Source organism: Macrosteles quadrilineatus, unplaced genomic scaffold (assembly GCF_028750875.1).
Source record: "Macrosteles quadrilineatus isolate MER2022 unplaced genomic scaffold, UCM_ALF_1.0 Scaffold_9__3_contigs__length_116548681, whole genome shotgun sequence".
In the NCBI taxonomy this organism is placed as follows: domain Eukaryota; kingdom Metazoa; phylum Arthropoda; class Insecta; order Hemiptera; family Cicadellidae; genus Macrosteles; species Macrosteles quadrilineatus.
In genome coordinates, this window is record NW_026542602.1 from 36,242,510 (window position 1) to 36,467,516 (window position 225,007).

The 225,007-nt window shown below is 36.1% G+C and overlaps 2 protein-coding genes across 4 annotated transcripts; both read left to right on the forward strand.

Annotated features, from left to right (window-relative positions):
- Nucleotides 1–4,480: 4,480 nt before the first annotated feature.
- LOC129004409 (integrin alpha-PS2) lies at nucleotides 4,481–211,359 on the forward strand. Of its 3 annotated transcripts, none has more exons than XM_054432985.1 (23): nucleotides 4,481–4,568; nucleotides 7,100–7,387; nucleotides 93,612–93,733; nucleotides 111,094–111,191; nucleotides 150,914–151,034; nucleotides 162,503–162,564; nucleotides 190,018–190,066; nucleotides 193,458–193,535; nucleotides 195,449–195,630; nucleotides 195,941–196,150; nucleotides 196,470–196,575; nucleotides 196,992–197,226; nucleotides 197,730–197,896; nucleotides 199,177–199,325; nucleotides 200,048–200,262; nucleotides 200,531–200,774; nucleotides 202,010–202,179; nucleotides 202,772–202,947; nucleotides 203,824–203,915; nucleotides 204,180–206,075; nucleotides 206,809–207,000; nucleotides 207,747–207,977; nucleotides 209,144–211,359. In XM_054432985.1, exons 2-23 carry the CDS (start codon nucleotides 7,218–7,220, stop codon nucleotides 209,240–209,242), a joined length of 5,064 nt encoding a protein of 1,687 aa, XP_054288960.1. In that variant the 5' UTR covers nucleotides 4,481–4,568; nucleotides 7,100–7,217; the 3' UTR covers nucleotides 209,243–211,359. The 3 variants fall into 3 exon arrangements, with proteins under 3 accessions (XP_054288960.1, XP_054288959.1, XP_054288961.1); XM_054432984.1 differs by having other exon boundaries at nucleotides 4,485–4,568; nucleotides 7,097–7,387; XM_054432986.1 differs by lacking the exon at nucleotides 193,458–193,535 and having other exon boundaries at nucleotides 4,485–4,568; nucleotides 7,097–7,387.
- A 6,903-nt stretch (nucleotides 211,360–218,262) lies between these two features.
- Nucleotides 218,263–223,598, forward strand: LOC129002563 (translocon-associated protein subunit alpha). The gene is made up of 5 exons (XM_054430456.1): nucleotides 218,263–218,417; nucleotides 219,652–219,858; nucleotides 220,634–220,893; nucleotides 221,810–222,074; nucleotides 222,950–223,598. The coding sequence occupies exons 1-5, from the start codon at nucleotides 218,354–218,356 to the stop codon at nucleotides 223,042–223,044; spliced, it is 891 nt and encodes a 296-aa protein (XP_054286431.1). The 5' UTR covers nucleotides 218,263–218,353; the 3' UTR covers nucleotides 223,045–223,598.
- The last annotated feature ends 1,409 nt before the right edge of the window (nucleotides 223,599–225,007 follow it).

Here is a 225,007-nt window from a genome sequence, read left to right on the forward strand (position 1 = left end):
AGGGGCACAATTATCTCTCACGGCCGTCCCCTGTGGAGCATCACATGCAAACTGCAGGCCTGTAACCATGTTGACAACTGTTTTGGGTACATAGTTAAGGAGTTATCTTGTCAAAAAGAACCAAAGATATGAGAACACATGTATTTTTATACATTTACAAACTTTTTAAAGTGAATAATGCAAAATCTATACAAGATATTGAAAAAAATACGGATTCAAATTTTTGTAAATATAAACTTGCATTTTGCGTGGAACAGATTTAAGCAGAAAATTTAAAAATGGTACCTTGTCAAATTTCACTCCACTCCCGCTCAAAGGCTAATGACGGAATGTTGTCATGTTCAATCTCCTAAATACCAAAGAAAGTTATGAAGTCAAAAATTGTATTCCAAACATTTCCCTCTATACCTTGTACTATTACCTGGACTAATTAGGTTTCAGCCAGGCTAGTCAAAGGATCCATTTTCATGTTGTAGCCTAGTAGGAATAAATTATCATTTTAACAAAACTATGCAAGCTTCCAAATAATTTCTATGGAACATATTATCACTTAAAATAAACCCCAGCAAACTTACACATACTTTCTCCCATTAGCTAGTCAACAACCCTTAAACTGGTAACTATGATATTTGCTGGGTAGAGTCACAAAAAATGGAAAAAATTGTTGAACCCTAGTTATTGCGGCATACAGTAGTTGTATTCTAAGTTTACTTTTAAAAGGGCCACAACATACTAAATTTAAATCAAAATTGTTCAAGCAGTTTTTGTGAAAATCCTATTTTTCCGTTTTATGGGAAAATCACCGTTTAAAATCTAAATCCAAACAAAATTTAAACGCCTGGAGATACCATGGATGTGTAAACATTACCAAATTTCATAAAAATCGGACCACAGGTGTAGTCTGTACAGTTATCTTGCACACAACACAGTCACACACACACAGGCATAACTTGAAAACAATTGTTTGGGGTCACAAAACTGATATTTCTACTCAAATAAGATATTTCCAATTTCCACACAAAACCCAAACTCGAATATTTTGACGAAAACATGCTTTCTCTATTTTACACAATGTATTGGGGAAGAAAGCAAAAAATTGAGAACCGAAAACATATTCATAATTTTCGAAAATCTTCCCAACTAAATTAGAAACAACAGTATCGACGTGTAAGCGCTCTAGGTCCGTCGCGCAGACATATTGAAAAACCAGAAATGTGTGACATCTTTGGCGATTAAAGTTTTGGACAGCATTCGCATCGCTTCCCAAACCAATCCAGACAAGAGCGGCAATTCTAATCAAATTCCTAAATGCGACAACCGAATAAGGTGTCTTGAAGAGATGCGCCTCCAAAAATGGAGTCCGGCTCCAGTAATTTATTAAAGTACAGTATCTGGTACAGTTTAGCCAATGCACTATAATCAATAAGTTTAGTCAATGGCCAGTTTAATGTTTAAGTACCGGGAGACCGAGCCATGGCTCGGTATAGTTTATTTCTATTGTAAAAGCAATATAGGAAACCCACATTTTATTTACAACTATTTTGGCTTTTATTATTTAGGTTTCAGTTGAATTTCAATTTATAATTATGGAGATGCTTACCTGGCAATCCACAACCTATTAATTTATTTTACAGTCAATGTTAAAAATCACTCATTTATAATAGCAGAACCAGGAGACCGAGCTTTGCTAGGATTGAATTAAACATTAAATATATAGGCCTAAGTTCATTAGCTAAATTAAGGATATTTATTCTGTACGGTATCAATATATGAACACATTTTAGATGATACATAGAACACATTTCATTAAACCTTTATAAAAATTCATAGATTACAATGTTATCAGCTGTTTTATTAACTGCAGACAAAAACGCATTGACGATAACATGGGCACTTTAAAGGACTGTAGGGCTGAAACTGGATTTATCCCAGCCTTGTGACCATGTCCAATCGATTTCTCGCTGATCTTGATCTTAAAATGAAACATAAAGCCCATAAGGCTCAGTGTACGAAGATTATTTGTGGAAGATCTTAACTCTGATACAGTGGTTCTTGAAAAAATAAACAGATGACTCTTTACTTTTCTATTTAGCAGCAATAATTATTTACAATACATTTTCTCTTTTGATTTCAATATTTTTAAAAACAACAAGGTAACAATGTCCAAAAAGCACAATATTGAGTAGGCTATAATTAAATTAAAATGATTGCAATATATTACACTTTTATAGTTTGTTATTTTACGAAGCAAAATTCAATAAAATAGTGCTGGAAAATAGGTTGAATTGTAGGATTTATTAAAGCCTATTATTTAGGGTGCAAGGCAATCATCAAGTTTTACATGTTTACCGGTACTTTGGTATTATACCGACCACACCTAAACTATAGGTTTTAGTAGTCATTGTTATAACCTAACCTAAGGATGGACTGTGTTTAAGGCTAGGTTAGGAAGATATTGTCATTTAAACGAATTAAAATCTTATTTGGAAGTCGACTTAGAGGTGTCGTCGGTATGATACCAAAGTAGGCCACCTTTTTACCTATTAGTAAAAAAAAATTATTCTAGAAAATTAATAAAAAGTTAATAATTTTCTTGAACTTTACAACGCCTAGTTTGATCAGGATGGTTAAATAAAGTTAAAGAACTTATGTTTTGACTGTACGTGAAGTCCTGGATGTATGAAGTAGCTTATGATCTTTGACATTTCCAATCGAACCGTTAACTTCAGTAAAGAAACATTCACAATATAATGATATACTGTAACTGGCTTTTATAACATTGTAATGTAGCCTCCACAGTTCCGGAGGTATAACCATCTTTTCTTCCTCCACAAGCGCAGAAGAAGAATAAATTGCTAGAAATCAGGCAATAAAATAGTCCAGCTTTCTGAGAATGGAAGTATAAATTTATGCATACCATTGTTGGACAAAGCAACTACCTTCTAGTGACTGTTATTTGCTTGAAAATAGCTGTGTTTAGGAGACCAAGAAAATGCATGAAGAAGAGAAAAAGAAAATGAAGGCCATAAACTTGGCAAATGTGTCGGAAGAGAATACTAAACCAATTATCTAGACTATCTATAGAGGACAGAGCACATTTTTCACACAGCTCCGATTTGGAAGGCTGGTGATAGTAAAAAGTACCTTCAAACAACCCATTTATTAATTTGATCAATTTTATAGGACTTATTATGGTTTTACAGCCAACCTTTAGCTAATAGTGCATCAATTACTTTTGTCTAGACTTTGTAGACCATTTTGCTATGATGAAGCTTGTTAACAAAAGTTAAACATGATATGTACATCATTTTATCATACAATTAATTGCATATCATTTATTATATGTATATACAGTATTATATAGGTAAGATTCGTTTTGATGATTCCAATAATTGTAATGTATACAATTAAGAAAAATTAAATATTATCATATTATTATTGAATAAAATACCATTTTTGACATGGGAAGGGTCGATAGGGTCTATAAACCATTCTTTCAGTTTCATAGTTATGGTTAAAATGAAAGATTACTTGGAATGGAGGATCGAATATCGTTATTTCTCTTTTACGAATTGATAAGTCTGGACCAAAAACGCAAAAATCCCCATTCTTATAAAGGTTTTGTGTGTTCTGGTCACAGAAAACGTTCTGGTGTGGTCGCAGTATGAAAAAGAAGATGAGTTTCAAACATTTCCCTCTACCTTTTTAGCAATCATTTCGTTGCCTGGACTTATAGTGCAAGTTTTATTACACCCTACCCACATGTTAAGGATCGTCTGACGAGTCATTCTTTAGCTATTATTTGTCAATTACATTCCTGCTGCTATAAAAATGTATTTTCCTACAGTCACCTGACAAAGTGGTCTTCCTTGCACTGATTCTAGCACAGAAAGTTGCTAATTGCTGCATCTACTTACTTTTATGAGGATGTGTAAGAGCTACAGAATACACATGTGGTCCATGTTTTGATACAATTTGGTTTGTGAGTGTGCCTACTATTCCATGGTATCTCCAGGCGTTTTTTTATTTTTTTTAAATTTTGTTGTTTATGGCGATTTTTTTTTCGTAAAAACGGAAACATCAGATTTTAGGGAAAACTGCTCCACAGATGTTGATTAATATTTACTACATTATGTTGTTACAACTAATAAAATGGTATATCCCCTATCATTGGAAAAAGTACGGTTCAAAAATTATCTATTTATACATACCAATGGCAGAACCATTTAAAAAGAATCAACTAAACAGTTATTGTATCTTTTGAGGTTTTCCCAATAAAATATCATAATTACTCCCACCAGCCATGATATAAGGGTTGTTGCATGCTGGGAGAAAGTATTTGTCAGATTGCTGATACCGTATATTTTAAAGCTATTTTCATGTCAATTAATTGATGTTGTAGTGATAGTGGAGCTGTGGCGGTAGTGAGGGCGGCCCACGCCAGTATCGCTAGTGTCAGTTGTGTTTGTGTAGTGTATTCATTGGTAGTGTGTAGGCGCCGCGCGCAGTTCAGTTTTCTCGTCGACCTCGTGTGCTCAGCGTCGTCGCCTCTGACCATATATGTACACGTGAGTAGAACAGTTTTGCGCTTTTATGTTAGTAATTAAAATCTCCTGAGTTATTCGTTTATTTATACAAATTTCATGTGTATTTTGTAATATTTACTATTATTTTCTGAAAATATAATTTATATAGGCTATCTAATATTTTTTGTTGGCTTATCAGACGTCTCCGCATTTTTATATATATTGGCTGTGAATATTTTAATTAAACACTATATTAATAAATGCAGTTTTTTTCATTCTTGCACACACGCTTTGGTGTTTAAAGAATCTGAAAGTGATATTGAATAAGAAATACATATTTTTAAATCAAATTAACTTCGTTATCATTGGTGCTTGTGCATACAGTTTATGCATAATTTTTTGGGGGTAAATTAAGTCGTGCTGACAAAAAACTGTTTAGATACCCATAAAATCTATTAAAATACAAACATCTGTTTCCATCAGTTTTTCGAAGGTGTGCTGAATTTTTTTACGCGTCTTTAAATGTTTAAATATTTTTCAATGTTTTTCTTACTTGAATCAAGAAAATGAATGCATATGTTTTCACGTATCATTAACTTGTACAACAAATTTATAATATACAATTTCTTTACACGAGTTACAATTGATCATAAACATAGTGATACATCATAACCATAATGATCATGTTTTATTTTTATAATTATTTAAATTTAATTTAAATATTTTAAAATAAATTTTGTGTACTAAATGCATAATTTAAAAGCTTTAGATAGGTAGTCAAATAATAAAACATTATACAATTTTAAAAAGATTTGTGCTTGAAGTAGAATAAGAATAATTATGGAAATATAAATACGTGACTAAACTCAGTGCTTCATTGTATAATAAATTAACTAGCAATAGGAATTTTGGATTGATTTGAAATGATGTTGTCTGTTGATAACTGTGGTATCTATTACTTAAATATTCGCCATATTAATGAATAATTTAACAAAGTAGAAATTCAATACACATCTATTTTATTACACATGTTATATTTTATTCACAATTTTGTATTTTATAATTGAGCTTTCTGTTTTCCAGCCCCATAAACATTTTTTTTATTATTACTAGGCCTAATTGATTGCGTTAAATCACGTTACATTTTGGGAGGAATGTTTTACCTGGCAGACACCTGAGAAGTGTTAGTAGGTTAGTAAACAATTGATCCAGAGGTCAATACCACTGCATTGTGAAGTGATCGTCATGATTTTTGTTGACTGGATCAGTTTCGATCAAATTGCAAGCCACGTCAATCGTGTCACAAATTTTCGAACTAATTATCCAATCCACTTTTCTCAATTTAAAAAAGAAACAAAAAATATTTATCTTCATGTCTTTTTTTAGCTTCTCAAATTATTTATTAGTTTTCGGATTTTGGTTAGGTACATTTGAAAAATTAATAATAATTTAGAGTTTAAATAATTGCATACACCGTACCCAGAAAATATGCACCAAGTAATAATGTAATTCTATAAGTGTGTTTTTTACATTTGAAATCCAAGCAACATAATCAAGTTTTACACTACAGTTAAATTAATTTCAAAATTCGTGTTTTTGGCGTAAATAAATTAATAAATAAAATTGAAATTAAAGACCTGGTCTAAATCCCAGACTAAAACGCGGGCACATTTTTGAAAACTATATTTCTGTTTACTGTAATCCATGTATACTATGATAAATTTATATTCTATAGTCAATTATTTGGAATCAGAAAAAAACTATAAAACCTACTGTGATAATTAAATAACATTTGGTCGTTAAATAATTAGCTACGTTTGGAGTTTTTGCTTTGGTTATGATTTATATTTATGAAAACCCTTGGTAGTAGCCTAATATAAATTAAGTAGGAGTAATAAATATATTGTTTTCAGATTTTCCTTCAATTGTTGTATAAATAATTATTTAGGACCTTAATGAAAATAAAATCATAGCTATAAATTCACAACATATTTTAAAGAATACGTTACAGGTATTGGAGGTATTCATTGGGTTTATTTAAAATGTTACATTTTCATAATTAATTTAAATTACTGTACTAGTGTACTCAAACAAATTGTTTATATATAAATATATATATATATAATTAACTATAAGACTACTGTTAAAATTCCTAATTGTGCTGTATCATCATGTATGACTCACTAAAACCTGTTTAGAGGATTTAATAAACAAAGTTACCCTTAGCTCATATTCCATTCTTTCAAGTTTTAAGACAGCAAAGCTCAATAGCCTATATTGTATTAGATATACAGTATTTAGAAGCCAATAATCAATATAATAGAGCGGAGCATCATGTTATCAATACATGGAATTGTAGGCCTAGGTAGTGTCATAATAATATTATATATTATATAATTATCATATATTATATTATTGTTGTTATTTTCCCAGTATTTGCATTAAAGGTATCATTTCCTCATTTACTATGCGATAAGTATAAGTAGCAAATGTTGATGAAACTCTAATCCAAAATAGCCACACATGCCACACTTCTGGAGTTTTTTCCAATCGAATGTGTTTTGTTCCAGTAGCGACTGGAGTAACGCGATCCGGAGATAAAAATAGCGACTTGGCCGCGTCGCTGCCTCCTAGACGCTACGGGCGGCACTGCCACTGCCATCGCCATCACGTCGATGCGTCAACGTCAACATGTGTAATCAGTGCAAAGTGAGGTTATGTGCGAGTGTATTGTTGTTGTTGTTTACTTGTGATGTTCGCGGGTTCAATGTGGATACAGAGGGGTTTGTCAAACATTCGGGCGAACCTGGATCTATGTTTGGATTCAGTGTGGCTGAACATAAGGAACGAGGATCGAATTGGTGAGTTGAATTTTATTCTATATTTTTTTATTAGTCTGTATGATGGAAGCTGTTTTTAGGTCTTTTTCTTTGATTCAGTTGTAATATTTGAAATTCTATATTTTACATTCAAATAATTTAGCTTATTTTTACTACTGTAGGTAAACTTGTACATTAATTTGATAATTTAATATGCCTGTCTGGTGACGGTGGTAAACTATTGAATATCAAAACCATTATTATTAATTCAATAAGGGTTTTTTCTAAACGATGGGTTGGTTTAAGAATAAGGTTTCTGAATTTTATTCATCTTTTGGACCTTTTCAATACCGAATCGGGTTTTTAATAAAAAGTTAAAATCAATTAAATTTCAATGGAAAAATGTTTATCGTGGCCATTCTGAATATTAATGTAGGCTAAATATAATCGTTAACTAGGCCTATATTAACAAAAATTGATCAACTATGCCTATCAACACAAAACTGTTTTAAAAACTAACCAACAATATTTTTAACGTGTTTTCTTATGTATTATTGCTCTGCTCACAGCTATTTTATAATAGTTTTTATATAATTAACGAAGCATGAGGATTACAATATGCTTTTATAAACAGCCTTCAATAAATGCCTCACGCACAGTTAGATTTTGACTGCTCTAGCGCCGTTCCATGTCGGATGTTAGGCAATTTAGCTACACCTCTGTTCTGTGTTCTGTGCTCTTCCCACCTGGAGGACATGGATTTGGTTTATTATTATTTTCGTCACTGCATGGAAATAGCTATTTGAATACATGCGTCGTGGGTGTAAAAGGTAGATTATTTCTCGTTTATGTATATCGGCTCCACTTCTTCTATAAGTTAGGATCATCATTACTGGAAAGTTGCACGAGATAGCTGTAGCATTGAGTATTGTATATTTGTGGTCAATTGTAGCTACAACATTTCCATGCTTCAGGCAATAAACATTGTTTATTTTTATTATCATTGACTATATACCATATTTTTACTGTAATATTTATGGTAGAGACAACAATGCTGAAACGTATCGTTTTAACAGGAAGTTTAGTTTAAAGACCTTTGTCTGTAAGTTTGTTTGCAATTTTGTAAACTTGTATTGTTCCTTATCCGATTACCGAGAGTAGATGTGGAATGTAGTTAATGCTTTGATTTTTCTCAGCAGGATTGCAATTTGTTTACTTGAGTTTTTTTTAATCCAACAAGACACGGTAGTTCTCCTCCTCATTTACTTCATCCACTTGTTCGAATCGAGAATTCGCACAGTTTAGGGTAGGGGGGAGGGGTGATATTATATTTAGTAAGATTAGTGACTTTGACGCACGTGTTTTATCTAGGCCTACATATTATTTACCAAAAGCGCATTTCGTTATACTGTAATTTTAATACAACACTGTAGGAATCTTATATATTAAAAAAATTTGGTTTTTCTTTTCCGAGTTCGTTTGGCTCTTCTACCCGACCGATTTTCATGATTGAGGTCTCAAATTGAAGGTATGCACGCACAGATTTGCCATCAAGCATCGGCATATATTTATCTATAATCCCACTCAGTTTATACGTAAACGAAATTCGCTCCCCATGTATTTCTTATGGGAGTTAAATTTGGCTTTTCTTTGCCGAGTTCGATGGGCTCTTCTACCCGACTGATTTTCATGATTGAGGTCTCAAATTGAAGGTATGCACGCACGAATTTGCCATCAAGTATCGGCATATAATTATCTATAGTATTACTCGGTTTATACGTAAACGAAATTTGCTCCCCATGTATTTCTTATGGGAGTTAAATTTGGGTTTTCTTTGCCGAGTTCGTTTGGCTCTTCTACCCGACCGATTTTCATGATTGAGGTCTCAAATCGAAGGTATGCACGCACAGATTTGCCATCAAGCATCGGCATATATTTATCTATAATCCCACTAGGCTTATACGTAAACGAAATTTGCTCCACATGTATTTCTTATGGGAGTTAAATTTGGCTTTTCTTTGCCGAGTTCGTTGGGCTCTTCTACCCGACCGATTTTCATGATCTAGGTCTCAAATTGAAGGTATGCACGCACAGATTTACCATCAAGCATCGACATATATTTATCTATAATCCCACTCGGTGTATACGCAAATGAAAATTTGCTCCCCATGTATTTCTTATGGAAGTTAAATTTGGTTTTTCTTTGCCGAGTTCGTTTGGCTCTTCTACCCGACCGATTTTCATGATTGGGCCGTAGAACGATTGGCACACATTTTTAGCCGATTTGGAATAGCACGACTGGCACAATCATTAGAGGGGATTAAGAAGGGCCAAACTGTAAGGTTCGGAAAGGCACGATTGGCTCAACAGACCGGTAAGGAAGTAGTAGGCAGGTAGCCAGAATGCGGGAAAATGAAAATTGTTTTTTCCCCACAAAGTCCCCGCTGTAGTGCTTATTAGAGTTAGCAATTACTTCATCCATGGTGTAAGTTTGAGCGACAAATCTGCTGCTACGGTCACTATGCCCCTGCTGGACCCAAATAAAACTACACTAACCCAACCTAACTTAACTAAACCTAACCTAACTTAACTTTACTAACCTAACCTAACCTAACTTAACCTAACCTAACTTAACCTAACCTAACCTAACTTAACTTAACCTAACCTAACCTAACCTAGCCTAACCTAACCTAAGCTAACATAACCTAACCTAACCATTGAAAATACGCGATATTACCGGCAAATGACTGTCGTAGCAGAGTTGACGGGGAATTTTAAACTTCCCGTTTTGCCTCGTTCGATGGCGTTTACCTGGTCGAGCGGTTGTGCCAATCGTGCCTTTTCCAAGCAGGCGAGTTGACCCTACTTATTCCGCTCAAATGATTGTGCCAATACTGCCATGGGCAGAAAATCCAAAAATGTGTGCCAATCGTCCCGTTCCCTCATGATTGAGGTCTCAAATCGAAGGTATGCACGCACAAATTTGCCATCAATCATCTACAAATATTTACCTACAGTATTACACGACCAGAACACATAATTTGATTTATTTTATATTTCTTACTTCAAATTAAGATGTACCTTTACCAGTTATAGATTTATGATCCCATATATTTTAGTCTAAGAACCTTCAGTTAAATACTGGCTTTCATTTAAGTTATTCAAATCCGACGAGTTTCAAGCAAATGCAAGGTGAATAACCAATATAAAAATTATTTTTCATAATGTTTTAATATGGTTAAAAATCAATAGCTCCAGTATTGTTCCTGTTTTTCTATATGTTTTAGACACAATATAATCAGTAAATTATAGGATTTAAATTGAGCTATTGGTTGTTTGAATCAGTTAAGCTCAAGATACCGTATTACTCAATAAAAAATTATAAATTTAAATATTTCTCGGATATAATAATTATTTTAACGCTGCGGAGCAGCATGGGTCCTCTAGTAAGGTATGATTTACCTACACGGTGTATTTTTTGTATCTTTTGTTTGATATATTCAAAGATAAACAAACATTGTGTCCGAACGGGCTTACCCCAACTCCGCGCGGTGGTCAGAAATCTGTCAAAACCGACTGCCCAACTCCGCGCAGTGGTCACTTCGGGTCCCTCGCGGCACATGCCCAACTCCGCGCAGTGGTCAATTTTGGCTCTCACAGCCCTGACGTATGAGAGTTTGTGCTCTAAGTTTGAAATTATGATATATTTTCATCATTTATAAGAAAGGAAAAGTAAAAAGTATATGCCTACCCAAAACAGGAGACGAAGCTTAAAAACCGCTAATATAAGAAGTTTTAAAAAGCCCGTGAGAAAGAGTGACTGTAAATTTATATGTTCCAAAGTCTACAATACTCAATCATTCTTTTTAGCACTGGGTTTATGAGCTTGCTGATAAACTTGAGTACCAAATTCAAAAATGTTAGTCTTGTAAACAACCACAGATTGCTTCAACAAATTGGCTGTAATCTCTGTTTCATAAAACAGTTAGCTATACACCTCAAATTGGGGGGAAAATTGGCTGAAATTGGTTTACGAGCATATTTCTTTTACATCTTATTAAAATTGGCGAATTTTACGTCTATGAAGAGGGTTTTCATTGAATCTAGACCCAGACCAAGGTTTTAGCTAATTTCCCATGTATAGGGAATAAGCTATTACCGTAGGTCTCATGGTAAGACCTGGACTCACTGATTAAATTTTTCGTTTTTATTTCCCAAAGGCCGAAAACACCATCCGTTCAAATTCATATATATATATACCGGTATATATATTTTATGTGTATATATGTAAGTCTGTTAGCACGATAACTCGAGCAAAATGATCTGATTTTGATTAAATTTGGCGTGAATGTGTAAACCGTTTATTCGAACGAGTTCACAAACCAGCACGATTGAACCATGTGAACTGGGGCTTATGTATATATTATGAAAGTATAACGTTTTTAAATTTCTTTTGAAACCACTTCGTAAAGCTTAAAAACAAATAATTCAGTATATCGAAGCGTAAAAGCGCCAGAATAGTTACAGAAAAAATGCCAAAGAATTCTTATTTTTAAATTCTTATGTTATTCTTATGGAGAATGAGTAAATTAAACTGTTGTAAAATCCTGTAAAAGGAACATATTTTGATTAAATTGTCAAATGAATTCATTTTACACTTAACTATTGACATTTCACACTTTTTACCCTGTCTCAAACACTTTTTGATGGGTCTGTAATTGACGGGTAACCTTAATATTACAAGTGACCACCGCGCGGAGTTGGAATTGGCCCTAAAAGTGACCACCGCGCGGAGTTGGGCTGAACCCTTCGGGGGCCATAAAACTTTTCCTCGGATTAAATTTGACCACTGCGCGGAGTTGGGCAATCCCCGTCCGAACGTCTACCCTACCCAGTGTCGGTAATTGCTTTACCATTGTTGCAAAAGAAACAAAGTATACATAGCCAGTATATACAGCAAAGTATACATCACCAAGAGACTAGTTTAGCTTCGCCATGGTGTATAGTGTATAGTCAATGGCTTCGCATATCACTTCCGTATTTTATCGTACCAGTATCTTGCGTACTAAGTAGTCCTCTCTAAGCTAACCCACCTAGTTTATTTGCCACTTTGTATCACGCCGCCATTTTGGTTTGGCTTGACTCCACTGGCGAGGAGAGCGCCTTTCGCAATTTGTTCTGTTAATATTTGTTTATAATGCGTAACCCTAGTGACCCGAAATAGCTCGGACACACCTCGTTCGTCTATCGTCTAATGTTGCCGTGTTACAAATTATTATTCTGCGATAAACTTATTAATGATGGTGTTGTATGATTTAGCTTGAATACATAACATTAAATAGCTCAAACATAAATTCTAGTGAGTACTTAGGTTTGCTGCTACAGGGAAGATAAGGTGTGTTTAATTGAAATATTGATATCTTAGTATGAAATAAACAAATTTGCCAAATTTCATAAAAATATATCTGTAAACAAGCAAACTACAACATTTTAATGGTCTGGAGATAGCCTCAAGCGGTTGAGCAGATATCTACACAAATCTAATGAATATGGTTTTCAGGTGATCAGCATTTCTATAGGTAGGCCTACATCCTATAACTCTCTCCACAAAATACTCTATGGGTAATGTTAATTATAAAATCGTTTTGGTTAAAAAACAAAAAGCAATAATTGGTTCTTAAAAACCTTAAAATGCTACAGGCGTTGAAGGGCACAAAATGTGTAAAATTAATCTAAATATGTTGGCCTAGCCTCATTCCTGGTTTCTCACAATTTAACTCAAAATCTTAACTTAGGCAACTACGTGAAGGACAACATGACAAACACACGTTACCTACGCACCCTAAGAACAACGTGAAAAATTGGTAAATCATACTACAGAGATAAAACCTATCATTCACCAGAGTTTTGAAGTTCAACTTCCGCCTTTCCCTAATAAAATTCAATTTCGTGATTTTCATCCTAACCGCCTAATAATATATCGCCAACTCAGCTGTAATGGTTGAACGCTTTAAACGCCATTTGTAATTATAGCGAGTTAACAGGAATGCTGGTTCCTCGCGCATTCCTATTTGGACCTATTACTGTTGATGGACTCCCGGTATAATGCTAGTGTTAGTTAAAAGCCTATTTGGCACTTATTGAATTCGTGAGGAGAAAATTAGCTCTAATTTATTTTCAATGGGAAATAATTGAGTCGTTTATCAGCCATTTGGGAATTAGATGGTTCAAATCAAATTTGTATTTGTTTGTAGCAATTTCCTTAATTTTCGTTCGGTTAGTACGTAATTTTAGATTGATTGGGGTGTTGGTTCAGTAAACGACAATTACATTTGGCCATGGAAGTATCACAGATACTGAATTCATTCGTAATGGTATTATTTTGTTGTGAGAGTCATCTGAAGACGTGCAATAGTTTTTCAAAAACTGGCGTAAAGCGATTAAGCCTACTCCGTTTGCTTAATATTTGGTCAAAGTTTGATGTCTGGCCATATGGTTTACTGATATATGTCACCAATAATTAAAGTATCGTTATTTACTCATATTCGTCCTTTTGGATCGGCCGAAGTTCCGATTCCAAGGTGTGTCCGTTTAGTAACACTTGAATGCGTTGATGTCTTCTTTTAATTAATAGGTTATTCCGCAAACCTAAAAACCATTCCAGCCAAATAGAACAATATATTTGTTAACTAGTGGCTCCTTAAAAAGGAGTAAATGGTCCTAACTAGTTTACAGTTTATTCACAGAGAGAGAAACTTTAAATTCCCATCAAGCAACTTGAAATTGTTACTGGAGTTCTGGACATAAAGCACATGTGCCAAAAAAGCTTCAAATGTGACAAGTACGAGAAATATCTTTACAGTACATAATTTTGATAAGAGTAGATTTTAGGCCTATGTTACGTTAGGTTAGGTTGCCTACTTCATAATCATTTTGAGCTAACCGGGAACTTCAGTTGTAACTTTGTCAGGCAAAGTATTGTTTGTGTAGCGAAAGTAATGTTTATGACAGGAAAAGTCAGCAAAAGTTAGCTGGATTATGTTTTTGATGTATGGAAACTGATAATTTTCTAAGATCTCAGCTGTATGGAAATGGGATATTTTCGAATACAGAGTGATGAAAATGTTTCTCCTTACATAGAAAACTAATCGTAGAACAAAAAAAATCTTAAATGCTACGATCAATTTTATTACTCCACTCTTTTTACGATATAAAACTACTCTTACACACAGGATTAATTTAATGTATCAACGTAAATTATAAATAAAGGGCAGTCCCTCTAATTATGCTTAAACATTTTTGAACACAAAAGTATTAATCTGTCTAATGTCATATTCATATCCACATAGCATTCCGTAGCTATTTACTGTATGTCTAGGGCAATATTAGTTACTTGAACATTCATAGTGATCGCATAACTATCGCTTCCCAAGATGAACAGTATGATTTACACTCTCCCATATACACCAGGTGATTTGCACACCAGGATAGGATGCGGGTGATCCGGAGGTCAGAGGTGGACGATCTATCTGAAGCAGAGAATTTTCCCAGTGTAAAGGTCTATAAAAGCGATTGGTGTGATGAATAACGCACAGAATAGCTTTATTTCCATACAAATACAGCTTCTCATGAATGTGCTATTTAGATGCTCTCCTTAACATATTTATAGCCTTGGATCAGCTGAAGGCGATTTTCGTAGTGCTGAGGTGCTGCTGCTGTACTCTGTAGTGGTTAGAGTGTGCGACATTTATTGTCGGGTTCAAAATTTAACAAACAGTAAGTTTAATGGTGTTAGGTATGTACGTGATCAGATAGCTCAGGGCCAATTTTAGCTTGTTACCAATAATTATAGTTATCAAGAAAACAAAACATCTTCCTCATAGGTAAGAAGAGCTGTTTCACGTAGCATTTTGACGTTTACTCTTTATTTCTTGTAGTTTCTCCAACCTGTATCTATTTTATTTTACCAAATAAAACAACCCATTAGTAAACTATTAAAAAAACGCACATTGTAGTATTTATCCTATAAAAATAATTAGTGCACTCAATTAGTAATCGGGCAAAAAACACACATTAAATAAACTTCAGATTTGATCACAGTCGTAGCATCCAAAGTCAATGATTGTGTTATCAGAATTGTATTATTAGGCCTACTATCTTACAAGCGTGAATCTACTACTATCCTATACAGGTGAATTTGTGGCTCAATCGGGAGCTATAAAGCCAAGGCAGCGCGTATTTTTTATATGATCCACGCACAGGTTCTTGATGCCCGTTTAATCTTGCAAATGCAAAAAGCCACCAACCCCTTAACATTGTCAATAATAAGTAAGTCTATGACGTTGAAATGACCACATGAGAACCGTGTCCAGTATACACACGACGAGTTGCCCATTTACATGGCAACTAATGGATGAAAGTAAATGAAGCGTGTTTATGATACAAGCGTCGCTTTGTGGCAAGTACAAGTATCTGATGGCGATGAAAGTTCATTGATCTGGCAGATGTTGAGCGATCTGCAGATGCGTGAAACATATGTTGGATTGCGGATATGCTGCATGTTGCCATGTTGCCATGTTGTCGACAATGCGTTGGTTACGCTGTGTCGCTCCACTATAGTCACGTAAAATAGAGAGTAAATTCGTATACAAACCTTGAGAGTAGAGGAGGTTTTAGTAAATTTAAAAAAATGAAAGCCTCAAATGTATTTTAGCAAGTTTGTGTGCATTTGTATAATCTCATGATTGATTTTCAAAAATCCATATGACTGTTGAGCTGAAATGTAGAAAGCAAGTCATAGTGAAATATTACCCTTTACGAGATTTACTTTTTGAGTTGACTCGTCTCTACAAACCCTACAAACCAACTGAAGAAGCGCTAACTCTGTTTTCAACGACATTGTTTTATGGAAATCTTGTTTAAAATCTCATTTGTAAAATTTTCAAGAATTGGTTCCTGTAAAACAGGTTGTTAAACTAGTAACAAAACTGTTCAGACGTGTTATGGCATTAAGAGCAATATGAATATTTCGTTAGAATTAATTGTTTTTTTATGAAAAATGTAAACACTGATTCGAATATATATAGCTTATTGCAATTATTTTATTGACTCGATTATTGATACTGCTAGTTTTTATCACCAAAATATCATTTGTTACAACACTTCAAAATCTCATTTATCCAAAACTTATTATTATGCTACATAACTTAAGAGTAGGGTGACCCGGGGCAATTCTGGCAGCCAGACGTGAACCTTAACTTTAACTGCTTGTACCGCGGTGAACATATTTTTCATTTTATTTTGACAATTACCATAGTAATTCTATGTTATTCCTCTAGTGTTTTCATATATTTAGACAACAATCTCAAACTCCCCTTAAGGGGGTTTGAGGTTTTTTTTTTTTGGAGTGTCAGATGCCAGAATTGCCCCAACCTTGGGGCAATTATAGCAATACCTTATATTTTCCTTATTGTTTAAATTGCTCTGACATTGGGGCAATCATGGCATAGGCCTAATTTAGCTGTTTAAGATGGTGTTTTAATTTTTGTTCTATCTCTATTTATAAGGAAGTTGTGAATAAACCGGTAAGACAGTACAAGCGTACAAGGGCCTTAACCTCAAAACTTCTAGCAACAATAAACAATAAAAATAATCAGGTTGCCATAGAGTAATCTAAGCAAAAGGTGTTTACAAAGCCATCCAAATGAACTGAAATGAAACATATTACACATAACACACGTTGTTATACAATTTATTCTTTAATTTATACATTATTTGTATAAAGATATATAGCTGCCATAATTGCCCCGGGTTCTTTGCCACAATTGCCCCTTAGCATATGAAAATGGGGCAATTATAGCACCCATTTAAATTTAAATATCTTAAAGGGATAACTGCTATTACTATTTTTGTTCATGAAGTTTTAAGTCTGAACAATTATCTTTGAGTATATAAAAAAATAAAATATAAAATTCATAAGGGAAAAAAAATTAGCCGTGTGCGATGTTTCGATATCCTCGGGCTGTGGAAGAAAGTACTTTTTTAATCGCTAATAAAAATTACTGCAAACATTTTATTTTTACAAAAATGCTTTCTTATATATAGGAGGTATATGCTGAAATAACAAATATTGCTTCACTGATCTGTAAAGCTGAAATTTAAAAAAAAATATAGGCCATTGCTATAATTGCCCCGTGCCAGAATTGCCCCGGGTCACCCTACTGGTATACATAGGTAATTCTACTCTTTGATCTGCCCTGTGGTATTACGCAAACAAACTAGCCTTTTCTAGACTAGTTGCTGCTTATTGATTATACTCTTAACGAGCTGCAATCTTGTTGAATAATAGTATCTATGTAGTTAGTAACTACCAACACCAACCCATCCCAAGGTCGTGCTAAAGTATGCAGAAACAGCTGATAACGTCGGCTGCAGCAAGTGTTTGAATGCTTTGTTGTTTACAGAATTACGTAGTCTCTTTTGTAATTGCATACTTTCCTTGTTTTTAAAGACGTTCAGTGGTATCTTCGGTGCTTGTACACGTGTTAGCCTTTTACGATTGATGACGATGGTGAAACTTTTAACTTTTGATAGTCATGAGCTTTGATCAAGAATAGGCCTACGGAATTTCTATTTCATGGCAGTTTATTCATCCATAATCAAAGATAGAACTAAGTCGTTTAGTTGCCACTTTATGGTAATACAATGAGTTTTACTCAAGTAGTTCATTTTGATGAATTCCACCTTCAGCTTTTCCTCGATCTCAATCCCAACGCTCCATGTCACTTGTGAAGAGCTATTGTGAATGGAATCTTCTCCAGTGTGTATACATCCATAGTTAAAACTCGGAATGAGATTGAAATAAATACCTACACTGTTATTTATTTATACCGAACTGCGAAAACGTTCGGTTTCAAAGTACAAAAGAAATAGAAATAGAAAATTAACTTGTTATTACTACAGCTGTTTTTTTCTTTCAATATATTCCACCTTTCATATCTTCACAATCTAAATCACAACGCACCACCTCTGTTATTATTTGTAGGGCTACAGTGCAAGGCAGTTTTGTTGTAGTGTAACCATAGCCAAAGCCAGAATTGAGACAAGGAATCAATGCTTGGAGTATTTTGGTAATACTTGGTTATTACATTAAACTTTTCAGTATTTTACTCAAATAGTTTGACATTTCAACAAATTCAGTTGAACTTTCTACAATCGCAAGGCACCATCTGCTGTCACCACTAATGTGGAATAGTACGATGACACCAGAGGCAGCATGCGAATGTGGATGTCAATACAGGTACGACCAGTCTTGGGACGGAGACAGAATACGAAACAATATCCACTGCCAATACAGGAGGCTGGCATCTGTAACAGGATGTGTGTGAAAAACTGCAGATCTTCGCAGACTGCCTAGTAGAGACAGCGCGATCTGCTGGGGAATACAGAGTGGTCTCAGGGTTGTTGGTGGGGATTGGGGTAGTTTTGAGGTTAGAAGTAATGGAGTATTTTGAAAGTTGAAGAGAGAAATTTTGATGTATGAAGTCATTGATGTAAACGGTAAAGGGGGTGTTTGGAGTAAATTCTTGCCATTTGAAGCATAGTATTTGAGATTGTTAGTGTTTGGAGGAAGGGATTTTCTGTAAATAAAGTCATTGATGTAAATGTGTTTATTGGTGTTCGGAGTAAACTCTTGATATTTGAAGCAGATTATTCGAGTTTGTTGGTGTTTGGAGCAGATTCTTCTCTGTGTAGGAAGTTGATGAAGTAATGTTTGGAATTTAGAGGTACGAGGCTGTTTTAAAAGATTGGAAATTCTACGTCATAGCTTGAAATATTGAGACTCGACTCGGTTAAAGGGAATGATACAGTATACAGACTGTAGGATGTGTTTAGAACATATCAATGCTTAAAACATTTTCAATGAGAAAGTATACCTTTTTACAAAAATCTCCACATTTAAAACATCTCATAGTGAATATTCCGGGCATCCATGCAATATTTCTCTGACGCAGCATCACTAAATTTACAAGGTGACATACAAATTTTCTTTCGGAACAAGTTCGTTAACTTACAGCACATCATTGTTCATATACTTATCCTCATTTACACATACTTGGAAGCATAATAGCAAGGATAAGTTTCTAGTGACTGATCCTTCGCTGTGTGCTGGTTGTGCCGCGGTCAGTGCGGTTCACCTGTAGCAGGGATCGTCTTACATTCACCCAAAACCGTTCTACGGTTTCCCGCACAACCGTGTTTGAAATCCCCATGTCCAAATTCCTCTTCCAAGTTTTGGTTTTGCTCAAGGCCTACTGGAATGGCGTGCTACAAAATCATGTGTTGTTAGTATTTTTGTACTGCCCTAGAGTTGGTAGGAAAGGATATTCAAGTTACTTTTCGTCTGCAGTTCTTATATTTTAAACTCTTCAACGATTTCCGACGATCAGTATCTTTTTATGTTAATGGAATAACGCGCATTTCCATACCAGTAAATGGTCGTCGAGTTTTGTAGAAACAATTATTTTTTGTTGCTACACAATGTTTCTTTAGGTAACTTAGATTAAAAGAATAATGCACCAAAACTAATTGTCTAATAAGGTAGTGGATTAACAACCACGAAACGTATGTAACTATATGTAAAATGATTCGATGTAAATTATAAGGTAAATTTGCCACAGTAAAAAAGATATTGGTAGGCTTATTTTTTTTACTCTGTCCCAGCCAAAGTTCAGACAGGTAAAGTATTTCTAGGAAAATTGAAAGTTGAAAACTTGTATTGTGTAAATTTTGGAGAATTAGACGAAACTACTAAACCAATTTTACTCTTTTACTCATAAGATCGTGTAACAAGAGATTGCTCCATTTTTTATGTTTTTTGTGTCGTACCTTCCTAGAACATATGATGACCTTCACAGGCCTTGCAGAGCTAACTCGCTAACCACTCTATCTCTACACTAATTACACTTCTGGGGCAGCGAACACAGAAACTGGAGTCATTGATCTTTTCAGAAGAAAATCTAGTTTGGTCTCTTAAATATCCTGCTTTTGCGTCCGAAAATCTTTCCTGTTCTTCCAGAAGGTATTCTTGATGGCCATGCGTCATTTAAGTACATTAAAAATCTTCCTAGAATCCTTTGAGAACTCCAGTAATTACCCTTCTGAAGACATCGATTTTGATCAGCAATTCTAGTTTAGTCTCAAATGTCTTCTGCTTTTACGCACGTACGTCCTTCCAACTAGATGTTCATGAGTCATTAAAGCACCATCCTTCTTGGAATAATTAGAGAACCCCATTCATCACCAAAATCTTGAGCAGGGAAATGACGTGTCACACTCGTTCGCGACTTCCTTCCTGTGAGTCGGTCAGTTTGGACCTGGTCAGTTTGGACCTGGTCAGTTTTGGAGTCCATTATTCATGCTGTGCGTGTCCAGTATAAATAAACATCTGTTGATAATATTGGTGGCGCTCTCTGGTGAATTGGAATGAGTCTGCGCGAACTGTTGGTTGTGTAACGTTCAGAGTCACAGTTTGTGTATTTTACGTATTAAACTTGTTAAGAAGTTTCCGATTTCGTTATGATTTGTCGTTGCAAAAGGGGTTCGGTTCAACATAATCTTATGTAGATTTGAGGCTGAATTGGAGAAAGGCAGATGTTCCTTCATTCAGCTGTTTCTAGTATTCGTGGCTGTGGCTATGAAGCACGTATTCAGTACATTTTTGTTTCTGTCGTGAAATTACATATAAGTGGATATTGTGCTTATCAAATAAAAGATCACTGTTTGATTCTGAAAAAAAGCTAGGCCTAAACTACTTTTGATGGCCTATGTGGTTATCGGGACTTTTGATCCGTATAGATCATCTCACTCAATTCATTATCACTCCTCATTCATGTTCAGTTAAAAATACGTCCCCAAGTGTACGTTGTTGTAGATAATTGCGTTGAAGTTTCCAAGTACGAAAGATGATTCGAATGGTTTAGCCAATTAAATTTGGAGCAATGTTAAAGTCCATCCCTTACAAAATAAGTAAAATACAATACTGATGCCGTATGCTATATAAACATGTATAAAGAACAAAGCAATAAATCTACTTTCTTAACGATTTTCATATTTACATTCATCATCTTTGGACCGAACAAACTCTTTTCTTCTTCACTAATAGTTTACGCCAAAAGCACATCTGTTCGCCCGCCAATTCTGAAGTAAAAACAGTGTCTAGCCATTCATAATTGTTCTGTTCGCGCGAAAAACCCAACTTATAAAGCAACTCGCGGAAACTCGCGAAACTCTGGCTTGGAATGTAAACTACCTTGCTTGTAAAACCATATCTGGATAATTACTGAAATTATCTCTTTTTGTTCGTCGCATCCGCTCTCCAAGTAGCGTTCCTTTTCCAATTGAGGCGGATTACGCGAATGTATGTGAAAGGTGATTTTTGTTTCTTGGAGGTATTTGAAAGATTACTCTATGGGCTCTAGACCTGGGTAATGGCAAAGGCATGGTGCAATTCTTAAGATTTAAGGACTGAATGGTCGGGGCATTGGACTTTGGGCCGGTAGAGATTATTACTTTATAGAATATATTTTGAGTTCGAATTTTATTTTACGGTGGATGACTTTTTTACTATTACAATTTTCAAGCAGTTTTTTAAAATTTTCATTATTGGTGTAAGTAAAACCCAAACCTTGTATCGAATTGCATATTCGTCATACTTTACAAACTGTAAAATCCCAACCAAACCTCTAACTCTAACCTTCTTAACTCAAACGCGTAGTATAGTGTGTTAATTCATTGCCACTACGCATTACTCAAAATACTGTTTCTGTGAAAACAATCAAATTATTTCATAAAAGACACCTTAAAGGTAATAATTCTCACTTAGTCTGGCCACTCCAAACCAAGAACGTAACAATATTTTTTTCTCACTTTCCACACTGTTATAGGTCAATTGTACACAACCAGATCTTGAAAATCTAAATTTTTCCATTCATAGTAGAATATATTCAGCAAAAGATTAGCTCTAGTATTTATTCCTTACGCTTAGAAGATTGCGACATAATTCACATGATAGGTGACGAGACCACAATCGTCGCGTATGCCAATACTCGTGTATACCACAACAGTAGGCGCGTGTTGTTGGTACACGGGGGGCGTGTTCCGTGTTCGTGTGTGAGCCTCTGATTCAAATTCACCTACTCCGGTCGTCAACGAACCATGACCAGCGCTGGGCGAGCTGCATCACCGTGTCTACAACAGGACTAGACAGAGCGTAACACCACTGACTATGTATACCTATAGGTATATAGGTATACATAGTCTATAGGTGTATATAGTCAATGGTAACACATCACATACGTGGTGACATTCCCGGTTGGGACGAAAATTATGGATTTTTTAAGAAATTGGCAGCTTTTTTAACCTTTTACTTGCCAACCTTTTAACCTTTTACTACCGGTATAGTAGAAGTATGAACTGAATAGTCTATTTATAAAATGTCATAGCGAGTACAAACCCACGACATCGCTGCTATGGATTTGTAGACCGTCGTGCCAACGACTCTCCCACATTAAATGATTTTCAAAGGAATTAATACGGTACCTTAAATCTTTATCATTGTACTAAGTTAACTTAACTTAATCAACAAATATTAAAGATACTATAACATAGCTGTTATGGGTATGTTATGATTTTATTTGCAAATAGCCAGTGTGCTATAATGGGAGTCGAACCGAAGCCTACAGAACATAAGTCCCCACACTTGTGTCGATGCATAAGTGTTTTATGTGTTTTTGTAGCTTTGATTAAATCACTTGACGAACCGTAAGAGAGGCTTAACTTCTAGAATACAACAGTTTAATTCAATAATGGTTTTGATCAATGGTGGGATTGTTATTCGGCCTTCAGGCCACAAGCTTCGCTTTCTAACTACTAAATCAGTATTGTCTGTTTCACTAGTTCCCCAATATACATAAAAAAACAACAGTTTTCCAACCTAAAATATCTTGAATAATCATAGCTTTTTCATGTTGGCTAATATGTATTTAAGTCATAAGAAATTTTAATGGGAGCTTAACTCCTTAAAATTAAACATTTCAATCGGTAAAGACCATTGCTGACTAACGGAACGGGTTACACTAGGAGGATTAAACATTATGTTTAATCCTGCTAGGGGTTACACCTGCAACGGTGCCAAATACAAAATCCTATACTCTACCCACTAGAGCACTAGACATACTATCTGCATCATCAAACTCTATACCACTACATTTCTCACTTCCTCCAGGCTGGTCCCACCCATGCAATCCCACATGCGAGGAGAGCGTGTATGTAGGTGCAGTTAGTCAGCTATTGGCTCATTCATGGGTAGCCTCTGTAGATCTGACTCATCTGGACTCAGGCCTAAATATATACGCGGCCACAGGCCAACACACACCTCATGATATACGGGTCACACACACTAACACACATGGCTAGACAACGTAAATCATGTGTGAACATTGAGAAACTGGCTGCTGATTGGCTTAGAACTTCTTGTGTTACTTAGTATCATGTAGTTGTATTGTGTCTTGATGTCATTTGATGTACAGGGTGTTGAAATCTAACTCGGAGTCTCGTCTTTTATCTTTGGATCTGATTAAATGGTTCTTATTTGGTTTTATAAGTTGTATTTATTCAGTAACATAGCTAAAAAAGGTATCCCACCTCCCCCAGCACTGATTTTTAATTTATTACTATTTGGGTTGAAATGCAGTGACACTTATTAATCCGGACCGTAGTGATAGGCCTACGGACTTTTGCTTAATTCGAACATCTTTTTTAAAGCAGTTTGTACCCATGCCCCCTCCTAAGTTAGGGTTGTGCCAAACAGTAAAAATGCAGTTGTATTCAGTTTATGCTTCAGAAGTTTACTGTTTTTTTATTATATTTAGTTAAGAATGCACACAGTTTTTATCTGGATAAGGTGTTAAATACGGATACATACACGAGGTACACTAACGATCCTGGGACGCCATTTTCTTTATGTTAAAACTATTCCGTATATAATTTAATACGGAGTTTCATTATGCCAAGTCGGGGTTGATGGAGGTTTAACTCTACGCCCAGTTGAGTCTCAGTGGTACAGTGATATAAATGCTATTTACCACAAAGTTTAAGTAAGATAGTAACAATATCAGTATTTTGACCACCCCCTCAAAACGTAAAAATCCTAATTCCGTTCAAACGCTCAAAATAAACCTACATCTTTAAATAATGTTCAAAAAAAGTCCTTAACAATTTCCAAACATTTCAAGTTGGACCAAAGTGCGGTCCGCAAGTGGTACATTTACAAACAGGTGCTGTAAACGTTTCCACTAGTTTGTGATTGAAACTGTCAGTCGTGGAGTTCAAAGATTCTCTTTGGACCGAGGACAGAGGAAGTCTACTTCAAAGACTACACATGTTTCACAGATGTTACCCCCGCACCCTTCGTCAACCTTGTACCTAGAACTGCGGGGAACCCCGTCCCTGGCTACCCTCGGGTCGTCCAAGGGACGGGCGTGCTCCCATGTATAGGAGATAATGTAGGCGAAGAAAGCCCGCTAAACTGAAGAGTATTGTTGACAAGTTGTAAATTAAATTTCATAGACTATAGCATTGTTGTACAGAAATTTTTAAATTGGCCGATAGGTAAAAGACCAACAGCGTCCTCTTGTTAATTATTTTAATGGTGAGGAAATTAACTTTCCAATTTGAACCTAACTAATAAAACAAAAACAGTTTTTACTAAATTGAATGGAAATTATTCAACTATCCCAAAACAATCACAGAATTTGAGTACATAGAGATAAATGAGATTTTCTACAAAAATGTTTTGGTGAATACAACCGCAATATTCATTAACTATGGTATTCAAATGAATAAACAAACTACAAATTTTGATTAGAATATTCATTATCATATTTGGCAATCTTTCGTGAATTAAGATTCGTCAATGCGTGTTGAAATTAAACTATATACTGAATTCATTCACTTTGGTGGCTAGTTCTCATTCATACATAAATTAGTATGATTGCTTACAATTTTAAATTCTAATAAATTAATCGAAACACCATTAAACCTATATATTACAAGTAATACTGAAATGTAGATTAATCCAAGTAGTACAGACAAGCCTGCATGGGTATGCTTACACTAAAGATGGGTCATTAATAATCAATGAAAATTTTAGATATTCTATATTGTATCAAATTGTAGGTGTTTGATAATGTATTAATCACCCTTAACAAAAAAGAAAAAAATACCAATGTTGAAATTTCCAACAATCATCCAGATATAGAACTGTGTCACAACACAATCAAAGAGAATGCATGTAAATTTGCTCGTAGAATGCGGATAAGTGGAGACGACAGATGCACATTGTTGATCAGCTGATCGCTACTGTGTTGCCTCAACAGCTGATCATAATGACGTCGGCTGCGCGCGTGGCTCCAGCGCCGTTGCTGATCACCGTTTATAAATAGTGGTTACAAACGCGATGCGTGATCCTCGCTGGAAACTCTACACTTTGTTGTCGTCTGCTTCGTTATTGTTATTGCACGTGTTAACTCACAGCTGATTCGTTGGGATCACGATAGCTTAGAGATGTGTTAGAGGGATCGACTCCGGTTGTAGGCTATTTTTTTAAGGTTTTCTTGAATTTTTAGTCGGGTATGTTTGTTGGATTAGGTTCAGTTGAAAACCAACAACGTATTAGTCAAAGCTATACGTGTGTTAAAACTCCCTTATTTTATCACTAGGAGCATCTGCTTTTGCATATGGCTAAAGATAGAAAATAATAGTGTTACCTTAATTATACTGTACCAACAAAAATAAGGAACCGATTAGCGTACGCCACAAAAAATACATAGAAACCTGGATGAGTGGATTTTTGGGTTGTAGGTCAGAGGGTCCCAGGGCAATCTAGAGAAGGTGTTGTGAGAAATTCTCACTCGCCCTAGAAACTTCAAGACGAACTTATTCGATTGTAATAAACATTTTGATGGTTTTCATACTATTCATAACAAGCGTGACAAATATCTGGCTCGCCTAATAATGTTAACGAGAGGTCGTCCAGTGGTCGAAACTCGACCAAAATAATGTAATGTACTCACTTCTCTATTTTCACCCCACACTGTAAATAAAACATGTGATTGGAGTTTCTTCCATTTGTTTTGATTTCCTGTTTATATTTCGTTGTTATTTCGTCACCAGCATGGCAACGCATAAGATCCATGTTAATTTTTTCAAATCTTTAAACTCATTTTTTGTGCTTATCTTTGAGCCTATTTAAATTTCTAAAGGGATTCTGCACACCTACAGGAAAATAGCTTTCTAACGGTATGCGTAGATTTTCCCTACGATGCACACGAGCTGAGAAAAAAGGTTTTAAAGAAACATGCTTGCCTATTAATATATAGATAGATAACCCAAAAATAATCAACAGCATTTTATCTACCTATTGATACATTTTGGGGGTTTGCACCTTCAGAGGTCGGGGGTTAGAATCGTCCACCTTCACTCTTTCTCTGTGACAATAGAGACTATATTCCAAAGGATTATCTTCGCCAATTGTACTTTTGAAGTCCCAAACCACCTGTTAGCTGTACAGTCCTCACACCCGAGTTTCCACAGATGACATTTCCATCAGCGGCGTCTGTCGGAGTGTCTGGTAAGTTGTAGCCATACCGGGTTGTGAGGCAAGGGACCTTGGACGCTCCATACTTGGTCTCGTCCCAGTATTGGGTCAAGTGCAGCAACCGCTGAGTACTGTGTACTGGGAAATGTAACTGGGACCGACATTTCACTTTCATTGCTAAGTTGACATATAGTTCAACATGTTTGTTTTAAGGTATCAAGTATGGGGATATATAAAATGGGAGTTGTTAGTTCATTGCAACGTTGCATGTTGCTATGTTGTCTTGACGTATTACAATATTGTTATGTTGTCATGTTGACGTGGTAATTTGGAAATCTCCAATAGTAATCGATTCTACATACAAGTACAAAACACAATCGGTAAATATAGCTCCAGGCGCATTTCACATTTGCTTGTTGGTATGACTTTCTGAAATATTGTCTCCATGTCGAGTAAAATGTTTGTTATGTTCAGACTGGAATTGTGTCTACAATTGGTTCTTATACAGTTGGTTGGATGCGCGGCATTACACATACGATATTTCTCCGACAGGCAGTGCTCATAAAAAAAAACTTAACAAGAGAAAATTACCGGTAAACATTTGGATGTCAAATAATCGGCCGAACTATTTGTAAAGAAATCTTATGTCTCCAGGACATCTCACATTTTATTTGGTATAAATCCAATTCGATGTTCGAAGGCCTACTTCTCTGTATAAGGGAATTCCTTCCACTTTAAGCTAGACGATCATTTAATTAACCACAATTTATAACTTTTCATCATCCAAGCCGTCAACCGTTAACTTCCATAGTTGTAGTTTATAGTCAATGCAGCCCAGTCCTGATTGGTTAGATACATAGTCAACTTGCGAATTCTACTAGACGGGTTTACTCGGAACTATTTTAGTTGAGCCTCCTTCAGTTTATTACACCAATAAGCGGATTAGAAGCGGCGAGTTTTAAGGCTTGATCCACTTTTGGCGCAAATCTTTGACTAAATGTGTTGCAGTGGATTTCCCACGTGAGGGGTCGTAAATTTTGACATGAGTTATTGAGTTGGTTACGAGACGAGAGGTGGGTAATATAAGTTGATAACTTCTAGTCAACCTTGTATGTCGTGAGATTTGCAACTTTGAACTGCTGATGCCAATGTGTAATGATTTAAATACGTTGATTTGGATTTAAATTCTCTACCTTTTTATAACAAAAAAAATGTTCTTAACATTTACGGGTTTTTATGACATTCGGCATTAAAGATTTTAAATGGCCGCCATATTGTAATAACTTGAGATATTGGAAGGAAATTTTGTAAGCTCTTTTTACCTTTTAAACTACGCATTCATACCAATTTTGACATTTATATCTTGAAAATGATTAAGATATAAAATGATTTAAAAAAAACCACAAACAGACCGACAGAAATTTAGGCATTTTAGACCCATTCTTATATGGTATTTATGTTTATCTTAGCCCAAGAAACAAGTCCACGAAATATGTACAGACAATTTGGAAACACCCTGTACATCAAAATATACAAACGACATAGGAACAAATAGAACACTAAACGCGAATTTCACTTAAATAAAAGCCAAAATGACCACAGCCAATACACCTGAGCTGAAAGATTGATCACATGACAACGCGGGTTGACAGGCAGCGAAACGTTGTCAACTTGGAGAAAGCCGGAGCCAGAAATGCCCAAAAAGGCAAGTAGACCAGCGGCATTGCCTCAGAGGGCCCGGCGCGCGCGGTGGTCTTGAGTTTATCAAATATTGGAATGGGCTGGGATCACCTCTGACCCTTTTAAGAGGTCGAAGGGTCCTCCAATGGGGTGTGATATCCCTTTGGTGATAAGTGAAGAACTACTTTGAGGGTGAAGAGTATAATGCCAGTTTTGTTCGTTTTCGTTCACTCAATTTAAGCAACATCGATGTATACTGCCCCACCCCTTTGTCGAAATAAATGAATCGCACTATAAAAGATGTTTACTTATGTTTACATTATCATAAAATAATTTACGTAAACGCAATTGGCTTTAATACTGCGAATAGACCTCATGATGCTACGTAAAATCTGAATCCTACCTTGATGAACTTAATGTTTGGTCACGCTACATTTTGCTGATGTATGAATTATTGCGTATCATCTTAGGGTAATATCGTTGACTGTATAACACTGTGTTTATATAGTCAATGGTAATATATACAGGATACCCTTACAGAGCACATAACAGCTTACAAAAATTATTTGTAAATTTGGAAAATAATATTAAATTTAGAGTAAACACTTTAATCACTTTCTTCCTCCATATTAAGGATACAAATTAAATTAATGATTTGATATATAACAGTGACACGTTCGTTCTTTGAACATTTATAAATAGAACGTGAATCAGTGTTATAATAGCCTACAGATTATCTGAAGTAGTAGTGCGTGTTTTAAATGTTCTTCAATTCATTACTTCTAGTTTTTTGTTTGCTACAAATTGCATACAATTTATAAACACTTTTTGTGAGTGTTTACCACATCGTTTCAGCAAAGGGATAAAAATATACTATTCTCTGTGGTTTTACTGCTTGGCTTATCTAACTTCTGTTGCATTTAGCTAAGGAATAAAAAGTGTGACAAGAGATAAAGAGTGTCTCTATTTTTATTTTGTCATTCTAGAACAAAGCTAAAACCCTAGCTAACAAAACGAACGTGATATTTTCACTAAATCTCTATTTAGGCCTAATATAAAAATAACACGTGAATTTTACACAACTATAAACAAAACGTAAAAGCATTAGGGTGAGGTTCATAACTCCAAGTTTTCATAACTCCAAGTACTTTTAAATACAACATTTCATAACTCCAAGTAAAATTATGTCCAAGTAAATTAAAACCAAAATATCATAAGACCAAGTTTCATAACTCCAAGCGTTCATAACTCCAAGATTCATAAGTCCAAGTTAAAATAAAACCAAGTAAATTAAAATACAAAATTTCATAACTCCAAACGTACAGATTTGCAAGGACCACAAGTCCAAGTTTCAAAAGGGTGAGGTTCATAACTCCAAGTTTTCATAACTCCAAGTACTTTTAAATACAACATTTCATAACTCCAAGTAAAATTATGTCCAAGTAAATTAAAACCAAAATATCATAAGACCAAGTTTCATAACTCCAAGCGTTCATAACTCCAAGATTCATAAGTCCAAGTTAAAATAAAACCAAGTAAATTAAAATACAAAATTTCATAACTCCAAACGTACAGATTTGCAAGGACCACAAGTCCAAGTTTCATAACTCCAAGGGTTCATAACACCAAGTTTCATAACTCCAAGTGACAATGGGTACAGTCTGTGCAGGAAGCGATAACGTACGCACACACACGCACCCATTACACACACACATGCTGGAAGAGAGTTTCCGATGTTGGCGAGATTATTCGAAGTGGTGCGTTCCCTGTCGCTTTGCACGTTCGTCTAAATTGTAATACAAATAGTGAGAGGATGAAATTTACATATTTAAATTCTGCGTAAACTGATGTTTAATACTATATAAATACAATTTAGTTCGTGCAAATGATTAATGTTTAATAATGGAAAATATGAAAAGGTTGTTCAATGTAAACATGAAAAAGTAAGTGAGCGAGGATTTTTTTTATTTTTTGGTCAGATGAAAACTTTCAGCGAGAAAAGTATAGATAATAAGATGTTCTTCAATTTTTGTTCCAAACATTTTTTCGTAAGACTTTTAGTTTGTCCAATAATCGACTTAGATGACCACCATGAGGTGAATGAATTAGTTTACGCGCACAGTATTTTAGCAATTGCCGTCTTCCAACAACAATATTAAGGAAATACAGTATTAGTTCACGTTTTAAAATTTCTAAACTATGAAAAATATTTAGTCTTAACTTCTTAAGCTGTATGTACGAAATTTCGAAATTTTTTCTACATAATATTCGTGGTGCACAACGCAAATAAGTCGTAGTGCCTTTTTTTCCACTATTTTTCATCTCCTATTTTAGGAAAAAATTTAAACAGTATTAATCCAGGTTAAGGTTTCATCTTGTAGCATTCATTTGTAAATATAAAATTTGATTATAGTTACAATTACTTGTTCCCTCATATATCTTTATTCCGTAACAAATGTGAGAGTGTATGTTAGCAAAGTAAATTGTACGCAAAATGTCTGTAGTGCATAATGGGTTTAATAAAAAAATACCATATTTAAAATTTTAAAAATACTATCTAGACTTGTATGATCCAAACAAGCGGATATAATCTATAGATAGGTCTAAACATTTGGATTTCGTGACTAAATTATCATAGAAATAGGTTTTTGAGTAAATACATCTATACCTAATACCAGATTGTTTTATTTGAGTTAAATAGAAGGTATTTATCATTTAGGTATTATTGAAGTACCTTAATGAGTTAAGTACTTTAATATAAGAATTGATGTCGTCCAGTGGTCAAAACTCGACCACAATCCAAATAAAATATGAACTTATCTATATTCATCCCACGCTGAAAATCAAACATGTGATGATTGTGTACCAGTCTTCAATTTGTTTTGATTTTCTGTATATTTATCGTTGTTATTGCGTCACCAGAATTTTAACTCATAATCCAAATGTTAGTTTTTTGTTTGTGTTAAATTCGTTGTCGTACTTATTTTTCATCAAATTGTCTGTCACAATTTTATTTGTTCAATTGGTGTATTTTTTGTTTAGTTGCAATAACGTTAATTATATTTACCTGAGAAATGCAAAGTTAAAGACCTTCTGTTGTTCAGATGATTTTTGTTTCCCTTAGCATATGAATAATAATTAAAAGCCTTCAGTAAAATGTTGGTAAGGGGCTCTTGGATATTTTCATAGGCTATTATTAAAATTGCTTGACTTTTATGAAAACATAGGTTAATGTCATTGACGTACCAGATTTATTTGGCTTTAGAGGGCTTTCCTCTGCAATGATTACAAAGTTAAGTCCATGTTTCCTAATAAAATTTGTAGCACTTCGGCTAACATCCTCGTTCATAGTTTGTAGGAATCTGAATCTTGTAGGTGTTCTTCATTATACAGGCTAATGACGATAGTTAATTCTTAAAAAAAATATTATCTCTATTTCTTCTACTAGGGGGCGTTCTATGACTTTTAATGTTTCAATAATTTGCAAATGGGTTCTTTCAATGATTTATTTTTCAAAGATTTAATTTTTGTAGGACGCTTTTCTTTGAAATGCAGTTTAAATATTGACAGCAATTAAATTATACAGCTGATCAAAATTTAAACAATTATGATCTTCATAAGGATAACATGGGAAACTTCAAAGCCACTGGGGTAGAGCCCAAGGGACTTTTTCAAATCCAGTTCAAGGCCAGTTTGCAAATCTACGCGACACGCTCTTTCCAATGATACGTCAATGGATAAAATCGGTTAAGAAATGACGGAGGAGTTCAACCGACAAACTTCGTGTTCACGTATTAATTATAAAGATATACGTATCACGTTTCGTTTAGCCTACAGGTAGGAAATGTCGCTCATTACGAAAATCTATATAATTAATACGCTACATGAAACTTTGTCGGTTGAACTCCTCCGCCATTTCTAAACCGATTTTATCCAATGACATCTCATTGGAAAGAACGTGTCGCGTAGATTTGCAAACTGGCCTTACATTTTTGAAAAAGTCCCTTGGGCTCTGCCCCAGTGGCTTTGAAAGTTCCCATGTTATCCTTATGAAGAACATAATTGTTTACATTTTGGTCAGCTGTTTAATTTAATTGCTGTTATTTATTTTTCAATTCAATGAAACCCATCGAGTACATTTATTTACTATTTGAGTTTGTGTAAACATAACCTCCAAGACGGATTTTGTTAGTATGGTTGTACAGTATCTTAAATTTGTGTATTTATTTATCGTTGTTTTGTGTAGCTATGACGGATCGTGTTAGTACGATTGTAACATTTATCGTTGTTTTGTGTAGCTATCATTTGTTTATTTGTTGTTTTTTTTTTCTATTATATGCCTCCGACGTGACGACAACAACACATATAGACAGGAGGCGTAATCGTGATAACGACCGCAGCTCACAGAACAGTGGCGAGTATTAGGCTTAACTCATCACAGTCAGCACCTGACCCTGGACAATCTCAACTATTAGGTTACAAATGCCCCCTAACACTACCCCAAAACGACTTTTCGTTCTCAATTGGCCCTCTATAAATGACCTGTGTTGCCTGTACAGCGAGGCATTTTGAGAAGGAGAAAACCGGCCCGAATGCTTTAGGTTTATCAATAACGAAGATAAACATAGTCTGAGTTACACACCGGTAATCTTTGAGTTGACTCTTTTAAATTCGTTGTAAATATGACTGTTATTCGTTTTGAAATATCTTCTGTAATATTTGCAATTGCTCGAATTCGAGCAACATGTACACTAGTATTTATTAATTCTTTTAATAATGACTCTAGAGAAGAGTTAGAAAATTAAAAGGTGTAGAACAATACAGCTAACAAAAGTGGTCCTGTAACATTTGGTCATAACTTGAACCCATATGACATTATGGATCCTTTCATGTTCTGGAATTGATGGAGAGTTGCGTAGAGGGGCGAGCAGGGGCGTGTGGGACTTTTTTAGTATCCATACTGGCAACCTGCCTGCCGCTTACTTCGAATTGTCAATGTTACCAACATGACGTGGCTTCCGTGCCCCGTCTTCTGAACTGCCCGTTTAAAAAAATGTAAATTTAAGTAAGAAAGGCCTATAAATATAAATATAATAAAAAAAATATAAATATAAATATAAATTAAAATATAAATATTGCATATAAATACAATCAAATTAAATGTAAACGGTTATGGCAGTTTACCAAATAAAAATATAGGCATACAGCACATCAAACTTGAGCTTAGAATGTGCATATTTGCTGAATATTATAGGTATGGACTAATTTCTCAGGTCCCCATAGGCCGAATTCAACGGGCTACGTCTGTTATGCTTTCACAGTTTGAATAATTTAATTCTGTTTATTTAATGAAAGAGCTGGGCAATGCAATTAATTGGCGTTTTTTGTTTTATTTACTTGAAAAAATATGTTTTTGATGCTAGGAAATATGTTCATCTGGGGAATTATGTTCGGACAAAAAAAGGTTGTACAAGTTTTGTAAGAGTATTGCTCACAGTTTTATTTGTAATGTATATAGTAATGAAATATAAATAGGCATGATTCAAATTGAAGAAATGTCATAAAACATCTTATTGAATGAAACAGAAGCATTGATATCGAGGACCTTATTTGTGTTATTGCTACACTATGTTGTACACTACACTATGTTTGACTATGTTGTCATAGTCTTTCGAACTGAAACATACGGTATCGGTTATTGGCAGTCCTAGGGGTAACGATGATTCTTGCAACACAAAATCATGAAAATATGTCAAATGGTTATTGATTAGCATCGTGAAATAAATCACTCTGTGACGTTTTAATGTATAGTGTACATGTTGCTTGAAATCGAGCAATTGCAAAGAAGTCAAGTAGTTATTAAAAAACAAATAACTTTTTTGAAAAAGAATTAAAGTCATAATTTCCGACGAGTTTAAGACTCAACTCATACACTACGTACCTAACAGTTCCATATAATAAACATTTCTTGTAAATATTTGATCATTTTTCAACATCTTATATGGTTTTTAGTGTATTGTACAATTGTATTCCACTTGTAGCCACATTATGTTGTTCATGTTGATCTTCGTCAAAATGTAGTCAGCATGGTACTACCCAGTGTCACCAGTACGTTTACAAATTTCAGTCATTTTTCATAGCGATAAAATGTTGTTTACATTACTTAAGAACTGCCTGATTTTCTGTATAACCTCTCTGTCACAAATTTATTTGCTTTAATTGGCATTAATTTGGCTAGTTACAGATGTGTAATTATAATTAATTATTATTGTCCAATGTTTCACTACATTTAAAAACTTTCTTGGCAATTTATAAAGAGTATTCGAATATCCATATATATGACACAAAACCAATAACAAGGATACAACTGGAAAAAGAATATACATATCTATTTAATATTTATATGCATATATGCGACATTTTCTTTTTGCCACCCTACACAGTGGTGAACACAACGTTGTAGGCTACCAGTTTTTCTTGTCAATGTTGGAAGAAAACCAGGGGCTCTCTAAAGTGATAATCTAACTATTATAATTGTAAGAAAATTGCAATATAATAATAACATCTTAAATATAGTATTACTTTTCAAAATTAATCCAAAGAAAATCAAAATTACTGTGGCAAGTGTCATTTATGTGAATTAACCAGCTGTACATTATTTCAACAATGGACATGGACTTCCAGAACTTCAACCCTTGCCTCTACACAGATCCTGCCAACTCTTTGCAGTGTTAACATCACTTTATAGGACATTGTGCTTGACTTAAATTAAATTCATCCCAAAGTGTAATCTAAATTTTAAATTGTTTTAAATCAAAAGTATTAGGGACAAGTGCCTTGAAAAGTACCAAATTTTAACCAACCCCTATTTTATTTATTGCATGTGGTACAAAGGTGAAGACAGAGACTCCAAATTGGTAACCATCATCCATCTCGTTTAAATCACTAACTAAGGACAAATCGTCATTGGACATTTTGAATCAGCATAGCCTAATAGGCCCAATTATAACTTAAACTCATCAAGATCTACATATTTCAAATTTAACCTTTATTCCAAATTTACACACACATATATTATATACAGTACAGCATATGAGTTTGAACGAAGTGTGTATTGTCCTCTGGGGCTCTTAAAATGAAGATAAAAATCGGTTCCGGGTTTAGGTCTTACCATGAGATCTACGGTAATAGATTATTCCTTATTATGGGAATTTCGTTAAAAGTCTCAATTAGAGGTGACGGTATCCCTGGTTTTATGTTGTAGTACCTGGGAACCAAGCCATGACAGGGTAGTGGTATTAGTTTATTTCCATTGAACCCCTACATTGAGTAATCTTCAGTGTAATCTTTGCTCAATAGTAACAACTGGTGTTTTCCCATTTGCACTGCATTCGTTAATTTTCTCGTAAAACCTTGGTGGACATAACAACACACTACAACTTAAGATAGTTCTATTAGTCTATGGTCATGGTTACTTGGAAACCAATGAGGCCAATGTTAAAAATTATAGACTTTCAATTCAATTTTGTTGCGTAGTTAGTTTTTTGCTAGCAGTTTTAACTGCAGTAAACACGTTTTTAGGCCAGATATAAATTATTTATCAAATTAGAAGGAAATCGTATTAGCCGTTTTCGATATATAGAGGATTAACAACCATTAGTAATTGAACGGCGCAAAGCGAAGCTCTCATACTACTCTCCTCTTTTTGTTTTACAAATACCTCCTGAACGGCTGAAGCGATCTACACGAAATTTAGCACGATCATAGTAACCAACCATGGTAATGTATAAATCTTAAATGGTACAAATTGGACCACAGGGCTTTTCCATACGTGAATTTATTATTTTTTTTTAAATTTAACATGGGCCTTATGGGTTCATTGGTTGCTATGACTTTATTTGCGAGATAACACTAAAAAGATAAACAAGAGTTGTCACATATGTTAGTCAAAGAATCGTTTAAAAAGTACATTACCGTATATGACACAGAAAAAGGGAAGAACAATAAGATTAATATCATTGAGCATAATTTACTACAAAATGAAAACAACCAATAATTATGGTCGCCAGAATAAGGCTGAAACACCTTAGACTTTAAATAATCTAAATATCCATTACATTTTAACCAAATATAAGCCTACCATTGAGTTATATTTCCATTTAACTTGCAATTCCAAGTAGGCTTTCCATTTCAGTGAACTAGACTTACAATTAAATAATGCAGACTTTGAATAGGTACTGCAATAATTAGGACTTCCATTAATATGAACCGAAGATACCACTGAGTTTAGATGCTGCAAGTAGACATTCCATTGACGTGAACCAGACATAACATTGACTTAATATACTGCGAATCGGCACTCCGTTTATGGGAATCAAATTAACCATTTCTTTGGATCCTGCAAGTAGACAATTTATTTATGTGAACGATATGTACCATTGAGTTTGTATACTTCAAGTAAACAATTCGTTTAAGTGAACCCGACGTATCATTGACTTTGAATGCTGCAAATAGGCATCTTATTTATGTGAACCAAATGGACCATTGACATTGGATACTGCAAGTAAATTTCTCATTTTTGTGAAGCTGGCGTACTATTGATTTAGGATACTGCTACTGCAAATAGACATTTAATTTATGAGAACCAGATGACACATATATACTTTGAGGTAGACAATACATTTAATTGAACCAGACTTGTAATTGACTTTGAATAATGAAATTAGAAATTGCATTCATTTGAAACAAAATATATACTAATGAGATTGGATACTGCAAGTATACATTTCATTTACGAGAAACATATGTAACATTGACTTTAGAAATTATTTGATTATTATGTCTGCTATCTGCTCAATATTGCAAGCAGACAACTGCATTGTACACCTAGTGTAAACTACTTGAAATGTAAAGTTAAAACTGTGAACGTTTCTCATCCAAAGTCCCCGTGCGATCTCTAGTGTTCACTTGGTAATACATGTGTATTACAAAGTATAGGGTGTTTTCAACTCCCCACGTGAGTGTTAACGTTTCGTAAAAAGTACAAGTTCCTGTATAAGGTAATGTTGTTCTTTTTGCGAAAGACTCTAAAAGTAATGAAAGGACATTTTTATTTACATTTATTTCGATAACAAACAAGTTTTTTTTGACATATAAATAAATTTGTTTGCACAAAACTTGTGTGTATTACGATCCCCCCCCTAAAAACTGTTTTTTTAGTAGTACATTTTAGGGAAAAATAATACCTTTACCATTCACAGACATATTATAATCTTTTAAAAATTATATATTTTCCGGGTAGTACATATGCTAGTTATTCAATATCAAACAGTTCAATGACAAAATACATATTTTTTAATACAACAAATGGTTTATATGCAAAACTTGACCAAATACACACACAAACTGCAGTTGGTAAAAGAAATATATTATTTACATTGTATAACTTAAAATAAATAACTCTTTCATATTGGAAACAGTATACAGTAAAATAAAAACAAGCCCATGGGGCGTAGCCCAAGGGAAATATGAAAATTAAATGATATTATATTGCATTGTCTTCCATTTGTGGGCTATGTTTCAAGTTTCAAGTCTCTAGCTCATCGGGAAGTTAGTATAAAATTGATTGCAAAATTTGTACCGGACAAGAAAGCGAGCTAATAAAAACGTTTTAATAAACTTAAATAACAACAAAAAATGTTATTTACCAATTATTAGTGTTAATACAATTAATTATAACAAATATGTAATAACGGGGTGTCAAAAACACCCCACGCGAGTACATACGTTAGTAAAACCCGCGCGAGTAGTTAATGGTTAAAGTACCTTTAGCATAGAAGTAAGAAGTATATCAATTAATTAATCTGTAAGTATATAACAAAATTACATAATCGTTTGACAGGCGACGGTAGGTATATGGATACAATGATGCGGCAAAGGCTGCTGACAGTATTACAGCGGAGCGGACAGCGCAGGAACTTGTGGCGCTGACTGTACTACACATTCCACTTGGAGATATGAGACTCGACTCAACTTTTGGAGTTATGACACTCTGCTTTAATTTTTACTTGGACTTATGAAACTTTGGAGTTATGATATCTTGGACTTATGAAACTTTGGAGTAATGATCACTTGCACTTATATTTTTCTTGGAGTAATGAAATTATCCCTTTTCGGGTACTTGTAGTTTTGAAACTTTGGATTAAATATAATTTGGAGTTATGATCTCTTGGACTTATGAAACTTTGGAGTTATGATCACTTGGAGTTATGAAATCTTGGAGTTATGAGATGATCCCTTTCAAAACTCCAAGGGTTCATAACACCAAGTTTCATAACTCCAAGTGACAATGGGTACAGTCTGTGCAGGAAGCGATAACGTACGCACACACACGCACCCATTACACACACACATGCTGGAAGAGAGTTTCCGATGTTGGCGAGATTATTCTGTTGCGGGCTTAGCAGGTTCTTTACAAATAAAACTTGGCGATTTTATAATAACTATTTATTTACACTAATTATTCTATATTTACAGATATTAGAATTACCTAACACCTACCTAACCCTATCTAAACCTAGCTAAAGCCTATTCTAATTTACAATGTTTCTACTTACAGCTAGCCTCTACAGGATTTATCACTTCTGTTACAACACTGTCACTACACTGTCACTAGAGTCACTACACTGTTACTCTCACTGTCACTACACTGTCACTGCCACTAGCACTAGCACCGACACGCGCTTGCTGCGACGATTCTCGGAAGGCTCAACTCAACTCAACTGCCGTGTGCTGGAAGACGGTCCCTTTTATAAGTTTGTCGTGGAACATTCTAGAGTGGAGAGTTCGAGCATCCGTTGTTTACAAACCGGCGTAGAAGTAGAAGGTTCTAGGGCCCCTATTGAGGTAGTCCGTTGACATAGGTCTTTTGTCTATCAGAGGTGCGTTCTGAGAAACCCGTGTAAACAAACAACCCTTTGTGACGGCGCCTGGCTATTGTTGCGCGGGGCTCCTGACTTGTAACACTGCCCCCTCCTTAAGACTGTTCTGACCCAGAACAGATTTCTCTCGAAGTTTAGGATCTTCTGGACCTATAATGTCTCCGGTTCCCCATGGGTTGTATACGCAGACCACAATGTCGATGCCAGTGTCCTCAAAAAGTTCCTGCACCATATTTCTTACAATCCTCCATTCCAGTCCGTCATAACCACATCCCAGCCTGGGAATAGCAAGCTTTTTTATTCCGATCCGAATGAGCTTGTCTCGCAGGTCTTGCAGGCTTTTCTTCAACGATTCGTAGGAGGGCTTCTGGCTTGACGTCTCCTTGGTTACGAGGTAGAATAAATGCTGTCCATTGCGCTCCAGGTGAAGGGTTGTGCCAATGGCGGGGCTCCGACGCTCAAGATCTTCGGTCCCTCCAAACTTTTTCCTGAAGACTGTGGCTATACCTCGCGACGCTCTCAGGTCTTCTGCTACACAGTGTGCCAAGGCATATTCCACTGGCAAGGTGAAGAGGTCCTTGTACAACAACCTCAGTCCCTCATTTCCATGTCTCTGAGGCACGACGTCTCTTTGCTTGGTTGAGAGGTTCCGAACTTGTTGGCCGTGATCTCCTTTGTAGGGTGCAAGCCTGTTAAAATGAACTATTTTTGGTTTGCCATTTGGTTGTTTCTTAATCCTGTAGATGACGTCATTTAAACGGGAAATAACTTCATAGGGTCCCTCCCATGAGTTCTGGAGTTTGGGTGAATAACCACGACGCCTTCGGGGATTATGTAGCCACACGAGATCACCAGGTGTGAACCCTCCTTTCTCGGCCTTCACGTCGTACCTCTCCTTCATCCTTTCACTTGCTCCAGATATGTTGCGACGAACCTTCTCGTGTATCTCGTCCATCCTCTTCCGCAGATCCGATACGTAGTCCTCGCCAACCACACATTCATCCGGCTTCAATCCATACTGCAGATCGCATGGAAGACGTAGCTCACGCCCGAAAACTACGTTGGCTGGAGTCTGGCCGGTGGTTTCGTTGACAGAACTCCTATAAGCAAGTAGGAACAGGTGCAGGTATTGGTCCCAGTCACGCTGATGTTCGGAGACAACCTTTGACAGATACCTTCCCATCGTCCTGTTCATGCGTTCTACCATGCCATCTGACTGTGGATGAAGAGGTGTTGTTCGAGTCTTCCGGATACCAAGAACTTCACACATTCTGGAGAATACTGCTGACTCAAAATTTCTTCCTTGGTCAGAATGAAGTTCGAGCGGGACGCCAAATCTGCTCACCATTTCCTTGATTAATATATCTGCAACTGTTACCGCTTCCTGGTTAGGCAATGCATAGGCCTCTACCCATTTGCTGAAGTAATCCATTGCAACCAAAATAAATCTATTTCCAGAATCAGACATGGGGAACGGTCCTGCTACGTCAATGGCGATGCGCTCAAACGGGGCACCTACGTTGTATTTCCTCATTGGGGCTTTTCGTTTGTTGACAGGGCCATTTGATGCTGCGCAGGTCACACACCTTCTGCACCAATCTATTACGTCGTCTTTCTGATTAGCCCAGTAGAAGCGCTCCCTTACTTTGGCAAGTGTACGATGTACCCCTAGATGGCCTCCAGAAATTCCATCGTGTACTTCTCTTAGCACTTCGGGAACCCTCTTCTTTGGAATTATTAGTTGGAGTTTGCGGTGCCCTCCTTCCTCCGATTCGACGACTCGCTTCAAAACTCCTTCTTCCATTAAAATCGAGCTCCACTGCGCCCAGTAGGTCTTCACATTCTTAGACAATGGAGCAATATCCTGCCACGATGGTCTTCCTTTATTGTCCATCTTCCATTGCATAACGTGTCTTAGGTCGGCGTCTTCCTTCTGGTCCTCTGACATTCTCTTACTATCCCATTCGTCGTCAACGGCGGTCACACGATGAACCGATGCACTTTTGTCTTCCTTGCGTGTGCAGTGCGCGCAGCTGTCCCCGCATGGTCTTCTGGATAGTGCATCTGCGTTCCTGTGGCTTGGCCCCGCACGATGGATTGATTCGAAGTCATACTCCTGTAATCTTTCTAACCATCTTGCAACCTGTCCTTCAGGAGACTTGAATCTCAGCAACCACATCAGTGCGGCATGGTCGGTTCTCAGGAGAAACCTTCTTCCATACAGGTACTTATGGAAGTGTTCTATGGACTTAACCACTGCGAGAAGCTCCCTCCTGGTGACACAGTAATTACGCTCAGGTGCTGACAGGACCTTACTGAAGTATCCGATCACATGTTCTTCTCCATCCTGGAGCTGAGAAAGAACTCCTCCAATGGCTGTATTGCTAGCGTCCGTGTCTAATATGAACTTTCCGTCGGATCGTGGGTAGCTCAATATGGGTGCGCTGCATAATTTAGTCTTCAGCTCTTCAAAAGCTTTATCGCAGTCGTTATCCCAAACAAAGGTCCTCTTGTCTTCGGTCAACTTGGTTAGTGGTTTTGCAATATTAGCAAATCCCTTAACAAATTTCCTGTAGTAAGCACACAGCCCGAGGAAGCTTCTAACCTGGTGCTTATCCTGAGGTATTGGCCAATCGGTGATAGCTCTGATCTTCTCCGGATCCACAGACACTCCTTTGTCCGATACGACATGGCCGAGGTAATTGACCTGTTTGCGGAACAAGTTGCACTTCTTGGGGTTCAACTTCAGATTAGCCATCCGCAGTCGCATGAAGACATTCTCCAGGTTCTTCAGGTGGTCTTCGAAGGATTTGCCTAGGACGATAATGTCGTCCAAGTAAACCAGGCAGGTCTCCCATGACAATCCCCTGAGGACGTTCTCCATAAGCCTTTCAAAAGTAGCAGGAGCATTACAAAGTCCAAAAGGCAGCACAGTGAATTGCCAAAGTCCTGTCCCAATAGAGAACGCTGTCTTCTCCTTATCCTCAGGAGCGAGCCCGACCTGCCAGTAGCCACTTCTGAGGTCTAAAGTCGAGAATATTCTACATCCTCCCAGAGTGTCGAGTGTGTCATCAATCCTGGGGAGAGGGTAGCTGTCTTTCTTGGTGACATTGTTGAGAAGGCGGTAGTCTACGCAAAATCTCGTTGAGCCGTCCTTCTTTTTCACTAGTACTACAGGTGACACCCAAGGGCTGCTAGAAGGCTCGATAACACCATCCGCTTCCATCTCCTTTATGATTCCCTCGGCTTCGTCACGTTTTGCCAGTGGGAGTCGTCTAGGGGCCTGACGTATGGGTTTTGCATCTCCGGTGTCTATCTTGTGTTGTACTATATTCGTTCTTCCCCTAGGGCCACTTCCGTACTCAAAGACATCTTGCCATCTGGTAACAAAGTCTCTAATTTTTGCACTTTGTTGATGCGTCAGCTCCTTACAGGTGCTCTCCACGAAATCTTCCAGCTCTTTCGGCAATCCATTTGGGGATGGCGGACATGATTTTAGTTGACGCACCACCGAATTAACAGCCACGCAAGTTCCGATCGTTACTCCTCTTTTAATTGTCACAGGAAAACCATTCAAGTTCATCAGCCGCACCGGATTTTCGTGTCCTAAGTTAAATAAGGATCTGGCGACAACGACACCACGTCCAAGCTGGGATTCACTGTCACTTCCTGGCTCCAGAAGAACACTTTGTCCACTAGTCCAATCTCCTTCGACAGTAGTTCGAACGATGACTTGGCTGCGTGCTGGTAGCGTTGTGTCTTCCAATAGAAGGACGCGTGCAGAGATATCCTTTCCACGCCGAAGTATGACATCTTCATCTCCGAGAGTCATTAATCCTCTTGACATGTCCAACTTCAATCCAAACTTCACCATTATATCGGTTCCCAAAATCACGTCCTCGTCTATGTTGGCAACAAGTGCGCAGTGTTGAAACACGCAGCCGCCGATGTGAAAGGTAGCAACCGTCTGCCCATAGACCTGAGCCAGCTGACCTGTAGCTGTACGTAGAGACCATGATGTTGGTGAAATATCTTCCGTCGACACCGTGCTTGGATTCAGGATGGTCATAGTCGCCCCGGTGTCCAGAAGACAGCTTTGGAGACGCCCGTTCACCTTTCCGTCGACGTAGAAACTGCTCGACTGACTTCCCAGTGAAGCAACTTTAACACTTTTCCTCGGGGCTTTCAAATCGCGGGCTGACGGTTGCCCCTTTCCATTAACCCTCCTTAGTTTTCCTGCTTCGGTTCTGATGTGGTCGAAGGACATTTACTCCGGGGATGTCCTATCTGTCCGCAGCTCCAACAGCGTATCTGCCGGCGACGAGTTTTTAGTGCCTCCAGCACTCTCTTTACTAGCTCCTCGATGTCCAGTGGAGTTGTAGGTTCTGCGTCTGCCACGCGGACTCGAGCCTGGCCCCTCACCGACTGTCGCACAGCCTCGAACTCCAGTGCCTGTGTCAGTGCGTCACTCAGGGTCTTTGGTCTGGCGAGTTTCACTGCCTGTTGAGTCTCAGGTTCACGTAGACCGTCTAGGAATTTATCCACCGCCAAACTCTCGTAGACATCATCCGTGACCGATGGATAGGCGTTTCTCACCAGGCGAGCAATGTCGGCTTCAAACTCCTGAAGTGACTCGCTGGGCTTCTGGATCCGGTTCCGCAGCTGTGATCGATAGAGCTGGTCCATATGTCGATGTCCAAAGCGCATGTCCAATCTTCTTACTAACTCTGCGAAATTCTTCCGCTCCGCCATTGGCATAGCATGCAGAACAGCTAGTGCATCACCCCGTAGTGCAAGGCACAGTGCTGAAGCCTTTGTCTCCTCGGTCCACCCATGAACCATAGCCGCTGTCTCGAAGAGAAGCATGTAGTCCTCCCAGGGAGTTTTGCCATCGAAGTGAGGAACGATGTTCTGAGGGGCAACGGCAGCAATGGTGGGCGCTGGTTTGGAGATCGTATCTAGGGTGTTATCCTGCTGAAGTTCGCTAGTGCTAGCCGATGACGCAGGTGTGAAGCTCCCCGATGCAGCCATCTCCTGCCTAAGCTTATCAACTAACCTATCTTCTAGATTCTTTTCTATACAGTTAACTTTCTCATCGATTTCATTTATTCTACTTTCTAAACTATCAACTTTGCTAGAATATTCACCTAATTTGTTCAGCATTTTTGATTCTACATTTGACATTTTTGTCTCGATGCTAGCTTCTAAGTTTTTGTTATTTTCTGACATTTTTGACTCAATGCTAGCTTCTAGGTTTTTGCTATTTTCTGACATTTTAGACTCGATATTAGCTTCTAGGTTTGACATTTTTGACTCTAATGTTTTGCTATTTTCTGACATTAACTCTAATGTTTTACTATTTTCTGACATTTTTGACTCTAAGTTCTTAAGCATTTTATTCATATCTGATGTTTCAAATAAAACGTTTTCTGGGTCTTCACCTGCATCAATTAAAGCTTGTTTAAGGCGTGCCTGAAGGGCTGATTTAGTTCCACTAGTATCAAGATCTCGTTCTTCTAATTCTCTCCTAAGGTCAGCTACTTTTAACTCATCAAGTTTCACACCTTTGAAAGCCATTTTTATGCCAAACAAATAAAATAATTTTACAATAAATGATTTTTTTCCTTTGTAAACAAATTTACGACACAAATTACTACTATGTAACGAAGACCCTGAATCTTCCCTTAAAATATCTAATACAACTAAAATTAAACTCAATATTTTACAATTAAAATCGCCAAAATAATGCCGCTTTCTGACACCAATTGTTGCGGGCTTAGCAGGTTCTTTACAAATAAAACTTGGCGATTTTATAATAACTATTTATTTACACTAATTATTCTATATTTACAGATATTAGAATTACCTAACACCTACCTAACCCTATCTAAACCTAGCTAAAGCCTATTCTAATTTACAATGTTTCTACTTACAGCTAGCCTCTACAGGATTTATCACTTCTGTTACAACACTGTCACTACACTGTCACTAGAGTCACTACACTGTTACTCTCACTGTCACTACACTGTCACTGCCACTAGCACTAGCACCGACACGCGCTTGCTGCGACGATTCTCGGAAGGCTCAACTCAACTCAACTGCCGTGTGCTGGAAGACGGTCCCTTTTATAAGTTTGTCGTGGAACATTCTAGAGTGGAGAGTTCGAGCATCCGTTGTTTACAAACCGGCGTAGAAGTAGAAGGTTCTAGGGCCCCTATTGAGGTAGTCCGTTGACATAGGTCTTTTGTCTATCAGAGGTGCGTTCTGAGAAACCCGTGTAAACAAACAACCCTTTGTGACGGCGCCTGGCTATTGTTGCGCGGGGCTCCTGACTTGTAACAATTCGAAGTGGTGCGTTCCCTGTCGCTTTGCACGTTCGTCTAAATTGTAATACAAATGGTGAGAGGATGAAATTTACATATTTAAATTCTGCGTAAACTGATGTTTAATACTATATAAATACAATTTAGTTCGTGCAGATGATTAATGTTTAATAATGGAAAATATGAAAAGGTTGTTCAATGTAAACATGAAAAAGTAAGTGAGCGAGGATTTTTTTTATTTTTTGGTCAGATGAAAACTTTCAGCGAGAAAAGTATAGATAATAAGATGTTCTTCAATTTTTGTTCCAAACATTTTTTCGTAAGACTTTTAGTTTGTCCAATAATCGACTTAGATGACCACCATGAGGTGAATGAATTAGTTTACGCGCACAGTATTTTAGCAATTGCCGTCTTCCAACAACAATATTAAGGAAATACAGTATTAGTTCACGTTTTAAAATTTCTAAACTATGAAAAATATTTAGTCTTAACTTCTTAAGCTGTATGTACGAAATTTCGAAATTTTTTCTACATAATATTCGTGGTGCACAACGCAAATAAGTCGTAGTGCCTTTTTTTCCACTATTTTTCATCTCCTATTTTCGGAAAAAATTTAAAAAGTATTAATCCAGGTTAAGGTTTTCATCTTGTAGCATTCATTTGTAAATATAAAATTTGATTATAGTTACAATTACTTGTTCCCTCTTAAATCTTTATTCCGTAACAAATATGAGAGTGTATGTTAGCAAAGTAAATTGTACGCAAAATGACTGTAGTGCATAATGGGTTTAATAAAAAAATACCATATTTAAAATTTTAAAAATACTATCTAGACTTGTATGATCCAAACAAGCGGATATAATCTATGGATAGGTCTAAACATTTGGATTTCGTGACTAAATTATCATAGAAATAGGTTTTTGAGTAAATACATCTATACCTAATACCAGATTGTTTTATTTGAGTTAAATAGAAGGTATTTATCATTTAGGTATTATTGAAGTACCTTAATGAGTTAAGTACTTTAATATAAGAATTGATGTCGTCCAGTGGTCAAAACTCGACCACAATCCAAATAAAATATGAACTTATCTATATTCATCCCACGCTGAAAATCAAACATGTGATGATTGTGTACCAGTCTTCAATTTGTTTTGATTTTCTGTATATTTATCGTTGTTATTGCGTCACCAGAATTTTAACTCATAATCCAAATGTTAGTTTTTTGTTTGTGTTAAATTCGTTGTCGTACTTATTTTTCATCAAATTGTCTGTCACAATTTTATTTGTTCAATTGGTGTATTTTTTGTTTAGTTGCAATAACGTTAATTATGTTTACCTGAGAAATGCAAAGTTAAAGACCTTCTGTTGTTCAGATGATTTTTGTTTCCCTTAGCATATGAATAATAATTAAAAGCCTTCAGTAAAATGTTGGTAAGGGACTCTTGGATATTTTCATAAGCTATTATTAAAATTGCTTGACTTTTATGAAAACATAGATTAATGTCATTGACGTACCAGATTTATTTGGCTTTAGAGGGCTTTCCTCTGCAATGATTACAAAGTTAAGTCCATGTTTCCTAATAAAATTTGTAGCACTTCGGCTAACATCCTCGTTCATAGTTTGTAGGAATCTGAATCTTGTAGGTGTTCTTCATTATACAGGCTAATGACGATAGTTAATTCTTAAAAAAAATATTATCTCTATTTCTTCTACTAGGGGGCGTTCTATGACTTTTAATGTTTCAATAATTTGCAAATGGGTTCTTTCAATGATTTATTTTTCAAAGATTTAATTTTTGTAGGACGCTTTTCTTTGAAATGCAGTTTAAATATTGACAGCAATTAAATTATACAGCTGATCAAAATTTAAACGATTATGATCTTCATAAGGATAACATGGGAACCTTCAAAGCCACTGGGGTAGAGCCCAAGGGACTTTTTCAAATCCAGTTCAAGGCCAGTTTGCAAATCTACGCGACACGCTCTTTCCAATGATACGTCAATGGATAAAATCGGTTAAGAAATGACGGATGAGTTCAACCGACAAACTTCGTGTTCGCGTATTAATTATATAGATATACGTATCACGTTTCGTTTAGCCTACAGGTAGGAAATGTCGCTAATTACGAAAATCTATACAGGGTGTTTGTGAACTCTCTCGAAAAAATTCACAGGATTATTCCTTGGGTTAATACATGAATATTTTACATTATAAACATGGGTCGCCGGAGCCTTGTTTTCCGTCTGTCTGTCTGTATGTGATTTTTATAAATGACTTTATAACTCGAATTTGAATCTAGGTACAAACTTTAAATTTGAGACACTTGTGTATTTTAACGTGTTACACAAACATGCAAAATTTTCATTTCGTTGACTATAGCCGTTTCGAAATGGCGGCCATCTAAAGTCTTTGACCTCAAATTACATGAAAACCACTAGAGTTACAAAAAAACACAAGAATAACCAAATTTAGGAAATTTTATGCCAAATCAAATGACACCTAGATCTTAAAGATCGGACAACAAACAGCTGAGTTATAAATTTTTTAAATAATTAATCATTTCTTTACTGGCTTTTAATTGTTATTTATTCTTTAAAATCATCTGATACAGAGTACATTACGTAACCTTAAACAGATCTCAATAGTTAAGGTAAAAATAGGACACTCAATACATTTACCATCTAGTAAAAAAAACTAAATGTTGTTGTTAGGGCAAACCAGCTGTCTTACATTGTTGTAACAATTTAGAAAGGATCAGATGATTTTAAAGAATAGACAATAACAATTAAAATCCAGTAAAGAAATTATTAATTATTAAAACAATTAATAACTCAAAATAATCATGTGATCATCATCTCAAAATCATCTGTCCAACCAGCTGTCTTACATTGTTGTGACAATTTAGAAAGGATCAGATGATTTTTAAGAATAAACAATAACAATTAAAAGCCAGTAAAGAAATTATTAATTATTTTAAAAATGTATAACTCAGCTGTTTGTTGTCCGATCTTTAGGATCTAGGTGTCATTTGATTTGGCATAAAATTTCCTAAATATTCTTGTGTTTTTTTTGTAACTCTAGTGGTTCTCATGTAATTTGAGGTCAAAGATTTTAGATGGCCGTCATTTTGAAACGGCTATAGTCAACGAAATGAAATTTTGCTTGTTTGTGTAACACGTCAAAATACACAATTGTGTCAAATTTAAAGTTTGTACCTCGATTCAAACTCGAGTTATAAGGTTATTTATAAAAAACACATACAGACAGACAGACGGAAAACGAGGCTCCGGCGACCCATGTTTATAATGTAAAATATTCATGTATTAACCCAAGGAATAATCCTGTGATTTTTTTCGAGAGAGTTCACAAACACCCTGTATAATTAATACGCTACATGAAACTTTGTCGGTTGAACTCCTCCGCCATTTCTTAATAGAGGTGAGTCGGGACTGCAGTATCTGATACTTTGTATCGGATACTCGCCAGTCCCGTGTGTAACTGTTACTCAAAACCAAAAGTATCTGATACTGGAGTACTCGTTTCTACTATTGAGTACTGGTACTGCTAAGCCTTCAATCCAGTACCAGGACTCGTCTCGGGTATCAGTTTAGTAGTAGCCTACTCGTTAAAACTTAACTGAGTATTATAGCTGAAAATACCATAATCATTTGTTAGTAATAGCAAATTCCACAAATATGAAAACTGCTTTCACTGATCACTATAAATGAATAAACTGCTTAAGAACACATAGTAATCATTTTGTAAAGGAACCGAGTACTACCAGTGGTATCCACTAATGGTATTTGGTATTATACTGATACAGGAACACTCTACGGGTACAAAATCCCGTCGGCCGTGATGAGTACTCATGAGTACAAAGTAATCATCAAAAGTAACTGATACTCGAGAGTACCAGTACCGGTAGTAATCAGTATTTCGATGTACTCATTTAGCCCATCTCTATTTCTTAACCGATTTTATCCATTGACATCTCATTGGAAAGAACGTGTCGCGTAGATTTGCAAACTGGCCTTACATTTTTGAAAAAGTCCCTTGGGCTCTGCCCCAGTGGCTTTGAAAGTTCCCATGTTATCCTTAAGAAGAACATAATTGTTTACATTTTGGTCAGCTGTTTAATTTAATTGCTGTTATTTATTTTTCAATTCAATGAAACCCATCGAGTACATTTATTTACTATTTGAGTTTGTGTAAACATAACCTCCAAGACGGATTTTGTTAGTATGGTTGTACAGTATCTTAAATTTGTGTATTTATTTATCGTTGTTTTGTGTAGCTATGACGGATCGTGTTAGTACGATTGTAACATTTATCGTTGTTTTGTGTAGCTATCATTTGTTTATTTGTTTTTTTTTTCTTTTATATGCCTCCGACGTGACGACAACAACACATATAGACAGGAGGCGTAATCGTGATAACGACCGCAGCTCACAGAACAGTGGCGAGTATTAGCATAGACAAAAAGAATTAAATATAGACTGTCAGCCGTGCTGCGGTTACCATGGTTACCATAAGTTCGGGCGCACACCGCTGTAGTTTACGTAGCGCGTACGCTGTAACTACCGTGGCGATCCCAGCGGTGTCCGCCAGAACCTAGGCTTAACTCATCACAGTCAGCACCTGACCCTGGACAATCTCAACTATTAGGTTACAAATGCCCCCTAACACTACCCCAAAACGACTTTTCGTTCTCAATTGGCCCTCTATAAATGACCTGTGTTGCCTGTACAGCGAGGCATTTTGAGAAGGAGAAAACCGGCCCGAATGCTTTAGGTTTATCAATAACGAAGATAAACATAGTCTGAGTTACACACCGGTAATCTTTGAGTTGACTCTTTTAAATTCGTTGTAAATATGACTGTTATTCGTTTTGAAATATCTTCTGTAATATTTGCAATTGCTCGAATTCGAGCAACATGTACACTAGTATCTATTAATTCTTTTAATAATGACTCTAGAGAAGAGTTAGAAAATTAAAAGGTGTAGAACAATACAGCTAACAAAAGTGGTCCTGTAACATTTGGTCATAACTTGAACCCATATGACATTATGGATCCTTTCATGTTCTGGAATTGATGGAGAGTTACGTGGAGGGGCGAGCAGGGGCGTGTGGGACTTTTTTAGTATCCATACTGGCAACCTGCCTGCCGCTTACTTCGAATTGTCAATGTTACCAACATGACGTGGCTTCCGTGCCCCGTCTTCTGAACTGCCCGTTTAAAAAATGTAAATTTAAGTAAGAAAGGCCTATAAATATAAACATAATAAAAAAAATATTAATATAAATATAAATTAAAATATAAATATTGCATATAGATACAATCAAATTAAATGTAAACGGTTATGGCAGTTTACCAAATAAAAATATACGCATACAGCACATCAAACTTGAGCTTAGAATGTGCATATTTGCTGAATATTATAGGTATGGACTAATTTCTCAGGTCCCCATAGGCCGAATTCAACGGGCTACGTCTGTTATGCTTTCACAGTTTGAATAATTTAATTCTGTTTATTTAATCAAAGAGCTGGGCAATGCAATTAATTGGCGTTTGTTTTATTTACTTGAAAAAATATGTTTTTGATGCTAGGAAATATGTTCATCTGGGGGATTATGTTCGGACAAAAAAAGGTTGTACAAGTTTTGTAAGAGTATTGCTCACAGTTTTATTTGTAATGTATATAGTAATGAAATATAAATAGGCATGATTCAAATTGAAGAAATGTCATAAAACATCTTATTGAATGAAACAGAAGCATTGATATCGAGGACCTTATTTGTGTTATTGCTACACTAAGGTATGTTGTCAGTCTTTCGAACTGCAACATACGGTATCGGTTATTGGCAGTCCTAGGGGTAACGATGTTTCTTGCAACACAAAATCATGAAAATATGTCAAATGGTTATTGATTAGCATCGTGAAATAAATCACTATGTGACGTTTTAATGCATAGTGTACATGTTGCTTGAAATTGAGCAATTGCAAAGAAGTCAAGTAGTTATTAAAAAACAAATAACTTTTTTGAAAAAGAATGAAAGTCATAATTTCCGACGAGTTTAAGACTCAACTCATACACTACGTGTACACAACTCATAACAACTGGTGTTTTCCCCTTTGCACTGCATTCGTTAATTTGCTCGTAAAACCTTGGTGAACATAACAACACACTACAACTTGAAATAGTTCTATTAGTCTATGGTCATGGTTACTTGGAAACCAATGAGACCAATGTTAAAAGTTATAGACTTTCAATTCAATTTTGTTGCGTAGTTAGTTTTTTGCTAGCAGTTTTAACTGCAGTAAACACGTTTTTAGGCCAGATATAAATTATTTATCAAATTAGAAGGAAATCGTATTAGCCGTTTTCGATATATAGAGGATTAACAACCATTAGTAATTGAACGGCGCAAAGCGAAGCTCTTATACTACTCTCCTCTTTTTGTTTTACAAATACCTCCTGAACGGCTGAAGCGATCTACACGAAATTTAGCACGATCATAGTAACCAACCATGGGAATGTATAAATCTTAAATGGTACAAATTGGACCACAGGGCTTTTCCCTACGTGAATTTTTTTTTTTTTTTTTAAATTTAACATGGGCTTTATGGGTTCATTGGTTGCTATGACTTTATTTGCGAGATAACACTAAAAAGATAAACAAGAGATGCCACATATGTTAGTCAAAGAATCGTTTAAAAAGTACATTACCGTATAGGACACAGAAAAAGGGAAGAACAATAAGATTAATATCATTGAGCATAATTTACTACAAAATGAAAACAACCAATAATTATGGTCGCCAGAATAAGGCTGAAACACCTTTGACTTTAAATAATCTACATATCCATTACATTTTAACCAAATATAAGCCTACCATTGAGTTATATTTCCATTTAACTTGCAATTCCAAGTAGGCTTTCCATTTCAGTGAACTAGACTTACAATTAAATAATGCAGACTTTGAATAGGTACTGCAATAATTAGGACTTCCATCAATATGAACCGAAGATACCACTGAGTTTAGATGCTGCAAGTAGACATTCCATTGACGTGAACCAGACGTAACATTGACTTAATATACTGCGAATCGGCACTCCGTTTATGGGAATCAAATTAACCATTTCTTTGGATCCTGCAAGTAGACAATTTATTTATGTGAACGATATGTACCATTGAGTTTGTATACTTCAAGTAAACAATTCGTTTAAGTGAACCCTACGTATCATTGACTTTGAATGCTGCAAATAGGCATCTTATTTATGTGAACCAAATGGACCATTGGCATTGGATACTGCAAGTAAATTTCTCATTTTTGTGAAGCTGGCGTACTATTGATTTAGGATACTGCTACTGCAAATAGACATTTAATTTATGAGAACCAGATGACACATATATACTTTGAGGTAGACAATACATTTAATTGAACCAGACTTGTAATTGACTTTGAATAACGAAATTAGACATTGCATTCATTTGAAACAAAATATATACTAATGAGATTGGATACTACAAGTATACATTTCATTTACGAGAAACATATGTAACATTGACTTTAGAAATTATTTGATTATTATGTCTGCTATCTGCTCAATGTTGCAAGCAGACAACTGCATTGTACACTTAGTGTAAATTACCTGAAATGTAAAGTTAAAACTGTGAAGCACAGGAACGTTTCTCATCCAAAGTCCCCGTGCGATCTCTAGTGTTCACTTGGTAATACATGTGTATTACAAAGTATAGGGTGTTTTCAACTCCCCACGTGAGTGTTAACGTTTCGTAAAAAGTAGAAGTTCCTGTATAAGGTAATGTTGTTCTTTTTGCGAAAGACTCTAAAAGTAATGAAAGGACATTTTTTATTTACATTTGTTTCGATAACAAACAAGTGTTTTTGACATATAAATAAATTTGTTTGCACAAAACTTGTGTGTATTACGATCCCCCCCCCCTAAAAACTGTTTTTTTAGTAGTACATTTTAGGGAAAAATAATACCTTTACCATTCACAGACATATTATAATCTTTTAAAAATTATATATTTTCCGGGTAGTACATATGCTAGTTATTCAATATCAAACAGTTCAATGACAAAATACATATTTTTTAATACAACAAATGGTTTATATGCAAAACTTGACCAAATACACACACAAACTGCAGTTGGTAAAAGAAATATATTATTTACATTGTATAACTTAAAATAAATAACTCTTTCATATTGGAAACAGTATACAGTAAAATAAAAACAAGCCCATGGGGCGTAGCCCAAGGGAAATATGAAAATTAAATGATATTATATTGCATTGTCTTCCATTTGTGGGCTATGTTTCAAGTTTCAAGTCTCTAGCTCATCGGGAAGTTAGTATAAAATTGATTGCAAAATTTGTACCGGACAAGAAAGCGAGCTAATAAAAACGTTTTAATAAACTTAAATAACAACAAAAAATGTTATTTACCAATTATTAGTGTTAATACAATTAATTATAACAAATATGTAATAACGGGGTGTCAAAAACACCCCACGCGAGTACATACGTTAGTAAAACCCGCGCGAGTAGTTAAAGGTTAAAGTACCTTTAGCATAGAAGTAAGAAGTATATCAATTAATTAATCTGTAAGTATATAACAAAATTACATAATCGTTTGACAGGCGACGGTAGGTATATGGATACAATGATGCGGCAAAGGCTGCTGACAGTATTACAGCGGAGCGGACAGCGCAGGAACTTGTGGCGCTGACTGTACTACACATTCCACTTGGAGATATGAGACTCGGGTACTTGTAGTTTTGAAACTTTGGATTAAATATAATTTGGAGTTATGATCTCTTGGACTTTTGAAACTTTGGAGTTATGATCACTTGGAGTTATGAAAGCTTGGAGTTATGAGATGATCCCAAGCATTAGTCTGCCAATTGAGTTGAACATTAAAAAAATGCACAAACATTATACAAAATGTCTAATTGTATGTCAAGTATGATTTCCCCAGCCCTATGAACCAGTTTGCTCACACACTGAGGTCAACAGAACTACCAGTTCTGATATTTACTACTGGACACCCTGTATTTATTGTGTCCGGGCAACACAGAATGTCTCATGACAGTTGAATAGAGGCGTTATTCCCGCCGAAATTATGCCCTTACCCTGACGTTGGCCAATGTTGTGTTTTTGGAATTCAGTCTTCAGTCAGGCAGTTTTGACATCATTATAAGGATTTGTGGAAACTGGTTTTATAGTTTGATTTACGCTAGGACTACAGTTGGATAAATCAGGACTACAACAATTTGCAATCTTGGCAAAGAGGAGGGGGTTTTGTTTGGGAATTTGGCATTGTTGATATAAAATATCGAATTCTGAAACTACATCAACAATATGGGTTTTTGTAACCAAAGTATTTTAACAAATTGTTTACTATCCGATCAAGTTTATACAGTCAAGTTGGTTAATCAGTTTTTAAAACGGATTTAGGTAAATAGTTTTATTTGTTCCCCAAATTTTAATTTTTTTTCGATATAGGACACACATTTTTGTATTAATAGTAATGCATATTTATAGTAGAAAACAAAGTATTTTTCCTACAGTCATCTGACAAAGAGGGCTTCCTTGTACTGATTATAGTACAGAAAGTTGCTAATTTCTGCATTTACTTACTTTTGTCGCACATATTACTTAGCTTAGATGAACGAGTCGCACAGATATCTGTCGCACAGATACTTTGCCGCACTCCAGTATTCCAACCAAACAACACCAAACAGTGTGCTTTTATTAGGCATGTAATACGTGTACGCTTGAAAATAAATTGGCAACACTGACACTACGGCCACGATCAGCTGTTGCTCTGTTTCCCATTTAGTTTAACGTTTGGATTTAACCTATTATAAAACGTGTTGTTTAGTGTTTGATAGACTAATTATTTCTATCCTCTGTAATAAGTATAGGAAAAATACAATGTGTAACACAAGTGCAAATTGCCTTTGTTGCACTCGAGAAACTTTCCTCACTCGCCAACGTAAACATTTCTCCCATTATGCAGCAAAGTGCCACTTCGCCCACTAGTTACACAAATAACTATTTCAGATAAGGTTAACCCTTGTAATTTACTGTAAGGTAATCCACCGGTATAGGAGGGATAATTTACTTAATTGATGCAATAGTAATCAATATATATATAATTATTCAAATTTATAGCAATTTGCACTAGTAATACTAGTGTTTTTATATTCAATCTGTAGCCTACGTAACGTTTACAATATATATAAATTGCTTTGTTTGCTGTCCTAGATTAAATGTATATTACTGATGTTTTCAAGTTCATTCGACGACACTGAAACCACAGATTCCAACAAATCATGTTATCTTGTTTTTTATGAATAGGCCAGACCTATTATGAATTGGGCAGACAATTAGTAGGTGACCTTGAACTGAGTTATCAGACAGACCGGAAGCTGATAAGGGCGGCATCGTCCTTATATTGTTATGGCGAGCTATGTATAGCCGTAATGTTTTCACTGATAATACCAACACTCAAGCTAGGATTGATCACAGCTAATTGAGACTGATAAGTGAATGGGGTGGAGATTTTAATGCTCTGATACGATTATATTTTAGGAGTGATTACGGTGTCTTCGATTTTGATACGATTACCCTTAAGCGTTACTGAATATGGCTTCCGATGTACTCTCAAGATTTGAGAGTACTGTACAGTACTTTCAAAACATGTGTTTTATACATGCATTTTTTAAAAATCAATTTATCATGAAACTATAAAAACAAGTCTAAATGGGTTATATACATTTGGACGTCAAATAAATACTTTACGGAACATGAAGGTGTACAAAACGTATCATTTATATGATGATATACTCAAATATATGATCCATAGGTAAGGATATACATTTTCTAAATTTTTTATCAGTACAACGAAATAGTACGTTGAAAGTCGTAAATAGATTTACAGTAAATTGTTTTTTTTTTTGTTGGCGAAGTAAATGATACCTCAAGAGTTATACTGAGACGTGAGGATATACATTTAAAACGCTATTTGTTGGAATTTCACGGTGTAAAAAAAGAAAATATATTACAGTATGTCTCAAATGTAAATATGTATACATGCATTTCCGTACAACGATATATACAGGGTGAGTTTTAAATGAGTTCCCCCCCCTACTTTTTTCTACATTTCTTAAGATATCAACTCCGGACCACGTCAGATCATTGTATAGTAGTAAGTACTTCATTTTGACTGGGTATAAACTTTTGGCCGCCATCTTGGATCCGCCATATTGGATACAAAGTTTTTTTTTTCAAATGTAAAGGTAGGGTTGTGACCCATCGTTTTAAACTACATTTTTATGCTGAATACGATGCTGCAATCCGTTTTTAAAAATCTTGATCCATTCTAAAGTTATGAGAACTTTTTATAACATTATTTTTAGCCCATTTTAACATTGTGCATTTAGAAACTAAGAACATAATCGCAAAATAGTGCTAGATAAAGATAAGTATACACCACATAATATACATAAATCTTTTTCTAGCACTATTTTGCTATTATGTTCTTAGTTTCTAAATGCACAACGTTAAAATGGGCTAAAAATAATGTTATAAAACGTTCTCATAACTTTAGAATGGATCAAGATTTTTAAAAACGGATTGCAGCATCGTATTCAGCATAAAAATGTAGTTTAAAACGATGGGTCACAACCCTACCTTTACATTTGAAAAAAAAACTTTGTATCCAATATGGCGGATCCAAGATGGCGGCCAAAAATTTATACCCAGTCAAAATTAAGTACTTACTACTATACAATGATCTGACGTGGTCCGGAGTTGATATCTTAAGAAATGTAGAAAAAAGTAGGGGGGGAACTCATTTAAAATTCACCCTGTATTTTCGTTACGTAACATCTAGAACTTAAAAAATGCAGTAATAAGCTGCTAACCACACGGAATTCTGTTTCATATACAAACAAAAGGGCATGATAATATATAAAGTTGACCTGAAATATATCTCACAGTGTGGTAGAAATAACTCCAAACAACTTCTTTAAGGAATTTCAACGCCAAGTTTGGAAGGAAGAAGGCGTGTCATGTATTAGCCATTTTACTAAAAGCTGTCGTTCACTTGTTATGCTGATTTATGCTAAAAGCTGTTCTCGCAGTTTACATAGAAATTGGAGCGTTCAAACCTTGCTGTGATTTTGGCGGACAACTGATTTGCAAGTTTGATCAAAACAAGATTATCTTCGGATGGTAGTTAAGTAGTTTACATGTGATAAAAACAATACTCGACAACTGTAGGTGACTAAACTCTTTTTTGGTGGCGTTGCTATGACTTTGTTCTTTCAACCATAATTTGAAGGTATTCATTGATAAATCTACTATTTATTAGTAGATGTGTTAGTATTTGATTATACGTCCATGCAACTCCTTTTTATGATGATTAAGGTACAACAATCCCTACTTGCAAGCTCTCATTCGAATAAAAACATTGGTCTAGTCCGACAGTTTATTAAATTGACGTTGGTTTATACGTTTTAAACACATTTCATAAAATTAATGGATTTAAGAACAATTTTTACATAGGGTGTTTTGCCTTTTTCCCCGTAAAAAAATGGCAATGGTCCCGTCAGAAGGTTTTCCCGTTAGAAGTGCGTTATATACCTGTTTCCCTTTGGATTAAACACATTATTGATAAATAATTCATCCAACTTCTTTACAAACAAATTACAAAGAAATTTAAGCACTTTCTGGAGTACCGTACCCAGTCTTAAAATATTTCGGTGAAAAAGAGAAAAGCTACATTTTTGCTTCGAGCATTCAACTTCATTCTGCACCAAAACACGTGGTAGAGAATGCGGCGAGACACAAAAACAAAATTACAACAGTTTAGTGAAGTATGTAGGCTTTGGAATCAGCTGTTTATACTTAGCTAACACATGTTCAATTGCTGTAATTATTGGAGCCAACTGAGCATACATACAGCTGCTACCAACCTTCTGTAATTTATTGTATCATTTATTTATTGTTGGTTATTTATTTCCTGCTTCAAAAGTTTATCATCGTTAATATTTTTGCCCAGTGATTTATGTACTTGAATTTTTTTTTGCTTTGTTTCACCCAACGATCACATAAGACCAAGTTTCACCCTTGCTATGTATGTTCTTGCACTCTTGTTAAATTATCTATTGTTGCTTGTTCGTTGAGTTTATTCTTAGTGAATGCATTTTAGAGATTTATTGCTTTCATAAATTGTAATCTCTCCCAGATAATTTTTGTTATATTTTGATCATCGCTGGTCAAACTGTTTTCTATATGTAAACCGCTTTTCTTCGTTGTATTGTTATGTTTTTTTGTGCTTGACTGTTGTTTTCTTTTTTGTTTCTTGTCCCTTTTTCACTAAATTTTCAATGCTTATCTTAACTTACTATTTTTGGCCTTAAATGTTTTAATATTACGATTGTTTTGTTTCTGTTCTCCACTTTTGTAATCTACCTCATTTTAAACACGTTTGTACTAATTTAAGTTACCGTACTCTAACCTCTAACCTTGTTTATGCCGCAAATGAATTGAACTGTCCAGATTCTCCACGGTTACATTATGCAATTATTTCTCCACCGGCGGGAAGTGTGTGAAAGGGACTTATTAGGATGGATTTTTGCCGCCTCTGAAGGGATAATCAGAAATGCCGCAAAAAGTCGTCAACACGACTCTCGAGAGCGTGCGTCTTTTTTAGCTAAGCTTTGGCTGGATAAGCCGATGGCATCAACATGAATGGTTAAATACTTGGATTTAAGCTTAGTCATGAGCGAGTGATGCTTGTACTTACTACGCCTTAAGTTTTTACTAAACATTTTGCAAGCTTTTTGTGATGGATATTCAATTGCTGGGAAAATACTGAAATTGATCACCGGAATCATAATCTACGCCTTGCTATTCTTGATTATTGAATTTAAATCAGAAACGTTTTTGTAGTTTCATATACTCAACTTTTTTGTGTTCTACAGCTATTAGTTACTTTTAGGAGTGTTTTGAAATTACAACTTTTGGTTTTAATCAAAAACGCTTATATTCGTTGATTCCAAAGTCTAATGCTATAAAACGTCAAAGGAAGTGTTGTGAGAGGCTGATTTCTGTTTACATCCCAAAACAAAACAGATTGTTGATTTTGCTTCAAAAACTTGCATCGTCCCGTAATTTCCTTAAAATGTTTATTATTTTCGTCTCCTTCCTTAATACTGGAAAGGTATTTAAGGTACTTAGCCACTAATATTTAGGAAGGAAGGAACTTATTATAGCCTTTATTCTTGTAGGCCACTAAATATTGTAAATAGATTGTAGTATTGTACAGTATACGTTTCAAATTTAATCTACAGGTCAAGTGAGAGGGTCGTGTAGCCCTAACTTTGCCCGTTTAAATAAATCATTTTCATTTAATTTCATTTCATCTTTCAACAACTAAGCTACATTAATATTGTGCATGACAGGATTTAAAACAAAAATATATTCTCTACTTCATGTTCCCATTCTGACGATACATCCAAAAGCAACAGATGGACGTAATAGTTTCTAATCAATTACCACTCCAAAATGCCGCTGCGACCTAAATCTGAAATGATCGGATCTGCCAAACTACCATTATACCAATAAACAGCCGACACGCCATCAAACCGGCTGGTATTTACTATAAATGGCGCCCGGCTTGCGTCCAAACTACCACTTCTGTCTAGTCAGCGATCCAGCTATGTAACTTCTTATCTTTGGTTTACAGCTTTTTATGGCTCGGTCCATCAAGACTTTGATATCAATAGTGTTGTGTAAATTAGCGCGATAACGTTATTTGAGTCGTCTGGCTCGATTTATAGTGGTCTTTTGGCCACGCGCTGTTTGCTATGAGTATTTTGATTGAGTTTTCTTTGTGAAACAAGGGATTTATAATGATTGTAAAATTTATAAGGAAGTTTTTCAAAATACCGGTTATGAAGTTTAGTTAATTGTGTGGTACCTAAGTCAAGTGTTTATATTTGCCCGCCTTTAAATTTAAAGGTCTGGCTGGTTTGATTAATAGTTGGATCAATTCTAGACTGTGATGTCATTGTCTCATTAGTTTATCAATTAGGCCTAAAGATGCTATCTAACAAAAGCCCGTCGTTGAATAATAATAAAGAGTAGGGAGTAAACTGTTTATTTTCAAGAATCAAAAAAATTAGAAAATCCAAATTAACAGTTCATCAAAAGCATTATCTGTTATAATGATTATTACAAGTTTAGATTCGTTGTGTTTCGTAACATTCAGTGTCTGTTCAAATGAGGATTTTGATTTTCCATTAAATAATTTTCAAAATGTTGTTTTAGTTCATAATAAGGTATTAGAGTACCTTAAAAAAGCTAGCATTTCCGATTTAGGGGCGGATTAACAATTCATTGGTCTTTTGAAATATTACTCAATTTAAATGCTTTTACTTGATAAAATTTTGGTGAAACTGAACCCAGATACCTTTGATGGTTGTGATTTACTCCCTCGTTAAGAAATCCCACTGGTCTTAAGCCAGTAACGAAGATACTTAAGGTATCTTGACCATCTATAATTCATATTCGTGTTAAAATACGAATAGTTTCGTCTCTGCTGATGGTGATACAGTGACATTTGCAGTTCAACTGATATTCTCCCTCCACCTAAATCTACTTTCTCGTGCAAAAACCTTGTTAAGTTTGATAAATCTAACGTAAACCTTGTCTGATATAATGATGTTTCTTTTCCAAACACATCAGCCGAGAGCCAAGCTGGTCGAGAGCTGCTGTCAGCGAATGCGTTTGCACCAAGGTAAACATGTGCTTAGTAGGAGATTAATTTGGATTAGAAACTGTCAAAGCCAGTTAGCATCGAACCGACGACGATATCCTTAATCCTTCGTCCTGGCGAGTCCTGGGAATGCTGCAATCCTGTGTAATTCCTCCACGTCACCAAAATCCTGGTCCTAATCCCCAATCCTTATCTCGGAATGAGTCAAAGCCGTATAAAAAATGATTTAGCGAACCAGTATTGTTGGTTAAAGCAGAGACTAATGACAGTTTTAAAGTATACTTTTTGGCAACCATAACTCTATGATTTTAAACCATGGGTTTAGTGAGTTAGAAGGTAGATTTATTATTTCTTATCAGAAAGTAAGTACTGTATCGAGTAACAACAACTTTAGACTCTCTAACTTTTTATGACTTTTTACCAACTTTTTGTATCTTTATCGTAACTGAGTATTTAGTTGAGTCATTTCACGGTTAACACAGTTTTAATTGTTTTCATTAGACAGCATATCCAACTATCGCCGATGTCTTGTATTTCAATTAACTTGTACACTTCAAACTGCAAGGATAATTCTTAGAACGTATTTCATTCACTATGCAAATTGTAAATATAGACCTTTTAAAATAGTTAGAACAATAGCATTAACTCGCAGTTTTTTTAACTTGCATCATAGAATTTATGAATTATGAGAATTAGGGTGACTCTTTTGAGGTCTTTTTGGTGTGCAAATACTTTATAGCGCAAAACACTACATTACATATATTGTGGTTATTTATGGATGAATATGATTACTCCGTTGTTCAATGTATTGTCCGGAAAAGGTAAACAATACTTGATTCTGATGGAAGACCACTGGAGTTATGACGTTTGCTCGTCGTTTTGACAGATTAATGTCGTAGAGAGTTGTGTCTTGACCGCAGTCAGCTGTGATGGACGATGATAACAGCTGATCTATGACAGAGGTCCTCTAGGACTTCATGGTCTGCAAATGTAAATACTTACTCATCCCCTCTACTCAAGTCGTAATTTTTATGCATAACACTATTACTATCATGGACTGTTAACATTAAGTAGACCACACAAACACAAAGACACATTTCAAATTATCACATTCATCATCATCACATTTCAGTAGACACATTTAAAAATTTTCAACGATTTTCTCCTTGAGGTTCAGGGAGAATTCTGCAACTATTTAAATGTCTATATTCAAATCCAGCTTCACTGGCGACGGATTAAACTTGTATCGTTTGTATTGGTTTGATAAATCATTGTGAAACTCGACGAAAGGATCGATTGATGATACTTTATTATGTAATGTTAATGTACATGTCATAGTTTTTTGATTGTGGTTACATCACAGGCAATGACAGAAGATTTTTCAATAGCCTTCGTGATAAATTTCTGGGATTTAGAATGGACACGTATTCATCAAGCAGTCAAAACGTTGAATACCTCTGAGAATGTCTGACAACATAATTTATTGCTTTCCTTAAGAGTATCACAGCAACTCACTGTTTAACCATTGGTGTTCTCTGTTACATCAATTATTCATCTGATTCCTCTTCATCGAGCTTAAAGTGTCAAACTGGTCAAAAATGTATAGCATAGGTATTTCTTTGGATGGATAAAGTACATCCAGGTTAAAAACTGTCCCTTATCTATTTTTTTTTCACACAAAATAAATTACAAAAACAAAACCATCGCATTTTTATCCTAATACCAATTAAATTATTTTGACTCCTCACAAAAAGATGCAAATGATACTTTGCACACTAACGCTTAAACATATTTAAACTTAATTACTTAACACATTAACTCTCTAATGGCAAAACATAACTGCACGAAGAACAAAACCATCGTGATTCAATCACTTGAGTGCTAAACGATGCACGGGGTGTTTAAACTTCTTAAGTGGTAATTGGTAATTGGTAATTGGACGTTTCTGCCATTTGCAGTTTTTACGAGAATTTTAATTAATAGTTGAATCACCTTTAGCACCTTGCGTGCATAGTTAACGTCGGGTCAATGGAAAAGTGTGAGAATCCTACTGCATAACTGCCTCAACAAGATATGAATATCAACGAAAAACTCACACTGACGAAATTTTCCGATCAAATGAATAACCTAATTTAAGTGATCCCATGTTGAACAAAGTAAAACTCTATAAAACATTACTACCTTATTAATGCCAGGCTTAGTAAGATAAGACTAAAATAGTGTTAAATGAACCATGCTAATTATTATTGCTGCCAAACGACTTGGATAAATGTGATGTTGAAAAGAAGTGTGATGTGAAAAACTCAAAAAACGTCGTTGAAAGTGTGATGATTCGAATACCTTAAAACATGTTGTGCTTAACAAAAAAGGTGCATCGGCATCATCGTATTCTAAGAATGATCATAGATTACAATCCATGGAGATAAGGATAAACAAAATGTAGTTGAAATCTTTTTATTACCTGAAAATGTTATTGTATAAACTAAAATTTTAACTAGATATTGATATCATTATCCAGTTCAAACCTTTACCCTACTGTACATTAATTCCAACCCAAAATGATCTAAAAGCCGGCAAAACGATTTTAACTAATCCTTTATTATTCTCATGCTGATTGTAGGTATGAAACAATCTGTACGTTTTCACTTTCCGTTGAAGCCAGCTCCGCGGCGGGTGTATATACAGAATGCAAATGTCAACATTTCAGTTTTAAGTCCCATTCAGGCTACCTTTGTAGTACGGAGCACCACTTTCACCAACTGTGCGGCAACAGTAACAAGCCTTGTTTGTTGGCTAGGAGTAGATTGCCTAACATAGCATTGTTTCTGTTGAATGTGAAATGTATTGAAAGTAAATGTTTGATTTGCTTCGGCAATATCTATATTACTAAAATAGGCCTACGTTTTAGGACATTCGAAATCTTATTGTTCTTTCTCTGTTCTGATCATACCATATTTCCCTTCTCAATTTTTTCACAATACATTATTTTATTACATTTCTACTTTCCTCTCTCTATAAATTTGTTTTTCCTTACTCATAGAGCCACACAAATACATGGATCTAATTACGAGGCATGTCTTTTTAAGTAAGTGCCGTTTTTAAATTTCTCCGTTCCAGCGCTACGATTGGCATTTTGGAAATTTGCGCTGTGTATGTGCATCTATTGGAATTCTTGCGCCGGAAATTCGACAACAATCGACCGTCTTTACATCCGGTTTCGAGCATTCAAAATGGTGCCACCAATTGAGACAGATGCTGACTGTGAAGTGCACGCTGTAATTAGATTTTTAAGTGCTAAAGGTGTGAAAGCCATTGGAATTCATTGACAGATTAGTGAAGTGTATGGCGAGAACATTATGAGTAAAGGAAACTCGTCATATAATGATGAGATCGTAAACCGTCTGTTCTCTCTCACTTTTTCATCGACTTTACGCACCGATTCAGTAATGACAGATGGCCACCCAGTGCGTTGCTCATCATGAATGTTGGTGGGGCCGTCTTTAAATGCCCTTACCCACTTTCGTACCATCACGTCACTCATAATGTTCTCGCCATACACTTCACTAATCTGTCAATGAATTTCAATGGCTTTCACACCTTTAGCACTTAAAAATCTAATTACTAATGTCCAAAATGCCCATCGCAGCGCTGGAACGGACGCCTTTTTCGGAGAATACATTGACATTTAAAAACGTTACTTTCTTAAAAATCATGCCTCGTACTTTTAATTGTACCTCCCTATAGTAATAAAGTTGCCAATTTTTTCGTTTTTCATATCCATTAGCCTCTTTCATTTTAACGATTTTTCTAAAACTTGTAGTAATGATCAATCTCTAGATGTATGTGCTATTTTATTCAATTACCTCACGAAACTATTTCAGTCTTTAAATTATATTTGTGCATAGTACTGTACATTGTATAATTTTCGTAGTCTGTTCCTATGTTCTTTCTCCAACATAATTTCCCAATTCCTTGATTACATTTCGGTCTAAATCACCTGCCACATAAGTATCCCTGAACATTTTCTAACATTTTTTCTTTTCCTATCCTTCCTTGGTTTCCTTGTATACCTCCCTAAAATGCGTTAAAGCTCTTCCCTTACTTGTCTCCAGCTTCATATTCTTCCTCAGACAATTCTTTATCCTGCAAAGTTCTAGGAATTCTGTGACCCTGTGGGATATCTCAACTGTACTTAAAAATCCCACTCATCTGAACCAATCTCGTTTTACCTTATATTTTACAGGACAAACAGTTAAGAAATATTCACGATAACTGCAGAGCAGCTGAGAGGTTGTAGTGCGTGTACCCAATAATCCTAAGGTAACTGGTTCAATCCTGAGAAATCAGTAATTTTTATGGTTCAAAACCGGACCTAGCTGTCCTTAATGGAACGCTTTTAAAACATAATTATGGCTACAAAATGCTGGTCTGAGTCAGAAACACTTTCTTCGTCCTTCACTTATCCTTGGGTATACGTTCAGTTTCCCCATCTCAGTTGTTAACGTATACTCCGTAAACATTGAGCATAACCTTACCATGCTTGCATTGTGACCAATACTCGAGTTGGCGGCAGCAGGTACTTGATGACCCTGTGATACCCACTCAACTCCTACTGAAGTCTACATCGCCCACCTAACACCTCGGTCACCATATACTCGGAATTGGCTGACTGGCTGACTTTCTGTTATCATGTGATAACAACTTTGTCGGGGTGATTCATAATGCAGTAACAAATATATCTTTGTGTATCCTTGTAATTTAGTTGATTGAGTTTGTATGACGATATCATTCGGAAGTACGGATGAATAATATGTATTTTTAGTTATAAAAACAAATTTTGTTTAATAGTTTATTGTCTGTCATTACAAATCAATGAGACATGACATCCGTTGAATTAATATCAAAACAGTTCAGTCAACATTTTGTTATTTTAAATTCACAAATTGAGTTTCATTTGAATCATCAAGGCTGGCTCGAACTGGGCCGCAGTGTACTCTAATGTAATAATGTTTGTTTACAGTACACGTTTTATCCTTTGTCCATGAACACACACACAATAGAATAAAGAGTAGTTATTGGTATTTATTCTGTTATAGAACGCAATTAATCCTCTGACAATAAAGACTATGGCAATCAATGTCTGCTTTCATGTTTTACAACAATTAGTTAAAACAGTTAAGAAATCGAATCATACCACAAAATTAATCATGTATTTCAAAAACATAGTTATTAGTATTTGAATAAAAAATGTATAAAAAAGTTTTACATCACAACGTTAAAAACATTATTTATGAATGTTTTGTTAATTTATACGGACAAACAGCTAAAAGTCCAAATGTTTGTACTATGTCCTATTTGTTTTCATGGACGTCACTTCATTCAAAGTTATGTGTTTATGTGTAAAATGAGAGGACATCACAGAATCTTTTCAGTTCGTGACTCCAAGTAAAGACCACACTCGCTTTGATATCCAGCATAATCTTCCTTCTCGCATCCAAACACAGATTCTTTCACAGCCTAAAGTTCCACATAAACTAAACCGTCTTGACAATATCGTAATCAATTCACAGGTGTTTATCAGCTGTTTAATGACGGTAAATTAATGGGAGGAACGTTTTGAATCCACTAATCCAGCAAATCCCTGGCGCCACTGGAATAACCTGTTTTCACTTTGCGCTTCTGGGCTTCTAATTTGCAACCATAATCTTTCCTTGATATCCGTAACGACTTTTTTATTTGCCTGAACGAAATGGGCGCGCCCAAATAATTAAATTGTCTTAACTTTGTGCGATTTCAAGTTGTAGAGTGGTAATCAGTGTCATATAAGCGAAAATATTTGAAACTGTTTGGTTAAATAAGGAGTTTAAAACAAAATATTCCAGTAATAATAGACTGTGGCATAAAATTAAACTCAATGTCATGATGGCATTCTAAATCACTGACAAGCACACGGACTTGTCACTCAGTTTTCTTTATATTGACAGTAAAATAAGAAATATTTTGCGAATTTGTTGAACAAAGGAAATAAGGACAGTATTTATGTGTTTATTCGTGGTTAAATGTATGTTTGTATGTTTTTCCCAATGCATTATCAAACGTAGTTAGCATGTTAGTATGGGAATTATGTATTTGATTACGTTCCATTACAAAAAAACGATAATTTTACAGTCTACATTTTTCGTTAACTTTTACTATGTTTACCTTTAACAGTTTTCAATTTCATTCTGAAAAACTGCTTATTGAAACTAAGCATACAGTATATTTTTACCCTCCTTAGAAATACAATTTATTGAGAATATAATGCTATTATCAATTTCAATTTACTAACAACCTTTTCTACAGGAAAGAACTCAATACTGTATTTTCGATCCTTCCGTTTTTAAATGTGATCCCTGAATAATTTCTTAGTTAATACATAAGGAGTATTTTTAACACGCTAAGGACTATTATTTCCCGTTAGTGTACAAATACACGGGCTAGTACTTACAGCCATTAACAGTGTGGTTTGTAGGTTACAATTCCACTAATCGAGCCAGTTGAGCGAGTGTTGTAAGAGTTTCAACTTTAACCTCATTACCAACAGCTGTGCATGATTGTCGTCAATTAAAAGGTCAAGAGTTTACGATTTCTACGATATTTGAGAAGCTGATCTATCAAAGTACGTTTATGGTTTAAATTTATAACGCTGGGTTTCCAATGTTTTGATTGTATGTGGTTTTTGAAACTCAAACATGGGTGTAGACAATTTTCATGTGTGAGGGTTGAATGAATGTATATACCAAGGTGTTATAGATAACACAAATACATTTTATTTTACAAATATGTTAGAAGTATTTACTGTGTTGCTTGTAGAAGATTGAGTTCTCCAAAACATACAACCCCCATTGTCTGAGATACCTTGTATTTGTGTACTACAACGTTACAACTTATCTAAACTACATTAGTGATTGGTTTGATTCGAACCCGTGCCCTCTGGATATAAGTCCTGCACTCTGGCCACCAGCCTAATCACGCCCACTGCACATTTATTGCTTAATGATAGAAAAGTGTTGTTGATTTGTATCGATTCATTTTTGTTAAACCTTTAAAGTTCCACTTAAAATATAGTTAGTTTCTTACTAACTGGCTTTTTCTTTTCTAGGTAAGCAGATCCTGTTTGGTTGTACCCAAGTGGATATACCGTGAGTCATTTTGAGACATAACTTCTACTACTTGTAATATAATATTGTGGTATTAAGTTGATGATTATCAATTAACTTGCCCGGTTCGAGGTGTCTCAGACGATCATGAGCGAAATTTTGGACATTTATGAGAAAAGTCCAGTAAGTACTGTCCAGATTTTAACACAATTTTTCTTTTACATTTTTATTCAACTACGTACAGTATTCATTTTATGAGACTGACATGTATAATAGTGGTGTTATTTAATTGAACAACGCATTTTTTAGCCATACTCAGTTTTCTTTCCTTGTGATCTATAGCCACCCCGTGTAGTTTCGGGAGTTAAAAGATGTTTACTCTGGAATGAGACCGTAAAACTCGGAAGTTTAATGCGGATTCTGATACCAAACCATTTACTTTTCTTTGTGAAAATATATTTTTGCCATCATAACTTATGTTTCAACAGATTACTGACTAAGTAAACGTTTTTTACACCAACACCGAACAATGTGGTATAATATTGGGGTAATAAGATGGACATTGATAGTTCGAGACTATCCTGCACTATCTTATCCTTGCGGTCACCACTAGTTTATTTGTCTGCCTCACACTGCTGTAGGCCGACTTATTGTCTTTATATCGCCGCGTAAAATTAATAAACAATGAATGGCAGTTATGACAGTAACTTAGCATCTGAGAAAAGCCCAAAGAGCAAAAATATTGCATTAAGAAAGTAGCAAACTTCAACTTTCTCAAGATTATCAACTAAACCAAACTAATTTACTTTATTGCCTCATTACAAATTACTTCGCGTCAGTAGGAATTACTTCTCTGTATACCCTGAGGTGTTCTGTGAATTAGTTTTCACGCTACCACAGCACGAGTCCTGGGGCTCAACTGCACTTCATCTAGAGTTAATCACTGCAACACGGGATATTGGTGCGGTCCGGATATAAGGAGAACTGCGGTCAATCGGATATAACCACAATGTCGCGCATCCTGTAATGTGGTTTATATGGCAGCGTGGTCAGCTACTACTGGGTAAATAATTTTACAAATAATTTCATTATCATTTTCTCGGTGGGAGAGCCCGTTTCTACAGTAGCGAATTCAACGGTGCCAAACACAAATTAAATCCTACACAAAAATACAATAGCTCAATTTTTTTTTTCAGTGTTATAAAGTGTTAAAAACACTATTTACAATAGTTATTTGTGTAACTAGTGGGCGAAGTGGCACTTTGCTGCACACTAGAGAAATGTGAGCACGAGCCGTAGGCGTGTGGAAAGTTTCTCAAGTGCAACAAAGGCAGTTTGCACTCACATTATATTTTTCCTGAAAGGAATGGAGGGTGTAATTAATTTTTAACTGGGAAAGTCCTTTCATGTATTATTTCTGAGCGACTCTCTAATAGATCTTCTAGTCTCCCGTCATGATTAAACATTTGACAGTCATTGATTAAATTTGACAAATCATAATTAATGTTTACTCGTTTTTTAACTCGCACTTAAATTACTGCAATATTAAAATAGGACATTTAAATTACTATGCTACATTTGAGACGCACATACAGCAATGGTTAATTGCATTATAAAACAGCCTTAGAGGATGTGAGTTATTTGTGTTCTTTTACCATACTGCACCAATATATATTAATCGAGATTGATTCTTTAGTCAATTAAAAATTTGCAACAAACAAAACTAGATCTGTAAATTGTGGCAGTTATAACAATTTGAGGTCAAAATATTTGTACATTGCCAAACAAATCTAATGCATAAACTAGGTTGAACTTTGTTTCAACTCAATACTCAATTTTCCAGTTACAGTACGAGGTTTATGAATTAACATTATTTTTTATTGCGGGAAAACAATTACCGCACAGCAGGAGGGGACATTTATTAGAATCAACCTTGACGCTCCTCTGATCACATTGGATTTACAACAAACTGAGAATCCGAAAGAAACGCAGAACTAAAAAAAATCTACCCACTTGTTCACATAAGCTACTCAATGCAACACAAATGGAAAAAAAAATTATTAAAATTTTGCGGTAATGTATTCACAGTGATTAAAAATGTTGCGCCTGTTTGTATTCTAACGTTATCTAATACAGGCGAAAACAAAGAATGGTGTTGATTAAATTACTCGGTGATCACAAAGAGGTGTTCTGTTTGATTAATTAATTATAAAAGCTAGGCGTGTATTGTTAAAGGTAATAGGAAATAAGTAGGTCGCATTAGAACACGTGCAATGATGAAATAAGGTAAACAACTTTAACTACAGTATTGTCAAAGAAAACAAATGACTATTCTATGTGTTTTAAAAACAAATTACATTTCATAAAAAAATGTGTTATTAATTTACTACTGCAACCTTCTACAAGGTCACCTGTGTTGTGACAACGTGTGTGACATACATAACCTTATTGGGATGTCTGATATAAACATGTAGATTCTAGACTGTCTGTATCTTTACTAGAGAACTACAACATCACTACTGCAACCTTCTGCAAGGTCACCTGTTTTGTAATGACATGTGTCACACACTTTACCTTATTGGTATGATATAAACTTGTAGATTCTAGACTGTCTGTATCCTATACAACTACAGCATCACTACTGCAACCTTCTACAAGGTCACATGTGTTGTGATAACGTGTGTGACATACTTTACCTTATTGGGATGTCTGATATAAACTTGTAGATTCTAGACTGTCTGTATCTTTACTAGACCACTGCAGCAGCACTACTGCAACCTTCTACAAGGTCACATGTGTTGTGATAACGTGTGTGACATACTTTACCTTATTGGGATGTCTGATATAAACTTGTAGATTCTAGACTGTCTGTATCTTTACTAGACCACTGCAGCAGCATTACTGCAACCTTCTACAAGGTCACATGTGTTGTGATAACGTGTGTGACATACTTTACCTTATTGGGATGTCTGATATAAACTTGTAGATTCTAGACTGTCTGTATCTTTACTAGACCACTGCAGCAGCATTACTGCAACCTTCTACAAGGTCACATGTGTTGTGATAACGTGTGTGACATACATTACCTTATTGGGATGTCTGATATAAACTTGTAGATTCTAGACTGTCTGTATCTTTACTAGACCACTGCAGCATCACTACTGCAACCTTCTACAAGGTCACATGTGTTGTGATAACGTGTGTGACATACTTTACCTTATTGGGATGTCTGATATAAACTTGTAGATTCTAGACTGTCTGTATCTTTACTAGACCACTGCAGCAGCATTACTGCAACCTTCTACAAGGTCACATGTGTTGTGATAACGTGTGTGACATACATTACCTTATTGGGATGTCTGATATAAACTTGTAGATTCTAGACTGTCTGTATCTTTACTAGACAATTACACCATCACTACTGCAACCTTCTACAAGGTCACCTGTGTTGTGATATCATGTGTGACATACATTACCTTATTGGGATGTCTGATATAAACTTGTAGATTCTAGACTGTCTGTATCTTTACTAGACAACTACAGCAGCACTACTGCAACCTTCTACAAGGTCACCTGTGTTGTGATATCATGTGTGACATACAATACCTTATTGGGATGTATGATATAAACTTGTAGATTCTAGACTGTCTGTATCTTCACTAGACAACTACATCATCACTAGTGCAACCTTCTACAAGGTCACCTGTGTTGTGATATCATGTGTGACATACATTACCTTATTGGGATGTCTGATATAAACTTGTAGATTCTAGACTGTCTGTATCTTCACTAGACAATTACACCATCACTACTGCAACCTTCTACAAGGTCACCTGTGTTGTGATATCATGTGTGACATACAATACCTTATTGGGATGTCTGATATAAACTTGTAGATTCTAGACTGTCTGTATCTTTACTAGACAACTACAGCAGCACTACTGCAACCTTCCACAAGGTCATCTATGTTGTGATATCATGTGTGACATACAATACCTTATTGGGATGTCTGATATAAACTTGTAGATTCTAGACTGTCTGTATCTTTACTAGACAACTACAGCAGCACTACTGCAACCTTCTACAAGGTCACCTGTGTTGTGATATCATGTGTGACATACAATACCTTATTGGGATGTCTAAAATAAACTTGTAGATGATAGACTGTATGTGTCTTCACTATAAAACCACAGCAGCACTACTGCAACCTTCTACAAGGTCACCTGTGTTGTGATAACATGTGTGACATACATTACCTTATTGGGATGTATGATATAAACTTGTAGATTCTAGACTGTCTGTATCTTCACTAGACAACTACATCATCACTAGTGCAACCTTCTACAAGGTCATCTGTGTTGTAAAAACGTGTGTGACATACTGAACCTTGTTACTGATAGTGACTTAATCTGTGTTCAACAAAGGCCGCAATGCATTCTTAGTCCAGCACTACAGTATTTATTTTTATGTTGGGTATTTTTAAGAATTAAGCAGCCAATTTTCATAAAATGGTGAGGTAACCAATAGAACATATATAAAAATAGCTTATCCTCACTATATAGAGTAAATCTTAATAGTGGAGGATTCCCTTTTGGAGAGCTTTATATTATATAATTCGGTTTGGTTTTTTTTTTTGAGACAGCAAGTTTTGTGATCTTTTTGTTTGTTTTTACTCCCGCGGTATTTTTTTAACTTTTTTCTAAGGCACCTGCCCAAACCCTGGTTTAGTTTAAAACCTTTGAGATTGACATTTAGTTAGCATCATAGCGTAATAACAAGGCAAGTAGAATTAGGACCCGGAATCTTCCCCACTTTATATCAAAACAGAAACCTTAGGCGTGAACTTAAACCAACCGGCTAGTCATAAAATTTACACTTTTAATGGGTATCATTTCAAACTATTTCCGTGTGCAAAATAAATCTTAATGGTAAAGAAGTAGTTGTTTCTTGACCACTTACAATTTACAAGCTGGCCACTAAGCAAGACCTCCTCCACTGTAGACTACAGCTATCAAGTAGCTGGGCTAACAAGTGTCCTCAGGGCTCGCAGATATTAAAGTGACTAACAACCAATTGAATGGCCAGCATTGCAGTATTAGTGGCAAGTTTCGCCCACTGGGATGCTGGAACTCAGGCGCCGCGCCCTCCCGCCTACCACGACCTCTTCCTGACGCCCACCCTGGCACGTCGTCGGTCGTCCCCCGGGCCAAATATAGGATACACCGCGACATGTGTCAACCTTGGGTGTAAATCTTGGCTGAGTTATGAGCCATGGGAAAATCGTCTAAGATTGTCTTGCACAAAAACTGTAGGATTTGCGTAGCTAATGTCGTTAGACTGCCTATTGTTGTTGATTTATAAACGGGATTTCATTGAATATATGCATAAGGAAGAACCAAAGGTAAATATAACAATGTATATAGAACACCTGCGCCAGGCCTTGACAGTGTGTTGGGCCTCCTTTCTAAATACAGTACAACCTCGATAACAAGACTCGCATGGGGATTATTAAATAAGACTTGTTATCAAGGTATACTTCTATCAAAGTTTGCAATAACATGTGATTAGTGGTTGAATAAAATAATAGGGTATTTGAAATTACAGTTACACCTTTTATTAAGGTTGACTTGTTATCGAGGGTTTTGTTATCGGGGTTCCGAAGTTGAGATATACATTTTTCATGGGTTTGCAAATCACTTTATTACATTCTTTAGAGGTTGACAGCCACTTCAGTTCGAGCATTTCCCGTCTACATCGGCCTCCAGCCCTCCAAGGTCTTTGATGTCGCGTGAAACCTTTATGAAAGCTGTTATAAGAAAGTTATCCCTTGAATTTATCGGAATCTCATCTTTATTTCGTATCTTGACAGAGGGAGAAAACTGATTAGGTTTGCTTCCCTTTGTGGTAATTCTTCGACCTCGCAATAACCCAATGTTGCCGGTCAACCAACATTGAAACAGTGTTTTACTCTTTCAAAGTTTCCAACACACAAAACTGTTAACGCTCCATACAAAAAAAAAAATCAATTTCCAAAAGGAAGAAACCAATTGAACCGTGCGCCGTGTCGAATCTGCCAAATGTTGTCACAGATGGCGACAGCGACGGACGGAAATTCCAAAAAAGCGACCATCTGTTTGATGGAATTAGCGCGGCCTTAGCCTAGTGGGCGATCTGGCCTGTGGGAGTGATGTGGGACTTTCGCTCTCCCCCCCCCCCCTCCTATCCTGCCGATGGATCAGCTGTTGATAAGTGACGTCACTAGGTCGCGCACACCTCTCGGCTGATTGTTATCAGGGCGTTAATCCCCAGCTGTTAGTCTTGTTACTGTGGAATTGTTTGTTGTTATTACGTGTTTGTGTGTGTTTTTTGCGACTTTTTGTTTGAGTTGATTCGATACGTAATGATACATTATTTTAGGTACTCTATGTGCTTGGACTGTTGTCAGGGCCTGATTAAAAAAATGTGTTTGTTGATTTATACGTTTTGTTTGTTTTCGTGTATTTTGTTTGAGATCATTAGTACTTAAAATTAAAGTCAACATTATATTTTTCCACCTTTCGTCATCAATTGTTATTGTTGATGAAAGTTTGAGTTACCTAAAGAAAACGGATACAAAACTTCTCTTAGTAATCTAGCAATACTTTTTTTCAATTGCTATCTAGCAATTGAAATAAGTAAGTGATTGTTGAGTCCTTTAGTCGGTGGACATATTTTTATTACAGTTTTTATATTTTTATTGTTAGGTTGTTTTAGAGTAGTAAAGCGAAAAATATCGTACGTCACTTGGCCAAGTAGGGTAAATGCCTATTTTCCGGATAAGTAACGTAATATACTATTACATTTTCGTGTTTTTCATGTATTTTGTTTACGAATGCAGTATTACTCTCTGTTTTATCATTGTGACGATTATCAATAAATTATTAAATTATTTATAAAGCAATTTACATTATAGTGCGAATTTTAAGTTATGAATGCAGGGTGAGTGTAGAATAGAGTGAAAATACCAACTGTTGGGCTACGTAGACCAGCTGTTTATTTGTACAGTATCTGTAATATTAAAACGAAACAGTGTTTTTTTTATTTCACGATTTTGAATCAACCACTCGACGGATTTTCATGATTTTTGTGTTGAAAGAAAGATAATTTTGAGAACTAGGGAATGTCGAAGCCATAAATTTAGTTTATGGTCCCAGATTTTTAGAAATTAAGTTTTAATTTTTAAAAAGTCTAGCAGCCGACGCTAAGATTCTAAACTAGCTTTTGGCATAAAATAATTTGCTTAACATAACAGCTGTAAACATTCAGCTTTTGTGTCACAAATTCAGCATTTGGATAAAAATGTAAAGACATACTTAGGGTTGACTTATTTATAATACTATGTGTAATGCAAATCATTGATACGTTCAATTCTTCTGTAAGAGGATGACAGATTAATCAAATTATACATAGTAAAATACTAGGATGTTCAAATTATTTTTTTAAAGCAATCTTTGTAATCTTCGATTTGTTTTAGAGCAATATAATTTGTTTTAACTAACAGCAGGTTAAATATAAACTATGGAACTATGAGGTTATTTTATTTACTCTTATGTTGTCATTGATTATAGGAAATAAGTAAGATTAGTAGAAATAATTAGACCACAGTTTAAAATAGTTTAGACTAAAATTAATTAAACCACAGTACAAATCGAGGCTCTGTACACGAGTCTTAATAAAAAAGGATAAATGCAAATTATTTTACTATTCCACTTTTCGAGGAAAGAATAGAAAAATAACAATAAATAGCATGTTTTAATTCTTCATGGTCGCTTTTTGTTAACAATTGATGTTTGTCTGCTTTAACTTTGTTTGGATTTGGCCTGGAAATATTGATGTCATAAAAAGAAGATCAAGAATAATCAGGAATCACGATTTTAAATTACCACCACAACTTCAGCCGAGTTTCATACAAAGATTGAACACAACGTCAACATTGACCTAGGATACTGCAATTAGACAAACCGTCCTTTTATGAAATCGTGTTCAGCGTGGTTACGTTTGGGGGTGCCTATCAGCGCCCCCAAACGTGAAAATATCACTTTTATTTCAACTATGAATATATTGTAGTTTAAATTAACTAACATGGGAAATTACGATGTACACTTATTCAATGAGGGTGGGTAATTATTAAGGATAGAACTGATAACGGTATGGATAATAAACATTGACAATTACGTCATTAGCTTTACTAGCGTGTTTGATTCTTATATTCCTGCTACATGTGACCAGTTCTTTTAGTAATCGTGGGTTCTTTTTTTTTTCAAATGAATGTTATTTGAACCAAACAGCTGTTTCAAAACAAACTGTTATTGTTTTTACTTTTCTTTGTTTACACTTATTTATTTAGCAATTAATTAAAGGATAGGTGTGACGAGTTATGTGTAGTGTGAATTTTATTGGATATTATCGTTTTATTTTAGGTCGTTTCTATTCAGACCTACTGGGAATTGTGTATAGTAGTTGTATTGTGGTGATAATAATTATGGAAGAGGCAGGTATGCTATGGAAGGTGGTATCGTTGACTAAGTCGATACACTTCTCAATTGACTTACTCTCTCTACTGTAGGCTACTTATAATCAGTGTGCGTCTGTGCGAATAAGCTGCAAATCTCACTTCAACGCTTTTCACATCGTAAAAATTGCAGAATTGCTGTTTTATTGTAAAATTATCGGATCTAAAATGCATATCGTATAGGCCTATGATGGAATAAAAACATATTTGGTCACACAGCATTTGTTTACAAGATGATTTTTCACATTAAAACTGCAAGAAACTTTGTCTTTATGTGTAAACTAGCTGATCTGAATTGTACACGGTTTTAACTGACTAAGTTACTGAATTCCCGTACGTAGGACGGGTTAACACCTCGTCATTAATTAAAAGCCCAAATGATCAAGGACAATTAAATCCAGTTTCGAGTCACAAAAACAGGCCTACTGACAGTTCTTACGATCAATCCAGTGACATTCTGATAATCTACAATCTGAACAACTTTCATTTTTCCTAAAATTTCACGTTCAGTCAAAACATGTACTTTAATATGTTGCCATTTGAAGTCAACATTTTGCTATAATGTTGACAAAATTAAACATAGTGCATAATCTGTTTACTTATTTTCTGTGTTGCAGTTATAAAAGCCCAAAAAACTATTTATAACTAATTATATCATTATAATAATGATAAATGTGGCGAAATATTTAGGTTTTCGTATCTAAATATTCAGTCGTCTTTGCATTACAAGGTAAATGCCAGAATGACGGACGTCCACTCAGTACTGACCCCCTTTCACCAACTGCATTAATATATTGTGGTTTAATCCACTAACTAATGGCATAATGAAATGGCATAATAAACCAGAATCTCCAGTTAATCTTTGACATTTCCACAATCTTTTGAGTTAATTTAAAACTTTCATCTTGATTATACTCTTTTAGCTAATTCGTACTAAGATGTTAACGACACGTATTGCAATTAAACATCTTGTATGTTTTATATATCAAAACTAAACCCCAATCTAATATTTTTCCAGATTAAACTTAGTCTGTAGATTTTTGTCCTTTTGTAGACAAATCCTCACGAATCAGCTGACTAAGATTTCAGGTACTGTTTTTCTTTCTTCCGGTGTATGTAGAGTGAGGTTTTCATTTTTTCTATTCATTTCTTGTTATTTCAATAACGGATTAACTTATGTTTAAACTTCCCAATGTATAACTATTGTGTTTCTTTATTTGAATGTGTATTGCAATTTAAAGAGTGAAGCAAGTGAAGTTAGACGTTATTCCTAAAATACGAGATGATTATCGCCACCAAGGCTTTATCAAACATACTTACAATAGAGTCCGTATTGAATTTGCACTTGACAAATAAAATTAAATGATCATATTTAAAATGTATCCAAATAGTCTAGATGGACTAATTGACTGATATGTGTATGCACTGGACCCTAAACAATTGTAGAGTCCAGTGTATACCACTGATGTTCAAATATACCACCACTAGCTCAATAATGACTCCACGGGAACCAAACTGGCAACTCACGAAGTTGTTGGTCAATATTTAATTTTATGACTGAGTAAGGAACAGTAAAACTGAATAGTTCTTGGGAAATGTTGTGTCATTGGACTAGTAGTTTATATTTACTCTGCCTTTTGCAGCAAAGCTTTTACTGTCATAGCTACAGCGCAGCAAAGTTACTTATGCTTTGGTCACCAGCTCCAGGTTTAAATCCCACCAATTACGAAAGACATAATTTAAACACTAACAATTTCTTTGTATATCTAATCAAGAAGAAGCGACTCGTACGTAAACAATTTTACTAGAGACACACCAAACATACATAGCCAACCTGGCTGGGTAACTCCGCCTGTTGACCTAGTATTGTTCAAAACCTCCAAAATCTCTTCATCACTAAACAGTTTAACATGGCTGTTTATCCAAGGCAGATGGATATAAGTGTATTGGAACATACTCACCATATTTTTATCCCCACACTCTCCAACGTTTGAGTGTGGCAGTTCGTAGAAGTTGTATTCGCAGTGGTTTACATCATTGAACTGTAAGGTTTGTTGGTTTATCCCGTTGATCTTCATTTCCCCATCATCGTCCTCGCAGACCAGGGCTCCGCCCGAGTCCCCCGAGCAGATGTCGTAGTCATGTCGGGGTTTCGAGCACAAGAAGTGGTCAACGGAGTTGTCTCCGGAAATGATGGACAAAATCTTAAGAATGAAATTACGCAAACACGGTTTCTTCACTTCAAGCTCTGAAGTTTTCCTGTGAAAGTCATCTTTGGATTCTCTTTCATCCCTGATGTTCCCAAACCCAGTTGTCAAGCACGTCTCGTAACCCTGATGACTCCAAGGTTTTGCAGCAAGTGTTATCGGCTTCACAGTTTCAGTGATTGTGAAGCTTTTAGCTAATTTTAAAAGTGCTACCGTATGTCGTAGCTTACAGAACGTTCTGTGAACTTTGGATGAACAATGGATTCCTTAGCTTCAACTAGTTGAGCGGTCGAAGGAATAGTTTTGTTTTTAGTCAGGTGGGAAGTAACTTCGTTGTACGATTCACCTCCTGCGTACACCCATGTTTTGGAAACGGTTCCTATATCACTCACGCAATGGGCCGATGTCAACACCCATTTTCTGGTCAGAATGGATCCTGAACACACAGCATCTTTTTCGTTTTGGATTTCGGACACGAGAAGTACAGCGTAAGGATGTTCCTTTGGTTTCGTCTTTTTGTAAACGTCCTCACGTGATCTACAATCAAATTGAACGTCTGTCAAAAGTCTCCTTAATTTCACTGAATGTAAATATTCAACCTCAATAACTTGTGAATTGTCTTTGCCTTCAGTGTTGTTTCTGAAGATATGTTTCGCTTGGTGGTTAAGTTTTAATTCATCAACTGATACGTTTCTTGCTGATTGGTTACTCCGTGTTGGTTCTTTGTTTCTTAAAGCGTGGATAAAATATAATAGAGATAAAACTGCAAATTTTAATTTCAAAATCATGGTTAGCCGAAAGATTTAGGTTAGATGTATACAAAAAACGAAACAACGTCAAATTTAGCTTGACATATTGTCCAGCTGATAATTTTTTTCAACTTTGACAATAAACTGAACAGCTGCGTTTTCCATAGAGATCCCTAAAGTTGAACAAATCTATATATTTAATACACAGTTGTAACACTGTTTTCTCAGTAATTACTGGACCGATCCACAAGATCTATGTGTCAAATTAAAGGGAATAATGCGTAGATTTGCCGAACTTCCTTAGAATTTACGTATTTTCTAAGGGCTACGACCTACAGCCCTTCAAAGTTCGAGTCAATACAATTCTTATTGAAGAATATAATACACAGTTTATGAATTATTTGTCAGCTGTTTAATGTTTGTCAGACATTTGTTATTATTTTTATAACCTCACTTTCAGTATGTAAATATTTATCTAGGAGTTCATGTTAAAAACAGACACGATTTTGAACAAGGAAAAGGGTATTTTGTTAACTTAGTATACCACAATGTGTTATTTTATTTTTAAGTGTATTTAAACATTATTTGTAGCCTATGCTTTGGTGCAGATTTGAAGGTAAGTGCTAATTGAGTTTAGGTTTGAGTATGGAACCTGAAATAATACCCATAGTAGGGGATGGAACTGTTTGTTCCCATCAATATAATTTATTCTCTACGGCCATCAGAACAATCATTGGGAAATCCGCTTGCAAGTTGTACAGAAAATTTCTACTGAGTGGGAAAAATACAAACATTTAATCATACCTAGGTGATAAATCTTACTCAAGATCAGTGTTTGACGATGAGCAGTACCAAACTTTACCTTCTCGAGATGGCGAGTACTCTGGATATGTGGAACAACCATTTGTCAGTGAACTATACCCTAATTTGTTTTCGAGTGCACAGGGAAGTTGGTTTGGAAACTGTGACTTACGATTTCGGTTCTGGCGAAAAAGTGTGTGACTTGATGTTTAAAGGCAAAGTTGACTCAAAACTTTATCATAATCCCCAGGGTGTGAAAAGTACAAAAAGAAAAAGAAAAGGTAAGTTATTAACTGTGCGTAAAGAGACAACCAGAACAAAAAAAAACTTGGAAAACCATGGAACTAAAAAGTAAATAGCAGAGATGGTGTTAAATGTGCTCTGGAACTCCCTAAAAAATGCCGATTTTTGGGGTCGTTAAATTGAATTTGTCACGCAAATCTATGAATTTATAGTCAGAGCAGACTAACAGGGACACAATTATATTCTCCTTATGTTGTCACATGGGGAAGGTAAAATTAGCTCCTTATCAACATTCTGAGTTCATAGAAAATATTATCAACGGGGCTACATAGACTATAAATAAAGTATTAAGTATCAAAAGAAACAACAAAAGTCCAAAAAACTATTTGAATAATATAAGATCATACAACTCTTCATTTGCAATGGTGAGTTTATAAGTCTCACTTAGATGAATCATCCTGGTAGTCTATATAATTTTAAGATCGGGGACTCCTTTTACCTTCGGATTGGACCGTTAATACTTTCTTACATTGAACCAAAGTATGCCCAACTTTATACTATAGCATTGGCTATATAAACCTAGCCTATACTATGTAAACACAGCTGTTACTCACAGAATGGGTCAAAGATGTGTAAAATGCGACCAAGTAACTGCTGATGCGTATCTATCTTTATTCCACACAACGAATGTACCGGTAATGAACAAGAAAACAACAAATTTAGGAATATACATGAAAAAATTATCTCCATAGCATTAAGTAGGTTATTAGGTTATCAGCATTGCGCAATTCATACACTATTTATTTTTTAACTGTAACTCAAATTAATTTAAAACATTAAATTGGTTAAACTAATATATCAATTTGATTAACATCATAAATAGTTTATACAGGCCAACTATCAGTTCTGCTTCAAAAAAAATAAGCAGCCCCTAAATAAAATACAAAGATAAACAGTATTTGTTAATTATTATATCTTTAATTCCTGACAATATTCCCGTGGCGGAGCACGGGCAGTTAACTAGTTACTTTTAATCAACTCAAAATCAAGAAACTTTCTGAATACACAGTATAATGTATGATATATACCTATTAGGTTTTTGAGTTTTTAAATAATATACCAATTAAATCGTTCAGGTGAACCTTTGACTATCAATGCAACTTGGTTGAACTCTTCGTAGTTTGGGAACCTCACGGGTCTACCATATATCTATTTTTCTCCTAAACTTATACTTTCACAATTAATTTGTTGCAAATATATTAACTCCATACACCCACAAACAGTTAACTCGATTTAGAGTTGATTCTTTTTCACTTGGGTGCCTATCCTAAATACACCTATCACGACCTAGAAGGCGCAAAGTCAACACAACTCGTCTATATTTGAGTTCTAGAGAGTGTGTGTGTAACCTATCTTTGCCGCCTTCTGCCCACGATCTCATGAATGTTAATGGTTGTGTTTTGCCAATAGTAATTAATCTGTTGCCGCACCTCTCATTCATAGATCGACCTCAATGAGAACGCGGTTTTGTACTAATGCAACATCCTGATGTTCTACTAGTGAGCCATAAAGAAAAAATTACAGTCAGATCCATTGAATAAGATGACTTAGGTCTCGTAAATATTTTAAATGTTAATTTTTTACGTCTTTCGAGTTGATGAAGGCAGATACTTCTATCAGGAAGTACCAGGAGAATAATGGGATTCTTTTCAGGGTTGGAATAGCTTGTGGATGTAGGTGGGTGGAACATACCTTTAGACACAATAAAATTTATACAATAGTCCCAGGACGTAGGCAGGTTTAATTTTAGAAAATTTACATTTTAACGATGGTTCAAAATCTAGTTTTAAAAATTACCTTTTACTTAACTGGACCAAAGATTGTGGATGTAAAAAATTCATCATAACAGCCCTACAAATAATAGAATACTTATATATTTTATTATTTAAAACTGGTAGACTTCCGTATCTGTTGGCACAAACAACCGAATGAAAATATCGGGTGATATATCGATTTTTCGATACATCGTTTGGTTAGTTAGGTAAGGTTAACCGAACCTAACTAACCAAACGATATATCGAATGAAACAATCGAATAATCGATATTTTCATTCGGTTGTTTGATACAGATACAGAAGTCTACCCTTTTTAAACCAATCATCTTGTTTGAATAAAGTGTAATAGACTTGTCGTTTAGTGCAAACAATAGTTTGATTTAAGTTGGAAGGGGGTAAACTAACCCATAATCCTATTTTGATTGTACAACACTTTGTTTCATATTACGTCACATCACATTAATTAATTTGCATTGCATTCACTTTCAATTGTGTAGTTAGAATTCTTAACTGTAAAATTTTCTTCTGTGTTTCATTTTGATTTGTTTACACTGACGTCCTATATTCATAATATATTTCAAGGTAGGTTTTACGATTTGAGTTTTGCCCTTTGGTTACAATATTAGAGGGACGAAATTTTAATAATTATGTCGTTTGGTTTGACGTAAAATTGTTGGAAAAATAAGTCAAATAAAGAGAAAGAAAATAGTAAACAATAAAACAGTCTCAACGTCGTGCCATCCTCAAAATTCTCTTCGTCTGACCGAGAGGGATGATAAGTCCACATGATATTCAATTCCCCCATATATTGAAGTTGATATATTGAAGTTCCCATGGTAATCTTCAATTTCTAACATTGTTTTCATGAGTTTCCGTAAAGAAACGTTTAATTCAAAGTCGAACTTCGACCCATTAAGTCTGGGTGCTCGTGTTGTGCTTTGTGCTTTGTGCTTTGTGCTGTGCTAGAGCTAGACAACCCCTGAGGGACGGAAGTATTAGGCTCGACTAACATCTGGAACTCATCTGAGTTATTAGTTTCCTCTGTCAGAAACTATCTGGCTTAGTATTCGATTTTGGTTTTTGTTTCAAAGATCTAGATTTTCAGCTATAAGAAACGCAATAATTTATATTTTTACATTTAACTATAACAGTTAACAAAAACACATTCTATTGTAGAATTTTGGTTTTTAGGAGACGGCCATTCCAAGCAAGATATATTCGGTGCAATATTCTGAGCATTTTTATATAATTAGGGCAAACAATTGTCCATGAAAATACGAAAAAAAAACTGGACCTTGCTTGGATGCAAAGTAAATGTTCCTAAACCTTATATATATATCCTTGGCAGTTTAATTCTAAAATTTCGAACACATTTCTTTACATTTTTATTATCAAAACGCAATTTTAGTAAATTTGTCTTTAATTATTTCACTAAATAGTTTACATACTGAACTTCTACTGTAATTTTCTTTGAAGTATACACAAGTCATCTGTACTTTATTTTATATTCCGTGAGAGCTCTACATTTCTTTCAGAGATTAATTTTGTACACAAGAAGAAAATGTTTTAGCGGGATTAATTTTGTTTTTGCTTTTCATACAATTGTTTTTGTTAATTGAACCAGCTGATTGTAGCTTAGTCAGTGACGAAGCTATGATCTCAACCTTGACCCTTTGGTGTTGGTGTCATACAAGCGTACAAGTCCAATCTAATCTCAAGAATTAGATCAACGTAGAGAGCGTTCCTACTGAAACTATATATTAAAATTCTTACGGGTATTGAACACATTAGTGAATTTCGAATAAAGAATACTAGAACACTATTTAGATATAGAAGAACTCAGGGTCGCAAATACACTTACTTGCAGTACATTTCATTCCATAGCCGACCATTACCGTACAATACGGTTGTGTTGTTTATTCAAACATAAAGCTTACGTAATTCTTCACACCACGACCACCATAAAACCCCATAAACCAGCGTTATGGACCACCGCTTCCTGCTTGGTTGTTTTCACCGGTTGTAAATGAAAGCAACTCGTTTCGGCCCTTTACTACTATTTTTACAACCGTATACTTTATTGTGTCATAAGTTGTTTTTATGTGTTTTGTTATATTTATTGCGTAGTAGTGTTGGTTTTACATCTTGAATCGGTAGGGAGTAACTTACTTGTTTCAATAAATCAGTGTTGTTGGCTTTGTATGGTTTATAGGTTTCACTTTGTATTCGTTTTTAGGTAGAGTTCCAAGGTTTTACATTGTTTGGAGATGTCTGATCATTTAACTGTTTGTATTTTGATATTCGTATTTTATCAATGGTAAAGAAGGAGACTTTGCTCTTTTGGATTTTTATTTGACATTTTTATTCAAGGTATACAATTAAATGTATTATTGGTAAAGCAATTTGTTGGTAAAATTGTAGCTGTAAAATATGACAAACAATTGAAAGAGGTTTTGGCGGCTCGAGCTAGTTTTATGTTCGAGACCACAATAATAATGCACACTGATAGTAAACACAACTACAACTTTAAGGTTATGTGAAGAAATTATTTGAGGAATCAGCAAAAGTAATAATAAATAGTTGCTAGGCAGCGGTGACGATAAAACAATTCTATTGCAATGCTATGGATACTGATTGTGTATTTAATATGCATTCATGTTTTGAGGAAGTAAGCTTGCAACTGATTTTGTGGCCTTGGGGATGTAAAAACCTGCTCGGTCCCCAAATTACGATGACAGCTGGCATGGCCAGCAAAACGTAACATTCAGCCACCAATTAACGTATGTATAACAGCTAAAAACATCATAGTGTGGTGAAAAATACCTTTTTAAAACCCAAAATATGTATAAGAATATAAAAATACAAACAATAATTATATTTTGTTATTTACAACAAAAAATTGAAACCAACGTAGTGCGTCAACACCCGGACAGCCAATAATTTAGCTACATATTTTTTTTTATTGAGCGTAATAAACCATCTTGTAAAAATGATGAAAGAATAAACATGGTGTATCATATTCGTTACTTCAAAAATCGATTGGGTTAGGTAATAAAATACCAATATAAAATAATAGTGGTTTAGTTACCTTTACTTTCGTCCCAGTTCAATAAAAAGTTGTAATATCTAAAACCATGGTTTCGACGCTAGTTGAACCACTTACCATCTGTTTTGTATATTTACCGTCTTGTGAGTAACAGTATAAGCGTAAATATATGTTTTAAGTGTTATAAGACGTTTCTTTTATTTACTTTCCGTAAATTTAATAACACGTACAATGCTGATCAAGAAGTTATTTATACTAAGCTATTGATATTTTAATAAAAAACACTTTATTAATTTCCTTGTAGCAGCAAACCTAATTACTTGTTAAACCTAATGTTATTTATATAGATTTGATTCAAAATCAATTCAGACAAAAGGAAAATCGCTTAGACGGCAGGTTTGTTGCGGAGGGGGTATTTGTAACATATCGCTGGGACAGCAAGCCAATGAAAATCACAGTATCTCCAAACTGACGATAGGCGCTGCCTAGGCCATCCGCCTCACTGGCCTGGCTCTGTTTTGCATACCTTCAGCGGCAAAAGGAAGGCGCTGCGCTGCATCTTACTTTTGGATAAATAATATTATCAAAATTAGCTATAAAAACTAGTGTGTTTTTAGTTTCTGTTCAATTTGTCTACAAAGTTTGATGTATTTACACTTGTTATCCTGTTTTATCTGTATGAAATAGAAGATTATTTTACTAACCGTCTTGGACGGTCTTGGTGAACGCAAATAATGCTAAGCTAAAAAACTGGACTGAAATGAAACGGAATAACCAAATTTAAATTCTGTTTTGCTCTAGTTGGACGAATGTTAGTGCTAGATTTTTTGTTTCTAAAACCAAGAAATTGGGTTTTTAGACAATTGGGTCCATGGTTTTAGAAGTAATTATTTAGTTACATTAATTTTATTTATCAATCGATAGGTTAGATTGGGTCGTGGTCGAAACAAGATTGATCATTTTCCAATCTAGATTAGATTCGTTTGTTACCTTCACAGCAGGTTGCGTATTTAAGTGAATATAATTAAATACTTAGACGAATAATCAAATGCAAGCTTTATTGCTGACTACGATAATCTGGCTCTGTAGGCAGGCCTATTCACCAAACGCCCAATGAGTCTTTTCACCTTTTCATAGGATCGAACCGGTATATTTCAAGTTACAAGGCGAGCACTAAATCAATTCTGGTAACCAGCTACAATAATCGTGTCGCAGACAATTATCTGTTACAATATAAGCTCGTTGTGTTTATCGTAGTATTAACTTTAACTAATTCAAAGACTTTGATTATATAATTGCGTGAAAAATTATAATCTATTTGTATAGTGTAAAAGCGCTTCAAAAACCAACCAACTCCAACCATAATACGAAAGTGTACAAACTGTTAAAACAACAATCCAAGTAATAGGTGAGTAAAAGTAACCGTTGCGTGACGGAAGGTACGGAACCGGAACCAGCTCTAAGTAATCTACTCCCAAGCTTCTGTAACTATCGTGAGACGATATTCACCTACAGTTTTCTTAATTCTTTTAGCAACCTTTAATCATTTAACTAGCTGACTCATTTGCAGGATAATTGAATTTTTTTCTAATTATTTTTGCTTTACTGCAGCTTGATAATATTCTGAATTTCCTACTTCAGTATCCAAATAATTATCCAGAAGATTTTTATTTTGGTTTAATTTACAGTTTAGTTTTTTACTTAAATTAATACCGTTTCGCAGGGTTGAGAAAAGGCTTCCGTTTAATATTCAGGTGCTGTAAAACTTTCAGCATTTGTTTACTTCAATGTTCATGACAAAATGGGAACTTAGTAGTCTAGTATGTTACAAATCTCTTATCCCTAATCTCTTATTTCTCAACTGTTTTACACGAGGAACTCATTTATTAATTGAAGTACCCTGTTGAACACTACCGCATTCTTTAGTGTCCAAGCACAACCGTATTATTAGGATAGGCTATTCATGTTCTAATTCCAAAGTTTCCATACAACCATTTTGAAGTTTTGTTGTACTAAGTCAGATCGTATAATATGATTTCTTTTACCTTTCAGTAGTGTGGACACAGAATCATCACACCCATAATCTCCGTAATAAAACGGGTTTTTATGGTACTTTAAGGTACCGATACCACCTGAGTCCTAAAATGATAACCTTTGAAAAAGAGTTTTTTATGTGTCCTATTACATCATCGTTTTGCTTTATAATGAACATGTTTTCACTCTGCACATTTAGAGGTTAGCAGTAGTGTCAGCCAGTAACTGTCAAAAAATGTTCTAAAAAGCTGTATCATTATTCAATTCCATCCCTTAACTTACTTTTTTTTCCTTCATACGCTTTCACTTCATTCCCTTTTCTTATTTTAATTTTCGCTCTTTTACTTTCCGTTCGTTTCTTTCGATTTCTTTATTTTCCGTTTTCGTCCCTTTTCAGTCTTTTATTGAATTATTTTGGTATTTTCCCCTTTTCTCTTTTTTCCTGCTCTTCCCTTCTCCTCTCTCTTTCGTTTTCACTCAGTTTCGTTGCTTTTCTACTCGTTCAAGTTATATAGTTTGACCAACCTTATTTCTCTCTTTTCGTATTCTTCCCTCCTCCATTACCTTTAATTTTCTTGATTCTCCTTTCTATTTCCCTTCCTTTTATTTCCTCTTTAAAGTTTTTTTTCACTTGAGTTAAATTTCCTTTCACCTTAGTTCTCTCTTTTCATATACTTCCCTCCTACATTACCTTTAATTTCCTTTACTCTTCTTTCTCTTTTCCTTCCTTTTATTTTCTGTTTAAAGTTTTTTTACTTAAGTCAAATTTACTTAAATTTTATGTCCTGTACCTTTCTTTTCATTAAACTTTCATTTCTATTCCATCAATTCATTCCATAAGTTAATTCGCAAAAGTAAGCTTCTGGCTGACACAGTCTGTACTTTTCATTCGAAGACCTCAGCTTGTCAAAAGGCAATAAAGGAGCAGTCTCGGGCCATCAAGTAGACACGAGGTTTGGTAATAAAGACGCTCATTTCCTGGAGACGAATATTCCCTAATTACACCCCACTTCCCCCCCTGGGGTGGTGAGGGATACGTGGAACAGCTGTTGCACTCCGAACAAGACATGGTCTTACACGACGTTCTTTTAGTGATTTCCCCATAGGGCAGTAACCATAACCACAACTCAATTCCTTAAATGATAACGATATGAATATGGAATAGTCCAACAGGAAAACTATGTTGCGATGTTAAGATGTATAAAAGGGACAGCGATATGATATCCATATCCACACTGTGTTACTGTTTATCAGTTTTTTTTTTCTGCAGCAATCACTCTGCGTTATAAATTTCTGATTACTCGTGATTATTTTACAGTGATACTTTTGTTGTAAAGAAAGATGCATCGTTTTAGTCACCAGTTCTTTACATCGTAATACTTAACTGTTATTCTGCATATGATAATAGTGGCTTTTCCTCAAAAGAAAATATGGGAATGGTAAAAAATGCAGCATAGTGGTATTTGGTTAGTTTTCCCTCTGAGACTAGTTAACATGGTCTTACCGTTCATAGAAGCTCTGAACATATCCCCACAGATGCCGTATGCAGAAGACTGATCTGGTGTTTTCGTCCACAAATCTTCTTCTTCTGGAGAGCCTCTGTTGGAAACACTCACGTCATTCAATGTCTCATTGACGAGTACTCATGGTTACTAAATTATTCATTTTTAGATGACTCATAATGAGGTTAAAAGAAAAGCATTTTTGGTCCAATGGAACCCTTACAGCTTAAAGAACTTTCCTTGAATTGATTTAAATATAATGTTGGAAGTTACTTAAGTTGAATTCTCTTAATTAGCTTAAAGACTAAGCTCTCGATCGTTTTAAGTTCTCGACTTCGTCTCGAACTTAAAAACTATCTCGAGCCGGCGATTATGACTCCTGTATTTTTAAATGCCACATAGGTCTATATACACTACTACAAGAATAGCTGTAAACCAAGAATCGCTTAATAAATTTGATTATCTACTGTCCTTCTTTTTCCTTTATTTTATGTTTCTTCCCTTTCCATTCATTTAATTTCCGTTTCCCGTTATTTTCCTTTCCTGTCCTTTCCGTTGCATCCAGTTACTTTTCTTTCTTCTCTTTCAATTTTCCCTCTCCATTTTTTTCATTTCTTTCTCTTTCATTTACTGACCAAATTTTACAGTTTCGTCCCTTTTTCCTTCTTTCCTACCTTCCTATTCATTTCTTTCTTTTCCTTGTATGCAATGTTTTAATTCCTTTCATTTTCGTCCATTTATTTCATTGTCTGTTTCCCTTCCCATCGCTATCCTTACCTCAGATATCTTTCATTTCCTTTTCAATCTTGCCTTATACCTTATTCACATGAGGACGTTAGACGTTGTGTTGAGGTCAAAATTCTAAATTTCCATCTCCACCCCCATTCGATTTAACTTTACCACTTACCAATACTACTTTTCTGCAATCACTCGTCAAGCACGCCAATCCCAACAGCACCAACGCCAACACATCAATGAGACAGACGCACCGACGTGACACGCTATCTACACAGCTGCAGTGGCTGCACCAAAGCAGATCGTATCTCGTCCACACAATTTGTATGTATAATTAATAGATCGCACCGCGGTACCTTCTACGGCCTCATTGTCTACGCGTCACAGGCCGCCCCGCAGTGTTTGCATTATATGAAAATTGTTCCGTGCAATATGCTAATTCCCACATGGACGGCAATAAATCGATCGCGATAAGGAGTGAATTTATTGTCTGAGTGTAAGAGAGTTTTCAGTTTAAGGTTATTCTACGCGTGTGCTCCCGCTATCTCCGCGTTCCGCCATCTCCGAACCCAAATCTGTCCCGCCACCTCCGAATTCTTGAGTGACCCTTATAATCCCGTCACTGCCTGCGTTGTTAGCTGTCATTGCATCCACGGCTGCGAAGCCCCGTGGATGGAAGATTTAATGAAAATTTAGCCCGTGGGTTAGGTTAGGTTAGGTCAGGTTAGGTCAGGTTAGGTTAGGTTAGGTTAGGTTAGGTTAGGTTGGGTTAAGTTAAGTTAGGTTAGGTTAGGTTTGGACGGAATGTCTTAACGCAGGAAGTAACAGAGGATTATAGGTGTCACTCTGAAATTCGAAGATAGCGGTACACGGAGGTGGCGGGACGCGGAGATAGCGGGAGGTAACCATTCTACGGAATTTGGATTCTTTTGTTATTTTCGTATTGGTTGTGCGTCTTTTCTCCTTCGTCAGCGTCATAGTTTGCATCGGAGTGGTCAAAAATCTGGCCCTGTCTATAAAACAACATACGGTAGAGGCGGTGTGTTTAAAAGACACTTTTGGCAACTAGAACCCCAGAACATAAAAGGGGCTGGACATTATCATTGCTATACTCAATCATGGACATATTTTCGTTCACCTCTGGCTACATCTAGCATTATGAATCGCTGTATTCCCTGATATCAGTTTCATCGGGAAATGAGATCAGCCAATCAAATGTTTCTTGTCAAATTTTGAAATGTAACGCCAACCTGATGTAGAAAGCATCAATACTCTAATGCCAAACTGGGTCCACAACCGGTCCTTTTTTGAAACGGCGATTTTTGAATTCGAACGCGTTTCTTGTGTGCAATCTGACAAACCAGGGTGCGTATTTAAAGCAAAGACAAGTTGGCGACTTATATCAACTGGTTTCACAGCCCAAGCGATTTTCTACTACCCCAATGACCAAGAACAGTTGGATTCAGTTTCGATCAATTAAAAAGCTAACTTTTCAAAATTAAAATCACGTTTTGAAAAACACAGTAAAATTTTAAGAAGATGACACCTGACGCCCTCGGAATTTTGCTATGTGAAGTGAATATGTGTTTCACACAAATTTTGACGAGACAAATTCTCTATGAACCCATCTTAGCAATTATATCTTGACGAAGTCATTCAGTCATGTTGACGTATCCAGTAGAATCTGTCCTGAGGCCAAGTTAGATGTAGTTGTTACTCTAACGACCAAAGCCCGTCCCACTCTGGTCCTAGACCTGTTACATTTTTTATCTCGCAAAGTACTATTTGCACAAGACGTTATCTCGACAATCAAGAGAAACCCGAGTTGATTTAAACAGCTGGCGGCTAAATAGGTTAATCGCCCCTGGTTGATCTCATGTCGCCATCTTGATGACGTACGTTGCTCCGGGAGTTTTCTTGACTTGAATTATCGTGTGGTTTTGTAAATGTTTTAGACATTTTATGCTCTTTACTGTAAGATGGAGGAAGGGATGGTTGGATATATTCCTTTTGCCTTGTTTGCAATTTGGCAAGTTTACTAAAGTTCACTAAATGTGGCAGTGATAATTCGTTTCTCTTTAGACCTTGGGACACGTAAAGTTAACCAATTAACATGCATTTTATAAAGGGAAAAATGTTTTAAGCTGATAATTCGTAAACTACTATATGGATGAAGTATAAATATGAAAGTTTCTTATTTATTAAGAACCACAATATCTTTACAACTAGCTGTACCCGCGGGCTTTGCCCCGTTTAACTTCACAAGTGAGCTCGATCGCATGGCTCAATTACGTCCTGGTTGAAGTTCGTTCGCTACGCTCACTCACCTTTAGGTTGGAGCTCGTTCGCTACGCTCACTCACCTTTGGGTTGCAAATTGGCTGTAGTCATAAATTAAAAAAATTATAGTGCTGCACCCTGTTGGTAATCCTTGTAACTTTAATGCTATTAAACATCATAGCTAACAGAACCAACTTGTTTAATTGAAACAGCTGTTAAGAAATTCCTTTTAAGTATGAAAAAATCATAAGGTTAACATGGGAAACTCCAGAGCCCGTGGGCGGAGCCCGAAAGCCCGATCAGAATAAAAACTACTTAGTTTTCCTATTTAATGCCCAAATAATCGGTGTACCGAATTTCAGCCTCCTAGGTAAATGGGAAGTGTGAGTGAGTCAGTCAGTGAGGGCTTTGCCTTTAATATATTTAGATGATATCCAGTTTGACACAGTTTTTTTGTTTAAGAATGTATTTTGAAATTGTTGTTTTTGTGATAATATTGCAATATTGTATATCAAAATAATCTAAGCTAACAAGAAATGTGACATTGAAATCAATGTATGCATATCGGGGTTTGTAAAGGACTAAAAATAATACAAATTTTCCACAATAAGCGCCACCATTTTGAAACGAATGCTAGTCAAATTATGGTTCAACCGAAATGTTTTAATTCACTGATTGCACTTAGTTTCTTTTATGCATACTAATGTAACATTTGGTTTTGCAGGCTGCTTATAGGAGCACCAGAAGCACAAACGCCTCAGCCTGGAGTCAAGAGGGGTGGTGCTGTCTATAGATGTGACATTACTAGGGATGATTACTGTCAACAGATACCCTTCGATAGAACTGGTATGTTACCATGTAGATATTGTACTATGTCAGACCTATATCATGTTTATACCACTTGACAAGTGTAATAGCAAAGGGATATAAAGAATCTTGGTTTAATACTTCAAGGAACATCGCAATTTCTGACCACGAGTTACAAGTGAGCTAGGCATCATGGGTTTGGTCATGTTGGAGTCAAAATGTTTATTTAATGTCGAGAGGATGCGGAAAACCATTGATTGAGACATTTGCTTTCGCTATAGAGATGCGTGTAATTAATCAACTTTCCAGCTTTAGCTTATTTTCTGTGAATTCAACTTTTTGGATTTTTCTAAAGCGATTTGGTTCAAAACGTCAAGGAACATTGAATTTCCCGATTTTCCTTCCCGGGCTCTGGTGGTTTAGAGCTAGACATAAGGTGGGTTGGTCTGGTTGGAGCAAACAATTCTTATATATCTTGTGGATGCGCCAAACTATCATTATTTGAGAATCTAGATTTTTTTTATCGGTAAGATCAACTTTTTTCTAGCACTATATAACGTTCTGTGTCTACAAAACAACACATGGTAGTGACGGCGTCTTAAACGGACACTTTCGGCAACTAGAAAGGGGTTGAAAATGATAATTGCTATACTTAATCATGAAAACATTTAGTTTACCAAAGGGGTTTCGTTCACCTTTGTTTGAATCTAAAAGCTCCCATGATGAATCAACTGTATTCTCTGATACACATGAGTTTGCATCCGGAAATGAGATCAGCCAATCAAATATGTCTTGTCAAGCTTTATTCACTTTAGTATCTAATCTGCGCCGGTGTGTTAGGTCTTCCTACGAGTTTGCACTTGATGTTTTTGTACATGGCATAAGGTTTATGACACATCACATGCATTAACATGATCGACTTCGATTTAACGCCTCTTCATTTGAGTGGGATTTCAAAGATTGAATGTTGGATGTAAAAGAAAACTAATTACAACTTCTTTCGTTGTGGTCTTTGAAAAGTTTATCCTCAAAAGATGCAGTTGATATTAACTGCACATCTTAACTCATTAATGAGTTAAGATTTCATTGGTTGTTTAATATCTCCATTGACACATTTGGTTTGTAACTGCTAGCTAATACAAAGTAGTCATAGGTACTCCGACAAAACTTACCACTTTCTACCTACTTTATACACTTTCTTTTTCTAGGTCTCATAGTCCTTTGAATAAAAATCCTGAAAATGCCCATGCATTTTTTTATCTTGATCAGAAACATAGTGCAAGAAATTATAGACAATACATGTAAATCTCATTTAAGAGTACAGCGTATAACAGGTGGCTCAGTCGTGAGTCTATTTCGCTTGCTAATTTATTCATCAAACTGTTGATTAAGCTGGTTGTATCTGCCGATCTGATAAGCATCGCGATCTGATACTTGCTGATCGTGATCTGATCTACATCTCTAGCTGTCTCTGTGTGTGTGTGCGTGTGTATTTGTATGTGTGAGCGATGTTTATCCAGCCGTGTTTATGCCCAGTCCAAACAGTCTATAAACGAACCTTTCCCCTTGCAACGGCAGCTGGTTTGTAAGACTGGAGATAATTAAACCATTCATCAGCTACCGTCTTCTTGATTGTGTTCTCTAGTGACTCCTTGGTCAGTGACGAAACAGTAGTCATCGGAAAACGAACTATATCTTGTTGAACAATTTCTGAAGGAGTCATGAATAACTCATGTACTTACTTGTATGCTTGGTTATAGGCCCATATGTTATCTACGTGCTATTGGCTGTATGTGATATTACCTAACAGTGTTGTCTAAGGAACATGTCGGCATTTGTCAGTAACAAGACTACGAGATCGCGCCATTATCCTATACTCATCTCCATTCATACTTGGCTTAAAATACCTACCTTAGTATGGCCGCCATTTCAAGTAAAAGTATCAATTAAAGTATTAAGTATGATTGTTGCCAATGACTACATTATTACCAATTAAGATAGAGGTAATTAGGTGTACTTACAGTCAATCCAAATATGAGTAAAGGTCGAGTGTAGAATAGACTGAGATGTTACTGACCAAGCTGTTTCTTTAGACAGGATCATCAAGGACCAGCTTTTAAATATCAAAAGGTTGACTTGACTTTCATCCCACAACTGACAACAATGTTTCAGAGATAGGTTGAAGAGATAGCCAACCCGTGTTAGGTTGGGATAGATTGAAGGCACTCTCACGATCTCCTCCTGAAAATCTGTATCTCTATCTTCAGCTATCTTATGATAGTAATCCTTCATTGTTCTCGCGGAGGTCAACCTAATTTTAGTTTTTTGTTTTGTTTTGGTGTAATTGATCTTCTAGGTTTCCAAGGGAACGATAAAATCTCTTTTCTTGAAACTAACGAATAAGAAATTGGTATTATAGCTCTAATATGCTCTAACTTCTAACTCTAATATGTAAGTTTCTAAGCAGTATTGCGTATGTGCCATAATTGAAGAGGTTGTAGCTGTGCAAATGTTTTTATAATTTGTGTACATGTACATAAAGTAACTGTGCTAACATGTGCACTGCATATTTCAATCAATAGTTTTGGCCGTTCTAGTGTGTAAGAAGCATAATCAGCAGAATTGGAGAACCACCCTTTTAGAAGAATATGTATGTTCTACCCAGGTGATTTGGAAAACTTGTGTTATTTGAAGACAAATACTATAGGTAGGTTACTGGGCAAAGACAGCTCTACGTTTTGACAGCCAAATACTGAAAGATCAATCAAGATCATTTTTTAAATGTGAGGGACTTACAAATCTTACAATCTTCATCATTTTCGCCAACAACGAAGTTCACGACCTCCATTGAGATTGTCAGTTTTGTATTTGCCTGTACCAAGGTATAAATCGCAATAGTGTCCCCGTATGGTGACAGCACGTTCCATACTTCAGCACGTATCTCTTGGTCCCCTAACTCTTCGGTTGTCACAGCCGCTGATCTACTTTCACCTAATATTTATTGCTGTGGAAGCAGCACGCATCAAACTGTGAAAGGCGCTTAGCTTGAGATATCTGAACACGCAGGATACCACCTGGTGGGATATTGAGACAACTATTGAGACGCTGATAAAGTTACAATTTTGGTGCACTATTTGAGAATTGATGCACGAAGATGAGGTCAAAAGAAACATTGGTCCTCGGATTATGATCTCTCTCTAGGGTCCCTAGATTTTCGAATATAAAATTTCTTAACCTTCAAAACCTTCTTGATGACACATCTACGTAAGGGTTGGAGTGTTTGATTTAAATAAGTTGGACTGAGATAAAGGAGGGACCCACGTTGAAACTGTAGATAGGTTAGAGCTCTTGTTTACAGCTCGCCTTTTACTACTGTATTTTATTCGTAAGAGGTGGTCAAGAGGTGGTCGTGGTACTGTGTTGCTTTTGCTTTGAATGGAAAGATTTTAACATTTTCATTTGTGTATGTTTATGTTGAAGCTAAATAGAATCTGGTTACTTGTAATATTGCAGAAGTAGAGCTTCCCTATTAAATACTCGTAAAGCTAGACATCCCATCAGCTTGAGTCGACTAATCCAAATCAGGTCTGAATTGCCACCTGTAGTGAAAGTTTAAAAGAACATCCGACATTAAAATCCTATATCCGCAGTCAACAAACAATTAACCCTAACGAGCGGTCATTGAGGGTCAGTACGAACGAGAACGAGCCACCCGGCGATTTCGGCGATCCTATCGTTAGTGTCGTTAGTGGCGCTAATCGGCCTATCGTAGCTCGTTACCTCGTTATTTATCTGGCGACTGCACGCAAGGCGCATTCCTGCTCGCACCAAGACATTCGCACTTGCCGAGTCTTCCGGGGTCTCACCTGTGACTGCTGACGTGACTCCTCTGAGTGACCCGTGACTCATGACGTGACTTGTGACTCATTTTATGTGACTTATGATTCCTGTGTGACCTGTGGCAATAGAAGTGACTCTTTCTCTCCTCTGTTTGGACCTGTGACATTAAATATGGCTTCTGATTTATCTCATGTGGCCTGTGCCAATTGATGTGACTTCTGATTCATCTTATGTGACCTGTGAATTAGGATTTGATTCGTGACTTCTTTGCCGCTTCGTGTGACTTCGGACGTTGGGACGTGGCTTGTGACTCCTGCGGTCTGACCTAGACGTTTGACCTCTCCTAAGTGAAATGTGACTGTAACATAAATTTAATTATTCAAGTTAGTGGCAAAATAAAAACTGCTAATCTTCATGGATATGCTTCCAAGGTCGTTACTCAAATTTACACAATCTTGGTGTTCGGGGTTCGACCACGTCATTTGGCTCATGTACAGAAACTACCGATGTTTCGGTTGTTCGGTCGTTCCGGTAGTTTGGGTCGAGTTCTTTGAACAAACTGTGATCGTGCTCGCTCGCCCTGAAGATGCCGACTATGATGTGTCCGAAACGTCGGTAGTTTCTGTACATAGTCTACATAGACAAATGACGCGGTCAAACCTCGAAGACCAAGATTGTGTAAATTGATACCGTTCTTTTTGGTACAGTAGCTGTAAAATATTTCAGCCTTATAAGTGCGGGTTAGCTTGTTGTTTTAGCCCTCACCGTTTGTATTGTTTTGTTACACAATTGAAGGATGTTTGAGGTACGTCTTCTTACCTATTCAAGTCGCGACCACCATTAAAGTTTGAAGGCGCCTATGAGACGTGACGTGAGTATATAGACACTTTGATGATTAACAACGCGATCAGCCCTTCCTGTTGGGTATCCCTGAGTTGTTAAACAGCATTCATGCATTTAAATAGTATTTAATTATTCTTATTTTAGATTCTTGAACTCAACTGAACCCCATTTGTATTAACTTAATCCCAACATTAAAAACTTACCAAAAACGCATTCACATTATGGCAGGCATGAGAAGTTCCAGCAAATTCTATTTTAGCACAAATAAATGGGAAAAAGATAGAGTTTCGAGGGACGTTTTGTTTAGTAGTAAAATATTATATACAGTAAGATCAAATTTAGATTTTATGGAATCCTTGAGCAGCCCATAGAGCTAACTACCAAAGAAATGTATTTTGAAGCTAATTATCTTAGAGTGTGATCGCTTAAATCGCTATATATGAACCAACGCCGTCTTTTAATCCACCATTGATATGTTTGCATGTAAAAGAAGCACTTTCATCAATCGTACAAGAATGTTTCTGCAATCGTTTTCCAAACGTCAACCTCCCTTCGCACTCCGCATCTACCAGTTCTCCGAGGTAAAATAAACCAACTATCGAGTAAATATGTGCATACATTTTAATCCTCAGCAGCAAAAAACCTTAATCGACTTAATAGAATCCACTTGGACGCCTCAAAAGGCAAAGGCGACCGAATGCTATCGGAAATCAGTGGTACCAACTTAGCAATTAATAGGTACGTGTCAGGTTGGCTGCTGCCGACTGCCGTTATCCCATCCATCATCGGTGGCCATCCTCCATTAATCCTAATTGAGCGGGGACGAGTCGATCAAAATATTTCTGGTGAGTGGTGGTTAACGTGTCATCCTACCGCTTGTCACTGGAGCGCTGGAACGCTGGAAGCTTGGAAGGTCTCCAGTCTGGAGCTGGAGTCTAGCATCTAGTGCGCCAGTAATGCCATCACTTCATACGGAATTATGGCAGAAACGTTTAGAAAATATGGGAAGAATGGTAGTTAATTTATCATATCCAGAGCTACAGTCTTAAGTGATCTTTTGAAAGGGTTCTGTTGAAAGTTTACTTAATTGTGTAATTTTTCTGAGTGCCTCTCCCAGATTTCTTACTCGGCTATAAGAATACTTTGATCCGAGTCCCAAACCTTTACGATTTTGTAAAGAAGACTGTAATAGCTTATGCCTCAAGGGAGTGGTGTACTTACTAACTAAGACGTCTCATCTATATGGACCAGCTGTAGCCATTTTTTTTTTTTTTTTGTTAAAAAGAACTAGTTGCGTAAGCCAGTCACAGAATGCGCTAGTGACTAAAACTCTTTTTTTGACCTTATTTTTTGTTGCTGGCCAAGTTGATGGGTCATAATAGTTGCTATAGCTCACAATAAGTCATTCCATTAGTTTGAATTGTTAAAAAGATATTGTGTATTCGTCAGAAATCAGTAATTTTGATCAGCGCAATCTGTAGGTGGCTCACATCAACTACAATGATTTTGGTTAAAGAACTGGCTTCAAATTATAACATGGGGATGGAATGTCTAGTTGTATTAATAAGCAAAGCTAATACTTGTTGCTGGTTCTACATGGGAAAATCCCACTCTCAATAAAAAATCTTCCCTTTCAATAATTTAAAGACTCACAATGGTCACAATAGATGAAATTGTAGTAATCCAAAATCGCAATTGAAATAATTAAGTACATTATTTTACCTAAAATAACATTTGAAAGGGTTTCAAGGTTTTCTGAAGAATCTATGAAAATTTAAATATGTAGCAAAATATTTGTTTTTAAGTTTTGTTTTCTCTATATAAAGTGGTTTTGTTCTCAAGATCCCGTCACCTACTAGATGTTCTGATCCGTGTGTAACTAAAAACTATTTAATAGTTCAAGCATATGCCAGCCATTGACTGCAGCCTAGACAATATCCCAACGGAATACAACCTGTTCTAACACCATATGAATTAAATACAGTAGACATATCTGTACTATCTACCTATCTACTCTATAATCCATGGTACCACTGAGTCAGCGTGTTCGGTATCTCGGTGTGCAAATCCAACGAAAGTAATGTTGAGATCCAGTCGTGAAAGAAACTTAAAGCATAGCAAAAGAATGATTAATTGATTTCTTTATAGGCAGTGCTTAAAGTCTTGGAAGTTTTTGAAATGCATAGATGCTGTTGAACCTTGCCATAAGCTTTCCTCGTATAGAACTAACGAAATGTCATACGAATGTGATAATCATGGTAAATCTAACGAGTGAAAGCTCGCTACTAGAATTCTCGTAGTCATCAGCCGAGGATTACAGGATTACCAATATCGTTAGAGTCGTGAGGTGATAATCCTCAAATAGGTTCTCGTATTCCAACTTGCATATTCAAATTGCAAAACGGTAACTTGCATATTCAAGTTTGAGAAGCGGCAAGTGACATAAGCACAGTCGTTTGGCTGGTCGCCTGATTAGAAGGAACGACCCAACCATCAACCATACGCAGGATGAGATGCATATGGGACACCGTTGTAGGTTTATGGTGCCGATGTATCATACCATTAGATCTACTAGGATGTGTAGCTTATTTGGATGAGATGTATGCATAATTCCATGATTTGGTATACTAATAGAACATGTTTCTCTTCGTAACATGAAAAGTCTCGAATTGGATTTGTTACTGCATAACTGCTTGAATCAAAATTTGAAAAGTTAATTTGCACAATGTTTCAATACAACAGTCGTACTGTATCTGGGTTTTTGAAATGGTTTGAGTATAAAGGGAATTTTATTTAGCAGTGTTGCTGAAAGACTTGCACCAAACGTACATCTAGGAATCTCTGACTCTCCAATATATACTTGGGGCTCGTATCTTCTTTTTTGGATTTTTTTGCAATGGCATGGACATAATCTGGTAAAGAAAAGTATTCTTCTTTTGAATGGGAAAACATCGTTAGTAAAGAAATTCAGCCACTAGATATGTTTCAACTGGTTGATACCTCCTGTAACAAGAAAATAGATTGTATACTTCCAGAAAGATTTGTAACTTAAACTTGAAGTCTAGTCCCCTTTGCTATCAATGTTGTCTTTCGGGGATTAAACAAGCAGTGAAAATAATAACTTCTCAGTTTTGATGAAGTTCCTACAGCCACGATACAGTTTGTCAATTATCATGTCACATAAACATAAGTTTAATCTTTTCTGAAAAATGTAATGCCAATTTAATTCACCATCTCTAACTTTTAGAATACATCGTTCAGTTCACCCTCTCGAAATATAAAACACTGCAACTGCTTATCTCTATAGCAACTAGAATCCTTAAACGTTTAACCTAACTATGGGAATAGACAAGCTGATGAACCTCACGAAAAACATTCCGAGCCAACGTGTTTGTCTATGAATCATCTTAAGCGGACAAACGTCAACGTTTCTGGCCATCTGTAATAACCAAACGGTACAAAAACGTTTTTAAAGCAGTCAAACTGCTGCACCCTTCCTGCCAGACATAACAAATCGGGACTCCCCTAGTGTCTAAATACGGCAGACACCTAATTAACTTGTTCACGACCGTCCAAATTGACTCTTCCGGGGGATCTGGATATGTGACGTTGCGAGGTATTATACCTGAAGACAGTGAATCCGTAGATGGTATTAGCGAAGGAGTTTTGGATGCAAACAAGATGAACGAGTATTACAGGACAATAAGATCTCCTGCTCTGTTTTAAATGTTTTTAGCGAATTTCCCTATAGGGAAGTAGCTATTACCGTAGGTGGCACGGTAAGACCTAGACCCGGGACCGATTTACTTTTTCATTTTGATGTCTCCAGAGGCCAAAAACACCATTCGTTCAAATTTTTATATATGTATATATATATATATACTTATATATATATACTATATATATACTATATATATATATACTTATATATATGTATATATATATATATGTGTATGTGTATATATATATATATATGTGTATATATATATACAGTATATATATACGTCCGTGCACGCGATAACTTGAGTAATTTTGGTCCGATTTTGATGAAATTTGGTTTAAAGGTGTAAAGCGGGATAAACTTGAATGAGTTCGCGAACCAGCACGATCGGACCATGGGAACGGGGCTTTACGGGGGGTTTTATGGGGTAAAAATTGGTTTTTCTCACTTTTTACCCTCAAAACAAAAAATTTCCCGATTTATCTTTAGACCTTTTTAAAGAGCTTAAAAAAACAAATAATTTGGTATATAAAAGTATTTTTGTTCAATTATTAGTAACGGAGAAAATTTAAAAAATTGTAAATTTAAAATTCCCATGTTATTCTTATGGAGAATATTGTCAAATGCTGTAGTTTGCTTGTTTATGGATATATTTTGATCAAACTTGGCAAATTTATTTATTTTGTACTAAGCTATCAATATTTTACTCAAAAACACACTTTATTAGTTTCCTTGTAGCAGCAAACCTAGGTACTCGTTAAACCTAATGTTATTAAAATATATTTAACTGAAAATCAATTTAGACGAATGGAAATTCGCTTAGTCGGCAGGTTTGCTGCGGCGGGGGTATTTTCTTTTATTGCGAGTGTATGTAATTTGAAAATAATTGCAGGACTTTATCCATATATGTGTATGTGTATATATATATATATATATATATATATATATATATATATATATATGTATATATATGTGTATATATATATATATACGTCCGTGAACGCGATAACTTGAGTAATTTTGGTCCGATTTTGATGAAATTTGGTTTAAAGGTGTAAAGCGGGATAAACTTGAATGAGTTCGCGAACCAGCACGATCGGACCATGGGAACGGGGCTTTACGGGGGGTTTTATGGGGTAAAAATTGGTTTTTCTCACTTTTTACCCTCAAAACAAAAAATTTCCCGATTTATCTTTAGACCTTTTTAAAGAGCTTAAAAAAAACAAATAATTTGGTATATAAAAGTATTTTTGTTCAATTATTAGTAACGGAGAAAATTTAAAAAATTGTAAATTTAAAATTCCCATGTTATTCTTATGGAGAATATTGTCAAATGCTGTAGTTTGCTTGTTTATGGATATATTTTGATCAAACTTGGCAAATTTATTTATTTTGTACTAAGCTATCAATATTTTACTCAAAAACACACTTTATTAGTTTCCTTGTAGCAGCAAACCTAGGTACTCGTTAAACCTAATGTTATTAAAATATATTTAACTGAAAATCAATTTAGACGAATGGAAATTCGCTTAGTCGGCAGGTTTGCTGCGGCGGGGGTATTTTCTTTTATTGCGAGTGTATGTAATTTGAAAATAATTGCAGGACTTTATCCAGCAAGACTTGTAAGTTCGGGATCTGGAATCCGATTCTGTTCTCAGGTGAGAAAGCTTATTAACAATTCTTATTTAATAATCATCAAGAAGTTGATAACAATATCAGCACAAAAATCCAGCTTAAGCTGAAGAATCTTAGACGAAAAAATACACAGAGTGTGATAGTCAAATCAAGCTGCAAAAATTCCAAAAGAAACCAACAATTATTACAAATAGGGGATTGAAAACTACCTAGATTATGAGACTAAATCAACAAAAAGTGCATCTCACTACGACAGATTCTGTAAGGGAAACCTTTGAAAACTTGATTGTACACATGTTCAATGTGATGAAATCTCACGAATAAAATAAGAAACTATAAAGCATATTTCATTTGCTATTCTCAGTAGATGTACCACACCAGTCTTTCAATTTCGACGATTTTTCCTTGAAGCATCAAAATAAAGGTCATTGCATTAATACTCTAGATCGATTATCTTTTTGCGCTTTACAGTTCACATAAGTGTATAAATGAGTAGAAACCTACTCATAAATGAGTCATAAAACTCAAGTCACTTCGGCGATATCCAATTATGGAGTACAGACACATTCTTCCAGTAGAAGAACGCGGCAGGTATCCATCTTCTGAGAAAGAATCTTCTTCTCTGCCTAAAATGGAAATCCTTTCACGAAGTTACTGTATTAGGGTAAAGTAATGTCATTTGGCCTCACTCTTCATTCATTAACAAAAGTTTTAAGTCACCGAAAGTGTCATTGCTGGTTGCTATTAACACTAATATGGTGTTTTCGACAGTAATAATACAGTTAGCGTTTTTTTATTTACATGTAAAATCAAGCAGCAAGGATGGAGTTGGAGGTAAAACAACCTGTGAGATATTTTAAGTTGTTATTTCCCAATTTTGAAGGAGTCTTCTATGTTGTCGTGTAATTTGTTAACTTAATTTTAGTTTTGAATCAAACGTGATTACATTTCTCTACCTGTTGTTGATTATTACACAAAGATCAAATTCGCTTCCTTTGCACTTAGCAAACTGTTTGAATGCTATCTTTTCCAATTCCGCTCAACTCTGATAAGTTTTACATTGTGATAATGTTATCTATGTTGTGGCTGGGATTCTGCCTTGAGTTAACTTTCCGTTTCCTCAAAAACAATTACATGGCATCATAATCATCTTCACCATAGGTTAGTGTTCTTGAAACTTAATGAAAAGGCTCCCTTATTCACGCATATGTAAGAAAATCCAAATAGAATGTTAATGATTCAAAAATCTAGGATAGAATCATTCAGTTGTTTTGAGGAAGAAAACCCGAGTTTCTTAAATAGTAGTTGATAAGATTTGTACATAGAATAAAGCGAATGTGTTAAAATCCACATGATGAAAAACTAGTTAACTCTCCAAAATTCGAATTTTTGCTACTGTAGGAGTTTGATCAAGACTTGAACACACAGAAGATACCACACCACTTCAAAAATGTTACCATATCCTCCAAAATCACGTGAACGCAAGGAACAAAGAGATGTATGCCGCGGCGGTGTCACAAGGCACGATTGACATCGCAGATCGCAGATCAAGACAGTCAGAGGACGTTGATATAAATCAATAGGACCTGCGCTCCAACGATCAAACGATCAAAGTGACCGTCTACGGTACCTACGTGACGCTATGACGGCGACATTGCCATAACTCATCATTGAAACATTCAACAACTGATGGTCTTAGTTCCCACGATGCATTGCGAGACTGGCCGCCATCTTGTCAATATGGCCGATAGACACGTCCCGACTCGTCCACTCGTCATCGGTGACAAATTCGCGGACCGATTGTTTCTTTTTTATCCGCATCGCATTCCGCGTTTAGCGGGCGGTTCTTGTTCTAAATTTTTTATTTTGTACTCGGTTTCGGCCTGTGTGGTACCCATCACTCTTTCCACCTTTTGTCATCGAATGACTAAATTATTGAGGAATTGTCAAGTTTCCCAGAAATTTTTGATTGAATTGTGGTTGTTTGTTTGGGGAAGTCGGTTAGAAAGGTGAAGTATGAACTTAGAGTGATTAGAAGTTCAATGAAGTTGACATTTAAACTATGGTGCATTTGGTATGGCATCTAGTATGACCACTACCAGGAAATGGTTTTGAAAATATAACAAGATCTTATTATAAAGATTATTTTACTGAAATCCAACTGTACTACAATTTACATTCAAAAAGAACAATTTTGACAGGTTATTGGATACGTGAAAGAACATATTGTTAACACATTGGCCCTTACAGTTTGGCGTTATTTCAAAGTTTATACTACTTACTTTCTTCTGCAGCTCTACGGGCCCTGGTGACCTTTGGCTTCTGCTACAATTCGCCTCGATCTTGCGTTATCTATTTTCAATTCCTCACTTTCAACATCCTCAGGTCATCCTCCACTTCATCAAGTCATCTTCTTCTCGGCCTACCCCTTCTCCTAGTCCCTTCCATGTTCTGGCACAATAGTTCTTTGGGTTGTCTTTCTTTAGGCATTCTCTCCACATGGCCTAACCAACCGATCATTCTTGCTTTGATGAATAAAAAATTTCATTTATTTCTACATTCTTCAATATCCTCCATCTGTCCCCTTCCTTCACCGCTCCATGTATTCTTCTTATTATTTTCCTTTCGAAAGTTTATACTGTAGACTAATCACAGAGCGAAAGGTGTTTCGCAGTAGCGCACTCTGTCAAAAGCGCAATTAAACAAAGTGATTCTTTATTCCAAAACTCGAACTGGTTGTAGCTTTCATATTGAAATTGCATTTCTACTCTTAATACACAAAAATCTTTTACTTGTCAAAGTTAATATTACATTATAGCACAGAGAAGTAAGCTCTCTGTGATAATAGAGTATCCGATTTTCAATCACAATAGACTGAAGTGAATGAAGTTTGTACTGTGTGGAAGCAGAAATATAATTGAAGTGGAAACAGATCTAGTATTTGTTGCACATTTATTTTGTCCTTAAACTCAATGTGATTTATGTTATATTTAATTGCTTAGTTAGAATGCATTACCATATTTGGATACTGAAATGGTTAATTAACGTAAACCCATCTAATTAGCTCAACATCTCCGCGCTCTAGATAGCGATGGAGCGATTGAGCGTCAAAATGGAACTCTGTAATTATTGCAATCGAAACATGACTTTAATCAGATCAGAGAACCGTTTCTGACAAAATTGTAGAGGAAATTGGCAAAAAGCGCCGACTGGACGAATGGGGAAATAATCGACAAGATGGGAGATAAGTCAAATCCAATTAGACGGAAACTCAGTTCTGAGCGAAGCGAGCTCAATTAGATCCGACTAGCGTGATGTCGCCTGTGAGAACCGGGCTATTAACTAATTAATTTATTGTTCCTTATTAAGGATGTGCGGCTGGAAGCTGCTGCATGTCCGAAATCGTTAAGGAGCTTGTCTGCTTCGTGTTCTTGGAATACTGGGAGGGTGTTGATAACTCCAAGTAATAGTTCGTGTTGTACCATGGTAATTAGTTGAATAACTACAGTTTACCACACGCGCGCGTTAAATTCTTTAATCTTTACTTAGGTAGATATAAACCTATAAGTAGGTTTAAATGAGGGATTCTAAAGACACAAATTTGTAGGAGTACAGACCAATTTAAAAATTACGTATAGGAAATGAGTGTATCGATTTAGTACTATATGTCTTATTATTGTGTTGTATTTTTGTACATTTTAGGTTTGAGGTATAATCTTCCGAGTTCTATGAGGGATATGTCATTTGGCAATCAATTCAATTAAGTTCAAGTTCAATAATCAAGTTCAATAAATGGACAGCCTATAATTTCAGGGGAGGTTAAGCACATAAAATACACGAAAACACACACAAACATAAATGAACACACATAAAAGAACATTAAACACATAAAAGAATAGTATAAACGAATGTATTCAAGTTCTTACATTTTTTTTCATGAAGGAAGCTCATTATTTCCTTGCTGGCCTGAGTATTAATTACTGTTCTGACACGGTATGAATCATTAACATAAGTAAATGGTGCAATTAACTGGAATGAAAACAAATAAAAGTAAAATTTGGTACTATTGTATTATGGCTGTCTATGATGTTTTCAATATATTGATGTTAATATGATGGCTTGGTTGACCAGACGGTGGTCGAAGTGGTCGGGATTGAGGTTAAAGTGGACGAAGCCAAACTGTTGTTTGCGACAATCACGGCCAGTGAACAAACTTCACGCTGCTTTTATAGTGATTCTGTTTTGAGACAACCTAGCAAACTGTACTTTCCCTTGTGTAAGACTTCGCACGAAAGCAAAATACTGTTAAGTATATTCTAAAGTATAGAATATTTTACCTCGACGGAGATAAAGTGTATTTGTATACGATTTTATCAATCACAAAAAGAAGAAGTTTTAATTTTTTGATTCCCAACCTGCTATTGTCCCTTAATTGTTGTTTCCACGATTAGATTATTGTTTTGGTCAGTTAAGTGTTTCGACGTGTTGTCGAAGTTTTATTTTTTAACAGATTCTGTGGTCTGTGACGGACTACAAATAATCCAAGGTGGTCCAAGTCCTCGGTTCATATCTCGATACCGGCGATTCCACTTTTAATAGTTTTAAGTACAGGTATTTATTTTTCACCACACTATGATATTTTTAGCTGTTTTACATACGTTAATTGGTGGCTGAAAGTTGCGTTTTGCTGGCCATGCCAGCTGTCATCGTTATTTGGGGACCGAGCAGGGTTTTACATCCCTAGGGCCGCAAAATCAGCTTTCCACTTACTTTCTTAAAACATTAATGCATATTAAATACACAATCAGTATCCATAGCATTGCAATAGAATTATTTTGTTGTCACCGATGCTTAGCAACTATTTATTATTATTTTTGCTGATTCCTCAAATTATCTCTTTACACAACCTTAAAGTTGTAGTTGTGTTGACTATCCGTGTGCATTATTATTGTGGTGAATAGTGGTAATGTGGTGTGTGTGGTGAAAAAGCGTTCGTACCACGGACCGAATTGGTTTTGCAGCTCTCGATCGTTTTAAGTCCTCGACTTCGTTTTGAACTTAAAATTATCTCCAGCCGGCAAAACCTCATTTTCGGCCCTAGGTACGAAATATGCTATTGCACCAGCTCCCTACGCTTTTCTTGAGAGTTCCGTCACAAAATAAGGAGTGGCTCACTAGTATTTATGTGTTCTACACACAAAGCAGGAACCCACGTCAACGGACAAATGCAAGGTTAAAAGAAGCTGTAAACCTCTTAAAAGTTGAAAAGGTTAGGAAAATTGTCCATTCTTACAACCATTTTTCTGTGATTAACTGTTACTATTTCTTGTATTTTACAAACCAGCTGTTACTCCCCGAGATGCGATGTTGTACCTGTTCCAGATAAGTAGTGTTCCTGCACCAGTTCCCGGTCTTCGCAACATGTGTCTCAATTAGCGTAATCAATATCGATATCAACTCCGGCGTCTTATCAGCTGATCGGCCCAAGGTGATAAGCTGCTGTAATGGTCATCATTACATAGGATCGCCTGCAGCCTCACAGCTATCTCGCTCTACTCTCCCGTGCTGTCGTGGAGATGATTGGACTGAAGCTGATACACCTAAGTTACACTTGGACGGTTTATTTATTGATTAATAGATGTATGGCCAAATCACATCCATCAGTCAATTTCGTGTGTTTATTTGTTGGTCGTGTATCAAGAAATTGACGCAAGGTGCAATATAATAGGGGTTTTCGCTACATTACTGTGAAATTACCTGTTTTCGTTACATGTATATCACCTGCGGAAATTCATCATTACATTGTTTACTACGGAAAAGGAATGTTTACCATGCATAAGTTATGTTTACTATATTTTTTCGATTTTGCCGACGTAAACAAAGATTTTTGAGCAGAAATTGACAATAATTTTGTAGCTTGTAATCCTCAATCAGCAGACATAAACAAAAATCTGCCTGTACGGTTTACTGGGTTGTTATTGTTATTATGTTTTAATTAAACTAGGGTGGAGTTAAAAAAAATTAGGATCATTTGTATAGAAAAGATAAAGAATGTATTTCGCATATAATTGAGTGACTCTATACAGGTGTGTCGATAAGGAGCTGAGCGTGATGTTGAGGGGTAAGAAGTGGGGACAATGCAGTATTTTTTTTCAATGCAGCAATTTTCTCACATGTCCCTTTCGCACTTAAGATCTACAACTTTAGGAAGTTTGCGGATAGCCCCTAGGACGCAACTAACCATTAGCATCTTTAATTATTTTTGCAAAACTACCAGATTTTAATTGCTGACGTTTCAGCCTTGCAAATGATGCTGGTGGTAACATATGAGATTTTACGACACAAAAGTACTCTTCCATCAGCCTACCCATAGCACGTTTCCACTACCATCGCCAGCAAAGGTTGGCGCATTCCTGGGAATCACCGCAGACTCCTGAAGACATTGACAGATCGTGCCACACGCACGCGCACACACACAAACGCTCGCACACACGCGCAAACCGGGTAATTGCCCCGTGTCATATAGACAAGCCTCGTCCACCTGCTTAATTATTCCACCGTCCATGCTCAGCTGATCTAATTGGTGTCGCATGGAAATTCAGCCCTTATTGAGACGTCCTCATTACCCGCGCTTGTAGCTTGTACCCATTCATCAGGCGGGAAAAAACCGCGGGAGCTTGGAAAACTCGTCGACATCGGAGGCGCGTCAACCTCATGTCCGACTTGTGTCGTGGGGCAGCGCGGTCTGGAGTTGGGGGTTTGTGGTAACGTGCTGTTCATTAATTTTTAATTAGATTAGTAATAGTAGGCTAATTAATTTGAATATTTGCAATAAAACTGCACGATCAACTAATTCAAAAGGTGTCTGCATATCCATCTTACACGACTCGTCGAATAGTACGCATATCCAATATTCTTTTAGGTGGATCGACAACTTTGAGTTGAACATTTTGGATGTTTGCAGCAAAACTGTATCATTTTTTTTATCAGGAAATCAAATCAACATTACTTGATGGCTAGGTTAATGACAACAAATAAAGTTCTACTGAATTATATTTCATACATAAGTAACAACTACCTAATATTTCGATGTATTCCAAGGCTGAATGCTTGTAGTTCGTATTTCCATCACAGAATGCTCATGATTCCGAACAACTCTGACGTATGAATGTTTCTATCCCTACGTAGCGATTGAACCGAGAGGTCTCCATACTTTTAACTTGTGACTACTGATAGTTCGTGTGCGAGTCATCAACAATTCTTACTACTGGGTTGTTTCATCCATCAATTGCATAACTCAGACACATGTACATTTTGTCTATGTAATACAAAAAAATTAACAAAATATTTCTTCTTTCAGGCAACAACAACAACTCCGAATACTCCCAATTGGACTCCAAGTCTTACCAATGGTTTGGAGCGACAGTTCGGAGCTCGGGAGAAGATGGAGTCATCGTGGTGAGTGATTTTATTCAACGTTATTTTTAATTTTGTTGTACATGTGAATGTATTATTATAGATAAAAGCATCGGCATTACAGCTCTAGACCAAGAATTCAACAGTTGATTAAAAGTTGTTCAGTTGAGCAGGCATCAAACACCATAAAACTCCCCTAAGTTTCAGCACCACAAAAAGTTACTACTCCCTAAATTCATTAAACCGTATCCTACTTTTTGCGAAAATCTACTCAGGCGGTCGAGTATTTGGCGACACACTCATGCAAGGCGAATTCTCTTAACTAGCTGGAAGACTGGAAAGTCTAGAGAGATCAAACGTTTCTACTTGTAAAAACGGAAATTCATACTAATTTTGACTCGGCGCTTCGAATCCCGCCACCAGCTGTTTAGCACGCTCACGTGACCTCACTGAAATAGATTTGGCCGCGTTGGAGGCTGACTCAACGCGCCAAGGCTGGTCTCCCCCGCAACGCGTTGAACGATGAAACGTAAACTGACGTTGTCGATAGTGTACGTTGTATTTGTAATAGGTAATGACTAATTGTTTCACGTAATTTATCACTTGATGCACAGTCGATAACTGTACAATATTTAAAGTTTTAAAGTACAGTACATAGTGAGAATTTACAGTTAAATATCTACAGGATTCATATTCCGATGACACATTTCACAATCTATCAAGTTCAGATGCAAAATAAGAATTGTTTTTAGAGGACGCTTGTCGATGGTGATAGCCAGAAAAATAGCTTACGCACGTTGAAAATTTATCATATAGGACCTAAAAGTCACTTAAAAAGAAGAAATTGAAAAATTTATTTCAGGTTTATGTGACAAGCTGTGGATCTGTTAAATAAATCTAAACCAATTGTCTTTACAGTTCATGTAGTAATATACTTAATGTTAATAATATTCAAGGGTTTATTCTTATATATTAGGCCTATCATGTATTATGTTAGAATTCATTTAGTGATATTAGTACCTTGGTTTAAAAAATTTTTAAATTGGTCCTTCGAGCCGGATCTTGTATTACACAAACTCTTATACATCTTTTCGGGTGAATTGTGTGCGAAAATGCAGGGAAAGTCATTTTTTACCTACCAATGTATCATGAAAATAGCTTACAGAATAGTCCAACTAATAAGTAGAAACATAACTCTTTTTTCTTAGTTTTTACCGGAAAATTATCCACTCATATTGCACAACGGCGCCAAAGCGATTGTACCAAGTCCAGCGTTCCTCAGTGTTCCAGTGTGGTCCGTGTTCGCGGGTGTTCCTTGATTGTTGCAGACGTGAAGTAAATCACCGATGAAATACCCGCGCAAATAGAGACGCTCATTAGAGTTTATGAGAGCCCGGAGCGCTTTGGAGCGCATCGCCCGGCGCTTACTGCGCTATTGTATCAATGTTCAGGCCATCACCGTCCGCTAAGCTGTAAAGTAACAATGGAAGTTTTCATTGACTTGGTTTTTACTTGTGTAAAACTGGATTTTGGTTTTAGCTAGGAAAAAGAAGTACAGACAGTTGATTTTTGTTTTTAAATTAGTTTACCATCAATATTTTGAGATGTGGACGCAAATGAGGCGTATTCAGTATTGTAGTAATGAGGAGTATTTGCGTATTCAGTGCAAATGTGAATGGGAGATGAGTTTTTGGGGTTTGTGGGGATGATGAGATGGAGTTTGTGAGATGTCATGTGTTCAGGCTGATAAAGATTAACTGTTTCGACATTCAGATCAAATAATTAATATTAGGTCCAATAGGTCAAGTGCAGGTAGTTCTTAGTCGTTGTAGGATATAACTGCAGACCTTTCGACTGCAAAGAAATCACACAAATTTCTCAGCTTCAACTACTCTAGGTCTCAGTAGGAACTATATTAATCAATATTCAAAAGTATATTAAAATAAAATTTCCATTGTGATGATTTCCTGACAGATTACGCGTACTTTATCAATAGCATTTGGTGATTGCTGTTGGTCGATCTACAGCAGAATCACTAAAATATATCTATAAGTTATCAATATCCTGTACTGACAACTGTGTGTTCTTTTGATTAGACTTAGAATAGCATGGGAAACATTGGATTGATAGGTTGCACCATTTTAAAGTTACATCAAACTATGGGAACCGACATTCCAAAGCCACCGACCACGTCTACGTTCGGCGGTCCAACACGAGTCCGGAGAAGAATCCACCCGGGCATGAGAACGTTATAAAACACTTATTCGGGAACGCACCGCCCGATTTATTCGTAAACGGATTCCGGATGAAACTGTATTTTTATCGTGCGTTGTCGGCGGCCGTTGTCCGTTGTTCGTCGTATTTATGGCGGCGGACGTGTAAAATTCCAGGGTCCGTCGGCGTCCGGCGTCAGACAAATTCACTCCGCCTCCTTCTACGGCGACGGGCTCAGAGGTCTTCGCGAGAATCCTGTAAGATAACCGGGGTAATTTATAAACAGTGTTTTAAACGTCGCCGCTGAAATATGGTGGTTATGTCGCGGAATTATGCGGCCACCGGGGCTTCCATTGTCCATTGTCCGTGTTTAGCGACGTTTCGACTCCTCCGTGCTTCTTCAGGCGTCGACGCCGCGCCTAGGGTGGTACAGCGGCACAGCTACTGCGGGGATATACCACGTGACCTGGTGCCCTCGGTGTCTTATGCGACCATTGTTCCGGAATATGTTGCTGTAGGTAATGTTTTAGAGAGTGAATAAACCAACTTTCTCGGCGAGACGGTGGTAGGGCGTGCAGATGTCTAACTGAGAGTACAGAGAGACTTTGTGTTGTATTTATTTGTTAGCATTGCTGCAAACTATGAAAACAATAATGTTAAAATAATTTAATTTGATTTCGTATAACTTTAGGGGATTTAATTAGGATTTCAGTCAATGGAGTTAAACATTGAAAAAAAACACCGTATAAGAATAGCATAGGGAATTAAATACGTCTTCCAAGTTCACATTGAGCTATGATTAAGGGTAGTTAATCAACATCAAATTTACGTTTCTAGATTTTTTTTAAGAATTCAATCTGTCTGGAGGGTAAAGGCCTGTTTATAGAATGTGTGACAACTGAAGCAGATCAAAGATTCGCGTTATATAAAATACGTGAATATGAGGTAGGTAGCAACTTTTTACCTCACTAATCTATAATTATTTTCTGTATAAATAAAACATCCACACATTACTTAAAGCAAGTAGTATTGTCTTCACACACATATGAAATTAAATGAAAAATGTCTTTATTTAAGAGGCGAAGTTAGGACTTGCAAGTCCTCTCTACCACTTAACCTCTAAAACATAAATTAAACTATTCACTTATATAAATAAATTCAAATAATCTAAAGTAGGCCTACTATATTACAAATAGTGACCGACACAACACAATCACACAAAAATATCTTCGTAACTTCGTAAAACTGTTAATCGCTCTAATGTCCAATCCAGTCTCAACGTCAATCTTTGTATTCAATTGTTCTTCCTAATACTGCACTAACGGTGCAAGCATCTTTACTATGCAAGTCCTATCCTCGAGAAAATTGTATGTCTCCAAATCAGCTGGTTAAATTTGAATATTGCACACGCACAATAAGGCTGCCTTACAATCTACACTAACAATAAAACACCACCGTTCAACACTGTAACTGTTGATTATTTAAACAAGGTTTGCATTTGGTTGTTGATGAGCGGATTGTCAATTCAGCAAGGACCGTTCAACTCACACTTATAACGAGGGAGATTTTCAAGATTGCATGTGTACGTGGTATTCATAACACATGTCACTCATTGTATTCATGCTTGCGTGACTTGAGATCAAAACAATTTGAAGAGCGGTTGTTTTTCAGCGGACATTGGTCATAAGTAACAGATGATTTGCAATTGTTGACTGGTACCATTGAACGTTTACACTGTGTAATATGGCTACGTTTTAAATTGACGACGCTGACCAAATTAAGTTTGGCTTGTATAGAAACTCTCCAAAGTAAAAGAGAGGAGAGAAGGATTTCCTAGCAGACCTATACTATTTTCTTATACGTTAACCTACAGCTTAAGAAGGCTTCGAAAGGCTTCCAGGTCCCGGCATTACCAATTTGATGTTATTAATTTTTGCACTACCACTGGTGGTGGGATCTGAAGAAGTCCTCCGTCCCATCCTGTACCACTAGACTTCCCTTATCTACAACACATAAAACCCGCAAGGATTTATTGAAGGGAGTTTACCAATACAAAGAAATTTCTCCTCGTCTGAAAATACCTGCCAATCCTTTTTAAATGGATGACCCCACGACCTAGGTTGAATGGGTCAGTTAATAGCCATTAATAATTGGAGAGAATTGAGCCCGAAATCCTGGCACAGAAGACACTCGATTTTAACAAATCGAACCGTGACAATAAGGACATAAAATTGTTACCGTATTTCCTTAGTGGAGGTTCCTATACATAGATCAAGAAATTCTCGCGTGATGGACCTATACCTTTTCGAAGTTGAGCTCAAAACCTAAAAGTCATAAGTGATTTGCAGGATTTTAACCCTTTCTTTCAGTACCGAAGTCCTATGCTTTGACGAGCAGATCTGATGCGCCCTCAACAGTGATACAAACCCGATTAATAATAAATAAGAAAGCATCACCAGGAAAAAATATTACTAAAAACACTTTTAATCGAAAGCAATGTCAAGGTCCTAAGTTGTCGTATTCGCATACTTTTCTCTCTAAGTAAAACCTTACTTCACCACACTACGCTACGTCACAACTACGTCGGTGGTCTCACTAAACGAAGTACGTACGTCCCGTAGATGGCGCTGTCATTGTACGTACAATACGTACGCCAGTAATGGCTAGGCCTCTTCCTTTACGTACCTTTGTTTATTAAGCCGGTTGTTGGTTTTGTCGTAGAATTTACGATAACGTTCCTTAATGAAAGGCCTCTTGGTTAACTGTGGGTTACTGATATTTTACTTTATTGAAATCCTTGGCTGACTCGAGCTTTGGAATTCCAAATGGATAGAAGGTTGTGAATAATTGTAATTGTAGAGTTTGTGTTTAGTGTTCAATAGAGGCAGTGACAATAGAATTGTACGATTGTGTCATTATAATGTTTTGTTAATAAAAAGTCAAACCTCTCTAACTTTAGATGGTTGACATCTAACCTGAAAATTGAAAACTTTGTTTTTTTCCTAACTCAGCCAACCTTACTTTTCTTACAGTTTTTTTTAGATATGTCTATATTTTACAAATTATATCATATTTAATGTTAAAACTGAGGCCTTCTTTTGATAACACTGATTAATCAATGTAAACTTATAACAACAGCTGATTGCATCAGATCCCATTGACTTTTTGAGGAATATAAACAGCCAATTGTGGATAGAGCGCGAAGCTCAGTATTCAGGTTTCAATTTCGTCTATAATTTGATACTGTGACCTAGTTGTTTGGAATCCATCTTCATTTGTACGTCAACCTTTTTATTTTTAATAATTAAAATCTCTCCTTCCACTAAAAACCCCTACGATACTTTTCACAAAGGGTAAAACAAAACTTAAGTTTATGTAATTACTATTGCAATGAGAACGACATAACAATTACCCAAATAACTAGCCATCATTACCCAGTTGCGCAGTGCGCATCCCTAATTACCACACTAATGATGGTGGACCAATTAATGCGCTGAGGACAAAAGCTGGTAATGACGTCTCTTGTGATTGATGACACTAATAGAGACGAATGTCTTCATCAGCGGGCTATAATAAACATACGCCATCCGCTATCCGCAACCCGCTATCCGCTATCCGCTATACGCTTGCTTCAAGGTGTGTTAGATATGTGATGTTGATTTGCGGGTAAAAATTGCATAGGCAGAATGCTCAAGGAATTGATCCCGGTGTTTCCGCTGTTAAATTAAACCTTAGACATTAGCAATATTGAAGAGTGGTTAATCACTATTATGTGTTTGCGAAAAAGGAAAAGATCTCTTTACTGGGATGAGACGGATATGTTATTAACTATATGACTCCACTGTGACTGTGTTTTATTGAAGATTTTTTTCAGGAGTTTTTCCCCCTCTTGAACAAACTGAAGTCATCGCTAATTATAGTCTAAACCTCAACACCACAATCATTTTTATGATTTCAAAATACAAACAATGTTTTTGTATTTCATGTAACATCATGTAACAATACCTACGTAATTGTTAAGGCAATTTAAATGTACTTGAACACAAGGGTAAGTTTTCTTTCATTTTTGATCTCGTTTGAAAATAGAATCAATTTAAAAACTAAGTCAAATGCTTTATTGCTTTTTTAGGGTCAATGCTTTTCGTGATGTAGAAATATCATGAATACTTTTTTACTTATTACGAATAGGGGTTTTTACAGCCTTGTGGTACTAAAAATGACTAAATATAGCAAAAAGATTATCCAATCTATCTGCTAAATGTTATTTATATTACACGAATCTGAATTACAACTCTAAGTTTTTTTATTGTATCCAATCCAAAACACAACAGTTCCGATTTTCCGGTCATTGAGTTTCGATTAGAGGATGAGGGCTTGCTTAATTTTCAATCCAAGTTTTCATTGGGTGGTCAATGCAATCCTAAGGCAAATTAACTTTACCCGAAGAAACTCAATTAAAGCTCCTTAAGTATTTATTTCTAACAGTTCAATTCCTCTATTCCTGATTACTCCAGATTTCAAATGTCTCTCAACCTCAACCTTTTCTCTGTGGTGAATTGCAAGCTCGTGAACGTACTTTTCCGCGTTTTACTGCCCTCTATCTAGGTCTAGAAATGTCTTAATCTGCAATAACAGCAGAGTAAAGCGCCATATGGCCCGCTACCAGTAATGACTGCACTAATATAGATTTAACCGTCTAGTGGCCGCCGCGCCGCAGCTAAAAGCAGGGATTAGCTCTGCGCCTGGAGACTACAACGGGCGGTCGTACTGATGGCGCGCGACAAAGTATTAGGAATTTCATTTCGATTTTACATTGGTATACAAATATATTTTTAACTTTACGAAAACTTGACTTCTATTCTTGTGTGACATAGGTGCACGCTTAAAGCTAATTATTTCAACAATTAGTGGCTGTCACTATTATTTAATTAAATACGTTGAAAGATTATGATAAAATGTGAAGAGGCTTTTCTATACGTCTCGAAGAGTTTATTCAAGTGCGTTTCAAACTCAAAGGGACTGGTTTAGAAGGTAGAGTTCAAGTCTGCAGAACCGTGTTCAAATCCCACCAATCACCAATTGTCTGTAGATTTACCCATTCACAAAACAATGAAGTATGTATCCCTAAAACAAGAAGTGATTTCTCTGTATTTGAAAAATCCCTCCGGTTAGAGCCACTCTGTAATTAATTTATACTTATTGTTGAACAGAGTGTCACGATAAAACAAATAGTGGTTGTTTTAAAATACTAACTTAACTGTAAGTTACTTTCACCATAAAATGGTTACTGTTGTGAGAACAGTTTATTTCATAACACCTGTTAATTTCTATTAATTATTATCATATGTTTATTTGTTATTCTATGTTTGTAGAAAGGTAAATAAAGTGAGTTGAGTTTGAGTTATGACATAAAACAGTCCATTCACTTAATTCCTAGTAAAATAGTACATGGTGGCAGCGGTTTAGAGCTATGCCTCAGAAGAGAAATCCAAGAAGGAAACAATCTGACTATGAAGATAATGAAAATGAAAGAAGCAGAGAAAATGAATACAACAATTCAACTAAGAAGTCAATCATTGTATCAAACACTCATTCAGTTATTCAACCTCCAGCTAGTTTCTCCTTTGTACCAGCAGATTGGCCAAGATGGAAAACAAGATTTCAAAGATATCGGTCAGCATCTGGGCTATCTGAAGAGTCTGAGAACAAACAAATCAACACTCTTATATACACATTAGGTGAGAAAGCTGATGAGATTTTTGCATCTTTTAATTTAGCAACCGAATCAACGCTAACATTTGAAGAAGTCTTAGATTTATTTGACAAACATTTTATTCCACGGAGAAACTTAATTTTTGAAAGAGCAAAGTTTTTGAAGAGACAACAAAAAATTAATGAAACAGTTGAAGAGTTTATAGTTAGTCTCCATTCCTTGGCTAGAACCTGTGACTGGGGTTCACTTAATGATGAAATGGTGTTGATGGTACTAATACTGGGTTTAAATGATGAGAAACTTAGTGATCGCTTGTTGCTAGATCCCGAGATGAATTTAGACAAGGCCATTACAGTTATAAGACATGCAGATAACGTAAAGAAAGAGAAGGCAGATTTATGTGATGAGAAAAGAGTTCAAATTGAAGCAACTACGTCATCGAGTTCAAACCAAAATCAAGGATATAGGTTTCGTCAAAAGAAACAAGAATACCCAGCGCAATGTATCTGGTGTGGTTATAAACCGTCCCATCCAAGAAGCACGTGTCCAGCAAAAAGCGCAACATGTAACTTATGCAAAAAGATTGGTCACTTTTCGAAGGTCTGCAGATCTAAAGAAGCACAGGAAGTAACTGATGAAAATGAAGTAAGTGAACTTGGACCTTCAAATAATAAAGTATTCATAGGTACACTTGGGGATGGGTCAAAATGTAAGCCCTGGAAACTAGAATTAGTATTTGAGGGAAAACCACAAACATTTAAAATTGATTCAGGGGCAGATGTAACAGTAATTCCCCCTGGCATAGTTGATCCAAGTAGGATCCAGCCGACTCTAGTTGAGTTGTTTGGGGCTGGTAGAACAAAATTAGAAACTGTAGGTTGTGTTAGAGCTAATATCCAATACAGAGATGTTAAAATAAATCACTGGGCGTCATTCCTGATCCCTATACAATAGCACTTAAGGATGGTGCAAAGCCATACGCAATAACCACTCCTAGGACAGTACCTTTACCCCTAATGTGTCAAGTGAAAAAAGAACTAGAAAGTATGGTACAAAATAATGTAATCACGCCAGTTGAGCATGCTACTGAATGGTGCTCAGCAATGGTAGTAGTGCCTAAATCTAATGGAGATGTCCGCATATGTGTTGACTTAACAAAGGTGAATGAATCCATCCAGCGGTCTTATCATCCGATTCCCAAAATTGAAACGTCTCTCAGCTCAATCTCAGGAGCAAAATGGTTTTCAAAACTTGATGCAAACAGTGGTTTTTGGCAAGTCCCCTTAAATGTAAATTCCCAGGATCTAACTACTTTCCTTACCCCCTTTGGACGTTTTAAATTTCTCAAACTTCCATTTGGAATCACATCAGCACCTGAACATTTTCAGAAATGCATGAACAAAATCTTAGACAACCAGTCAAATGTCGCAGTCCATATGGACGATATTCTGATTTGGGGCAAAACGAAAGAAGAACATGATACAGTTGTTCGGCAAGTACTTGAAAAGCTTAAAAATGTAGGAATGACACTTAACAAAGACAAAACTGAGTTTGGGAAGTCAAGTATTAAATTCCTCGGGCATTTCCTCTCATCCGATGGAATTTCTGTTGATAAGGAAAAGGTTTCCGACATTCTCAAAATGGACTGCCCAAAAAACGTAAAAGAACTTCAAAGGTTCAATGGGATGGTAAACTTTCTTGGTAAGTTTATTCCTGACAAAGCTAAGATTTTGGCCCCAATGAATTCACTACTTCAAGCTAACGTTCCATGGATATGGGGTCCTGAGCAGGCGAAGGCATTTGATGAAATAAAACTCATTTTGACTAACTCTCCTTGCCTAGCCATTTACGATGTAAATCGGGAAACAATTATCTCCTGTGATGCCTCGCTTCAAGGACTAGGATCAACTCTTTCTCAAGTTCAAGATGATGGTTCCATACGACCAGTATCATTTGCATCCCGAAGCCTTCTACCTTCTGAAAAAAACTATGCAAACATCGAGAGGGAGGCTACAGCTGTTGCTTGGGCATGTGAAAAGTTTCAAGAATTTATTATTGGCAAGAGAATAACAATACAAACAGATCACAAACCACTACTTCAAATTTTGAAATCCAAACATCTTGATGAATTGTCTCCAAGAATTCAAAGAATTCGATTGCGTCTCATGAGATATGATTTTTCAATTACTTATATTCCTGGAAAGCAGCTTCTAGTTCCTGATGCTCTTTCAAGAGCACCTCTCCCATTTTCAGGTACTGATGACCGTGAGTTAGAAGAAGAAACTCAAGCGTTTGTTCAAATGGTTTTGTCGTCCATCGATATAAACGACTGCATAGTTGCTAAAGTATTGAAGGAACAAAATAAAGATCCGACTTTACGTGAACTGAAAAAAATAATCATCCAAGGTTGGCCTTCTAAGACATCATTACGAGATGACCTAAAACCGTATAATTCAGTTAAGGATGAGCTAAGTGTTGATAATGAGATGATACTACGAGGTTCAAGACTTGTAATTCAGCCAGCTCTGCAGTCTTGGGCACTTCAAAGAGTACATGAAGGTCATTTTGGAATCACCAAGTGTCGTTTACGTGCAAAAGAGTCAGTCTGGTGGCCAGGAATTTCTTCAGCCATTGAAAGTATGGTGAAATCATGCCCTACTTGTATTAAACATTCAAGGAACAGTCATGAACCATTGCTTCCCACACAATTCCCTGACAGGCCATGGAAAACACTTGCGATGGATTTGTTCAAACTTGAAGGGGTTTGGTTTTTGACTGTGACAGATTATTACTCCAGATATTTTGAGATAGCTGAATTAGAGTCATTAACATCACGAGAAGTAATAATGAGATGCAAAGCCTTTTTCTGTCGACACGGCATTCCAGAAGAAATTAGGTCTGACTGTGGGTCTCAATTTCAAGTCCTTGAACATTCAGATTTCAAGACATTTTCCAAAGTTTATGGCTTCAAGCATATAACAAGTAGCCCAAAATTTTCCCAAAGCAATGGAGAGGCTGAAGCGGCAGTGAAAATCGCCAAAATGATTCTAAAGAAAAATGTGGAAGACCCTTATTTGGCGCTTCTAGCCTATCGAACGACACCCCTCTGGAATGGGTTCAGTCCCTCTCAGCTTCTTATGAACAGGCGATTACGGAGCACATTGCCTCAGACAGGACATTTGCTTTGTGGAAAACCAGATCTAAAGGATCTTAAAGGGAGAGAAGAAACATATCGTGAGAAGTACAAACACAACTATGATAGAAGGCACAAAGTGCACACTCTCAATCCTCTTCATATAGGAGACCCAGTTTGGATTGTGGACCTTAGAAGACATGGCAAAATTGTGAAAATCTTGGACAGCCCTCGTTCATACATTGTTGAAACTGATAAGAGGAATGTGAGAAGAAATCGATTCCACCTCAAACTTGCCCCTTATTTAAGAGAGGAAAACAGTGAACACAATTTGTCAGCAAATACACATCAAACAGAACCATACAACCGTCCAAAGAGAAATATACACAAACCAAGCTGGTTGAAGAACTTTCAAACTTAAAAGGGAGGATGTTGTGAGAACAGTTTATTTCATAACACCTGTTAATTTCTATTAATTATTATCATATGTTTATTTGTTATTCTATGTTTGTAGAAAGGTAAATAAAGTGAGTTGAGTTTGAGTTATGACATAAAACAGTCCATTCACTTAATTCCTAGTAAAATAGTACAGTTACCATTTCACACCCTAGAATTGTCAAGTTATTTATTCTTCTGTGACCGTAGTTGTGAATTGTTGATTCCCCATCATCGCGTTGCAGCTGTTAGGTGACCTATTAGTTTAGTAACATTTACACAGTGACTGTGCTTTTCCCAGTCACTCTGACGGGCGCACATGAAAAGAGCCCAAAAACTCAGGCAGACGCTTGAAAAGCGCCCGGACCTCCAAGGTCCCAACCAGGATGGTGCGAAAAGAGCCCGGTCTCTTTTTAGAACTTTCACAACGGGTCTTCAAAATATAAAGAACAAATAACACAGTTGAATTACATGAAATTATTTACAATATTAAAAGATACACTTTTAAAAGATACATTAATAAAATATATATTATTCAAAGATATTTACATTACTAAGATATAGTCTGTTTACCTAACCTAACCTAACCTAACCCAACCTAACCCAACCTAACCTAACCTAACCTAACTTAACCTAACCTAACCCAACCAAACACAACACTATTTACTACTATATAACACTACTATATATACACACACAATTTATAGTCAGCTTCCTCCTCCTCAGGTACCTGTGGAGACCCGGGCTCTTTCCATGCTTAAGATTAGTGAACCTTTTTGGGGATTAAAATTTTGGGCTCTTTTCATGCGCTCCGACTCTGACCATTTCTGTCTACCCTTTGTTACACATTACATGCCGGGAATTCCTACAAGTTACCCAAGTTTATGTGTACCGCTGCCACTGACTGACGGCCGGGTTCAGGAGTTATTGTTCCTTGTCCACCGTGTTCCTGATCCTTGTTCCTTGTCTACAAGGGCCCGTGGAACCCATCCAACCGTTCCGTTCCTACAGTCCGTTGTCCGTTGCATTCCGTTACCAGCTGATCGCGTGTTTCGTTCCCGGGCAGACTTTGATGTCGTGTTCATGTTCTTTTTTTGCTGAAGGTTTCAATAGGCTGTATAGGTTGGTTTGTGCTTTATTGCAATTTAAGTTGATATAGTGTTGTCGAAAATGACTTTTTACTTATTTTGAGAGGAGGGACATGAATAAAATACTTTTTTGAACAAAAAAACTTTTTTTTACGTAGACTTAAATGCTAGGCACAGATACAAACTTTTTTAAAGAAGAGTTCCTTATTTTTTATTTATCACTTAAAACTAAAGAATTTTTCATAACACTTCACTTTTACTTCAACAGCTCACTGCTTGTTTTTCTTGATACGCTACACGATTCCCTTATCTGCGGTTGTACGCAGAGGCCTTCAAGATCATGTAGACGGACACCTGGAGGATTAAAGAGACCGCCAACCTCCTAAAATGTGTTTTTACTAAATATACCATCTTAATGTTCTTAGCTGACACTTTATATTTCCAAGCCAGGTTTTCAGTTGATAACTATATTCACACATGTAACATAGGAAGTATCGGTGTAATGTAGTAGCACACAACCAAATTTGACGGGGTCGAATTTTGTTTATTTTTACCCAAAAAATCAATGAGCGATCTGCGTAGATTGAAGTAAGATACCTTTGTCAATGACTATGACCAGATAAAAGTTTAAGTACAGCTGGGCCAAGTTTCGAAACATCAAAAACTATCTGTTATTCTTATGATCGAACCGGCGACCTCGTTACTACGAGTAGTATAACTACATTACCCAGCTATTGCTACCCAGCTTTGTGTAGTGCGGTAGTATATTGATGGGGTAGTATGGTAGTGTTGTAGTAGTGTATTGGTAGTATAGTGGTGTACCGCCAAGCGATAACCGCCAGTCCAGGCAATTACTCCCTACACCAACACTCACTTAGCTATCGGTGGACATTACCCTGGTTTATTACTCCATATATTACTCCGCGAGTAAGATAGAGGTTATAACACATTCTCATCCGGACGGAGTGTTTTGCAGGAATATATGGGTATCGGATGGTTCACCGTGCATCGTTTATTTACTACTGCACCGCTCTCTTGTATTTTATGACTCAGTAAAAGAATAAAGCTTGATCTCAGATGATGCTCTAAAGCTTGTATTCAGATGGATCTTTTCAAATATCGTTAAAAGTTTCACAGATTTTTGAAACCAGAACTGAGAATCGAGGCCAAAGTAGCTTTCGATCCTAATTATGAACAAAAAAAGTCTGCTGTATGAACCAAAGAATTTGAGAATTCAGTCTTATGGTGACCAGTTATAACACTAATCATTCACGTTTGTGAAATAGTTTTATGTTTGCTAGCCAAATATTATTTGTATCGGAATTTTGGCACGTGGCAACGAAAATGCTACGTTATACTGATGGAAAGTTAATTTGATTCATTAATAACCTAATTTACTGTAATCGTTTTTAGGATCCTTTTGTCAGTTTCCTCTGCTTTTCGCGCATTTTTACATGCTCAATATATTTTAATACTCAAGCTATAATTGTCCTATCTTTCCCTCAATTTTAATCTTTTTTCTCTGTCTGATGGCCCATGGACAGATTTTCTTCCTACACTAGAGTCATGAGTAACTAAGGGTATATAAAAAAGTCTTATCTAGAGATTTAAATCAAACGTGCTATAAGAATATATAATATACTATCCATGAAACCTAACTCAACATCACCTTTGATAAAAATTCTAAAATTTAAAATAATAATTACACCAAACACTCACCTGGCAGTTGCCCATACACCAGTTCTAATTTCTGTTACTTTTGTTGCCTGTTTTTCAAGTTTGTGCAATAAGTAATTTATTTTTCTAAATGCTACAAAAACTCAGGTATTTCTAATTACCGGTAGTCGACGAGTGTGTCACAAGTGGACAGGTTGTTATTTATCTAAGTTAATCGAACCCATCTATAACTCGGTCTGGACTCGAGCCAGGACTTCTGTAGTTTGCTCAACATATGTCAGAATTGTGATCGCCGACTTGTCTTTGCTACCGCCGCAGATGAGTAATCTCTAAATAGTTTTCATTTTCCACCGAAGACCTCTAAGATCAATCGTAACATGTGATGCTGGGAATTTGCAAAATGTCGTAATATACGAAAGAGAGAAATGTTTAAATGACCTCGGAGCCTCAGACATGCGTGAAGTAGGATGGATGATGTGTAATGCAAAGCTTTACCGAGCAGCCGAATATTTAGTCAAGATCATTAATTATAGGTAGAATGATAAATGAATAAGGATCAGAATACACCTGGATGTCCACATTTAAATGATGTTTGGTGTAGTTGTGGTGTAGCTTATGAAACGAAATAAGTTTGTGTTTGTAAAGACATCAGCAAGAGTACATATACACAGAATAAATTATTTACAAAATATTTCCAAAATTTTACATGTCCATCCTATGAATATAATAAACAATTTTCAAGTAGACTAATTGAAGTTTATACTCGTATTTATATATTGTTATTATACAGTTTTATCCACAACATGTCAAGCAAGCACAGCATGTTTACTGACAAAGCGACGAATGTTTAAGCCAGATAAATAATTAAAAGTATAATAATAAATTAAGAATCCTTATCTTCATTACCATACACCTAATTTCCACATGATTGATATTATTGTCTGGGAAATCAAGTGGTTGTAGTCTTAAAATCTAAAGGTTGTTTTTCCACATGCGGGGTCGATTAGACCAAGATTCCATTTGACAATGGACTATTGATAAATAATACTTCGTAACGAAACGGCGATGTTAAGCAGTAACAAGACCCATTTTCATCATACTTTGGAAATCCTAACCTTCTAATCGATACAAAATAAGACCACATAGTTTCAGGTTATACAAATTCGTTACGAATGATTACATTTCTGTTGTTTACGAACATAACGTGAATTATCGTGTGATTAGCAGTTTCCATAATTTACCAACAATTTCGGGGTTAACGAACCAAAAAATTTACCATATTTTTTTCTGTTCCCTCTTGAAGTTACCCGAAAACGATGATTTTGCGGACATTTAGAGAACTAAATAGGGCTGTTTTCCGGACAGTTTTTTAGTCACGTGCCCGGGATTGTTTTTCACATTACTTCAGGCTAAACCTAGAGGTTGCGGCATTACCACTTAGATATTAATAGATCTTGTATATGACACTATGTCCTGTAAATGATTTAATGACATGAAATAAATAAATAAAATATATTGGTGATTTGGCGGGATTTGAACCCGCGACCTCAGAAAACGAAACCCCCGCTCTAACCACTAGACCAGCTTGCTCCCCCAACCGTCTTTTCCGGACAGTAGCCTATGATGAAAAAGAAAATTTCCTAAATCATCTATCAACTGTGTCCCAAATTCAACATGGAAATTCACTCAAAATAACAACCCATTTTTATCCTATGTTAATTATTCCCACCCATTACCATGTAGCTACAATCGCTTCCACAATTGCCAACACCTACGTGATGTATCGTCTTGTCGCTATCACCTGTAGAACGCGGCAGCGATGTTGGCTGTCCGCAGATGAGATAACACTGTTGTTGTGGCGAATCCCACCACCATATGTCTAGATGAGGGATGCAGACAACACCGGGAATCTCTAGGATCGTACCTCCGACCTCTGACCCTGCACTTGGCCACTGCGGCTAACTGTATCCAACTGGTCTACGGTCTACTGTGTGTCTCTGTAATTGGTGGTTCACAATGTTTGGCCGTTGACGATTGTTTGGGTTTATTTAAGTTGCAACGAGGTGGTTAATTGTTATCGGAATCTTTATATATTTTTAGACTGAACTGCCACATTGGTGCGTGTTCAGGATTTAGGATTCAGGACTCTTTAAGGATTGAACTGGCAAAATTTTGATTGTCAGGCATGACTCTTTAAGGATTGAACTGGCAAAATTTTGATTGTCAGGCATGCCTCTTTAAGGATTGAACTGGCAAAATTTTGATTGTCAGGCATGACTCTTTAAGGGTTGAACTGGCAAAATTTTGATTGTCAGGCATGCCCTACAGCCAATCTTGTGATTTAAAAGACTTGTTTGTAGGTTAGAATGTATGATTTTGACAGAGAAGATTTCCTTTTCCATGAGTTTTGGAGGGGTTATATTGTATGTTGAACGAATTGAGATAAAGGATGTCAGTTTTATGTGGATTGAATTTATTGATGGTAATCGTCTGGAATAGTATACGACATTTCATTACAAATACCGAAAGTGGCATTTTCTGGTGCGTGCTCAAATTTTAAACACACTAAAGTTTTTTAAGTTTACTCAAGTTGTTTAAGTTTCATCCGGAACAACAACATTCACGTATAAGGCGAAGCCGAAGGCAGGAATAATTGGAGCAAGTGCGATAAAATTACTTTCGGTACAAGTTATGAAAGATTTTTTTAATTACGCTAAAATACATAACACATACGCAGCGAATAACAGATCTCAATAAGATCACAACTATTAAATTTCTTAATTAACCGTTTTTATTTCAAATTAAATCCTCCATAACAACGAAAAAAACAAAAGGTAAAACACAGCAAAACTAGTTCATGCCTACTTGCGTTTACTGATTGTACATTTACATTTACAGTAATAATGTTGAATAGTAAAACAACTGTTTTAAATTAGGTGAACATAAATACCAGTGTACGTATTGGGAAAATGGAGAACTGATTGAGGGAAGTAAATTTTGCAAGGGAAAATCAGCTGATAGTATAGCTTGGGAAACAAATATTTTCTTTTATATCAGCTTTTATTTAAATCAACTACTTTCTGTACTAAATTATAAACATTTGAACAATGTTTTTTGTATCTTGTTTTCTATGGACCAAAAAATATATATATATTAAAAATTATAAAATATATCATACCTAATTCCTCCACCCACTTACTTCTTCATAATTCCAGGATTTTTCTCATATAAATAAAGTACATTTACTCTAGTTTTAATCAAATCGTTTACAATTTTATGTATTCCAATGCAAGTATGAGTTAAAGGAGTTTCTGTTCAAGAAACGATCCGAATACTAACATTTCCATCCATCATCGATTGATCCCCGTGGAGTGTCTTGCCCTCTCAGCACAATGTAGTCCTAATTGGACATAAGGGCTGTTGAGCGATGGGGGCCGTCCAACAACTTTAATTATTATTACTCTATTAGTGGCGGCTGATCAGGGAGATTTATGGGGTGAATTAATCAAAACAGCTTTGACTACATTCCGCGTACTCCGCCGGTGAGTTTTTTGTAGGTAACCACTAACCACTTATAGGTAACCACTTATCTAGAGATTTAAATCAAACGTGCTATAAGAATATATAATATACTATCCATGAAACCTAACTCAACATCACCTTTGATAAAAATTCTAAAATTTAAAATAATAATTACACCAAACACTCACCTGGCAGTTGCCCATACACCAGTTCTAATTTCTGTTACTTTTGTTGCCTGTTTTTCAAGTTTGTGCAATAAGTAATTTATTTTTCTAAATGCTACAAAAACTCAGGTATTTCTAATTACCGGTAGTCGACGAGTGTGTCACAAGTGGACAGGTTGTTATTTATCTAAGTTAATCGAACCCATCTATAACTCGGTCTGGACTCGAGCCAGGACTTCTGTAGTTTGCTCAACATATGTCAGAATTGTGATCGCCGACTTGTCTTTGCTACCGCCGCAGATGAGTAATCTCTAAATAGTTTTCATTTTCCACCGAAGACCTCTAAGATCAATCGTAACATGTGATGCTGGGAATTTGCAAAATGTCGTAATATACGAAAGAGAGAAATGTTTAAATGACCTCGGAGCCTCAGACATGCGTGAAGTAGGATGGATGATGTGTAATGCAAAGCTTTACCGAGCAGCCGAATATTTAGTCAAGATCATTAATTATAGGTAGAATGATAAATGAATAAGGATCAGAATACACCTGGATGTCCACATTTAAATGATGTTTGGTGTAGTTGTGGTGTAGCTTATGAAACGAAATAAGTTTGTGTTTGTAAAGACATCAGCAAGAGTACATATACACAGAATAAATTATTTACAAAATATTTCCAAAATTTTACATGTCCATCCTATGAATATAATAAACAATTTTCAAGTAGACTAATTGAAGTTTATACTCGTATTTATATATTGTTATTATACAGTTTTATCCACAACATGTCAAGCAAGCACAGCATGTTTACTGACAAAGCGACGAATGTTTAAGCCAGATAAATAATTAAAAGTATAATAATAAATTAAGAATCCTTATCTTCATTACCATACACCTAATTTCCACATGATTGATATTATTGTCTGGGAAATCAAGTGGTTGTAGTCTTAAAATCTAAAGGTTGTTTTTCCACATGCGGGGTCGATTAGACCAAGATTCCATTTGACAATGGACTATTGATAAATAATACTTCGTAACGAAACGGCGATGTTAAGCAGTAACAAGACCCATTTTCATCATACTTTGGAAATCCTAACCTTCTAATCGATACAAAATAAGACCACATAGTTTCAGGTTATACAAATTCGTTACGAATGATTACATTTCTGTTGTTTACGAACATAACGTGAATTATCGTGTGATTAGCAGTTTCCATAATTTACCAACAATTTCGGGGTTAACGAACCAAAAAATTTACCATATTTTTTTCTGTTCCCTCTTGAAGTTACCCGAAAACGATGATTTTGCGGACATTTAGAGAACTAAATAGGGCTGTTTTCCGGACAGTTTTTTAGTCACGTGCCCGGGATTGTTTTTCACATTACTTCAGGCTAAACCTAGAGGTTGCGGCATTACCACTTAGATATTAATAGATCTTGTATATGACACTATGTCCTGTAAATGATTTAATGACATGAAATAAATAAATAAAATATATTGGTGATTTGGCGGGATTTGAACCCGCGACCTCAGAAAACGAAACCCCCGCTCTAACCACTAGACCAGCTTGCTCCCCCAACCGTCTTTTCCGGACAGTAGCCTATGATGAAAAAGAAAATTTCCTAAATCATCTATCAACTGTGTCCCAAATTCAACATGGAAATTCACTCAAAATAACAACCCATTTTTATCCTATGTTAATTATTCCCACCCATTACCATGTAGCTACAATCGCTTCCACAATTGCCAACACCTACGTGATGTATCGTCTTGTCGCTATCACCTGTAGAACGCGGCAGCGATGTTGGCTGTCCGCAGATGAGATAACACTGTTGTTGTGGCGAATCCCACCACCATATGTCTAGATGAGGGATGCAGACAACACCGGGAATCTCTAGGATCGTACCTCCGACCTCTGACCCTGCACTTGGCCACTGCGGCTAACTGTATCCAACTGGTCTACGGTCTACTGTGTGTCTCTGTAATTGGTGGTTCACAATGTTTGGCCGTTGACGATTGTTTGGGTTTATTTAAGTTGCAACGAGGTGGTTAATTGTTATCGGAATCTTTATATATTTTTAGACTGAACTGCCACATTGGTGCGTGTTCAGGATTTAGGATTCAGGACTCTTTAAGGATTGAACTGGCAAAATTTTGATTGTCAGGCATGACTCTTTAAGGATTGAACTGGCAAAATTTTGATTGTCAGGCATGCCTCTTTAAGGATTGAACTGGCAAAATTTTGATTGTCAGGCATGACTCTTTAAGGGTTGAACTGGCAAAATTTTGATTGTCAGGCATGCCCTACAGCCAATCTTGTGATTTAAAAGACTTGTTTGTAGGTTAGAATGTATGATTTTGACAGAGAAGATTTCCTTTTCCATGAGTTTTGGAGGGGTTATATTGTATGTTGAACGAATTGAGATAAAGGATGTCAGTTTTATGTGGATTGAATTTATTGATGGTAATCGTCTGGAATAGTATACGACATTTCATTACAAATACCGAAAGTGGCATTTTCTGGTGCGTGCTCAAATTTTAAACACACTAAAGTTTTTTAAGTTTACTCAAGTTGTTTAAGTTTCATCCGGAACAACAACATTCACGTATAAGGCGAAGCCGAAGGCAGGAATAATTGGAGCAAGTGCGATAAAATTACTTTCGGTACAAGTTATGAAAGATTTTTTTAATTACGCTAAAATACATAACACATACGCAGCGAATAACAGATCTCAATAAGATCACAACTATTAAATTTCTTAATTAACCGTTTTTATTTCAAATTAAATCCTCCATAACAACGAAAAAAACAAAAGGTAAAACACAGCAAAACTAGTTCATGCCTACTTGCGTTTACTGATTGTACATTTACATTTACAGTAATAATGTTGAATAGTAAAACAACTGTTTTAAATTAGGTGAACATAAATACCAGTGTACGTATTGGGAAAATGGAGAACTGATTGAGGGAAGTAAATTTTGCAAGGGAAAATCAGCTGATAGTATAGCTTGGGAAACAAATATTTTCTTTTATATCAGCTTTTATTTAAATCAACTACTTTCTGTACTAAATTATAAACATTTGAACAATGTTTTTTGTATCTTGTTTTCTATGGACCAAAAAATATATATATATTAAAAATTATAAAATATATCATACCTAATTCCTCCACCCACTTACTTCTTCATAATTCCAGGATTTTTCTCATATAAATAAAGTACATTTACTCTAGTTTTAATCAAATCGTTTACAATTTTATGTATTCCAATGCAAGTATGAGTTAAAGGAGTTTCTGTTCAAGAAACGATCCGAATACTAACATTTCCATCCATCATCGATTGATCCCCGTGGAGTGTCTTGCCCTCTCAGCACAATGTAGTCCTAATTGGACATAAGGGCTGTTGAGCGATGGGGGCCGTCCAACAACTTTAATTATTATTACTCTATTAGTGGCGGCTGATCAGGGAGATTTATGGGGTGAATTAATCAAAACAGCTTTGACTACATTCCGCGTACTCCGCCGGTGAGTTTTTTGTAGGTAACCACTAACTGCTTGTCAGCGGTGTACCTGGAGTTATCCTGTCTGCACACTTGATAAATGCAACATCCACGGGGAAAATGTGGTGCAATCTTTGATACACCTACAATGCTTGGGCGTTGGAAAGGTTTTGTTTTAAATTATATGTAAGCAAAAGTTTCAATCTGAGTACATTACTTCGTTCAAAAGCCTTCTCTTCTAAAGATAACTTGTTTCTACGGAAGAAAATAATGGATTGTAATTTATAAAAATACTTTTAAGATTACACATGACATGTGTTATAGTCAAAAAGAATTTATGCACTTGACAGAAAGGCATTAGTTCTGAGTATTTTTTTCAAACGATTTCCATGGGGAAGGTATGATACAATTTTCATAAGTATAATGTTACTTGTGCCTGTTTTGAAATATTATGAAGCATCTCGATACAGTTGGTGATTTTGATTCAACTAGTGTACTTTTTGTAACAGTTGGGTATATAACCTCCATTATGGGAAGGTATATTATGAAATAGGGATGCCGCCAAAGTGTATTTACCTATGGACGGAAGATGACTGTGGAATAAGTAAGAAAACTTATATAGCTTTGTTACTTACCTAGATCAGCTATTCTTTAGCCAGAACAGTTAATTAATCAAATCCAAAAATATCAAGGGCGGTTGGATCTAGTGTAGAACTATCAAACTGCTAGTGACTTTAACAGGATCGAGCCGGCGAATCTTGTATCTTCTTCTTCACAAAATAACCTATACTTTGTCAAAAGGCACCAAATAACAAATGTGAAGTGCTAATGACTTTTAACACAGTATACGCATTCATGCGAATTAATATTTGCACCAACCGAGATACATTTTGAAGGTTATCACGGAGATTTGATACCCGGTGTTATGTGCTTGACCGGCAGAGTGTGACATTGTGTATAGTGGCCGGCCAGGCATGCTGTTGCTGTTGACCTTAGCTTGACACTGATGTCTGATGTGGTCTAGGTCTAGGTCAGGAGCTCTCCTGGAGCATGACGTAGCTTGGTCAACCATTACGTCACTGTTGTGTATAGGACTGATTGTGTGGTTGACCGGCAGTGTGTGACATTGTGTATAGTGGCCGGCCAGGCATGCTGTTGCTGTTGACCTTAGCTTGACACTGATGTCTGATGTGGTCTAGGTCTAGGTCAGGAGCTCTCCTGGAGCATGACGTAGCTTGGTCAACCATTACGTCACTGTTGACTCTAGGACTGATTGTGTGGTTGGAATACAATTCAACATGTCACAAGAATGATCTGCAAGGGTAGGTCAAGTTTTATGTCTGAGGAATAGTAGACGCAAGATTTTAGCTTCGGAAAACAAAAAACTTATTATTTGGAGTAGAGTAACTGATAAATGACAAGTCGTTTCGTATATTTTGTTCAGCTGAATTGTAGTATTTTATTCCAGCAGTCGGTTAAGCCCTTAAAACAAATATTGTGTGATTGGTAATTTGTTCAAAAATAGTAAGAGTAGCCTATATCTAAATTATCAAGACAATGGGATCAAAATTGCAAAACACGAAGAGTGTTTTTATTAGTGTTTGTTTACTGGTGAGCTTGGATGATGTTTATATAGACTTAATGTCTTCCTTGTTTAAGGAATTTTGTACGTACTTTTATAGTTATGATGACCAGAAGAGAAGCAATTATTTCGTGTGTTTTTTTTTTGCAGAATGGATTACTGAAACAGTAAATAGACTTCTTTTATCCTAACCAAACGCCAAATTAGGCACTAGTGTTTAAAAGGACTTGAAAAAGTTGTTGTATTCGCATTTAAAACACCATTTAAGTAAATCAAAATAAGAAGGTTACAATACCTGCAGACTGCCTTTAGTGGTCCTTAAATATCCAACAGGATTACGCGTTTCGGTATTAGTTATACCATCATCAGATCCATATACAAACTTGAAGTTTTTTGACTCATGATGTCACGTCACAGTTTTAAAAACACAGTTACAAAACATTTAAACACGAAAAACTATTTATTTACAGTAGGCCTACTAATTAAAAACGAGAGACAAAAGTGAAGCAATGCATGCATTTTCAATGTCGAGTCTCAACTGGAGGTTATCTTGTCCTAGTAGTTGTACTTTGTACCCCCTGCTTCCTTTATCATTCCTTTCTGTCTCTGTCTAATCCTATTAATGTTTCAAATAATATATTAGACTGGAACAAGCTTTTATCATTTAATAAATCATTAGGGCGAATTTTTGTTGCTTTATATATTTCATAATTTTCCAAAGTTGTCATAATTCGTCCTTTCCTACAGATATGTAAAGCTGTTAGATTTGTACTGACATTTGAATAACTGTGATTTTCATTAACAAGATGCTCGGCAAAACTGGATATTTGTGTCTCCCTGGTTCGGGGGATATGTTCCTTAAATCTTTTTTCAAAAGATCGCCCAGTTTGACCTATATACATTTTGCTGCAATCATTGCATGTTACTTGATAAATTCCAGATTTGTTATTAATGCTTTGTTTTTCCTTTGGATTAACTATGTTTTCCAATTTATTGCTGGTTCTAAAAGCTGCAATTTTCCCATGCTTTTTTAATTCATTTTTAAGAGTTAGAGGGAATCTGCTACCATATTCGACTGGGACATAATCTGAATTTTTAAACCGTTGATTAGTTGGTTTTGGTTCAGTCCTCTTTCTTAAATGTTTCCCGATTAAATCGTCAATTATATTAGGATTGTAACCATTTGAAATTGCTATATGCTTCAGTGTATTTTTCTCTTCTTTAAAATCTTCTGGACTTAATGGTACATTTAATAAACGGTTCACAAAACTATTATAAGCTGCCATTTTGTATGAAAACGGGTGATGGGAAGTTGCATGTATGGTGGTATCTGTAGTTGTAGGTTTCCTGTAAATGTTGAATGAGAATTTACTATTTTCTTTTTTCAGGGTGATATCAAGGAAATTCAACACATTAGCTTGCTCCAATTCAGCTGTAAATTTTAGTTTAGGATGAATGCCATTAATATAGTTATTAAATAGAGCTATCTGTCTTGAGTTTCCGTTGAATAGGACTATTATGTCATCAACATATCTGTAGAAAAATATTATTTTTTCTCTGTATTTATTCTTCTCTGTGTTTATGTGCATGTTCTCAAAATTGTTTAGGAAAATTTCCGCTAGTATACAAGATAAAGGTGAGCCCATCGCCAATCCTTCATGTTGAATATAATAGTTACCATTGAAGCTAAAATAATTTTGTTTTAGTACTAACTTTAATAAGGTCATGAGTTCCTTTTGTTCGATCTCAGTCAACTTTGAGTGTTTTTCTAAATTGCACTCTAATATTTTCAAGGTCTCATTTACAGGTACGTTAGTGTATAAATTTGTGATGTCCAACGATGCAAGTGTATATCTGGGATTGAGACTTACATTTTTTACTTTCTCTATCAATTCTAAGCTGTTTTTAAGGCTACTACTATTTTCTAATTTTACCTCCTCCTTTAATATACGTTCCAGCTTTTTGGCAAGTTTATAGGCAGGTGCAGGCATGTAATTTACCAGAGGTCTGATAGGTATTTCATTCTTGTGGATCTTAGGCAATCCTTTCAACGGAGGAGCTAGAGGGTTAATTGGCTTCATGTACCTTATCTCTTTCTCTGTTAACAAATGTTTACACTTTGACATGGCTTTATTTACTTCTTTTGTAAAAGTTTCGGTTGGATCCTTATTTAACTTGTCAATGTCATTTTTAGTTATGAATTCATCAACTTTACAATTGTAATCAGTTTTATTCATAATCACAACAGTGTTCCCTTTGTCAGCTTTTGTGATAATTAAATTATTATTTTCTAACTTATTTTTAATTCCTTTAAGAACATGCATTTCTTTAGTGTTAGGATTATACTTCTTATGAGTTTTTATAACTTTATTTACTTTATTGTTTATCATAACCCTTGCCGTTGTTTGTGCATTAACATCAGATAATACTTGAATCGCGGCTTCAGCATTGACTATTTCCTTAAAGAATCCCCTTTCACTATTATTTTTAAAATTATATTTTAACCCTTTGTTTAGTAGTGATAGTTCTTCTGCATTGAAAACAACGTTTGTAAGGTTGAATGTTCTTTGATAGAAAACATGTTTTGATTTATCAATGTCAAACGAGTGTTTTTTATCTAATAGAGAAATTAGTTTTTTCTTTTGAGCTCTCTTTTTTATATCTATTTCCTTAATTATTTGAGGTTCTATTTGGGCAAGAACATTGTTGAGTTGTGCTGGATGGATATGATTCAACATGTTAATATGAGCTCTAAGTAGTAATTTATTAAGCATGGATTTTTTCCTATGTTGTTGTTTGACCTCATTTTTTAGCCAAGCTTGTTCAGCAACCAATTTTGCTCTTTTTGCAGCAGAAGATTTATTTTTAATTTTTATGCGAATATAATTAGGGATTACTTGATTTTTTATGCATTCTTTGTTAAAAGTTATGTTCTGAGCTGTCTTTAAAACTTTTAACTTCAAAGTTTTGTAGGTATAAACAACTTTTGCCAGGCTGGCTGAAAATTTCATGTTCTAGTTGTTTTTCTAGGCCACTTCATGCAAATCAAAATAAGAAGGTTACAATACCTGCAGACTGCCTTTAGTGGTCCTTAAATATCCAACAGGATTACGCGTTTCGGTATTAGTTATACCATCATCAGATCCATATACAAACTTGAAGTTTTTTGACTCATGATGAATTATGACAACTTTGGAAAATTATGAAATATATAAAGCAACAAAAATTCGCCCTAATGATTTATTAAATGATAAAAGCTTGTTCCAGTCTAATATATTATTTGAAACATTAATAGGATTAGACAGAGACAGAAAGGAATGATAAAGGAAGCAGGGGGTACAAAGTACAACTACTAGGACAAGATAACCTCCAGTTGAGACTCGACATTGAAAATGCATGCATTGCTTCACTTTTGTCTCTCGTTTTTAATTAGTAGGCCTACTGTAAATAAATAGTTTTTCGTGTTTAAATGTTTTGTAACTGTGTTTTTAAAACTGTGACGTGACATCATGAGTCAAAAAACTTCAAGTTTGTATATGGATCTGATGATGGTATAACTAATACCGAAACGCGTAATCCTGTTGGATATTTAAGGACCACTAAAGGCAGTCTGCAGGTATTGTAACCTTCTTATTTTGATTTGCATGAAGTGGCCTAGAAAAACGACTAGAACATGAAACCATTTAAGTAGCCTACACCTGATTAAAAAATCTCGTATGGTATGTTTAAATTGGAAAAGTGAGGTTAATTAAAGTTTTTTAATTAGTGTCCATCGTGATGAAACTAATGATTCCCCTATCTTCTTTGTACAATATCCCAACTTTCCAAAGTCCGTATGGAGCCTTAAAAACCGCAAATGACCAGGGTTTATGATCAATGCTATGACTGACCCCAGAATATGGCTTGATGTCCGTAGTCTTTATTGCCTTCCTTGATATACCGTACCTTTCTCTATACGGCACAATACACTCATTATACTTATGTGAAATATATCCGTTCTAAAAACATCAAATTCCAATAAATTGCCGTTTTAATTGGTTCCAATACCACTTCTTGCTTTTAATGAAGCCAAGATAGAAACTTATGGGTAATAATTTAGGATAGACGTTTAATGCTATGGTTTTATATGGGATAATATCTGTGATGATTGTTGGGTTATTTCGCCACAGAAACAGAAAATACCAGTAGAAAGTACCAGGAGTGGTATTAAGAAAATAATAGTTAAATATGATACAGTACCTAGTAATTGTTGACGTTTTTAAGGTTTTTAGTTAGCTATACTCGAGCGAGTTCATTAAAACAAATCTTTTACTTTTGCTAGAGGTTTTTCGAAAAAAAAACTAACTAGGTAACTATGCCAAGTCAGAACATAAAAATGCTGGTTAAACAACTTTTTAACTATTTAACTAACAAGGCATTGGGACGTCTTATTTGATCATATATTTGATTAATTATGGTTGGAATACAAATTTGATCAGTAATTTCCAAAGAGATAGTATGACGCTCAATATTAATTTTCCATGATCAACGTAATTGTTTTGTAATTCAAACCTCATTCATTTTGAATAATGTTTACTAAAATGTTTGAATTCCAAGATAGACAAATCTGCCTTTCACATTATTCTTTTACTAAAACTCCCTAAAGTGCAATGTCTCTCTAGAACTATTGTTTTGATGAACGTTTCTATCGCTTATCCAAATGATTTTAAGTTTTCTATTTCACCTTTCTCGCGCATGTCTGTGATCAAAAGACCTTATTAATCACCTTTGGCCTATGGAAAAACATTGGACTTACAGGATAGGATAAGCTTAAGATTTTTTAGGTCCTTCACATAGGAAATTTCGACGCTGTCTCCTTTACAAGAACGTTCGATTTCTTCCTAAGCATTTGACTACCGGGATAGTATAAACAAGAGTTTTTTTTAACCTACAATATTAGCCTTTTCGATACATTGGGCTTACAGTATATGAAGAGGTAGAGCTTGGTATGGTTCAGGATGTCATGTAACCCACCTTGGCAATGTTGACTGAAGACAGTGTAGGTCGGGCACTGTAGGAAGTACGGTAGACGAAGCATGAAAGATGGGTAAGTTCTTTGAAGCAACCCTCCAGGGTGGGGGCCCTTGGAAGCGTGAAAGAGTGATTACGGCAGAGGTGAAAGTGTCAATGGAGTAATCATTGTCTGCAGCCCTCAGACAAGGATTGAATGGTGCTACATTCTATAACTGTTGTCACTGAAGATGTAATCATGGCTGAATTCTGATGGTGTAAAATAATCTAAACTGGCCTCAGATGTCATTCTGCACATTTATTCAATCAGATCTTCCTAGTTACAATCCTAAAAAATACTGTGCCTCCTTCCAATATTCTCTCTTCTGTCTTTTCAGGTTGGCCTGGTTAAATATGTAGCGTATTCCATATAAATAAAAAAATTACATCAGCTCACTCTGTTGGTAACTACGTCAATTATTCTGAAAAAGTCTTAAGCTTTAAGGGAATAGAATGTCTAGTTTTGTCAATAGCCAAACATTTTACCCTTCCAAGCAATCACTATAAATTCCAGCTGCACTCATTCACTCTACATTTTCTTCGAAAGTAGTTAGATGAAATGCACAACGAGAGTGACACAGCGCCAAGGGCTGATCCCATTACACACATAGTCGTTAGGTTCGCTCTCCTAATTCACTCTCCATTAGTCTTCAGATTGTGGGTTATTGTCTTTCCGTAAAAAGGTTGGAAGCCTCCGTCGCCGTCCCTTTAATCCCCTACTTGCGCTGGTTTTATGGGTGGGGTTAATGTACTGTGAGCCCCGAAAGAGGAAATAATCGGGGGGACTGGATTTGGCTCTGGTGTTTACTAGCTTTTGTGGAGTAGTGATGCTATTGCTTCAACAATATACTGTAGAATTATAACGTATTATGGGAAAGAATTTTTTGGTCAGATAATTTTGGCATGGTAAAATTTATTATTGAATTCAAATAGTAGCTTTTGTTAATTTCGATTTTGACAACGTAAAAAAAACTAAAAACATTTATGTTCTCATGCCTTAATGAAACAAATGACAGATGGCAAGACGTTAATCATAAAACCTATAAATAATACCATTTCGCCAAATTAACCAGTTGACGACTGACTTTTTTAGCGAATTTCCCTATAGGGAAGTAGCTATTACCGTAGGTGGCACGGTAAGACCTAGACCCGGGACCGATTTTCTTTTTCATTTTGATGTCCCCAGAGGCCAAAAACACTATTCGTTCAAATTTTTATATATGTATATATATATATATATATATATAGACATATATATATATATATATATATACGTCCGTGAACGCGATAACTTGAGTAATTTTTGTCCGATTTTGATGAAATTTGGTTTAAAGGTGTAAAGCGGGATAAACTTGAATGAGTTCGCGAACCAGCACAATTGGACCATGGGAACGGGGCTTTACGGGGGGTTTTATGGGGTAAAAATTGGTTTTTCTCACTTTTGACCCTCAAAACACAAAATTTCCCAATTTCTCTTTAGACCTTTTTATAGAGCTTAAAAAAAACAAATAATTTGGTAAATAAAAGTATTTTTGTTCGATTATTAGTAACGGAGAAAATTAAAAAAATTGTAAATTTAAAACTCCCATGTTATTCTTATGGAGAATATTGTCAAATGTTGTAGTTTGCTTGTTTATGAATATATTTTGATCAAACTTGGCAAATTTATTTATTTTGTACTAAGCTATAAATATTTTACTCAAAAACACACTTTATTAGTTTCCTTGTAGCAGCAAACCTAGGTACTCGTTAAACCTAATGTTATTAAAATATATTTAACTGAAAATCAATTCAGACAAATGGAAATTCGCTTAGTCGGCAGGTTTGCTGCGGCGGGGGTATTTTACTAATTTCGTCCAATTATTTTAATGTATGTAATCTTGGAATGGATATGATTGGGCGCTTTTTGATGGTTCGAAACTGGACCAACTGTTCATGATCAATTATTTTAGTGAATGATCCTGGTAGGAGATACAGCTATCTTGGCATTGTAAATTTCAGTCAAAATAATGTGAATTCAAAAGGTTCATATGCCGTCAAAATGCATGTTCCTTAACATCTATATTTGATACACCTCAATGATATGGATGGTGTTTACGTTCAAATAAAATTGTCTATGGAAATGGCTTGATATTGTGTTTTGTTTAAATGCAAATTCTATTCCCAAATACGTTCTCCGTGTATTCCTAAACAGTGGATGAATGTGGTGATCCCTTACAGGATACGTCACTGTTGTCTAGCATCCATTATGAAGACATCATTGTGGCAGATTATTAATGAAGTAGACACCTGCTTTGTGGGAGGTCTGTAGCATCCTCTGTCTTTTCTTCTGGGAGTCATAACTCCTGAAGACGACCATTACACACTGTACAGAGGTGAAGGAGAAGATGCACACAATGCCAGAGAGACATAATGTATTCTCACTCTACTAAAATGTTGAGGGCATAACATTTATTCATACTCTATAGATGGTATCAGTGAATTTGAGTGGTTCCACCAATGAATACAAAAATGTATTATTGGTTTCACTATCTATTTAGTATTCTCAATTCAGACATCATTGTGGTTGGTTATTAATGAAGTAGACACTTGGATTGAAATTCTTGATGGTTCTTGGGGTTCTTCCAACCCAAAATTCTAGGACTCAAAACTTTAGAAGAGAACCATTATAGATGTTACAAACGTTAAATAGAAGACATACGTGATGTGTTTGAATAGGGGAAACAAATAAATGAATTTCTACTTTAAAATTCCTAAGGGTTATGGCCACTCATTACATAGGCTCCACGCAATGTATTTGAACCAGATTAGGCAAATCAATTAAAGTTTTTGGGGGGAACGGAGTTAGATGCCTTTTGGTGTATTGTAATTGATTAAGACTAGCTGTTTCTTAAGTCAAGGCCATTTATTAAAGGTCAATCAAGGAATGCTGGGTCTACTTTCAAGTTTTGAAGCATCTAAAAGCTCCTGTAGTTTTTCAGGATATACAGAATACGACACTGCAACAAATCGACAACTAAAAATATTTTACCACCCGGCTTTTAAGGTGTAGCATTAGTTATACAATATAGCTGGTAGCAGTGTATTTGCATGGTTTCATACAGACTAGACTATTTAACATTAACTGGCGAATGGCTGGATAGGTTTGTTGCAAGTAGAGCTACAAGCTACAAGCTGGTCTTGGCTTGTAACGCGGACTGGATGTAAAAGCACATAACATGGGCCTGCTCGCTAGTTTCTTGTAGTGGTAAAGCAATACTCATTAAACGCATAATGTGAGGGTTTCAATTGCACCATCGCTCTCCTCTGAGGAAGTTGACGAGAAAGTAGTTCCGCGGGATGTTTGCATTAATTGCAATTACAGTGATTATGTATCAAAACTAACATTTAAAACTGAAATTTCCGATTAGTGCTTTAGTGAAGAACCAATAAGAGAGTTGGTAAACTTTCTTGAAAACATGTTTGTGTCCTACCCAGGTCCCTGTAAGATTAGGAAAAGGATGGGAATAGAAGAATCCAAAAACTAGTCGTAGTGCTTTCAGCAAAATGGAAGAAAATACTGGCAAATAATAACTTGAGCTTTTGAAGCACCAATTGACTATGTTTATCCAGCTTCTGAACAACATACTTATAAATTGTCTGTCCCTTTGAACAGTCTATTTTTTATTATGTTTCTTCAGTCTTTGAACTAAGTGAACTGAGGAGAAATACTGTTCAAGTTGTCTGATACTGATTCAAGTTTATCTAAATGGGATCCCGAACAAGGTAGCTAAAGAGGTAGCGTCCTTGACTAAAAAGGCAGACTTTATTGGTTCGATTTTCTTATCGCTCCAATCATTAATGACTTACCAATGTAACTTATACCGTAACGATACTTTTCTGTCTTTCGATCGGTAAGACCAATTTATGGTGACTGGCAGGTGAAACTTTAGAATGAGAGAAATAAATAGTCACTCTGGTATAGGTCATCAAGCATCAAAACTGACTTTCGTAAAATGAAAAACTTATGATCAATATCCTCAACATCTTCATTTCCTAATAACTTTTCAACTCAATCCAGATGTAATATTCGCATCTATGCAGGAGAGAGCTCTGCGGACCCTGACTTTGCTCACCGACAGGCAATAGTCATCGTCAAACTGTCAGACTTCACGTCAAAGTCAACCCTTCACCTTCCAATCAATTGACGTCCATTATCCAATTGACCCCGACCCCCCGCCCGTTCCTCTGGGTATGCTGATGACCCTACTAATTGCCGAGCGGGCTGCTCTTTTCATCAGCCTCCTTTATTAGATTAATACTGAGGGTAGACTGGACAACAAATTGGAACAGTCAAAACTCGTTCTCATGCTCATTGAGTACACTGCTGGTTTAGAGGAGGGATTTGTTGATGATTAGCGGAGAGGGGTGAAATTTGGACATGTGAGAGTCTACTTTCGCTGATAGGTATTTAACTACACGTCTTTGTATGGATTTTTAACGGAGTTTTTTTTACGGATTATGATTGCACTACATTCAAAAATATATGATCCCAGATTTTATGTTGAAGAAGACTAATGAACGTAGGATGAGTTTTGATTGTTTTTTTCTGAGAAAACCCCTGGAACTAGTGATGTGGGCCGGGTAAATACCCAGTGGGTAGCTAAATATAAATTGGGTATTTACCCGGGAATTTACCCCAGGCTTGGGTAAATACCCAAAAACTGGGTATTTATAATTTTTATTAAAGTTAGAGAAGATTAAGATTTTTTTTGCAATTATCACCCTGTAAGGAAAGGATAGTAAAATGATGATAAAATGTGTTAAACAAAATTTCATATGGCCACTACTAGCATTTTACTTCTGGGTACAATCGCCATAAATACCCAGGTCTGAGCATAAAGCATAATCGGCATAAATACCCTGGTCGCATGGTTGCACTGGTCCCGACTACTTATGATTTTTTAATTTCTACGATGGATAGATGAATTTATTTTATTTAAAGTGAAGAAAAATAATTTGCAAAGTAATAATTACTAGGTATTTATAAATACATGAAAATTTAACCTAGTAGAGGCCTAGGAGTGTAAACAACTTAAGAAAATAATTAAAATTCAATCTGTAGGATGGCAGGTTAATAATATTTTTGTTCTAGATCTTTTGTTGGTATCAATGGTATCAAAATAAAGAAAAAAAACTAATATCATAAACTTGTGATACAAAACATTTAAATCTATATAGCACAATAAATCTTTCAAAACTATATTAAGTTAGACCAAAAAACAGGAGATACATTTTTTTAGTAGGTTTATCCAAATATATTATTTTTTCCAACTACAGTAAGCGGTAACACAGAAAAGTTTAATTACTTTTAGTATTCTGCCATTCTGCCGTAGGTCTGTCTAGCCTTCCAAGCCATTTATACGATAAAATTTTTTAACTATCATAATTTAATAACAGTAGCCTAGAAGTAGGTTTAGGTTGACTATTTCTCTGACGATGTGTTGTCTTGATAAAAAAAGAAACCCCATTCTTATTTGAAAAACTTTATGTTTTATTTTAAGAAAAGTGCTAAATCATTAAATAAAAGGTACTAGCAAAGCTTCAAGTTACTGTAAAAGGTGTTATAGACTATCCTAATTTTTCATGTAATGATAACAATAACATATTTAGGGGTGAATATAAATTAATTTCAATCGATTTCATAAATACCCAAAATACCCGGGTATTTATGGATTTTGGGTATTTACCCGGGTAAATACCCAGGGTATTTACCCTGAGTTTTAAATACCCGGGTATTTTACATCACTACCTGGAACTATTAAAACCTGAACAGCCGGTATTTAATTTCAAGTGATATAGATTTTACATGTTTAACATACAGATCTGATTACTTGTGGTACCTATAGCCATTAAAACCAATAAAAAAAGCTATTCAATATTAGATGGAGTTTAGGCTATCCACTAACTGAATGTTCACAAAGATGTATATACAACTGCTAAGCAATAATTCCCTAAAACAAAGGCCGGTACACCATAAAACCTTTACAAACGGTCATTTCACTAGTTGTTCGTCCGAAACTGCACATTTAGTTCCTCTTTCAGCACGCGCCACGCATGCTACACCCAGAGCGGACGAAAACACCCGCCATTTAAACGCTGAGACAATAGTGCAAATTTCACTACATTCTTACAAGCATTAGCGCGGGAGCGACGAAAGTTATGCACGCGGTATTTATTTTACTGCGTATTGTGTCGGCAAATTAGAAACAATAGAGGTGCAAATACAGCAGCCGATTGGTCTGACCGTTTGGCGGTTATGTCGTAGGTAATGGCGGGAGCCGATTGAAATAATATCCGACCGCGCGTCCGGATCCGTTTCGTTCCGAGAAACGGTCGTTGCGTTCTTTACGCGCCGTTTATCGTATTGCCCGATAAATATATATTTACGCCACCGTAAACCCCGTGGCCAACCCGGTGGTAATTGACTTTAAAGGCTTTACTGGTAATGCTGACTTTACGGTTTTACCGGTTCTACGACTTACAAACGTCTGTAATAGAATAAAAAGTGAAAGCTGCAATTAAAAATAATCATCTTAAACGCTTTAAAAGGTCGTACTGTGTTTTATGAGACGTATTTATAGACTATTGGTTGAGGTTGATCGCAAATAAATACTAGGTGTAAATTAAGATACCGTTAGGTCAAATAGTCTTTACGAATCTCTGCTTTTTAATGTGCACAGGGAATGTAGGAATCTTATATTTGGTACAATTTTCATCTTTCAATCTTCGTCTTTTAATTTTCGTCTGAAGAGAACAAATAGTTCACCGAATTATCAGGGTGGATCAATTTTAAACCCTCATAGCAAGTTAATATTAAACCGGTGAGCAAGGAAAACAGATTAGTTTAAGAACACTAAATGTTGTAACGTCCAAAATGATAAGACTAAATTTGTACGGTTTCATTACACCCGGGTGCGTATTTTTAGATGGAAATTAGTAAAGTGTGAGTGTCGATAGTATGAAATGATAGATTTGTTTACCTAGATCAGCTGGGATTTTACAAGTAGAATAAACGAAAGCCCAATAATCAATGACGGCTCCAGAATCGAACAACAAGATTCTACTGATCTTTCCCATTGTTGAAACCTACTGTAAGTAATCGAGCACCATATTGACTTGAACCATTTTGACCATATGAGTTGAATGAGTTAAACTCACAGTTTGGTAACCACAAACTGGTCGCATTTCGCCATTCAAAACTTGTTGAACGCCCGTTTCGCTGATTTCACCGTCGGCTCTGCCGAAGCGTCAGCTCGGCTTACACTTGATATGGACTTTAATACTTTGCAAGGGGATCTCGTAACTTGTGATGTTGACGGACTGGATCTCCAGTAACTCGGAGTTTGACCAGACAGTCATGAGGCCAGCGTCCCCAGACCGTATCACACTCTACTTCAGTTCTGCTTGATTTCAAGTGATAGGACTGGTCTGTAGCTAACTGATGTTGTAAGTATCCTTCTGGCTTGCTAGTATTCACTAAGTATCCTTTGGCTGAGTCAGAATATTCTTTCTACTTATAGACCATATTTACTAAAATTTCGTTTTATTCTCCAGTATCCTTGTTACCAAGTGGTTTTCCAGATTTATCTTCTGGTGATATTATCCACGTACGGCTCTGTGTTTGTATATTCAAATATCCCTCTAGCTACGTAGTAGTCTCCTCTTTTAATTCTTGTAGCTAAGTGATAACAGTATGACTTCTAAATTACGATTATATTTCCCAAGAATAATCTGAATGCGTAATGGATGGTCATATTCGCGACTTACACTTCTAATCAATGTAATTCTCTTGGTAAAGAAATTCAATCTGGCTAAGCGATATTTTCCAGGAATATTTCAATATCCCCGTAAGTAACTTTCTTTACCTACCCTTTTGGCAAATCACCATTTTGCAAATTGAAATATCCTCCAAGCTTATTCATTTTTTTTTTGCTGTTGTACGATTCGTGTTATTCTTCTGACCTGTATGTTGGCAAATATTGCTCCTATGGTTATAATTTAACTCTTTTAGTCGATTAAAATTTGTATGTACCAAATTGTGTCATGTGAAACGTTGAACTCTGAAAACTTGTATTTTAAAGAAGCTATTATTGCATCAGAACATGTAGTATGGCAATACAAAATTCTATCAGACTTTGTTCGAGAATCTTTTGTTTCGAGACTCCTAGGTCTTCATTGTGGTAACTAACTAAACAAAACTTCATTGTTGTAACTAACTAAACAAATTAACAAAAAGAACTTGTATTTCTAAACTCAGAGTAAATTTAACATTCCCAACAAAATACAGTCCACTATTTAAAGTTTCCTTGGCATAATATGCAACATTTTCATAAACAGCAATACTAGTAAATACTAAAAGTATAGTACTCCTAACTTATTGTAAAACTATGCACTATACCATACCATTTTTCACAGTTCAATACCTTTCGTGCTTATAATAGTTCCTCCACCGCATTCGCATCTGATAATGGTCGAGGGGTTCAGCTATTTTTACCGCGAGAATCGGCATGGAACTGAATAGTCTAAACACCAGCTGTTAGGTGCTGTAAAACAGCTGATAAGTAGCAAACACGCGGTATATTTAGCACCTTTCAACAGTCCGTGATACGCGAACCTTGAACCTTCCCGCGCGTTTTATTGGCCGAGGTGGATATTGAGGGATTACTAGCGTTTTTCAGTTGATCATTTTCATTTAGGGTTTTGAGCGTGGTTTTTAAAGTTTCTGATCCTAGGCACCATTGTAAGTTTTAGTGGTTTCAATCGCTTTCCCTTGATAGAGTTAATAGTTCTCAATTACAAGATCACCCTCTTGTTAAAACTATCAGGCAAGTAAAAATGTTGGATTATCCTTGAGAACTAAATTCACGTCAAATTATAATATATTTTGTATCATTCTTCACAGGTTTTGGAAATTTTATATTTTTACATAAAATTATTCAAACAAAATAACATGTTTTAACAGAGTAAACAGAATTCATTCCATAGCATGGTCAGGTTTTAATTTTTTTTGGGTGGAAGGTAAAATGTTAGTTTGTACTTAAATTCTAAATTCATCTAGAACACTGTTAGAATAAATTTTTTTATTTTTGTGGAATTCATAATAACACAAAATATACAAATGATGATATTATTTTAAATTTTAATGACCTTATAGTTGATAAGCCTATTGATTGTTGTATCCCGAAATAAAGAGAGAAAGCAGAGATGAGAGAAAAAGTCGTCCCTTTCTTTGGTTCTTTTGAAAAAAATGAAATAGAATTAGCATTTACCAGAAATTAATTAGATGCTGATTTCTTTATTGAACTAAGTAAAGAGCACGAATGTTATCAAAAATACAATAGAAATGCATTATTTACACGATGGTGAAACAATTGGTAGTTTGCAATTATTAACTCTCAAAATTTAGATTATATGTTTTGTTGGTCATATGTCAACATAGGTTTATATATCACTAATCTATATTTATAAAAGATGAAGTTTGTGTGTATATATATTTGAACGTTATGGACTCCGAAACCGCTCGAAAGATTGTAATGAAACTTTCAGGCATTATTAAGCATTATTCAAGGATGGTTTGTGTGAAGTTTGGTGCAGATCCGCTAAAGGGGCTCCGCCCTAGTATATAACAAAACGGGACAGTTGACAAATCTTGTATGTTTAGATATATGTTTAAATTATTTCAGTCTTACCTTGATTATCCTATAACAGTCGAAAAGTGGAAGTAGAAACAACAAAAAGTGCCCAATAACGTTTTACTGTACTCTGATTAACAGTAATATTTAGAATATCCAAGTATGAAGGATTAAATAATACCCCAATGAGCGACATATTTGGTGTTAAACTTGGATATATGTCTATTTGACGATAAAACAAAGGTCATTGTGTTGTGGGGTTGTCGCTGGCGGCATTTCAGGTAAATGTTATCAGGTCAGTCGACAATGGTAGCTGCAAATGGCTTTCAAACATCGCTCATCGCTCTAGTCGATAAAATAAAACTCTCTTTACATCCTTGGTTACCTAGTTACCTTGATGTTCATATTTGTTGCATACTAAAAGCTCTTAGTAATTATAGCATCAACGAACAAACTAGGAATCAAACGATACCAAGTTCAAAAAGATCGAATAAGAAATAGCTGAAATATTACGATTTTTAGTTGTAAAATGGGGTAGAATAAGGCAGAAGCTGGTCAGGTTTGCCCCATTTTACAACTAAAAATCGTAATATTTCAGCTATTTGTAATTCGATCTTTTTGAACTTGGTATAATTTGATAGGGAATTAAAAATGCTAAATTAAAGTGTTCTAGACGTTTTTTTTTTTCATAAAATCAGCCGTTTTTTAGTAATTTAAGTTTAAAAAATTTAAATGACCACCATTTCAAATTTTTTAAATCTAAAATGGGTCTCTTCTACCTTAACATACATACCAAGTTATTTAAAGATTGGTTGAAAAAGTCCAAAGATAAAAATGTTTATGTGAAAAATACAAAATGGCGGATATCTGGTTAACGAAGCGATTTTGGAACAAATGTTATACGTGATTTTTCTCTTTATTTTCACCCATGGAATCACTAGGTAAAATATGTCCCCACCTTGTTTGAACACCATGTATAAGACGAATACAAAATTAAATCTCGTCACCTTTAAAAAAAAACTTTCTATCTCCCTGCGCTAAATTCTAAAACACTTTTTTAACCTGTGTGTTCACATATAGATTGTGTATTAAATACTATATTTATGGTAACTGATTTGAAGAAATAATCGCAAGTTAAGGTGGAAAGCCAAGCTAATGACTCAGGGCGGTGCCTCGCTGACCTAGTCTGTAGACTGATCGATCACCCTTAGATTGAAGCCACTAAAGCAAACACCCTTTGATGGGGCGGTAAATCAACACCGAGGGAAAAATGTGCGAAGATACGTCTCTTGTTTGTAAAAACAATCATAGAACTTCCTACTATCTGTTTAGATAATTTACCAATCAAATTCAAGATTATATACGAGTATATTTAACAAGAATTAACACATCGTACTTTTCTTTTTAATGTAAAATTGCAAATATTTTGAAGGATTCTATTTGTTCTTATAGCCGGTGAAACATAAATGTTAAACCTTTACATGATCTTATGTGTATGAGAAGAAAACCTTTAACAGTGCCGTGTTTCGGTTTATCCGTAGCTTACTGTTAATTTGTAAACATTTTTCGCATCCATACCCATACTCATATTCCTCATATATCCATACTCATGAACCATAACGTATAACCATCGGCTTTAAATACTTTCAGTAAACTGCACAGCCTTATGTCAACTCTGAAGGATGTTTTGGTATATTTTTCACTAAAGGCTTAAAATTGAATCGTTTTTAGCTGATCCATTATGATAACAATTCCATTTGAACGTATATTTCACATCACGTCGCTGGCCCGAAATTAAACATGTTTGTATTATTACTGAAATGAAAGATTCAAAAAACGTCCAAACCAGCGGATACGATAATTAGTATAAGATTTGGGCCAGTGACGTCATTTTTTATGTTTTTAATTCATAGTGTTTCTGTTCTAATATCAGTGTGTTTATTTTGAATTGTGACATTACATTATTTGCTGATATTGGGAAAGTTTTTTTAACAATTCTATCTATCTGTTCCAGGCTTGTGCTCCCCGCTATGTGTGGTACTCTACCCAACTCAATCGTCGAGACCCTGTAGGCACCTGCTACGTGGCGAAAAACCAGATGACTGACTTTGCTGAGTTCTCCCCCTGTCGGACCCGTGAGTACCTTAGCTTCTTTGTACAGTAATATAAATATATAAACTTCTAATTTGTAATATTAAGCACCTTCCCAAAGCTAACACCCTATCAAAAGCTATACTCAGTGTGCCCTCAACCTACTGAAATTTTACGAACACATATTTCATACACTTCAAATAGTCCTGCAGGAAAACAAGCATTTCCAAAGTGTTTAGTTGCCACACAAACCTGGAATTGTCAAATCTGGCCGATCTCTTATGCTTGAACTTTTTTTCTTCTTGCCCCCTATGGACATACCAGAGTGTCTTGCTTCTTGTAGCCCCTATGAATCCTGACATACCAGAGACATTTTTTGAAGACCCTGTCGTGCTTCTTATATCTCATTTGGACCCTAGCATACCAGAGACTGTATGAACACGGTAGTGGTTCCTGGAGCCCCTATGGACCATGGCATACCGGAGACTGTATGCACTCTGTCGTGCTTCCTGGAGCCCCTATGGACCCTGACATACCAGAGACTGTATGATCTCTGTCGTGCTTCCTGGAGCCCCTATGGACCCTGACATACCAGAGACTGTATGAACCCTGTCGTGCTTCCTGGAGCCCCTATGGACCAGGGCATACCGGAGACTGTAGGAACTCTGTCGTGCTTCCTGGGGCCCCTTTGGATCCTGACATACCAGAGACTGTATGAACTATTTCGTGCTTCCTGGAGCCCCTATGGATCCTGACATACCAGAGACTGTATGAACCCTGTCGTGCCACAGAACCACCTTGTCCTCATGTCGTGTCTATTAATTATCCATCAGCCAATTACTCGCGCCGGTTTGTGACAGCTGGTTATTAATGAGTCCGCTAATTGATAAATGAGCCGGGTTAATGAGCTGGACTCCCGTCTGTCTGGGTGTCCATGGTTATGACTTCGAGAAGAACTATCTGGGTGTCCAAGGGTTAGACGTCTAGAAAGTGCAGTGTCGAGAAGTCCCAGTGGGCCGAAAACGTTCGGAGTCTGTTTTAGGACTGCATCCTCACGTCTAGAAAAACTTTGTGGGAAATACTGTATTGAAGTTAAAATGGATAAATGCTAATAAATCAGGTTGGCTGTTCAAGGATATGACTTTGAGAAGAAGTGTCAAGATGTACAATCGTAAAACAACTAACGTGTACGCATGGGTGTACATGAGTATAACCTCTAGGAATACTGTCTGGGTGTTCATCGGAATGGCATATAAAAATCCCTTCCCAGTTTGGTAGCCCAAAGATTACCATGTAAATCTGTCCGGATATTCGGGGGATATCATAGAGCTATATAGAAGTACTTCAAGATATTTCCAAATATATATGGATGCCCATAAGGATGCCTTCTAGAAGCACTGACTTTCAGAAAAATGTTGAGTAATTTAGAGTGCGTCTAGGGCACCACCTGGGTTTCAAAGATTATGTCTAGAAGTATTATCTAGTCGTCAAATAGTCATACTACAACAGACTACCTCTTGGAAGTGAGGAAATGGATTACCGAATTTAATATAGGAGGCAAGGCGACTGAAAAGTTGATATAGTAGTTAGGAAAATCGTTTGAAGAACGAAAAATGAAAATAGACAGGGGCTTCAAGGTTTTTTTACCGGTCCATAATGTTGTTAATGATGAGGCGGTGTTTGGGAAATCGTATTCACCTACAGGCAAAGTATGTTGAGAATATGCCTATACTATAAGCTTTATGATGGGTTTGAATGTTGATTATGGAAATCAGCAGCAAAACCAATTAATTCATTGGATCTGTTTATTTGGATCAATCATTTGGAATTTTTATGTTGATTTTCGAAATTTGCGTTTTCAAAGTATGTTGGTGTGCCATTCATTTGTTAGTTGTTGGGTGGACTTTGAGGTTAATCATAGCAAATTGTTATGGGCTGAATTTGCCATACTATTATTTTTCAACGAGGTTTGTTTTACAAAACTTAACTACTGTATCGAATATAGTATACCTACTACACTACTGTACCGGCTCGGGGGCTTCCCATTCTACCTTTACCTCGCCGCCCAGCCCGTAATATTTTTTGCAATCGTAAACAACTCGGACGCGCATGAGTGTTCTAATTTCCGGCCCAGAACAATATCCGGGTACAGCTAATGTACCATTGTCATGTCTATTATGGTCTGTGTTTGTGAAATGTGTTTATTAAATCTCTGGCCGGCGTGGGCAATCGTTTGAATTTTAATAAATACTTTGGCTGTGACAGTGTTTTGCTGTATGCGCTATTGTGCTTTGTTTTTTACCCTTTTTTTTGTATTATTTAGTTACGACGAAATCGCTGATCTACTAATACGTTACTGACAAATGAGTCATGTGTATTTTGGAGCATTTGTTGGTCACTGAGGAGATCTTAGAATCGTTGTGGAACAAGTGTTGTCTCCATTGTTTTGGCACTCACAGCGTGAACTCATTCTTTTACTTTGTTTATTACTGGATATAACCACGGCCATCTTTAAATACTGATATAACAATACATACCACAAGGCATGAGTTCTTAAAATACTATCCCCAAGTGTATGGTATGGATGTCTAGTATTGCATGTATATGGGTATGGGGTCCGAAATAACTGTCTAGGTATCCAAAGGTAGTGATTTCAGTTCTTTGTGTTTGGATAGGTATACATAAACATTAAAGTGTTTTGTTTTACTTGTTGCACAATAATCAATTATATAGCCCTTTTGCTATTTACATTAAGAGATTTACCAAAATAAAAATTTGTATATACAACAAACATACCAAAATGCAACCAAACAACTGGAATTCATTGCAAAGCTTTCCTGTGACATGAGATTTGTTTAGGTAAGTTTAGACGAATAAAAGTAAAAACAAATCGATTCAATTCAAACGGGACGGACAAATGCGTATCCGTCCGTGCGGACACGTGGTTGGCAGTCTTGGTTGTCTTGGGTTGTGGTGCTCGTACATACCATTGTTGCACTATCACCACAGTACACTATCTACTATCAGCATCGCTGAATTCCAACACTCGGGACACCAGTCTCTCCTCTAGACGACACTGATAGAAAGGTTCACACTGACTCCTGTATTCCAAAGGTTTCCGATCATTTAAGAGTCGGAAAGCAACTTCAGCTAAGTTTTCTGGAAAGGTATTGTGGATACTAGGATCGTTATTGGTTTTAATGTCGGTTTTTTTCGGAATCCTTTACTGTCAAGAAGCTATTGTCACATGTGGGCTGTTAGTTAGTTAGGGTTAACAACTAAAACTGTATTTGGAACTTATTTTAAATGCATAGGCCTACGTGAAATTTTACTAAAATATATTATTTTCGTTACAATTTTGGACTTAAATATTTCAACTTTCGATTTCAAACCCAAGGGAGGACTAATTTAAAATCCTTTTTTGTATAGTTTGTTAAATGTCGTAAATGTTTTTCATTGCTATTCTTATATTTGGCTAAAATAACCTAATGAGGTTATGTAGTCATTCAAGTGTTTAGAGAGTGTCAAATATTTCTTTACTATCCGCGATAACGTTGCTTATCTAAGATATTCTCATCAAATTGACGTATGAGGCCTCAAATCATTACACAGCCTTTCCCAATTAAAATATTCTGACAAGTGTTTACATAGGGCAGTGTTTTAGAGCCGTTTACTTTATTATATGATTTAATTAACGCAGTCATCCATTATTTTACTAATATTCTTGGTCAAGTGCCATTGGTTGAAACGAGATGCAAATCGCAAATGCCCCGAGAAAACTATCCTAATTAAGTTATAGTTCTACATTTGGAAAGTTTCAATTTACTTCCTCAATGCTCGTTCATAGAATTTATTTTGGTTGCAATAATTTTGGAAGTGTTCTCCAAATTATTATAACACTATTTTTAGCTCTCAAACATACAATTGAAAGTTTTTCTTATACTGTTTATTTTATTGATTTGTGTGACGTATTGCTAATTAACTTTTCCAAAAACAGCATTGATTACTGTCTGTTGTCTAAATCAGACGCTTTTCCTTGGATTCAAATTCTGAAGGCAGTCGTATCTTTTATATAAAACCACTAGTATCGAAAACAATTTCTTAGGTTGAAAACGATTCGAAAGGTTTTTAACACATTCACTAGGTGATACAAGACTCAACATACAGATGAGTGTAACGAACGTATTAAGGCAACGTGTTAAGAAATGAAAAAAGTATTCCATAGAAAAAGAAATTGCAACCGTGGGACATCCCAAACAAAACTCCTTGCATATTTGTAAAACGTTCATTAAACTATAATAAATCTCCTCATTCAAGCTAGAAACATTCTACTTCTAAAACCCATTATTCTGGAAAAACTCTTTGTTGGAATTATCCATAGATAGTTTATACTTGTCGTAAAACACAATCGGCAAGTCCCGAATTTTCGGGTACAAAAGGGACATGAGGGTCGGTCCCAAACATCTGGGGGATGGGACGCTCCCTGCAAGCTATAAATAGATGTTAACAGCCCCAGATGTGGTGTTGTACCCTTGTATAACAAAAGTAACGGGGTGTGGACAGCATAGGCCTGACAAGTGGGGTGGATAAAAAGTAGTAAAAAAACTAACCCGCGTAAATTATTTTGACATTAAGTACATATGGATATCTTTGGGAGCTACACGCTTTTGAACAATTACCTTATAGTCTAATGGTAAATGTACAGTGGTTTTTAATTGATTTCTTATTTAAATCTCTCAAGTTGTTGTAAATATGTAGGAGATCTAACTGTCCCTCTCACGCCGATGTTCGAGATGTAGTTTTAGGTAACAACTAAATGTTAACACCCAATACGTTTTTGTCAAAAGTACATCATTGCACTTATATTAGTTTTATAATTTATATTAATATTTTATACGCAAAAGAGGGCTGGAGTAGGACAACCAATCAGTGTCATGACATTTTTTTCATATCTCTTTCATCAACCACGTCAAAGAAACCAACAAGCCACCCGTGAAAGTGAAGACTATTTTTTACTCAAAATCTTTGAGGAGGGATCTTTCGCTGTACTCCTCGAAAAGACTGCCTTATCGGGGTGCGTCCAAGTGAATATAAAGCCACATGAATAAATCTGACAGACAGACTGGAATACAAACAACACAGGAAGAAAAGGGGTTGGGAATCTTCAAATGTTGCCGACGTTGAATTCTAATCACTGAAATCCGAATTCTGTCCTCTAAATTACCAAAAGTATTAATTTTAATCGTATTCTCTTCTAATCAAGGCATAGTGATTTCAACTTAAGTATTATGAATTTAAAATTATGATGAAAGCCCCTTGTATTTCCTCATTACTCTCATTGTAGTAAATTATGTTTCTTACTTAATTCCTGTTTTTTTTTTGTTTTTTTTTATCTTTTTTTCTGGGAACGGTTGTAACCCTGGTCTTACGTAGACCCTTTGTTGAGTGCATCATTAATTAGCTCAATGACAATTAATTATTATATTGGTCTAGAATCGAACTTACTTTAGATCAAAAACTATCTAGATAGTTTAATTAGGTATATAACGGTCTATATCATTGCATTAAAATGGAGGTACTATTCTGTGTATTTTAACTTGAATATGAGAGAAGATGTGAGCTAGATTTCACTTGCACAGTCACGTCATAATCGTTTATTACGTGACAAAGTCACTGTTTTAAAGAAACAGACAGTTTTTACAATCGCCAGCAGCTTGCTGTGAAAGTTTAATACAATTACTGTACTTACACCGGTAAAAGAACAGTTAAGCTGCAGGAACTGCAGGCTATTGCGCTATATTACATGCTATTGCGCTATTTACTTGCTCTTGCGCTATTGCGGCACCATAGACGCTCAGTAATATGCATTAGTCCAGATGAGCTTTGCATGCTACAGATGCTAAGTGTTATTAGTGCTATTGCTCCAAGTCTTGGTCCTGGGCAATCTTTAGGTGCGAGAGCTCAGAGCTGCCGTTACACAGGAAAAGTGACCATTCCTGGCTGGTGAACTTTCTACAAGTTTCGAGTATGATTTGTTTGATAGAGTGCAGGTTTGATGGTTCATAAGTTTTAGGTGTGTACGGTTAAAGTTTAGTAAGTGTGTGTGAAGTTTGTATCGAAGAATCTTCATGTAACGTATAAGGCGGTCGACACACGGGAAGACTGTGATTAAAATACAAATGTGTTTAGATATAGATGAAAAATACTATGCACTAAACACATTTAGGCCTACTAAGCATTAATATAAAATGTGGATTGTTGTTAAGGGCACAGTGTTGTTTACACAGAAATTGATTGGGTTTAAATTATTTAATAATTGATTCGACTGCACTTTTTAAGGTTAGGAGCCACAGCCCCACCAATCTGTGGAAAATTAATTTGCTGCAGTTGCAAAGATAGTACGTGGTGAGTTACCTCTCAAGCTGAAAGAACATTTTCAGTGTTTGAGAAATTCCACTTAAGTTTAAATATGTGTATATTTTAATGGCGATAAATATAAAAGTAAGTCTAGGGAAATTATCATGCCCAAAACATGGAAAATAATTCTGAACAGTCTGATTTGTTTACAGACATTTAAGGAAAGTGTCATAAGATCCTAAGATAGGGGACGTCTACGAAATTGTATCTTATACCGGTGCCTCCACCAGAAGAAGTTCACGAGATTCTCTGTACACACACTCAAGCACGCGCCAAAACCTGGCCCCGACCGTCAGATGTCAGTTTCGCCGAAGCTTTCTTGCGCCCACTTTATGGAGTCGTAAAAAATCAAACAAGACCGTCCCCTCTTTTTATTGCATTAATTCGCCGTCCCCTTAAAACTTTGATAGCTCATGCTAGTGTTCGTTATAGACTAGTGATTTAGAGGGGTACCAAACCTTTGAATTGTTATGCTTTAGATTTTTTTAAATATTATTTTTAGAAAGATTTTACAATAAACCAATACACAACAATACAATAAGTATTACTGTAATTTATTACATGAGCTATCTAGAACATTGGTTGGTGACGATTTCCGCATTGAAAATTGTAAAAATCTATTATTATATGAACTATAATACATATAAATAAAACTACCCATGTTAGAATGAGCTATTCGGCTGCCTGATGCACGTTAGCTTAAAAATAAAACTTTATATAAATATATATATAGTTCAACAGGAAGAAATTATATGGAACAATCATGTTTATGCTTAAGAAAAACTAATTTGAGCCAAGAAAACACAGACAATATTTTGGTATCCTTTGAAGAAAACACAGTCAATACCTTGGTACTTTTGGAAGAAAACGCAGTCCAAACCTTGGTACCTTTTGAAGAAAACACAGTCAATACCTTGGTACTTTTTGAAGAAAACACAGTCAATACTTTGGTACCTTTTGAAGAAACCACAGTCAATACCTTGGTACCTTTTGAAGAAAACACTGTCAATACCTTGGAACTTTTTGAAGAAAACACAGTCAATACCGTGGTACTTTTTCAAGAAAACCCTGTCAATACCTTGGAACTTTTTGAAGAAAACACAGTCAATACCTTGGTACCTTTTGAAGAAAACACTGTCAATACCTTGGAACTTTTTGAAGAAAACACAGTCAATACCGTGGTACTTTTTGGAGAAAACTCAGTCAATACCTTGGTACCTTTTGAAGAAAACACAGTGAATATTGTGGTACTTTTTGAAGAAAACACAGTCAATACCTTGGTACCTTTTGAAGAAAACACAGTCAATACATTAGTACCTTTTAAAGGAAACGATCAATACCTTGGTACCTTTTGAAGAAAAAACAGTCAATACCTTAGTATATTGTACACCCTATAATGAACCAATTGGTATACAGAATTAAATGATTTATAATATTATAGCTTTGTAGTAAGGCTTGTGTTTCTCAGTCCTTTTAGTTTGAGAGTCATGTGGTCATGGGTAATAATTAACTACTCCCAAATCAATATAGATGTAGCTTTATAATCAGAATATAACAAAACCACAGTTTCCCAACAAAATAAAAGGTCCTTCTAAAATATAATAAATAAATGGGTAGATCTTACTTTAATGCGGTATTCTACTTGGGGCTGAATTGGCACAGCTAAGTAAGGTTATGTTTCACCAGCAACTGGAACTCGTCTGAAAAATTTACCACAAAGATTTAATTCTAAGCTAAAAATACTAAACTAAGATTTTATATGATTTAGGCTACAGTTGGAACATACAAATTGTTTCATGTTAAAACGAAAGTAGTTACACAAAACACATATTTAAGTTCAAACCGTTTACATAGTCAAATAAATACATATTGATCGAGATTCTTGTAAACTACATATTTCTGAAGTGAAAACAATTCATTAAAGATCACAAATAATATTTAATTAAATCTACTTACATTATCACGAGTTATAAAATTGTCAATGTGCCAACCCCTTTCCTGACTGATACAGATTCAAGATTCAATGCACGATTTTCCGGCTAGAACATCTACAATCAATGATACCACTACAACAAAATAAAAGTACTTCCATCTTTACTATAGGTACATATATAAAACATATATATTTTTTTACAAACAAAATAATCGGTACAATATTTTGAATTTTTGTTCTTTGGTATCCATCCTCAAAGTTACCTTTCTCAGTGGAAGTATAGGGGCTTAAAAATTAAGTTGAGTCAAACAATTAAACCTAGATGTTATTGTAGCCTCTTTTAATTTGTGAAAAAACACCCTCTGGAAATATTTGTTTATTTATTAATTGCACAAGATATTATACGAATATAACCACACATACATTATTTATACGAAAACAGTAAACACTACTGTCAAAGGTGGAGCTGCCTCTCTGTCGGTTTCTGGACGGATAAACATTTCCAAATCGCTAGACAAGAATGTGGGATTGAGGAGGGTCGGCGACTTCAAGGTGTAAAAACAACCGGAAAACATTTAATCTGATCTTGATCTGTGCCGGCTACCGGAATACGAGGGTCGTCAGATCCCAGGATCAGGTGTAAAAAGATATTCCCATCGTTTGAAATAGAAAATGTGTTGTTATGCAGCATAGTGAGCTTTTGACATTATTACCACCCTCGCCATGCTAACAGATATAAGGGTCGGGGATATTTCGATATTATGGTGTTATGATGAAAAGAATAGGTAATTTAATGACATTTTAAGGTTTAATACAATTATTATATTAATATGCTGTATACATTTAGTTATAAATTGTCGAGGATAAAAGCGCTCAAACTAAATAAACAATCACGACCCCGAGTGATTACTAGACAACTGTGTCCATGTAGGGTTAGTATTTTATGACCATTTAAAACAAAAATATTCACTCATTACACCTACATTTATCGAAAATGTACAATTCGTCTTTTAATTCACCTACCAACCGCCTACAATCAACATGATATTTTTGTAACTGCATTATACCCAGCGGAAACTCAGGAGATGTGAGATCCGACTCTCGAAGCTAAAAATATCCCGCTAATGTTAGCTTACGTTCTATTTTATTGTCATCGTCGGTAGGAAGTCATAATTTGTCCGTGCTCGTGCCCCCCCCCCCCCCAAACACTAGAAGTGACGCGACAACACAACTGTTTGTGACGAACAAATTGACAAGACCAACATGTGTTGTCGTGTACCACTGTAACAGCTGACATACGTAATGCTCCTTCTTGTTCTTCTCACCCATAAAAACTTACTATATCAAATATCACCTTTGTAACATATGTTAGCATGTCACAACACTTGCTTACTTTGGGTGTTTGATGGTTTGATGGACGGGTAACAAACGATTAATTTTTTCTTTGTATTAGAATACTTCGTCTGCAAGTACATTTTTTATTGTAAAATCTTACCCTATATGTTTCATGTTTGTTACTTTGAAGTGCGCTGATATGCTCAATTAGCACCCTTATTTGGTGAAGATTCTACGATTTGTGCTTTACTCTTGGATATCCAAAGTCAATGATATTGTCTACGTAAGCAAAGTCGTCAAATCAAAGGTAAATGATAGTGTAACAGTTGGGCTAACAAAAGCGAACTCAAAAATAACTATATATAACCAGATATACAGATGAGAACAGGTTTTAGATTTTGCAAGAGGGTGAGAAGTATGCTTTAAAAACCAAAGACAATATTAACTTAAACTCGTGACAAAAAAGCTAATTCAACAATGTTTTTAGAGGATAAAAGATAAAACCCAGTTCTGAAGAAAACCATTGACTTGGGTTCATTTTTCATAAATTGTTGGTGTAACATCGGCTACAAGACGTATTTTTTGGCTATTGGTTATGAAAGTAACGATAATCCTGTTATGGATTTCAATAAAGTCGGTTTGTTAATATCTCCAAGTTTATGAAAAGTTTCTGTTTAAATACAACACACTGTTCACGTGCAGATTATTGACGTTTCCTTCTACATTTGTCAACTTTCTATGACGGAACGGTTCCTTAATGTTCACATGCATGAACATTATTTAACGTTAAAGGTCATATGGAGGGCGTCACTGAATATGACGGTTGGTTAGGCAAATATCATTAGTCGAAAACGCCGATGCTTTTAGAGAAAGTATGTACTGTAGCTGTATAAGTTTATGGCAAAACTATACTTTTATCAACGAATATTATCAAATGTGTGAAGTTTGTATGAGGGTTGTCATACTGTTGAAGTATCCATCCAATTTCGAAGCTTGTGTACAAAATGTAAGGAATTTATTATGACATCTTAACCAATCAGTTAAATTTGAAGAAAATAACGACAACGGGTTTCAGTGAAACATTCATTATCAATTTTGATACGATTGGTGTCAATAATTTTATCACGGTGGCAATCGAAGCAATTTTACCTTTGAACTATGAAAAAACTCAAAGTGTCATTCGACCTGTAAAAAGGAATTACCGATGTAAAAGATGTGTGTTTTAAAAAAACAATTCCAAAAATCTAAAAGGAACGTCCGTTAAAAAGTCACCTTGGTTCTGCCAAACCAGGGATCTATTACTTTTGCCATCTCGACTCCAAAAGTGCTGGTTTATGTAGAGATATTTACTGTCAGAGGTCACTGATCCGCTATCAGGAAGAGAAAAGAAGTTGAATTCCACCGGAGGAACGGCAAGTGGTTTAGAGAGGCGTATAAATATCCCGCCAAAAACAGCCCGCCAAAAACAAGGCCCTCGTAAAACAGCGACCTGCGACCGGGGTCGGCAAATGTGAAATGTGTGTAAGTCTGAAGACCATCTGGGCATCTGGGTATTGTTTTATTTGTTTTTAGGCCTTAGACACAGTGGTTAAAAGGAAATTTGTCACATTTTTTAGATAATGTCCGTAGAAAATCGTGTAGTAATAAGGAATGCACTTTATTTAAAATTGTGTGATACATAGGTATAATAGTAGTATTTATACAGCTACATACATAAGCCAACAAGTTTATGGAGTATCATCCACAATCTTAGCATTTAAGAAATATTTGTCAATGTTATTGTACATTTTAAAAACAACATTTGTGCAATGTATTCCATCTGTTTAGGTAACTGGGGATACCACAGACAAGGTTCCTGTCAGGCGGGTCTGGGGGCCTCAATATCCAAGGTAAGTGTTTTACTACTCAACTCGAGCATACCACCATAAATATATTTTCATCTCACATTTCATTTAATCTCGCGTGATAATCGATATCAGGATTAACTGTTTTCCCATTCAATTTATGTTGTACTAAAGTCCAAAATAGTTTCCCGTTTTCTCGGGAATGTGATGATCGGGGTCCTATTTTATTTTATTAGTCATCGTGGAATATTCAACGTACTTCATCGTCCCTCTTTTTGTCTCTATTTGTCACCTGTACCGTTCTAACCTACGCTTATCAGTCGAATATCACATGCTACACACAATGTCACATGATGTTGGTCAATCTTCGGGAGTTGACTTGACAGATGGGTTCGCCTGTTCAACGAAGTGGTCATCTGAAGATTCGACAGGCAGCATGTATCTACATTAGTTCATTCTGCTCATATCACAGATGGTATACAGGTTGACATATCGCCGCGATCGTCCCAGTGGCGGTGTTTGCTCTGGTTGAGCTACAGCGCATGCGTTGTGCCCGGAGCTGCGCAGTGCGATGCAAATGCGCCGCAGTATACGGGCAAGAAGTGCAGAGGTCGCCGATAGCAGCTTGTCTGCCCATAGATCTGCGATGAAACGGGGATAACTTTATTGAGAAAGGTACCCGGCTGACGTTTACACCATAGTAAAAGAACCGATCGCTCTCGGCCAGTCGCAGTGGTTATTGAATTACAAATCATACTTGGACTTTTACTGTCGACTGTGACGTTTTTGTACAACTTTCTCCATGTTTTGCTGTTTTTCTCGTGTTTAGTTATCGGTTGAAAATACTCCATATGTCAGTTCTTCAATTTACTTTGCTCGAAATGCCTTGACGTGTACAGCTGTATTTTCTTTAGGAAGAAAAGATGGAAATACGTCATGTATCTGCTGTTCTTTTTATTTAGGTTTTCTTCGAGTTTCCTCCTGTATTCATTTGTTTTCCCACGTGTTTTTGCGTTACGTAGGGATATTTCAAGTATCCTCCTTGTTCTACTGTAAAATTTGAAATATGCGTGATATTTCTTTTCATGTTTTGTTACACGATTTGTTCATTTGTATTGACTATGTGTTTCACCTTAAAAGAAAATTAACAGTGTGCTCTTTTTCTTTAATCATATTGTCAAGGGACGAGAACAAGGTTATTACAATTATTTTTTTTTATAACTTAAAATATAAGAAAAACACACTACATATACCGAACAAATATGTACCACAAACTGCTTTTAGTAGTGGGATTTGTCAGGGTGGGGAATCTAAGTATGTTTAATTTGTTTAGTCTATGCTTGTTACATATACTATTTTATAATAATTGTTTATTGGATCAACAAAGTATGTGTTTATGTAATCAAATCGTAAAACCACTGTTTGGCCTCTGTAAAATGAAGATATTTTTGAAGAGTCATTAATGCAGCTTGCTCCCCTCGAATTAAGGTTGCTTTGTCTAGAAATCTATATTGTAATTATTCAAACTAATCTAAAGTCTACAATTAATGCAACTTTGAAGTTGGTTCACTACAACTAAATAGTATTGTATATTACATTACAATACACAATATATCAGTACGTTATGTCTTGGCTCTAACGTAACCTAACAAAACCCAACACAACCCAATTTATGTTAGGATTAGTATTCCTACACATGATTTTTAGATATTTGAACTATTTCATCTTGAAAAACATAGTGATAGTGAATTAGCGAAAAAGGTATAAATTACAAATCCTTCATCACGATTAATCAATCGTCTCATTTTAAAATGACGATTAAGTAACTGTACTCGCAAGAAATTCAGCCATAACTAACCACAAACTCGTAACTAAAATCTGTCACTATATTTCGTCCTGTTCAATTAAGACATAAACCAAAGTGGGTTCTCTACCTAGTTTTATACTCGGTTTTGTGGTCGCTTAAGTGTCAAATAACTACAGTAAGCGGTGAGCGGTGATCCTAACCTGTAACACTTGATCGCAGGTGGTACAGTACAGAGATATGGGCGTGTGATTTACAGTGTAGTAAAGTAAATAGTTTGACCTTTGCCCTACCATTTCATTCACGGTGTTCGTAATAGAATACACCTGACATTCCTAACAATCGTCTGCAATGGTTGTAAAGATACGTTTGTAACATCGCGTCTCTTTTTTCTTCTTTCATTTTATTCGGTAGTAAGTTTTGAATTAGTTAAATATGGGAGACTTTTAGACATTTCCCTCAAAGTTTCGTAATTTAAAAATAAAAAGGTACCGGCGTATCATCTTGTGAGTGTTATTCATTATCGTGTTTCTTGGTGGAGAGAGTTCTTTAGCACAGAGAACGTCCCCGTCCTCGTCAAGACCTACTTAAAAGATTTCTTATCAATAGCTTATAAATCATTTTTACAAGGCGAAGAGTACAGTACCTTTATTTTCTTTGAGAAATTTAACCTTAAGATATATTATATTACCATGTGAGATGGAGACACTACCTTGGTGGTTATTAAGCCCAAATATGAGTGAAGGACGTTTATTGATGGATCTTGTAAAACCAGTAACTGACATACATTCAAACTACGAAAGTTAAAAATGTTTATCAAACTTTACCACAATGTGTTTGACGCTACACACAACACCTACACCGTATTGGTATTTCTCCCAAAAAACAAGCTTGATTCATTCGTGAAGCATCGCCTAAAACATAAATACACACCGATCTTTCAGCATTATGTAGTAAAACACGAAGGAAACACAGAGGAATAAGAAGGAACGGCCAACAGGTGGTTGGACATGTGCGCCTGATTTAAATATAACACGGGAGCATTGTGTGTTAAAACCGCACGGAACACTGTCCACGGCGGGCATTACTACTTTTATCGCCCTATTTTCACATAATGCTCGCCATATCTGCCTGTTTCTGCAACTCATAAATTCTAAAACGTGCGCTTTTCGGTCCCGTTTGCGCTGTGAATGCTGAAGAGGTTGTTGCCAACCTGACGATGACAATGTAGAAAGCAGTGTAGGTCTTGGCGGTGTGGGGATAGTGCTGGACTTTGCATGGTCAAGCGGTAAGATTGACGGGAATCCACCAGCAAGACCACATGAGTTATTCATTAGGTTCTTGATCTATAGCATCATGTTTGATACTGCAAGTACCGGTAAGCTTCTCAACTGGTGTAAAATGTGGCAAACAAGGCAGTGTCTGTGTAGGAACAGTGTTTGATAAGAGATATTGGCTAGCTTCTAACTTCATTTTTGAGGTGTTGCCTTCCGGACTGCTTAACAATTATACTATTCTAGAGGCAAAATACCTTGCTGCCAATTACCAAGGATTAAATTGGAAAAGGGGTATTTAACCTCTATAATAGTATGGAGGTATTGGATGAAGTGCCAAATTTGGATCTGGACTTTGCATGGTCAAACGATAAGATTGATGAGAAGTCATCAGAAAAACCACAGTTGTTTCGTATGATCTTGAAGATAATACTACCAATACTACCACGTTGGATACTGCTAGTAGACCCATGATCGTAAAATCTTGCAAACCCGACAGTAAAACTATGGAAATTAGCGGTGCAAGAACTTAGATGAAGATGGATACATCTGGACGTTGGTTGTAGGCCTACTGGCGGTTAGTGAAGAAATAAAGCTGAAGTTACCAAGAAAAACAAAGACGTTAAATATGATGAGTACTTGAAGATATTCTGCCGCCAAACCTATCATCCTATTTAAAAATCGTGTAACCTGTCAATGAAAATTTAGAAAGTAGCGTTGATATGAGATCTTGGCTGCAGATCTTCTCTGTACTTTGCAAGGTGAAGTGAATAAATTGGCGTAAAGACAACAAAAAGCACTTTATTTATTGTGATCTTAAATACTACTACTTGGATACTGTAGACTTTTCATCCTATTGGAAAATCTAAAGCTATTTTATATTTTGTTTTATATCTGGTTACGTCAATCTTTTGCGTACAAACTATATTGCGGAACGCAAACTTTACTCAAAATTTAACAAGATTCCTTTGTCAACATTTCAACTGTTAACACAAAAACACCACCGTGAAATTCGAACCCTGAAATCCCACTACGTATTTCAACTGTCCTCGCAATATGACTACGACACGAAACTCTCCATCAATACAGCAAAGGTCACCACGACAGTTTCAAAGCAGCAGGTCCAGTAATGCGATACGCTGCGAGTGTAATTGTAATGTAATGCCGTGTAATGTAACGCGCATGCGCTATGATTTAGCCGCGGCCGCCGGCATTGTGCGCATGCGCCAATACTGCGATGTTTATGCGCGACAGTACGCACGCCGTGGGCTACTAGCACCGATTTATCTGTATTTTATACATCGACAATAGACTCTTGTTATCGCTAGGATCGTTTGTGAGTGGTGTGGTTCGGGAAGGTGGTTTGAAGAGGTTGAAGGAGGTATATATAGTTTTGTTATATAACTTAGTATGATCATTGTCGTGTTCCATTTTGAATTTTACTACAGATAAAAAACAATTTCTTTTACATTTGACATCCTTGTGGATCATCTGAAGACAGTAAGGTTAGTTTTGTCCGGTTCATGCACAGGGAGCAGTTTACTATTTTGTTAATAATTAGTTAACACTATTTCAACTAAATAAACATAGCAGCTATAGTTTGCTACTATAGCCAAAAATTCAAAGATAAATCGAATATTTAATCCTGAAATAAGAGAGAAAGACGTAGACAATAGAGTACCCAAACGTCCCTAATATGAAATACACATCAAATCAGGCTTTTGATTTTACAATACTCTAATATGAGAATCATGCTATATAGTACCTACCCAAAGGCAATGGTGTTATGGTGTTAAGTAAGGCCAAATACATGCTGTGCAAAATTTGAACAACTTGGAGAAACACACTAAATTTTTAAAACATGAAGAATGAAGGGATCTGATGACATTTTTGGTTTCTGGGGACATCGAAACGAAAAAGTATATCGGTCCTGGGTCCGGCAATATGGTATTCCCTTTATGGGAAGTTCACTAAAATGGTTTCGGCTAATCAAAAGGGTACCTGCACTTAAAGTATCCCAAGTTAATGGTCTTATGATGTCTAGAAAAGCCTACACACGCTGTAGACATTATTGAAAACTACGCTAATTCTTAAAAAAAAAAAAACCATTAATAACGAGTATAATGAGTATCTTAAAAGGAGAAAAATATAAAATACTAGCTGTTGTACCCGTGCTTTGCAACGGGAAGAGGACCTGAAATCGAAACATTTTGATCTTTACATCTGTTGTATAAAATATACACGTTCGCCAACGCTTTTACAAACTAAATTCAACCCGAATGGCCTTTGTGTCAATGCGGAAAGGGGCCAGGTTTCTGCACTGTCGGAAAGAGACCAGGTTTCTGCACTGTACATAACAACAGGCCTAATGAGAGTTTTGTACAGCTTCATCTTTGTCTTGCGGGGCATCAGCTTGGATTTCAGGATTGTGATTTCAGGATTTCATGTTTCAAGGTTAGCATAATATGCTCTGTTACCAGCCATGATTCAGTTTGTGATTTCTTGCGCAACAGTGTTTTTGCTATTCAACTCTGCCCCAAGGTAAACAAACCTATCCCCACCCTTAACACATTTGTTTTTATATATTTAGTACTTATTATTTATTTTTAATTTACACATGAAATTGGGCATTTAAGATGGCAGACAAAACTAATGTTTATCAAAACATCAAGATCAAGGACGAATAATATTTAATAGTAATACGGTATATGTTTCATTGCATCTATGATTTTACTCTACAAAATATCAACGACCAACATAATATACAAATTAGTTTTTTTATTTAGTCCCATAATCCTTATATTGGAAGAGGAAATTATCTTATTTTTTATAGGTCTTTGGAAATGGTTGCGGATGTTGTGCAAGCTAATAAGCAACAACATTTCTAAAATATTTTTTGCCAGCACTTAATTTACAATATCAAAACTTCCTAAAAATCAAAACAGAAAATTGCATTGACTTCCTTGAAAATTGCTGAAAACCCTCCCTCCGCCCTATATCAAAACCTCAGTCTCATCTTTTGACAAATGAACCACGTTAGATGGCAAATAAAGATACGTCTGCTGGATTGCTAGATACTAGATACGGTTAAGGAGCCTCTAGCGATCTGCAGCAGAAGTCTCCAATATCAGTGGCTAGATCGGAACAGTCATTCGACTCCGACCAGTCCCCGGTCTGTTATTAGTAGATGCGAGCGGTGATATAACGCTATGTTTACACAGGTTAACATCGCTGATATACAACCTTGTTTCGCCTGCATTCGCGACCATTAATGGACCTGAGATATGAGACACGCGTCATCCAGGGGGTTTTGTGCAATGCTCTACCGATCTAAGCCAAAAAATCCTAAATCCTATCGACAATTATTGACAGGAAATCAATATTGGATTGAAGTTGTAATAATTGCAATAACATAATTGTTTTTACGATCTATAGACAATCTGGACACGCGGACTTAAGTTATCGAGTTTCAGAAATTCGAACTCCAACTACGGTACTGAAAATAATGTGCAACAGTTTTCCGGAAAATGTATCTAAAAGGTAGAGTTTTGGGTTGATAAGATAATAATTTGTGATGTAAACCTAACGGTACGTAAAAGTTTTTTGATCAGTATTTCTATGATGGTGGTTCGCTTTTATAACAAAATCTGATAAGGTTGTGTGCAAATGTAACCTAGATTCAATCCTACGAGATGGACATAAGAATACTTCCATTTTATAAACCTATTTGTATTAAATAAGTGCATGTTTCATTTTAATTTAGGTGAACGAAGTAACGAGGATAAAAGATGTTGCAAGTGGGTTGTCGTGTTGTTTATCGGTTTACTCGCCAAAGTACCTTGTTGGCAACTCACGCGATACACAATGCTCTGCGATTAGATATAATCACAGACTTAGGTTCTACAGTATTATACGTCGATGGGTTCTATAGGCTGTGATATAATCGAAGACAACCTACAAGCACAACATTTTACACTCTTTGCATGCTGATAGTAGGCAGGAACAATATTTTCGTTTAAATTTCCATCGGGCTCCTTTGCAGTTCTGCAAGATCCAGTGGTATTTGGATGCCATAGACATTTATGACTCGATTTGAATAGTACCTATTTATTACTTCAATAAAAAGATCACATATAATCCCTATCAAGTACCCAAATTTACCTCATTATTCCTCTCGTTTATCATTCCAACTCAAACCTTCAACTCTTCTTCCAAATCCGAACCTACTGCAACTCCTCTTTCCAACACACACACCTCCAATTTCTCTTTCCAACACACACCTACAATTCCTCTTTCCAAAACACACCTAAACCCCCTCTTTCCAACACATACTGCCAATTCATCTTTCCTACACACACCTTAAATTCCTCTTTTCAACACACAATTCCAATTCATCTTTCCAAAACACTCCTAAACCCCTTCCTTCCAACACATACTTACATTTCCTCTTCCCAATCCACACCTACAACTCCTATTCTCGATACATGCCTTCAACTCCTCTTTCCAATTCACACATACAACTTCTATTTCCAATACAACCCTCTAACGTATCTTTCCAATACAACTCTCTAGCCCCTCCTTCCAATACAAACCTTTACCTCTTGTTTCCAACACACACCTACCTAACATCCCCCTTTCCATCAACCATTTTTGCCTCCTCTCAATTAATACCATTAACCTCTTTCCCTTGCATTGTACCACCTCCAGTGAGTTGTCCGGTGACAGTGACCCGACTTGTCGGATCAGTATTCCGACCAGCGACCGACGACCGCTACGGCCGCCTCTAAGGGATGGACGACCCTAGGTCGACGACATGGACGTAATTGGGCCGAGCCCCCTACAAGGGACTGGACCTGCCGGAGCTTCTTGGTATTGGCTTCCGGTACTTGCAGTACTGGTCCGATCACTCGCTGAAGCACCGAGACTGTGCTACTGATGAGAGCCTAATTGGCTAGTTTTTATACAGAATGTGTAGAAGCGCCAAAACACGATGGTTTACATGGTATTAACACTTCAAAGTGGTGTAAAGACTAATTGTGTCTGGAAATAACCATTGACTTTGGATACTGAAGAAGGATGTATTTTTTGGACCAGATGTTCCCAGTTGTTTTACTCAAAGAGATCATTACTACAACGAGCTCTCAAGTGTGCTACTAATGAAGTTAAATTTATGTAGTTGTTATAAGATGTTAGTTTTGGAGACGTAAAAGATGCTATAGTTTACGATGGGTTTCCCTTTAAGTTTCGAATTATTGAATGTTAGCATAGGCAACCAGATAATAGATGCAATATCATATTGACAAAACTGAAGCCGATTTTGTTCGTTTGTCACACTTGATTGCGCTGAAGTCAAATAAAAGTCTTTTGAGAGATACTTCATCAAGAGATATGATTTGCAGAGCTCATTTTAAAATTGTTGAATATTTACTTAAAGTACCTGAGGATAACATGTACTTTACGGATTTATTGTTTCATTTGGTTATAAACAGTTAACAGATAACCATCAATAGGTATAAAACAACAAAGTGACCTCTGCGGCCCTGCATACACCATACAGGAACATATTAAGGATTGTGATTCATAATCCATGCCACAGCTTACATGAGAATGCAATGTGGTTATAATATGTGGATAAATGTTCAAAGAATTAGAGTAAACTCTTGACAATCAACAGCCCCAATTTACACCCACTGAAACGTCACAACTACGCCACTTGAAAATCTCACAAAGCAAGTTGGAATATTTAATTTATTGTGCATTTAGACACTAGTGGTACATAACAATTCACCGTCCCTACATTTACTGAAACAGTTTCCAGCACACGTTGCCCATGTAGATGATTTGTATTCTAGTGGTGGGAGGGTGGATTTATATGTCTGTCTCGCGGCTATCAGTGGCTGATCACTTGTCACACACTTCCGATCGTGACTTCGGCGCTTCTACGCCACTGGTCTTCCATATTCAAACTGGACACAAAGGGATTAAAAACATCTGGGATAGCATCTCATCTGCTTCACCTCAGAAGCTGGAGATAGCTCTATTTGACATAGGAACACAACTAGGCGTGGTTCAACCCAAATACTAGAGGACGGTGAGGTGTGATAGCTCAAAGAATCCAATAAAATTATCTCAAAGTTTTAATGTGTCACGCTGGAAAAAGTTCACGTTCTTTTAAACAAAGACAAAACTACTCACCTGAGAGACCTAATTTTCTTTGTTTGCTAGGTACGTGGACTTTCAGAGTTGCTAAGAACCACCGTTAACGATATTACCAATAGCTAAAAGACATTGGTGAATTTCCTGTTTGTAGACCCAATCCCCTATGAAAGAGTTATCACGCTCAAACCGCTATACCAGTCATTATTAACATGACCATTATCATTACTTTAAGATAACAACGCAATGCTAGATGAACCTTTATGGCAGAATCTGATGGAACTAGTCAAGAGCGAGAAGACATATAATCTGTGCAACTTTATACTAGGTCGGAGATGTTGTAGCCAGGACGATTAATAAAAGCCCAATCATCAAGGACAGCTGATCAACCAGTTTTTATCCTTCAAACCTCTACTGTACCGACTTCTCTCAGGACAAAATCGGCAACATTTTGTTTATCTGACAAGCACTATAACCTTTCGAGTATCCAACATACTAAGGAGATACTACCGAGGAACTAAGGATCCAGGATACTAAGGAGTGATACATTTTCACAGTTTCGTAGCTTTAACCTTTATAACTGCTTTTTTTGAACTGTAGGTCACCTTGACGCCGACGTGTCGCTACCGATAGACAATGAAGTCCGATGACGACATTCCTCTCCTCCTGGGATAAAAACTTCGATAAATCTGCTGCGACAAAACTGACGCACCGTTACTGCCACTGACGTGAGCCGCATGAGGAATCCTGGACCCGCCGCTTAACATTTATTGAATAGTTCTTGGAACCATTTGTCCAAAGTGATCACTTGATCGATTCGTCGCTGGCCGCCCTCGTGCATATTCTGATTTTCCATAACTTCATGGACCTTGTCAGAGATATTTGCACTAAGGCGTAGTTTCCTGGAAACATTCTCTCTAGGTTTTTGAAATTTCCATGGGACCCTGATTCACTTTCCGTTTTGTCTCCATGACGTTATGGACCTACTTAGTTGGAAGTAGTTGGAGATACTTGCACTGGGGCGTAATTTCCTGGAAAAATTCTTCCGAAGTGCTCAATTTGTCGGTGCTGCCTTGATTCATCTGTTTCAGTTTCCATAGTTGTTCTTATCTGTTCGGAGATTTTTACTCAAGATTGTCGGACAAGAATCAATCTTTAATGCATTTATTAACTAGTTCATGGAACGATTTGTCCAGAGTGATAGAATGGTTGACAGCCGGTCTGATTCTTCTACCCTTTTTTATTGTCCCGATGTTTTAACCTCTTTGGAGATATTTCCTTGAAGTTATGTCGTCAGTCTAGCTTGGTTTTAATTGTTTCTGGAATGCTATTCCAAAGTCCCACCGCATTCCACATATACCGCATCAGCTATTTAACACTTCTCGGTTACCCCGCAGATTAACCTTATAAATATTCCGTGGTCAACATATTTTTACAATCTCGTCTAGCATCTCGTGTGAATATAACATATCGCGACACATCATGTTAAGTATGCGGACCGGTTTAAGTACCCAAGATAACTGGGATATTCCGCAAGCGACGCGGTTGCAAAGTACTGCGAGAACCTGCGGAAATGTATGAATGCCGACAGCCTCTAAATGGCTACCATTTATAATGCGAATAAGGTGGGATTATGATAGTGGAGTCATAATTCAATGGCGCAAATCTACCCGTCGACGACGGTCGAAACCAAGATGAATTGATGTTGTGGACAGAACTCTGCTGGACGTCTAGGATTCATTAGAGTTGTTGGAATCTGGCGGATTAGAAACTAGGAACTCGGTAGCTATGGGGTCCAGTTGATGAATGGTTTCATACGAATTCCTTGATGAGAAGTAATATGCTGTGATGTGATAGTGCTTAAAGAGTTAAATGAGGTATGCATCTTTGCTGGAATTTTAGTTGCCAGAGGAAAAATCTGTTTGCATAAATACTGCTAATGCATTCTTAAAGTGACCTATAAGTTAACCAATATAGTAGTAATGGAGTAGAACTCCTCACTGATGTTCTCTGTTGTACACTTTTGTTGTGTATGGGAAAGAATCCACCAATACTAAACTGATAAGTAGATAGTGACAGTAAAACTCAATACTTTGAAGAAATACACTCTAAGAGAGAATTGATCACCAAGTTACTTTTTAGTTCGTAACCTTTTACTAACAAAATGATACATTGTTTTATACACCGCTTCCAGTTATATATGAACATTTCTTCAACGAAACTGATGAACAACGCTCCTCGAGGATTAATAGAGACTGATTACGATAACATAGACGACATTGTGTTATTCTTCTACTGAAAAGATAACAACTGGCCGCCAAGAAAAACAGAGCGTCTGCTCCGTCATTTTGATTTATTCAAACAGAGACAGTGACTGGGCGTTTTGGACAATCGCTCTAAATCATCACGCCATCAGTGGAGGTTTCGGATATCCTAGATTGTAAGTCCAAACATGAACTATGAGAAGAAGAATGGATTAGGATTTGGCTTCATAATGCACGTTGTCGTTTTTAAGGCCATGTTATACTTTTCCCTTGCTAATTAGATTCTGTAGGTGGTAAAGATTGTGCACATGTTTAGCAAAGATTGTGAACAATACTGTAGCAGGAGCAGAGCATGGTTTCATAAGGTGTCCCCCAGAGGTCTGTACAGAGTACACGAGCGAAGGCCACGTCTAGACAGTAGCAGCAGAAGCGATAGTAGAGCGTGATTTCATAAGGTGTCCCCCAGAGGTCTGTACAGAGTACACGGACGAGGGCCCCTTCTAGACAGTAGCAGCAGTAGCGATAGTAGAGCGTGATTTCATAAGGTGTCCCCCAGATGTCTGTACAGAGTACACGAGCGAGGGCCCCTTCTAGACAGTAGCAGCAGTAGCGATAGTAGAGCGTGATTTCATAAGGTGTCCCCCAGAGGTCTGTACAGAGTACACGGACGAGGGCCACGTCTAGACAGTAGCAGCAGTAGCGATAGTAGAGCGTGATTTCATAAGGTGTCCCCCAGAGGTCTGTACAGAGTACACGGGCGAGGGCCACGTCTAGACAGTAGCAGCAGTAGCGATAGTAGAGCGTGATTTCATAAGGTGTCCCCCAGAGGTCTGTACAGAGTACACGGGCGAGGGCCACCTCTAGACAGTAGCAGCAGTAGCGATAGTAGAGCGTGATTTCATAAGGTGTCCCCCAGAGGTCTGTACAGAGTACACGGGCGAGGGCCACGTCTAGACAGTAGCAGCAGTAGCGATAGTAGAGCGTGATATCATAAGGTGTCCCCCAGAGGTCTGTACAGAGTACACGGGCGAGGGCCACGTCTAGACAGTAGCAGCAGAAGCGATAGTAGAGCGTGATTTCATAAGGTGTCCCCCAGAGGTCTGTACAGAGTACACGGGCGAGGGCCACGTCTAGACAGTAGCAGCAGTAGCGATAGTAGAGCGTGATTTCATAAGGTGTCCCCCAGAGGTCTGTACAGAGTACACGGGCGAGGGCCACGTCTAGACAGTAGCAGCAGAAGCGATAGTAGAGCGTGATTTCATAAGGTGTCCCCCAGAGGTCTGTACAGAGTACACGGGCGAGGGCCACGTCTAGACAGTAGCAGCAGTAGCGATAGTAGAGCGTGATTTCATAAGGTGTCCCCCAGAGGTCTGTACAGAGTACACGGGCGAGGGCCACGTCTAGACAGTAGCAGCAGTAGCGATAGTAGAGCGTGATTTCATAAGGTGTCCCCCAGAGGTCTGTACAGAGTACACGGGCGAGGGCCACGTCTCGGTCACGAACTGCCGTGTTCGCCACCTCCTGGCTATCTACACGATCTGACAGTTACATCGTACACCCGCGGTCGTGGCATCCGATTGACTTTCAGCTTCTATTGCCCGGATGTCATGAACGGCGCTTTCTTTATCGATACTACTGTAAGGAGCGCAATCCGTTAAGGGATTTAGATAAAGAGAAGTTATGAGATTTAACCACTTTGAGTTTTTGGAGTTGAATTCCCGCATTAATAATATTTGTCATTTTAGTGATGCTATTTTATGGGTTGACGTTACATAAAACAAGATCCATGTTTGTACCGTTCTTTAAAAAAAAACTATTAAAAAGTGCTTTTAGTTGCGTAAAATGCCAGTCGAAATGATAAACCTTTAACGGAGTTTCCCCCAAAGGCTAGTACGTGAAAGTTACACAATTACAGTATATATTGAGATTTAATTTTATAATTCACTCAGATATTACAGTAGTTCAGAAAGCGCCTGCGTAGACGTGTTTTCCAGCCTACTAGACATCATTGCGCATGCGTTATGCCCGGCCACTACCTGATAGGCTATCAACGGATCTGACGAACCGCCATCGTCTTCACACACCCACCAGGCAAATCTAACCTCCATTAGGCGAACCTGAGACGAACAGATGACTGATTCCGCCGGTTATCTGAGGAATTGTTCATGTTACAGAAGGAAATTAAGTTACTGATTGATTAGATGGTGGATTATAATGTGCAGTCAGTTGAAGAGTATGTCAGTGATTAAAAAATATAAATGAACTTGCAACACTAAATTTCTACGAATGACGAATTAAGAATATGTATATTTGTATTACAATCTAAAAATCTCGTAAAAATTATCATATAAAATAATAATTACATAAGAATCTATTGGGGTTGTGTTTGAATGTACGTGATAATACTTTAATTGTCTTCGCGTTTTTGTTATGTTTAAAAAGGATTTGAACCTAGGTCAGGGGTCGCGTAACACAAGACAACAGTAACTCTAGTAACAACAGTAACTGCAACTCCAATAACACAGGATGGTTGCAAAATGCATTTTAGATTCATACACGTAGTTTGTTTCACGTTGTTTGTTTTTAAATATTTATTTTTTTACTACTGTGTTCAACCATTGACTATATACCTTAAATTATGGTTTAAAAACAATGGTTCAACTTAGAGACAAACTTTTGTATCGAATGTATTGCAATTATTTTTTTAGACGAAATGCACCCCGATACTCTTCGTTAAATTCAGTATACAATACAAATCAATATCATTACCATTAGAATTATATATTAAATCACTCATAGTATTAACACCTTGGCCTGATACTCTTTGCGTTCCACTCTTGATTTATCGTTCTTTTAGAGGCTGCATTCAAGGCATTCAAACAGTGATAATATTTAAACACAATGTTCGCACTGGGTAGATTATAGTGATGTGTATAAAATCCATTTCTCCGCTAGATAGGTGCCTATTCAACTCGGCTGTCTTTGCCGCGAGGCTCAACAGCTGATTTATTACAACCTTCTCTCCGAGTTATAAATCATGTCAGCGTCAGCAATGATCTTATCTCTTAATCATTGTAATGTACCTTGCTGCTAGTAGCCACCTTGCCACTGTAGCGCGTGCTGTCTCCTCGAGCAGTGCGAAATAAGTGGTGACCAGTATTGTCTTTTGAAATCCCGATTTATTGCTTATTTTGCAGTTTAAATTTAAATTAATCCCAATTTTCTTCCGTTTAAAATTCTTTTTGATTTCAAATTTTTCATTTTTAATCCGATTTAATCGGAAATGGTCCATTTGAAACACGCCTTGTCCATTTTGAATTTGATATTTAGTTGTTTCATAAATGTTGTATTTTGGAATTGCAGATTTGTTCCACACTTAGGGTGTAAAATATAACTTTACTATTTGAAACTCTGCCTAATTACCAACTTTTTTTATTTAAATTTTATTTCATCCAAGATTCTCATCATCTGGAATCCCGCCTTATTCCAAGATTTTAATTTTAAATCAAATCCGATTATATTATGTTGTCATTTGAATTATCGTTTTATTTTTGAAACTTAAATTTTCGCTTGTTTTGTATAAGTTGTGTAACACAATTTTCATTTAACTCCTTTTGCATATTGTATGCATAAATTTGCAAGAAAATGCTTTTAAATCAATGTTGTGTTAACGTTTCCCATTTTGAATACCATCTCATCGCACCCTTTGCAATTGATATCCAATTCATTCATATTGGGTATTTAAAATCTGTGTATACCAGAACGTGAAATCCTCCTTATTCACTTACATATTTACTTTATATTAGATCGTTTGACTACTTTACCTTTGTTTGCGGCACCTCCTCGTCAAATGTGCTACTTTCAGATGGCACTTAGTAATTCGGCATTTCTGGTAATTCGGCAGGACGATGTTCTAAATTGGTATTTTAATAGCAGATATAATCTTATTGAATTTGAAAAAATACATAAAAGAAACTTTGAAACTGAAAGGTAATTACTTTTAAAAGACAATTTCCATACATTTCATTTTCGCTTGACAATCGTAGATACTTTCTGTGTTGTCCCAGCAATGATGAATTGTCCAGATGTTCTTAATAATAAATGCGCAACTTATCCACCTCACAGCATGCGAACCATTACAAATTACCATACCCTCGCGTTTCTTGATGGCAGTCTTCTCTCTACAACCTAGAATGTAGAATGTAGAATGTAGAATGTAGAATGTTGGAGATAGACATGATTGATGACCCTAACTGGGATTCATTTGTTTTGAAAATACATCGAGTACGTGTTGCTCGTATGAAATACGAGACGTTTTATTATTACGGAACTTAATCGTCGGTAGTCAGTTGAATGGTTGGAGGATTCAAGAGGTTTTCATTTTGCATCTTGGAAATATTCTATGTCAGATTTAATATTTGTTGGCGTTTATGTAGAATATGGTTTACATGTGTATCTGTGGTTTTATATTGTTTCATACTATTTTCAACTTGAGAAATTATACTATCAAAATCAAATTGAGTATATTCCAATAAACTACATAGTTGCCTATTGTGACGTATCTGTTTCGCTAATCATGGCTTAGACAGCTATATCCATATTCAAAGATATATAAGTGTAATGTACTTAGAAAAATGTTCTTTGAATTTTTACTGAAAATTAAGAAAATGGCAAAATTAAGTTTTTAAGAAATTAAGTAAACATATACATTTAAGACTTGGTACATATTGATAACATGAAATTAGTAGCAATTAGATTTTAGGAAACCTAAAAATATTCAGTAAAGCAAAAAGGAAACTAATGTGCACCCTTGTAAACCACCTTGGCCACATCTGTAGTTCTCAGAACCACAACCCATTTATTGGCCATCAAACACCGGAAGTTTCGACTTTTTGGTTCGTGGACTTGAGCTCCAACATCTGAAGTAGACAGCGCTTAAAGAAGCGTCGTTAATGTTGATAGTTCGTTAAAATAGTAACTCTCTTTTTGAGCAACCATTTAACTGTCCCTTCGTGTTGCCCGTCGGATTAATGGCCGGAACAAAAACAGGTTATGGTAGTTTTATAGTTGTGCGAAAGAAGGTGATGTATATTTTCTTTTAAGTAAAAATCTAAAATGTCGATTCCGATGAGTGTGGAGGCTGATGTTTGTGAACATTTTTACCTACTACAGCAACAAACTCCTCTGGGTTTCGTGTTTTCAATCATTTAGATTATACTTTTAAAGATTATAATACATGTTTTTTTTATTACATTAATTGTTTGGGTAGCTTGGGTATAGCGCTCTCCTTTCAAACGGGATCGATTTTGGATCCGCCGTTTTTCAGTGGGCTATCAATAATTGTGCGCTCTAACACAAATTTGAGAGATTGAACACAGAGTTTGAACCGTTGCCTTGCACAAATGTAAAAAAATCCAACAGAGTTGAAACACACGCAATACTTACGTACTCTTCTTTGACTGCGGGTGTAAATTTCTGACACTATCACTCCGAAACTAATAGCCTTTCTATTCCGTCCAAGTAAGTAATTGAACTAGATTGCCTCGTTCCGCGTTTAGCAACTCCGGACAGGTCGTGGCTTTACACTCGTGACTGGTCCAAGTCCTCATTAGGTCCTGTAGAAGGCCGAGACAGTGAGACAGGCAAATTAATTTAACTCAATTTTATTTAAATGTGGTCCAAAGTGCAGCTTCACACACAGAAGACAATGGTTGTTTGATGGATTTTTGCGGACTTTTTCATCAAGAGTAAAAAGGTTTTGGGAACGTTTTGCAATCTGAAATCTGGGTTTTAGGTGAGGGACGATGAAGCAAAGTAAATTTGTGAAAACATTGTAAAGATTCGATTCATCCCCATAGTTTTGCGTACTATGATATTTGATGCGACATAATTCAATTGGCTTGGTTAAAAAGTTTGCTTTCGACAGTACTCAGTGATTGAAATCAACACACTCTGTTGGGGGCTCAAATCAAGGATGTATATTTTCATTCTAAAAGTTACATATATAGGGAAGAGGATGTTTACTTTTAGAGTCAAATATCAATCAATAAATCTAATGAAACTAATAAGAGTTAACACAACACGAAACGCTAAAAGCACAAACGCACCAAGGCACACACCTGCGTATCTTCGCGGCCGCGCAACTGCGCTGGTCAGAATGAAATTCTACACTTAATTGCATGGTGGCTGCGGGTACAAGTCTGCCGTGTTGGCGAGCCAATTATATTACAAAACTACGGGATCGATTCAATTATTTAATTAATCGGGGAAGCGAACAGGTACACGCCGCTGGAACCTAGAGGTTGGCGGTGTCTGTGTGTCCCATTAGATGCCATTCATGCTCGTTACAACCTGCAGACCAGCAACGTGTGTCCAATTACATGACTACGTCAGCTGTTGATGCATGATCGGGTCTTATCAGCTGGTTCATCGATGTCAATGCGACTGCAGAAATGATTGAGGTGGTCGAAGAACCTTTCAGTCCGTGGCTCACTGGCGATTTTGATCTGGCCAGAACTGTAGTAGAGTGACGATAGTGAGAGACCACAAATTATTGTTGTATCAAACGATTTATTGGTTGGCAATTACACTATAACGTCTTCCTCATTCCATAACCAGAACAAATGGATCATGTCATTAAATTGTCTATGTAATGAACTGGCCATTTAGCTCACCTCACCTTTAAATCATAAAGCTACTGGTTTAGTGCCAAGCTCGGTTAATTCTAAACTCAGATGATATTCGACATCTTTTAATCACTAACAACACAGTGACAAGACCAGGGTTCAGAACATCCTCATATAACAACCGTGCTAAAAGTGTTAAACCCACAATAAATAAAAAGAAAAAAAATTATATATCAATAGTTAGAGATCACTCAATTAAGACCAGTCGCAGAAGTAATGGGAGTTTCTAAATAAAATTGGAATTGTACCCAAGTCACGGACGCCCAAAGAGTCAACGTCGATTGAAAGTTGAAAGGTAGCGATTTAGCTTGTTTCATGACGTCTTCAGCACGGCTTCTCTCTCTGATGTGTTTACGACTCAATCCAATCCACTCCCGTCAGCTTCATTACGATCCATTCAGCGCCTGTTGTAGTGGATTGTGGTGGAGCGGGAGCAGGCGGCGTGCGGCACAGTCAAAGCATATTGCACTTCTGATTGACAGCAGATTTGGAATGGGGTTGTCAAAATATAGCAAATTAACGATCTCTTGAGCTTTATGCCTTAAGCTATTATAGTACCTAATGTAAACAGCCATGTGATTATGAATCATCAAGGTGCTATCATAAGTAAAAGTCTACGTAAATAATGCACTTTAAAATGCTATAAAATGTGCCTTTTGTGTGTCACTATTGCAACGTTAGAGCGTAGAAACCTTTGAATATCTGTTTTCATATTTAGTGGTCAGGGGTGTATTTCTGGTTAGGGTGTTAGCAAACAATTTCTTAAATTTTATTTTACTCTCTGATTTGGACTATTTGACTATTGATTTGGAGTGTTCGTGGCAGAAAAAAACGTATGCTAAAAATATAGAACAAAGCATATTTTATTAATGTCTCATCTTTATGTATTAGTTAACACTATTTAAGTTATCCTTCCATCCGGTTTTGAAGAAGGTTATACCTGGTCAATGAACCGTTTTCGTCTAGCGAACAAGGGTTCGAAGAGGTTCATTTTCAAGCTGAAAGCTAAGTAGTTAAAACTTCTTCATCCCTGGGGCATTATAGCACTCACCTGGTTGTGGTTGAGGTTTCTGGTTCGATCCAAAGTGAATGCGATTGTACCCAGATGCCGCTAATCATTGGACTATCAATTAATAATACCATATACCGAAAGGTTAACGTTAGAAAGTGTAAAGTTCAGGGTTGGACTGTTCCCTTATGAAATATTTTGCCATACACAAAAAATTGAAAGTGCTCATGTGTTAGTGAGTTTCTGCGTATTTACAAAACTATCGAAAAGCAAAGCTCGGCCACCAGGGCCCTGTTTCATAAAACTACTAGTCTAGTATTTACTAGTCCATGGACTAGTAATACTAGTGTATTTTACAAGTCTACGTTTCAAAAACTTACTAGTGTAAAATACTAGTTACTAGTGTAGGGACTAGTATTACTAGTGGTTTTTACTAGTGTAGATAGCAATGTGTTTCATAAAGTTTTACTCTTGTAAATTACACTAGTAAATACTTGCTATTTTCTACCAACCTCTCTTCACCCGTATTATTTGAAGTACACTAGTATTTTTGAAAAGAGACTTATTTCATTACTCCAATCATTTAAAAAAATGAATTATTAAGTTCTTTTTACAAGTGCAAATTGGCTCACGTCTGCAATTTAAGATAAAAATAGATCTGTGAGTGCTAAAATGATAATCATTAGATATAAATTACAATCAATAAATGTGACGTAGTACAAAATGAGTGAAATTGAATTTTATAATGTAAGTTATGTACAATCGCCCTATTAGAATTAATTATAATTATAAGTTATCAATTTCTGTGAAATTTTATTCTAATTTTACTTGAGTTAAATTTCATGGTTAGGTTATATAAACTATTTAGCTATCACAGAGGAAAGATTTTTAAGCTTTGAGAGAAACCAAATTAAAACCGCATACCGTATTGCATATAAAGATGTACAAAAATGTATCTAACATTGCAACATTAATCAGATTATTTTACACCCGAGGCTCTCGGTTTGAATTTAAGACACTTTAATAGGAAATAACAGTGAGACAATTTTAAAGAGGAGTTGCATTGATTTGTTTAGGTGTTTATTATTTGTTTCCCTAAATAGCTAAAACCCTGTGATGTACTAACAATTTTGTAGGCCTATATTTGATTTTTGGGCGTTGGACTGAACTGCTTATCATAAAAACATTACTTTTAATCGATTTTGGTATTCTGAATTTGTTATTCAGTAGTAATAAAAAAACTAGATGTTGATTAGAGCTGTTATTTTAATGTAAAAACATGTAAAAGTTTAATTAATGGAATAACAAGTATAGTGAGTGGCGCGGATTTGAACAAGGGACCCGCCTCATGAGAAGCGAGAATTCTACCTCTGAGCTACGCCCAGCCATATCGCCACTGCCATGTTTTACTATACTTGAAAACCTACTTCTCCATTGCTTGTAACGGGGTTGCAATTATTTGTTACATCAATAAACGTTTAGGCTTATTATTCATGGTTTGTATTGTAGACTCAAAATTAGAATATCACAGAATAGTTTTTAACTCAAATATTCTTATGCATTCGAATATTTGAAAACGTAGGTTAGGGTACTTTAAAACGTTCCTAACAAAATGTCCTTAGACGATTACATTCAAAATTTGAGCCTTCTTTTCTTTACTCATATCAAGCTTAATTTTATATATCAGAATAAAACAAAAACTGTACAAATCACAGCGAATGCGGCAGCAACAGATCAACTTCCACCCAACTGTTGAGCGCCGCAACTAGGCCTACAACCGGCTACTACAATCACCGTGTTAATTGCAGCGACGCGACGCCACACCGCGCCGGCGCGTCGGCGGGCTCATTGATGAACACAAATAATAGCGTTTTGATAAATTATGTGTGATTGTTTTACTTATGTGTCTATATAGTTATTAATTAAAAAAAAAACACTGCGTTTCTACAACTATTTACTTTTTGTATCAAATGAAAACAAAATTAACACCCTTTATAAAGGGTTTCAAAACCCGTGATTGAGGTTAGAAATTTGTTTTGAAAGTTAACTTTATAAAGTTTGTCACGTGACTAGTAGTTTTGGTCACGTGACTAGTAAAATACACTAGTATTTACTAGCGGTATAAAAACGTTTATGAAACACAAATTAGTAGGACAGGTAAATACGGGACTAGTATTTACTAGACTAGTAATTACTAGACTAGTATCTTTATGAAACAGGGCCCAGGTGCTCATTGGCGATAGGACGGAGACAGTGTCTAGATTAATTGTGTCCCTAACACAGTACTGTATACCGTGGGTTGCAGATGGTATCGTACTGGGAGTCTAATTGTCTATCCTGCGGTATTTATGTGCCTACTGCACCATTCATCCACCCATTAGTCAACGCTAATGCTATCTTAGACAAACAGCGCACACAAACACTGCAACTGACAAATGCTGCGAGATACGGATGCATACTGTGCAACATTCAACTCGTCTAGTGAGTAAAGGTGGGAAAAGGAGTTTTCAGAATAGTTCACGATAAACTACTGGGAACGCCAAAGTAGTTTGTTATGACCCTCTGGTAAGGTTTTGAGGATTCATTCAAAATTCCAGATGCATAAAAATTGATTTTCTTAAGTCAACAAGTTCGTCAAAATGGGGTTGACCAGTTTAATTGTATGCGCAACATGTTCAAAGCTTACCACATGCCAAAACAAGAGGTATTAACCACAGAATAGATCTGTCTACTCTCCATTCTGTAATAGAACACGTAACAAAACACAAACGTAACACGATGGAAAATGGAATAGAACAAAATGGATTGATAATTATCTTTCACATAAATAGACCCGTGTATAAATATAGGTTTCCTAGTTATTGAATATAATGTTTTCTGAAACATCTTGGACAAGTTTGTTAGCCAATTGATCCGGTTTTTAGCCATTTTCGCCAATTATATATTTTTAACCAATTACATCTTAATGTCGTGTTTCGAAAGAAATAATCTCAATAATAAATAATCTCAATCGCACTCAAATCAGTACGTACTAAAATACATCAAAGATAACAAAGGTCTTAAAAGACATTTTCCATTTTCGTTCCACTCAGTCTTTTGACATGATGGAAAATGTATCCCGCCCGAAGACAACCGTTATTATAAGCCAGATGTATACATGAGAAGCATGCTGTATTATTTTACGAAAGTTTTCTTTTCAGATTCACATTTTATTAACTACAAACTCTTATTCATACCAACACCAACAGTTAAAGCGTATTGAATACTGTATCGCCAAAACCTTGTTATATTATTGCACCTAATTTTAGTCTACTAGCTTAAAAATTAGGTATTAATAGCTAATGTTTCTACTGTAAAAACTTCTAGAACCTAAAACTGATTTTAAATGCTAATTTAAATCTGGGACTTCTTTTCCGAATACAACATCCAGTATAATATTGCAAGTTCTCCTTTAAATTTCCTCTGTTTTAGTCCTTGCGCATATATCATATACGTCAGCATTAAACTGACCAGCCTTGTTTTGTAGTACCATTGACTCAATGGTAAGTACTGTCGCAACGCTTTCACAACAATAACGAAGACCCAACGGCATTCACTTAACCAACGCCATTATGGAACTTTACGTTAATTAAAAACGTAATCACTATCATCAAACCTCAAGCCTTCATCACTTCTATCTCTTTATCGCCCGCGGGTCAACTCCCATTTGGCGGGAAACTTAAGAGCCGGGGTATCCATTTCCCGCGTCGCCGCGAGCCCAGCAATATACACAGAGTATGACGCGCCATAGAGTGTGTTACTTACATGTAAGCGGATATCTACTCACTACTCTGTGTTAACAAGGGACATTCATACAGCTGTTGTCTCTCGCACTCGCAGCTTGTTAGCACGGTGATGTATTGGCGGGATTTGTCATCGAGGTGTGTAATAGAATTGCAGCTGTGTTTTCCAAGGATTCGGTCAAGTGCTTAGAGTTGATTCGTTTGTTTTTGCAGGCTCAGAAAGTAGAAAGTTTGGGGGATCCACACATCTTTTAGTTAACCTTTGCTATCACTAAGTAGGTGGTTTCATAAACGCATAGAATTTTAATTGATTGAAAAACATAACTTCATCAATTTTCCTTGGAAGACCTCTTTTTGAGAGTATCTACTAAGTTTTGATCTTGTAAAGTAATTAGTTAAGTCCTTGCAAAGTAATTTGAGAAGCCGTTTAAAATAAATTGTTTTAAACTTAATGTTTTTTACAATCGTAGCTTAATTTTTTAGCATGGCACGATTCAAATGAATTCTTCAATATCTTTGGGACGAAGTGTTAATTATGTGGTTACTTATTCAATTTGGTTAAAACTATACTTTTTTAATCTGACGTAACATGTAACAACAGAACAATTAATTGTATTCATCCGGCTCGTAGGACCATAAATAGTTAACAAAATGTGATCATTAGAAAGGAATCTGAATAAGATAGGACATAAATAGTCAGTGGATGGATCGAAAAGAATAATTTGAAGACAGATTTGGAGGGTTGATCAAAAGGGGTAAATACACTGCTACAGAAATGTCACCAAAAGCGCCAAGGCGGAAATAATAGAGTAAATATGGCTTCGAGTAAAGAGCAGTATTTAACTTAGTTTTTTAATCGTTCAATCTCTCCACAATAGCGGGGTTTCCTTTTAAAATCCTTCATATCCTCAAAGAGGAATCCTTATACACAAATAAACGTGCTTACTTAAGATTCTCCGGTAAATATGCATTTTAGGGTTTGCACGCGATTTTTGAAATTTTTTTTTTCATTCTACTCGAAATTTAACGCTGATTCCGAAAATGGTGTTCTTTTTCCGCGGAAAACGACCATAACGCGGAAAAACGACCAAAACGACAAAAAAAACTTTTTTTACCAAAACACGTCATGTGGGTACTCAAATTAACCGTAATATTAAGCAGATCACGACTATGCAAGAATTTTTTGGATCCGAGGTCAAATAAGCGAGATTTTCACGTAAATATGCGATAATATTTTGGATTTTTGCTCCAACTTTTGTCTGTGTTAAAATACCAGCTGATCAGGATCAGCTGGTCATTATTTTATTATAATTGTTCATGTTTTAATTTAACAGGTAAAAGGGATGATACTAAGCATAACCTAACTTAACCTAACCTAAAATAACCTAACCAATCTAACCTAACTAACCAACCTAACCTAACCAGCCTAACCTAACCAACCTAACCTAACCTAACCTAACCAACCTAACCTAACCAAACCAAACTAACCAAACTAACCTAGCCAACCTAACCTAACCAACCTAACCAACCCAACCTATTCTAACCTACCCAACCTAACCTAACCTACCCTACCCTAACCTAACCAACCTTACCCAACCAACCTAACCTAACCTAACCAACCTAACCTAACCAAACTAACATAAACAACCTAACCAACCTAAACTGACCAACCTAACCTAACCAACCTAACCTAACCTAACCAACCTAACCTAACCAAACTAACCTAACCAACCCAACCTGACCAACCCAACATAACCTAACCAACCTAACCTAACCTACCCTACCCTAACCTAACCTAACCAACCTTAACCAACCAACCTTACCTAACCTAACCAACCTAACCAAACTAACCTAAACAACCTAACCATTCTAACCTAACCAACCTAACCTAACCAACCTAACCAACCTAACCTAACCAACCTAACCTAACCAAACTAACATAAACAACCTAACCAACCTAACCTAACCAACCTAACCTAACCTAACCAACCTAACGTAACCAAACTAACCTAACCAACCCAACCTAACCTAACCAACCCAACCTAACCAACCCAACCTAACCTAACCAACCTAACCTAACCTACCCTAACCAACCTTAACCAACCAACCTAACCTAACCTAACCAACCTAACCAAACTAACCTAAACAACCTAACCATCCTAACCTAACCTAACCTAACCTAACCAACCTAACCTAACCTAACCAACCTAACCTAACCTAACCTAAAAACCCCGAATTCCCACCTGTCCCCTAGTGAGTTGGAGTTATTGCTGATAGTATCACGTTTTCGTGAAAATCTAGGTTGGTTAGTTAGGTTAGATTGGTTAGGTTATTTTAGGTTAGGGTAGGTTAGGAGTTAGGTTATGCTTAGTATCATCCCTTTTACCTGTTAAATTAAAACATAAACAATTATAATAAAATAATGACCAGCTGATCCTGATCAGCTGGTATTTTAACACAGACAAAAGTTGGAGCAAAAATCCAAAATATTATCGCATATTTACGTGAAAATCTCGCTTATTTGACCTCGGATCCAAAAAATTCTTGCATAGTCGTGATCTGCTTAATATTCCGGTTAATTTGAGTACCCACATGACGTGTTTTGGTAAAAAAATTATTTTGGTCGTTTTGGTCGTTTTTCCGCGTTATGGTCGTTTTCCGCGGAAAAAGAACGTCATTTTCGGAATCAGCGTTAAATTTCTAGTAGAATGAAAAAAGAAATTTCAAAAATCGCGTGCAAACCCTAAATTGCATATTAACCGATTCTCCAAGAAACATATTTGAAAGAACATATTTTGAAACCCATAGAAACTTGTTACATACCTCCTCAGTCTTAACTCCCATGTAATAGCTCTTGGTCCTGCTCTCTCAGACCACTTATACTTATCCCACTCACAACTATCTTTCACTCTCATTCTCTTTGTAATGCGCGCTATCTCCCTCTTTTCCATTCTCCCTTCTTGTTGTAATCGTTCAATCTACCAGACACATTTTGTCCACGAGTGGTCACTAGATAGAGTGATTTGTTTATTTCAAGTTCCCCATCAAACAAGTGGTTAATGTCGTGCTTGAGAAGTGATTCGTGGTGAGGGCGATTGTCCAACCATGTATTATTTGAAATATGTACGTTCACATGGCCTATGTCAATTAAATAAAATATCAAGAAAAATCTTAAGAATTGTTTCCAGAAAAAGTGACTCTGTGTTAAAGCAAATGTATTTTTTCAACCCAAGTTTTCACTGTTTCGTCGGCGTTTTGCAGTACTTCTATCCTCCCAAGTAATCTTCGCAAAAGGGCAATCGTTCACTCTATTCGCTCGTTGTGTCCGCCCAAATTCAAATGTGACAGTCCCATTGTATTATCAACTAAGATGGGTACATCACCTACGTGCATATTTTAACCCAAATATGAATGAAGGATGAGTGTAGAATAGAGTAAGATGACTTGTGAAGCTTTGTTACTGACTAATGCCAGCTGTTTAATTAGACAGGACCACATTAAAACCTCAATGATCAAGGACAGCTGGGTCCATTTTCGAACCTTCAAAAAAGCCAATAACTTTTTTCTGGTTCGTACCGGTGGCCTTTGATTACTAGGCGAGCACTTTAACCGATCAGTGCGCCCAACTATGACCGAGTCGGGACAGTCCCAGTTTAACACCTAATAACCGATCTTTGCTTACCATTAATGTTCTAAAACTAACTCACCACTCACCACTCACAAATTCACACTTTCCCGGATCCTAGTGGATATACAAGATTCCAATTGAGCCCTATCGTTTTAACTCATACCTTTCTTCCATTCGAATTAACATTTTTTGTTAGAAGTCTTAATATTTTCATCGCATTATCACCTAAGCAGTTCAAAGTAACAAGCTCCTACTCCCTACTATTCCTGCAATCACCCTTATCAAAAGTAGCTGCAGCAGGCGCCAGTGTCGTTGACTTTAAGTGCGTCGCCCCATTGCATTCCTTTGACTACGAGCGTCCATTTGAGACTATTTACATTCTCAGTGAATACACATCTGTGATTAGTTTTAACTTTGCATCCAAATGAAATTTGATGCAAAAATATTTCATTAGACGACTAGGAATTTTATATTTCAACCTAATTAGCAAAAGTGCCTCCTTGTTTAGAAGAGACTTGGTGTTGATTGCGGCGGGAATCAGATGTGCCAGTGGAAAGTGTTTTTATGTTTTCGATAGACAGAACAGAGATGTCTTATCTAGAGTTGAATATACTAGCAAACCTTCTTGGTTACACATTTTCAAATCCCGTAAACTTGTAAATGCCCCTTCACGCCTTTAGCAAAAACTCTTTCAAAATCGATCCGGAACCTTACATTGCCTTACTTATCCTTGGCCAGTAATGGGGTCTCCTTCCACCCGGATATCCCTGATAATCTATCTTGATGTAATTATTTTTCTTTTCTCTACACAACGTACTCGCAATGATCAGGATCACTGCAAACAATTTAAGGGAACATTGGTATTTTTAATTAAACATTTATATGTTTGTTACAGGATGGGAAGCGATTGTTCATCGGAGGAGTCGGCAGTTGGTACTGGCAGGGTGAGTGTTTTACATCAAACTAACACTGTTTCTGTGGATGTGCAAGAGCAGAATATACGTGTAGCTTGAAATGCATTTTCGAACACATAGTTTGGGAGCACTTGTCATTCTATTAGTATTTACGTGCTCTTCACTAATCCTAAAGTTTCACAGTTTATTTGTTGTATTCAATATTTCTATTATGATTTTTACACGTAGTAAAACTATGAAAGGATTCCCAATTTTTAATGAGAAAAAATACAAAATTTTTTTAGAGTTTTTATAGTTTGCAAGGTATTTACCCCCTTACAAGTTCCCAACACATGGTATCAAAATCCCTGATACAGAAAAAATACAAAGAACAAATGTTGACAAATTTTAATACCAGTAAAAAGAGAGCGGGGCCAAGGAAGTAGCATGCCTAGCATACCGAACAGACGACATGTTTATGCATACGGCTCCTCTATAGACGCCGACCCGTATAAATCTGATACAAAAGACAAATTTAAAAGTCGGTCAAACGACAATAGACCGGACTACCTTAAAAAGAGCAGTCGGACGCGCTATGGTACCGGCGCACTTACGTTCTCGGCGATTGAATTTTCCGTTTGATGAATAATTTATAAGTGGCTCCAGTCGCGTTTCGAACACCCGCCTCTAGGTTTAACTGTTATCGTTTCGTTTTTTGCCCAATATCCCAAGTCGTTTCCGCTTCGCTCGTTTTTTTTTTATGTTTTCAACTCTGGTGCCTTATGGAAATTGGTCGGTAGTTTTTCAATTCGGTTTTCGATCCGTGTTGTTCCAATGTATTATTTTGGGTCCCTCCGCGCAGGTTGAAACGGTTATAATTTAATTTAGTTGTTTTATGTTTTTTTGTTTGTTAATGTGTTTCGAAGATGTACCAGAATCATCTACCGGTACTTATTTTAAAAATGTATCATACTATAATTCTCAACATTATATTCTTCAAATTTCAAATCTTTAAGATCTGCGAAATTCTAATTGTATATGTAAAAACTGGTAAGGTAACAATTATTGTTATCATTCTTATCTGGTGTGTTTGTGTACGGTGGTTTTTGCATTCGTGGTTTTAACTAAAACTATTTGGAATATTTTCCGCTGAAAATTACAAATGAAATAGGTAGTTAATAGTAGTATATCATGGGCTATATAAATTTCACCTGATTACAATGAACAATTTCTAGGGAGGTAAAATGGGTTTCAAATCGTCAAATCGGGAATTACGTGTGGTTCATATCCCAAATTTGCGATAAATCGGGATATCTCCGGCAACTAAAGGATATTCGTGTGCTCGGCGGCTTGTCGTCGACCCGGGGTCAGATGCAAACTTGTTTTGTGAAATATTGCATTTGACATTAAACATGTCTGCAAGGAGACCCTCACTAATGAACGTAGATGAGGGAATCCTGAATAATGGCGTTGGATTGTACAGCCAAGAGATTGCAGTTTCGCGTTCTAATTGGAAAAGAAATATCGGATATGCCAGCAGGTCGTAAAAAGGTCTCGATTGGAAGTAGATATGTAAGAGTTTAAATTTAATTTAATTTTGACAGATTTCTTTGACAATTTTTAAGCACAAGAATGTCTCCGGTGAAAATTTCAAAGAAAGCGTGTTCAAATAAAAGTTCTTCTAGTCAATGTTTGTTGTTACGACTGTTCTTTGCACAACATATATTAGGTCCCAAAGTATTGGCCATACAAAAGTAAACGTTATTAGTAGCAAACATTTAATGTAGGGCTACTTTATTTTCATTACCATGTTTACACAACAAACGGTTATTTGTAAGGATATGCCTACCATTTTTTTCCATTCCAGAATCAAAAGTTATTAGTTTTGGGGTTTAAACTATGTTCGACAATGGTGCAATATCTAGCTATGAAATTTGATATGATTGAACACAATTGCAGAAAATCGTTTTCTTAAAATTAATATTTATACACATAGAAAACCCTTTTAAGCTTGACAAGTAATTCTTCACAGTCTTACGATTTAAACACATTACAGTAATTTATAATTCACAATTTTTAAGTCACAATCATGTTTGTTTATACTTACATTATTCACTATAATAGCCAATGATTTGGAAAGAAGTAGGACCATGTGTATAAAATGAAACGTTTAAACACAATAATTTACTAATTGTGTGTACATCTTGGTCTTCCACTTCCTCGTGTTGCTAAGTGTTTTCTTTTGAAAGCCAGTTTTACCATAAGGCAAAATGTTGTAATTTTCAACACAACACTAATCCTGCATATTTTAGCACTTGTCAATTTTAGCATGAATCACTGTTACCAGTACATGAATGTTCTATGTTATATGTGTGTATTTAATGTGTTTTGACTGTGTATGTAATTATAATGTTAATTTATTCAGCATGTGTTATATACTTGCACTTCAAGTGTTATATTTTTACCTGTACACACTTTTGTATTTTCTTCTTTCAGCTTTTGGGGTTACTCGGTTTTTGGGGACCGATTTCTGCTTTTGGTTTAAAATGGATGCAGCACTATTCTTGATCTCTCAGTAAGATTGAGGGTTTTACGTTTTCGGGAAGAAGGTTTTGGTGTGGGATAATATTATCGTTATTTTTTTACATTGAATCCACAAAAATATGTCATACCATTTAACTTTTGTGAATTTGTTTCAAAAGTTGAAAAACATTACTAGCAATTAATTCCACTAAAATCAACTTGGTTTTATTAGCCAAATTACTATAGGTACTGTTGAAATAAAATCATGTATTAAATAAATAATCATTATAAAACACAAATATAGTGTTTATAAAATTAACTAAACATTAAAACTATATTGAATGCGTGTTAAAAATGAAATGCTGTACTTAAATTCTGATGGAAAAATAACTGTCAGAAATCAAAGACAATATAAAAAAATTTTTCAGTAGGCTACGTTGAATCTTTCTTAGTTTCTTGGTTAAAAAAAATTCTTACATTAAACTTATTTATTATTATTATTATTATTTTTATTCACTGTGAACTCTTTGAGTGGAATACAAAAATTCTAAACCTAAATACAATTTTTTTAAAGAGAAATTTCATTGTCACTAAGGCCTCCGTCTTGGAATGGATATACTATTCCGTGTTGTCTGACTTCAGTGGCGGGTTCATTCCCCGCCATGTTCACAGCAATTTGAGGGATTTGGTCCGCTTTCACAAAAGCGCCATCTCAAAAATCCCACTGGCTCTAGATAAATAAAACCCTTAACCGACACTACCCCTGACATTAGCCAACTCAGTCCAAAGAGAAGAATCAAAAAGCGACGTCGACTTACCATAAGGAAGAATTCCAATGTAAAAATCAGTGCTGCGTCACCATAAAAAGCTACAGAATGAGTTGGAGTGCCTAAAATGGTTGGGATGATGTGTTTTTCAGGTCAAGTCCATTCTTGCGATGCTTACGCCAGACTTCCCCGTCCATTGCCGCCCCGCTACGCCATAATGAACGAGGAAGGTAACGAAAAACACCCCAGAAGGTGCTTACATGCTTGTCAAACCCCGACACATTAACAACATTTAACTTGATTAATATGATAAACAAGTGACACTTTTGAAATTGAACAAAATTTTTAGAAGTATTTTTTAGTGGTTTTGGTTTCTTAGAGTTTTGCTGTTTTTTCTACTTGAATTGAGTTTGTAATGGAACAATAATGTTCAATTCATTTTGTACACAGTTTATAACGTATGAAAGAAAATGTGTTTACATCTCAAATGTAAAGAAAAAATGTTTTTGCTTAAACAAAATTACTTTTTTATTAGTTAAGCACAATGTACGTAGACATTTTTGTAAGTAGTTTCTTCTTATTCCCATTTTGGTCTCGGAATCCAAAATTAAATGCTTGAAAATATTTATAGGGACATGAGAATAAAATAGACTAATGCTACACAAATTTAAACCTTCTAAATAACTTACAACATAACATTACAGTTTAACAACATTAAAACAAAAATAATACCAACATTAACGTATGCTTTAAGAAATAGGTGAAAAACAGAAAGATTTGCTTTGCTACAAAATCGCAGACAAGTCAATGCTGGTACAACACAGAACAACAATTTGTTATTCTGTAGTTCAACAAACAAATCATTCCTCTCATTTGTGTGTATTCCACATGTTTCAGTGTTTTCATTTATAATGTTTTAATGTGGTTTGATGAGTTACTTGGCCTTTTACAGTGGATTTTATGATGAATTTGTTTTTTCACAAAGTTCTAATACCATGTTTTTTCAGCTTCCGGGTGGGGGATGTTTTCAAGTTTGGGGGATTTTCCTTTTCTTGATTTCACTTTTGCATGTGTTTCCTCTGCATGTGTTGCACAAAAGAATTTGTATGATAGTATATTACAAAAAATCTATTTCTTGAGAATGATCTGTATTTAATAATTAAAGAGTTGGCATTTAGTTCCGTTTTTGACGATTTGTCTGAATTTGAGGCTTTTTCAGTAGTTTATTTACTAAAATGTATGTGGTGGTCTACACCAATATCATGGATCTCATCAAGCTGTATCATACAATGTAAATATATTATTATGATATTGTAAACTGATGTGTATATAGTCCGATTACTTCATTTTATTTGATTTGATACAAAAGAAAATGTCATCTAGTTTTGAGTTTTAGACCAACTTTGGAAGTATATTCTTAATTTTCAATCAATCTACAGAATTTAAAATTCTAATTTTTAAAATCAGTTTTGGAAAAAAGGAATGATGTTGTCCAGAAGTCCAATTATGGAAAAAGTACTTCTTAAGAAAATCATAACGAGAATTTACCATCTAACTAAACCTTTTTTCTACAGTACCGGTACCGGTATTTGATAAAAAATCTCATAATCCAGGAATATATTCTCCACCTCTGTAATATTGTTCATTGTTAATTTTATTGAGCAACTGATGCACACCTGTTGGCAATGGTGCACTTCTTACATGAATGTGAACCATTATGTCTGTGTGGATAGAACAGATACCTTGTGCAGTTTTGTGAATGACTTTAGATGGACTTGTTAATGTGAAACAAAATAGACCAAAAACTATAGAGAAAACAATCAAAAAAGCTATAGAAAATATTTGGGTTGATCGTTTTCAAAGATCAATGAGTTTTCAAGATGACAGCTGCAAATTTCCTTTGTTTAATGTCTGTTGAACAATATCTGGTTCCATGTTAAAGTACCACGAGTAGAAGCCAAGGAATTCTTGTAGGTCATTCCATGTAGCTGCTGCAGATAAATATAACAGCATTTATGAACAGTACCTTACCGTACGTTTCAGTTTATATTATTTAAACATAGGGGCTCTTGTAGGATAACATTCCAGTTTTTGTTTGTTGTAGACTCTCAGTAAGAGTTTTGAAAGAAAACTGTGTTTGCAGGACAAATTTTCTCACAAAACCTCTACTCAAGGCCTGACGTCATCTCTAGCAACGAGGGACCAGCGGCAGACGATGACTCTTACCTCGGATACTCTGTAGCCTCGGGAGACTTCAGTGGCGGGGGAGCGGGGCAGAATGATGTTGCTGTGGGGATGCCCAGGGGAGCGGGTCTACTTGGCAAGGTGAGGTGGTAATTAATTATTAATTTTATTGGTAATTTAAACTTAAGTGTAAATTGAGGATGATAAAGGTAGCACATGTGTAAGACTTATAAATAGAACTATGCACCATCCTGCCTTCACCTGCAGGACAGGTCTATGGGAGATAGTCACAGGGATATGAGGAATAGTTGTGAACTATCAAAATTACTGGAAAGTGGAAATAAAAAAATGATTTATTTTCTAACTTTGCCTCTTTGATTTGGATTTTGACTTGGGAATCGGTCAAATTAGTATGGTAAAACGATGTTTCACCAAAGTTCTTCTCTCACAGATTGTTCTGTACACATGGAACTTGACCAACATGCAGAACATAACCGGTGAACAGCTCGGAGCGTACTTCGGCTACTCTCTGGCCTCAGTGGATATGGACGGAGATAAACTGGACGACCTGGTCATCGGAGCTCCGTTGTACACAGACCTCAGCAACAACGAGGGTGATTACGAGACCGGTAGAATCTACGTTGTCTACCAGGGGCAGGGGGTAAGAGCAATAATTAATTAACTTACATTTTTGTCCGATTTACTAAGTTTGATGAAAACACTGACTTATGCATATTTACAGGAATGGTGTTTATGTTTATGATTACAAAATTGGGGATATTTTTATACAGTAATACAGTAAAGTCCACAAATTTGGTGTAATACTGTAATGTGGACCAAAGTTTTGAGAAATGTTAAGTCAATGGGTAAAAGTTTAAAACTGAGTCGTAATAGTACATTTTTTCTTTCTCAGAAAATTAAGATGTTTCCACATAAAATTTAAAATTTAACTCATTGAGATGTCAATTTGTTTGATTCAGGAACAAAAGTTTCGCTCGATGAATACAAGAGATGGTGTCAACTCTAAAGCAAGATTTGGTCTAGCACTGGCTTCTCTTGGGGATATCAACAAAGATGGTTATGGAGGTAAGTTAAAGTTTGATGTTTCCTTAAACATACTGTATATACAATTTAATTTTTAGTAGTTAGTAAGTAGGGCTCAATTTGGGGGGAGGTTTAGTGGTAAATCATTTGGGATATGTGTTATTTTTGATTTTATTAGTGAAACATATATTCATCTCCATCTTAAATAATAACAACATTTAACATTCCAAACCCCTAATTTTCACTGTTTATTGTTCAAAAATAGCGTTTGGAATGTGTGTTCCACTCCGTCTTAAATAATGACAAACTTCAAATTTCAAACCAACAACTTCAACTGGTTGTTGTGCAAACTTGATATACAATGCTTTCTACTCATCTTCTTTTTACTTGATGTTTGTCCTAGTCTCCTAGTCAATGGTTGTATTCTAAGCCATCAACTTACCCTGATTATTGTGCAGACATTGCGGTCGGAGCCCCCTATGACGGGCCGCAGGAGCGTGGCGCAGTATACATCTATCATGGATCGGCCACGGGGATACGAGAGAAGCCGTCACAGGTTATTCAAACATCAGATCTTGGTCTGCCTCTCACCACCTTTGGCTTTTCACTGTCTGGAGGCGTAGACATGGATGAGAACCAATACCCGGACCTCATTGTGGGGGCTTACGAGTCCGACACGGCGGTGTTCCTTAAGTGAGTGTTGTGTTGATTGTGATAGCCTAACAATAAAAAAAACCAATATTTACTTTTTCTGGGGATCAAGGCATAATTACTGTACTGTAATCCTTAATAAATGCAAAAAGTTGGGGTATGACTTGAAAAATGTGGCTAGGAAAAAGTTAGAGTAAAATATCATTTTTACAAATAATAACATGAGATTGTTTGTATTATATGCAACTGATTTTATTTCAAACCTTGATGGCTCATAGTACTGGTGAAAATACTGACCAAACTGATCTGTGTAGCTTACCCCAAGATGGATTGCTGTAAAGCATCCAAGTATTTTTGTAATGACGCAATTTTAACGTCCCGAAGATCAAAATGTATCAACATTTTAATTCAATTTAATTTTTAAAAATCTTTATCCAATTTAAACATCCTGCTTAACTTAAAATCTTTACGTACATATCATTTTACAATTTTATTACTGGCAAAGTCTTTTCGCTGTTTATTCTGATGTTCACCTGTGTTCTTAGGGCTCGTCCAGTGGTGAAGATGATGTCTTCGGTATCATTCCTGTCGGAACAGAAACAGGTTGTGCTGGAGGAGACCAATTGTACACTCAAGGATGGGACTAGAGTAGCCTGCCTGTCTCTCAAGATGTGCCTAGAGTACAGTGGATTAGGAGTGGACCAGCGATTAGGTATTTGTTCAGTTGTTTTAAACTGAAACTTTGCAGGGTATGGTAAAAATAAACCTCTCCGATCAGTGGTCAGCCTCTCCGATTGTAGTCATGTTTGATCCTGGGCGTACCCAAGAACAATTTGAGGGGTTTTTCATCTATTTCCTCTTAAAAACATATGTAATAATTATCTGGGTAGCCGAGTGGCCATAGTGCTCACCCTCAAATCTGTAGGTCACCCTCAGTGACCTCTTTTCAGTGACCTCTTCTCAACTGTGCTCACCCTCAAATCTGTAGGTCACTGGTTTGGTTCCAAGCGAGATCATTACTGGACTCAGTTGTCATTGGGCTGTAAATTAATGATGCTGTTTAACAAAAGGTCAACATATAGTAACAAGACCAGGTTTTGGACAATTCTTTCTCAAAACCTCAAAAAAGCCAATGACGTAGATAAAGAAAAAAAATGTTCTGTAATCTCTTCTTTCAAAATAGTATTGGCACTATAACATTCACTTACTACATACTTACTTAATCCTGTGCCAGTGGAAAGCAAGTTGGTTTATGGTCTCACATTGTTTTTGCCTTCATTGCTCTTATGTTTCTTCTATAGCAAAGCATTCTCAGGCCTTTCTTCACTTTATTCAATTCTGAGTCTTCTTAGAGCTAAAACTCCTTCTGTTTTGCCATTCCACACCTTCTTTGTTGATCATTGGGTTTTTATTATTTCCTCTATAGACATACTCAACCAACTAAATCTTTTTGGATTTTTTAGGGTTCCTCTTTTAACCTTGCTTTTGCCCATCCACATGAGTCTAAGACCTGTGCTTAGAACGAATTAAGCAAAACATGCGGTGATCCAGGACAGTAGAGGAATTAACTTTTTGATAAATTTTAGTGCTGATGCTGGGAAGCAAACCTTTGACTCTTGACATTGTTGCTTTGGTTTCACAGTCTATCACGCTATCACACCCCTGATTGAGTCACTTCCTCTCTAAAGAAAGTCAATCAAAATCTTAAGTACTAATTTTGTTGTGCTGATATGCATGCAAAGTTGACATTGCAATCAAGTCCTTGGTAGCTTAGTTTATTGTTTTTAGAAATTTTCTACAAACTTGTCAACCTTCAACTTAACAAATTCAGTTGAAATGTATTAACAAGTTGAATCATAACTAGTTAGTGCAATTTTAAAACACCGGTACCTAACTTTGAGAGGAGACTACATTTCTTGGTAACAACATTGGCTCTGATACACCAAAAGGTGCAAATTTGGAAAGGAAAGTAAAAATGAATCTTTCTGGCAGATTTCGACGTGCAGCTGATCCTTGACTCCAAGAAACAGAAGAGTCCTCGCATGGCTCTGCTATCTTTGGAAGGCCACAGTGTCCACAACCAGACCATCACCCTTGACAAGGGGCTGCAGAAATGCCAAGAGGTCTTTGTTTACATCAAGGTATGCTATGGTTACTGTATCTGTGTTTATGTTTAGCCATCTCATTCCCTTAGCTGTAACTACCGGTAGTTAAAAAAAGCTAACATATTGTTTAGTTGAGCCATCAACATAGTGTATTGCTGTCAATTCCCAATTTCTGCTGAATGCACAACTTTTTTCATCTGGTTAAGGACAACTTGTTGAAAACTAAAGCCTCTTTTATGTATCATCAATTATCATAGTAAGGAAAGCTAAGGCAGTTTTGACAAATCACACAGTGTCAAAGGCTTTCAATCAACTATGTTATTTTTAATAATAATTCACCACAACTGGTTTATACATGTTATGTCTTCTTTAGTGTACAAATGTCAATTGAATTGCTTAACAATGAATTAATAAATCGATGTTTATTATAATATATATTTGTTATTAAATCATTTGAATATACTGCCACCATTCATCAGTTTGTGATTTAGTTCCTAGTGCACACTGCATTCACTTGTGATCTAAAAGACTTTGTATTGTCAAGTCATAACATTATAGTACAAAAATTAACTTTGTGTCAGTTGTTTCCTGATGCATCCCTTTTATTATGGATAGAAACCATGATCTCCCTGATTTTGGGTAGCCTAAATCAATTCACACTAGTTCCTAAAGTCAGTAAAAGTATAATAGTACATCGGTCAACGTTTTAATAACAGTATGTTAATCTAACAAACAATTAACGACAAACTTGTCAACAGCCGGGTATCAGAGACAAGCTCACAGCATTGGAAGCAGAGATGCGCTACAGTTTGCGTCCCGGACCATCGCAAGGAAGTAGACGCAGATATCAGCGATCTCTCACACCCGTGCTGGATCTCAACGAACCTCTAACGCAGAAGGACAGTGTTGTCATTCAGAAGAACTGCGGCAAAGACAACGTCTGCATCCCCAATCTCCGAATAAACGCCACTCCGTTAGTATGAATTTAAAAATATAAGGAATAAAATGTGATGAATAACTTAGTTGGGTTTGGATTTTATAAGTGAATAAGAAAAACTTTTGTTGAGGTGTTATGATTTTGTATAGTTGAGTACCCTAAATGAATGTATGAAGTAGTAGGATATTTTACCTTTGACAACTGAAAAAGTTTAACTTGTAAATAACTTAGATTTTTTCTCATTTAAAAGACTTTTAAACTAAGTACCGGTACCTCAATCTGCAGATTAGCAATAATGTTTCAGGAATGTGAAGCGCTACTTGCTCGGCTCCGGAGAACGACTGAGCGTTGACGTCGTCGTCATCAACGAGGGAGAAGATGCGTTTGAGTCTGTGTTTGACATGAGGGTTCCTCCAGGAATCAACTACGTCAACATTGAGAGATTAGACACGGAGCGCGACGTTCTGGTACAATGTTCGGCTCCTTCATTCATCAACAACCACACTCTGCATTGTGACATTGGCAATCCTCTACCAAAAGAGAAAACGGTATGTTATACTTTTGGAATTGATTATGTGGAATGTAGATTTTGTAAGTACTTTTGTAATTAAGATTTAAGAGAATAATATTCATATTCAGGAGGAGGTGATTGAAAAGTTACTAAATTGTTATATAGGCCTATATTTAAAGCTCTATACCTACAAATATTTACCTACATATTACACCTTGTTGATTTTCATGATGGGTTAGCCTCTGGATCGTAAATAGCAATATAAAAATGGTTTATTTTACCTTTTTGCGTCGAACGATCCGTGTGTAGTTAGTACAACTACAGCTGTTTCATACCACTAGGGTACATCATCAGGTTGTTGGCAGAACGTTAGATAAAACAGCATTCATTCATAGATGAACTTGTCGAAATAAATATGTCTATATACACATAATACACGAAAAACATTTAAAAAACATGAATTTATGAACTTGGCCAAGTAACGAACACACGAGACAGGCGCCGATGGATGTTGGGTCATGACTGCTGTCGTGTGTCCAAGCATCAGCTGTTACCCCTCTCCCCCAACTCCTTTAGTACCACGTAATACCTGGTTAATTAAATTTTAACCACGTAATAACCTAGTGGTATGAAACAGCTGTAGTTGTACTAACTACACACGGATCGTTCGACGCAAAAAGGTAAAATAAACCATTTTTATACCTTGTTGATGTTTGTATAAAATTTCTATTGGATTTGAGGATTCAAATTCACCCCCATATAAAGTAGCTTATCTCATAGATAGCCTTTATATTGTGGTTTCAAAGTGTTACTTTGTACTTTTTTCCATCTTGGTGTACCCCAATAAGCCCCAAATGTTTATACATATATATATATATATATATATATGGGTCGATAAGAGTAAAATAACCAAAAGTTACCACAGATGTATGCAAGCACAAGTCAACCAAAACTGGCTAGACTACCGGATATGTACAACAATGGTACAACATACTTATGGCAAGTTGCATACAATTAATTATATCTAAAGCTCAAGAGGCTAACGTACCATTGACAATTTAGAGGTTTTCAAGAGTAGATCAAAGACTCGATAATCTTAGTAAGCCTGTAAGAATAATTTTAAACTGTAATTGTAATGTCATGTTCCCATTTTGTTATTAAGGGGGTTGAATTTGACAAAAAGACTCTTGTTAGCCAACATTGTTAATTATTTTATATCACTCTTGAAATGCATATTTTATTTTTGTTATTATATTTTAATCTTTATTTCAGGTGCACTTCAAAGTGTTACTGCAGCCATTCCACAAGCCAGGCATGAAGGCCCGCTACGAGTTTGACATGTCTGTCAACAGTACGAACCCGGAAAACAAAACTTCAAGTGACGACAACTCTCAGCATCTCGTTGTTCATATTTGGGTTGAAACCGATCTCATCTTGCAAGGGTAAAAATTTTATAAATAAAGAAATAGGGTATGTAGTAAAAATGCTAGATTGAAAATGTTATGAAAGTTGTTTGCGGGGTGGGTCATCAGACTTTTCTCTAGTGTCAGATATGAATGGACACATGCAAGACTGGCAGGCACTAAAATATTAAACTCAGGCGGATTGGGCCCTGAACTGTTCTATGTAAAATTAATTAATAAAGGATAATCACATTATCTCATCAGTTCCTTTTGTATGATTCCAGAATTGCACTATATAAAAGTTTATTAGAATACACCTAGGACCTTTTAAGACGTCTTAATTAGCCTATATTAGTCACACGGAACATGAACACCACTTAAATAGTATTCACTGAAGCTTTCTTAAAAGGATCCCAAAGTTGCCCAAATAACCTTAATCTCTACCGGAATCAAACCTATCCCTTTTGGACCAAAGTCCAAGACACTAACTACAGCTAACACACCCAAATAACCTGTTTTAGACTTCTTTATCTTTTATAAGTAAGCTTTGGTTTACTTGAACCACATTGCCTTGGTAAGTTTACAGACAAACTATGTTGAGCAATGATTTGAACAACTGATGTCTGTGCAGGTCGTCTCACCCCGCCATGGTCCACTACAACACCTCGCTGTATAGTGAGGACAACATCACCGAGGAGACGGACATCGGACCACAGGTCGTACACATCTACAGCATCCGCAACAAAGGGCCCTCAGACATCGTAGAGGCAGAAGTGCATTTTCTCTGGCCAACCGCCACTCTCGCCAGTAAGTATAAATTACACTAGGAAACATAAAGTGAATTTCTATGATTATAGGTTTTCCCAAATTCATGAATTTAAATTGTGTCAGTTATTACCGTATTTGCCAGCAAGTTTGGCATTTTCATGGTGTCTTTTTATGTTATCTCCTTACATCACTAACACAACCGTCTATAATATGTATAAAACATTTACTCATTTTGTAGCCTCCAGAATTGCTGGGTTAGTAAATTATAAAGTAATCAAACATCATCTACATACCTTCAATGCAAGTAATTCCTGTTTTTAGTATAATTATGTATACTTTTCGGGGTTATAATCCCAATATCAGGTCTTCAAAAACATGAAACATCATCTTCGCAGACTTTTGGGGCACACACACAACACATACAAAAAGTAAAAGTAATTAAACATTAATTTTGGACTAGGCTACATAAACCAAAACCTAGCTGGCTTTATACCTTAAATTTGTAATATGGAAACAAGCTTTAATTTATGTTATCTATCTACAGGCAAGCATGTTTCTTAAAAACCTTTTTTCTCAGCTTGTGTGCATCGCAGGGAAAATCTATGCATACCGTTGGAAAGATACTTTCCTGTAGATGTGCAGAATCCCTTTATAAACTAAAATATGCTCAAATATAAGCACAAAAAATTAGTTTAAATTTTTTTTTTAATTAACACGGATTTTATGGGTTGCCATGCTGGTGACAAAATAACAACGAAATATAATCAGAAATCAAAACAAATGGATGAAGAAACTCCAATCACATGTTTAATTTACAGTGTTGGGGAAAATATACAAGTCTGTACATTACATATTTTTGGTCGAATTCCGACCACTGGACGACCGCTAGTATTAATTAATATTCTTGTTTTACAGATGATTATTTGCTTTACCTGTTAGAAGAACCTGAATTGAATGGTCCCATAAAATGTGAACTCCCACCTAATATAAACCCATTGAAGTTAACGGTATGTATTAGAATATTATATCATATCTAGGTTTATATATTATCCTATTTGAGTAAATCTTGATATCAAATGACTACTTCGAATTGTAAGAACACAAGTTTAAACCCATTTTATATTATTAGAACAATAATTCTTCATTTAACTATGAAAAAATCATTTAAAGGCAAATTAAATTATTTAAAAGCGAATTTTTATATTAATTCAGTTGTAGGTGCAGTTTTAATGACTCATTATTAATACCCTAATACATTCTCTTATGTTTAGGTTGAAAGAAAAAGGAAGTCATATTTAGAGCTTGGAGGAATTCAAAGTGGATTAACCTCCTCAGGATCATTTACGAGCTCCTCAGAAGGTGTTCTAGTAGAAGAATCTGGGTCTGCCTCATCATCATCTAGTTCCAGTTCAAGTTCTCGTTCATTTTCATCCTCTGGTGGAAATACTGTAATAACAAGTACATCAAGCCTCTCAGTAGAAGAAAGAAGAAGGTTGGAAGAGGCTGAGAGAAGAGATAAAGAAGAGGCAGCTTCTGAGACCGGAGATGGATCAATAAGACATGAGCAAAGAGTACACATGACTGGAGGAGGGCGACAGGGAAGTTCAAGTTCCAGTCAGAGCAGTTCTAGAGGTAGTTCGGCAAGCTACAGTGGGGGAACTTACAGAGGTGGACAGGAAGAGAATACCCAGACTGGTGGTCCAGGAGTTCGCACGGAGAGTGGTTCTTACGGTGGAAGAGGATCTCAGGGAACATTGATATCTGAAAGAGGCAGAGTAGAAGTCAGCGGAGCTGGATTGAGACCTGGTGGAGGAAACTTTGAAACGTATAGTTCATTTGACAATGATAGACGAACTGGAGGAGGTTACAGAGCTTCTCAAGAAGGCGGAAGAACAAGGCCCTCAAACATAGAGCCAGGTGTAGGTGTTGCCGTAAACAGAGGACGTTACGGTAGTGATGAAAGGATTTACGGAAGCAGTCAAGGTGGTGGTTATCGGGAGACACAAACTACCAACCAGAATGCCGGAAACCGTAGAGTTTCAGAGGCTGAAAGTACAATGAGAAGAAATCAAACTAATTTATATGGAGTAGATGCAAGAACCAATGTCCCTTTCAATGTCGGTGGTGTTCAGAACCACACTTTCTCTCGGGAAGAGAGTACTTCTTCAAACACAACTTGGAATTCTGAAACTGGTGGGAAACCTATCACACGTACTTCTACATCTTGGAGAGAAAATGAAGACGGTGTTGTTCGTACAGGTGAGTCTTCAAATACTTACGAAGCAACTAATGTCAACATTGCAGATATGGCTAGAGGTAGTTATGGTGCAAGGGGGAGTGAAGATAGAGGGTCTTACGCTGCGGGAAGTAGTGTCTCTCGACAATACGGGTCAGAATCTGACAGCAGTTACCGGTCAGGAGGATCATCCGGCACACAGTACAGAGGAAGTGAATCATACGGTAGGAGTGGAAGTGGGCAAAGCCAAAGTTCTTATGGCTCTAGCTCTCAAGACTCTAGAAATAGGTTCGAAGCAAGTGCTGGAAGTGCGAGCTCAGGTTCAACATCGAGATACGATCCAAATGCTGTCCTTACTCCAGCCTCTTCTTACGGTTACGACTCTAGGAGAACGAATTCAGCAGCTGGGTCATCCAGCTACGGTACATCGAGTGGTTCAGCGTCGGGTAGTTCACAGTTCGATGCTCTGGCGGGCATAGCAGCAGGTCCTAGAGACGGTGTTGCAAGAACTTACACCTTCGATGTTGCCAATGAAAATGAAAAGTCATTTGGAGGGCATGGTAGCATCGCTGGAGTAGCAGCGGGTTCAAGAGACAATGCGAGAACTTACTCGTACGACAACCAGGGAAGCAGAGGTAGCTCTGGACAATACGCAAACTCTTCTGGATATTCCCATCAAAGCAGCTGGTCATCAGACGGAGGCAGACCTTACATCTCTGGGACTTGGAGTGGTGATAGAGACAATGTTGATTCCACTGGAAGGAATGTGGGCCGCGACAATGTTGATTATGACTCGGGTAGTAGACGAAGCGGATCGTCATGGAGATCATCATCGTCATCAAGCCGGGAGAGTAAACACAGCAGCGCTCAGTCAGCGAGGTTACGAGAACAGCCAGCAGTGGGAGACAACGTCGTGGAAGAAGAGCCTGGGGTAAGTGGTAGTAACTGAAAACATTAACTAAGGTTTTACTAAATTGCATTTCATTAAACAATGTTATAATGGAACCAATTTAAAAAAAATAGATATTTGTACCCAAATGAAATGCCTCACAAACCAAAAGAGGCTCAGCTGGTCTAGTAGTTACAGTTCAGGATTTTTGTCTTGGAAGCCTGAGTTCAAATCTGTTTAATCTAAATAATATATATAATAATAAGGGATAGGTCCATTTTAAAAGGAAAACAGTCCATGTGGAGAACCTAATTTCTTTAAAAATCATAAAAATATTTACCATTTACCTAAGAACAGTGTTTGTTTGGTAGCCTATTTTTTTTTACGCTACAAAATATTTTTGAAACCATTCAAGGACTCTAGATTGGCTGTCTAGCTGAAATTAAAATCACAATAATTCGAGACAATAATGTTTTTTTTTTATAATTTGTTGAAAAGTAAATAGTTCACCTAGCTTACTTGAGAAAATTAGAGACCAGGAACTTATAGATACACAAGAAAGTCAGAAAACGTATTACTGATTTGAAATCCTACTACACGATTTGCTTTCTAATATAGTCACAGCTTTCCAAAAATCATAGAACAACTACATTTTCCGAAGTAAGCTAGTTAAAGTGAACTGTCTTTTAAAAAATCTTATCAACCAATTGGCTTTTCATAAATACATGATTGAGTACATTTCAAAGTTTCTTTACTGAATGGTTGCCTCGCACAGTTGCAGCAGAGGTTCAAGCTGTACCCAAGGTATCGACGTCAGACTTCACCAGAGGACGGAGCTTCTCTGGAAGATCTCCACTGCGGCCCCGTGGCCTGCACACGCATCCGCTGTACAGTCGGACCTCTGTCCAAGGACCAAGAGGTGTGGGTGGCCTTCCGTTCACGAGTGTGGGTCAAGACACTCAAAAAGGTATTTTATTGAAGATTTTGAGGGTAGCGATTGTATCCGTTGGTAATTTCAGCATTATGGTTTTATAATGAATGTATTGTATGACATTTTATAGGAAGGAAATAGTTTGGACTACTAATAGTCAATTGACTAAAATATTTTGAGCCCTTAATTCAACTACAGTAGAACCTCGATAACAAGACTCTCATGGGGATTAGAACATAGGTCTGGTTATTGAGGTTGACTTCTTATTGAGGTTTGCAATAACATGTGATTAGTGGTAAAATGATTTCAAGGTGATTTTAAAATTGCTTGTTATCAAGAGTGCCTTCTTATCGAGGGTCTTCTTATAGAGGTTCCACTGCACCTTATATAATATCTTTGTTTCTTTGTTTCTTCTCAGGAAAAGTCACAGGAAAAGCATTACAGTGGAACCTTGATAAGAAGACCCTCGATAACAAGTCCCCCTTGATAAAATGTGTCATTTTCAAATCCCCTTAAAATTATTTTACCCTTAATCACATGTTATTACAGACCTCGATAAGAAGCCAACCTTGATAACAAGTCTTATTTAACAATCCCCTTGAGAGTCTTGTTATAAAGGTTCTACTGTAGTATGCATTTTGAGCATTTTATTTTAATAAAGTGAAATTAATTACATCTAACTAGTATAATGCTGCACAGTAAACATTTTTAAATTCATTTATGACAACAGGTTATCAACTACTGTACATAAAACAAAGAGACTGACATTCTATATTTTCCAGTTTGCCGTCCACCCAGAGGTGCAGTTAAGCTCGCTTGTTGCGGGTAGAGTGACAGAACTGCCTCACATCGGCGCACCAGACATGAGCGCGCTACACACGCACGAGGTGTTGACAACTGTTGCTGCGCGAGACTCGGCCACGCGACCAGACGTGGTCCCATTGTGGGTGGTCGTGCTGTCTGCGTGTGCCGGCGCTCTCATACTCATGCTGCTAGTCTACGCACTGTACAAGGTTAGTATTTGCTGTAGGCCAAGTTTTGAATATTATCATATTGTATTACCAATTAAGATTGAGTATATCTTGTCGTATATCTCTTACCTGGGTATATTTTAACTCAAATATGAGTGAATGGTGAGTGTAAATCGTTTGAGATGCTTGTGAAAGATTACGATCAGACGTTCAATAGCCTTGCTAATTTATAAAAGGCCCAATGATCAAGGACTCAAGGGTCCAGTTTTAAAACATCTATTCGGTACTGTCTTTTATCAGAATTGAACCGGTGACTTCAGATATTGAACGACATACTAAAGGTGGGCAGCAAAGGGGTTAAAGGGTTAGTGACATTCTTTGATTACTGGCAAAAAACCAAATTATAGATCATGGTTTTGAAGCAGTGGCGGTCCCAGGATTTCATTTCGGGGGGTGGGGGGGATGATCACCGAGGGGTCTGGGGGGTATGGAATTTAAAGCCTAAAAACATATTTTTATACGTATTTGAACTCTAAAATATGCTCAAGCTAAAAGTATTTATGTTAGCTAATAAAATATAAAATATTTCGGGGGGGAGATATATCCCACCCATCCCCCCCGCCACTGGTTTGAAGTACCATCCACTAATAAGCTGCAGTCAAGTTACTGCAAAAACTCTAAGTCCAGACATCTGGGTCTACTCCTCACATCCCAAAATGTTCACTTCACTCTCAATAGTTAACTTTTCAAAGGTTGTCAAGGTTTAAGATTACCATAGCTAAGATCTCGAACAGCAGGTTCACTACTCACACATTTTACCGTTTTCTGGAATAATAATCACAAACCATTAAGCCAATCACTAACTGGCCACTGCAGTGCTACTGTAATTGCCTTTCGTTGGTTCTACACACCACCCCCTTACTTGTACAGTACTTAAGTTTCTTATACTCATAGCCTAGCACTTTTGTGTCCCAAGACAATCTAAGTTTCCTTATTGCTAACGTTTGCTTAAGGTTGTTTTTAAATCCTGAGAAAAATGTAAACCATTGTTTTTACAAATTCACAATTTGGCTCTAGAGCTTAGCGATCAGCTGGCCTTAGTCAGTTACTAAATAAGCACACCATTCATCCTTCCACCCCTTAAACTGCACCATAATGATATTCACTACAGTTACTCAATGATCAAAATATTTTCTCTATCTTTGCAGTGTGGTTTCTTCAAGCGTAACCGTCCGTCATCAGACGTGCCAGAGAAGCAGCCTCTGAACCGCAACGGCCATTACCAGTCGGGCGACGAGGCTTTGTGACGACAAAACTCAGCATTCCTCGCAGACAACCGCAGTGCTGACTCCTTCCTGTAACATGTCTAGTCCTACACAGCTGTACCAGTGTCTGTCACCTGTGGAGGGTTAATTGTCTAAAACACTTCCTTTTCACGAATGTGCTGCCATCCTAATTCGGTTTTCGTCCAGCTTATTATGTTTTTTGGTAATTTAATCTATGATTGAAATCAAGTAGACATCCATTTCCCACGCTTAAATTGGATTGACAAAGTTTGCTGATGTAACTCTTTTGTCCGTCACATGTGCAAACTTTTAACAAAGGTACATGTAAAGGACAACTTTAGCAGCTTTTATGTCATTTTCAAATCTAATAGTACTGTACCAAAAACTAAAGTCAAAATTCAGATTTTGACAAGAATTCATACTATGTTAAACGGTCATTCAACAACTTCTACTTGAATACAGGGGGTCTAGCAGGATGTCTACTTAAGTATGGAAAATTAAACAAAATTCTGATGTGGGTCACTTTGAGATTCCTAGAAAATAATGTTTTGTTTCAATATTGTTAGAATAAAATATTCACAACACAGATTTATTGATGTGCGATGAAAGGAACCTCTCTATTTCCCCTCTCCACCCACATTCTTTTATTTGCGTAATAGTAATAGTTATGTATTTAATGGTGGCAATATTGAAAGGAAGTTAATGTCATAGATTCAAAGAGGCAGCTAGTACATAAGTCATTATAAAAACAAAGATGTCCTTCCTATAAATGTAAATTGTACCACTAGGAATGTACTGGTTTAATAAATTATTGTATAAATGTTTAGTTATGTTATTAATATTTTATTTTTTTTACTAAGGATTAATTTATTTTTAACATAAGCCTTTATAAATAAGAAATGCTCTCAAGGTTATTCACAAAAAGTTTCATTGCTAGTCATGATTAAAACTGTATGTTTTGAACATAGAATTTGTACCGGTAATGTTTATTACATTTTGCAAAACAATAGAACAAGACTTTTTATTGAAAAGTCATTCTAAATTCTTTATACCAATAATTAATTGCAATTTTTCTTCTTTAAATCTTTACAGCAAATCAATATAGTATTTGATGTAAATCTAATTGTTTAAAGATGAACAACGATAACTGATAAAAAATCATGATAAATTGTATACACCAGTTGGTGACGATTTCATTATACAGTATGTGTTTTTCTCTTGAAAATGAAACCTAAGTCATCTTTATATAAAGTTTTTGTGAATAACATTTTCCTACTTAACTCTTTAATTTATTAATATTGCTGATGTAACAAAATTAGCAAGATTTAGTCGATTTGTAACATAGTAACAAAGACTGTAATTAATTGTATATTAACAAAAGTATTTTAGATAGGTTAGTATAGGTGTAAGCTGCATAAATGTTGTTTTATGTAGCGCTATTAAGTTTTTTTACAGACTATAGGATTTTTATCTGTTTATAATCTTTCACAGTTTAATATCACATTTTCTATTTTTGCCAATAAGCTATAATTTTCAACTCTCGTAAGAGAATCGTAACAATCGTTTACCACTCTTACTTATTTGCATCTGTTGTTTTTTTACAATAGGATTAACAAATTTCAGTAATATTTTAGTTTGAATGCACTCTTATCAAAATTATATCCTAAGTCCCCAACGTTATTTCATTGTTCGTTCTTTTAAATTATTAATTTTAAGGTACAGCAATGTCGTCTTTGCTCTTATTGTTGTTGAAACTTATAACCAATCAAAGTGCCATTATAGTAGTTATAAGAGCATATTGTTCGTCTTGCCTTGCTAGAAAAAAAACCTTAAAAATAATAGTTTTCTTAAAATTTTAGACGTTTGCCATGCTGAATGGAACTTAAAATACAAAGATTCTCAAACTTTTTATAGTTATCTATTTTGTAAATAATTGTATAGTTTTGGTAACAGAACATGTGCCTATAGTATAAAATGAGTTATTTTGAAAGTCAAAACGTTTCTGTTTCCCAGCATAATGTAGAAGGAAATGTTATTGTAAAAATTGTTTTCATGTGGATCTGAATGATTGTAAATATAATGTGTTATGATTTATATATAACTTGTTTCGTCATTTTGCTACCCATCCTTTATCCAGCATAGGCCAATCAGAATGGGGTAAATGGAGAACTCAATTGTATCTTAAAAAGTGTTTTAATACATCCAAAACTAATATATAAATAAAAATATAATACAAATAATAATACATAAAAATTGCATTAAATACATAAAACAATACTATTGTTATCTATTGACACACTTTAGCTTGTCTTCTATGTGTAGTTATAAAAAAAAAAAATAATAAATAAAATAAAAAAAACACCCTATTAGTCCAGTCAATGAATGCTCAAAAGGGGGGTGTAGAGGACATGGAGAGGGGGAAATTTTTTTCTGCGGGAATGTGTTCGGGGTAGTTAGAAGATAAAAATACCAAAAGTCCCCGCCCCTGGCCCTGCTGCTTCAACGGGGGGAGGGGGGGAAAGACCCCAATTTTTAGTTTTTTACTTCTACACTGAAAACCGTGAATCGTACGGGAAAAATGTAAATTATAAAAAGAAAGATGATGAAATTCTCTACAAGAATGGTCATATTCATTTCTTCTGTATATGCATTATTTTAAAAGATATTCACAAAATAATATAAAAATTCTTAAATAAATTGATTTTTCACACGTTTTTTGTCAAATAAGTTTATATAATCCATTAGCCTGTTGTTGTTTCACATCAATCAGGATATAAAACAGGGTTTTGAACACTAACCTATATAATATAATATATCAATCGTATATATTGTGTTAAAAATAGTTTGTATAAATTTAAATAGGTTATATATATTTGTCATGGAAACAAGTAATTTTGGCATAATTATTACATTAAAAATTAAAAAGATTATGTTTGTAGCTATATTTGTCCAGGTTTATTTATAACAATTACCGAAACCAAAACTTAATATTATTGTTCATGGTCTGGCTCACTTGGGACGAGAGGGTCCGACTTCTGTCCCAAAAACTGGTGCCATCTGGAACTGAAAACCACCATCTAGGACATCTCCATCATTCAATTCTTGTTGATTAGACTCAATATTGGCTATCAATTAAAGTGAGAATTCGGTGCAGGCCTGTATATTCTTCATCTTCCTCATTCATCAGAATGGGCATTTCATGTAAAAAGATACCTTAGCAGTTCTGGCATAATGGAGAACTCTTATTGGACATTTTCTTGCATGCACAAATTGCACATCTGGCACTGTTATAATCTTGAGTGCATTTGCAAAAAACTTGGTTAAGGGATTAACTGTTCCTGGTTACTATAATTTTGGTGTCTTTGTTCAAATGAATATCTACTGACTAGTGGCGGTCCCTGGGGGGGGGGGAGTTCTGATTAGAAACTATCTTTGTATATGATATTGTATAGTTTAAATTTATTAGTCCAGTGCAATTAGGTTATGACCCGGACAAAATTAATAACAGGCTGAAAATTGGTGGAAATGTTCAAAACAATGTCCTGAGTGGCCCACACAAAGTCCCAAGAAATCCCAGTTAGGGAACGGCCGCCATTTTGAAAAAAACTGCCGCCATCTTGGAAATTTAGATTTCTTGCCGTATCTTTTGAAGTAATTGTCCGAAAGACCTTATTTATGTCTCAAATTAAACGTTTTGGGCTCATGTATGAGGGTAATATATAATTAAAGAGTTTATTATGTTCTAAGCATAAATATTATTTATATTAACCTCAAAAATACCCATAATAATGATATAGATACGGTTATGTCACCCCTCTTATACGAATTGTGGATATTTATATGCATGCAAGGTGGATGCGATACTCGCTGGTGTGGATTAACGTCCGCACGGGTGAGTACTACGACTATCCGCAGTACTATCCTGATAATTAACCAATTCGTAATTAAGTTACCAAGGCAAAAATGTGGTTCGGATTCCACTATAAACTGTAGGTCCCTTAGTTGCCATTAGCTGAATGGGCTATTACTTAACCTGTGTCTAAGGAATAAGTCGGTCTTAGTCACTAACAAGACTACAAGATCGCGCCACTCATCCTACACTCTTCTCCATTCACGCTTGGTTTAAAATACCTACTTTGTATGGTTGCCATTTCATAGAACAGTATTAACAGTATAGATATTGAGTCTAATAAACAAGAATTGGATTATGGAGAGACCATGAACAATAGTATTAAGTCTTGGTTTCGGTAATTGTTATAGATAAACCTGGACAAATGTAGCTACAAACATAATCTTTTTAATTTTTAATGTAATAATTATGCCAAAACTACTTGTTTCCATGACAAATATACATAATTTATTAAAATTTATATAAACTATTTTTAACACAATATATACGATTGATATATTATATTATATATTATATATTATATAGTTAGTGTTCAAACACCTGTTTTCTATCCTAATTAATGTGAAACAACAACAGGCTAATGGATTATATAATCTTAATTGAAAAAAAAACCGTGAAAAATCAATTTATTCAAGAATTTTTATATTATTTTGAGAATATTTTTTAAACCAATGCATATACGGAAGAAATGAATATGACCATTCTTGTAGAGAATTTCATCATCTTTCTTTTTATAATTAACATTTTTTCCGTACGATGCACGGTTTTCAGTGTAGAAGTAAAAAACTAAAAATTGGGGTCTTTCCCCCCCCCCTCCCCCCCGTTGAAGCAGCAGGGCCAGGGGCGGGGACTTTTGGTATTTTTATCTTCTAACTACCCCGAACACATTCCCGCAGAAAAAAAATTTCCCCCTCTCCATGTCCTCTACAATCCCTTTATTGACTGGACTATATGTAAAACTTATCACTTAGAGAAACTTATCTGTAAAATTATAGAATAGAGATTAATATTCAATCAACATCACCACACTCCACACAGAACCCAAGTAATCTATTCAATTTTACCACAGGATGAAAATTTTTTTTTCTTCTAGATGCACTGTGAATTAACCCTTAAACGTGCACGCTGGTAATTTTGTCATAATTTTACAAGTATGGTGGCAACCCTGGCTAAAAGTGCTATCATCTGGCCGCAGGGTTGTTAGTCTTGACTCATTGACCTGTTATCACCACCCTGGGTCTGGTATACCCCCGGCGGCGCATGCTTGTGTTAACAGTAGGCTACTGCGTTCATTGTGGGGTCTAGTGTACCCCCGCGCACGTAGTAGTGTCTCAGTTTTATCATCATAATTAGTAATAACTTTATTATTTTTTAAATTTTAATAGTACCTATTGAAATTTTGCCAAAAAACTTAGTATTTGTAAACCAATTGGATGGAAATGTCCAACCATAGAGTCCACAGTCCACTTATGAAGCCTCCCAGTAAAAAGTCTGTCATGAAGGGACCATACAATTCCTGCGATAATAATTAAACCAGAAAAAAATGCACGCTCATCATTGCCATCTAGGGTCGGCTCGGATTATTCTAGTAGGAAAGTGGATTGTTTGGATCTCTAGCTGGTAAACGAACGAGATGGCTCATCACTTTAACAGAGGAGTAGACTGCTTGGATCACTCTAGCAGGTTAGCGGATTGCTCAAATCGTCAAATCAATTTAGCAGAGAAGCAGACTGCTTGGATTTACAAAAAAACCTTAGACCTAAAAAACAACTTCTGGGGGGGAATCGAAGGAGTCAACGGAACTTTTCAAATGTTGGTACAATATGTAGTTAATTTAACACATTTTTGTACCCAAATTTGCTTTGCCAGTTTAATTTTATTTACAGTTTTACTGCAAAATTTAAAAATGTGGTTAATATGGGGTCCATAGGGGGGGGGGTGTTGAGCCAAGCAACAAGACTGACCCCTGTTTGGAAAAAAGAGCATCAATGACCGAGCTCTTTATTTTGAACCCCATTTCCAGGGGGGCCGTGCTCGCTCCTCTGTGCTCGATTGGATTTGTTTTCTTCCACAATTGTGATTACTGGTTAACAGCCCCCCCCCCCCACGGGAACACCTATGGTGAGGAAGGTCATAGTTTTATAGTAATTGGGTTAAAGCCTAGTTTGTCAAAATCAAGTTGTATAAAACCTTAACGACATTACTTATTGAGTTAGTGACTTTACAAGATGAATAATAATATGAACCATATGAGAATATCATAGATAAAACATAGTCTAAGGCACTATGTTTTATCTATGGGAATATACAGGGCCGTGAACAACTTAACTCTGGGCCACCATTTAGAATCTCATAAACTATTGTGTTTAAAAAAACAACAAAATGAGGACTTCAACTTTTTTTTCATTCCTTTAAAAACCTTAAATTTCACTTTTTCAAAAATGTCCGCCATTTTCCAATATGGTGGCTATTTTTTAATTTTATTATGTAAGTACAGAGTTCATTAATTAATTCAAAAACGTTTTTCATCACTCCTGTATTCGAAATTAGCCCATTTCCATACAGCTGAGATCTTCGAAAATCGTTAATTTCCATACACCAAAAACAAATAGTGATCAGCTGTCTTTTCCTGACATAAAAATTACTTTCGCTACACACAAACAATATTGTGCCTGACATCAACAAAGTTATATATGAGGTAAAAATTGGTTTTTCTCATTTTTGACCCTCAAAACATAAAATTTACCAAATTTCCTCTTGCCCATTTTGAAGAGCTTAAAAAAACAAATAATTCAGTATATTGAAGTGTTTTTGTATGGGTTATTGGTTCCGGAGAAAATTGTAAATTAAAAATTCCCATGTTATTCTTATGGAGAATAAATAAACTGTTATAGTTTGAGGTAAATATTTTTTACTAGTGCAAAGAAGAGCATAATGAGAGCTTTCGCACTATAAGGTTACGGCGACGGCAGAAAACCATGCCGTGTTGCAGTATCGGGTACGTCCACGATGCAGATTCAGATTGTCGGCGCCGAGTGTCTGACTCCGATGAGGTGGCCTTAATGCAAGCAGGTTGTATGCTGCACCTGTCTGTGTTGAGGTTGAGGGATGCATACATATTTTCCCGCAACTTCTTGCATACGACAACAGGTAAAAAAAAATTAGAATGAGCTTGCACACCTTTTATTCAATTGTCATAAAAATCGAGCACAAGCTCACCAAATATCCACCAAAGCTTTTTATGATGATTACATAAAAGGTGTGCAAGCTCATTCTGAAAAAATAAAAATAAAATAAAATAAAAAACTGTTGTCATCCGAAAGAAGTTGCGGGAAAATATATGTATGTATCCCTTAAATAGGTCTCAACACAGACAGGTACAGCTTAAAACCTGCTTGTATTATGGCCACCTCATCGGAGTCAGACACTCGGCGCCGAAAATCTGAATCTGACTCCCTGCTTATACCAGCGTGCATTGTGGACGTACCCGTAAGGTAAAAATCTGAGTCAGATTACCTGCACGCAGATAATCGGCGCGCAGGTGCACTATGGCACAGAAAACATACTACTATAACCGGTTGTAGTATGTTTTCTGTGACTATGGCCACTTACGTTTACTAACATGGGACAATAAGCGCGCCGAGTCTGACTTAATCGGCGCTGACAGTCTGATTCGGAAAACCAGCGTGCATTGTGGACGTACCCGTTCCACTGTCTCTAAACCGGACGATTGCCGTGCCGACCGTGGCCATAAGTCATGGTCAGTGGTACATGTAGATTGTAGTTAAATGCAAGCTTTCATACTGCACGATTTTTAATCGAACGTGAGCTCACCAGCCAGTGCATATGGATAACAAAAATGATCAGCTGGTGCCAATGTTAATAGTTTAAGCTCTGGCCTGTCAGAACACTATGTTGACTGTTTTCTTGTGATTTGGTAAACATGCACATTTATCTCACCGTAAGGTCATAAAAGGTGTAATGTGAAAGAAACATAGCCACGATGTAAAATCGCACTATTTTCAACCAAACTGTGGAACACGTATAGTGTTAAAGGAGTGTAAAACGGCAAAACCTTGCCTACCTATTCAACCCCCAACCTACAGAAGTAACTGAACCCAAAAATCTAACAGCCACCCAGCCTATACATCCGCCGGATGGAAAAAAGGCCCTCGTCACTTCTTTTGCATCACACTATCTAACAAACCAGCCTATTCGCTGCATCTTCAGTTAAAAACCAAATATTCTTACCTAAGTTAAGCTGTAACGTAACGAGTATGTTTTTTATCGTTGATTAGAATATAGATCTCCGCAAGGGGATGATATATAATCAACGGTTTTATCCTTGGCTGTAATTAATTATTATAACTTTATTGTGAAATTGCAAGTAAGATAGTCATTTAATTCCAATTTACTTTATGACTATAACATATTTTTTAAAGTAGTCTTTCGTTATTCAAATGATTTTTAGCGAATTTCCCTATAGGGAAGTAGCTATTACCGTAGGTCTCATGGTAAGACCTAGGCCCGGGACCGATTTACTTTTTCATTTTGATGTCCCCAGAGGCTAAAAACACCATTCGTTCAAATTTTTATATCTATATCTATATCTATATATATATATATATGTGTCCATCCGCACGATAACTTGAGTAATTTTTGTCCGATTTTGATAAAATTTGGTTTGAAGGTGTAAGGCGGGATAAACTCGAACGAGTTCTCGAACCAGCATGATCGGACTATGGGAACGGGGGTTTACGGGGGGTTTTATGGGGTAAAAATAGGGTTTTCCCATTTTTGACCCAAAAAAAATAAAATATTGCAAAATCTTTTCAAACCATTTTGTAGAGCTTAAAAAAACAAATAATTTAGTATATTAAAGTGTTACTATGCGCCTAAGTAGACACGCCTACTAAGTAGACATTTTAGTGTAAATCCAATCAGACATATGGAAATTCGCTTAGTCTGCAGGTTTGCTGCGGCGGGGGTATTTATCCTAACAGAAGTGTATTTTATATGTGTGGTACTCAATACTCACACAATTCTACTGGCTTTCAAAACACTGAATGCGTTGTGACCTGCCATGTTTGCTATTTTCACCTCCACGTCGGAGCCGCCATCATTGCGACGTATGATTTTGTCTGCCGTGTTGTGTGTCACTTTGGTTATGTGCAGTTGATTTAGCCATTCTATTTACCAGTTGTCTCAGTGCTTCCATAAAAATGAGAGGATTATTTCTACTGTTTCTCCTGGCTATTCCAGCTGTAATATTAACTTTCGAAAGTGGTAAGCTATTTTATTATTAGACCTGTGATGGAAATTATGTTGAAGTAATAATATGCCGTGTGCTAGCAAAAGTAGCTAAGGATGTGATCATCTTGTTCTAAATTTTCGTTTCTCTTTTTAACTAGTTGATTAATCAAAATAAAAACGTTTTAAAAAGGAACATATTCATCGAGTGTTTCTACTTTAGAGCTTACATTCTTGAGTGAACACTAAATACAATAATAACCTAAGTTAGTTTTAACAACTCCTGTGTGGATTTGTAGGCCTTCTACTGAATTACTCTAACTTATGTCATAAACTATACTTTACGGAAGTACACAATCAACATTCAAATTTTGAGAGGCCTTGTATCCAACATTGTCTTGGACAAAACTAATTTCCTTGGTCAACATTTCATTTATGGTTCAAACCACATGCAACACACTTTGAGCGCCAACTCATCATCCTCAATATTTTAAGATGTCAATAAATGACTTCATATTTTAAATATAACTAGCTGTACCCGCGGGCTTTGCCCCGTTTAACTTCATAAGCATTCGCATGGGTCAATCAAGTCCTGGTTGAAGTTCGTTCACTACGCTCACTCACCTTTAGGTTGGAGCTCGTTCGCAGCGCTCACTTGCCTACAGGTTAGTTCGTTCGCTACGCTAACTCGCCTCCAGGTTGAAGTTCGTTTGCTACGCTCACTCACCTTTTGGTTGCAAAATAGCTGTTGTCATAAATAAATAAAAATAATAGTGCTGCGCCCTGTTGGTAATCCTTGTAACTTTAATGCTATTGAACATCATAGAACAGAACCAACTTGTTTAATTGAAACAGCTGTTAAGATTCATTAATTCCTTTTAAATATGAAAAATCATAAGGTTAACATGGGAAACTCCAGAGCCACTGAGGCGGAGCCCGAAAGCCCGATCAGAATAAAAACTACTTAGTTTTCCTATTTAACGCCCAAAGAATCGGTGTACCGAATTTCAGCCTCCTAGGTAAATGGGAAGTGGGAGAATTAGTGATGAGTGAGTCAGTGAGCCTTTTTAGATACAATTTTGAATATAGGCTAAAGGTAACTGGAATGTTCCATCCATACAAATAAGACTGCTCAACATCAGGATGTTTTTTAACACATTTAGTCAGCTGTCTCATACCTTAGACATAAGAATACATAACTTAATCTGTTTCTTTAGCCAGTATCGTAAACATTTTCTCTCATATCATACTTGTGGGTTTATGTTTCCAGGAGTACATTTTGTGGCAGCTGATGATGACGAAGGAGATGACGACTTGGTGGACGTGGAGGGAGAAAGCGAAGGCGAAGAGACGGGAGTGTTGGACGAAGGAGGTGATGGTGACGAAGCAAAACAAGACGGTAAAAGTGGAGGCTCCCCTGACGCCTTGTCCACAGTGCTCTTCACCAAACCGGTTGTCGTCCCTGGAACCAATCTAGGTAGACCCACACTCTTAGCTTATTCCTCCAAAGTAAATTGTAAACATAGGTCTTAGCAAGTTAACGGAAACATACAAATCAGCCAATCTTATCGAGGACTTGATTTTTCAAGTTTCAACTGTTAGTCATTCTCCTTATAGTGAGGGAGGGTTTTGGAACATTTTCTGGTAATCTTGCTATTTCAGTGAAGCTTCAGATACTGTCATCAATTATATTAAGTAAATCTTTTTCAATGTAGGCTAAATCATAACTAAGTGTCAGCCATGTTTAGCGAATCTTATAAGGTCAAGTTGTTGGAGTTAGAATTTAGTTTAGAAGCAGTGACACTAGATTTAATAACTGGGTCTTTTTTGGTACAGCTACCATATACAGATACAGTAGTCTGAAATGACACATCTTAGGCCTTTAGTACTCTTTTGGTAAAGTAAAATATGTTTTGGAAAACAAGGCTTGCTTGAAATTGTTTGGCTGATAATTTTTACAAGGATGCTGCTGCTTAATCTTACAGCATCCCATTTGATCCCACCTCCCACTGAGTGTGAAGAATTAATTGTCAGACAAACTCTTGTTCTTGTCAAACCATAGGAGTGGGACGTGTAGGCCTACCGGTTCACGCCTTGCCATTCCTTGCCGTTCCACCGCCTTTTGGGTTACCGGTCTTACGGGCTGGTTCATGGGTACCGGTAGCTTACTTTTGAATTCATACAAAATAGATTGACTAGTATAGTATTCAGTATTGTTGGCTTTAAAACAAATAATCAATTTTATGTTTCAGAACTCCCTGGTGGCCATCTTGTGGAGTTTTTGGTCGGCTTTCTCAACAAGGGTAGCCAAGACATGACCCTTGAAACTCTGGACGCATCTTTCCGTTATCCGATGGACTTCAACTTCTACATCCAGAACTTCTCTACGCTGGCTTACGAGCGCTCAGTGAAGCCTGGACATGAAGCTACTTTAGCTTACTCCTTCATTCCTTCTGAGTCGTTTGCTGGACGTCCCTTTGGCCTTAGCATCAACCTCAAATACAGGGACGCTGTAAGTAGCCTGATATTTTATATTGTAAAAAGTTAAGCCTATATTGAAAAAAAGTGTTTTCTATTGCAACTCTTGATGATTTACTGGTGCAGTATTATAGACCTTGTATGGATGGTCTGGATATAGTCTACCGGACATTTCCGTTTTTTGTACAGTTTGTTAAGCATGTGACCATAAGGCTTGGGCTTGCTGTTATTTTTACAAGCAAGTTACACCTCTTAATGATCAATCAGTTTCTTGTACTAGTGAAAGGTCCTACTGTCCAGTGAAAGGATAGGAAGCAGTGATTTGGATGTTCAGGTAGGTGTTTGCTCTTTCCACTTCAATGGAGAACTGATTGCTTATAACTCAGTAGCTTTTTCTCCAGAAAATGTGCTTTAATTTCTTGACAAGACCTATCGCATTACAATTTGATCAATATTTGACTCCAGCATAGGCCTACCAAGTTTTTAGTTTAAATTACAATAATTTTTTATTGTGCCGATAATCGAGATTAACTTTGGTCAGTTTATAAAGCAAACTGAATAGGCTAGATATTATAAATAAATTCTTGATCAGCATTGTATGTGTTATTAAATTTACGAAGGTAAATAAAAGATACGTTTTATAACACTTAAAACATATTTACGCTTACTGTTACTCACAAGACGGTAAATATACAAAAAAGATGGTAAGTGGTGATCAATTTCGATTGGACACTCCAATCATCATCAGACCCAATATTATATAAAAAAAATGATTAACATTACTTATTAATTATTTGTGTGTATAACGAAAAGCAGGCTTAACTTACTTGAATGACAAAAATTTTACAAAAAAGTTTAAATATTTCCTTAGCTCCTTCCAGTTGTAGGGTCTCGTCTTGTGTTTGTATTTAAACGATTATTGTTACGCTAACCTTACTGTTGGGGCACAGAGTGGTAACCAGTTCTACGAGGGTGTGTACAATGAGACTGTGAACATTGTGGAGCTGGAGGAGGGGTTGGACGGAGAGACATTCTTCCTGTACGTGTTCCTCGGTGCGTGCGGCGTGCTGCTGCTAGTCGTAGGTCAACAGTTCCTCGTGTCTGTGGGCAAGAAGAGGGTCGGGGGTTCGACAAAGCGGCCGACCGTTGAGACTGGAACTTCCAACCCCAACGACGTCGACTACGACTGGCTCCCAGAGAACTTCAAGAGTATGAGTGAGTAGGCTAGATGTTTAATGTGTTGAATGTAGGTGACTATGGGTGTTTTGATAGTTTTTCCCCCAAAACTAGGTTTAATGATGACAAATTACTTCTCACTTAAAATGAATAAATGACGTTTAGTGCAAAAAATTGCTTTAACATGGGTTTAAAAACTACTTATTTAAACACTAGTTGAATAAATTAAAGTCCAACACTTTTTTACTACCTAATAATTCAAATACAAATTGAGTAGCTCTTATACTATTAGGAATCAAAAGATATAGGCAAGAGCTGCATGTGTGTGTGCTGGGTTAGGAAATTGGTGTATTAACAGCGGAAAGTACGTCATTGCCACTTGAGCCTTTAGCTGAGTGGAGCCAAACACTTTGAGAGCGGCAATGACTGTTTGTGCTCGTAATACTCACACGATTTTTCCTACCACCATAATTTAACTTGTAATAACTTACAGATTCACTTTTTAGTTGTATCTAAAATGTAATTTAGGTTAAATTTGCTTACCAGATGTTTTTGAGAAAAATCAACAGTAAAATATCAGCTAATTTAGTGAGCAAGAATGAATAAGCCGAAATAAGCTATTTTGCAAACTCTTTAGAGGTGTGGCTATGTGATAATTTCCATGCAGAGGTAGTATAAAGATGATTGTTGGTTATTTTTTTATGAATTTTGTAAACTATCCAAATTTAATCAAATTTAGAAGTCTTCAAATTAAAAGATCACAGCATTGTATTCAACCCTTTGTTCTCGGTTGGACAGTTATTCTGGTCACATAGATTACGTGAGGGAACTGGTGAATATCCTGAAATTTGATTTACGATAAGTATAAACACTCCTAAAACGATTTTTAATTACCTATTTTTGTCGATTTACAGACAACAAGTCCCCCAAGGTCAACAAGAGTCCCAAGGTCAAACAACAAAGCCCCAGACAACGCAAGGCTAAGAGGGCTGCAGGATCAGACGACTGAACTCTCTACAAGACTTTCATCTGTAAATCATCATCTAAGTCATCAATCATCAAACTTGACAGTCATCGATTAACTCACCTCAGACTAAAAAAAGTTTTATACTTTATTTATTTTGTTATAGATCGTCTTCGATATTCGAAGTGCGGTGTTAAAGTGTTCTGTGCTAGGTTAATTTAATATTTGTGTGATCTTACTCCTTAAATAAAAACACTATACTGGTGCAGTAGGTTTAGTTACTACTAAACTATTACTATTCAGTTATGATTTTGGTTTGGTAATTTAAACAGCAGTTTTAGAGTTGTAAATAAGCATTTATTAAGTAGAAATAGATTTGGTAATAAATTACGAGTTTTACTGTAAAATTATGTTGTAGATCAAATTGGGGTTCAATGAAATTTGATGGGAAACTGTTTTGGCTCCCTTAAATATTGTAAATTTATTGTGATAATCTTATTGTTGGAAATGTTGTTTATTTGTATACAAAAACGAATTAAAGTATCACAATAATTGTTGTAAAGGATTGTCATGGTTGTGGAAAAAAAGATTTTTTATAATTCACTTGTTTTATTCCTAAATTATCCTTAAACATCTTTGGGAAACATGTTCAATATGATTAACAATTGTGTTGCAACATCTACACCAATCTGGTTTATTTATGTCTCTACGCTATCAAAGTAGTCATTGGGCACCCAACCGGGTAACAAACAAATATTAATATTGGTAATATTGGATTATGTTTTGGTTAAGGTGTTCCCTACCTTTTTTAAAAGAGCCATAATTGTAGTTCTGTCAATAACATTAGTAGTATTGGTGTGTCCAGACTGACATGGTAAGACTGACAGGGTATAAAACAAGGATCAACTTTAAAAAAAGAATTGGACAGAGAAAGTGATTACAACACACAAATTAGCAACTGTTACATCTACAAAAATTGTTTAGCAAAATTTATCAACGAACTTCCTATAAGAATTTTGGAGGCATCTGACAGTTCAAAAACTTTCCATTTAAAATTTTCTTAGGAGCTGGACATTTTTATTTTGACTTAATTTTGTGGCCATCTACGCCGTTAGCGTTTTTATGTATTTTTTCTCAAAGCCCTGGTCTTGATATCTAATGTCAGCCTCTGTTATTTATAGTTGATTATTGATGGTTGAAAACTCAATCTATAATGGATGGCTGTTGAAAAACAACTCGCATTAAAGCAGCGTTTTGAAGCACCCATAACTTTTAAAATAATATACATTTTTTAAATTATAAGATACTTTTAAAGATAATAAGTTGGCAATTACTTCAGAACAATTTCTTTCTTATTACAAAATAAAAAAAAATTCTACTTCCTTACATTTTTCCAGCAAAGGCCCGTTATAAATTTGTTGTTCAGTTTCACTCTTAATAATATGTAATCATATGTAGTCGATTGATTTTACATAGTTTTACCCACAAATACCAGAAAAAAAACCGGTATGGATCATAAACATAAACAAATGACGTTGTTGGCCCAAAACCTATAATAGCATTAACATATGTTTTGGCAGTTCCATTTAAGCAATGTTAAAATGTTTATTTTCAGGCCAAAAACGTCATTTGTTTATGTTAATGATCCATACCTGTTCTTTTCAAGTATTCATGGTTTCACCCAATCACTTTCTTTGTGCAAACAAGGCCCCACTAGAAAAACAGGCCATGCTGCAGCGCAACACTACATCACAGTGGTGGATAGTTGTACAGTAGACTCCCTCTTACCTGGACACCTTTTAACCGGACATCGGTTTAACCGTACTACACTCGGCGGAAATTACATTTGTTTAACCGGATAATTTTTATCAGCACATTGGTTTAACCGGACTCGATCGGCAGAAAGTGGGCAGTACTGAAACGACTGTTCTTGTGGGAATTTGAGAGTGATCTCAGTGGTCTAAATACAATGCTCGAATGCTCACCTAAATTAAAGTCAAATATCACA

Coding starts and splice junctions, on each gene's coding strand:
- LOC129004409 (XM_054432985.1), top strand. CDS start 7,218: ATGTGTAATCAGTGCAAAGTGAGGTTATGTGCGAGTGTATTGTTGTTG. Junction 200,775..202,009: donor CTCTACCAAAAGAGAAAACG/GTATGTTATACT, acceptor TCTTTATTTCAG/GTGCACTTCAAAGTGTTACT. Junction 206,076..206,808: donor TCGTGGAAGAAGAGCCTGGG/GTAAGTGGTAGT, acceptor TGCCTCGCACAG/TTGCAGCAGAGGTTCAAGCT.
- LOC129002563 (XM_054430456.1), top strand. CDS start 218,354: ATGAGAGGATTATTTCTACTGTTTCTCCTGGCTATTCCAGCTGTAATA. Junction 219,859..220,633: donor CGTCCCTGGAACCAATCTAG/GTAGACCCACAC, acceptor TTTATGTTTCAG/AACTCCCTGGTGGCCATCTT. Junction 222,075..222,949: donor AGAGAACTTCAAGAGTATGA/GTGAGTAGGCTA, acceptor GTCGATTTACAG/ACAACAAGTCCCCCAAGGTC.